The 288358-nt window shown below is 34.8% G+C and overlaps 1 protein-coding gene across 1 annotated transcript; it reads right to left on the reverse strand.

The window, feature by feature from the left end:
• Nucleotides 1-524: 524 nt before the first annotated feature.
• LOC136358335 (CUB and sushi domain-containing protein 1-like) lies at nucleotides 525-225637 on the reverse strand. Its single transcript, XM_066314262.1, has 7 exons — nucleotides 225441-225637; nucleotides 104286-104398; nucleotides 91874-91951; nucleotides 45836-45923; nucleotides 39570-39694; nucleotides 35595-35716; nucleotides 525-632 (listed from the first exon to the last, which is right to left on the reverse strand). Exons 2-7 carry the CDS (start codon nucleotides 104386-104388, stop codon nucleotides 525-527), a joined length of 624 nt encoding a protein of 207 aa, XP_066170359.1. The 5' UTR covers nucleotides 104389-104398; nucleotides 225441-225637.
• Between the last annotated feature and the right edge of the window lie 62721 nt (nucleotides 225638-288358).

The following is a 288358-nucleotide window of genomic DNA, read 5'->3' on the forward strand; positions in this document are numbered from 1 at the left end:
AATATATGATATGATATAATATGATATGATACGATATGATGTTATTCCATAAAACATGTTTAAACTTACTGAAAAGTGGACTGTATTCTGTAATTAAAATTTTATACACAAGTCCAATTTTGAACATTTAATTTTTGAAATCAATCAATGCCTTTTTTTTTACATAACTTGTATTTTCTGTTCACTGAAATCCAAGCCTTTTATTTTTTTATTCCCTTAATTATTTGTGAATACAATTACAGTTATAGAGGTAGTTCTTGTTTTTTAAAGGAAGCCTTTTTTTTGTTGTTTTTAAAAAATTCGATTTGCAGGTTTTAGTCCCTAATATTAAAGCCTATAAAGATGCTACTAAGGATTGGAAGTGAAGTTTGTAATGAATAATATTTTTGACAGTACATGAATTTTAAGCTTACAGTAATTATCAAATTACCTACATTAAAATTGCTAATTCAAGTAGACATATGCTGGCCAGGAAGAAACAACATGACAGTAAATTTTCAAGGAAAATGTTTCAAGTTGTGTACTTACACATACAACACTGTCCTGGTATCACCAACCTTCCCAGCATCTCCCACAGTAAGAGTATCATAGCCTCTTTCCAGTTCAAACTCTTCAAAAGCAAGTTTTATGACCTATTAAAATAAATAACTCAGTTACTTCAAAACATTCTCACATGTTATCTAACCTGTTTCATTCTTGAATTATTCACTTACTATAAATCAAATAATGAGACAATAATTGTTTCAGTTAGTATTTTTTTATTTTTGAAAGATACCCAGAAAAAGCACAGGTCCAGAAACTTCTGTGTTTTCTAATACTTAGGAGCAAGTCACTACTAAAATGCTTAAGAAGTATCACATACTAAGATACAAAGACACCAGTCACCCCTAAATGGTGATAATTTTTCATTATTGAAGTAAGAACTCTTCTTTTTTTTAACTGCACTAGCTATATTAAATTGTATAGCTAGTATTGGAAGTATTTGAAAACATTCCTGTCTTTTGAATTATTCAGTAACAAGGTAGAAAATACGAATTACCAATTTACAAAAAGATGGAAGAAGCTGGTTCACAGAAATTTAAAAGCAGAAATTTCCTTGCATAAATTACTAACATTAAACTGTGATTCCACACAATGTCTAGTCATGAATTGCCAAGAAAATTACCAATGTATCTCTCAGAATTCTTTGAAAAGTTATTTATGAAGCTGCAATTTTTTATGATAAAATGAAGTATAAAAAAGGTTTTAGTTTTGTATAAAAGAACAATTCTAAGGTAAGCAATTTTAGAGATCTCTTTTGGTGAGTAGTTGTAGCTGATATATGTGCACACATATATTAGGATATTGTACCTTTCTATAATTTGATACAAAAGTTTCTGCAAACAACTTGACACGAAAGTGCAGAGAGTCAGTGACTTTCCACAAAATTACTCGTTTTATCTTCATATTAACTTTTAGAGATATTCCTGCGTAAGCTCTCAGACAACATCAGCCATTGCATGTAATGCAGTTAATTATTCTTCTTCTGTTTTGTGGATAGAAACAACATTTGGATCAGATTTGAGCTTTTAATGCAAGCTTTATTATGCTGCTTTTTGGAAAGAACACATGAAAAAACTATGTTTTTTATCCGCTTAAGTTTATTGCTATGTGATCATCAAGGCAGAACTTATCTCAATCAAATTTTAGCCCTGTAAAAAAGCATCATCAAAGCTAAGAGAGTTGTTTAAACTTTCTCAGTATTGAAAAAGAAATCCAGGCCACCTCTTTTCTGTGTCGGAATTTGAAAAGCCTAATACAATGAACTGTAGAGAGGTACTTCCACCATTAGAGTATGAGCTCTTTAACTTGTATTATGTTGCTTTTGTCTGTAACACAAAGAAAAGCCTGCAGGCAGACGAAATCCACAGACTTTCTCTCATCCACTAGGGGGGTCACCTAAATGGAGATCAGGTTGGATCTGCCTTTCCTAAAGTCGTGCTGGCTGGGTCTCATGCCTTGGTTGTTCATTGTTGTAAATGGACAATTTCAATAATCATAAGAATTTCAGGTAAATTACTGCAGATTAAACAATATGCATTTCTATCTTCTCCTGATGTACCTCTAGTATTCCTAGATTATAACAGTGGTTAACATGCAAAATTTCATTATTAAATCAAGGCTAATAAAGCTGAAATGCACAAAAAAAATATGTAGAAACACAATTAGACAGTTATTCCTGGCAAGAAAAGTAACTGCAAGACTTTTAATGTGATTATTTTTTCATATAGAGGAGGAAACCTGATAGAATTTTCCATGAAAATATGTGGTAATGTATTATTTAAAGAATATATTTGGTTCAACTCCAAATAATACATTTGGTTAGACTCACAAATTCTTTTACAGAACAATTTAAAAACAAATACGAATGCTCACCTCTTTAATACTAAAATAAATTTTAAAAAAGTAATTGGATATAAGCCATAAATGAGTCTTCAGCTTTCGGCTAAGCATACAGAAAATGTGACAAGAAACATTCCTTTATGGGAGATACATTGTGAAGATATATTACACACTATTTAAAAAATCTTGTTATCTTCATTTCCATGATAATTGCCATCCTATGCTAACACATAAAATCTTTTGGAAAGGCTTTCAAATGGTTGAGCTAAGAGGACTAACTTAAATTCCTTCAATCTGACTCATAAAAAAAAATTTTAACATATAAACAGTAAGCACCCAATCTAATAATTGCTCTTTTCACAGTCAGTGGCCAGAAAACGGCACTTTTCTGTCTTTACCTGAGTTGCAAAGGGCCCAAAAAGATCATTGAGTCCCTGCACAAGAGAGCCCCAAGAGTCACACCATGTGCCTGAGGCCTGGTGCTGTGACCACTGCCCTGGGGAGCTGGTTCAGTGTCCAACCACCCTCTGGGTGAAGAACCTTTTCCTGATACCCAACCTATACCTCCCTTGGCACAACTTCAGGCCATTCCCTCAGGTCCTGTCACTGGTCACCACAGAGGAGAGATCAGTGTCTGTTCCTCCTCCTCCCCTCACAAGAAGCTGTAACTGCAGTGAGGTCTCCCCTCAGTCTCCTCCAGGCTGAACAGACCAAGTGACCTCAGCTGCTCCTCATACAGCTTCCTCTGAAGGCCTTCATCACCTTTGCTGTCTTCCTTTGGGTGCTCTCTAATAGTTTAATGTGCTTTTTATTTTCTGGCACCCAAACCTGTCCCCAGCACTGGAGGTGAGGCTGTCCCAGTGCAGAGCAGAGGGGACAATCCCCTCCCTTGCCCAGCTGGCCGTGCTGGGCCTGGTGCCCCAGGACAGGGTTGTCCCTCCTGGCTGCCAGGGCACTGCTGGCTTATGTTCAACTTGTCGTTGACCAGGATTCCCATGTCCATTTCCACAGCTCTTTTTCCATTTTCTCATCTATATAATCCAATCAAGATTGCTCCATCCCACATGTAGAATCCATCACTTCACCTTCCTATGGCAAGTTGAACTTCCTATGGTTGGTGATTGTCCAATAGTCTAATTTATTTGGGTTTTTTTTGCAGGGCCTCCCTACCTTCCAGGCAGTCAACAGCTCCTCACAGTTTTGTACCATCTGCAAACCTGCTCAGTATTCCTTCCAGTCCTACATCCCAGTCATTTATAAAGATGTGGGATAGACTGGGGTGACAACAGAGCCCTGTGGAACCCCACTAGTGACAGGTCCCCAGTCTGGTGTCACCTCAACCACTGTCACCTTTGGTGTCAGACCCATGAGCCAGTTGCTTACCCATCACATTATGTGTTTCATTCAGCTGTGTGCTGGACATTTTGTCCAGAAGGATCCTGTGAGACACATTATTAAAAAAATTATTGAAATTCAAAAAGATCACATCAGCTGGCTTCCCTTGATCTATCAGGTCCTTTTACCCTATAGTAAAAGAAAATTAAGTATGTCTAGCAGGACTTTACCCTCATGAAGAAATGCTCTCTGCGACCATTAACTGTGGTGCCCTTTGGGAGTTTTTCAATAATTCCCACAATAATTTTCTCCAAAATTTTACCAAGCACTTAAGTGAGACTGATACAAGTCACCTGTCTCAAGGTGGAGCAAACTGCCCTTCAGAATCACTGTTTCTAACGAACATATGGATGTTTTGATGACTATGGGAGACTAATATTTACCCATATCTCATTGGTTAACATTTATCTGTAGATAAAGCTTTGAATTGTCATAAGAATTTTAAAGATTTGTTAGATAGCAGACCGAAGAATGCAAGACAGTTTTGTACAGATATAGATATAAGCACAGCATAAGAAACACTTGAGAGGACTGAATAATATTACAATATACCACAATACACTACTTATATGGTTAAACAATATTGATTTATATTATAACGGAGGAAAAAAGCAGCTCTGAGGTGCTTATCCTGATTCAATTTTGTTTTGCAGTTAAAATTCCAGTAATACTAATTTGACCATCACAATTTACATATGCTTAATATGAACAGATTATATGAAGAAAACAATTAAATTTCATTTAGAAAAACTGGAAACATGAAAATTGTTTCCAAATATATTATATTTATTTCTGGATGATCAGTTACATTCTTCTTGCAGAAGAATGATCCCATTTGCTTTCTAAAAGGTATGAGACAAAATTCCCTTATAAGCAATTCAGAATGATTACATCTTATTAGATAAATAGACTGTGAAAATAGAAAACAATAAAAAAGCTTAAAAATATGAGACACCTAAGGAGGTACCTATATGAGAGTTCTGCAAGTGAATTTTCCTAATTAGTTTTTTATTTGCAATATTTTCCTTTTTCCTAGATACTCGCATACTTTATCCATTGCTTGCAACAACCATTATGCCAGCAGAAATATAAAGGCAGCACCAGAGTTGAAGGAAATGCCTGTATGGAGATTCTGTCCAGAGGAAGCAATAGGTCACATGACAATGCTACATCTCCAAAACATCTAAGTTGCATGTTTTATTTTTCATTACTAAGCAGACCTATTTTACCATTACTTATATATGTTATAAATATATGCTTTAAGTAGAATAAATAAAAAGTAAAAAGTAAAGAGCAGTGAATTTTGTTTAAAGATGCAGGAAGAAATGAAAACTCTCCATAAGATATGTTATATTTACATGCAGATCAAGCCAACAACTTCAACACAGCAATTTACTAGTAGAAGTACATCTTATCCCCCTCAAAAAAAAAATCAAACCAAAAAAAACTAAACAAAAACAAACAAAAAAGAAACAGAAAAAAACATAACAAACCAACAAAAAACCAAACACACACAAAAAAATCCCCCCAACAAACAAACCTAATCAAAACAAAAAAAAAAAAACCCAAAACAAAACTTCTTAAAAACAAACCAACCAACCCATAATAACAGCAACCAAAAAAAATCCAAAACAGTACCTGGTTGAAGAAATGTGTCTTAAAGATGAGAAAATACAGTGAGAAAATTTGTTGCCTGAGTAAAACTATAGTACTATACATTAAAATCAGAAAATAAAATAGTTCTGAGTATCTGTGATTAGAAATTTTTAAATAATAAAAAGAAAATATGTTAGTTATAAAGTATTTTTATGGAATCTATTTACAACTGTCATGGGTTCTTCCATTTCTTTGACAAATGTAACAATATTTAATGTAACAGTATTTTCCTTCAAATTTAACAGTGTTTTCCTACTTTGCATCCTCTACCTACTGCTATGTAAACATAGAAAGTAACATAAATATTCAGTTATTTTATTCTGTGATTTCTTTTATGGACACCTCATGCTTAAAGGGATTTGAATATGAACGAAAGCATTTCTATAGATACAAATATGGAAGTACTGCTATACTCTTTTAGATTCCTAAAATTTTTTTAAGATTTTTAGAAGAATGGAGCCAAATTCTTAAAGTAGAGCTTTAAACCAGGGTTTGGAGCAGCTATTTCACTTAAAGAACAACAGTATAGAATATAGAAGCAATATAGAAGCAAAGAACAATAACATAGAAGCAATGTCAAAAGATGTTGCCAGTATTAGAGAACACATAGAAGAATCCAGTATTCCTTAAAACTCTTAAAACTCCACTCTTTCCCCAGCCCACCCCTCCTGCAGTGATATCTCTTGATGTTTTAAGAGGCAATGTAATTATGGCCAAAATTCAGAGGAAGAGGGAGCATAAAAAATCAACTACAAATAGTAATAAAATTAGATAACTCTAATGCACAAATTTTATGGGAGATTAATTGTGAAAGATGGCATAACTTTTTCTTCATATTCCTTTGTAAATCAAGTTGTCTTCCCTCAAAGCCCTTAAAAAAGGTGAATCATTAATCCCAGCCATATTATTCATAATTTGGCATAGGTACAGCTGCAGTTAATAAGATGCAAAATGAATAATTTGTAACTACCAGGTTGAAATAGGCTCCAACCAGACAAAATAAAACTGATGCCAATACAAGGGCCTGTCCTGTAAAATTTTAATACTTCTAGTTTTTGTTGAGTGACAACAAATTTATTGAAAACTCTTAGATCATTCTGTTCATTATTTTAAAGAAATGTTGAAGGCTTTGGTACTACTACCATTATCCAACAATTGCAGTGACTTAAAAAGCTATTATAAAAAGAAATTTGCTTATTTTCAATACTGGCATTTTAATTTCTATTGTTCATTCTCAGGAATTTATTTTGATTTCCACTAATGACTTGAAAATTAACCTAATAACCGCACCTGGTAGAAATTAAACAAAGATAAGAAGGAAATAACAGTAATAATATATCATCTAACAGTAAAATGTAAACTCAAAAATGTTAACATTGTTTTAAAAAAGGAGGAAAAAAATAAGATCACGAAAAAAATACAAATATGAAACAGTTTGTTTCATAATGACTATTATTAGGTGACTGCCCCATGCCTGGAACATTTCCTGGGTAAGTAAATACATATTTTCTTTTTCCCCATATTTTCTTTCTTTGGATTGCCATTGATAATATCGATAACTTTGAATGTATGTGCCCTATCCAACATAGCTCTTCTTCAACAAGTTAATTAAGGACAAATATTCTGAGATCTTTGGAAGAAAACAATAAGAACAATCTTAAGAAAAATCAGTTCATTTTGTTTATGTAGTCAAAGTTACAAATGATTTGGCACTTATCTTTGACTATTCCAATAAGGAAGAACTTTCTGATATATAGCTAAAAAGGTTGGACATGCAGTAGCTGGAAGCTAAACCTATAAAAAATAGAGAATTAATTGCAAAATTGAGAATAATAAAACTCTTGATACCATGAAGTATCATTTTTAGTGGTAACTGTTGATTACGTAAAATAGATCTATAACTAATCATCTACTTAAGGAATTTAAATACATCCACAGTAAGGGAATGAGCACATTTTAAAGTACAGTTTTGTTTCTTCTGTAGAGGGAGACATTAAAAAAAGTCACATAATGATAATTTCAGAGTTAACAGAGCTGCCACAATCTGTTACTCAGTCAGAGAAGCAGCTTGTTGCCAAGTTAGATTTTAATCTTCAGTTATAGTGCCTAAACGTCATGTCGAATTTCACTTTACAATCTTAACCACTGAAACATTTTCCTTCTTCTCTTTTCAGTTTGTTTGATCTGTGTACAAATATGTTGCCAGTTCTAAGTACACAGAATGGTATATAGCATTAAAATTTAAGTTTTAAGTCCAATGAATGTTCCACATTTATGTGAGCCATATTTTTAATGAATTATAAATCAATTTGATTTAGGTTTGAAAGATAAAATTAAAACAATAAAAAGCAAAATCACAAGAGGAAATAATTATTCATATGCTCACACTAAAAGTTTGGAATTTATCACTTTTGGACAATTTTAGACAACTCTCTGATATAGTAGGATGATCTATTTCTCATTTTCTGCCAAAGGAAAATGCCAAATATATGGCTTTCATTTTTGCTCCTGCTGCTACTCCAACTGTCAGTAGGAAACAAATATGGAAATACCAGCTTTAAAGAAACACCATGCCATTTTTTTTAAAAACTGAACAATGGAAAAGAAGTCAGAAAAAGCATGCATCTATTTACTTGCTGCTCAAGAAAAGCAATTCTGATTGTGCTACTTGTATCCTTGGAAATCTTTTTCGAACCATTTTAAAGAAATACTTTTAGATTTTTTTTTCCAAACCATGTCTGAAAATACTGGTCATTAAATTTGAAAATTAAAAGGTCTAGCTAGCATTTGTTAAAAACAAATTACACGTAAACCAAGGACATATGAATTACCAGATAAGAACTCTGACTCAAATAAAGGCTGAGAATATCACTTACTAAATGAGTTCATAATTTTTTTCCTCAGAAATTTAAGCAGAGAAACATACTTAAATTACTCCATTTGACTGTTGTCTTTCTTCCTACTTTAAAGAGTAGGTTAATTTTGTTAATTAATTCAAAGTGCATATGAAGCTTGATAGAGCACATGAAATAAAGGTCTAGATGAAGTGTTTAAGTATCAAGGGTGCATATTCATACATATACAAATTGTTTTCTAGATAGAGCCCTATGTGGGAATACTAGGTGCTAAATCTCAGCCCTACCATTATTGTATAGTCCTTAAAGCAATTAATTTCAAGTCCTTGAAAATTACTTATTTAACAGCATAATTCCTCAAGAGTTTTCTGACATTTTAATTCTTATTACTTAAACTTAATGTGAAACATGAACCAAATATTCAAATTGAAAAAATATATTTAAAAAATAATGAATTCTATGTGTCCCAACTCAAATATCATTGTACAAAATTCACTGAGGGAATTCAAATAACTTTGTAATGACATGTGGATCAGTGGAACGTCCAGGAGATAAAAGTAACAAAATAACAAAGCAGACTTATATTCGTGACCTTAAAATATATAAATATATATATATATAGGAAATCCATATAAACTAAGTAGTTCTAAGTCAAATATTATTTTGGTTAAACATGTTAGGTAAATTGCTTATTTCATGCATTCTAACAATATAAAACTTATTTTAAAGATAATTTCTTGCAGTACTAACCATCTGTCAACAGCAGCAGAAAGGCCCATAAACATCTGTTTTTCTTTGAGAAGTGGAGTACTTGAGCTTGTTGGTTTCTTGTTATTATGGCATAATAATTCCAAAAGCACAAACTATTTCATTTAGAAGGGTGACAGATCTTACCATCACACCGTATGGTGCAAAAAGGCAATTAAAGTGAATACTGGAAAACCTCCAGAGATACAAGGAGATGCCAAAATATTTATAGAAGGAAATGTCTCAGAAAAATACATTGTGACATTTAAATAAATTCCTAGAAACGTATACAACTACCATTTAATGCTTTTTAAAATAGAGACTGGAAAGGTCTGAGCCATACTGAGCCAAGTTAGAAACTCTGACAAAGCAGTTATGTTACTGTGCAAATGGAAGGTTGTATTTATGGAAATTGATTTTAGGAGAAAAACTAAGCAGTGTGTCAGCATATACTGTTTCTTTCTTTGGACTAAATTCAGATGTCCACACTCAGATATTTTCTGTCATATAAGATGGCTTTGCATCTTGTCTAACTGCTTCTCTAGAAGGATATGGATTTTCCTTTATCATACACATTAGCCATGCTTGTAACATTTTGAACACCTGAGCATCTCATACAGAAACAGGTACTTGAGGATGGACAAACAAATTGTATCTTTGGTGTAGTGAAGTGTTTGATGTAATAAGAAAACACACACTTGAAATAGATAAACTCTTAATTATAACGTTACAACATATAAACTGCTTATATACACATTAATATATACACATAATATTTTTATACCTGATGAGAATGAGAGAACTATGAATGAATGTATGTCCCTGTAATAAAATCTCAGTAATACTACATGGATATTGAACTGTCAGGACACCAAAGTTTTATATAAATCTGGACAGTTTTTAGATAATGTTATACCCTACAAAGTTTAAATATATTGAGGTTAACTTTATTCTGAAAAAAATTACAACAAATAACTTTTCCCTGTGTTTACACTATGAATAAAGAGCACTTATGAATATGAAATTTTGGCATTCATATTAACAGATTAACTTAAACTGACTATGAAAGTTGCATTTTCTTTTAAGCTTTTCTTCCTACTCTATTTTTAAAATATACAACTACATGCCTTGTTGGCCCAAGTGTACTTTTGAAATAAAAACTAATTTTTTTCTGAATAAATCCCTGTATTATTATTATTGTTTTCATAAACTGAAATTCAATTAAACTTACAGTCTAGGAAGTAATAAGAATCTTAGCATGTGACAACAAACTTTGTAACTTACAATTACATTTTTACATGAAAAAATAAAAAGGAAAGGAGCCATAGACTGCAGCCTGTGGGAAGGACCCACATTCAAGCAGTGTATGAATGACTGCTATCCCAAAAGAGGGACACTGCAATAGAGCAGGGTACACCTGTGAAGAAGGAGTGGCAGAGAGGAGTCGTCAGTGATTTGACTGCAGCCCATATTCCCCACACCCTTTCACCATTCAGTCAGGAAGGATGCAGAAGAGTTTGACTTGTGAAAAAGCTTTTATTGTTGTTTCTCGCCATTCTACTCTATCTGTAATTGTCTGTAAATTAATATTCTTGAAGTTGAATCTATTTTGCCTAATTGGTGAGCAATCTCCCTGTCCTTGTTCTGACCCAAGAGCTTTTTCATCTTATTTTCTCCCTCTGTCCTGATGAGGAGGAGGAGCAAGAAAGCAGCTTGGTGGGCACCTGACAACCAGACAAGATGAACCCACCACAACAATATGGAATTGAAACATTAAAATACCTCTCATAAGACTAGTTATGAGAATATTTGCATTCATCTATAGTAAATATTAATCTTCTGTTACTGATCATGTTGGGAAAATGAAACTCTTTCTTCTAAAAGCCATAAAAATGATAGTGATGACAGCACATACATTTTGAACCTTGTTCAGCAATGTGTCTCATGGTTTAAATATCCAAAAATAAAAAGCACAATGCAAAACCTAATTACATATTTAATCTTTTTGGTAATAAAAGCATACATGCCTTGGCTTTAAAATCTAATCTCCCCACCTGAATGTACTTTGTCATATCCCACACTTATGTTGAAAATGTCCCTTGCATCTCAGTGATAATGAATGTATTGTTTTCCATCCTGTGTCATGGGGTTTATATGTATTAAGAGAAAGTGGTAAATATTATTGACTTTAGTGATTGCAGGCCTGATTCCTTTATAGTCTATCTTGATTTTATGCCTTTGCATTTTTAAGCACTAGAGTAGAGCTGTTCTTGACCTGCATTGTTCTTGACCTGATAAAAAATATACCAGAATCAGTGAAGATGATCTCTGGTCATTAGTATCAAACCCATATAGCAATCTGCTCGAATATGCAAGTCATATTGCCCTGTAAGAACACATTTGGGTGGAAGACATTATTTGGCTCTAATTCAAATTATAAATGGGTAAACAGAACAGTTTCTGTCAGTTTGCTAAGACATCATCTGTAATGAATATTCAATGAGGAGATTATGTAAAAAAGCCATTAAAATGTAAAGAGAATAGTGGTTAAGGATATGTGCAATTCTCCCTCTACAGTATTATATGACTTACTTTTAAATCAGTGTAAAATGTATGAATAATTTACTCCAGAAAAACAACAACAACAACAAAACAACAACAACAACAACAAACTCAATAGAAAACTGCGCTATCAATTAAACAGTAACAGGAAAAAGGAATAATATCCTTAAAGATGGATTTCAAAGCCTTTTGGACCACTTTAAATAGTAGTTTGCTTCCAAAGATGTGTGCTCAGTTGCTTTCTATTTGTAGTTCTTACTGACGTAGAAACATGAAGATATATTGTCTAGAAAATTAAATACAATGTAAACCATACAGCAGACAAGCTGGGCCAGTGATCAAAGCAAGTCGCTATTAAGATACAGTTTAAGAGCAGTTTTAAAAACAGTTCAAATTTGACTTGCATGTCAATGGTAACTGCAAACTAAAAGCTTGAGGTGGAGTTATATTTTTCCTTTTTATTTTTTTAGCTAATTTAAAACCCAGTGTTCTGGTGTTCCTGCAATTTCTTCTTTTGCTTCTGAAACAATGTATAAGTGCTGTATGCATTTTTTTATATTTAGCATAAATTCTGACACTGACATATATAATTTTATCTCAAAAAGATGAAGAATAAGATTTTGCAATGCAGTTTTGGAGGCTGGGGGAAGCCTCCTTTGATAAATCATGTTCAGGTTTATTCCTCAAAAGAACTTACCTATCTTGATCAAAAATAATAACATTGTATCAAAGAGCTTGAGAAAACGTAATAAAACTGTGTCCTAGCACTTCAGAACAAAAGCAAATCACAAAATATCCCCGAAGTCTAAAACCACTTTTTAGTATTTGACCAAGAAATGGTATTAAGTTTTTAAAACATGAAATGAAAATGAGAAATGTAATATTAGCAACATAAAATAAAATTATAAGTGGAGTAAATCTTTGATATCTTCTACGCTTAATAACATATTGGTGACCTTTTTTGCCTGGAGACAAGAACTTAGAGCAGTACATATAATATGGACTTCATTATCAGGCACAGGCTAGGCCAGGCTAGGGTAGGCTAGGCTGAGGTAGGACAGGATAGAATAGGATAGTGTACAATAGATAAAAGTAGAATAATAAAGGTGCAATGGAATGGAATGGAATGGAATGGAATGGAATGGAATGGAATGGAATGCCTGACCACTTCAGGAATGACCTAAATTTAACTTATATTATTAAGGGTATTTTTCAAACCCTCTGAAATATTGATAAGTTTGGGGCATACTCTAGGACTACTCTACAAACCATGTTCCACTGTTTGAGCACCCTCTTGGTAAAGAGATGTCTCCTTACGTCCAGTCTAAACCTTGATTGGCACAGCTTGGAACCATTCCCACAAGACTTATTCCTGAATCCCAGGGAGAAGAGCTCATGTCTTCCTCTCCACTTCCCCTCCTGAGGGAAAGACACTCTAAAATGACTAATTCTGGCATGAATGGAAATCAATAAAAGAACTGTACTTAAGACTCCAGGCACAATTGCCTATGCACTTTTAAAGAAAAATATGAAAGGGAAGAGACTCTGTAATAATTTCAGGAAGAAGATACTTGTTTAATATTACCTGAGATTGCACAAGTTGTTTCACAATGAAACAATCTTAATGAGTACAATTTTGAATATTAGAACGGTAAAATTAATTTGGATTTTATGTAACTATGTTTTTTATCCTCATTAAATATGTATTTTAAGTAGAAATTAAACAAAATTGCTTCAATATGTGAACCAAAGGCTTGTCTCTTCTTTCTACAAAAATAGTTGAAATATTCTATGAAACACAGTGCTAAAGAGCAAGCCAAAAGATGTTTAGATCTTCTGATGCTTAGTTCACATACTCTCTATTACAAATAATCTTTCACCCATTTATTTCCCTGTCACAAAATGTTTTATATTCATAGTACAAAGAGTTTTATTATTATGTCAGTTACATAAAATCACAGAACTTTACAAAACCAAATTAAGTGCAAAACTTTGAACTTGGATGTACCTCAATATACTTAAAAGTCCAAACAAAGAAATCAGTCACAGTCATCTGAGAAACTCCAAATCATGCAATCACATAGCACCCAAGTTTTGTGCCATGGTGTGTGACAGTACCCAAAATTTCAATGATTAAGTTTTTCTCTTCTCCTCCCTAGTTGCTGAAAAATTTTAGACAACTTAAACAATCATGTTGGCCTGTAACAAAACTAGAAAGAAAATCCATTTGAGTGAGATTGATTCTGTGGGATCTGAATTTTTTTTTTTCAATCAGAATTTAATGAGATAATAAAACAAAATTTGATTACAGATTTGGTCTTCCCACCCACCTTCTTCCAATTATTTCAACATCTCACATTTTTTAATGATTGATATTTAACAGTGCAGCAAGAGGAATGACAGTTTCCTGCTCTGCTCAGGATGCATCACATGTTGATGCAAAATACAGATCATCTACATCTTGGAAGAGATTCACACTCAGATGAGCTGAAATAAACTTAAATAGAAACATGGTTAAATGCATGACAGACACTTAAGGCACAGATGATTACAGGCCTTTAAAACATGCAACTGTAGATGAAAAGATGTAAAGCAGGCATGAATCAAACCCATTGTGTTTAGGTAAATGTACCAATGTTAAAGCCTTGAAAAACACACTCCTGCTCATTCCCACTGAGATCTCTGTCCCTTTGGGCAGACTGTCTCGTGCTCACTTGAGACATGGATACTGAACTGTAATATTACATGCAATAAATTTTCAGATACACCTAGCAGATAACAATTTTGAACTTCAGAATATAACTAATTAGTATCACCCAATGTAATAGTTTTTCCTATATGTAAAAAAAAAAAAAAAAAAATTCCACATAATCAATATACACTAACACGTGGTCAAATAAGGCATGCAGACAGAAAAATATATTTAACGGCTGCACTAGGTTTGGGAGGTTGTTTATTTTTTACAATGCAATGATCCTTTCAAAATATTTTACATAGACTCTTTCCTGAGAAATAAATACTTGCTGTCATCCTTTAGCTGTAACATACAAAACCTTACACCCATTTAATATATACTGTGAGACAAGCAAATATCATTAAACCAGTAATTTATTTATACTGTGAATGTTTTCTTATATATGTATAGTAAGTTTAAATACACCTCAATATTAATAAGCCTCAATATACCAAATCACCACTAGAATACCCAGTCAGCCTCTGAGAGAAACTCTCCATTACACAAACCTTCACTGCTCTACCCAGGTTCCCTACTATCTTGCAACCAGATAGTGCTGTAATGCAGCATTGCCATTCCTAGTAACCAGGCAAAACATGTGCACTTAACTTTCAAGACCTCTGGAATGGTGTTTGTTAGGTTTTCCCTGTCTGAATTTTTGTCATGGGGAGTTGCAGTCTTGTTTTACTTCATTCCTATGACAGCCATTTCTCTTATTGACCAGGTCTCTATGGTTAGTTTAATTTAGTTTATTTTTGCAAAGTACAACCATAATCGTATACAGATAGTTATAGTAAGTTGTTATTCTCTAGAATTAGATATTTACTGGTTTACAGGAGCTATACCACCCAGCTATTAACCACTCACCACAGATCAAGAAATATAGTGGATAAAATTTGCTCTAGGGAAACAGAAAAACAAAACCCAGTATCTAATGCACATAAAATATACCAAATATTAAATATTGAGTGTTCTGTATGAACTATTCTTTGTCCCTAATAATTAGATGTAAATTAGTATTTTTTTCTTGAATTCATCTGTTAATATCTCTATTATATTAACAATTAGTTCTTGGCTTTATTTAAACATACTGTGTGCTTACTCTGTGTTCATGAACAAGATTTTTATTTCTTTTTGCTGAGTTACAGTTTTTGTGATCAGGAGTTCCAAAAGCAACAGTTGATACAGCCTTAGAAAATAAAATTTTACTGTATTTCTCTAATACATCTTGCTTAACCTCTACTTTCATTTCCACAGTACTGTGATTAATGGTGATGACTACCTGTATTTCTGTAGCAGAACAAGTTTACAATCTTCTGTAAGTATCAATACTAGTGGCATCGTTGTACTATCTTTATAATAAAACCTCCCTGTTGTCTACATGTTTGAAACAGTTACAAACTTCATTATTTAATCTGATGTGAGAAGCTGTAAACAGGCTTTTGTCTCCAAAATCTGTCATTTAGACACAAAACTAAATCACAAGACTTTTTCCTCCTTACTGTGCTTTAACTCAGACACAGCTAGGTATATCTTCTTTTTTCTTTATTTTTCTCTTCCCTGCACCTCCCACCTCTACATTGTTCGTGAAACAAAATTGTTGGCATTTTGTATATGGCATTTACATATAGTAATGCCAAATTGTTGGCATTACTATATGTAAAGTGGCTATGCCAGTACTGTAAGCTGTGTTAGACAACACAGCTAGATGTGAAATTCAGTTTGGTTAAGAAGATACTAGCTAAAAAGCTTAAATTATTAAAAGATCATTACTTTCTCTTTGTGTTTTAAGTCTAGTTGGAGACAGTGCACCCTTATGGTTTCAGTCACAATAGGTATCACATCTGAAGTGGTACAACTTCTTGATGAATTAGATACCTAACAACTGATTACTTAACTGCTGATTCTTCAGGGAAAACAAAAAAAAAAAAAAAAAACAAAAACAAAAAACAAAAAAAAAAAAACCCAAAAAAAAAAAAAAAAACAACCAAAAAAACCCCAAAAAACTAAAAAACCAAAAAAACAAAAACCAACAACAACCAAAAAAAATAAAAAAAAAAAAAAAAAAAAAAAAAAAAACCAACAAAAAAACCCACACCACAATGACTGTTAGTGGGATTTTTAAAATTCTATTTGGAGTTAGTGTTTTTAACTTCCGATTTGAAAGATTTCAACATTTTTTAAACTGTATGTTAATATTCAAGTTTCTACACCTGGAAGGAACGTGAGTACACTGTAGAGAGGTTTAGAAAGCAAAGTGATCTTTAAAAATTGGAGAGATTGCCTTAAAAGTTAAAAAAAAAAAAAAACGAGAGAAAAAAAGAAGAGAAAAAGAAATGTGTCATTAAATAGGACATTACATTTTGAAAGGTGTAATGTACCGCTCTGTTACAGAATGAGTGACAGCTAGTCAGGTAACAGCTCTCTAGAAGAGGATCTGGATGTCATAATAGATCACCAGCTAACACAAATCATCAGTCACCTCTCTGAAAAAGTCAGACGCCTTAAAAGGGCATACATCTGTCTGCAACAGATGGGGAGACATTTTTTCTCTTTAATCAACATTTATGAGACCTCAGCTACAAATCTGTGTCAATTTGACTTGAATCTTCAAGGAAAATATCAACCAAATAGAAGCTGTTTACTTTAAAAAATATTTATAGCTGATATTATTTAGTTTTCAGAAATATAAGTGAAGGAAAAATTTGAATCACATAAATATTCAGCTTGTGTTTCTGAATATGACAAAATAGCATGGCTGTAATGTCAAAAATGCAATGCTTTTGGACTAAAATGATACATTTGTCAAATTTATTTTGGAAGGACTTTTGTTATCTTCAGTCCTTGAATAGCTTGGATAGTAGATTTGTGTTCAAAAGTGATTGATTTCAGGAAATGTAGAAATATCTCGTAAACTCAAATATGGCACATATGGTGATTTTTAATTTTTGTTCCACAGCCAGAAGTGACCAGGAAACTAAGCACAAAGCAATTTGGAGGGGTTTTTTTTGGTTGGTTGATTGGTTGGTTGGTTCATTTTACATTTCAGTTGCTCTGCTTTACAAAACATCTACAAGCTGCCTCAGTGGCAATGTACATTATGCTGCATAAGAAAGGCGAAAAGCTAAGACATTAATATGGAATCTTTGGCAAAGATAGGAGTTGTACACAAATTAATTTCTATCCCTTATTAAAACACAAAATAAAACTGGAGGCAGACAAAAGTAATTATTTTGAAACTGGTCAGTCTTAAAGCTAAAAATAAATCAAGGTTATCTCTGAAAGAAAAGACCAGACCAGAAAAGAAGCCTGATTTCAACCAAGTACAAACGAGTTTTCATAAATATGTATCCTTTGTATCTCTCTAAAATCCAAATAAACAAATAAAAAAATACAAGAATGTGTATCTTACTGATAGGAGCAAATAACTGTTTACACACTGATACTCATAAAAAGGACACCAGAAAAAAAAAAAAAAAAAAAAAAAAAAAAAAAAAAAAGTAGAAATAGAGAAAACTGTTAATGTAAAGTTTTGGGGTTTTTTTTTTTGGTTCCATAGCTCCTGCTCTTTCTGTTTGGTTTCCACTATAATTTGCTTTACCCTAGAGTTAACTTGTGCCTAAAAGAAGAACCTAATGCTTGCCAATAACATGGCCTTATCGTGTAGGTCTCATTTCCTTGTTCTTAAGAGACATAAATTGCCAGTAAGACTGAGTGAAATGAAATAAAATATGTCTGACATCAAATCAAAGTTCAACATTTGCTTTTCTATCACAGGAAATTTTTACATGTAATGACTCATTCAATAAGTATTTCAAAATGCAGATGTAACATAATAAAGATTTATTCTGTTTATATTCCTACCCTCTAATCACTTAAAAAACCCAAAATTGAAAAAAAGGTTCTTTATGAATTGCAAATAATGATAAAAATGCTAAAAAATAAATAAATTTGAGACTACCCTAATGTTATTAATTCTAAATATGGATCTATAATGTAATTTCCAAACTATTTTATTCTCTCTCTATTACTATAAGTGTCTATTGGGTAGACATTTTTTATTAGCTAAATAAAAAATATCTATTTTAATTACATCTGGATATATTGTGCCTCCATAAAAAGATTATTGTTCGATTTAGAGAGTAAGATATATTCTAATAATTTCAATAAAATCTTTACTGGAATATTAGTTCTTTAGGTGTTTTGCATATTACTTTATATGAAAATATATTTGAATCTGGAGACAATCTGGTGACTGCAATAAGACCAATTTTATCTTTCTTATACTAATATACAAGGTGTTTTATTTAACTTCAGTATTTTTTCCCTAAGGAAAACACATCACAGAAATATATATATCACAGAAAAAAACAAAGTGTGAAATGACAACATAAAATATTTCCTAATTTTCCAATATATCCTGTATTATCTAGAAAATCGTAATGCAAGCATATATAGATTTTGTTTCTTTTCCTACAAACTGTCCATCATTATTATAAAAGACTATTCCAAAGCGCTACTATCAAGACATTTGTTGTAGAATTATTTTTTGTCTCTTTTTCTGTGCAGAATAGCACTTCTCTCTTTTTATTAAAAACATTTTTCATTATGTGATTGCAAAGATAATCTAGAAACATAAACCAAGGGCAAATATGAATATGTAGAAAGTCTCAGAAAATGGTTCATGGAGATTAATTCTGCTATTATTGCTCATTGGGGACCTTTGGACTGTGATATTAGCATTTTTACACTGCACCAAAAAAGTTGTACTTTTGTCAGAGAGATCAGTATTCTGAGTGTCAATAATACTCATTATTTTTTTTCTGTCTGTTTTATTGAATCTAATTCAAATCCCACCAGTCAATAACTGCCAATAGAAGATTTCTGTGAATTACAAGGCATATACAGACTGATCAATTTTCTGCCTCAGGAGCAGACACTAGGATTCAGCTTACAACTCCAATGAAGCCTTCTTCAGGATTTTTGAATTTAGAACAATAATTTTTGAAACCAACTACAGGTTCTCTGAATTCTAATGCATGGAGAGAAGTGGATGGAAAAAAAAATTATAAACTTGATCTGGATAATTTTGAAAGTTTTTAGACTCTAACATGTACAAAGCTCAATAAATAAAATAATAGTTGGTAGTAGTAATAATAATAGTATATCACTGCCTAATGGTTTACTGCTATTGCTATGCCTTCAGTATTAGAAATTTTGTCTGTATCTTATTCAAATACAAGAAAAAAGCAGAGTATTTCTTGAAGGTGAAGTGAATTAATTAAGTTTCAAACTGACATTTAGTTATTCAAAATAAAATGATATGTTGGAACAACACTAGAAGGGTCAAAAACACTACATAAATCTTTGATCTCCATATGATGAAGCTGTCCAACAGTGAACTTAAAATGAAAGTTGACGACAATATTTAAATATTCAAACCATATCTCAAAATATTATTCATGTCTATTAAAGCTAATATATTTTTTCATATAATACAAAATTTTTTCATATCATATTTTTCAGTCATAACTTTTCAAAGAAATTGACCTTATTATTCTTTGTGTTTGTGAATATTAAATAATTTGAATTACTATAATGGCTTTCTAGAATAAAAATATTATTTTATTACCTTAAAGATATTATTGATTTTTAAGTACTCATTTCTTAACTGTTTGAAAAAGGAAAAGGCCAGACACAATTAAGTCCAAGTACTAGTGATAAATTAATTTTAGTGAAGTATTCACAAGTAAGAATTACAATTCTTGCATAACATCATTCTTTTATTGTAAAACTTTCTTAAAACTTGTAAAAAATACTTTTTCTGGCCCTTCTTTTTCTAACTTCTGTTCATATAATCACATACCTTCAGGAATTATAATTAGCATTGTACAGGGCTTAAATGAAAAGGAGCAATTTCCTTGAAATTGTCCATAAACACTCTGTTATACTTGAAATGCCACAAACAAGCTTGATCATTCTCATGTCAGGATGAATGGAAGTAAATCTCTAGTACCTGAGAAATGCATATATGAACACATAAAATGTTCCCAATGTTGAAATCACTTTGGTTAATCAGAGAATCATTTAGGTTGCAAGTGATCTCTGGAAGCGGTTTGGTCCATTCCCTGTCCCAGTGTAGGTACAACTAGAATTATATAGTTTATTATATTTCAGGTGATTATACTAAATTACAATACAACCAGTGCAGTAATAAAAATGTCACCTCACTCATTATTATACCACATTATCGTAAACCCAATTCAGGAACTGTATTTTATTTGCCCAATTTAAGAAAAAAAAAAAAAAAAAAAAAAAAAAGACAAAAAGTAATTGTGCTGAAAACATGGTCTCTTATCAACATAGGTGCAATCTAAAATGTTTCAAAACCAAAGTGCTCATACAAGTTTATAAAGAATTCTTCAGTGAGTATCTTTGAAACAGTAATCCAGAGATACAGCTGTCAATTCCACAGGACTCATAAAGTGACAAAAGGAAAGAAGTAACCAAGCAAAAATGACCACATAAGTGTGTCTCAAGATCACCTAGTCCAACTGTTTTGCTGTCTAGCACCCACTCCTAAAGAATCAGCCCAAAATCACATCCTCAAGTGCCACCTCTTGAACACTCCTAGACTCTACCACCTTCTTGAGCAGCTTATTCCAAATCCTAAACACTCTTGAAGTTTGAGGGGTTTCTTTGGGATTTTTTGTTAACATCTAAACTGAACCTTCCCTGGTGCAACTTCAGGTAATTTTTTCTTGTCCTTTCTGTTCAGATATGGCAGAAGAGATTGACTCCATCTTGCAACAACTTCCTTTCAGGTAGCTGGAGAGCAATGAGTTCCCCTGCTTAGTCTTCCCCAGGCTGTACATCCCCAGCTCTCTCAGTTTCTCCTCACAGAACTGGTGCTCCAGATCCTTCACCATCTCCATTGCTTTTCTCTGGACTCACTCCAGCCCCTCAATGTCCTTCTTGCAGTGAGGGGTCCAAAACTGGACCCAGCTCTCCAGGTGTGGCCAGATATGGGGGGATAATCATTGCCTTGGTCCTACTGGCCAAACTACTGCTGGTACAGGCCAGGGCGCCACCAGCCTTCCTGGGCACAGGCTGGCTCATGTTAAAGCAGGTGTCAACCAGGACCCCCAGCCCTTTGCTGCCAGGCTGCTTTCCGGATACTCTGCCCCCAGCCTGTAGTGCTACATTGGGTTTTGTGAACCAAGGGCAGAACCTGGCACTCCACCTTGTAACTCATGCAAGTGTCCTTAGCTCATCAATCCAGCCTGTCCAGATCCCTCTGCACATCTTTCCTAGCCCAGAGCAGATCAACAATCCCACCCACTGTGGTGCCATCTTCAAACTGACTGAGTGTGCACTCAATCCCCTCATCCAGATTGTTGATTAGGATATAAAATAGGTCCTTGAGAAACACTAATGGCTGGCCACCAACTAGTTTTAGTTCCACTGACCACCACTCTCTGGGCCCAACCATCCAGCAAGTTTTTCTCCCAGTGAAGAACACACACATCCAAGCCATGAGCAGTGAACTTCTCCAGAAGAATGCTGTGGAAGGTGGTGTCAAAGGCTTTAGTGAACTCTGGATAAACAACATTCACAGTCTTTCCCTCATCTACTAAGCAGGCCACCTTGTCATAAAAGGAGAGCAAATTGGTTAAGCAGGATTGTCTTTCATAAACCCCTGGTCGTTCTGTATGTGCCATGTGATGGCACTCAATATGATCAGCTCCATGAACTTTCTGGTACCAAGGTCAGGCTGACAAGTCCATAATTCCCTTGGTCATCTTTCTGATTCTTCTTGTAGCTACAGATGTATGGATATTGTTTGAACTCAAATAATAGCACAGAAATGAGACGTCCAAAATATCTGTAAAATTATTTTTAAAATCTCACTTTAGAAGGAAAAAATTAAAATAAATAGAAATTTGTTACCTATGTCAGGACTAGAATTGGAATTCAGTATAAATCTAAACTGTTGGCTATTGTAATTTAAAAGTGTAATGTAAAATCCTCACATTGCATGGAGATACAGAAACTGTGAGAGGACCACAACTTACTGAAGCAGAAGCTGGAGGTTGGGAAGGATTACTTAAGGTGTAAGAAGTCTATGGTGTAGTAATTGAAATGTTCTTTAAAACAACTAAATGTAGATCTTTACCTATTTGTGTCTAAAGGTGCTTCAGGTAAACGATATCTCATTGTTTTAAATATAGCTAAAATAGTTATTCATCAGACTGGCAGTGAGATATCTGCTTCAGGACAGATATTCAGGAATTAATGTGTAGCTTTCCCTGTTTGTAGCTGTTTGATGAAAAAATGAACATGTATTTTCCCTTTCGACAACATAAGAGCAGAAAGGCTACTGATTTGACAGAGTTAATAACTGGCTAATGTAGAAAAAAATATGTGTAAGCATTTAGTTTTTACACATAGATTTGCACATATGTAATAGCATGCATGCAATAACTTTTTCTGAAAGATACCATAAGGCAAATAAATCTACCTGTAAGTCTCTTTAGAATTACCTAATTACAAAGAAAAGCACTGTAGATATAAAGTATTTCAAAAGTTACAATTTAAAAATTTATCATTCAGAAGGCGGTATGACACAGAACAATACTAAGATTTATGTTAATTGTGTGAAAGACTGAGTTAAAACATGACACATATACTCTGCCAGTCTGCATATTCCACCTAAGTGCCTTTTTTGCCTTGGAAAAAAAAATTTAAATGAACCACAAAACAACTAAGGGGTTGCAAGAATATATTCATTATAGGCAATGTCCTGAATAAAGCAGGTTCTGAAACTACTTTGTTGTATGGGATGTGTATTTGAATTTCATGAAGATAATATAAAATCTTAAAAGGACATTTCTGAGTCTTCATTTGTTTGTCCATTGACCCAATCAAATTCTGCATGTAAAAAGTGTCTGCAAATGTCAGGCTTTTCTGTGTGTTATTTTGCTTGTACCAGGAGATTAAAAATACATTCACATCAAGACTTTGATCAAGGGTGCACTTCAGAAACAATTTCCAGTCATCTGCTCTTACTGTGCTTTGATTTGCATCACAGAGCAGTCTCAAAGCAGATAGGTTCATCTCTTTCTGCATAAAAGTCAGATGGAAGGTGTTCTCCAGCCAGTAACAGGCATTCAGCCTAAAGAGGCAGAAACAGTCTGTAGTAAAAACTCTGTAATGTACACAGTGCAAACCTCATGCCCTTAGCACAAATTATTCTGCAGTATAAAGCTGCTTGTGGTGCACCGTACTACTAATGCTAATGTAAACATAGCCTAATTTATTCTCTTAGGACAACTGGAGGCACTACTTGGATCTTCTCCTATCTCCCTTTCATTTTCCCACCTGCTGAGATTTTCCTCATACTCTGCAGATGCAAGTTTCTACAAAATGTACCTGTGAAGTTAAGAGAGTTGTTTTCAGACAACGTTTTTCATCTTTACTTAAAATCCCTAGATTTTCTTTCTAGAAACTTCTGAATTTTTATAGAATAAATAAATTAGATTTTTTAAATCTTCACTTGTGCTTTCTTGCCAGGTACTTATGCTAATAAATAACTATGGAGAACACTGCTTAGAAGAATGGCATCTGCCGAGGCTAAAATCTGCATGAACAAAACTCTCCCTCACAATCTGTGAACTCTATGAAAAGAGAGGTCTTGTGCTTTGCAAAACAGACCAGCCATAAGAAAAAAAAATCTGTCTTGGAGTCCAGAGAAAATATAAACTTTTGAATTTCCACAGATTCAAACTTCACATTTTGCATGATCTGTCATTGTCTTCCACCCATTTCAATACCAAATTTAAAATGAGAACTGCTTAGTGATGAATGAACTCCTCTTAAGATGTTTTCCTCCTCAGGCAGAAATTTGTGTTTCTCTAATGAGCTGGTCTCCATTTAAAACTTTCATAGTAACTAGAGCGACCTACATCTCATTCTTGCAGTGAAGCCTCTGTTTATGCCTCACTTCAATCCTGAATACTTTATCATGATGCACAGCTCTTTGCTTATACATATTTCAGAAATATCAGTAAGAAAATTATATTCCAGTGATAACTTATTTAAATTACTAAGCTCTTCATTAGGTTAAAAATATTTCCTTTTGTTGTAATGAGGAAAATTACCACTGATGGGGATGAAGAGGAAAACCATGTGAAATCTGTCTTCTTACCTGTCATCTTGAAAGGAAAGGGGTGATAATCCTAACAGATGCTTCCTTTTTTTGAAAGGCATGAAAATCTCAAAAGGCATGATGACCCCCATTGTGTTTATAATTTTTACACAGTAAACTGCCAGCAATGTTTTAGGCTCTATTTTCCCTTTTCTCAGCAAGAAAATGGAAATAAAGTAAAAATACCTTTCCATGTCTGGAAAAGAAGTTTCTTCACTATACCCTCTTCCTAATGTAGGAACTCATGCAGTGGTTTCCTCCTATGTACTTCAGTGGAATTACTACACACATCTTAATATTTCAGCTTCCTTTAGTATAACAGAGGTGTTACTGTAGAGCTCTAATAGAAGTGTTACTATGGAGCTCTAAGACATGATGAAAGGTGCAAAGAGAAGGCCTTTGAGAGCACAAATGTGGGAACAGCTTCACGCAGATACATTAACCCCTTAAACAATTTATAATTGGTAATCAAGAAAAAGATGCTCCACATCTCTAAAGACCAAATCAGTATATTGTTTTGTGGTTTAAACTCTGACTGAAGTCTGTGAACATGAGCACCCAGAGACTAATAAAGCAAGCTGGGAAATACGTGAGAGTTAGGCTACATGGTACAATTACAATTAATAAAAACCACTAAAAAATGTTTTAAAAAATAGACCTTGTTTATCCTTTAAATCAATAGAGTGCATTTAATGGAAAGTGGAAGAAAATAGACTGCAATTACTAAATAAGATGTAAATAAGAGGTAATTAATCTATGATCTTAAAAAGATGAGATTTATTATTGGAATTGTTTTATCTCAACAAAGCCAGATTTTTTTAAATGACAATTTGAACAGATGTGAAATTTCATACACCATTTTAGATTTCTCCATTACATATAACATTTCAATAAAAGAAACCAGCAGTAAATTTTAAGATTTTTTGTTATATACAAATGTTATTATTTGTCATTAAATGCATCAATGTCTAATGAGGAACAGCTGAGGGAGCTGGATGTGTTTAATCTGGGTAAAATGAGGCTCGGAGGAGACCTTATCACTCTTTACAACTGCTTGAAAGGAAGTTGTGGCCAGGTGGAGGTTGGCCTCCCAGGTAACAAGCAATAGTACAAGAAGAAAAGGCCTCAACTTGTGCCAGATGAGATTTAAATTGAATATCGGGAAAAATTTCTTCACTAAAAGGATGGTCAAGCATTTGACCAGGCTGCCCAGATATGGTTGAATTAGCATTCCTGGAGACATTTAAGAACGTGTACATGTGATGCTTAGGGATATACATGTGATGCTTACACAGTTTAGGGATAGGCTGTTAACTGGGTTAACAGTTGGACTCAAGGATCTTAAAGGTCTTTTCCAATCTAAACAATTCCACAATTCTTTGAATAATTTGAACTTGCCAAATTGTATTTACGTATAAAAACAACAGTAAATACCATTATACCTTCAAATGGAAAGAGTACGTCTTCTTGAAATACATGCAACAGTGAAAAAAAAAAAAAAAAAAGCCAGTAAGTGTTAGAATATCTTTGAACACAGATTTGGTTTTACTTATGAATTTACTGAAATTCAGCCATATGGTGAATAGAATTACCTTTAATTTGACCAAATACCATAAATACAACAACCAGTTTTCCCTTCAAATAATAAACAGGAAGAAAACAAGAAACATAATTAGTATAGAAACACACTAAGATTTCCTAGTGACACTTGTTAATTTTTTTTAAATTAAAAACCTTATTTCCACGAGTGTGATCAATAATTTCTTCTTTTTATCCACAGAGAACTGGACTAAGTTCCTCCTGATCTGTGTGAAAGTACCACTTCTTCAGTATCACCAATTTCTTCTGATTCAGACTATGTTTTATGTATAAAATCCACACAGAGTCATCACATTTAAAAATAGGAAAAAAAAGGAAATTCTGCTGCCGATTTGTTCCACTCTGCTCTGCACTGATGAGGCCCTTGAATACTTGAATACTTGTGCAGTTTTGGACACCACAATGTAAGAAAGGTATTAAACTATTGCAGTGAGTCCAAAGGAGAGCTGCAAAGATGGTGAAGGCCTTGAGGGAAAGCTGTTTGAGGAGCAGCTGAGGTCACTTGGTCTGTTCAGCCTGGAGGAGACTGAGGGGAGACCTCACTGCAGTTACAGCTTCTTGTGAGGGGAAGAGGAGGGGCAGACCCTGATCTCTTCTCTGTAGTGACCAGTGACAGGACCTGAGGGAATGGCCTGAAGTTATGCCAAGGGAGGTTTAGGTTGGGTATCAGGAAAAGGTTCTTCACCCAGAGAGTGGTTGGACACTGAACCGGGTCCCCAGGGAAGTGGTTAGACCACCAAGCCTGACAGAGCTCAAGAAGCATTCGGACAGTGCTTTTAGCTTTTAGGCATATAGTGGGGGTGGTGCTGTGCTAGGCTGGGAGTTGGATCCTTGGGGGTCCCTTCCAACTCAGAATATTCAATGATTCTGTGATTTTGTGAAAATATCTACTTTCTCCTAGAAACAGGAAAATGAAATATCAAGGCCTATAATGAAAAATTATACAGAGGGACAAACAATTCACTTTAAGGTATAAGTCTCTTCTAAAAAAGTAAACACAACACATATTTATCTGGGAAAATAAATAAGTCCAAAATATTAGCAAGAATAGGAAGCAAACATGCAGCGATATTATGTCTTTTGGTTTGCTTGCATTTATGATATGAATGTACTCTCCTCTGGCTTTGTGAAATTGTTCTTCCTGTGACATTATGTTTAAACATTGTTTCAGGAACTCTGGTTTATGCTGCTCAAATCCATCATGAAGGCAGTATGAAAGCACAGAAAACTGCAAGGTTCCCTGCCCTCTAGCCAGCACTCTTCTCTGGTCTCTTTACAGAAGAACACCTGAATTATGCTCAAGCTCTTCACTTGTTACGTTTCCAGTGAGGCTGAAACAGTGATAACAGCTATTAAATAAATGAAGAGAAAAATGTTGAGATGATTGTTGCATGAAAAAGGTCTGGCCAACCTGACAAGGTCTGTCTTAGCCATTCTTCCCCTGGATACAGAGATAAGACCAGTAATTGAACTCAGCTTTTCCCCTGCATGTTCTATCTCATAACAATACTGAGAAAATATAAGTAATGAGAAAAAAAATCTTTAAGCAGGTTACTTCCTTCTGAAAACAGGGTATTAATGTTAAAAAAAAGAAATCTGGATCGAGGCAGAGTGATGACTGAAGATGTGCGAAATACTTCTTATTTTCTAGTACAGTAAATTAGCATTAAGCACTTTTAGATCTGATGTGCAAAGCGTAGTCTCACTTCTAACTTTATGGCAATACTTTTAAAAACATACAGGGGCATGTTTTAAAAGGGTAGTGAAACTTTTGTTCTGCATACTGTTGCAAGGATTAACTATTAAACAAGTTAGAATTCTTTAGACATGTGACTGACTTATATAGACCCTAAGGCTCATAAACCCAAGGGGGTTTACATATTACCTGCTATGTTTAAAAGATTGTGTAGAGAGTCTGTTACCTGTAATGTAGTCAATGCTCAAATACTCAATGCTCAAAGCAGAGCAGCTGAAGCTGAGGAAAGGAAGGACGAGGTTCTTGGGTTTGGCTATGGTGGTGTTTCTAAGCTATTTTTATAAATCCACCAAGTGCTGAACCACTGTTTTTTTCCTAACATACTTCAAGTCTATCCATGTCTTTCTTGGATTGAGTAGCTGACAAATCAGCATGCTAATCTCTTTCAATCCTTTCACAATATACAACAGTATAAGGTATGAATGCCTGCCTTGATTCTTGAGGAGATCATACTTTAGGACTGAAGTTTTTGTCTCTGTTTACTTTAAAGTAGTATCATACTTTTTTGCCATTTTGTGTTTTCTAAACTGTTCCAGTCAAAATTCTTAATTCACATTTCCAAAATTTTAAAACATTACTTTGTTAGACATTAGCACCCTTTCAAACATGCATACATATTATTTTTTACCTTAATGAGTTCATTGCCCGCATATCACTTTAAGCACTGAACATTCCAGCTTTTCTTTACTTAATGAAAGCTGGGAGAAAAATTTCATCTTCAACAGGCTACAATGCTATTTGAGGTGTTTACTTTGATGATAGAAAAACCCTAAGGAATTAAAATTAATTTAAGCAGTGCACTTAAAAGCTTTAAATTATGGAGACACCCTTGCAGTTTGTTTTTCCCATACTATCTCAGCTATCAAATCAGACCCAGTGGGGCTAATTTGCCATATGAGACTTTGAAAACCTTTTCATTCTATCACAACTCACTACAAACCCTGTTATAGTTGAAGACTAAGTAAAAATTCCAACAAATAGAATTACATCTATCCTCCCCTTTAACACAATCTTCCTGAAATCTGCAATTTGAATATCTTACTAATAATTTGGTCTTCATTTGCTACTTTCTACAATTGTTCTTTACTTAAAAATATGAGGCTCCTGTTCAGTATTACACCAAAGTGAGTTCATTAAACAAAGTCCTAAAAAATGCATTATGTAAATACTTGAAAGGGATGGCAATAATTATCAGAAAATACTAATATTTTGAGAATAAGCTATTTTTTTCTTTTACATATATATATATATATATATATATATATATATATATATATATATGCACACAGTTCACTATGGAATCTGTGAATTTCTCATATTTTCCTATTATTCACCTAGAAGTTATCAGCTGACATTTTCCCAGTAGAAAATATACCCAAGAAATTATCTACAAGAGAAGATAAATGGTGAGAAACCTATAGAAAGAATTCCAACCACTCATGTTCCAAGGCAACACAAATGAATGTGCTTTGTGAGGTAACAAAGAATCATAGGAATATAAAATATTCTGTAGCACTTGCTTCCTTGTGCAGTAAATGTGGGTTTATGGCATCCTCATTATATACAACTCCACCAGCCTGGACATCATCCGTACAAAGATATTTTATGCAGATTATTGAAAAATTAATATAATGCATAGGAAAGTAAAAGTAATATAAGAAAAAAAATTCAAGTTTGTTTTTCAGTTATGATATACTATCAATAGTTGCCAGCACTACAGAAAAAAATGGAAAAAATGTCTACACATAAAACTTCATATTTTTGATTTACAAAAAAGACAATTTAATAGTGAATAAACTTAATAGTTCTTATCAAGGGAATTACAAATAACTTGCAGAAAAAACAAGGTAAGAAAAGTAACTGGAGATTTACTTGTAGGATTTCATTAACACAGTGCTAGAATGTTCTCATTTGATGCGTGCTCTGTAAGGAGTACTTCCTATCAAAAATAAAACAAACCTGAATTAAATGAGGGAATAGTAATGATGCAATGCTGCTCTTTTTATATAATTGTATTGTGCAAGTAAAACATTCTAATGTTTATTTGCATGTGTATGTATGTTCAGAAGTAATAAATACATTGATTTAAACTCCATACTATGTGGAAAGTGTCTTGTATTTAGGTGTATTTAATGTATATTCAGCTCTGGCTTAGAAAGATTAATTCATTCTGGTTAATAAAGTTGTTTGAATCCCTTTTAATATGAAGAAATTGAGTGTAAATATTTCTTGTATGTGTGTGGAGTAATATGTCACAACACAAACTGGTACATTGAAACAAGGGGGCTAAAAGTCAGAGTAATCAATTACACCAAAATATGCAAACTCTTTTGTGGTTTTTTTGAAATGTATTTAAGACTTAAAAAACCAAGGCTACCCTGGAAGACTTGTACAAGATTTTGAGACATTGAAAGTTAAAAAAATTTCATCCTTATAGTGCATCAAGAGTTTTCTCATGTAAATAGTTTAGATATTTGGTATTCAAAAATTGTAATCCTCCATTATGAAAAAGTTAAATAAATACACAAGCCTGTTTCATTTCAAGGTGAGAGGGAACCTAACCAGTATTTGTTTATTTCATTACTAGGATCTTAATAATTTTAATTCTAAACTATGTGAATTCTTTGTCAATGATGCCATAGACCCCTAGAATCAAAGACACCATTCTGGCAAATAAAAATAAAAAAGTATGTACATTCACAGATGTCACAAAGCTTTAACGCTGTATGAAGAAGATAACAGAATAAAAAATGCTTTCATTTTTCAACTGCAATTGAAAATAGCTCTTTCAGAAAGATGTTACTGTATTTGTATGATCAAGGTGGCAGAGGATGTACAAATGAGGCAATCCTAAGTTCACAATGACTGTTCTTCACTCTATTAAATCAATCCTAATATTTTGTGAAATAGTTATTGAGTAAGTCACTAGCATGAAACTGTACGTTGCCATGAATACACAAAAGTTCAGTGAAAGTAGTTCTTAGATATACATATTTTTGATCCCCAAGATACCTGCAACTTAAAACGTTGACATAGAGTAAGAGAGGATAAATTCTACAGATAAAAATCAATTTTTTTAGGGATATGGTAATAATCTCCTAGGGATGAGCTATCTGGTGCTCAGCAAGAGATTCTTCCCCAGTCAGAGTACAATTACACTGCAGATTCCATAGATGTTAAACCTCCTTTTATGAGTGGCAGGATGATGTGACCAGCCATTTGGAGAGAGAGGAGACTTGTCTATAATGAAATTTTGAAGAAACTACCTACTTAAGAGCATATTTTCAAAAATCCCACTCTAATATTAGGCTCCCCAGTTGGACAAAACACAGGTTCTGAATTCATTGCAGAGTATTATATATGCATAAGCTATGGAAGGCCAGTGCCACTAACAGATCATGTCTGAGCTACCACAAACTTTTGAAACAAACCGTGAATCAGCAAGATCATCTCACTCGAACCCCCTACATATTATCATATGTTACCTAGTAAGACTGCTCTTTTAGACCATATTGCAAGAATGAATTATCTTATAATAAGTTATCTCAAAATCAACCGTAACAGTATGTGAATTCCCTAGGTGTGAACTGGGGAAAAATTTCCTGAATAAAAATGTTGTCTTGGAGCTCCCCAGCTATGTGCTTTGAAAGACAATAAATCAGAAACACTATTTTATCTGAAAATATTTTTATATCAGCATATTTATGGCATAATCCAACTTTATAAAAATACCTGAGAGCTCAGACCCATAAAACTGTATGTGAAGTTTCCCAGTCTCACTATAATTAATTTCAATGTCTTCAGTTGTGGCAATTGCAGTGAATACCTTTTACTTTGTACAGAAGTACAGAAGAAGGAAGTTGCTAGGCTCAAGCAAATACTTAATATATCTTTGCTTTGTACGTTGTAGAAAGTGCATCCTTCAATTAAAAAAAAAAAATCTGAAATTGGGACACAGTCTTTATTTACCAGGTCATTAAACTTAGCATTATTGCAACCCATAGCACATCTACTATATCACAATTAGCAATCTGTCAGGAAAATATTGGGCAAAATTAGGTATCATTGCTGAAGCAGCAATGCATTAATGAAACAATCTTGCCATCCAATGGACACTGGGGTTGAAAAACAGAGCCCTTGCACTATTACCATAAAACAGTGAAAGCAGCAGGAAATTCAAGGTAGTAAGTATCCACAATCTGGAGAAGGAATTGAAACAGCAAGGGGTAGAGACAAGGTTAGTACATAAACGAATGAGTACTAACAGTAAGAAAGAGGTAAAGAGAACACATCAGTAAGTCTTCAAAGGGTTTGAAGTTACTGATTTTAGAAAGCCAAGAAATTGCATCACAAAAGAGCTAAAACAATGAAGAGTTGTAAAGAATTACAGCATGTGCTTGACACAGTCAGAAGAGCACCATAAAGTTGGTTTTGGAAGTATTAAAAGTCTAATAAATGACTCAGTGGGATGTTGATCACAAGCTACAACAATGGGATCCAGAAGAAACAAATAAATTGTTAAGGAAGGAAATCAATGATTCAAAAGAAGCAGGAATATCTTTGAACAGGAGAAGACTCAAATTCAAACTTCTGTGTTGCTCAGAAAAAGGCAAATAAATGTTAGAAAACCATTTAATCAAAAATTATGTTGATACATTTGGCTAAGACCTAGAAATATGCTACTGTCTCTATAGGATGTTTTTCTTTTGAGTTATCATTTAGAATCTGCCCCCACACTAGCACCAGAATGCAAAATTTGGAGAACATATCTATTAAAAAAAAAAATTAAAAAATCCAGGTTATTATGTTTTGAGGGTGAAGTTTTTGTAGTTTGTTTGTTTGTTTTGTCTGGTTTTTAGTTTGTTTTTTATTTTGTTTGGGGTTTTGGGAAGAGGGGGGGAGGTTGGAAGGAAACCTCCTAGGAAACCTCTTTAACTGCATTATCCTCTTCAAACTGAACTGAATGTTATGTTATGAGAAAACACTATCTTATCTTGTAAAATTCTATTTGCAAGCTAACCTGATAAAAGGCCACAAATTCACTTTTAGAGTAAGTAAAAAGTAATTTATGATACATAGTAACAACATGTCATAAGTTGTCTGCCTCCTTGTAAAAGAAAATCAACAGGACCCTAAGCATTCTGATAAACATTTTCAAATTTGCAAGTCAAAAGAGTAGATGCCTCAAAGTAATTTAAAAATCAGACCTTCAACACATAGTTCAATTTTTAAGAGTTCTGTCATTCTAAACTCCAAGAAAAGTCAAGAGTGAAATTCTGCAAAAACTCTTAGCATATCTTAAAATAATTTAAATGTTTTGGAATCTTGAAAATTATTTTGGTAATTGATTTTGTTGAAGTTCATAAATTTCAGAATTCTAGCAAGTTTTTTTTTTTTTAAAGAAGCAGGGTTCCATTCAATCTGATAATTTTTAAAGTTAGAGGATTTTCTTTCACATCTTTTATTAACTGAAAGGGTGTGTGTTAACTCCAGAAGCTGTCGCTTGGGGATAGAAATCTCAGTACTGATGAACATGATGTAGAATTTATGTGAAAGCAGCCTAACGATACTGTAAGCCTCAAATAAATTTGATTTTAGGACTTCACATTTACAGTTGTCATGGACCTAAAGTAACTACAGTCTTTCCAAGAGACTTTCCAATAAAGAAAATTCTTCATTGGTTGCACTGTGAGACAAATCCAAGTTCAATAAAAAGACAACTCATTCAATATTGCCCATCCTGTCAAAAATGAAATATTTAAAAGTTATGCCACTTTTTCTCATACTGTGATTATCAGTGTCTCTTAGTGGGTTTCTTTACCTTCCGCACAGCTGGATGTAACAGGAATTTTTTCTGGGTTAAAACTCCAAGTGTTTACTCAGACCTCTCAGTTTTGGACATAGCATAATTTATCTGTCTGAGTGTGCAATTCCTTCTGTGTTTTTTGTGTCTGATGAACTAAAAACCCACTCACAGAACACTACTAAGGAGTAGTGTTTTTTCAAGTCCAATGAACATAATAATTAATTAATCCGCACCAATCTCATTAAGTTCTGTGCTACTAAAATTCAAAATTAACTGAGAAAGATAAACTGTATAGAATGAAGTGAACTTGTGCATTACTGTAGTAGGTAGGAGTTTGCTGGTTTTCATTGCTAAGTCTCTCTCCACAGAAAACAAACAGTGGACAGTTTAATATCATAATCAGTACCGATTTTTCTACTACTATAGTTAAACCACCTTCATTTTATTACAAATATTAAAAACACTCCTTAATTAAATTCAAGGAAAAAAAAAACACACAAAAAACCCTACAATTTACTGAATAAAGAAAGCATCAAGATGCTGATATTCTCTACTATTAACAAGAATTTAACTTTTTTTTTAAAAATGTACATTTAATTTTTCTCTTACAAAAATATACTGTGTTTTGCAAAATCAACTAGACAACGCACTACAGAATATAAATTTGAATAGATTAAAATTTCAGACATTTTCCATAATGTAAATACTTTTCTATATTTGAAAATGCAAAGTAGTTTAATAATTTCTATAAAACACAATGATTTTAAAGTCATAGGCCTTTCAGAAGAAATTTTCACATCTACTGACTATTCAAAATAAAATTTAATAGTTCTATATAACAGTTCTAAATAAAATATAAACATTTTTTTTTTCTGTTCAGGAAGAAGAACCACTACAGTAAAATGTTTTTCAATGTAATTTTTGTATTTTTGCCTCATTTTCCTGCATACATTTTTACTGAGCCACACTGAATCCTCTCTAAGGGTAAAAAAAAAAAAAAAAAAAAAAAAAAAAAAAAGTGAACTTAATTTCACAAAGCAACAGTATTTAAATCTCAAAAATATGCTATGAAAACATGCAGCAAATTTATCTTTTCTGCATCTAAACACTTTTATTTATTTATGGTAAGATAAACATTTTTTCCTCAACTACTTTAAAGAAGTCAAGAATACAGTCTTCCAAAAAGTTGCACAGGAAATATATATATTGTAATTATGAAAATATATATAGACTGTACATTTCCTGACATAATGTAATTAATTTATTCAGCATTTCATTACACAGAAGTACATATAAGTCTTTACCTTTTTTTTTTTTTCCCCCTATGGGTAGGGGGTCTCCTTCCTTTACTGATTTTGCAGAAAAACAGTAAAAATACTCTGTTATGACCACTATCTTATGCTTAATTAGATGCCTAATTCATAGTTATGTATTAAAAATCATTACTGGAAAAGAAAGAATTGAAAAGAAATTATGTAGGTAACAAAACAACTAACAATAGTTGTCAAAATATTTACATGCAATGTCCTTGTGTTTATGCCAAGAAATCTTATGTTGAGATTCAACAGTGATTAAGTATCAAGACACAACCTGAAAAATTTACTATTAACTCATTTAGCAATGTGGAATTTTGATTATTATTTTCTTTATTTCATTAAAAATGTATTTAAAACTTGAAAATTTTATTATGACCTATTACTCTGAGTGGACATTTTCATATACGCTATTTTTTTCCCTCTACTGTACAGCGTGTTTTCGTAACAACTCTACTTTGTTCTTTTTTCCGTTTAAATGAACATACAAACTTGCATGTGTCTGTGCATTTGTGAAAATATATGAGATATTTTTAAAACAAATTCAAAATCCTACCATTTCACTTAAGAGAAAAAGCATACCTTTTCAGGATCAGTTGTTGTAATCACCCACACGCAGTGTGCATTGTCTTCATATTGAACTGGATAATTTGGTGATGTGATAATGCCACTCGGTCCACGTAAATTAGAACCACATGTTCTAGCTAAAATGATAACCAACAAATCGGATTACTTTAGACTGGGTGTTCTATTTAAAATTAATATTATCAAATTGCCACAGCATTAGCAACAACTTGCCATGAAAGTATTACTATGCTGCTATATTCTATAACAATCTGACCTTAAAGATATTTCACCCAGAAAAAAAAATCATGAAAATTTACCTACAGAGGAAGAAATGAACATTTTTCAATCAATCAGCATAACATTTACAACACTTTATTCTTACTTTATGTCAATTAAATTATCAAAATTATCATATCAATATTCTGTTTGAAGAGATTTACTCTTTGCAAGTGGATAGAAGGAGCCTTCTACCCATGAATGTAAGAAGGGCCAGTATGTGTTCTCCTTCATGATTTCCCCTTGACTTGGAGAAAGAAACACATGTATCACAGTATTTATGTAACTGCATGTCCTTAACCTAAACGTGACTTTCTGTGGTGTCTTAGCTCTTTACACATAAGGAAATAAAATTAGAAAGAAAAAGACATAAAATAGTTCTCGGCAGTATGCAGTCAGACTTTGGTAAAGCAGATTCAGCTGTGAAACCATCATAATCTCTCTGCCACATTCAGCAATTCCAGATAGTCAGCATCTTGAAAATATTTTACTTAATATATTCCAAAGAGCATTAATGATAGATTTTGCAAGAAAATACAAATTTCTCAAAACATTTCAGCACCTGGAAGTATTTTAAAAATATTTAGACATATAATTTCCAGTGACATAATTATAGATCTCAGAATATTTCAAATTGTTATTGTCATGTTTGTGGTACTATACAACTATATATTCCACTACCTTCTGATGTAATGTAATCCCTTTCAGTTCAGGCAAGAGGAATGACTAGATTCTTTGAAAACTTGGTCATCCTTTTTCTGAATATTAGAATAAAACACCAACATATTTCTAGTACTTTAAAAAATTTAATCTTTCTCTGTGGCTGCCTTCATTCTAAAGGATAAAATATGAGCATTTCTTTACTTCATGAACTGCTGGGAGGAAGCCTGATCTTCTCCATGAATAGAAGTGTAACTGGTACAAATAGGAAAAAGGTACTAGATGGAAATAATTATCACGTTTTCTATCCCTCCATCACAGCACTTGGTCCTTTGCTGAGATGTTAGAGACTAGACTTTGAGAACTCATTATATTTCTATCACAAGATTGATCAACTAGGACTCCATTTTCAATGAAAATGTGTATGTATGCAGGCAGATTGGAACAAGATAATCTTTAAATTCCATTCCAACCCTAATCATTCTGATTCCATGTTTATTACAAAAACTGTCTTAATAGCCACCCACCAATTTAAGTTTCAGACACATCACATGGAAATCTTATGTTACAATCCCAGTAGAAGTCTAAAAAAAACCCCTCATCTATATAGGAATTCTATGGAAGCATAATTTAACAATTATTAAAAAGGTGTCTGTACTTAACATGGAAAAAAAAAGTCATAGAATCACTTAAGTTAGAAAAGAGGTCTAGGTTTACTAAGTGTAAAGCTTAACTTACCACTGTCCAGTCAATCACTAAAACATGTGCCTAAGTGTCACAAAAAACTAATCACGTTTAAGTATACCACACTATGCTGCCTACTAACAATAGAGAAAGATTGGCATGTTTCTACTGTATTAAGCAATCTATATTCTATATTAACTGAGGAAATAGTAAGGACAAATTAATGGGATCTGAAATACAGGACATTTTCTTTCTAGTAACTTGAAGAAATGCCATGCCTGCAGAACCACAGCTGGCACTCAATCTGTTACTTTATTTTAAATTCCTCCTGCCTAAGGTCTGCTGCAGCAGAAACTAATCCAGAGGTACAACTTTGTAGCAATAAAAAAATCCAGAGGGTCCCTGCTGTAGGTGTCCACAAAGATGAAGGGCTAAGAAGCATCTCCCTTGCAGAGAGATTTTTTTCAGTCAGGCTGTTACTCTTTTACCTTTCTCCTGTTCAGGATTCCAAGGTAAGGTTAATAAGCATGGGGAGGGGAAAGGAGTAAAGCCAAGCAAGAGGTGCAATAGAAGTTCAGCCCAGAGGTCTGTTTAGGAAATGGAGTTACTGCAGAAGATTGAATAAAAAGTGTTAAATAGCTTTGTATACTGCCTACAGAAGACAGGAATGGTTCGCTGTAAGGTTTTTGTGCGGCATTCAAGGAAACTGGGAGCATTTACATCAGCACCACGCAGTTTCCAAGGGCAGTTTCTGGGGCCTCCACTCCCTGGTGTCATGCTGGGGTGGGGCTGGAGTTGCACCACCACCATGAGCAGACCCCAGAGGTGCTGGGAACCCTGTGACCACAGCCACTGTGGTGCCCTTTCAAGTAATGTCATGATATTGCCAAGAGCAAGATGGTTCCTATGACTTTTCATCAGATACTTAAGTTTTGAGCTTAATGCAAATTAAGTAAATGCAAACATCAGCTTCTTCAGTAAGTCTTGTACTCTTAAGGTCATTAAACTCACAGTAGTCACATGCAGTTTATCAGCTTTTCCACTTTAAGTTGATGATAATTTAGAAAATGTGATGAACACTTCTTTGTACTGTTTATGTCATTATTTTTAATTATATGAGCACCATGAATACTGGCATCTTGGAGGTCAGTAAAGGAACTGGAAATAATACACACTGCATCTTTCACTCCTCACAATCCACAAACATTCACATCATAATACTGACCAAGAATTATATACCATTGAGAAGTGAAGCACACACGTGTTTATAACAGTTGAAAAAATCTAATCTCGCAGAAGGAGAAAAAACCTAAAATTACAAGAAAACTACAAAATGAAAACTTTCTAGAGAGTTATATGAGTTTTATATAAATGAGATTATGTTTTAGTTCATTCTTGGAAAAAAAAGAGTTTAAGTTCAGGTGTTACAAATCCTCCAGTGTTTCTTAAACCAATATCATTTGCTGCCATGGTAACTGTCATTTTGGCATAAGGTTTTTTTGTGTACAATAAGTATCACTTTGATCTACCTCAAAATGACAATAAAAGTAGCTCTAACAGTTTGTATGATTTCTTTTTTCTTTTCCACTTAATGGTGGTGGTTTGCCCTGTTTATCCTGGCTAGGTTGTCTGAATTCTAGGAGAGCATAAGGCAAACACATTTCATTGGCATGTTCAATCTAGATGTGCAACATGAAATGATTTTTCTACTGAGGTAAAAGTTCTGTACATAGAGATCCATTTTTTTTTTTCTATACAGCCCACTTCTGAGGTACTTTGGCAGCACTGATATATTTTTCTGTGTTTTTAATACAGACAGTATATTGCAATGGAAAAATATACAAAGTAACAAAAAGCCACTTCCTCTGTTCCTTCATAAAAGTGGGGCATGCTGGAAATTAAAGAGAAGCATCTAGATGTGAAAACATTTAGAAATGTTAGAAGACAAGGTTTTACATAAAGTTGAGCAAATTAGGTGAACACAAAGTAATTTAGTGAAAAATCAGGACTAGGTAAATATCTGGGACTGATAAAAACATAGTATGATTGTGAGAATCTCATATTTGGGAATTGATTTCGGAAAAATTAACATAAACCTAGCAAATTAGTTCTACTTAAGGAAATTTTGTCATGACAAAAGGAAGACTAAGTGAAATAAAAACTATTTAAAGGAAATTAGCTCCCTAAATTGATACTCTTTCTACACATTTGATTGCATGCTTTTAGCTCCACAAAAATCTTTGTCTATTTATAATCATATATACACATATACATGAGATATAATTTCCTGTTTTAGTTTGTTGAGTTTTGAGTTTCATTGTAGCAGAAAGTACAAATTACCCTTCCAAAATTCCAAAGAATAGCAGTTACCTCTGCAAATTGGCCTGTGGTCACTCCAGGCAGCCAGTGTTTCTGTCACTCTCTGACAAGTGATGCTCTTAGAACCTTGCAGCACATAATTGTCTTCACAGGAAAACTGTACGCTTGCACCCACCCTAGGGAGAAAAAGGGGAGAGAGGAAGGAATTAAATATATTTTAATATCAACATCCTTAAACAAATGTAAATGTTGCCAAGTGACAATATTTCAAGATCCAAACAAACAAATTAAAGTGCAAAACTCTAATCTATCAATCAATATTTTATTCATAAAACTTACACTCTAGGAAAAAGGTCTATTATTCAGTCTGCCCACCTTTTAAGGAATACAAAACAATTGCGACACTAAGTTTCTCTTTCACAGTATGAGGTCAATGAATGTATGGATTTATTTTTTATCTAAGAAAATATATAAACACAATTTTTTCAGGCAACAGAATTTAATTAATAATTTCAACATTGCTATATTCACTCCAACGAGAGTATAAGGAATTAGATATGGAAGTCTGTCAACACATACAACCAGGAAATATTAATTTCAATCAATGGAAATAATTCATTAAATATTCCTGACCTTGTTGAAATTTCCTCTTAAACATTACATTAAATGAATTTTTTTTTATTGAAGTTTGACTGCTGCACTTGTAACAGTGAAATGTTTCCCTTTGGAATTATTTATGCTATCCAATTTTTATGAAGATTTTCAAAAACTGTACACACTTATGGTCAATATCACACAGACTTTTCTTAAACATTATTTACATTTCTGGCTCCACTTATTATTCGTGACATTCTTCCATCCCCATAATAATTAACTGGTTCTGTTGTTTGCTTTCCTTCACTTTTAAATATGTATTTGATAGTCCCATGTTATGAACTAAGTGAACTCAATAAAGCAGATTTCTCGAGTTTAGTCTCTGTAAGTTTTCCAGTTCTAAACACCAGGGGATTGCCATATGGTGGTCAGTAGGCTTAGTGCTTAAAATTGTGCTGTGAAGAACTGCATAAAATGCCATTCAATATCACCCAGTTCATTCCCACTCTTCATGGACAAGTATTTGCTTTGTTTGTCAGAGAATTTTACAAACACTAATTACATTGTTTATTGATATATTGATGTGTTTCTATAGCTCTTTTCATTCTTTCAGGAAATTTTAATAAGACTTTTTTTGTTGTTGTTAATTTTAGAATTTGAGTATGATGCTTCAAATCTAAAAAAGCTTTAGAAGCTGCTTTTCCTATCACTTTTTTCTTGATCTGTTAAATAAGAAAACTCAGAAAGGCAGGGAAAATATTGGCCTTTTTCTTCCAGAATTAATGCAAAATGCAAAAAGTTCTTGAAGAATAATGAAAATTTCTAAAATTATGGTCATAATCTTAAAAATATTCTTAAAACCCTCAGAAAAAGAGAGCAAGCATTTTTCTAAATAAAAAACTCAAATTAATAAAAAATAGTTAATTTTATTGGTAAAGAAAATATTACTCAATAATCTGACAATTTAATGCCATAAACACATATTTTTAATGGCATTTTCTCCTATTTTCTAGAATTAGGATATATGGGGGTTTTTTATAAGGAAACAAGAAAAAACTCAAGCACTTACCTACCAACGATAAACACAAAATGAGAACTAAAGTATTTAAAAATCATATTGGATAAAGACCATCCCACAAGTGTAATGTTAAGTGAAGCAACATGAAGACCAACTTTGCCCTTAAGTTTGCCTCTATCAAGGCATGTAGGGAGAATTACAGAACCGTGTACACACAGGAACATAGAGTGAAATTAAAGGTATAATTATTTGATGTTCAGAACAGCAATTTATAATGTATAATACCTGAATATTCCCCCCAGAAAGAAAGAACAGAGGTGGTGGGAAATGAACAGGAGAAATAAAAATATTTTTATGCCTAATGAAGTAAGTTAAGGATTTCATGTTTAGATTGGGTGTTGATCATTGTAGAAATATTTTTAAAGTCTTTATTGATGTATTCATAAAATTTTACACAGTAATTTAAGCTCTATACTTACGATTATTCAATTTGTTATAATATAATTCTATAAAGTATGTATTTCAGGGTTTTGGTTGTTGGGGTTTTTTTATTATTTCAGCATTTTGTGGTTTGTTTTTTTGTTGTTGTTTTGTTTGTTTGTTTGTTTTTGTTTGTTTTTTTCTTTCCTTTTTTTTTTTTTTTCTTTTTTTTTTTTTTCTTTTTTTTCTTTTTTTTCCTCCTAAAGTTCTGGAAATAACTTGAATCTAATCATCTCAGGACAATTAATGTAAACTTCATATGTTTTTTACCGTGAATATAATGTTTGAAATGTCTGAACACAAACTAAGGGATAGAAAATACATATTCTGACAACAATATAATAAAAAGAAAGACAAAACAGAGCAAAAAATGTCACATTAGAGAACAAGGTAAAGATATAAAGTACTCCAAAGCTCCTTATGGATCTAAATAAGCATCTAATGAGAGGGGAGGTATCAGGATAACAGTCTGCAACAAAACTATTCACACATCCTAATTGCTGAGTCTCTCCATTGATTAAGCATGACAGTTTCCCATTTAAAAACAAGACATCCTTTTGAATATGTATTATAGCTTGTTTAATATGTGATTTCAAAGAAAATTACTGTTTCATTTACTATCCACTAGTTAACCATGAATATTTTTAATTGGTTTGGTTTGAGGGAGGGGTGGACATTGTGATTTTTGGGGGGGATTTTTTGTGTTTTTTGTTTTTTGGGGGGTCTTTTGGTTTTTTTGATTTTTTTGTTTGCTTGTTTGTATGTGGAGTTTTTTTGTTTGTTTGAGTTTTTTACATCTCTACCTCCATAGTCACTGAACAAATCTGTGAGCACTGGAAGTCTGGTGTTTTGCTTTGTTACTTCTCTCTGTAAACTTAAAACATGGGGCAGAAATGTGTTTCCTCACTTTCCTTTTTCAATTTTAAATTTGATCTCCATCAAAACATAATTTGTGGGTTTATAAATAAGGCCAGAATTTGACTTGAAAAAGCCATTTTTAAAAAAGGAAATACTAACATTAAAAAGTTCATTTGATTTTCAAAATCTGTTTTGGAAATTTTGAAACCATTTGTTTTACAAATGTTGGTGAAATTGTGGAAAATGGTTGCATTATCATATTATCACACATACCATACAGTATTTAAGCAGAGCTGAAACAGTGTAATTTAGATCCATTTCAGATTTCATTTAAACAATCTACTGGTTTGCAATCTTACATAAATATAAAATGTGATATTGACCTCACAATTGCATTGATTATGTTCTCATTACACTAGCCAAGTCTGATTGCCATTTCTTCCCCAAAATTAATCCAAATATCCATTGGGTTGTTTTAAAATCACTGAAAATCATTTCCCTACTTCCTGAAATGAACACAGTTGAAGTGTGGCAGGAGGACAGAATGAAAAGGTTAAGATTTCAATACCTTTTTGTTTGCTTTATGATATTAGAATGAATGCCATTATTATGCTGAAAATGATGAAACCCTTTTCAAAGAACTTGTCATCACTGAATCAGTTGGGTCTCAAGCTGTCTTGAAAATAAACCCTCTGCCTTTCCATCAATCTCACTTAAACAAGTCTTTCAGTAGACTGGAAAAGATTTTGAATAATGTGCATTTTCACATGTTTTAGTTCAGATTAATATTCATAGTTGTCATTCTCCTGACAAGAACAATAGCTCCTTCTGGTGTTTATACTTGCCTCTTAGAAAAGAAAAGAAAAACATTGCCTTTCTTTACTCTCCAGAGTACTTTTATTGCATTGGAGAAATGCAAGCTGCAGCAAATATTATTTTCCCTTCTATGGAAGAGCCTGATTTGTCATTTCAGAGAAACAAAACCCAAATTTCAGCCAAATTCTCTATTTGAATGTCCATCTAGATTTAAACAGTTAACTTTAAGATAGATATGTTTCAAATAGATACTAACAAACTTTAAAGTACATGAAAAACGGTTGCTGTTGCATAATGAGTTTTCAGACAATAAGTAATGTTTAGGTGGAAAAAAAACTGTTACCATATCTCTCAAATAATATTCAGAACGGGAGGCCCAAAACATGTACACAATTAATGTGATCAAAGTATACAACATGTTTTTTTTTCTTATGTTATACGATGTTGCTTGTTTAACACCTTATGCATTCATTTGTCCCCTTGAACAGTAAGATACACTTGAAGAAATGAAAATATTATAAGAGGCTGGATGGGCTGAAGGAGGAAGGGAAATAGCCTTACTCTGTCAGTTTAGTAGCATGAGCACTGCTCATAAGTAAGCTCCAGGCATAAGGTACCTTTAACCCACATTAATTCCTAAGAGACTCTGTTCAAAACATAGTTATCAGTGGTTTGCAAGGTTCTTTGACATTAAATTCCCTTGGATATCTTAAAATGTACTTTTAGCTTTAAGGTTATTTTGGGTTTTCCCTCTTGGTATTTTTACACATTGCTGGGAAATTTGTTGTTGAGCTCTTCCATGTTTGGGTTCACAAGGTTTGGGATCTTGGAACCTGCTTCACAAAAATTATTTTAGTTCTCTTTCAGTTTACAGACTACCTCCTAGAGGTGAAAAGAAGTAATTTTCTTTCTTACCCTCTGAGGTTATCAGTGCTATTAGACCTGCTGGTGTTTCTTAACAGTTGTTCATATGCCACTTATTTGGACCACAACTGTGTGAGAGCCTGTTTGGCCAACAGTGTATCATCAACACATAAAAGCTGGCATTTATAGATGCACAGAATAAATTAGATTGGAAGAGAATATAATCTAGTCCATCTGAAGCAAGCCCAGTTGGGAGAGCTTGGAGACCCTCTTGGGAGAGTTCTGAATACCTCCCTGAATGAAGATTCTACAAATTCTCTCACTCACTTCAATGTTTTACTGTCCTCATGGTAAAAACATGATTTTATTTTTTTTTTAATACTGAATCTAGTCGTAATTTACCATGTGCCACCTTATTTCCATTGCCTCTCCTCCTGTTACTTTTAACTCTTTCCAGAGATGTTTTTCTCTCTTCACAGATAACAAAGTGATCCTAGACACTGCCTCTCTTTCAACTAAGTATTTTATTTGGAGGAATTCAGAAGTGGCATGTTGGCTATAATTCATGGCTTTATGAGGAGAGACTGAAGCAGAGGATGGATACTGAGGCATGCCTGCACAAGCAGGAAAGTAAAATACTCTCCAAAATAACAGTGAGAGTATAAAGATATTCCTTGGATGAATACACAGGCACTTTAATACCTCTTGAGAAAGAGTGGTATTTTAGCATCCCATTTTTACTTAGTCTTCTACTGCCTGATGCTTCCCTCTGCAATAAATCAAGCACTAATAACAACCTAAACAGAAATTACATTTCTTTTTATAAAATAGCATTCTTTTGGACAGCAAATATATACTATATTTTTGTATCATACAATTTCATTATCAGTAGATGTGCTTGACAAGTTGAATCAGAACATGTAGAAGTGGACATAAGCAAATATCTAGAAAACTTGAATCTCTAGCCTATTAATTTAAATATTTGTTCCTTCATTATTTTTGAAAACACACTGAAATGCCACTAATGAAACCATGACTTTGCATAAAAAAGGAATTTTTTGATGTTAGAGTTCTTTATGATTTCTCAAACTTCTTTGAGGATAAATAGAGGAAAAAACCACAAAAATTATGTCAGAGAAGAGAATGGAGAGTAAGTCAGAAAGAGAATAGATTTTTCAATTGTTTTTCCTGTCAGTTATGGCCCAGACTGGAAGATCCTTGATTCAGACCACAAATTGTATTAACTTGGTTTCTAGAGTTGTAGAGAATTTTGCACAATTCCTTCTAATTCCTATGAATTGTTCCTGTCTCTTAGGTATGAGAGTTAATTCTCTGCTAAGCAATTTATAAATACCTGCATGAGCTGGAGGCTCTCATCTCTTTCCTTTGACCCTTTTCTCTGCTACACCTTCAGATCTCTGCCCAACAGAACCAACCACATCTATGCCTTCAACATTACTGCAGCCACCATTTAATCTGACTGCTACCAACACCCTGACCACCAAGGCATCAGGTTTTATCCTGACTCTGTCAGTTTAAGTCAGTGGTTTTTGCCTTTATTTTAATTTTCCTATTAAACTGTAGTTCTGACTTTTATTTGTTTGCTTTCAAACAAGTACGCAAGCTGTGTATAAGTGTTACAGGAAATACCGTCCTCTTGATCATGTAGAAAACTAAATATGCCTACCTGAAGTCAGAGCCTACCCTTTTCCCATTTTCAGGAGTTCCAGGATCAGGACATGTATCAGATGCAATTGCATCCCCACCTTGGGTCACTGCAAAGTAAAGGAAAAAATGTGTCAGACATGAAGGTCTAAAGATGACTCTTTACATTTCCTGTACATAAACTTCCATTGCCTGAATACAGCCATATTTTATATTTTTTTCTTGAAATAGTTGAAATTCTTACCAAAAATTATAATCATATAATTGATTTAGAGGTATAATTCATTTTCATGTGTTATGGTAAAAAAAGCTTCTCTTCTGTGAGAAATGATTGATTTCCCAGTCAGTCATCCTTTTTATGGATATACCAGGATCCAAAATTTTCTTTAGAAAGGGGAAAAAAAACCAAACATACTTCATGAAGCCACCTTCTGAAATCTTCACAATACACCATTATAAGATCATGAAAGTATATGAGAAAATATTATCTCCATAATAAAATCTGTCTGTAAAAAGATTTAAAATAAACAAAAGGCAAGCAAAAACCCAACTGTGATACTGTATAATGTAGAGCAGAAATATCTTTATAAATCCCAGAATAATTTAGATTGGAAAAGACTTCTGGGATCATTGAGTCCAACTTTTGACCAATCACTACCTTGACTGAAGAGGAAGTTGATCTCAAAAATATATAAAATGCCCCACTGAACAATGCATTTGTAGTCATTTGAATATGTGCTCATGCAAATGAGGCTCAAATATCTTTTTTGATTGTTTGTTTTCAGCTAAGAATAGAAGACAAGGTGTCTTATACTGTTCCACTTTTATTGCCCTCCATTCTTTCTCTGTCTGGACTGTCAGATAATTAAATGATAGTATGTATATAAATATCCAAACTTTTGGTACTCCCAAAACTCAAAATAATTTGAGCATTGTCTCTCCCCTTTTTTCTTACTACATACCTAAAATGGTAATTAAGAAAAATGTGAAGTTAAAAGCTATTAATCATAAACAGAAGATATAAAGCAGAACACTGAATACACAAAAAACCTGAACATGTGTGCTTTTGTAGTGCACATATACTCATATGCTGCATCCAGCTGAAAAAAGGAAGAACTGGCATAAATACTGTGTTGGGTTTGAGTTGACAGATTTTGGTAGTGGGAGTGGGGGTTTGTGCTACAGGGGTGTCTTCTGTGAGAAGCTGTTAGAAGATATTTCCATGTCCAGAAGAGTGAGTCCCTGTCAGCTCCAAAATGTACCTGCTGCTGGTCAAGGCTGCTGGTCAATTAGAAATGGTGATAACACTTATCGATAACAGATTTAAGAACAAAAAAAAAAGTTATTGTGCAGTTGTAATTGCAGCCAGAGAAAACCAGGGTTAGAAGGTGTGAAAGGAACAGCTCTGCAGACAATAAGGTCAGTGCAGAAAGAGGGGGAGGAGGTGCTCCAGACACTAGAGCTGGGTTTCCCCTGCAGCCTGTAGTGAGGACCATGGTGAGGCAGCTGTGCCCCTGCAGCCCATGGAGAACCACAGGAATGCAAATGCAGGGTCCTGCAGACCCATGGACAGAGGAGCCCACACTGGAGCAAGTTTGCTGGTAGGACTTGTGACCTTGTAAAGAACTCAGGCTAGAGCAGATTTCCCTTCAGGACTGCATCCCATGGAGGAGTGACCTACCCTACAGCACTTTGGGGAGGACTGCTGCCCATGCAGTGGATTCACATTAGAGAAGTTCATGAAGAATTATCTCCCATGGGAAGGACAACATGCTGGAAAAGAGAAAGACTCCTCTCCCTGAGCAACAGCAGAAACAACCTGTGATGAACTGACCATAACCCCTTTCCCATCTCCATGTGCAGCTGTGGGAGGAGGTAGACCTGGGAAGGATGGAAGGGTGGGAGAAGGACTTTATAAAGTCTTACTTTACTTCACATTACTGCGCTCTGATTTTCTTTTTTTTAGTAATAAATGCAGTATCTCTAATTCCAGTATGGTTTGCCTGTGATAGTATTTGGTGAGTGATCTTTCCCAGTTCTTATCTCAGCTCATGAACTCTTGGTTGTATTTTATCTCCCCTCTCCAGTTGTGGAGGGGGTGATGGAGAAGTTTTGGTGGGTGCCTGGCATCCAGCTGTGGCCAACCCACTACAGTTATATGCCTCCAGTCTTTCTGTTTCCTCCACAAAATGCAGAAGAAATTTGTGGATCATATTTTCCATCTTAAAGGAGTTTTGGGAAATCTTCAAGAAAAGGACAGAGAATTCTTCCTGAATTTAAAACAACAACAACAAAAAATTAATTGAATACTTTAGCTGCACAAAATAAGTTACACAAGTCTGAGTGGATTACAGATGACAGCACTACAGCTGAAAGGTGATGAGATATTAGATGTAAAAAGCAGCTGGTTTTCCCACACTGTGATATGCTTTCAAATTTAATACAGCACCAAAAGGAGTGATGACAAATAGGATACATGCAATCTGATTTTAAGAGCTATAAATCTTCATGTCTGTTTCGGCAGCTTCATTTATATAGAAATCCAAAGATTTACAAGAGAAGATTTAAAGAACTAAAAAACTGTATTACAGCACTAAAAAATACAGCTGAGACAATGCACTATTATGGACCAAAGTTCTTGACCCAAGCACAAGTTCTTCTGTAGAGAAGCACTGAAGCTGCAATGATCACAGTATATTTCAACATTTGCCTTTTTTTTTTTTTTTTTTTTTTTTTTTAATGTAGAATGTTTTAAGAATGCAGGAATCATTTCTTCATCCACATATTTTTTTAACACTACTTATTGTCTGGCATACTTTTTCTTTAAACTATATCAAGAAAGATTATGATAATATCAAAAATTTCTAAAGACACAACTGAAAATATGAGGTCTTACTTAAAAAATATTTCCTTCTAAATAAAAAAAACCAGACATGAGTAAAGTTTCAGTTAATGGACTTTTGTCAATGTATAACACCTGGAATTCACCATCTTAAGAACTCTCTACACCAGAGCTCAATCCTGATAATTTCACTAATATTACTTAGATTGATAAAGTAGTTTTGTGTGTGAAAAAAGGCTTTCAGAAAAAGCATATGCTAGCTAGTATTCATTTATTTTATTCTGAAAGATTAATCTTGTAGTTTCTTGAAAAGTGTCAGCATTGAAATGCAATTATAGTGAAAAACCTGGTCTTGATACAAAAACATCCTGGTTCCACACTGATGTTTTTCAAAATAAATTCTCTCCGTAATATTTCTTCCATTTTTTCAGGGAAATACTACTTTTAGCAGAGAACTGTAGCTCTGTTAGTGGATATGGGATTCAGTTTGGACTACTGAATCACCAAAACACAAACATAAGCAAAATGACTGATATGGTTATTCGACTTAATAAGTTTACTAAACATGAATTTTGTGGTAACAGCTGTTATATAAGATGGAGAATGCTACCTTTGCTACTGTCTTTTAAGGATGTCACACATCACATTGGAACGAAGCCATCTCTTTTTTACAGATATACATACATACAAAATGGCTAAGCACATCAGTAAATGCTGAATGAAACCTTAGTCATTGCACAGAATGAAGTAATCTGCCTGAAAAGATGACAACCTTTGCAAAATTTTCTTCTCAGCCACAACATTACTCAGTTATCTCACTTTCACACCAATATCAAGGCAGGGTGGTTCAGCCTCTTGTTTATCCAAAGAAAAACTATCTCTTTAAATAGGACAGTTATCCTATGTTTTGAACTCAACACATCTTCCTGGATGTCTACAGGCCTTGTTAAACACAGCCCAGGTTTTAGCTTCCATTTTCCCCAGTGAACTGTCAAGTGTACTTTTAACAGACAGTGTTTGCGTGACATGCTGTCATGACAAAATACATTCAATTCCCTGTAAAACAAACCTGCCTAATTTTTTTTTTCCAGATGGAAAAAAGAAAAAGTCTTTAAAATTTGTATAACAATCTATTGCCTCTACTAGTTCAGATACATCAGAGACTTCAGCTCACATATGTATATACTTTTACAAATTAGCATGATTAAAATCTTTACCTGCCAGTATTTTGGAATTTACCTAAAAATTAGGTATTAAGATTTATTTTAGCTCCAACATCTATCATTCAGACTGAAAATAGATTAAAATTCCTGTCAGAGACATTTATCTTCCTCTGCTACAATCCTGCCAGATTTCTGCTTTATCCACTGCTATGAAGCTTTATCCATTGCTACTGAGATCCATAACATGAGATGAGAAAGAATCATTGATTTGAGTATCTCACTTTCAAAATATATTTAAACCTTGGAGCCTCTACAAGCATTTCTAGGATACATCATTTCTGTTCACCCAGTCACATGTCCAATCTTCACTGGTTTAATTTTGAAGAAAAGGACTTTTGTATGCTCATGAAAGACCCATGTCTAGTTCGTACTCTTTCTGCACTATATAAAGTTTTGCTTACCTAGGGTGTTAAAAGGTGTTTCATGCTTTTTGTGCCTTTCTTCTGGTTTTCTCCATCTTTATCATATCAAACTTGAGCTGTTTCTCTCTACATTCAAAGCTAATTGACAGACTGAGTGTATTTTAACTACCATTTCAATTTTCATTTTAGAATTTAAAATTATGTCAATGAAAATGGAAAGTAATATTCCTATTCAAAGCTTGCAAAACTTATGAATAAATATCAACTTTGCAAAACCTTTGACAGGGCTATGCACTAATTATCAGGATTTATCTTAAAGCACTAACATTCCTCTGAAATGCAAATATAAACTAAACATCTATAAATGGCTATTTATGACAAATAAATTTAGGATCTGTCTAAATAACACCAGCTTCTCTCAATATGTTCTTAGTACGTTCCCAGTGTACCCTCTCTGTTTCAAAAAGGAGTTTAAGAGGATATAATTCTGGCTAACTTCAAAGTAAGACATTACTTTACATAGACAGTTCCTCACACTGCATCCCAGTTTTTCAAGGAACCATCAGCTAGAGCAAATGGTGAGTGTTCCATGAGACTAACATCAGAAAAAACATTTGAAGTTAGAGGGAAGGGAGAAAAGTGAGGAAATATTCTGGTCAGGTTTGGGGTTTTTACTTCTTTTTCTAACAGCAGGTTTGAGAACATCAAAGATGTTTCAACTCCAGACATATCTGTAGTACAGAGACAGAGCACTCTCAGTGGATACAACTTAACTCTGGAACTTCTCAACATGTCAGGCTATTCTACACTGCAAAACTTACACATTCTCAGGTCTTTCTGCAGAAATAATTAGAGACTAGCTGTGAGTTCATTAACATGATTGGCAGATTTACATTCTGCATACAACCTCTAGGGATAAGACTAGTGATTTAAATTTCTACTTGATAAAAATAAAATCCATTATTTCTTTATTGACTGAGAATGAATCAACAAGATTTCTTCTATTTTCTCAGTTGGGATCATAAAGAGTACAGTTTCCACAGCTTTGGAGGTAATTTTATTGTTTATACTTCATATATGATACAGTAAATTAAGAATTCCTTTAAGATGTTTCACGTTCTCTGGTTCTAACACAATAGTGAAGAAGAAAGACTGGCAGTAACTATAAACATAAATCAGATTTTAAATTATTGTAATAATAATAATAAACAATTACCAAATACATTAACATCCTAATTTAGCTCAGCAAATGGGATGTGTTCAATCAAGGAGCAGTATTAGGCAGGAGGAAGGGCTGGTGAAACAGCTGTTTCATGCAGCAATAAAAGCAACATGAAATCTTCCATGTTATAGCATTGATTCTACTCCAGACATGCTGACCTGCTTTAGATGCATCTGGATTCTGGAAATACATTAAATACTCAGGCTTATGTAAACTACATAGTGAAATACTTTGAAGGCCTTGACTTCAAAGCAAAGTATTATTATATATAGATGTGTTATACTGCATATCTTTCTTCAGTGGCCATTACATTATTAAAAAATATTAGGTGTTCATGCTTCAAGTTCCAACACCTACAATTTTAAATTTAACAAGTTATGGCAGTCTCTTTAGACATTTACCAATTCTCCTAGTGATAACATCAGCCTTAGAATAAAAATTCATAACTCAGGAGCCCTCATTCCTTCAATAATTTGTTCTGAATACTTTTTAAATGTAAGCAAAAATTGCAAAGATGACCTTCAAGAGGGCCTTAACAAATACTCCTGGAGGCTAGACAAAAGACCCTAAAATTCCCTTTGGAAACATATTGTCAAAAATAGCATCTTTTCTAGAGCTGAGCGACAAGCTGGGACATAAAAGAGGGTCCCAAAGATGGTCAGAGGATGACGATTTCTCCTACAAATCCTCCTATAGTGACAGTCTGAGAGAGCAAAGGTTGTTCAGCCTAGGGAAGGCAGGTTCCTTGGTGACCTCATGGCATTCCAGTACCTAAAGAAGGCTTATATAACAGAGGGAGAGCACCACTTTACCCAAGCAGATAGAGATAAGACAAGGGGAAAGAGTTTTATACTAAAACACAAGAGATTTTACATTAGATGCCAGGAAGAAAATCTACTTAGAGGGTGTTGAGGCACTGGAAAATGTTGCCCAGGGAAGCTATGGATGCCACATCCCTTGAAGTGTTCATGGCCAGGCTGGATGGCATACCCTGATCTTGTGGAAGGTATCCCTCCTCATAGTGGGGGGGTTGGAAATGGATGATCTTTAAAATCCCCTCCAAACCAAATCATTCTACGATTCTCTGAAGTTTGTAAACTGAATAAGATTGCAGTGAATGAGTTGCCTCTTTATTATGATGAAAATAAAAGCCTACATATGTAAATATTAACCTCTTTCCAGTCAAGAAGTCAAATAGAATGCAATAATACTGTTTCAATTAAACAAGGTATTAGATGCACTAATTAATGTAATAGAGTCAATTTGATTATTCATTAAGCTCCCTAGATTTATGTTTATTTACATTTTATTTTTTTGAAGATTTCCTATTGTAAAGTAACTAACAGCTCAAGATATCTAACATAAATATCTAACAAAAACTTGGTCTGTAATAATTATGGTTCAAAAATTAAGCCAGAATACTTAAATTATTCTTTATCAAGTGTACTAGAAATCATTTGTTTTATGTAGCACAGAATACTGTCATCACCAGAAAAGAAAAAATTATTGTATATATTTGATGTCTTGACAATATTTGGAGAAACAGTACATTTTATAATTGTATAAAAGAACTGAGTATACTGCAGTTGTTTTCAATTCATAAAGTTTGAAGTAATGGAAGAAAAAAAAATATTATAGAGCACAGCTCCAATCCACAAATATATTCACAGGCAGAATTAGTCAAACTAAATTTTCCACCCTAAGTTTCATTGCATTTTCTTTAAAATGTCAGTTACCCCCACACAGAGGATAATTTCAAGTTTTCGAAGATTTTGATTTAACCCAGACCAAAATAAAAGAATTAATTTGTGAATAATTTTAATAATCAGAATATAGATACATTGAAGATCTTTTTTGTCTTGGCAAAGACATTTATTAGGAGACTTCTTAAGTGCTTCGCTTAGCAGCACATAAGCTCTTCTCCATTTCCATATAGTGTCTTACAGCAAAGAACAGAAAGGTAGTGTCATGTTTAAAGTGTTTATAAACAGTGTCTTTGAATGCACCAAATCATCTGTAGGAGATTTTGTTTTCAAAACTATGACACAGACAGAAAAGGGCAAACCTGTTTGATTTGCATAAAAATACACATAAAGTCACATTTAGTTATTTTAATAATTTTGGTCTACATACACTAAAATATATATAATTCATTTATCAATTATAGGATGCAAAATGAATTTAATTCCTTTTTTTTCCCCTGATAGGTTTTTTGTAGAATGATGTAAATAAAAATTATTAAGTAGGAACCCAGTAATGAGATACAAGGGCATTGTTATATGGGTATACAAAAGTATAGATATTGCCTTATAAATAAATAAGATCACAGATGTGATAGAAAATACAGACTTGAATAGAAAATACAATTGAAATTAAAATACCAAGAAAAAAAAAGTATGTATTTCAATAGTACAAAGAGTACTATAGAATATTTTTCCACACAATTTCATCCTGGCTTTTAGAAGACTACAAAATTACTTTCAGTATAATGAGTCCATCATACTCTTTAAGCAACTCTTTCAGTAGAAATAGCAAAACACTGACATGTTACAAACAACAAAAATAAACCCACGACACTTGTAATGTAGAATTATAGATTACTGAAACCCAGAGAAATGGAAAAGAAAAAAAAAAAAAAAGACAAACAAGGACAGATAAGGAAAGTTTTGAAGTTCAACTTCTTGTAACTGCTTACAAGAAGCTCTTGTTCAAACTCTTTTTTTCCCTAATTTACCTATGAACTCACTAAAATATTGGAATAATGTTGAATAGGAAAATATGGTCTTGTTTACACCAGATGGCTTGGGCTCAAAAGGCCATTATGGCCAGTCACACAAGGAGAAGCCATTATACAAAACCTGCCTAGAGAACATTCTTACAGATGGCATTGTTTCTTCAAAATTATTAACAAATTTTACAAAGTATTGTCCTAATAGTTCAGAAAGCCATGGCCAGCTGCTAGGTTTCATTTAAAACTTAAATTCTCTAGTGCTTCTCACTAAAAGAGTATTTTAACCGTCCCCCTTGCTTCAAGCATTAGACTAAAAACTACTCATTTCTTCAATGGAAACAATTAAAAGCCTCTATAACTGTCACATACTAAAGTTAATTCTTTTAGGTTTTTTTGAATAAGCTCCAGCACCTTCGAACACTAGGAAATAAATCATCCTCCAATTGACTGCAGCTGTCACCTTGGTTGAAATACAGGTTCCCTGTAATTTACCAGTATATTTATATTTATGGCACTTATTTCTCCAGAAGATGAGGACAGAATTAATTTTTCTCAGTAACTATGAGGGGGCAGGGCCAGGAGCTGTGTGGGTCTGTTTAGGTTATTACTCTATAGCACTTCAGGTCACATCCAGGGGCATTCTCACTTCCCAGAAGAAAGTGGTCCTGGTTTATGTTTAGAAAGAAGAACAGTGTGGGTGCAGAGCATCTGTGTGCCCTTGTTCACCATCTCAGGATCTGTCAAGCTGATCAGTAAGTAATTTTTGTAATCACTCTCATTTCTGTACTTTCATTATTAGAATAATTGCTGTTAGTTTTCTTATCTAAATGCTGTTTCTAGTGGACTGCTTTTATTTCAACCTGTAATCTCCACCTTTTGTGTCTCTTGCTGAAGGAGGGGTGTGGAAGCTGCTTCTGGTTTGGAGCTTTGGTGGCAAGGGAAATCCCTAAATTAGGGAGCTAAATTAGGGAGTGCCATTTCTAAACCATGACACTTGGTGATCATAAGACCTGAAAATAAATTTTCCTTATAGAAATCCAGTAGTGGCTTTGTCCATTCTTAGTGAGTGAATCAGTAGTTAAAAAAAAAAAAAAAAAAAAAAAAAAAAAAAAAAAAAAAAAAAAAAAAAAAAAAAAAAAAAAAAAAAGTTTTTTCTCACTTTGTTTTGTTCTGATTTGGTGGGGTTTTTGTTTTTGTGAGGTTTTTTGCCAATTCCTTTACAACAGTTGAATTTAAATTTAATTCAAGATTAATGAACCAACTTAAGACTCAGAAGATGTACAGCTCTCAGTCAGTCTGGGTCTGGGAGCTTACTAGTTCACCTTTTTTTCACGTCTTGAGGAGTCTGCTCACTCATAATTTTTCATTTTACATTTACCCCTGTTGACCTCCATGGGCTGCTTCACCAGGGTCTTCACCGCAGGTTTTAGGGTAAGCTCAGCTCCAGTGTCTGGAGCATCTCCTCCCTCTTCTTAATTACTGACCTTGGTGTGTGAATCATTGTTCCTCTGACATGATCTCACTCCTCTGAGCACAGTATATCTACCCAATTACTTTCTTTTCTCCTTCTTAAATATTTTATCCCTGAAGAGTTATGACCATCTCTGACTGACCCTTCTTTAGAGGGCTGCTAGTCTGGCATTGGCTCTATCAGACATGGGAGAAGCTTTTCACAGAAGCCACACCTGTATATTTTCATATAGCTAAGAAACTACATGTTTAGGAATTGTGAAGAAAAATTGTCAAATATTTACCAAATAATTGCACCTTTTTAGTGAAATTATACATATAGATTTTAGCTTGATTAAAATACTACTTAAAAGTTTAAGGTGAAACAATCGACTTTAGTTTTAGCAGTAAGTTCTAATTTAAACAGATTTTCTACATGAAATAGGATATATTGGGAACTGAAATATATTCTATATCCTCCATTTCAGTCGTGAAATTCCTAAAAGTCACAAAAAAGCTTCTGTTCAGAGTCAAATGCATTCATCACACACAGTATGTGTTTATGTGTGTCTGTGCGCTAGTTGCACTCTCTCACAATGCACAAGCAATTATGCAAACCTCCTGATATACTGTTCAGCTCATTAAAGACAAAGCTACATCATGAAAAGTAGAGACTCTTTTGATAATTGCAAATGTCAAATTTTCACAGCTGTTGAATTAATCAGACTCCAGGAACAGAAACAGAACTTGCAAAGAACCGGGCTGACCAGGCTGAAAGCCTGGGTCTGATTTCCTCTAACTGGCTGGCCACTAATAACACTACTATTGCCATAAGTAGTGCAAGAAAACTCCTGATGGTTCTAGAAAGCTGAAATTTTCCAGCAAGCAAAATTAATTCACCAATGATTCAAATAGCTCCGCCAAATGAAATATATATTTGCATTTCATCCACTCTTAGTTAAGAAATTGTCACCATAGTAAGTATACCTTAGGACTACAAAATCACTCATTAATATTTGCCTTAGCTGCACTTATCCATTCCTGAAAATTTAAGAACCCATTTCTATACTTTCATTTTAACTTATGATTTCTTAAAGCCACCAATTTAAAAATATCATTCCTTCATCAGTCCTGAAACTTAAATAATGATCTACTTTTTATTGCTGAAGGTCATGAGGGGAAGACACAGAAGAAACTGTCCCACATCCATACATAACAACTGCATTGTACCGTCATTGTGGCCTATTTACAGTAAAATTGTTTAGTACTCATCAGACTTATTAAGTCTTCATAACAATAAAGACACAAATATAAGAGTATTATGAGCTCCGTAATAATTACTTTTTACACTCTACTTTGAACTCAGTGTCATTTCATGACTTGCTGCAGGTAATGATACTTTTGCAACAGTTGTAAAGACTAAATTTTGGTTGTAAAGTATTTCTGTGCAGTCATGAAAAATATTTTACTCCCTTTGTATTATATAATAATCAAACACAAAGAAAATGAAAACCATTGTGTCAGTGAAGTCAACAGAGAAAATTTCACTAATGATCAGGGGGGTAAGATTTTATCTGATAGGCAAATTATTTAAAAAGACTGTTTAAAAATAAATATATTATAGTTTATTTTTCATGCCACATGATAGGAAGTGAAAGCAAAACCTTGACACGAAAATAAAATTACAATTGTACATTTTTCCTTAGAAGATCACACAATAAACTATGTGTGAGGCTTAAATACACAGCTCAGCAGCCACCAAGAGTTGTTGGTTTTTGCAATATCACTTCATTCAGAATTGTAGGAAAGCCAGTAATTTACTTTGAAATGGCAGAGTTGATGAAGAGTCAGTAGTAAAGAGAAATTTTATGGGATATCCAGAAGCATTCTTTCCAAAAGAAATAAACCAAGCATGTTGTATTGTCTCAGTGGCTTATAAGTTCGGGAAATTCCATTTTTCACCAGAAACAGGTTATAAACTCACCCTACAATGTTACTTACTTGTAAATATACTACCACTTTATAACATATTTTATTGATTCACAAAGCTAGCTTTTTATTTTCCTTTTAAAAAAACAATCTAGTGTTTAACCAAGCATTTCCATTTCTTCAATAAAGCTGAAGGTGACTAAAATTCTTTCAATATATAAATAAGCATTAAAGCAAGTGTCTTTAAATAAAATCCTCATTTCTTAATTAGCTGTCTGATATACATTTGTTAATCAATGTATTACCTGCTTTTTTTTGTCTGGTAAGTGATACTTTTAGTTGGCTTTCAGAGTTTGGCACTGTATTACAAATAAGAAGGTGTAACAAAACACCTAGCCATGGGCATAGTGCATTGATAATCTCATTCATCAATATAACCTAAAGAATTTTCATTAAATTGAGAGAGACGGAGAGAAAAGAGAGATGTCTGTCCACTGTCCAGGGTTTGCAGATTAAACCAAGTAGGCTTTGACACTGAGAAAGATACTAAGATTAGAAAATAACTGCTAACTATGGGGTAATCTACCAGGTTGCTATTTTTATAGAAAAAAAAATACAAACTGGCACAAAAAAATCTGTTCTCTGGCCTTCCTCTGACTTCAAATCTGACTTTGAGCAAAACATTTAGGACACCTCTTAACTGAAACTTAGGTAGAACATGAAGTGTGACCAGAACCATTCCCAAAGTTTCCTTTTGAGCTGCTCTCTTCAGCTCAAACCATTTAAACTACGAGAGGTCTTCCCTTTCTGCCTGCTTTCCACAGTTTAAAAGCTACAGTTCTGTACATGCCAAGAAGTGATATCTCTGAACTGTCCTCTTAACAGGACTGAGAATTGCACTGTCTCTTTCTCTCACAGTTAGAACAGATAAGCTCAGAATAATTCTAGCACATCACCAAGAAGACAAATTATCAGAAAATAAGAAACACTAGCTGATGATGGTTTTCTTAAGAGGTGTTAATTTAACTTCTTTGGTTTACTGTATAACACCCATGTCATAAAACCACTGGTACATCAGTACAGTTCATTCTCTCCCTCCCCTTCTTTGAAATTAAAAAATTTCAAAGCTTGAAAATACATTACATTTCTAATATTCTGATGAATAAGATTAAAAGGCAAAATTGACAATGAATCAGATTATGGGAAAAATAAAAGAGAAGAAATTGTGCCTTTTTTTTTTTTTCTGAGGGAAATGTTCTGATAACAATAGGAAAAAAATCAGAGAAGTTTTCTATATTGGCAAGTTTAGTAGGTATGAACATGGTTACAGGTGGATAATGTGAAGGCAAACATGCTTAGTGTGGTAGAACTGAATTCTAGTCTGTGTCTTAAATTTCGGTGCTTAATACTTCAGCTAAATACTTCCAGCATTTTTCAATAAAAGAAAAAATTTATTTGGTTAAAACTAAAATAATTTACACGTATATTTAAGATTTAATTTCTATGGTAAATCTTGTGTTCAAATGCAGTCTTGACATCCTAAGAATGTATTTTACTGACTAGAATACATACTAAATGTCTAGTAACAATGATTGTGAGGGATGCACCATCCTTCCAAGGAATAAAGCAAGTGTATTTTAAGTAAACTTTGATTTATTGCAATTAGAGTTCTCTTAATTTAATCTATAAGAAATCTGCCTATGAATACCCTGGAAGGTGCATCAGAGTCATAGCTCTCAGGAAATTCAAACTGAGTATTTAATAATTTCCCATGTTAGGTGGCTTCTTCAGCAATCCTTTTATCTTCTAAATGCATAAAGACCTTCCTGTTTAAAGTAGCATTTGCAAAGCTAAATCCCAAATGGACATGGATCATACCCATTTACTTCTGTGATCATTTAATTCAATTCCCTTTTAATTTTTTTCATTGCAGTGTGCAAATTAAATGTGTTCAGAAGAGACTGTTCCTTCTACTGGCCTGCCTACATCTGCAAAGGGAAAGTACTGATCTCCACTCCCTTTTGAGTGTCCCATTCCAGAACAGACTCCAGAACTGTGAATCCTTAGTACAATGAAGCATTTTCTGATAACTTAGTATAAAGCAATTTAGCATAAAACGTCTTATTCAAGAGATAATATTTAGACTTTTCATTTTTCTTTTAAGTTACAGTTATACTACTGTATGTACTTCTCAGTCTTCTACTCAATGAAAATAATTTCGATATTTTGTGTAACCACCACAAAATACATGTAAGATTGGATGTGATGGACCTACCAGAAAATTCAGCATTATTTTTTCTTTTAATATGTTTTTAACATTTTATTCCCAGATCAAACATTTTAACATTTTTCACACTTAACATTTTAACAACACTTGGTAGAAAAAAATAAGTGCAAGTGTTTGTAATTACTCATTTGAAAGCTTCCAGTAGCTATCAAGAGCACCTAAACAGACATTTAAATACCATGAATCTGCAGAATGGATATAGTATGATACTATTTCAAAAGACAGAATTATACTTCTCAAACCAAAGTTCAAGAAGTACAACACTACACAATTTGACCTGATTTTTTTTTTCCCACAAAGTAACTCAGATAATACTTGAAATAGAACTAGAATGTCTTGTGCCTTGAATTGTCTATCTGTAACTGCTGTAATTACAGACAGCATTTCAGTTGAGGAAATCACTATAACATAGATAAGGGAACCACTGCACAGGAGAACATTCTACAAAATAAAAATACACTCCAACATTTTTGTTAATTCTGTTAAAAGGATTGTCTAAAGTTATAATAATCTAGGTTAAAAAAATCCATGAAAATAAATGTATTTACTTTGTATACAATGATACACAGCTATACAAATATTTCAGACTGTGGATATTTAAAAAATATACAGCAAAATACATTTAAACCATTATTTCATCTTGGCTCTCCTCTTCATCGACATTAACAGGGTGGATGTGAGCTGCAACATGTTCCCTCCTACTCTTGTCTCTGTGACAATAATAATTAATAAAAACCCTAGGCAATTCATCACAATTTTCTATGGCATCAATGTGTCAGATATGCACTTCTCTCTTCAATATGTAACCTCAGTCATTCTGGCAGGTCTGTTTATTTAGGTGAAATGCCAAACTGATAATTTCTTTCCCCCTTTCTTACACAGAGTCAGTGACTTATTCATGTCAACCTGTTAATTCTTGAAGGAAAGGAGCAAAAAGGCCATACTGACTCCTTAAATATATTCTGGTCCTCACAGTGTAAGTAAACCAAGCTTTAAATAAACAATTATTTTGGCAACAATCCAAAAGAAGAAGAAAATCCAAGCATTCGTTTTTGAGATTTTGACCACTAATCACCCTTTAAAAATCAGCATGCTTTCTTTATAACAGTTGAAAAACTCACTACAAAAAAACCCCATGGGATTTTATTGATTAAAGCTTGTTTCCCAAATAAATTCAAAGCTATAGCTGTTTGCATGCATGAGTAAAAGCATACTGTGCCCATGATCTGCTCAGTTGGGTGGTTGGCTTTTTTTGCAAGAAGGTAAAAAAATATTGCTTTATGGATCAATTAATACAATCAGGTTTTGCATGAAATTATCATTTGATGCCAATCACCCTAAAATAAATAATTTTTCTGGTTTTTCAGAAAAAATAAGGTTTGTGCTTTGTTGTATATCCCATATTTTCTCTGATACCTAGAAGCCCTGGTGAGGCAGGTGAACAGCAGTGGAGCAGCTACAGAAGAGAAACAGCAACACTTCACCACCATCTACAGCCTGTGTTTGGATTACATCCAGATGTCAGCAAGGGTTGCTGGGAAGAAAATGTCTTCTCCCTCTTTCTAGCATAAAAATTACTAGGTCCTGAATTTTATCTCAAAATGCACAGGACTGCCCACAGCTCTCTATGCAATATGAAAAATGAAGTTTTATGTTGGTTGCATTTGCCCTCTTAAAGGTACCCCAGCCAAAGGGAAAATTTTCTTGCTTAGCACACAATGAAAAAATGTAAATGTCCTTACCATGTTAAATCAGTATGTATGGCAGTCTGGGTAAAATGAAAAATGAAACATGGCATGGATTAAAAAATGGAAAACATTAATAGTGTGTTAGTTAACATTAAGAAAACTACCCAGTCTGACCAGTTATGAGACTCTGGCAGTCACACTCCCACCACCAGAGATTTTCTCAGCAGGGACTGCAGTCCCTTGACAGCAGGCAGCTCCAGTGATCCAACGGGTCCCTGTTTCACTCCCTGCACACCCCACTGCCACAGTCAGACCACATTCCCTCACAGCTTCCACCCCAAGTCACCCACAGCAGAGTCTCGGATGTCTCGTTCTATAAAGCCATTTATTCAAAGTGCACCTACACTGAAACAGTTCAAGCTCATGAGAATCCCAACCAAGGAACCACAGGCTCTTGCACCCTCACAGTCTCACCAAGCATGACTCTTGCTTTTCCTCCTGAGTCTTTGGCTCCTGGCTCCACCCACCTTACTGGTGCCAGTGGTCTTCACCTCCTTTATTATCAGAAAGGTTTGACAATTTCCTTTCCTGCTGTGTCTCAGTGTCTATTCACCTGGCTGGCACCACCCATCTTCATGCCCTTGGTTATCCCAAAGGTGGGCAGAACACAGCCTTTTGTCTTGGGCTCCCCCCAGAGCTCAATCTGCATATTCCTCAGACATATTCCTCAACATTACAAACCGCAGCCATGGCCAGGCCCCAACAGCAGTGGGGGCTCCATGAGGGGAGGCTGAGATTGGCCCATCTGGGCACAGCCGATTCCACCTGGATCCAACCACCCACCACAGGGCACGGCTGAGCCACAGCCGGGGTGTGGGCACTGCAGGGATTGCATGTGTAAGAATAGGTTCATGGGAAAAGGAGTGACAGCCCAGAACTGGAATGGTACTCGTCTGGAACTCTACTTCTGTTTTGTACGCATGACCAGTTGAACTTGCACAAACCCCTGCAGCCTTGTTCTACCTCTAGGTGTGTGAGTAAAAGACTTATTTAGGAAGTTCCACTAACCACATGCATGCAATTTAGAAGTAACTATTTCTCCCTCTCTGTAAAAATCTTTAGTACAATAATATTCCTAGCTGAATAAATCCACAGCTAAAATAAGCTAGGATCAAGACAGGACCACATTTCATTGTTTGAAGAGGAAAGAATAAAATGAGAACAACAGACACTATCAAGATGAAGCGTTTGGCTTCTGTACAAATTTTTCCATGTTCTCATTCCAAGTCCTTAGTACTTAAAGAGACAATTCCCTCTTCCTACCAGCAATTAGTAATGGCTTAAGATTTTCCTTCCTCTTCAGTTTTTATCATATAACATAGCAAACATTGGTTAGAGGGAGACATCAAAGCATTCAAGGCCAAGTTGGATTGGGTTTTGAGCAATCTGGTCTAGTGCAACGTTTGGTGCCTGTGGCAGAGGGGTTGGAACCAGATAGTTTTTGGGGCCTTTACCAACCCTAAAGATTATGTGACTCTATAATTTATTATCAAACCAAGTGTGTGAAGAGGTTAAAAAATTCTTGCTCTTAGTAATTAACCATTCTTATCACTGTGGCTTAAGCTGAGAGCTAGGCAAACATCAATGTATTGTTTATTAAATCGATGTCGTGGTGTATTTTGCTCATGTTTCTGTATGATTTGTTCGATAAGATTTTACATAATGGTTTGTTCTGTAACCTCCTATGTTTTCCCCCTGTATGGTTTACCTCACGTTCGGTTTTAAGTCAGTCATTGGTTATATAACCTTCTGGTCCTGTCTGTCACTCTGGGGCCTCTCCCTGTGTCCAGAAAGTTCCAGGGAAGGCGTCGAGTGATTGGACAGGATCCAGACTTTCCCCTCCTATTGTGTTTTGTATGGTTGTTGCACCTGTCTCTTATGTTAAGAGCCACACCCTTACTGTACCCCATTGGTTCCTGACTGAACCCTTCCCTGTGTCACACCCCCGTTAAAAGTCACAGCACAGAGGGGCTCGTGGTCTCTCTGAGGCTGGTGTCGTGTCTGTGGCGAGGACTCCACGTCCGGAGCCTCCAATAAACTCGGTTGGATTTACCCCTCGAGAGTCCCTCCTTTCATTTCCTTCGCCATAGCCACGCTGCACTCCCGGCAAGCCAAGGACCACTGTGTTGCTGTGGTGCCAGGGCTGGCCGGACAGGCGACACAGGCACCCCCAGCAGGCACCCCCGCAAATCACATGTAAAATTACTGTGTTTTCCAAATCTAGACATCAGAAATGAAATCTTAAGGTCTGTTTTTGTGGTGTTTTGGTGGGGTTTTTTTTGGGGGGAGGGGTTTGGTGGTTTTTGTTTGTTTCTTTCTTTCTTTCTTTTTTTCTTTCTTTGTTTCTTTCTTTCTTGTTTGTATTTAAGTTATTTGAATATTTCAGAATCTATTGAATGCAAAAGTACAGCTACATACAGAAATTTTAATACCTTTTAAAAATCTTAAATACCTTAAGAATATCTTAAAAACAACCAAAAAACCCCTAATTTCCATTTAATATATTTCATATTTTCTAAAATAAAGAAATGTTCATATTATTTATCCAAAATCACCAAATAGGAAGCAAAAAGTGGTCCAGCTGGTTGATTGCAACCACACTGAACCCTGGCACACTACCATTTGCTTTTGGAGGTATTGGTAACAGCTTTTTAATGTACCACTTGTGTACTCCCACAACTGCACAGACTCAGGCTCTTCAGCCCATGAGCACTTAAATATACATACCCTTAAAAGCAGGAAAAAGGAACAGAAAGGGAAAAAGTCTATCCATGGGTTTTTTTGAAAACTATTTACAGCTGTTTTCTGACTCACATTTCCTCCCCCCAGGTAGGCAAGGAAGAAGTATATCATGATGTACAGGACATTTATATTCAGGGTGTACCATTAAAGTATCATATAAATCCTAACACCCTATGCAGAGCATGAATGTGACATGGCTTTTGTGTCTTCAGGCTGTTCCAGCCACTGACTGTATAATTCATACTCAAAAATTAGTTTCTAGCCTTCACCACTAAAAAGCCTGAAGCTGTTTTCAGTTTACTTGTCTCTGAGCCTAATGAATGTATTTAATGAACAAGTTATGGGTAGAATTTTAAAATAATTCAAAATCTATGGGTGACAATAGTGATTTTCAGTTATGGACCGCTTATAGAATGTTTCCCACAACTTTTAAGAAAAGTTCTGCCCCTCTCATTGTGCTGCCATGGTTACCAGAAAGTAACCATGTTTTTCTAAAAAAATACTTTTTTTTTTTCTATAAACTACAATCAAATATTTGATTTCCAAATTAAAAATCTTTACATATGCTATTATTATTTAGCAATATTTCACTGTGGAAGTGGTAATTTTAATAATCAGGAAAAAACCTCTTAAGGATAGATCAAGTTAAAACATTTTTTAAGTACATGAAATAAAAGAAAAAAATATTTGGAAAGATCATATATTATTTACACAAAATTTTGACCAAAAAGCTGCTGCTTTGACATGATGCAGAGAAAACACCTCAAATATTAAGTATTTTACAAGTATAAAATACTATAGAGGAAAATGAAGCTCTATATTTATGCACATTTCCAATAGAAAAAAAACTGAAATGCAAAAAATCCAGATTTTTTTACTGAAGTAACTTCCATAAATCTAGAATAACCACTTAGAAAAATATATATCTCTTCAGCAAGCAAAATAAATTAAACTTTTGGTAAAATAGTAAAAGAGATAAATATTGAATATAGACTTTTGAAAAATTCTAACCTAAGTGGTTTTATGCTTTTCCCTTCCTATTTGATGAACAAGAAACAAACTATTTCGTGTCTGAAAACTAAATTATCTGGAGCCACAATGTATAAATGACTAATAGTCTGTTATATGCTTGCGTGCTTTAATATTCAATGATATTCAATTTGTATAACTTACAATCTATTTCTGGATTCCATAAATCTAAATTTTTTGCTGCTGCTCCTCCAGACATTGTTTATATCTTGAAATACACTCACCAGACTTTTACTTCTGTGCTGCTTTTTTCTGGGATAGAGTTATTTTTCTTCATAGCAGCTAGTAAAGGGCTATAGTTAGGATTTGTGCTGGAAACCATGGCAAGAATACAGGAGTTTTGTTATTGCTGAGCAGTGCTTACACAGATCAAAGGGCTTTTTTCCCCTAAACCACTACATCAGTGAGCTGAGGGTACACAGAAGTCAGAAGGGGACACAGCCAGGACAGCTGGCCTCAACTGACTCAAGGGGTATCCCACACCACATGCTGTTATCCTCAGCATATAAAATTCAGGGAAAAAGAAGGAAGGCAGGACATTCAGAGTGGTGACTTTTGCCTTCCAAAGTCATCATTCTGCATGATGGAGCCTGGAGATGGCTGGACACCTGCCTCCCCATGGGAAGCAGTGAAGTAATTCTCTGTTTTGTTTTGCTTGCATGCACATTTACTGTCTTTATCTCAACTCATTTACCCATTCAATTATTTTCCCCAAACACTGAGGGGGAAGTGACTGAGTGACTGTGTGGGCCTTGGTCACCAGCCGGGGTCAATCTACTATTTGTTTGATAGCTTTTATGCATAGTGTATGGCAAAGAGTAGAGGTAAAAGAATAAAACACTCATTTGTCTTGCCTTGAGGACTGGCATGGTAATCTGGACGCAAGAAGAACTGTCAACTATTCCATCAATGCTTTTAATTTATAGAGCCAGGAGCTCACTACACATAACTAAATTCTACCCCTCATCTTCAAAACTTAGAAAGTCAATGAGTTTTTTTCTACCACATAAATAAGTAAATAAGTTGTAAAGTGTTTTTCCCCCTTTAAATAGTGGATTCACATTAGAGAAAACAGTCTATATCAGTTTCCTTCTTGATGATATGTATTAGAAAAAGCAACCAAATTGTTCAATAAGTCATATACCAATTGTGCTGGTTTCAGCTGAGGTGGAGTTAGTTTTATTCACAGTGTCAAGTATGGAGCTTTTGGATTTGTGCTGAACACAGGGTTGATAATGCAGAGATATTTTTGTTATTGCCGAGCAGGGCTTACACAGAGCCAAGGCCTTTTCTGCTTTTTGTGCTGCCACACTTGTGAGGAAGTTGGGGTTACATGGGAGGTTTGGAAGAGACACAGCTGAGACAGATGACTCAAACTGACCAAAGACCACATGGCATCATGGTCTTCTTTCCATTATAAAGTGGAGAGAAGAAGGAGGAAGTAGATGTTTGGAGGGATGGCATTTCTCTTCCCAAGTACCACCACACATGCTGGGGCCCTCCTCTCCTGGAGATGGCTGAACACCTGCCTGCCCATGGGAAGCAGTGAATCAATTCCTTGTTTTGCTGTGCTTGTGTGTGCAGCTTTTGCTTTCCCTGTTAAACTGTCTTCATCTCCATCTCTACCCATGAGCTATCTTTTACCCTTCTGATTTTCTCCCTGATCTCCCTGGTGGGAATGTGTGAGCGGCTGAGTGGGCCTTGTTTTCTGGCTGGGGTTAAATTATGACCCTTATGAAGAATAGAAATTAGGACCCTTGGCATTGCATATTTTTTGAGTTTGAGGTTTTACAATTCTAAAAGTACATAACCTCCCCCCCGCCCCATTTTTTTTCTTTTTGTATTTAGATATAAAATGGGATATTGAACACTTGTACTTTATATTTTTAAACTCTAATAAGAGAAGAGAAATGCTTAAATTATTTGGTCAAATATGTATCAGTTCATATGGACAGGGGTAAATGCTGTATTTCCTGAGTGTTTAAATTATGACTGTATACTATCAGTAAAATATGAAAGAGATATTTTTAGGACTAACTGTGCACATAGTTCAACATCACCTGTGGGTTTTTTTGGGCTAAAAGTCTTTTGTGAGCTGTGGTAACGAACTGCAATATTCTAGAATATCCCTTTAAACCGTGGGAAAAATATGCATCAGGGATACGATGAGAGTATTCAGATTGTAGATGTGAACAAAAGTATTTATGATGGACTAAGTAAATATGGAAGTAGCTGTGATCTAATGGAGAATTTTGAACAGACAAAGATAGAGAAAAAGATATGAACCCCCTCTGCTCCCAGGGAAAAGAGGACCTTTGTTTTTGGAGTTGAAGATGATTTTAGAGATAGCTGAAGAACATCCTTTGCTTTTGGAACCACTCATACCCCAGGAATATGCAGAAGTGTCCATAGCCCATATGCAGTTGCAGGAAAAGCTGTGTGATATGGGAAGGCCTTCACAGTTACAGATTCCTGTGTGGCTGTTTTTTAGGATTAAAAGCCACAAGTGGACTGTTCTTTCTTGTGGAAAGCTACCATAACAGACAAAAGAGATTTCTCCCTCTAAAAGGACTGATGAAAGACTATTTTATAAGTGTTAATGACCTAGTGTTCCAGTTCTGTCTTTATTATGAGAAAGAAAAAAAGCTGTTGGGAGAGAGGGAAGTGTTTTGAAGGTTTATTCTGATTCATATTAATTTTTTCTCTCTCTTATAGTTTTGTTAATAAACCTGTCTTTATACCTTTTAAGTTTAAAGCCTGATTTGCTTTTTCTCCTAATCCTATCTCACAGTAGAAAAAGAATAAATAATTCTAGCAGACATTCAAACCACTACACTAATTTTGGGGAAAAGAAATTGACGAATGTGAAACCACTACAAACAATCATATATCATGCAGACATACATAGAAAAATGAAACCAAAACAGCTTAGACAGTAGTCACCTGAGCAGTAGACTACTACTGTTGCAGCTACAAAAGTCAAAAGCAAGGTCCAGGCAGGTCAAGAAAAGCCCAGACAAAGCAGGTCTGACAACTTTGCTCTTTCAGTTTGTACAAAGTCAGCAATGGGATAAATATTATGAATTACAAATAATTTTGGTAACCCATAAAGAATAAATATAAATTTGGGTTTTTTTCTGAAAGTTTACTATTAATGTGCATTTACTCTTCTCTACATTCAAAATTTTAATTCTCATCTATTATGACAAAAGATAAAGGAACACATGCTTGGGGTTACAGGAATGTAGGAGTATATAATGAAAACCTCCATGGACAGAATAACAAGGAAAACTAGTATGCAATACACAGCCTGGAAAGTCATCAAGGATTCTTTCAGAGGTTAAACATTTTTATTTGTCTGATTTTTACAGCATGTCTATACTTTGCAATGCTGTAGTTAGCCAGAGCATTTCCAAAGGCAACTGACAAAGCACTGTATATAGTACAGAAAATAATCTTGAAACAGTAATTCAAATCCTGAAACCAGTCTGACAGTATGAACATGGTCTTTGCTACCAGAAAAATTCAAGCAAGGGTATTAAGCTCAAACTTATCCCCCTAGACAGTGACCAATTAACCTCTGGTTTCAGTGGTAGCTGGATGAGTTTAGATTTCAGCTTTTAGATATTTCTTAGCTTTCTCTGTGAGTAGGAGAGGTTTTGGAAATGATCAAAAATTTCTAAAATCCATTGAGTGAAGTTATGTGTATCAAAAATGTAGTCAATGCTTTGTAGTATACTATGATCTCACAACCTCTTATATTTCTTAGGAAATCTGGATTTAGAATGGATTTTCATCTACCTAACCAAGAATAAATGGCAAGTGTGATCTAGGGAGATTGTGCTGATGAGTAGCTATCTTTTAATGGATATTTTAAGCTATATTTGCTTTTCTTCTTACTGATTTTTTTCTGCTATCTTTTTTTTTCTGGATTTATATTGGTCAAATACAAATCTGAATAAACACTTGTTGAATTAAAATACCAAGTATGTTAATAATATATGGAATATATCTAGGTTTATTCTAAATCAGCTGACCCTGCATGATTTTTGGATACATTTTCTACATCCTATATTACAAATAAAGTAAACCAAAATAAAGCCTCCATTAATGCATGTTCTATTTCTTGGAAATGGGCAATACATGTGAAAAGGGGCAATTTGATTTTTTGCTTAAATGTGACTTGAATTTGGATTAATATCTAGAGTGTTACTTCAATTATGTTAATAATATTTTTATAACTAGAATAATCAACCTGAAATGAAAAAAAGTTCCATTGCTAAGAACTTTAAACTGTCTCCTATTTCAGAGCAGGAATTATTTTTATTATTATTATTATTTAGCAGAATAGTATTATTCATTCCATGTTTTTTCAGACATTGAGCAGAAAAAAATCTGTTCTTCTCATCTTGTTCTATGTCAATAATCTACACAAAAGGAAAGGAGGAAGCAAAGCCACTCTGTCCCATGTTAGTTATGATCCCACTAAGGAACATAGGACCCAAATATTTCACACACTGGTAGCATTTGCTTCTCAAAAAAGTTAAAAGTTGTAAAACTATGCCTCTGACTCTCAGCTTCAAACCTGTGACAAAAGCCAGCATTAGATGGGAGAATACTCTATCCCAGTTCTTCTTTTAAAAAGGAAAGAGAGCTTAAAACTGTGTCATCAAAGACAAGCAGCAAATTAATCTAATAGGTCATCATATCAGAATACTTTTTGTCTATTTTGACCTTACTGTTTTGGATTAAAAAGTATTGCTATTTCTCACAGGTTCACATCACTATCTTTAGTGGCAAGTAGCAATGACCCTGTAAAAGGAGGACACTGTGACCTTCCCCCAAAGTTATACAATGATCCTTAGTTTCAGAATTGTCTCCCTGTTAATTCAGAACCTCCAGAACATATCTTTCAGAACAGCAATCTCAGTGAGTTAATACACAGGTAGGAGAGCTTTTATTACCCACACTGGTCTCATTTTATTTTGGTTTCTCTTCATTAATTGCAAATATACAACAGAAACAGCTCTGCTCCATAGAAATGCACTAAACCTCCCACTGAGCACAATGATTCAATGTAATTTTGAAATTACAGCACTGTTACACATTTTTCTGTAATAAAATGTGGTACTCAAAGGCAAAGGAGAAATATTATTGACTAAAGCCAGATGCAGGATCAAAACTAGAAAGAAAATGGAGGAAGCTGAAAAAAAATTAGAGATCTAGGTATTTTCAGGCAATGTTAGATTATTGACCCTATTCACTGGCTGCTGAAGAAATCCCAACACAAACTGTCATATCATGATAAGACAAGGTAAAATGATTTTCCCCAACGAATAATTATCTCTCAACACTACACACACAATCTTTACATGGATCAAAACTTTTCACGGTTCCAGTTGGAGGAAAGCCATTTTTCACATAAAATAAACGCAGCATTTTCAATGACTGATCACAGTTAAGAGATAACCTATCAAAGTACAGAAATCTTTCCACAATTTGCCTTTCAGTAAAACAGTTTGACTGTGCTAGATACCACCATAATTTTTCAATGGCACTGCATCATAAAGTCTGAAGTACTGTATTATGGTCTAGAATATTAAAATTGCTAAGAACAAAAACAAGGAGTCACTATGTTTGACTATAGTTTGATTCAAATAAATAAAAATAGCTTATAGTTTTATAACATGGATTTTGTATAAAATATGCAATGTGCGTGCTACAATATTTACATGTCATTAGCACATGCAAATTAAAATTACCTCTTATATTTGGAAAGAGAGCAAAAAATTAGAACCTTCTCTTCAGACCCCTCTATGTTTAAAATATTTCTATCCGATACAAGTGTCCTTTACTACAGTATATCTACTGCATTTTTCTAACTTGTAAAAGTATCTAAAGGCCTAAAATTTGACAGGAATAAAAGAAGGCACACTACATAGATGAGAAAAAAAATCCATTACAACTCACTGTCACTTTTATTTGATCTTCTGCAGATTTAAAAACAATGAAATTTATAATACTCATTAAAGAAGGTAATTTTTAATTTGTTAAACACCTAGAGAAACTTTTAAACAAGCCCAGTGAGGAAAAGAAGAAAAAGTAATGTTCTGTAACATAGTTGGACAGATGATACTTTGCAGCTATATAAGCCTATAGTAAATTAAGATAAAGAATTAGAAATTTTTCCTTCATGACTTTTGATAACTTCATTCTTCATTCACTAGGAAAAGAGAAGGCCTTGAAAATATTAGAATGATGTACAACTATCATTCTTTGAAACTCATACTATGCTGTTTTAAACTGTAACTTTTAAGGCAGCACACTCTTTTACTTTTCTCATACATACTAGAAAGGACTTTTCCTTAAATTTCTCATTTTTTTATTTTTCTCAATGTTTTTAAAGTTATGGTTTCCTATGGTATGTGCAAGGTTTCTTCAAAGAAAAGAAGCAAACAAAATAAACACAAAAAGCAACTCTACAAAAATATCTTTGCGCATGCAAGAAAGCAAAAGTGGAGCAGGCAAAAATACTAAGAAGTTCAGCTAGGTGCTACTACAGGTTCATTTTACTGAATCATAAATCATCAAGGTTGGAAAAAGATGTCCAGGATAATTTAGTTGAACCTTTGACTGAACTACTCCTTGTCAAACCAACCATAGCACTAAATGCCATATCCAGTGTTTTCTTGAATACTTCCAGGGATAGTGACTCCACTACCTCACCAGGAAGCCCATTCCAATGCCTAAATTCTCTTTCAGTGAATAAATTCGTCCTGATGTTCAACCTGAACCTCTTCTGACATAGCTTGAGGCCATTTCCTCTTGTGCTGGTGCTGGTTGTCTGGGAGAAGAGACTGACCACCACCTGGTTCCAGCCTCCTTTCAGGCAGTTATCAAGAGTGATAAAGTCTCTCCTGAGCCTCCTTTTTTCCAGGGTAAACCACCCCAGCTCCCTCAGCTGCACCTCATGAGACTCATTTTCTGGACATATCATCAGCCTTGTTGCACTTCTCTGGACACACTCCACTATTTTCTGATGCAAGCCAGAATGTCATTGGCCTTATGTGCCACCTGGGCACACACTGGCTCATGCTCAGCTGGCTGAAGACCAGCACCCCCAGGTCCTTTTCTACCACGCTTCTCCAGCCACTCTGTCTCCAGCCTGTATCACTGCAGGGGTTGCTGTGACCCAAGTGCATGACCTGGCATTTGGCTTTGTTGATACCTCAGACGGTTGGTCCAGACTGTTCAGATCCCTCAGTCAACAGGCCAGCCCAATATGTTGTCTGCAAAGCACTTGAGACTCTCATCCAGATCATGAATGAAGATATTAAACAGGACTGGCCTCAATACTGAGCCCTGGGGACACCACCAGTGTCTGGCCGCCAGATGGTTGTAACTGCAGTCACCACCATTCTCAGGGCCTGGACATCCAGCCAGTTTTTAACCCAGTGAAGTGTGCACCTTCAAAGTCATGGGCTGCCAGTTTCTCCATGGGAGGCAGTATTGAAAGCTTTACTGAAGTCCAGGTAGACTATATCCACAGTCTTTCCCTCATCTGCTGGGTGGGTCAGCTGGTTACTGAAGATAATCAGCATAAAATATCTGGCCAGTCACAAAATTTCACAAAGCTAAGGCAAACCGAGCAATGCTCTGTGACACCTACATAGCTGGAAGTGTATTGCCCTTCAGGAAGTTTGGCTGGCTAAGTTAGAGCTGAACTGGCTGAATCTAACACTGGGTAATCTGTGAAAAAAGGTAGAATTAAGATCTGTATTTTTTTTTCCTTGAGAAGTGCTATTAAACTGTGACTGTACCACTGATCTCATCCATGTTGGGTTGCAGTGGTGCCACCAATGTGCCTGTGCTGTCTCGGACCTCCCGTGGCTGATACTGGCTTTGGTGCCTTGGCTTGGCCTGAAATCTGCTTCTGCACTGAGGCCTTGTCACATGGGGGATGGACTGTCTCTGATCCTGACCTCTGGCCCTGGTCCTGACCCTGATACAGACCTGCCATTTAACATCCTGACTGCTTTTTAGGATAGTCTTTGCTTATGTTTGCACTGTTATTGTTCTTGTCTCATTTCACTTGCAGGGTAGCAAGCTCTCACTGTTTGACATAGGCAAAAAAGAAATACTGAAGGGCTAAAGAAGATATAACAGCAGTAAAGTTAGGGTCCTTTTTGAGAGGTTGGACAGAGCTACAACATCTACACCAATGCAGTGATCAATGCCGTATTGACGTTTATTGTTTGTGCATCCATATTTATTTCCTTAGAAGTTTATTGACATTAGAAGGCACCCAAAGAATGTACACATTTACCACCTTAAGGAGGCTACTGTATTAGTGCTATAGATCTACATGTGAACACCTGTTAGAACCTGGAATACTTTAAGAGAGAGGAGAGAATTTTTGCTGCACCACAACCTGAATTTCTACTGCGCCACAAAGGCCCACGGGTCCCGCAGACCCAAGGAGCCCACAGGCCCCACAGGCCAAAGGGCCCAGTCTGGAATTGCTCACACCTCGCTCCAAATACAAATTATGTCCTCCATTTCTTAGAGACTCTGCTACACAGCAGAAATGAAGGGGTTATAAAAATAGTAAATTTTAATTTCACGTTTCTAGGTTTTGTTTTTTTTTTCTGAAGGACTAGGCTTGTTTAAGACTGATGCACAGGACTATAACAGCATTAAACCATATGATCCATATGGGCTTGAACTCAGGGACAAAAGAGATCACATAAATAAATGAAACATGTCTTCATCTATGTCTTTATTAAGAAATGAACACAGTGAGGTCAGTCAGCATGAAACAGGATAATATCTTATTTAATCATAACCAAGCAGTTCTGGGACAGATAGACCCGGACTCAACCTCAGAGTGACCATCACAAAACTATGACTGTTGCTTCAGAGACAGTAGATTACTTTCACTGGTCAAAAATAGAAGCAAGAAAGAACAAAAAAAATGAAAAAGGGAATTGCTTTAGAGTGCATCTCAGAAGAGGAATTTAAGAGCAAATCTACTGGATGACTTCCAAGTACAAAAATATTTGAAAGTCAAATGGACAGCAAGCCTCTAAAATACAGGAAGAGAAGTCCATGAATCTCATGGAGTTTAAAGGAATTCCTGAATAGTATTTTGAATAGCTGTAATAAGATGAATAACTACCATTCAAGGCAGTAGAGTCTATATACTTCATCTTACAAAGGAAGTTTTCTCTTGTCCACCTTAGATGGTGTTGGGAAAAAAAAGAATATGAGAATATGAGAAACCGCAGTAGAAAAGAGATCTCTGAGATGGTATAATAATGAATTATTTCCTGTCTACTAAAAAGACACAAAAATGAAATATGGACTTGGTTCTTAAAATCATACATGCACAGAAAATGTGGTGGGGATGCCAAATAAATTCTTTGTCTGAGCCTGATAAAAGGAACAGGTAAAGGAAAACATACAAATAAACAAACACTGTTCCATGAAAAAAAAAATTAAATCCTTTAAAAAAAAACCCAAAAAAACCCCAACCAAAAAATGCCTCCCCAAACTCAACAACAAACCAATCAACCAAAAAGAAGGAAAAAAACCCCAAAAAAACACAAAACTAAAAAACACAAAACAACATGTCACAAACCATAATAATAGTTTTATATAACTTTCCTATGATGCTTTGCTTGAGATGAGACCAAGGAAAAAATATTTAAAAGCTGCCAAAAAATAAATAAGTTCAAACTTCAACGGAATAAGCTACATCTCCTTCAAAAATTTTTTTTTTAAATAATCTATATGATAAAATTAAATATGTCAAATTCTTGAAACTCTATCAGAGTGCCTCTACAAGTTTACAGCCTGCAACTCATAATTAAGCTCTGGATCCATTTCATTTTATGCTTGTTCCGAGAGTGTAGGGGGGAAAAGAGTTAGTTTCAGTTTCCTTTGTGAAGAAATTTATTCTTACCACATATGAAAGATTTAACATCAGTTATAGGGGTTTTATAATGAGTCATCTTTGTTTGGCACACTTTTGGTTTGTTACTGGATTGCAGCAAACAGAACAAAGTATCAGGGCTGTTCCAAGAAGATGCCAAAAAATTCACGGCATAACCCTTGTACATTTATGTATTAGTACTGCTGTTTTCTTTCTGTAAGACTTTTAACAGGATATAGGAGAATTTCAGCAAAAGTAATTTTAAATCATATACTGTAAAGAAAATTTGAACTTTGATCTAAGTTTACATTTAGGCTTTGCTTTGATGCATGTACATGGTAAAATATGCAACTGATTTAAAATATTAAAATGGATAAATTACAGGTACAGTAATTAATGCTATGTGTAATGAACATCTGGATTTGGTTATACCAGAGACCTTTTAATAAATTTGAGTAAGATTTTTTCAAAGGAAAAAGAAATAATTTTCCTTAGATTTTACTGTCCAGAGTTTGTTCTAAAATACTTATAATTTGTCTTATTACTGGATAAATCATGTCTGCAAATGACGAGATATTTCCAATGATGCAAGCACATCAAGTCATCTGGATGTGTGTTTTGACCCAAAAGCATTAAGGGTTTGTTAACACAATGCTACATTCACAATTCCACTCCATGCTTCTGAATTAGAATTGGCATTCCAGCTAACCTGGAGGACAAACATAAAGAGATGAAACAGGCATAAATTCTAAAGCAGCCTTTAGAAGTCCAGTTCTAGAATCATATTTAGGCAGTGCTTCACTGCAATTCAAACATGAGGCACCCCCCAATCATTCAAGATGCTCAACTGCCTCCTGAGGTTCTGAAAAATTTCTTTATAGTAATTCAGTGATGGTGCAATCCATCTTAATATTTGCTTACAACGTTTTGAAAATTTTGTCTAAGGCTGATTCTTGACCTATCATTAAGTTTTCAGGGATGCCATTCAAGCAAGAATGGCCCTTACTGCAACCCCTACAAAGAACCAGGAGTTCTGCACTTGCAGCCCCACAGTTTCCACTTCTGGGAAAAGAAATCTGAGAAAAAAAATGTAGCAAGCTTTTTTTTTTTTTTTTCAGACACAGAAATTATTATTACAGAAATTATTCATGTTGTACTTCAAAGGTGAACCATCACACAGTGGGATAGCAACTTAACATTGATCTGTTCTGTTTTCTCAATTTTCTATGAACCAAACCAGAATTGGTAAGGTGAATTTTTGATACAGAAAAAGTAAGCCAAGAAACAATTGAGTAGGCTTGTTTGACATTCATGTTATGTCACAGAAGGTAGTATATTGTTCAGTTTTTGTACAGGCAGACTCCTTATTTGGGGAAGAGAAAAATTACTGTTTCTTCCTCTGACTTATAATTACCATTTTTATGTAATTACCATTTTTACCAGCTGTAACTAGTAGACTTTTAATAATTCTAAAAAAAACCAAAAACAAAACAAAACAAAAAAAAAAAACCAAAACACCAAAAAAACCAAAAAACAAACAAACAAAAAACCACCAAAACAAAAACAAAACCACAAACAAAAACCCCAAAACCCTAAACTTCCAAATTCCTTGGTCAGAAAATTAGAACTGAATGCCTCCAACCTGCTGGTTAGGGCATTGTCCCAGGAGGAGGGGCACCAAAATATTTTGTTCAGCTCTAATATGTTGTTAAATAAATATCTTTATGGCAACTAGAATAAATTATGTAAGAAAACCTAAAATATATCTCTGTAACTTATTATATTTCAAGATACAATACAATCAAAGATGGAAAATTTTAGTTTGATGAAAAGCAATAGTCAAACTGTAGTACATACACATCACTACAATCATTTGGACTCTGCAACCCAAAAGTAAGCATCACAGAGACATCACCTTAGCAATTCTTATTCCCCACAAATTTAAGCTATCATTATGCAAACTAATATTTTTTACTTAAACAGCATTAATAGGAGAGATTTGAAGTAATCTTTGCTCTTTTAAATTCTGTGAAAGTGTTCTAATACCAGATATCAGATCTTTTTACTTCTCTTCTTCACAACTATTTTTACTCCTTACATATTTAAAACAAGGATCCGTTACGTGACTGTCACAAAATTGCACTCTCTTTAGTCTTCTCTGTTAAACACAATTTTGGTGTAGAAATTGATGTTGTACATATAACATCCATTTCCCCAACCTTTTTCTATTGTAAGACATGGGCTAACAGAGATCCACTAAGGTGCTGTCAAAAATTAAGCATGTTAATTACAATGCCAATTTTTTAGTCTTAACCTCTCAATTAATAATTTTCTTCTATTTTGCCATCTTTCTCAGAAGTGCTCAATATTGTGAAGAATGTAAACATATGCATTTAAGAAAAGACTTATTGCTGCCAGATTATTTCCTTTAAACTATAATTTCTACCCAGGTACCAGGTGGGGACTTTTTGGTTTGGTTTGATTTTTTGGGGGGTAGAGGAGTTGTAAGGGCTTCTTTTCTCTGTTGTAATCATATTGCGAATCATTGATGCAATTATATTGAAGAATTGAACCTGCTCTTCTCTGCTTTGTGACAGCAAGGCTATAACTGTGAGGAACAAGGAGCACATATTTTGTACTAATATTGCATGTATGTTGTTTCCTGAGGTCCCAAAAGCCCTTTCTTTTGGATTCAATGTTGTTTCGTTTCTTCAGCTAAATAGTTCTTCAGCTAAACAGTAATGGTGTGAAGTCCTTTGTCTGTGGAGAATTCTAAATAGCTATACAACATTAAAAGATATTATAGTTAAGCTTTTATGAGGATTTTTTTTCCAGTTAAAATACTGTGAAATGGAATTTGACAAAGTCTTCTTTTTCTTTTTTTTTACTGCCACAAGTTAAAACACTTTAATAATTAATTTCTAAGATGTATCTATGAATATTATTTGTTTTATTTGGATTTATTTGGAAAATATAATTCAAGATCTAGTTGATTACAATGTCAGATAGGGCTACCCAATGCTCATGAGCCTAAGCTCTGTAAATTCCACTACTGATTTATGTTTTAGACTAAATTTTAATTTGGCTTTTTGTTCAAAGTTAAAACCTTAGCACAACCAATTTAATCAACCATCATTTTAGAATAATGTCACAGTAAAACAGTTTTTATGACGTTCAGAACTAATTTTCCCAGATATTTCTTAGAAGTGACTCTGTTCTTTGTTGTTACACAGATTGACCCTTTAAAACTGTAAAGAATTTGACCTTTGATTGTTAAGGGAGAGCAAGATAATGTGCAACTGCTCAACAAACAGCTCAAATTGCATAATAACACACAAATTCCTCAACAAACCTTTCATTCTCTCTATACAAGAAATGGAAGATAAAAGAAAAAATTGTAACTCAAGTGTCTCCTCAAACACAGATTACTTATACTATTAGCCAGGACTAATGACGGGCACAGATGTTGCATTCTCAACAATGTGAAGAATTAAGACTCAGACATTGGTCAAAACTATTATTTAATGTAATGTAAATATATATTTTTGTGAGAAACAAGTTATAACTAATTTTAAAAGCATAAGGCTTTAACAAAAACTTCACTCATTGAGTTGTTTCTACTTTTTGTGAGAGAAAATCACTGCTCTTTCATATATATATATATATGATTATCATGTTGTCATTATATAAAAGTGTCAAGAGAAAGAGGACTAAGAATACAATTTAACACATGGTGAGAGCGTTATGAGCCCTGTGTAAATGTATCAATCTCTGAGGGTCCAGACTTTGCAGATTGGCCTAAAATAATGTTGGTGACTGCTCTTCGGAGATGTTTTGTAAAGTAAAAGGTTTAATAAATGAAAAATAACGAACGTTACAGAAAACAAAAGGAAAGCCACGCACAGGCATCCGGGAAAACCTCTGACACTCTGCTAGAAACACTCTAAAAAGCCTCTTAGTTCCTTTGTGCTCCTTCCTAAATACTTAATGTTTTAAGAGGGACAATTTGTCATGCTGCTAATAGGGAGAGGTACAGAAGAACAGTGACAAAGTCCAACAGGTGCTTCTGTCTTGGCACTGAGCCAATTACAATGAGAAGGGTATAGAACTCTTTAGTTAAACTTCCTAAAACAACTAAAAGTAAACTTAAACTCTTTCCTTATACACAGATGCTCACTCGGGAGTGAGGAATGCCTTATCACAGACTAAAATATTTACTGTTAGAATAGTCATATTAGAAATGCTCTAAGCCATAAGAATCCATTGTCCAATAGGAGAGTTATACTTGTATTTAACGTGTATTCCGTTGATATGGAATACCAAATAGCTGCTGCAGTACTGGAGAATTCCAAAATCATAATCCAGTTGCAGATAATGGGTAAGATTTGTCTCTTCTCTTTTTGCCAAACATTTTTGCTTATGAGCTTTAATTAGCTGGTGTGCAGCATATGGCTCTTTTTTATTATTTGGTAGAGAACAGCATTTTAAACATAAAGTGTTAATAAGCTTGATGTTAGAGCAAATTGTGTCACACCCCTTTAATATATCTTTCTCTCTAATTTTCATCCAAAAGGTTTTGTCATCTGAATTACACACAATCACTGTCTGAATTAAACAAGTTTTTCTGGTTTTTGCATTTTTTTCTTAAGGTAACTTTCCTGTCTTTCCTAACCATACAGGAGCCACACTCTGGCAGTCACACTCCCACCACCAGAGACTTTCTCGGCAGGGACCAAAGTCCCTTCACGGTGGGTAGCTCCAGTGATCCGATGGGTCCCTGTATCACTACCTGCACACACCACTCTCACACAGTCAGATCACATTTTCTCAAACCTGGACTGGTTCAATCCCTGGTTGCCTACTGCAGAGTCTCAGACCTGGATCCCTAAAATAATTTTGTCATGATGCAACGACAGAGTAACAGCTTGAACTGATGCCTCTGAGGAGGGACCCCCAAAAAAGGAAACCCCAGGGCTTTTATACCCTTACAGTCCAAGCTCTGGGCTCTTCCAGCAAAGTCCTCAGCTCTTGCCATGTCTCTGACTGTCCGGTCCCCTAGCTGGGCCACAGGTCCCCACGCCCTTTATTTGCAACATTTATTTGCCCAGTTTTTGGGCTCCACCACCAGAGCTTCACCTGCAGATCAAGCTGCATCTTGCTCACCTGCTACTTGCACTGAATAGATTCCTCAATATTTACCACACTATTTTTTTCACCAAGAGAGGCTTTCTTCTTATCTATATCCTCTGTTACTTCCAGCTTACAGGTATTGTTCTTGAAGCTCGTGAATGCCTCTCCCATATAGTGTCAGCAGGAGGCAGCAGAAAACAGAATTGCAAGGCTTGGGCTGACTTCTGCCAAAAAAATGAGTGTCAAAGAGTCTACTGAAGAGTTTGCACTGATCAACAAAAATGCAACTAATCTTTGCAACTAAAGCAACAAAGAAGGCAAAAGAGAGACTACTGTGTTCTCTTACACCAAAACACACTGAAACAAGCTAAGTGACTGTTTACTGGGGAGAATGATGGGGGTTTGGACGTTGCAGAAATGTTTGAATACATATGTGTGAAAGTTATAGACATATGAAAACTCTCACATGTGAGAAAATAATGAAAACACTAGACTTCTGATGTATGACTTCTGCAGTAAACTATCCTGTGCTGACACAGTTAGCTCACACCTTTTTATTTTACTTTTATTAAACTCTAAATAAAACTATCCAAGGAAAGGAGCAGTCTTTGTTTCAGTCTTTATATTCTAGACATATGTTTTATTGGTTCCATCAAAAGGTGAATTTTGATTTCCCATGCCTTTAGCTGATAACTGGCTGTGACATTCCTCCTGAATATCTCACTAATTGCAAATATTTCAGAAGGTCATCAGTGAGGTTGTATATTACTTCTCTAAAGACTGAAGTAGTAATGTCTAAATACATATTTTAGGGAAGGGACTTCAGCAGATAGCAAAACAAGAACAAAGAACAGGTAAATATTATTGGCAATAATATAGGCAGGGTTGATGTTTTAAATTGTTTTAAAGTTGTTCAGAAATACATTTTTAATTTTTTTTCTTTCACTCGTACATAACTATCAAACAGAGGTAGTTGAATCTTAAATTTTCTTTTTCAGGCATCTGTTTTGGGTTTCTTTATTCTAGTTTTAATGATATTAAATTGAAATAATTGTTCATTCATCTCATTCACTTTTGAGAAAGCCATAAAATAGCCCAGTTCTAGACAGACAGATTTTGTTAAATTTGGTGTGTATTTGGGATGTATTGCTTAAATATGTTTCTTTCAATCATCTTGGATTACTATTTCCCAAAGGACTCTTATTTGGCCATTTTTAGTAGATGATGGAATGGTCACTTTTGCAACAAATACAAGTTTTGAAAGTGGTGTTAATACATTCCCATGGAAAAGGTGATTTTTTTTGGGGGGGGGGCGGAATGTGTGTGCGCTTCTAAGACTCTGAAATGTGATGCACCTGTAGAGCTCTCCACATCTAGCAACCAAAGAATATTACTAAGAACTAATCTTCCCTTGCATCATCGTCTACTTTTCTTCCAGGCCTTCCTGAGTGGGAACCCAGTTGCCTGATTCAAATACAGAGGGAACAAGATCTGGATTTAAATGGCAACAATCAGACAGTTTGAAAATAATGACAGAGTTTCAAAAGAAAGGGGAGAAAAAACTATGAAAGAGTGAGATAGCTAGCAAAAGCCTGAACAATGTGTAAGCACTGTTCAATGACAGCCACAAGTCATCAGCATTGTTTTGGTCCCAAATACGAAACGCAGCACCACATGGGCTGCTCTGAAAAAAACTAAAATGCAGTACATACAATAAGACAAGAAGCAATGGCAGAAAAAGAACTGAACACTGAAAAACAGAAAAAAAAATTCTAGCAAACCTGAACCAAACTGGAGGTATGTTCTGTTTTTTAAAACAACAGTGGTGTGGGATTCAGGTCTGCCTCTCAAAAATGTTTCCTTCTCCACCAAACCAAGCCTATTTTACACCTTAGCACTTCTGCCTGAGGACTACACCAGAAACTACTATCATTTGTTGCATTTTAAGTGAATTTGGACTTTCATACTCTAAAATGTGGACTAAATTTTTAGTATATTCCATAGATACAACAGAGTAATATACAAGCAGGTGGCACTGCTTCATGCTATATTTTTAATCTCAACATAAATGCTCTTTTCATTTTAGCCTCAATTGTTCTCCACTGCAGATGCATTTGCAGACTACTTAAAACCAGGTCTGGTAGAATTGAGAAAAGAAGGTGACTTCTCAGTACAAATCAAGTTTACCATATAACTTTAAACACATGAAAGAAAAGCTGATATGGCAATAAAAGTTGCTTCTTGAATAGAATAATATATGCCACATAAAATGACGGCTTAGAGAAACCATACTGTTTTGCTCTTGTTAATTTGTTAATTCACTGACTTTATAGCTCCTCTAGCAGAGACAGTGAGCTTCAGAGTTCAGTTCAAAAGCATGAAACTAGGGAAAATATGCATATTTTTGACACAACTTTTGCTTATGCAGGAGAACCTCTTTCATATTAGAAGCCTGAAGCAGAAAACATTGTGACAGTGAAGACAGGAATCAAACAATTGCTTGTATTATTAGAAACAATGTGGGCTTTGAGATTAACTTATTTCCTGATAGATGAAAATATTTCAGAATGAAACATTTTTGATTGTTGTAATGTGTATTAAAACTTACATTACTTTGATGTATGAAAAATCGATCTTGTCACTCTTACCAGAGTTCAGATGGCTTGTATGTTAGAAGGATACATTTGAGCCAGAGCACTACACTTGCAGTCCCTTCTTTTTCAATTGTGTCAACACAAATTAAAAAAAAAAAAATTAGCCAGGTACTTACTCAAGACTTTTTTTTTTTTTTTTTTTTAATAAGTAGCTGAGTAACCTTGTAACCTTACTGCTTGCTTGTTTGCTTAAGAACTAACAATTTGTCCTATTGATTTCAGTGGTGGGACATATGCTGAATAATCCCCTTCCCCTTGCAACTGGTCCTTTCCTGCTAAAAGTAAACCAATGTATTTATTTTAATTTTAGTTCCTTCTTGTTGTGTTCATTCTTATTCAAAAATATTTCAAGCTCCAAAATGAATATTATTGAGGAAATTAATACACAGTGTTGTATAATTTTTTTACTGCCGTTTTTCCAAGTGGAGAAGGAGTAGTGGACAGAAAGCGCTCTGAAGCTCAGAAATTAGCTGTCACCTAAGAAAACTTCTCTGTTCCAAACATACATGATGCTGGTACTTCGCAGTTCTGCTCAGGAGAGCTGCAGGAATAGACACACTCCAGCATGACAGGCAAACAACGGACAGTGAGATACTGCACCAACACAGTGAAATTATTTTCCAAAGCGTTTCACAATGTAGAGAACATATTCTGAAAAAAGCAAATAGTCCAAGACTTTTTATCAAATCCTGACGATATTCTCCCACATTGAGGATTTAGAAAATCAGGATCTCAACATGTACACAAGTGCAACGTGAGCCTCTGCGGAAAGTGGAAATCTTGCAGGAGGTGGGAAGTCTCTGACTCTTCCAAAGGACGTAACAGTAAGGGTGTCTATATTCTGCAGCATACCTTAACTGCATAGACCAGTGTCATACTTCTTTCTTTAATTAAAGCTCCTTTCATATTTTTTATGTTCTAGAAATCTGAATTCATCCACCCACAAATTCTCAATGTCTTCATAATTTAAATACACTATTTGAATCTATGCAGACTTTATTTTGCCAATCCATTTACTGCCCACATCTGTATTTTTAACAGAGCTGTATATAGAATAAAAGCCAAGGAAAGGATATAAAAGTATTAAAGTATATATTTAAATTTTGCATGAATGCTTAATTTAAACAGAATTGCAATTGCTGAAAGCAAGTTGCTTATTTTTAAACCTTTGACTTTGAAAATAGCAGAACTGAATGTCAATTTAGCCTACAGTATGAATATTTCCTTTGAATAATCAGTAACATTCTATAATTGTATATGAAAATTAGTTAATAGCAGTTTCAGCTTCCTAGCTGGATAACAATTCATTTTAACCATTCATAATTCAATCAGATTACACCTTGTTTTACATATTTTAATAGAAGCTTTCTTCTGCTTATTTTACAAATTATATATGCAAATTATGTATTAAATAATTGATGAAGCACGTTGTTTTGCTTGTGGCTATAAGGGATGCTTTTCTTCACAAATATATTTAGGCAGTAGTTCTTTTCACAGCAAGATTTTTCCATAGCATTTTAAAAGATATTTAAACTCCTGCCGTGATGGGGGCTTATTTAGAAACACCAAGTATAATTTAGTAACCTGATTTATGAAGCAATTTATACAATATAGTGAAATAGTATTGTAGAAGCATTTCATTGCATAAGGATACTAATCTTCTCTGAAAATCCCAAACTCCATAACTCTTGGGTAACTCTGTATTATTACAGTCTGTGATAGGACAAAGTATATCAGGATAATTAGCCTTCCTATTTTATTAATGCTTTATAAAACTGTTAGAGGTTAATGCTGCAGTTATTTTTTCCTACTGCCCAATTTCATGCCATAATACTTGGTAACAAGGGGAAATAGAATCATTAATCTTTTACTAGACATGTGGTAAACGGTGGAATGGAATATTAAGTATTATGCATTATTTGCAATAATACATATGTATGTAGGTGTACATAGACAAATATAACAAGGGTATTCTAATATCAAATATTCCAGAATCTCTCCCTTAACCTGTTGTATAAAAGTGCCAGTGTTTTAAATGTTACCTTTAAATGTTACCTTCCCACTTTCCTTTATCTTTAACTGAACAATTAACATATGATCAAGTATTTCTGTAAAAAGACTTTTTGAAATAAAATTGGATATTGGCAGACAGGCTAGGCCCACAAGATCTTAGATACTTAAGCCTTGTGTTTTCTAACCTTGTGAGTACTACATTAGTAAGTTATAAACAATCCTTTCTCTTATTTGACGACATGCACAATATAAATGCAAATTTGAAAAAATGCTCCCCTTTTCAAGCAGTGAAATTTGAACAAATGAAAAATAGCTTTCATGATTAAAAAGGCTGGACAGCTCATGATACTGTGTGGGCACTTAAAAATGAGAATCATTTCAGTGCCTATAAACTAAAATAACACAATGCAACACATAAGCACAGAGTAACTTCCCCTGCCAACACTGAGACCTTCAGGGAGAACTCGAATAGAAACTAGTGAGAAAGAGGCACCTTCATATTGATCTTAGAACACAACAGACTTCTGAAGAATCTCAATCTTAAATGTATTTATTTCAAAGGCCTCCATTTTCCTCATGAAAGAAGGACTATGTCTGCCACTAAACACAGAAAATGCTCAAGAGATGTTCACTAAAGCTCTAGAAAGAGCTACAGATGAAGCCTGTCAGTTTTCACCTTTGTGCTGCAATGCTTCATGAAGAGCCTGGGAAACAGCAGTCTTTCAAAAGCAGTAAATTTGTAAATGGAAATCCTAATTTCCACAATTAGGAATTTCTTTTTTTAAAAGACACAAAGCAGATAACACTATAAAATACAATGAAGGTGAGTTTTCCTTAAAAAAAATAGTAAAGAATGTCTCGGTATACTGGCATTCTTCTCTTGTCTCCTCTTTTTCAGAACCTACAGCAAACTGATTAGCTGAGTGTCAGAACAGGGCAAACAACACCCTACAGTCTTGTTCAAAACACTTGCAAACACTAATGAGGGCCCCAGAATAAAAGCACAAAAGATGTCAACATTTTCCCACCTGCTTTACTTGTTTTAGTTGGAAGTGAGACCAATTAAAAAGAGAGATTTTTGTTACATTTATTTCTCCAGTGCCTTTAAATTTGTGCCTCTTTGAAGGGCATAGAACTTTGGAATTCTGCAGAATAAATCTAGTTTTCTGCAGATAAAAAAAAAAAAAAAAAAAAAAAAAAAAAAAAAAAAAAATTAGGGTGTCTCCACTTTCTCTTAGTGTTAGCATTTTGTTTCCACCACTATTTTTAAAATAAAGCTTCATGTAATATTTAAAATATTCACAGCAAAAACCAGACTTGGTTTTGGAGAACACTTAGGCACACAAAAATATATTCAAACCTAGGATCTTTTGATAACAACTGCCTGTAATTGCTTGGGTGGCTTGTATTGCATCATGCTGATTGGTGATCAATCCGATCAGTGATGCAAAGTTTCTAAAATTAATGAACACATGAGATGCTATATTTGATTAATGTACACTAATGTAGATTAGAGCATAATTTTAAAGAGTGGGATAGATTTGATGTAGATTTTTTTTAAATTTGAAACTGACAACTATCAGAACATGAATATTTAAGAATTTTTTTTAATCATGATTTGATTCTGACACAGCACGTAATAAATGGCTTGTAAAATTCAAATTCAGTAAGAGAAATGGTTTTTCAAATGGGAAGACCCAATATAATGCAAGCACAAAAAAACTACCCAGAATCTTTAGTGGAAATTTTTCCATTACATGTGCATTTTGAAAATAATATGTAACTCTTAGAAAAATTTTCAGTGATGCTAAAATAATTTTAGAAAAAATATGCTAAAATTTTATTAAATAATATGTTTTTTTAAAAAAAATAAGATAAATTTAAATATAATAATCAGAAATTGGCATTTATATCAAGAGAACATCTAAATTTCATTACAAAAATGTAGCAAGTAGCAAATTTTTTTCTTTTTATATCTGCAGCTTGACATGACCTTCAGCAGTTGTCATATCTGTTAATTTGTTTGCACATTGGTTTGCAACTGATTTCTAAGTATTGATCTATTGATCAAATATAAAAGTGCTTAAATAAATTGTTTTTTTCTAAGGTATAAGCACAAAACTTATAGTTTTTGTCAGAAAATTGTTCCATTAAATGCAACTATTTAGTCCATTATTGTCCTTCTTAGGAAAATGCTCTTTCATTAAATGAAGAACAAAATTTGACTAGTCTTCATACCGCTTCTGTCCGAGTACATTTACCAGTAGTCAAATGTCAAGATGACATTGTCAGTTTATATGTCAGTTTAAAATATGAGGAATATATCAGTAAACAAGAAATGTTCATCTTAAAATTTTTAAATTTATGTTACAATGTCCTAAGCCATTTTTCTCAGTTACCCAACAATAAAATAAATAATGACTGCTGTCATTCTTTCGTACACAGAATTAGCAATGTAATCCCATTTTGGTATTAATCACTATAGTTTCAACAGCATGTGCCATTAATTCAACTTAATGTCCTGCAGCCAATCAATACTTAGTCTGTAAACTCATTTGTTCTTTGGCTCTACATCACAAAAATAATTGTGGTAAAGTAGCTCTTTTTGTCATCCTCAGGGTGAAGAACTGTTTAGGTAAACTCTGTAACTCAAGTTCCAGAGGATGCATTAATCTTACACTAAAACCATGATCTTTAAAGCATTTAATATGGGTTTTCCTAGTATTCGAAAATACACTTTCAAATAATACTACAGAATCCTGAAATTGCTTTTGTGAAGTATGAGATTTTTACTTAGTGAATACTTAGAAAATTCACACTTTGTAAAACACAGTAGTACATACACACCATTTTGCACAGTGAGGTTAGGTGACCCAATATTGAGTAATTACTATGAAATGGTAACATCGTTCAATATGAATGCCATATTTTTTAAAGAATCACTTTGATTCATCTGTTAACATTTGTCACTGTTGCAGACTGTGAGCATTCCCTGCAGTTTGTGACAAGCCACTCACCATGCTGCTTTTTGACATGAGCAAGCTCAGGAAATCAGCTCTCCCAGACACCTCATTCTCACTGCTGCCATCCTCTCCTAGCATTACTGCTCTGGCAGATTTGCACACACCACATAAACTGAATAATCATTTCCATTTTTCACCTGATATGATGTGCCTCACCTCACTGAACTTCCTTGGCATTTACTGTAAACTTGTTGCATTCCTGTGCTCTGTCCTGCTGATGAGGAGGTGCAGAAGTGTGAGGCTGCCCTGTGACTACAGCAGGAGGGTGGCGGCATTAGGGGCTTCTGGGGCAGTCTGCCCTCCTAAGCCTTCTCTGTTTCTGGGCTGCAGAAGGCACAAAGATTTACAGAGTGCTAAGTAGCAGGTCTGTGGTTAAGGCCCTGCTTTCCCAATATTCTGTGAACTGGTGTCCTGAAGACCTGTACTCACTTGTTATCCTTTGCACCTAGCATGACTAACAGTAACTGCCTGGTATGTAGACTTTAAGAGGTAAAATACAAGGATCTTCTATTTGACTAGAAAATGAGACCTTTATAAGAACTATGTCTGCTCAATTATGGTCTGTCCTTGCAGCTTGCTTCCTCTTGGATGTATAGGATTCTCCTGTACAATCTCTCTGCTGTAGAGGTAATGCTCAAGACATTTAGAGATGATAATTACCCTCTGACAGATTTTCTGGGCAGAAATATTGCCATGAAAACACTCATACAAAAGAGACAGAAATCAAAACTTTATTTCTATTTGATCAGTCATGATCCAAGCTATAGTCATAGAACTTTTAGAAAAGGCCAAAGCTGTTATGGACACAAAGTCCACAGGTTTTCGTGTTAGAATGAGAATGACTGGTGACAGCAAGATGGATCTTTGAGAATATAGCATCTATTTCAGAATTATATCAAAAGTGGGTAGGCTAAACTGGCAACTAATCAGATGGACACCAATAGATGTAATTTGATTTATTTTCCTTAAGCAGTTTCATAAAATACAGCTCTGCCCTTGCTCCTCTGAGAGATCAACTTCAGACGACCAAGGGTAAATATAATGACTGGATCTGGCCAGTGTTAGTGCCAGCTCAAGCACTTGGAGCCATGAAAACTGCCTGTCCCATGTGCTTTTGCCCAGTTTAGTCTTTCACATCTTTGCCAAGTACAAGGTATGGATGAACCAGGATTATATTTTACTTCAGTTATCTTTTCCATACTTTTCTCACTTCCTTGCATAAATTAATCACAATTCAACTGCATCTTGCTCACTGCTAAAGGGTACTGCCTAGCAGGACTATCTGGCAAAAAACTGACTTGATATGTCTCCTGCAGGTGTACCAAAGATGGAAAAAAGAGACCAGAACAAAACCATATAAACAAAACCACCAAATAAACCCACAAAAAAAGAAAAGCTTACCAAAACTAAAATAAACAAACTAATAAACCCAAACCTCATGAAAACAAACACAAAAGATCCCACCAAACCAATGAAAAACCCTACCAAAAATCCACAAAAAACCCAAAACAAAACAAAAAACAACAGCAAACCTCACTTGTTTCCCTGGGGAGTGATACAATATATAATCAATTTTCTTTCCAGTATAGAGGTACCTTCATCTGAAAGCCATGCTTTGCTATATGACTCTTTATAAAGGATGGCAGATCTGAAAGAAAGCATCCAGGAATCCAGGCAGGCCCAGGAGGAGGAAAGTGAGCTATGACTGTATACGGCTGAAATACTGAAATACCATTCTGCATTCTACGAGGAATTATCAGTAATGTTATTATCATGGGTAACGCTGGTAACATTTGCTACTTAAATCATAACAGACTGATGCCACTATGAAATGTTTTCTGCAGCTGCTTGCAGGTTCTGCTTGGGAGGAAGAGCTGTGGGAAAGCTACAAATCCTGGAGTGCACAGGGTATACACTCACAGTATTTGTTGTGATGATATTGTATTCCATTTACCCCCTAAAAGCCAAAAAGCCAAAACTAAGCATTCTGCCTTATAGAGAGAGAATATTAAAGAATCTAACATACAAAAAATGGTGAGACATGTTAGTGTATAATGCATCTTTTTTCAAAAATTTGCTAATTGGCATCAATGATAATATGCATTCTTATAATTTCTCTGGGGCCGAATCCCCAATTATGGTTTCTGTATAAATAAATATGGGCAAGATAAATGGTTGAACACTCAAAGCTTACATCAGAAAGAGCATCAAAATACATTTGAATCCAACTTGTTGTATTTTAATCTTGGAATTTTTAAAAATATGTGAGTGTAATAATAGTAATACACTTCTTAGATTTATGTTGAAAAGTCAGACATGATAATAAAGTTATACAAGTCAAAACACAAAGAAAAACAAGACGATTTCCATTTGAGGTAAACAGTAGACTGCCTTATAAGATTTTTTTCCATAGCCTGTCTTACTTCTACTTTCTGTGATTACATGTGGTGTTTGACAGCATGTGCTCTGAGACCATAAGCAGAGCTCCCAAAAGTAACTTATAAATAATGAAATAATCACCCATTCAGATACAGACACCAAAGAGATGGATCAACTTTTTCTGCTACACCTTGCATAAAAAGTTCCTTTTGAGTGCCACACCATCAATGTGGAATATTTAAAGCAGAGAATTGTCATGCCTCTTTTGTTCCAGTGAGCATAACAAAAACTCACTTTGCATTAAACAATGCACAACAGAAACACAGAGAAAAAAACATATCCCCTAGACATCGGCTTTCAAGAACACTCATTCTCTCTGCACTTGCAGAATAGAACGACACAAACACAGCATAGGTTCCACTTCATTGAGTTCACTGTTATTACATGAGGAATTAATTCATCTGAATACATCTTAACCATTATATTAACACTTTTAATGAGTTCTGTGTGAACGCTGGCCTAATCGCTCGATTTTTTGGGTTTTTTTTGTTGGAGTTTTATTGAGCTGAGGGACTCTGAGCTTTAAAATTTCAAAAATATCCTCATTTTTCTTGATTCAAGGCTGGCCTAATTAATGGAGAAAGAGCTCTCATGATATTAGTCAGATTGCCAGTTTAGAGAAAGTGCTACTCAAAAAACTAACAACCTCATAGTCCCCTAGATAGCATTTTGATTTTAGCCTTACACTTTACACAGGGAAAAAGGTGTAAAGGGACCAAACAGATGTCATTCCAGAGTGCACTATGCATGCAATGAGGGGAACTTGATGTTGTGATCTCCATCTTCTTGAGAAGCTGGGAAATACACCATTTCTTAACCCCTGCTGTGCAAGACTGGAAAGAGGAGGTCACCAGACATGGTGTGGCAAGACGAGGGAAGAATTGAGCTGTGATATTGAGTGAGGGGAAGAAAAAAGACCACAAAGTATAAATTTAGATACAGAAAATTCTCAGCTATATTCACTGTCCCCAGTACTGAATTGATGAAATCTATGACACCGTTCTGCCTGAATTTCCTACAATGCCATGTGTCTCTGCATTCTAAATAATATGATATACAAAAATACTGCAATATATAAAATGCAGGGGGGTTTCTACATACCATATTTTTCAGAGTTTACATCACCATATTCCTTCTACCCTCAGGAGAGTATTATCAGTGGAGTTCTGATTCAATGACAATTGAAAGCATAATAACCATTTTATGACGATAGTGTCCCAACATCTCTCTCTCTTACTTGTATATTTACAAGGATTCCAGAAGACATATGTAGTCACTAAAAATAAGAGTATAAACAACTTACAGACAGAATTTTTGTGGTTGCTGTCTTTGCTGGGCAACATCTTGACTCCTCTTGACTTCAGCTCAATTGCTTTCTTTACTGAGAGGAAAAACAAAAGGAAGATAATTCATTATTAAACCTCATTAAAAGGACATATAGCTGCAGAATCATGCATTACAATTATACAAAGCCATATAGGAAACCTACATCAGATTGGAATAACTGCAGTTTCTGTGGTAATCCAAATAAAATTTTAGTTTTATTAATTTTTACAAAAATACAATTTATCATGTTTCAGAAGATATCCTTTTAAAACTGATGTTATCAGGATTGACAATATTTTGAATTTAAGTTTTTATATGTTCAAAGAAAATAACAGCTTATCCTAATTACACGTATGGTTTTCCTGTGTTTGCCATTCCATATAAGAAAATCTTAAACATTTAAAAAATTATTTCTTACATAAAATGTAAAGAACATTGTCTACACATATTCAAGGAGTACAAGCTTTCAATGTGATATTCACACTTGCTTTTGTTTGATTCACTTTTCATCAGGAGACATGTTTTTAGTTCTGTTTCCCAATGAGATCAACACTGTGTTACATTATTTGGCTCACCTAAACCCTTTTGAAACTACAGGGCAATTTTAACTGAATTAGAAGAAAGGGAGAGATTAAGAGCTCTCACAGGGGCAAAGTTTTGTGAGAAAAAACAGATGCATCAGAGGTTTAATATCTTTTTTCTCTGTTTAGTCAGCTGAATGGCTGATAGACTCCCAGCTTATCACTATTAAGTAGTTTGGGCACCATAGGTGGGATCAGTAGCCAAGTAGGAAGAGACATGAGAAGACAGCAGTGCAGCTATATATTAAGGAAGACACAGGGTAGAATTTTAATTGTAATGGTAAGAGAAAAGGATAGAAATATAGGACATCTTCACAGGATATTAATTGGTTCTGTGGGAACAAATTGAGCAATGGAAAGTAAAATCAGAAAATAATTGTGGAACAAGAATGAACAATTCAAAACTATTGTGTCAAAAAACAATAGCAATTACAAAATAGCTGATGACTGACTCTGTATCAGAATGCTAATGACAACATCAAGATGCATGTCACTCACCAAAAATTACAAAAAACTGTAATCCTTCCCTGACTCATATAAAATACTTTTTTCCCTTGGCCTTGCAGGGGCTAATAATCTCAAAATGCACTTATTTATCCAAAATACAAATAAAAACAAGAATTCAACTCAAACATTTCTTATATGGCAGTAATTAGCGCCTCACAGTACATAAATTCATACTACATAATGCAAGCTATATTTTTTGTCATTACTTCTTATAAATTTTTAGATTACTACAATATACACTGATCTGTACGCAAATATTTCTGAGAAGTGAAGTGGTAGAAAGCAAGTTGTCTTTAAATATTGCATTAAAATCATGATTCCATTCTATTAATTTCTATAGTGCAACTTCAGAGCGAAGGTGGCTTTTCTTGACTACTGAAATTGAGCAAGTACTGCAGAAAGTACATTCTGTGCTATGTGCAAGTGCAGTCATTCATGCCTAAACCCGGAAAACAGGTGTTCAAGTGATGAAAGATGATTGAAACACAATTGTAGCTGAATAGTATGAAATGGTTATGATAGCAGAGTGGTGTTTTCTTCTAAGGCAGGAGCTGTACCTTATAAAGAGACATCAATGCAGACAATAAGACCAATATCCTCAAGGCTTTTGGAAAGCAAACTTCACAGATATGGCTTTATTAGAATTAGTTTCTAGACTTAAGTATGAAAATCTCCATCTAGCGCCACCTCATGTTCAGTTTTCCAGGTTGTGTAACAAGTCTGTTAAAATTATTCAATGGGAAATAACCAACACAGTTCTTGCAGAGAATATTTGGGATATTATCTGGAATTGTGGTCCCTCCACCAGTATGAACTTCTCAATTTATTAATATCTGCGCTATGTAAAACATGTGAGCAGTTCTTTGAGTATTCAGAACCTATATTGCATACATGCATGAGTAATAAAAACACTGAGTTATTAGGCAATGGATAGAAAAAAAGAATTATATTCTAGTTCTTCTCTTTGTCCTGTGACACTATTTTGGAGTAAAAATTATAATAATCACTCAAATTCTTTGTGACATTTCACTCTTAAGGATGTTTGTTATACATATTTGAAGTACACTTCCTGTGAATGAGTAAAAATTATACTCACCAGCTTTATCTGAAATACAGAAATCACAAATTGAAAAAAGAGCTTTTGACTTGATATATGAAAATTCTTTGACTGTCATGCACTGAAACAGGTTCTGCAGTTTCTGTCCTTGGATTTTTTTTTCATATGTAAAGAAAAAGGCATTCTGTATCTCAATGAAAGGAAATTAGGGAGGGGATTCACAAAACTTAAGATCAGTCATCTAAATGTATGTTTTATGAAGAGAAATAGCTAGCTCAAGGGGCTGATTCATCCCCTTCTAAGACAGACACAATGAAGGCATCTGGAGATGCCTTTTCCTCTCCATAAAACATAACAGAAACATATAATACTGAAGCAAGATCCTTACATTTTAGACAGTAAACATTAGGTGGAACGAGCCTTTATGCCTGGAAAACAGCCAAATGTAGTTATCCGGGAGACATATGGATCCAAGAGGTTAAATAGGATAGTGTGATATATAAAATGCGAACTTTTTCCTCTTTTATACTTGAGTGTATAAGTTTTTGCGTGTGCCCTATATGGTATTTTACTGTAGTTTTAAAATGTATTAAGCAAGCATAGTCTCTAAAATAAAAACTGTTTAAAATCTGAAAAAGAAACAGAGACTACTGCACACTGTGAGTGAACCGGTTCAACCCCTCCTGTAAATAAAAGAAATACTCTAAATTGAACATTTTATTACTATTTCAATCCCATTTCAGCACCTTTTCTGAAACACTTCTCCTTAACTTCCCCACTGCACCTTCATTAAAAAAGTTTTCCTGATTTCAAGATGATTTTCCATTTAACAGCACAAATAGAGGAATGGGTTTACATCAATAATGCCAGAATTAAACAACACTTTCCAACTTGTAAGTCATTACTTTTTAAAATCTGTATAGTCTTCTGCTGTCTTCACTTAAACATTCTGTTAAGCTTACTGAATTTGCTTTCCTCACCTTTCCTGATTATCATAGCTTCCAGAGTCTTTTGGAGATGAGTTACTTATTCAGAGAGGAGGGCAGAGACCTGAATGCCGGAAGTCCATGAAAATCTTATCAGCCTGTTGGAAAGCACCGGTAGTATTCCTCAAACTTTTGCTACAGCTGAAATAAACTTGGCCATGAAAGGAATATATGCCTGGTCTTATGGTCCTGAAAGGATCATGAAAGTAAAATTTTCAGGTTGATAATCTTCATTCAGATTGACTCTGATTTCCATGCAGCTCTTAGTTTCTGACATATTTGAACTTGTCCGAAAAAAAATGCATTTTACCTCAAAACTTCAGTGATATGTTTTTCCCCAGTTACCCAAATACACGATTATCTTGCCAATTTTTCTTCCTGCATGAAATAACCCCCAAGACCTCAAATACTGGCTACCACTCAAAGCTAAAATATTCTGACATCATCTGCTGGTACTTCCTCAAGCTGCTCTGCTACTGCTCTTCTGAGTTCAGCTCTTGGCTGCCCTTCACTGCAGATTTTTTCCTAAGTACAGATATTTGAAGGTGAAGAGGAACAGCATATTGCCCAGTATCTGGTGATCACGAGAAGCACCTTTCCTGTCCAGTCTGAAGCTCTGTGTAACTATAAGCAATATATATAGATATGTTTGAACAGTTCTCTGGTTTTGTTACAGTACAGGAAAAACCCCAATGTTTTCAGTATTATTTACATATGATACATATATTTTACAAAGACTTACGCTTTGCTTTAAATATTTTGCAGAATTCAGTAAAAAACAGTGATGTGTTTGCAAAAACATTCATAGGATTATTCTTGAAGGAACTTAGTGGATTTATCTCAGTGCAGTCCAGAATTCATCAATTTCCTTTTGCTTTCGTTTCACTGTTCTGATTTTCTTCAATCTGAGTAATCCTGCTGTAAAACAGAGTGCTTTCTTAATTCAGATTGAAGAATCCACTCCAGTGCTCTGTTTGCTTTGACCTAGTGCCTAACCTTTCTGCCTTCTCCTCCAAAGACACAATTATGAGAATACTACCTTTTTTGGCCCTGGAATAAAAAACCCACAGTTGAACATTTGCCAGCATCAGTTGTTCTCTCCAGATTATACTTATGGATGAAACATTTCTTTCTTATTACTCAAAGTCATGTGGGACCAGTAAACACTTTGTTATCTGTTTCTGGGTTTTCTTCTGCTTCACTATGGCCTGTTGTACTACGAATTCTTTCTAAAAGTTTAGTATTTATGAGAATAAGAAAAGAGCAATCATTCTCAATCTTACGATTAAGTTTATGAAGGGAATCCTATAATCATTCTGTTGATTAAACAAGATCCCATACTCAATAACCTGGCAGCATCCTAAGAAGATTTTCCTCTCAGCTGCCTGCTTGACTTTTCTCCAGAAGCATCACAATCTTCCATAGGATCTCTAGTTTAAACCAACTCATTGGAACAGTCTATCCCTTTTCTGTTTCTCTTTTTCCTGCCTGAAGAATATTCTGTCTAATACACTCTCCCAGTGTTTCTCTCCACTAACAGCTTTCAAAATCCTCACTACTAATTGGTATTATAACTCTGGAAAGCTTCACAGCAGGTACAAATGTTTCTACTATATGGCTACCTGTAAAAGCCGTAGGTTCATGATCAGATGGCTTCCTTGTTCCATCAATTCAGCAAAGTACTGCCTGTCACTATCAGACCTTCCACCTGCTCCCTGTGCTGGAAATCTCTGCATGCAGTACTAGTGAATAAATGACACCAAGATAAATTGGTGTCACAATAGATTTTTACACAAATCTTTCTTGTTCTATTTGTATAAGCTGACACAGGTTCTGCAGGTTTAAAAAGGAGCACAGCCATTTGTTTTCCATTAACCTTCTCTGTGTCTCCTAGCTGGCCCCTTGCCCTGATGGACTGCCTTAGCTGCTTTGTGCTTTCAATGTATGATATATCATAATAAAACCAGTCCAGCAGGCATCAAGTCTTCAATGACTGCAGGTATTCTCCACAGTTCTGGAAAATTGTATCAGCACAATTTACTCTATGAATATACAGCATTGCAGAACACATCGGGTAGTAGTTTGTAGGAGCTGTCACTAAAAATAAATCATAAAATGAGAACCACTCAGTTCCTTTTTTGAATGCCACTTCAACCACAGTCTTTTGAATAGTTCTGGGGAGGGTAACACCATGCCAAACAATGGCTGAAGTCTGAATTGTTGTTACTAAATTGGCATCTTCTTAGTGCTGATACCATGAGGCAGCTACATCTAAGCTTTTTTAGCAACATTTCACTTTACACTTAAGAAAGAAATATTACTGTGGCAAATATTGGACTACATATTTAAGAGTGGTTCTATTAACCACAGAATATAATGGTCAAGAAACATGGTGGATTATCTCCTTGTTGATGTTTTCATATCAAGACTGGTTTACTCTCTTGATAATAAAAATTAGCAAAATATAAATTATTGTCTCAGTACCATTTAAAGGAAAATTCTGTTCAGCATCACTTAAAAGCTAGAAAATAACAGCTTTTTCTGGATTTTGATTTTATCAATTGCTTTTACTAATTTTCTTTCTAAATTTACTCTAAGTAACAATTCTAAATGCAACCCCTGACTAAAAGTACCATACATCAAGGAAACACTGAAAGTTCTTTTCACTTATTTAAAACATCATTTCCAGAATTTTAAAGAATATGTAGAAAGGCCAGAAGGCATTTACAGGCAGACTTAATGAATTATGAAAATTCATTGCAAGAACTAGCAACTGAAAGTTGATTTACATTATTTAACTCATAATTTCCCATTAGTATACATTTATTTCAGCAGCCTCTATTATATTCATTGTTTGACTTCAGGATTATCTGTTTGTTAAATCCTGAATTACTATATGTAATTAAACACAACAGATAGATAACTTGGGGTAGATAATTATCAAAATACCTAATACCTTCTTGAACCTCTCTGAAAACTTGCCAAAACCAGAATACTTTATTTGAAATACTGCAACAAAGGCCTGAGTTACTGAAAAAGTAAACACAGACATTAATCATGTTTTGCTTTGGAAGCTTTCTTATTCTGTTCTATTTCTAGGAATTTTGAGATAAATATTTAACTTAAGCAGATCAGTTTTAGCTGTAATCTAAAGGTATTGTGGGGTTCTTACCTCCTAGAAAGAAAATAAAAAATTATTTTTAAAACCCCTTCCATTGTTCTGGCAATAAGCAAAAGCTAAACAAGTATACTGTACATGCAATAATGCAAATAATATGCAAAAAAAGCAGAGGATTCTTTATGACATCCTGCAAATCATTCTGTGTACATTGATAAGCTTTATTTCTGGGAAGTGCTGTGTTTTCATCTCCTAGTTAGCCTGTTAATGATACTTCACCTCTGGGGAATTTACGTATTCATGAAGCACTGGCATAAGACAAGTCATATGCTTGCACCTCCCAGTGAATATGCAAAGGGTATTCATATATTAGCATAGGTGAGGGTAGAGGAATTAAAAAAAAGTTCATAACTAAGTGATTATAACATTTTGCCCCCCACAGCAATGCTACCATGGAACAAGGCAGAACAAGAACTGTATCCAATGATATCTGCTGTGAGAGTTCATTTCCATGAGACTGATGTTGCTGGTATGGCAGACATGAAAAAGACAAGGCAGAGCATGTCACTGCAATGTAATTTTTTCTGGAGGTTTTCAAGGCCATTCAACACTGTGTCTCCTTTTGAATAGAAATTCAAACTATACAAAAATAATGCACACCTAGAAACAGAGAAATTGGGATATAAATATTTTTATTGATGAAATCAACATCAAAATACAAAAATCAAATGAAAACAACAAAGGATGTGTGGAGAGGAAAAAACAACAAATACCAAAAACAAACCCTTTATTCTATACCTAATTAATTTTTTAAAAATTAATTTTTCTTTAAATTTATACTCTAATCTGATGGCAGATGGCACAATAAATATGATTCAAGAGAAAATCCAGACAGTAATCATTTGGATTCACTTTTTACACTATAATATTTTATTTATAAATTCAGCTTGACAAGTATTTTAAAACTGTATTTACTTGATGCATTAAGATGTGCAATTCTAGTACAGCGTTAATTCTTTTTATACCACTGAGCTGATTTTCTTGCCCATGTTCAAAATCGGGCACTAAATATTGCTAAAAATGCAAACCAGAAAGATCTGAAAAAATTGCTGAACAAATAAATTAATTATGCATAGCTTTAAATCCAATTGATAGTTCCAATATTTTAATGAAATCAATTATAGTAACTCTGTTTGCCTGATCAATGATCAAACAAAGAAAAGAAAATTGAATTGACTGCTTGTAAACTGGAAAAGGCCAAGTTACAGCTATAATATAGCTACGGTAAGATGATAATAAACATGATGTCAATTTGATATGAGGGGAAAAGAGTAATTAAAGAATCTGCATGCTAACTATACAAAAAGTCTGATACTCTGATTTCTTACTAGGAAAAGAAAAAAGTTTTTTATGCCATTGTTGCTCAAAGAGGTGTGTTTTGCTGCCTCCCCTATTGACTTGCTTTCGAAAAGCCAGTGGCACTCCTACATGTGCTAGGTTAGTGTGGGGATTTACCACCAGATGGAAATTAAAATCCAAATAAGCCACTCCCCTTCCCCTCACCCTTTCCAGTAAGGGGAGGATAAAGACAGAGACTATGTGTTGAGATAACAAAAAGAAAAAAAAGGCAACAGAATAAGGAACACACAGTAACAGCAACAATATCAATAACAAAAGTATAAAAAAAGAGAAGGTTCTTTACACACTACAGGAGTTCACCACCTTGACTTAGTTCCATGCGGCTGCTGGGAGAAAGACAGGATGGTGGACACTCCTCTAGGTCACATCCACGCAGCCCCTGGGACAAAGACAAGATGGTGGCCACTTCCTCTGGTTGATTGTCCTTACCCCTGAGCCCAGGAAAATGGAAAACAATGGTGGACAAACCCCTGAAAGCCAGATTGTGTGTGTCATGCCACGCTGCCAGTTCAGAAGCTGGACTCAATTCCCCATGGCTGCTTCTGGCACTGGTGCTGCACCACACTGGGTCTGCTGGGGTTTGACTCCACAACACGACGATCCAGCTTTTTCCAGCACCGTGTCTTAGAGACACAGTGGTTTTACCATGTCTCCAAGCTACGTCCCAGAGAAACAGGATGGGGATGAGCAGAAGCTGCAGAGGATGATCCCAACAGAGCTGATCCCGACAATCTCCCCAACAGAGAGGCAAAATGAATTATTTCTGGGGATGTATTCCACCTTTTCGGGCCCCCAAAACCAGCCCCCACCAATGATATGGCTGGTGTAGAACAGGAATCTGGTGCTGTGCACACAGGTGTAGGGCCTGCTCCCTCTGCAGTGAGGCAATAAAAAGCTCACCCATGCACACACAGAGGAGCACAGGGATCGTGAATGGGTGAGACAAATGCAACCACACCCTAGCCTTTCCACAACCATTAAGGGAAGGGATGGATTAAGTTGACTTGAGAACAAAGAGATATGCAAAAATACAGAAATAAAATAATGGCAGGGGATGGTTGCTTGTAAGCTGGGGCTGGTCACTATGCTTGTGTGACCATGGCCTGTGTAGTGGCTCTACCTGCAGTGACTTTCAGGACTGAGGAACACCAGTCCTTTTTAGTCCAATTCCCAGTGACACAAGAGATGTGTGAGATCAGAAGAAATAGATTTAAATAGATTTATATTAAAAATTTAAAGTGCCAAAAATATATTTGGGTATTTAGTTTGAGTGGCAGCCTTTTGGGTGGGAGTAGGGGTGCTGCAGGGGTGGCTTCTGTGAAGAGCTGCCAGAAGTTTCCCTCATGTCTGATAGAACCAAAACCAGATGCTTCCAAGACTGACCTACCACTGGCCAAGGCTGAGCCCATCAATGGTGGGATTATATGTTTAAGAAGGAAAAAAGTCATTGTGCAGCATTAATAGCAGCCAGAGAAAGGAATGAGAGTATGTGAGGGTTGAGCCTGTTTTGCCCATGACAGTAAGAGGTGAGTGATACTTTGCTGTCCTTATTATCTCAATACATTTTCTCTTACTTGTCCTGGTGAGGTGGAGGAGTAACTGACTGATATGGTGGGCACCTGCCATCCAGTCCATATCAACCCACCACATTTCTTATGATGCAATCTACAAATGGACAAGCTATCCCTTTTTGTGGAATATCTTGTGATTTTGCTTTATGAATAGAATTTACACCTGACAGCTACCAGGCAAAATCTATATAAGGACACTAAAACACAGTAAGTTCCTATCTGGCAAAGTGCAAAGGCTGTTTTAATTTAATATTTAAGGACTGCGATTAAAATTACTGACTTTTCTGTTTCCCCAAAACAATGGACTATCGTTCTTGCACAAAACAATTATACATCTTCATCACACACGCACATGAATGAACCAAACAAGCAGTCACAAAGAGACAGAACACACTGACTTCAAAGAACTATACTTCTAGCAAGCAACCACAGCAGAAAGCAGTCTATGTAGCATTCGAAAGTGGAGTCCCAAATTCCCTGAGGACAAGTGCTCAAGATCTAGAATTTCTTGGAAATTAGAACAATCACAGATTCCTTCCATTTGGTCTGGTAATGGCAGCTCATCTATCAGTAAAGTGAGTGTTAAATGGTTACATTAAAAAGTCAATTTATTTACTTTACTTATCTCAAAGACAGGATAGCTCAGTATATCAACACATCAATCTAAACTATATGTGCGTATTCTGGAACAGTCTGTTTAAAATATTGGACATAGTTGCCCATAAGCAAAATGTTTCTTGGAGGTCTCAGAGTCATATAGACTGCAATACAGGATTTGCCCAGAGAACAAATACAAGGATTGTATCTGGAGACAATCAGATATTGGAGGCATCCTTTCACTGCTAGCTTTTGTGCCTGAAAACAAGGTCGTGTATGTCACAAGACTTAGTTTTTGCGGATTTTTTTCTGTTTCACCATCAGTTCAAATAATTATTTAATGTGGGAGAAGTAACTAAGATGGAAATATATGTCAAGACTGTTGAATTTTAGCAGAAAAAATTCTGAAAATAAAAACATAAGGGAGAAATTCAAAGATCTGGGACATTTTAGCCTGGAGAAGAGAAATCTTGGGAAATCAAGGTTGTATCTTATTGGCGTGTGTTCAAACCTGTGAGACGAGAGAGTGTAAAGAAAGCAAAGTCTTCATTATGATATCCATTGACAGGACAGGAAGCAATAAGCACAAATTGAAACTCAGGAAATCCCACATACAAATAAGTGAAAACCTTTTTATTCTGAAGGTAAACACCAGCACTAGTTGCCCAGAGAGGCTGCAGAGTCTCTAATCTTGGAGGTATTCAGAACCCACCTGACACAGTCTGGGGCAGATTGCTTTGGGTTACCCTTCTTTGAGAAGGACACTGGACTAGATGAGCTCCAGAGGTCTCTTCCAACCTCCACTGTGCAAATTGTGGTACTAGTAGACTACTCTAGCTGAAAATATTGTTAGTTTTGCTTAGTTTTCAAATACACATATAATATAGTGTAATAAAATGGACTTAATGAAGCTGTTAGATAAACCTGATTTTTATACCACTATGAATTTTTATCCCATGGATCTTGAAATCTTCTCCTATGTTTAAACACAGTTTATGTTTATATTACGAACATAAAAATTTATTTAATTGCAACTGAGCCTGATAAGATAGATAGCTATGTAATTAATGATCTCTCACATAATTCAGAAATCTTTGTATTAAACACAGTAAATTTCAGAAATATGCAATTCAAAAGAATGATTTATATTAGGAAAGGAACTTTCTGTAATCGTAAGAATTTGAATTGCAATAGGATACTTCCACATATAATTCAAGGTATTTTCCACATCAGGGAAGTTTACGCTTATACCCAATATCTGACATATTACACAGATCAAGAGAGACACATCTGAAATAGCAATCTCCCTAGATACTTCCCAGAAGTTTTAACTACTTGATGAGTATTTGTCTAGAGATAAGATATACTGAAGAAGAACAAAAGCTATTTTCCAGTGTATGTTGCATCATCCCAAACCTTTCCCTTATTATTCTGTTGATTCATAGTTTTCTGGTGGATCAGCATGATGAAACACATTGTTTTTGTGGACCCTAATTAACAGGCTTAAGACACAGAGTAAACATAAGCAGTACATGTACATTTAAAGTCCCCAGTAGTGGTATTCTGTTTGCATTCTTAATAAACTTTGGTAAAAAATGAGCAGTAAGTGCAAAGGACCACATACTTATGCTAAGTTGACGAAATGAAATGAAATTTCAGATATTCAAAATGTTTTTTAAACTAAAAGAGCTATGTATATTAAATGCTTTTGTTGCACATGCATGCCATCGTCACCAGAAGCATATAGTTGTTGCAATGTATGTATCATTTCAAAAATTATAGCGGTCCCACAGTTTCAAGGAAAAAAATCCAAATGTCTAAACTCCTAAAGGATGTGATGCTTTGGGGGGTAAAAGGGTTGAAATAGCTTATGTAAATGCAGAATTTAAAAGCACAGATAAATTAAGAAGCTTTTCTATTTTCAATACAACTACCATGTCCTTCATCTTGAGTAATGATTTATAAAGTATAAAAATCAATAAAGAATCCATTCTAAAAAATTGCATTTTTAAAAGTATTTCCATGAACATTAGTAGAAATGACAGCAACACTGACATCCTCTTGTCTTCTTTACAAGTTGTATATGCAAATATATGCAGGAGCCTGAAATATAATTTGTACTATACAATGGTTGAGTCAAATTTCCAAACAATAAATGCAGCTTCTGGATAAGAGTTAGATTTTGAATAATGAAGGAAGACAATGTTTAGAGATGAACCTGCCTTTGTGTGGAATTGAATTCCTGCAAGTTGCATTCCAGGCATGTTTTTAAAGCAAAGATCAGGCTGACAGCAAATAAATTAATTATAAAAAGAGTGAGCAAGCAAATACATATTTAGAGCAAACTGCATTGTGAATCACACACACTTTTTCTGAAAGTAAATCCCCAGAGACTACACAAGGAAAACAGATATTCAGTGTAAAAGCAGTAGTAATATGAGTCAGTTTTTTACTGTGACTGTGATGTTCAAACATAATTATCGAATTTCACCACCACTTTAGTGATGCTTAAAGGTAAAGGGTTTCTAAAGTGTGCTTTTATAGGTTTCCTACCTTGAAACTGAGCACTAAATCCCTTTCGTCGGTGATTGCTATCAGATGTAAAATGGAGTCGTAACCAGTTCTTACTGCTGATAACAGGAGAAGGTAGATTCATACCGCTCAACCTGGAAAAAGAAAAAAGAATCTAATATTTCGGGTAAAAAAATTTGTGTGCACTACTTGAAAGAGGACCTTCCCCCCAAAACTTCAAAATAAATTAGAACACAATGATTTCAATGCATGACTAGCTATATAACTATTATGTTGAGAGAAATACGAGGGGTTTTTTTCTCATTACCGCTATCCATTTTATGATTAAAACTTGTATTTCCAAACTATTTTTTCATTAACTGAAGAAGAAAAGCAGTCTTGTGACAGTGTGCGCCCACAAGTGTAGGTGCGCATGCACATGTCAAAATATTCTGCAAAAATTAAGCCTATTCAGTTATGACAAGATGTCATCATCTGACTTCCTGCTGTGGTAGTTACCTCATAGGAAGTCAAATCATAAGTGTTACATAAGGTTTATGGACACTATCCAACTTTAAGTTTGGGTAGTAAATAATTGGCACATAACTATGCTGGTAGAACTAGTTTTGTATATGCTAAGTCCAGCCCACATTTAATAAAAACAAAGAGAAGTCTAAGCACAACTGAATGCAGGCTACCCAACTTGCATTAACTCGAAGAAAGTGCACGAAGAACTTTTCTAATATAAGAAACAGGCCCTTGGACCACGCTGGATTGTTCCATTGTCATTAATTGCATTTCACCATTTGTTAATGGAGTAGCTACTATAAAGCACCTACTATAATGTAAATTCATGTCTTAGTTTACCAGATAGTAAATTTTTGTTTTGTTTTGTTTGGTCATGCTCCAGATTTAATTTTTTTTTTTTTTCCTGATTACTTTGGAGAACTACACAAACACAAACTTAAGTTTCTCCTTTTCAAAAATCTTGATTACTTGAAACTAAAGTCATACTGGTGAATATCAGAAATTCTCAGCTAAGACATCATCTGCATGAGGGTAGATATGCCAATACTAGAGTAGACACAGTACATATTTTTGGAGCTAAAAATAACCAAACTGAAATGGGATTTAGTCTCCCTCCAAAATTAATCAATATAGTGAAATAGATATAGAAATATACAAGTAGTAACATTATATCTAGTATATCCAAAGCTTTGAATTTGAAAGCTGGCAAAACCCTAGGCTGAAATATTAAACTGGAATATGAATTACATAGCAATCTTTAATAAAAGATAAAAAGAATGTTAGCATTATAAAAGCATGTTCAGAGCAGATCTTTCCTTAGTTACATATCTAATAAACAGATATTTCCCAGACACACAATACACAAGATATTTTCATAACTATGTGAACTCTGCAAGGTTCTAAACTATCTCAAATCTCCCCATAATACTATGAAACATAATATGAAAGTGACACTGAGGGAGTATTTTACACAACTTATTTTAGCAGAAAGCTAATTTAGCTACCTGATTTCTTTTATATTGAACTCAAGATAGGAATATGTTCTTTAACAGCAATGCTGTTTGTGTTTTAGTTGGAGGAAGTGAGAAAAGGTAAGAAAGCTTAGTGGTTCTTGGAAGAAAGTTAAAAGCAGTGTATGGCAGAGTGGTAAAATTTTTTTCTGTAAGATTTTCAAAACCTCTTCATTAGAATACACAAATTCGAAAAACCCAAACAAATGCTGTGAGCGTTAGCTGGGAATCCTGTGGCAGATGTGTGGGGATCAAAAGCGATGCCCCTAAACAAAAGTACTTCACTCTACAGCACTCATCTTATATAGGTGGGACATCCTGTGGAAAATTTCAGTTTCCATTAATGGTAGAGCCAAAAGTTTGTGGATACAGTGCAAAATTCCTCTTTACATGTTAATTGATCATTTCCATGGGAGTTTCTGAAGGATAGGCAACCAAAGCTGTGTATGAAAGAGAGAGGTGGACATGGCTACTGATGAAAGTGGCAGACCACCACCTGAACTGATACAGCAGGGAGACCTGTACCTCACACAGAACTTGAGGTATTATATGAAACTGGGGATTTTTCCTTCTCATCTCGTGGTGGTTTTTTTTTTTTTTTTTTTTTGTGTGTGTTTTTAAAATTCTTTTTGTTTATTTTTTAAATAATGGAATAGGAGACAAACTATTTCCATTGCACAGTAAATATCAAAATTAAACAAAAAATTTAAAAATTGTGTGTGCTCCCCAGAGAAAAAAAAAAATTCAGTAATGTTAAGGAGAGTTAGATTCCAGTGCCACAAACTGAAGTATTAGATCTACAGCAAAAGACACAGTGTGGGGGAGGGGTTCCTAGAACATGCTTATTTGTTTCTCTGGTGTACAAAACACAAGTCTATGGCCAGAGGATGTGCTTACAACTTAGCTGCTCTAGTCACCAACAGAGAGGCTGGACATCATTGCTCAACAAATTCTCAAGGTCACATTCTCCAGATGGAATGATCCCTCCCATGCAGAACAATTTCCTCTGGGCTTGACCAGCTGAGGGGTGCATCATGTACCACAATTCATGACTAAGTGCCTGTATCTGTGTTGGTGCTACTGCATGTGCTTCCTCTGACTCAGTGTAGCCTTTACTGTTACACACTACCTTTATATATTAGTTGAATATTTACAGACAGCAAGCAGTTTGGTTATGCCCATAGTGGTAAATTGAACAGTGGCATTTCATATAAATTTCTGCTTAAGAGAGTACAATACTTAAGTTCAAAACAACAGAAAATAATGGAATCTTGGAATCATAGAATGGTGTGGGTTGGAAGGGACCTTAAAGATGACCTGGTTGCAACCACCTGCCACAGGCAAGGTCATCTTTCACTAGACCAGGTTGCCCAAAGCCCCATCCAATCTGGCCTTGAACACTCTAAGGTATGGGGCCTCCACAGCTTCTCTGAGTAACCTGTTCCAGTGCCTCAGCACACTCATATTGAAGCTATTCTGCCCATGACTGATATGTGCTCCCTTGGTCTCTCATGGGATCCATGGCAGCTGTGTAAACCACAGGGTACCAAGAGGCATTGGGAATGTGACCACCCCTTCCAAGGTGTTCAGGAAATACTAACAGGCAGGACTTTTTCTGATAGATTGCTATGAAAACAAAGGTGCAACTAAAGCAAAGTTGTCTTTATTTCAAGTGCATATACATAATATTCATTCTTGTTGCATATGAATATAGGTAATTTTTGCTCAGATTAGGTGTTAAATCTAAAATCAGATGTAAGCTTGGAACTACTTTGTATCAGACAATTTATTCAGATAAGATTCCCCCTCCCCCATTATTCCTTAATATCTTAAGTTTTTTTTTAATATCTTAAGGGGACTTTATCTTAAGTTATTTTAAGTTCTCCTTAAAAGGTTTCATGCGTTGATCTCTATTAAGGATTTCTCCAATGCTGTCTAAAAAAGAATATTGAAAGTTTCTCTATTCCTTTTAGCTGAAAATATTTATTGTATGGGAAATAATAAGAAAGAAATTAAATTCCTCAGTTATGTTTGAATTCTGCCTCCACCACCAAAAATTTAATGTATTTTTGAAACTGATTTTAAGGCCTAACATAGATAGTCTTAAAAATCTGCCCTGACCTTGATAGAAGTGATATCTAATCTAAATTACCATAATCAAGTTGTTCAAGAACAAACACATACACATGTATGAATGAATTATTTGTGCATTTTCTGGAAATAGTTGATTTGACTTGCAGAGTGTTGAGTTTTCATCTCCTGCAGCCAGGGCTTTATTTACTAGGATCAGGAGGTTAAAACTCTCAAGTGTCACTTGGGTAAGTGACATATTTGAATGCTCTGGGCTTAACAGTATTTGAGGCTATGCACTGAAAAGGACTGAAGGAAGCATTAGATAGCTGTTTATTCACTGAGTATTGAATACTCAGTGACATGTTAAATAGCAATCCCGTTGGAAGAAACAAAACAATCAGAAAATAAGTTTTCAAATAACATTGTAAGATAGTGTATTTACCTGAGGGCTCAGAATGAGAATTGCACATGGAACTTGAAATCTCAAATTTCTGCATACTAGATGTGCTCTACTGAACAAGACAGACTTGCAGGGAATTCCTGTCTGTTTCAGCATCATAAAGAATTAAAGGGACAAGTTTTAAGAGCTTTATAGTTGCACTAGCATCATACTACATCTCTGCTGGCAAACACTACATCTTACAAGAAATAATGAGAAATAATTAAATAATCCCAGCTATTCTCCCTCTAAGCCTGAAGGCAGCCAGGCTGCTGTAGGATCAGAGACAGCAAAGGAAACTCTATTCCTGTTGATCATTGTAAGCCACAGACAAGTTTTCTTATGTTGTACTACTTCAAGTGATGTTTTCATTTCTATTCTTATTCCATCATTTCCTCGCACAGACACTAATTTACAGTTCATGCAAGTAATAAGACATTCTGTTTCCATACAGGCTTGAAGGAGTCATGTTTTTCTTATGTATAGTATTATATACTATCTGTATATAATGTATACTATGTGTAGTATTATATACTATCTGTATAGTATGTCAGATATGGAAGCATAACATTCTTTGAAATCTACTGCATTACCAAGAGATTGTGATAGCCTTTATCAAAATTATTACTAACAGGACTGCCACTGAAATATTTTTTCTCTAGTTAGAGATTTTCCAGTAATTATTGTTTGACTCAAATTCAGGTATAACAAAATATAATCTTACTTTTTTTTTTAATTTATTACACTTAACATAATATTTTTCATTTAATTAAGACAACTAATCTAAAGAGGTGCAATTTTGGTTTTGATTTTGGATCTGTTAATAAAATAATTAATGCTTTTTTTCTGAAGAAATAAACCAAATCTTGTTTCTTTCACAAGGCTCTGGACATTGTTTTGAAAAAAAAATAATCTTAGCTTATAAAACTACATTTTCATAGACACTTCAGTTTCATGAAAATGCAGGAATTAGTGGGTTTTGTCAACTCATCTACACTTATCCTTCTAATTTAGCTACTTTTCCCATTTTGTATTAAGTCAATTATCTGCACAGTTAAAGTAATATTATTTGTGCAAAATACAGTAAAATAGAATAAAATTAATTAAATTGAATCCAAACAAAATTCAAAGATACATACTCTGTAAAGACTTGTTCATATTAAAAAACAAAACACAGAAGCATTCCAACAAAGCCTATCATGCATGAGTTTTGAATACTTCTGCTATTTCTATATTCACTTAATAACAAATGTGTTTCTATTTTCTAGAATGTGTTTATTTACCTATCAATTTATTTATTTTGAAAATGGCTTAGAAATGGTATCCCGCAATTCAGCTCTCCCACCAAGACTCCAAACCACACTACTGGTCACTCGCTCTTGCCTTCCCCTTCCCTTTCCACCCCACTGGAGTTGAAAACTAGAGGCACAAAATGTGAAGATCATGTTTTGAAATAAGAACAATTTACTGAAAACATCAATGAAATAGGAGTAGTAACAGCAAAAATAGTAGTGGCAAAAGTATGCAAAAAAGAGGGTGCTTCATATATAAAAATGCTCATGGAGACCTGAAGGCAATGAACAATGACAGACAATGCTGACATATTTTTAATCCAGAAGCCACACACTTCTTTTTGGACGTCAGAGTCACTTATCCTTACCTTCAACAATGCCCTGTGGTACAGAATAATCTCATTAACATCCCCACAACCATGCCTCTAACTATTACTGCAAAAAATTAACTGCACCCTGGCTGAAACAAGGACAAACATTTAATGAGTTTCCATAACAGGTCTCTGGGTTAGGAAATGAAAGAAAACTTTACCCTAATTTGCAGCTGAGAGCTATCTTCCATTTTGCAGTCCTCTCAGCTTAAATATTTCTATGAGCACGTCTGTAGAAAAAGGTCTAAAAAAGAACTTTCAAGGATCGCCACTCACTAATTGACAAAATAATGGGAGTTAGTTTTTCAACACATAAAGCATGGTTATTGCAGCAAATAAATGAAGACAATGTCTAGACATGGCTGCATATATAGTCTCTCTGTATGTATTACCTATATTCAGTATATAAATATCTATATTTAGTAGAGATACATTGAAAAAGAATGTTAGGGGTTTATAACCTCGAACTCATTGTCACACCAGGATGGCCAAGGCCATATCTGGTATTAACTGAGGGCAAATGATTAGCTGCATTAGCTGTAAGTAAAGGTGTAGCTTTGCAATCTCTGTTAGAGAGTTTGACACTTAAACATGCTTACTGCGGCTGCAGTTTCACAGACATTAGATGCTCTGACAAGCAGCTGCTGCCTAAAAGAAGGGTGATGTTATTTTCTGTTCTTCCTCCTCCTGCATTTACTATTCTTTCCTTGATCTTTGCTTCTGTAGTGCCCTTCCTTACATGTATCAACTTGGATTCTTGCTGGAATTTCTGTGATCTTATTTAAAGACTATAATGGAAGAAAATTATCTTCTCCTCCCCAGTCCCTCCAGGTGAGATATCGGTGTGCCATTTTAGTGAATTAAATTGCTCATGGAAAAGAGAAACAAGTCAGAGCTGGCACAAATTCAGCCTCAGGAGCACAGGAATAGCAAAGTGGAGGTGGAGGTCATGACTTGGGGAGAAGAATATAAATTAGAGAACAACTCAACAAAATACAAGAAAGGTATTTTGAGATATCTTAACACCTTAGACTATTTACAATACCAATACAGTGAAAAAATACTTACTATGCTTGAAAAGTGAAACCAGGTTATCTCCTAAATAAGAACTATCAGTTTAACACGAAAAGTGTAAATCCTCTCCTCTTTATGTAGTATCTGAAATAAGAGACTATTTGTAACAGCTGACATAATCTACAAGAAAAAGTTTCAGAAGTGGGGAGAGGTAGAGAGAGAGGCAATGTGAGGTGTTTCTTATTTAGAGTAATTAGATCCAGCATGATTTTTCTCTGCCTACCTCCTTAACCATGAGCTGTTTTACTGGATCCTGTGAATAAATATTTCCATTTGTATTGTATCTTATTACCGCTTGGGACAAAATATAATTGAAATAAATGCATATGGTTTTGAGTAAGCTTTTTTCCTCGTAGGAGGACATTTGCAAATCTTAGCTTTCTAAGTACCCCTAGAAGCCCTTCTGAGAATTTTTCAGGAGAACTGGATATGCCCCAGGAGGCTCAAGGAGATTGGCAGAGCTGTTTTCAGGTGAGTTAGGAAAACAAATAACTAGTAGTAACACAGAAAGCCCTTGCTGTAAAGGAAAAATTTGAAAAATATCCTAAGTCCTGATGGACTACAAGGAGTTTGCCAGAGAATTTTATATCAGATACTTATGTCAGTCTAGTCCTAAGAAAGTAGCTCAAATGAAACACAAAACTGATGAGTGTAAAATGATGAAAGAAAGGTAAACACAGTTAAGTAAGGGAATAAAACCAAAAATAAGGTTTTACCATGACATTGTCAATTTCAATGATTTAGATACTTTCACCTGAGTAGTCTAAAATGCAATTCTTTTAATTTGCTGTTATCCTTCACATTGAGAGTAGTAGGTTTAATCATGAATAAATGAAAGTGCCTCTTCAAAATGAACTAACCCAACATTAAATACTATGTTCCATAACTGTTTTATATGGCATTACTAAGTAGTTATTACATTCATTAAGCTCATTACTGACTTCATTGTATTACAAGAAACACTGTCCAATAAACACTTATGATGTATGTTTCACATGGAATGATTCTTTATGACAGAAAAATAAGACTACTTTGCCTGTGAAAATGAATTTTGAAAATTTTATGTAGTCATTATAGAAAATATTGAATCTGGCAAAATATTGCTTACTCTGTTCCCTTCTCATAACACTTATTAACAGTTATAATGGATAAGGCTGACAACGTATTTAAAACTGAATTAGAAAAACAATATAAAATTCTTAAAGGCCATATCTTTTCTTTTCCCCTTAAATAAATAAAGTTTTAAGTGATAAGACTGCAGTCAGATAGATAAAAACAGAAATGTGAGCAGAAATTTTATATCTTTTCCAATGTCTTTCTAATATATTTCCATATAGCTTAAGTTCCTTACGGTTTCTCAGCAGTCTATATGTATGCTTAAAAGCCCTTTGGCCCACTGAAATTATGAGTGATAAGGCTTAATCTTATCTAATTTTGGTTGTTGGCAGTGAGTGGCCTCAATCTGCAAGAAGCTCCTTTTATAGGCAATGGAGAGGAGTAAGTATTTTGAGAGTACACATCATCTGAGGTATTCTAGACTTCCACATTGGTCTGTAATGAATTTCACCTTGGAATGTGTTGCAGCAGCCCTCTTTTCAGTGGGTAGAAATGAGCTGAGACAGGGATTTCTTGTTTATCACAGTACAAAAAGAGTCCTGGTTTATTCCTCTTTACAGCTCAGCCATCCTGACTCCAACTATTCACTGACTCTGGCTGCAGCAAGCTCCTGCTGTAGGTTTCCCTTGCAGCCTCTGACTGCTTGCTATTTTCTGCTAAACCATGACTTTGTGGATTAGTTTGCAGACTCTGACTGCAGGCTTTTATCCAGCTAGACCTTGGCTGCAGGTTCCAACAGGCTCTAACTGCAGACCCAGACTGACTTCACAGCAGTGAGTCTCTCTCCCCAGGTTCCTTCTTCATGATCCTCTCACTCCCTCTTCCTCAAGGTTCCACCTTCATGATGCTCCCATTGATGATGCTCCATGATAACTCCCTTCGCTACCTAATCCACTCCCTTTTATCACACTTATCTTTATTGGATATAGCTGTGACTCATCAGGGGTGAGGCTGAACTGGGTAATTAACAAATTACCAAATTTGTTACTTATGGAGTAAGGACACCTGTATTCCTTTCTCCTATAGGAATGCAAGAGCTACGATAAAGAGATCAGTAAATATCAACACCTGAGCATAATCTAAGGCATATAAATGCTATTGTAATTCATCTTATGGGACATAACTCAGAACTTTATTCTCCAAAGACAAAATTTGTGCACAAAAGTACCCTCCCTCTTGTGTTATTTTGATGTACTTCACACTGCATGATACACACACATACTTTGTGTTTGGCTAGAGGCTAAAGCAAAAGGCAAGAGTTTTTTATGTTTTGGTGTTTGGAAAAGTGTTTCATTAAGAATAGCTTAGTTTTTGATTCAACAGTGAAAGCAATTATTTTTCTCAATTACTGTTGTGATATTTAAAAAGCATCATAAGGACAATATTCCATGGCACTCTGAATATTGTTCCTTTGGAAGATTATTACGTCTCTCAAGCTGAAGAGTAAAAGAACAATAATTCATTATATGTCTAGGGTTCTTTCTGATATATGGCTTTTATTGTCTTATAAAACTGGAACATTAAGTTCTAGGACACCACAATCAATTAGACTTTACTGTTTAATACAGTGGTATTCCACCCATGTCCTGAGTTCTGCAAGTCACTTTTCTGTAGCATTCAAGGCGTTTTACATCCAGAGACAGAGAAGATATGTGTAGGGTCCTGAGGTTAAAATGACAGTTATTCTGAAGGGAAACAAAAATTTAAAACCAGCTCACAATTGAACAAATGTGAAACTAAATTGAAGGCATTTCTACTGCTACAAATATAAAGTAATTTAATATTTCAGAGATAAAATTCTGCTTTAAAAGTTGTTCCATAGCTGAGTGTTATTATTAATAGGTGAAATGATAAAATTTAGGTCTTATAGCACACACAGCATTCTGTTTATGAGAACTGCAGTTATAGTGTTTTAACTGCAATTATTCAGACAGACATTTTTGTTAACATTCTGAAAACGACATATTTTTTACTGTGTTCTCGCTACTGTTTTAGTGTATTAATCCATTAGCAAGTTCTTTAGTGTCCCATATAAAGAAAACCTGAAAATTTTCAATAAAATTCAGAAACTGCTCATCTAAACAGGAGTTGCTAATTCTTTATTTTTTTTATTTCTTTAACCTTCAATTATTGTAAATTACTAGTAGAAGACTAGGATCTAACAAGATGCAATGCAAAAAACAGATGTATGAATCAATGGACATAGCCATCAACCCTATTATAACAGTTCTGAAAACTCACTGAACTGAAATAAAAACAATACCCAGGACAGGTTTTTAGGTACATCAAAGTATTCAGTAGGGGATTTTTAAGTATTATATTTCTGTGTTGAGAAAGACTTTTCTGTGCTGTTCTATAATATTTTTTCACTTGTGGTTGCTACTGTAAAATTTTCAAAATAAACTAAAGTGAATATACAAATATAATGTACTGAAAAATGTTTTTCCATTCCATGCCATTAATTTAAATTCATTACTTTAGTAACTGTTCACCATTATATATTTTATATTGGATAAGTTTGTCTGGTTTTTTTTTGTTTTAATGAAAGGTTTCAAACATCCCATTTGGCTTTGTTATAAAATAATTAATGAAAAACACAAATCCAGGGGAAAAATTATTTGAAAGTAATTTGAAGTAATACTTCATGATTTTTTTTTTCTTCAACTTTCATTTGCAGAAATGACATTGTCTGTTCTGACTAAGAAAAACTTCCACAGATTTCTGTAGTTAAAACCTCAGTCCAAATGTGGGGATGTTTAGCAACAATCTCTTTCTCCTTTAGACTGTACCTTTCTGCAGGGACTATTTGTAATAGTATAGAGTTAATGATTTCTGTGGCCACAAATCTGGGGAATAGAACCTCAGCTTCACTGCGACCAGGATGCTACTTTGATGCTACTGTTTTAACCAAATCAAGTATAACTTTGCCTGGGTAATCAGGGGGGAGGGAGGATTAGGATGATTTGTACTTAGGCCTATGTATCTTAGAAATAGAGCTATTCTCTACTAGGTCGGGTGAAACTGTACCTAATCATCATATGATAGATGATATAATTGTAACGATTGTTGGTAGCTGAATAGGATTATTACCTTAAACTAGAATCATGTGTATCACAAGGGAAGATATTTACCAAAATTCATGCTTGGGTGTATACAACAGAACAATGGGGGGCTTAATGATTAACATGGATTAGGTATAAGGAAGAAGTCTTTTACAATAAGAGTGGTGAAGCACTGACACAGGTGTGCGGAGAAAAGGTGGATGCCCCATTTCTGAAAACATTCAAGATAAAAGTGGATGGGGCTTTGAGCAACCTGATTGAGTTGAAGGTGTCTTGGCTCATTGTGGAGGAGTTACACTAGATGTCCTATGTAGGTAATTTCCAACTCAAACTACTCTATTTGAAAAAAACCCCAACTAACAAACAAAGCAAAAACCGCTTATACTGTAAATATTATAAGTTGAAACTGAATTTAATTGGTTCATCTGTTCAATATTTTCCTTTGTTAACTCTCCATTATCTGATAATAATGCCTTTTATCTTTTAACTCTTTTATTTTTGAAACTTGCTGTGTGATAGATTATTCATCTTCTGTCCTATGACTGAAATAGAGCTAGTAGAAATGCATTCTCTATCAAAAATGACTCACAGATGCAACTTCAGAAAAATTAACTTACTTTTAGAACATGATCTACTATATTACTATTAAACACATCTATACTTAAGGAAAAGTAGACACCATTAGAAAAGAAATTTTATCTAAATTGAACACTCCTTGATAGAGCTACTACAATTAATATAATATTTTCAGGTACACTCTATGTTTAATATGCCGGTGTTAATAAACAGCACAGCCTCTATCTGACTGAAAAGACCAGCAATCTCATATCAGTTTTTATGGACTGATTATTACCAAATTAGGATGCAGTTCTAAAAATCCCTGATCTATACTGAATTCCTGATAAATTCCTCATGCAGTGAATTTGTAATATTGGCTCATTCTGGCATTAGGAGTTTCTTTGTGTCCACAAAAAGGACTACAAAATGTTTCTGTTTGAGAACACAGAAAATAGAATTTTTTTGTGTTATAAGTTTTACTGTTTAACCTGTTCACTGTGTAACACAATGAGGTTGCAAAGATTCTGTCAATTAGCAGCCTTGAAAGTTGCATTGTTTTTTGCACCTTCATGTGGACATAGTTCTAAATCTGGATAAAGAATTTGAATTTTTGAGTGTGATCAGCAAATATACTACTTGGCTTAAACACTGGCATGACTGCAGCAAAGTAATGATAATATTGATAACATTAAAAACTAATAGGTAAAGCAACCCACCATCTAGGTGTAACCCTATCTAGATGTCCAAATGACATTATTAGTACTTCTAAAATAAGTTTTTTTCTTGGGCTGGAAGCTTTGTGCATGTCTATCACTTTTTTTCCTAAGGATGTTAAGCGCTGAGTTAGACAAAAACAACTTTATTAACTTATTTCAGTGATGGTATGTGTTTCATCAATACTCTCAAGTGGTAAAAGTTAACCTTGCTGGGTTTTATTGATACTTGGATTAGATAGAGCTAAGGCAAATGTTTACATCCTTACTGTATCTTGCCAAACATGTTGACTTATCCGCACTTTAAACTTGTTCTTATTACATTGATCATAATATTTTGCACTTATGGCTGTATCATTAAGTGAAAACCTCTTTTTGTTTTCTGAAGCTATCCTTAGGTATCAAAAAGTATCTATTTCCACTTGAAACACGAGTTTTGCCCCAACAGAGAGAAAACAAGCTAATGAAGAAGAAGAAAATTTTCCAGTAGTATATTCCAAACTGGCTTGCTTTTGGTTTTGATTTTGTTTGTTTTGTTTTCCCAGTTTGTCTGTCCACAGAAATTTAAGATACTGGTTAAAAACAACCAAAAACTGTCTTGTTTCCCCCAAAATACTGTTTGGCAACCATCAGAAAATAACTGTAAACAGGAAGGATCATGAAACCCCTACACTTAATGGGAATTGACATATAGGTACCCACATTCACAAAACCTGCCTCCTTTATGTGAAATTATAATATAATGAAATAAAATTTCTGGGCTGTATCAGCAGCAGAACATGACAAAGAATACCTATGACAGTTTGACAGAAAATGTTGGCTGCACCTTGTTTGGATAAAATTTCAGCCTAACAACGAGGAACTTAAATAAAAAAGAGACTGATGTAAAACTTTTCCATTCTATGAAGCTTGTATATTTTCCCTTAAAACACTGTTACTGTGTAAAGAAAGAATATATTTTGTAGGGGTTCAGGAATTGTATGTGGCAGCTTGTTAAGAAGGAATAATGTGAGTTGGTTCACTGGTATCTCCCAAATGTCACAGAAGACAAAATAAGCAATAGGACATATTTTTGCTCAAATAATACACATTTATTCCAAAATTAAATGCCCACCCAGCCTCTCAACTCAAACTTACTTGTACCTGGCCTCAATACCCTGTTAAACACATGGCCTCATAAAATATCAGGCAACAGATGCATTCTGTTTTTGTAGATATGACCCCTCTGAATTATATGATAGCTATATTTCCAAATAAAAATAAATAAACAAAGAAAATCCTATGGACACAGAAAAGCTTAAATGCAAGGGAAAATTAGAAAAAAACTCCAATGGTTCCTAAGAGATGTCTTCCAAAGAAATGCTATGGGAATTCTGATTCTAGACATAATTAAAACAGTGTTGTTTTCAGGTGATCTATTGCTCATGCCAATATAAAATCATTTGCCATGTTGGTTCTCTTCGGTGAAAAGTGGGGTGGGAGAGAGAAAATTTCACCAAATTGTAATCAGAGTGCAACCACATGATAGCTGTTTACAATAACGTATGTACTGGAATTCAGGTGAATATCTATTTACTTTTAAATTTGAACACAAAATATATTCCATTTTCTTATTCTTTAATGATATACCTGTTATGAACTAGATTCTAGCTTCAGTAACACTATGCAGATACACTACTTCCACCAGGAGGCAAGTTGCTTCTGTGTTCTCTTTCAACAGTAAATGTGGTTTTTTTCAGTTTATCCAAATGTATTCCTGTTCCTTCAGTCAAGCAGTCTTGATGAATGGTAAATGAGCATGGATTTTGATAAGCAATATTTCCTGAATTCAACCTTCTTCCAAGCCCTTTTAGGGTTATTTGAGGGTTCCCAGTGAAAATAGCAATGCTTTGCTTATCTCTTTCTAACAGCCAGATATCCTCTGGCAAGAAAAAAGTGCTACCAACAATGAACATCGTGACACAGGTATTTTAACTGGGGCTTAGAGGAGAACCCTTTAAAGCCAGCACACTGAATAGCATAGCTAGATAGCAAGCCAGCTATTTTTAATTGCTGACATGATGACTAATTTCCTGTTCCACCAAATTTTCATGTATTTTGAAGCTCCACATATGCTTTTCAAGGTACTCTGCATACACTGGATATGCTATACTCAGAAACTTTACCTTACCAAAACAAGTAAACACAACTAATTATAAACCAAAATACAACATTCTAAAAAATAATATTTATATTGCAGAAAAGCCAGAAATACATTGTCATTAAAAAAACCCAGAAGTTTTCATGGTGCATAGATAGTGTTTATAAAAGAGTTTTTTTTTTTTTTAATTGAACTTGACTCAATATAAATAGCTTAGAATATATATTTTGGAGAATCTGGATACAAAAGATATTTTGTGTAGACTGTCCTTTATTCTGAAGCAGGTTGCATCCACTGCATTCTCAAGATTTTTAAATTTGTGTATTATTAGTTCACTTCTAATCCAAAACTTAACTGTATAAAAGTCCTTCTACTCTATCTCCTAAAAATAAGTTTTTTTTCAAATGAGTCCTTACCTCTTATAAAATGTCTGTACATTTCCATTAAATAATATCCACAGACTGTTTCAAAAGCCAGTAGCATGCAAATACATTACTGCACATGTGACTACCATTGTTTCTTTATCACAGCAGAATTTTTAAGTCAGATATTCTATTGCCCCTCAATGTCTGTCTTTACCAAATACCTCATTTTCATCAGTGTAGGTTCACATATTTTGCTACCTCTTCATAGCAGGAAAAACATATATAAGTTATGTATTCCTCTTTCCTTCCTGCCACCAGAAACATTGCATCAAAATTCCTGGCAATTAAACCAGGTTCAGATTCTAGATTAACCAACAACAACAGCCTCAAATTGTCTGCAGCTATGCAAATAGAGTGCTAAGTTTACAGAAAGCTTCAACAGACAGGTCAGCTAAGGAGACAAGGGAACAGTGGGACAGTCTATTAAAGTTAATTGGCTTGTTACAGTAATTACTTTACACATCGAGCACAATGCTATCATGAACTTATTCTGATTTATTTTTCATTTATTTTTTCTCAGGGAATTTTTTTTCTTTCTCCTGTGAAAAGCTGAACCACCTCCCAGCATGGAGAGAAGAAAACACCCTTAATTCCTTTCAAAGACAAATTGTGGTATATTTACCTTTCTTTTCCCTAAAAGATTGAAGTCACTTTGACAGAGCAATTCCATGTGGGTCATTAGGCTGTTGTTCAACTCAAGCCTAGAGCAATCTACTTGTCTCATGAAAAAGATTTCAGCACAAATAACAACATTCCAATTCCCGTCTTCTGTAGAGTAAAGCTGGCATTGCTACTGCAGCAGAAATTTTCATCAAAATGTACATTGTACATTTTGTCGTCTACAGTGTATGTCACAGATATAAGCAGTAGCAGTAATAATAAATAATAATCATGAGAAAGCAGCATTTGAGAAGTAATGGCAATTAGTGTTTCAATATGGCTTGCAAGAATCCTAAAAGCAAGTTAGGAAGGCATTAAAAACCTCCAGACAACAAAAAAATCTCATAAAGACATTCAGGTCTGAAAACTCTAAAACAAAGTGAGAAAGATAAATCTTATGTAACTCTTGAAATTCCTTTCTGCTTTGTATGAAGAAATCCAACTTCATCTGATTGACCTTGGGATCCAGTCTGGGGAGGATTCTTAAACTTATGTGGAAAGAACTGATTGAAAAATAGGGAAAGAATCAAAATCCCATAAAAGTATATTTCCATAACTTTACAGTAGCATAAATGAAAAAACTACAAAAGCAATGAAAGGACACAGGAAATAAAACCTCAAAATCCCCTGAGTATGGGAACATTTCTATCCAGCAATGATAAAAAAGCAGTTTAAACAAAAAAGTATAAGAAATATTCAGTAACATAAGATAGTCACCACACAGAGATGTCAGCATTATGTTATTATGACTTTTGAAACAGCAACAAAAAATATTTTTCAATGAGAGCCACTTTAGAATAGGCCATAACATCTGCAAACAGCAATTCAAGATACGCATGCCAATAGACAACCTTGACAATTAAATTAAAGATCAATTCTACAAGTACAGGAATCGGTAGGCTACAAGGCAAAACACCTGAAGCTCTGTGCTGAAAACACATCCAAACCCACAGACATTTTGTATTGACAGAATACTTTTTCTGACAAATACAGAAGCACACAGTGTCTTCAGAACAGTGGAAAAATAGCAAAGATTGATGATTCAGGCATTAGGAAAATTGATACGTTTACGTCTTTAATAACTGGGAGTTCCTTCTGCAATACATCATTAGTTACAGGAACAAAAACTATGACTGAACTACAGATGAAAAGATTTTTACTATAAGAATAATTATCTTGAAGGAAATCTGAATGGCAATGTTCATTCACCATATATTTTCATGAATGAATTTGTCAGATTTTATCAGGATTCAGTGCAGGATATTTCAAAATATTATGAGATGACAGTAAAATGAGATGACATTGAAACTCAGCAAGCCAAAATAAAAGCTGATAGGTTTCAATCATTCAATCATCTGTGTCAAATACAAATACAAATACAAATGCAAATACAAATACATTTTAACTCTTTTTGCCTTTTTTTTGATTATGCTTTTTCCTTTACAAAGAGAGATAAAATGGCAATTCTTTTAACACAACAAGAATACAGAAGAGTTCCTGGCTTGAAAAAATAAATAGTTCAAGAAAAAAATCCTCACAATTTTAATCAGACTTTAAAAACCTCTGTCTGTCTTGACAACAGGCAAGACTAGAGGGAAGTAGCACAAATACAGAAGACATCAGCCACTGAATTTGACTGCCTCAGCAAGATTTGGTTATGAAGAGCAATACACAATTTAAAAAACAAAGTATGGCTTCAACTATAATAATTATAGTCTTAGCATGTGTAGGTGAAAGCTGGGAATATAATGACCCAGGACAGTTTGACAGCAAAAGCTTCCTGAAAATACTAGGTTGAAAGGAAATAATTTGTAAACAGATTTATTTATTCAGAGAAGTCTACAGCTCCTAATCTGTGAAAGTTTTTATAGAAAAGAAAGTTGAATTATCTATGAGCCTGAGTTAACGATGACTCTAAATTATTAATTCATTAGATGTGGCAGTACACTGCATGAAGAACCAGCAGCCAACTGGAGAGAAAGCACCTTGTCAAACACTGCTTGTGCCTGTGCTAGGATTCAACAATGTTCACTGTGTCCTAAGTAACATCCAAAGGTACATGAAGGATTTATTCTTTCCCTCAGTTTAATTTTCAGAGCACCAAATGAAGAGCGGAAGTACTACTCAATTACTCAACATTCTATTTTTTAGTCATTTTTCTTCACAGTGATATTTCAAGTCCCTGCAAAAGGTGATGAAAGTGTCTTGATTTCAACAAAGACAGTACTACACAAAACTGTACCAGTCCATGGACACTCCAGTTGCCTGACACTTGTATCAACAAGCTATTTTGCTACAAGAGCTATTGTCTTCCATGCCACTGAACATTTACATCCCTATTATTACATGGCTGTCTGATTCTATTTATCTTTTTTCAGTGTGAGCAGCTCTTTTCTGAATAAATCAACTATAGATCAATTAAGCATAATGCAAATTAGCATTTTAATTCACTGCAATGCTAAAACTCACAAGTAATGCTAAACCTTAATTTTAGCATTACTTGAGTCAGAATATTATATATATTTCTTCTGGGAAACAACTCTATTCCAATTTTAAGTAAGATCAAGCACTTCAGACTTTATTCTACAGTGGAGTATCATTTAAATTGTTCATTAGATTAAAGCTTGTGACAGATTACAATGCTACAAGAGGACTTATGAAGTCTAATTAGCTTCTTTAAGCATGTTTTACAAAACACTGCTGACACAGTAGTAAAGTGTGGATTTGTTATCTTTCATGATTGTAAATTGCATCCCATAGCTGTTACCAGACTTCTAGTCTCTTAACTCAATTTCTGTAGTAATTTTAAATAGGAGTAGTAATGAACACTCACAAAATACCATTATCAAGTTCACAAATCCTAAAATGCCTCTAATAATTCACTGAGATTGAATTTACACTGGACCGTTTCCCAGGTGCTAGGGATAATGATAAAGCACCTTACTTTTTATCAACCAACCATTTCAGATGACAAACAGAGGAATGCAGAATGGTGATATATGTGCATGGTGCTTTACACTTAAACCATACTTAATTCTTTCTGGTGATGTCCTTATGGGCAGATCAATACAAAACAAAGTAGTTCCATCAACTGGTCTTTGTGTTTTGCCACAGAACAGTTTCCTCAATAAATGGCGTTTGAGTTGGTACTTCCAGACTGTGCAAGAGAATCTAGTAATTAAATATATATATATATATATATATATATATTGCTTGCATTACAGATAATCTGGAACATTGGAATATCAATTCCTGAAAAAAACCAGGACTGAGATTTTCTCAAAAGGTTAATAATTATTTCAAGAAAACAGCACTCACTAATTAGTTATTCAACATATGGCCTCACAAAACACTTTGCTATCACAGATCCTTTAACTTGTTATTATTTTCAGTAAAAAAATTGAGATATTATGCATAACGAAAAAAATGCATTTTATTATGAAAAAGTATCACTATGACTAGGTTTTAAATTTCCTCCAATTTCCCAGGGGAACTCTTTGCACCTGTGTTGCTGGAAACATCGATGAAGGATTCTAATTGCAGGCTGATTTGATGCTCCTTACTTTTTACCTGTAAGCATTCTACTCTGTGTTGTAGCTTTATATATGCAATCATTAAAACTAAACCTTATAAATTTTAGCAAATCTGCATGACTGTTTAATATTTTCATTTTAACATTTGTTATAATATATGATGTATGATTTCTTTTGGACAAATATGTACAAATCCTAAATAATATGATAGGAACTTGTACAAACAGTAACTTTTTTTTTTTCCCACTTGAAATTTTTAAATCAATTCTGTAACCCTAGTAAATAGTATAGTATGTTTACACAATCTGCCTATGATAAGCCAGGCAAGCAAATTGTCTGAAATTCATACTTATTAGCATATCTAAAATTTCCATTAAAGAATTTCTGCAGATAATTTGATTTTTTTTTTTTTAATTTTCAAAATTTTCACATCCAGATAAAACAGTATTATCTAGAAAAGAAAATTATTTTCAGTATACTCATGGCTTTTTTAGGAAACGCTAATAGGTTTCCTATTTTGGTATATTTATTGTAAAGCAAAGCCTTGAATAATATGAATCTGATGATTCCAGCAAATACGGATTATCATAATAATGATCTTTTGCTGTTTTCAGGTTCAACTACCTTCCTCTAGTCTTGAAATTATTCAAAAACATGACCATTTATCAAAATCTAAAACCACTGAACGACCTTTTAAAACCATATACTTAGAGATACAACCTTTTCCCTTCACTTCTTTAAAAATACCTTTTAAATGCAATGCACATATGTATATAAAATTTTCTTGCTGCAGAAGCATTCCTGAGTGAACAGAAAACATTCTGTTACAGAATCACACTCTGCAACTTCATATAAGTAGATTCAGAAAGCTTTCAAGCTCTACAACTATGAAAGTTAATCTTGGCTATGGTTTGTTTCATCCAAATTTTGTGGAAAATTAAGGTGCACCTTAGTCCTTCTGCTAAATCTGTTTAGCAATTAAGAATTTAGGAATTTAACTATGATAACCAGAAAGTAAAAAATTCCAGGCTCCATCAGAAATCTCATTCTCCTACATAACCTTTTTAAAAAAAAAAAAAATTCTGCCATAAAATAAAATATTTTTTTATGTAATTTATGTGTTCACAAAATAACTTCAGAGTTGTTAAATTATGATATACTAAGTGATAAAATCCTGTTCTTTTTGTACAACAATCTCGTGTCCATAATTTTAATTGCGAACCCTTATACTTATTGCAAGCTTGACGCAGTATTCAGGCTCCCAAACAGAGTAAGGAGAAACAGTTTAGCTATCTGGTAGTCAGAATTCAAGCTTGCTTCATTTCTGTATTAAAAATTTAGAATTTTAAAAGAGTGAGTAGAGCTGTACATGTTATTTGTTGTTTATTTCTCTCTCATCTGTCTCCTATTCATTTAAAAAGCAAAGAAACCAAGGCAAAGTAATTTTGAAAGGTAGACATTTATGGTGAATACATACTACATGTCAAAAATTCTAAAGAATTTAGTGGTAGTTTGAAAACAATTTAACTAAATGACTAGGTTACTACAATGAAAATCTGTGTAGTGCCTGTATAGGAAGGAATACAATATTATATTTTTAATTTATTATATTGGCTTGTAATAATAATATTCTGCATATACAGGAATAAAATTTAATGTACAACATCATATTTGCAGACATGAAATTACAATGTGTTAACAAAATGGCTAAATTGTTTTGGTAATATAAGTTATGCCTAAAACTTGAGGATTTTTTTTCAATTTCTAGTAAAAATACAACATTACAGTATGCTATGTTTTTCCTGGAAATTATACTACAAATAATACATTTTGTTTTAATTGCAAATATATTTTCCTTACCATTACTTTGTATTAAACATCTAACCAATGTGAAATACCTGGTCAGCCATACATGAAAAATTCTGGGGAATGAGTCACTTTACAGCAAGTTTCCTTCTCACTGGAAGGAAACACATGCTAGCATTCATAAAAATGAATTAAAACGTACTCTGAATGTTTCAAGTCAGACCTGCAATGTCAGAGGACACACATTAGCAGAGCTAGAGAACTGAGTCTTCCCCTGTACTTGTCACTGGTTAGGGCACACCTTGAGTGCTGTGTCCAGTTCTGGGCCTCCCAATTTAGGGAGGATGTTGAGATATGCTGGAGCATGTCCAGGGAAGGACAGCAAGGCTGGTAAAGGGTCTAGAACACAAGTCCTGTGAGGAACAGCCAAGGGAGCCTGGGGTGTTGAATATGGAGGAAAGGAGACTCAGGGGAGGTCTTATCACCCTCTACAACTGCCTGAAAGGAGGTTGTGGCCAGGTGGGGGTCAGCCTCTTCTCCCAGGCAACCAGCACCAGGAGAAGAGGAAACAGCCTTACACTGTATCGGGGAGGTTTAGATTAGACATTAGGAAGAAGTTCTTCACAGAAGGACTGACTAGGCAGTGGAATGGGCTGCCCAAGAAAGTGGTGGAATCACTATCTCTGGAGGAATTTAAGACTGGATAGGGCACTCAGTGCCATGGTCCAGCTGACAAGGAGAACTCGATCAAGTTGGACGCAGTGATCTCAAAGGTCTTTTCCAACCTAGCTGATTTTGTGATTCTGTGACTCTATGTTTTTCTAACTGCTGAGCAGGGCTTAGACAGAGCAAAGACCTTTTCTGTTTTTCATACTGCTACACTGGCAAGGAGGCTGGGAGTGTGTGGGAGTCTGGGAGGAGACACACCCAGGAGAGGTGATTCAAACTGACCAGAGGGATATTACAGTCCATATGATAAAGAAGAAGATGGGAGATCTTTGGAATGATGACACTTGTCTTCCCAAATTACCAATACATAAGATGGGGCCCTGCTCTCCTGGAGATGGCTGAACACCTGCCTGCCCATGGGAATCAGTGAATCAATTCCTTGGTGTGCTGTGCTTGTGTGTGCAGCTTTTGCTTTCCCTATTAAACTGCTTTTATCTCAGTCCATAAGGTTTTTATCTTGTACCCTTCTGGTTCTCTCCCTGATCTTGCTGGTCAGAGTGAGCAAGCAGCTGTGTGGGGCTTGGCTGCTGGCTGGGGTTAGACCACAACACCCAACTAGAGCAAGAACAGATGGAAAGCTGTGTATGACATATAGTGCTCGGGAAATGATTTGCAGCTTGCCTCCAAGAAAATTCATCAAATCAAATGTTTCATTGACATTAGCAAATGGTTCATTCTTCAGCTAAAAAAAAAAAAAAAAAGAAATTCTGTACCTTTCATATGCAACAAATCTGCTTCTTGTTCTTTCATTATGTGATAATATGTCTGTATGAGCAGCTGTTCTATGTGACAAATTAAATGACACAATTCCAGAGCATGTCTAATGGGCTGCCCTAGCCGGACACAGCCGGTTCCAGCCGGACACAGCCGGTTCCAGCCGGACACTGCTGGTTCCAGCCGGACACAGCTGGTTCCAGCTGGTCACAGCCAGTTCCAGCCGGATCCAGCGCAGGGCGTGGCTGAGCCAGGGCCGGGATAGGGGCGCCATTGCAGGGACTGCGTGTGAAAGGATGGGTGAAATGCTGCAGGGCAGAGTGAGGGAGGAAAGTGTGAGAAACAGCTCTACAGGCACTGTGGGAGGCAGCCCTGCTGGGGCAATTTCCCACACAGGAGCAGGTTTATCCTGAAGGGCTGCAGCCCAGTCTACCCTTGCATTGCATACATCTGCCTAGAAGGGTGTTTATTTTTTACCCAGCTGTTTGATTTTGATTGCATAGTGTTTATTTAAATCCAGGAGGAGAAATTGAGGAGAGAGACAGTACCACTTTGTCAATCTTAGATTTCCCTAGGGGTTTTAATTTCACAACAGTGAAATGCTTAAAGAAGCTGAGGACAAATATGATAGATCTGTGTAGGAAAAATTGCCAGTGAATCAAAGAATTCTTATTTACCTACTTTTGAAGTGAGAAATACTTCTGTCAGCAAATAACTGCAGCTATTTTTTCTTTACACTTCAGAAAGAAACCAAACAATGGAAATTTATCAAATTATTTTTAGTCAAACAAAACACAGATTTTTAATATTTTCAGCTCATTTTTATTCCGCTTTAGAGTTTTGGAAAAGGGGAAAAAACTTCACTGGTTGTCTTTCTCTTGTCCCTAAGTATCAATAGTCTGTTCTGGGAAGAATTCATTTTTTGACACATGTTCTGGGGTTTTTCTGCTAGTTTTAACAGTACAAGCAATGTTGTTCTTACAAATTTCACCTTCCTTCAATAGTCAAATGAACCTTTACATTTTACTTCTAGGGATATTTGTATTTCATCTGAAATACAGTCTAGGATATACTTCCTTTACCATTTTCATTCAATTTTATTGTCATCTAAGTCTAGACCAATACCTTATCATGTGTATATGAAAAATTCTGGGTAAAAGGTCCTTTTATGGCAAGACTCATACTATGAAAAATTCTGGGGAAAGAGTCCTTTTATGGGAAGTCTCATATGAATCAATACCTTGTCATCCTTATGTTTATGCTCTAATGTTTAGATTGTTCTTATTTTTCCTTCTTTAAGTGCATTTATAGAGAAAGCAGCATGGAAAAGTGGCTTTGTTGCTACCTGTTTTGAGAGTAATCTTGGTCCTTCTATGTCCTTGAGAAAGAAAATTTTGGCCAAGGAACCAATGTACACAGGTATTTAACTTGGGAGCTTTTAGGGACATGTAGGTTGGCCATAGCTGGGTGCACAGGGTCATTTCAGATATCCCATCCAGCAGCCAATCTATCTGCTGATCCACTGATGTCTTGATGCCTACACTTGATGTCTACCAGCAAGGGAGCTAGACTGAACCCAAGGACTCCATTCTTGATTTGATCGTTTAAATACAAGAATATAGTGACATTTGTACATCTTAGAGTTTACCTCTTATTGCAGAAGGGAAATATTTTCTGTAGCTTTTATGAGTCAGGTCTGCCAAGCATTTGTTGGAGCTGTTCATAAACCCTAAGACATCTCATATGACTGTGGGCACTTACATTGAAGCAACTGAAATGCTGAATTCAGCCTCAATACCTGGCTGAAGTTCAGGGGGAGACCAAGGCATCTGAATCACATGTGTATGGAGGCAGCATAGCTGTTTCACTCAGTTAATTCACTTCATGCAGCAGAAATGAGTGACTTTCAACAGGTTTTTTGCCATATCTGACAATTCCGTACTCAGATACCTCAGGATATGCTTAAGCAAGTGAATTGCATTGGTACTAGGCTGGTTGATGAGCTAAATGGATTTCTAGGCTCATTTTAGAGTATTGCCTGACATTGTATTGACCTAAGGGAAGCTTAGGTATCTTCCACATATAGACATTAATATACAGATGTTTGAGTTCAAGTGCTTTAATCTCTTGCCAAATTCAACCCTAAGGAATTTGTGCAGCTAGCCTGCAGACTAATCAACTATTACCCTTATACTCTGGAAAGCAACAGGATTTTTTTTTTAATTTCTATTTTTAAATAATTAGAGAATGCTTAAACCTATTTATAAATAAACTTACTCAGAGAGAGTGTCTCTAGTTATACATAGCTACTAATTTTTTTTCACTTTTTAATATGTCAAAGTAATTAGAATTAAACTTTCAATTTTAATAAAGTGGAACTGATTGCAATTCCTTTATTTAAAAAGTAATGCAAAAAATGTTGATAGACTTCTGTAGCAACCTCTAAAAAGAATCCATTTGTTTTTAATATAAAAATCTACACATTCCTGGTCAGATGTTGTAAGTGATATTTTTCCCTTTTCCTTCCTAAATGTTTTTTTTTGGTTTTTTTTTTTTTTTTTTTTTTTTAGTTTTTAATCTAAGGAAGTAGAAGCAATCCCTGACTTTTCAAGTCATCATAAAGAAAAAATAAGTTCAACTTATTTTTAGCTATCAGGCTCCCACAAGTTTTCAAATACTGCATGGAATTCTGTTCCCTTGTTATTTGAACATGCTCTGAAATAACCAAAATTCAAGATGTGTTCCTCAATTGACTTTTCTACAGAAGTTATAGCTGCCCTCAGGAGAAAATATTTAAATAATTAAGACATGAATAAAGCCCACAGTAGCATAATACTCAGCATTTTGTCACTAGGTGAGTTTATTTAAACACTTGGCTCGAAGAGCATTGGAATTGGGTAAATATTTGTTATTTATAATATTTGTGTATAACAAATAATATATTCGTGTATTTTAAATAAAAAAGGCTGTCAACATACTACTAACAATACATGCATTCCTACCCGGTCCTGCTTTCTTTAATAGAAAGAAGGACTAGATGGAATTCTTTATTCTCAGAGAAAATGAAACACCTAAAGATTCTTTTACAAAACTTTTATGGTAAACCAAGAGATTTTTTTCCTTCCCTTGTTCAGTAGTTTTGGTTTGCCTTGAGTTCTTCCATTTTGCACTGTAGAATTTTTCTTTCTGGACATAGTTATTTAAATTCAGAAAAATAACAAAACAATATCAGGATCACTGTAATGCCAACACACTGCTGTTTCTATCAATGGCTAGTGCTTGGTTTCAAATATTTTCTCAGAGTATTAGGGACAGAAGGGAGGTAGAGGTAATAAAACATATAATAAAACTTGATTCAGCTTCAACAATAATTATTTCTGTATGAGAAATTTGTATTTAGCAGCGTAAGATGTTCAAAACCTAAGGGAAAACAATTAGATTTCCTTTTCTCATCAAAATGGCACTTTCAGTAGCATCATACTGACTGTTCTACCACTGCCCAAATCAGATGCAGCTTTATAAGAAGTAGTTTTAAAAATAATAAATTACATTCTTAAATGGAAATCTATCATCTCATGTTGCTGTGCTTCTTGCTCCAAAACTTATTCTTTCTAGTCAAAGTTACAGAGACCATTTTCCTGTAGTAGACAATTGCAGAGGGGAAGAAGTGCTCTATGTTTGCAGCCAAAGAGAAAGAGCGTCTGTGATGAACCACACCTGAGACTGAAATGCTAAATGCATGAAAGGCACATTCAACTCATGTTACTCGTGTATGTTTGATATTCAGGTGTAGTGTAATCCTGAATACTCTTTTTTGGAACTCTTATGCAATACCTAAGTCCATCGACATCTGATATAAAGTCACAGAGATTTCTGAGTCCAGAAACATGATGCTCTTTTCTCAATACTCCTCGAGAAACCTAGATATTGGACATTTTGGAAAGCTATCTAATTCATAATAAAAGGTTGAGGCTTCTCATCTCTCAATGCCCTAAAAAAAAAAAAAAATAAATAAATAAATAAAAATCCCCAAAAACAAACAAACAAACCCAAAAAAACCAAGCAAACAAAAAACCCCCACAATGGTTAATAGACAATTCCTTTCTATATTAGCCTAAGGTGTAGGAACCTCAATGCATAAATGCAGTCCTCTTGCTTAGTGTCTGGTATTTTAAGCACTTCTAACACAATGAGGACCCTCTGGAATCCCTTTATGTCCCACTTGAGAAAGCAGGTGTCTCACACACTTCCAACAAGCATGAGAAAAATAATATTAAGAAGAAAAATTATTCAGAGTAGTCTTGCCTACCATGGAAGATTAAGTTCCACTCCTGACTCCTTTACTTTTAACATATTTTTATAGAAAGCAATTTTTTTTTTTTTACTTGGTACAGATGCAGCACTGAAAGCACGGAGTTTAAGTCTGTCTTATCATTGGAAATATCCTGTAAGTCCACAATGGCATTCTTTACATTATGCCTCAAAAGACCTGAGAAGCAGGCTTTTTTAGAGATAAATCTGACATTCAATCATGATTTCAGAAAAAATATCACTAAAAGAATAATTATTATAGATCTACTGAAAGATAGACTGAAACATGCTCTAAAACAGCTGGTTTCAGTGTGCAGTTTTAGTCGACTCTAAATAAAACTACTTCACATTAATTAGAAAATTTCATGGTTTTTCATATTGGTTTGGGCTATCAAAGTGTTAAAAAATGCTGTGGAAAAAATATTCCTGTTATGAAAATCTTTATTGTTTGTTTAATATGAAATGTAGAAAGAGATTACAGCCACATGGACCTTTAGAAATAAAAATTGTACATATTTTGTTACCTTTCATGGGAAAATATCATTATTATTATCCTTATTGTCAATAATAATCATGATTATATTTTAAAAAGAAATTTCTGACATCTCTAAACAAAACTACTTACTTTTTCAGTGAGAAAACTGATAAATTTCCCTTAAAATAATTGTTTGCATACAAGATTTGAGGAAGATTTTTAATATGATTTTATTCCCCTATTTATAATAAAATAAAGCACAGCAATTGTCTTTTTACCCTCAGATTTTAAAAATTACCATTGTTTATCAACTTATGAATTTGTATTTATTTGTTTTATTTTTTATATATTTATAATACAGCCTATATATATTTATAATACAGCCTACTGTGAACTGACACTGACTTTGGTGACCGTCCTCAAATGTGTAATATCAGTCTAAAAGGTACCACTTCAGTATCAATTAATATCTGAAGAAAGAAAAACCCTGAAAGAAAGAACAATACAACCTCAAGCACAGATACTACTCTAGGGTGAAAATATTAACACAAAGAACCTACAACCAACTGCATAGGACCTCACCAGCCAACACATCTACATACTAATACAAATAAGAAATTACTGCAGGAAGAGAGATTGGCATGGCTTGAAAATGACGATATAAATACTACTTATCTCAGTAAGCTCTATAAAGCAGTATACCTGATCATTATTGCCTAGTCCAATTAGATGTGAGCCCATCAACAGGAGCTGTAGAATTAACATTCCTTCTTTTGAGGTGGAAAAGATTTTTGCACTATTTATTCAATCAGCTCCCAAATTAGCTGATGAGAAGCAGTTTAATGACATGCCAGTTCTTTTGTATCCATGATAATGTGTTTTGTCCTTTTTGATAACTTCAGGTATCTATCATTATAAAAGAAAGAGGCAGTACAATTTTTCAGGTGAAAATACGGAATTAACTCTTAGGTTACTTAACAGGTTGTTTGAACTGCACTAAATAAATCAGGCTTTTAATTCAGTTTTGACTGTGATTATGTTCATAAAGGTTTGTGTACAGAATACAGATAAATACTATCATTTGAGATATGCATTTTGTACCAAAACTCACAGTATGGTGTTTAGTCTCATATATGTGTTGTGAAGGCAGATGTTTATTCTGGAAATAAATTCTATCAAGCAATTTGATAAAAGATTGAGCGGAATTTATTGTGTGAAATACTACTTTTGATCAGCAATCTCAAACATTAGACCCCACTTTGAAATAATAAGTGATTTTGACTATGCACTGATAACCCATTTCTTTAATTAAGACTGGGAGAGTGATGAAGTTGTCCCAAAGATGTAACTGCCTGAGAGGATTCATTGTTAAAATGTGTCTCATGCTATATAACTGCTCCCCATGATTCCTGTTGGATATCTTTCTTTTTCAATAATATACAGAACATGATTCACTATTAATACTTTTTAACCTATTAAATAAACAATCAAAAAGGAAGTACATACAATTTATTTATATTTAGTTTAATTACATAAATTCTATCAGTACTTTATCTTATAGCATTATTGGCTGATGTGCAGTCTCTATAGCATGCAAACATCAAGAAGCTACCTAAAATAAAAGTTTGGTAAAGAGACATTTGATAGCTCATTGATCATGATAAAGAACTAGACGACAGGAAAGTACTTGTTTACTTTTCTTAACTTTGTTTTTTGAGAACGGTGTTTACTAGCTTTATTACTGTGACATATGTAAATAAGGAAGCAGAATTGAAAAGAAGAAATATGCTAAAAAATAACAGTTGTAAAAGTGATCAAAGGAAGACAACTGTTAGCAAACAAAGAGGTTACTTTAGTCCTATTTTACTTGCAAGCTTGCTAACAATTGATTAGGATAAAGACTTTTAATTCTAGCTTTCTGTCAGAATAAACAGTTATTTGTTTGTAAAATTTTTTCTGATACTGTCTTGTCATCTGTTATAAGATCTTCTATTGAAGAAAAACACTAATGTTTACTTAAAATCACCCATGGCCATTATTTGGCATGAGTATTACATCATCTTTCTTTACAAAATTAAAAGGAATGTAAGGCTCTCTAACATCAACTCCACTGACACTCTATTTGAAATACCAAAAGGATTAAAAGCCCACAAGATTTTGCAATATAAATGGATAAAGAATGACCCACATATTATGGAAAATTGTTGCTTAGGAAGGGACAACACAGAAAGGATCCTGTCCCATGAAATTAACCAGAGAACTTGGGACAACTAAATTTTTACCTGTCATTTTTCAGAATATTAAGAGAAAGTATGATTAATTTCCCTGATTCACTTTTTAAACCATCATATTTTTTTGTACCTACTTTGTGTATATTATCATAAACCATTTTGCTCTCATTTCTATTTTTGTGCCAACAAGGTGATAGTACTAATGGAAACAGAAGGCTCCATTTTTAAAAGGTATCTACAATATTGGAGTCATGACAGAGAAAATATCCTCAATGTAAGGCAATCATAGGATCTAGTCCTCCCCTAAATAGTTTTAAAAAAATTGGTGGAGTATAGGGAAGGAAAAGCTGTGAACTATTTCTCTATAACTTATTTTGTGCTATGAGAAGTTCCATATGCAAAAACATGCTAAGGATGTGTAACCTGATATGCTACATCTACAAGCTTGCTCAGGAGCTCATAAGGTTCATGAAGAAGAAAGACACAGCTGGAAAACACCCAACTTGGAACTACATTTCCTTCATACATAAAGAGTACAAGAAACCTTGGTAGTTTTTATTCCCATATCCTGTGTTCTCTCAGGTTTTCACCTGTATATTGTAATGTCCATTTTGTCTCTCAGATGTTGTAAAGAGACACAGCTAGTGACTTCTTTTTTATTATACGTATGTAAAAGTCTTAGAGCAGTAGACAGTCTATTATTTGAGCATCAGCATGCTTGGAAATACAATGATATAGAAAAGACAACGACAATTACATAATGCTGTATTCAATAGAACATTTAAATATACAAAGGGAACTTTGAAATAATAAAATATTGCAGGATCTGAAGTACTTGGCATCCTCAAGCTTCTACAGTAAACTGATTATTTTTAGGAAAATGGAAGAAAAAGCATTAATAATGTGGCAGATTTTTAATTCTTACTTGTGAACTAATAACAAAATTTGAACACATACTTGTGTATACGTATATACGCTACATGCTACTGAAGATATCCTTTCAGAAAGATATATTCTCATTTTCCCCCTCAATGCTCTGTCTAGGACTTATATTATTAAGCAAAATATAAGTTTAAAAAAAATGCAATGTCTTGCTCAAAAATTTTTTAGTAGGAGTGTATGAGGGCCTCAGATAGCCTGCAGGAGACCTGTGGTAACCACAGAGTGAAATAAGGGGAAAAATCTAGACACAAAAAAGAAATTAAATTATTTTTAGATATTTCTCTAGTAGAATTCCTGTACAGGTACATTTGACTAAAATGTTCAATAGGAATTTTTAGGGAGGGAAAGGCTTGGAAATATAATGAAAACCTGCTGAAAGTTTCAAAACCTCTCATTTGGCTCTGAGTCAGACAAAGATTTAGGAAGCCATTAACAAGACATGATATTCTAAATACCAGACTAATTTTGTAAATAGCTATCACTACTGTATTTGCAAGCCCCATACAGTCCTTGGAGACTGATCTCATACAAAAGGTCCTGTATTTTTTAACCACATATTATAACTTATGAAGCAATAAATTGAAGAGTATTTGTAAAATAAGAACATCATTTTGGTGGAAAAAAACTTAGGGAGAACTGAAGATAAAACAGTAGTAACACAGAGATAATTTCCATCTTCTGCTAATCATGGTATCTAGATAACATATTCTGAGTCATTAGTTCTTCATGTTGACTTTTGATTAAAAGTTTTCTTTTTTCTTTCTTTGATCATTGAGATTCCTACACAGAAGTTACATGAGGTCAGAGAAAAGCATTGTTCCTGTGATCTGTGAAAACTAGTTAGTGGGAACAATCTTGATAAATTTTAGCTTTTGAAAAACAGCATGCAGCAAAAAAATTAAAGCAAATTCTGCTTCATTGTGATTATATTCAATCATTGTCATAAATAAAAAGTTGAGAATAAAAGGAAATAATTTTCTCACTAAAAAACTACATTTATTTCTCCATTGCACTTTCTTGATAAGACTACTGTGCAGTATATTAAAATGAAACATGGAATCTCATTGATATTCTACGGTTTCTGATCTCAGTAGGATATCTCTTTTTTATCAGACACATAATCCACTTCTTACATACAAAATACAAATACTAGCATACTGTAGGAGCCATTTCTACAACCAAATGACAAATACTGCATCTCTAAACCACAATTTTGCACCTCCAAAACTGATGGAATCAGAGAAAGGCGATGTATTTATACAGGAGGACACAGAATCGATGACCTCGTCATAAAAAATAGCTTAACTCTTGAGTATAAGGCCACCACCATCTTAGCCTTGGGAGCTACAGGGATGATTGCTATTTTCCTAAAAGCAGCTGCATAGCTCTACCTCTCAAGCCCGTCAAGGTCCCTCTGGATGTCATCCCTTCCCTCCAATGTTTCAACTGCAACACACACCTTGTTGTCAGCAGCAAACTTGCTGAGGTGCACTTGATTCCAGCTATCCTGTCACCGACAAAGATGTAAACAGTGCCAGTTCCACCATTGACCCCTGCGACATATCTCTCACCACTGAGTGGCCATTGGCCATTGGGCTCACCATTTGGCCATTGAGCTGTTGACAGAAACTTTTGGAGTGTAACCATCCTGTCACCCTACATAGCCCCTGGTGTAGCATTGGACACTGGGATAGAAACTTAGAAAACCTGTACTATTAAGGAATAGCCTGTATTACATTAAAATTATATTTCACATTTCCAATTACATCTGTTCTTGGCACAGTAAGCCTGACTACTAAGACTTGAAAGCCCTTGTCACAATCACAACAGTGGGAAGAATATACTCTATTCACAATGTATTTTCAGAGCTGAGATAGAAAATACTGCTTAAGTTTGAGAACCATTCACCATCTTTATTTCTACCTTATTACTGGTCACATTCTAGCCTGATATAAATTCCTCTCTTATGTCATGGTTCCTCTTTCTCTGAAGAGAATGCCTATGAAAGAAATTTTTGTAGCATCTTTTTCATACCTAGAGCTGTTTTTATTATATAGTGATATTCTACCCAGGCACTGCAAATCAGCGCACAGATCTGAGTGAACTGATTAATTCAACAGGTTTCCAGAGCAGAAGGGAGGGAGCAGGTTAGATGTTTTTGTTTCAGAATAGGTGGACATCAGAAATTGAGCAGTAGGAGACTTCTTGTAGAGCTGCTATGAACAGCCATTTTTTTCTTAAAAGGTATAGCTATATTATTCCCTCATTATGCACTGTATGGAATGTTATGGGTTAGAAAACAAAGAGTAGTCAGGAAACTCCTGACTAAGTCCGTGTTTCTAGAGGACATATGTCACTCCACAGTTTTTAGTATTTGCTTTTCTAATAGGTGTTTAATTAAATTTTTTGTTTACTGCATCTAGAACACACAAATATTCCAGTCCTTTTGACAATTCTATCAATTTTACCCTTGAACAGGAACAGCTTCTGCAATTATAAATAATTACTCTAACTCTTTTAATTGCATCAACAACTGAAGAGTCTTCTAACATGTCAGAAAACAATTTACACCTGTAGCTGAAAAAACTGACTTTAAAGACATATTCAAAATAGCACATTCAGATAAGTGACAAAAGTAATACAATCACAGGTAATGGAGTTCCAAACACTGGGACCCAAGCAGTCCAAAGTGGCAGTGATGCCTTAAGTTTTAGTTTTTATATTTGTGGATTCTGTGCTGCCTAGGGATGTAGTTCTGAGCCTCATATAAAGTGGCAGTAAGCTCTCTTCACAGAGTAGGCAGACAAAAAAAATCCTTTCTTCACAGAGAACCAAGGACACCTTTCAGGCCCGAAAGCATAAACAATGGTGGAAGGACATAAACAGAGAAGGGAGGAACAAGAAGGATGCGATCTCACAACCTGAAGCTGTAACTGGACAATTAAACTCCAATATGCAAATGGACCAAAACTTATAAAAGTGTAAGATCTCATGACCAGTGTGCCATTTTTTGTGACTATTCTTGGTCCACTTGGGGGTCTAGCCTTGGTCGGGCTCCTGTCCTGCCCAGGGTGGATCCTGGAGGCCTTTCAATAAATACCTACTTTATTCTCTAGTTCTGTCCAGTCTCTATTTCAGGTCAGGCTTACGAGGCATGAGCAGGACTGTGTGGAATTGAACCAGCAGAGCAGAGCAGTCCAGAAAAGCGAGCAGCACAGCGCAAATGCTCCAGTTTTCAGAGTTGTTTCTCTCATGGTTTTCCATTGTCCTGGATGTGGGGAGGGTGACCCAGGTGGCAGAGAGGACCTGCCATCTTGTCTTCCCTCACAAATAGCTGTGTGTCTCTGCCAAGGTGCAGGGATGTCCTCCAGCTCGTCTTTGGCCCAGCAGCCATGCGGAACTCAGTGAAGGCATCAACACCTTTTGTGTGTGAAAACCTTCTCCGCTGTATACTTTGGTTACTAATATTGCTGCTGTTACTGTGCAGTTCTTATTCCATTCCCTTCAGTAAATTGTTATCTCTATTTGTAGTCACTGCCTTTGTCCCTCTATCACAGGAGGGGGAGGGAGGAAGAAGAGTGTCTTATTTGGAATTTAAATCCCAGCAGATGTTAAACCACTACACTCTCTCAGTCTATAATAATCATTCTCAGATTACAAGCACTATTGCTTATAAAAGCAGCAATTATGATATACTTCTGTCTTCTTCCAATTATGTTCTTCTTAATTAAATTGTGATCCTGAAAACCATAAAGTACTGGCCTTAACAGGTCATCCATTTCTTCTTCTTACTCCAAGGAAAGAATGTCATTTACACCATATTTCTGATGATTTTGAGTGGGATTTCAAAGACAGTGGCAGAGACTTCATAACTTCTTTGTTTGCTTCCCCATTCATATTCTTTAAAAGTTTATTTAACTTTATTCTGCTTTGCTTGAATTTAAGCTTTTTATGTATTTATCTACCCATTATGGACAAGATGAATAAAAAATTATGACAAATAAAAATGCATTCCTTTCAAAAACCTTTCTCATAGGGTAAAAAAAACACCTCACTTTTGCCCTTCCTGTAATCTTAAGTCAGGCTTTTTTCAAATCTGATCATATTCTTTGCTTTACCCTTTGTATACTTCTCAAGATATTAAAAAAAAGATTTTCCTTTATCAGGTAATGAAGGCTGTGGAGAGCCTGAGCAACCTGACCAGTGCAAGCCCACGCAACTAAATCAGCTGCCCGTAGGTCCATCAGGGAGATTAATTCTAATATTGCCAGCATGGGGTTTGCAAAGAAAAACAGAGAAGGAATTCTTCATACCAGTAAAAAACATGAAAATCAAAGGGGCTTACTAGCTATAAGAGTAGATGACATTATGTGATGCAGGAGAAAGAACATTCTAGGATTGTTTTAAAGAAACTTTGGCCACATGTCAGATTTCTTATGAGATGTGTAGGAGAAGGACCAAAGGAAAGGAAAGATGGATCAGAGTGTAATGGGGAAGAGGAAGAATAGGAAAAAGAAGATGCAAAAATTCCCTTGTAGGGGCTTATATAAAAAAGCTGTTTAACATAGATTATTGATTTATTAACCAGTTTTACAGACAGGAATACTAAGCAATGGATTTTAATGCTAGGCTGGATGTAATTTCAGAAAATGTATACACATCTGGAAACAGATAAGCCCTTTATTTTAATTAATAAGAGAAAAACAGATACAGAAATGTTTTACTTGAATACAAGGAGTGTGACTGAAATTCATATAACGAAAAATTAGAGTAACAGCAGCAAATTCAACACATTTTCCTCTAAAAGAAGTGTCCAGTCTTACAGTCTGAAGTCACAACCAGTCAAGCTAGAATTATACCATATTATTTGAACTCCAGTAATATTTGAGGCCAAGATTCTTGGACTTTGAATCTACCTTGAAATTAAACAAAGAGAAAATGCTAAGAAATTGCATAATGCCAAGAACATACTCACATGCTTACTGTTATTATTAAGTAAGGAAACAACTTTATGAGTCTTATACAAGAGTGAGGGGTGGAAGAAGAACAAAATAAAAAAGGCAGGATTATGGTTCTGTAAGCAAACCTGAATTTTTAATATCATATTTTTCTTGTAAAGTTGTAGTATTTTTTGTAGCTATTTTATCCATTGTTTGCTCGGAATGTTTCTGCCAGGATTAAATTTAGCACTCATTTATTTTAACTAAACAATAACTTATTTTAGCCTTATCAGTGTTTTAATCAAATTGTTACAATGTGTTGAGTAACATCACTATCCAGTGAAAACATAAGCATATGCTTCATTTTAATTTTCATGTTTTTAGCTACTTGGTGGTCTGGGAGGCCTTCATGAATCAGATGAATGAAGTGAAAATTGTGCAATTGAACCAAAGGACTTTGTTAAATTTAAGGCACTACCTTCTTGTTTTCTTTCAAAATATCCTTATTTTCTACAAATATGTAACACTTTAGGCAAAAGACAGATGGATTAGATACTAAGTTTGGCAATAATTTGGTTTGTACCCCGTAATAATCTGTGAAAGACAGGACATGACCTTTATGATATTTTGAATTCAAAAGCTTGGAGGCCTTATGCTCTAATTTCAAATTAATTTATCTACATAAATCAAGGACTGAAAGTCAATGTTTTTTTCTCACTTTGGCACTCAAGTGTTTTCTCTCCATATGTTAAATAAATAAAACTTAGCATGTTTCATTTTATAACCAAATTCTGAAAATGCTAATATGCAAAACTACATTTAGAACAGATTTAGAAAAAACTTTAGTGGAACCTTCTTAAATTTTTTACTTATATTTACTGCAATTGCTTCTGCTAATATTTCATGTGGTTTTCTGTCTTGCATATGAGCACATTGCTAACATTTTGTATACTCATGTTATAAATATATAACTTTTCCTCGTTTGATGCTACTTATTTATATGGTAAAAATATGAGCTACCTCATCCCTTACTTTGTTCTTCTGACTTGATCTATGAGAATGAATCAGAAGTTCTGGGCAAACTTAAATGCTGTAGTATACAGTGTCTTGGGAGAATTACTGGATCAGGAACAACAATGTCATAATATAGCTCTGCTGTTTTAAGGATCATCCTGGCCATGAAAAGTGCAGTTCTATTATGGATCAAGCCACACCAAAGAGTAGATTCATACCAGAACTCCCTAAATCACATTTGGATTTGGGTTAGGTTTGGGTTTATGATGAGCTTGATGTGATTTAGGGTACAATAGGGTTTAATTTCTTTTTTTTTTTTTTTTTTTTTTTTTTTTTTTATTGTAGCTCATATAATTTTCATATCAGTATATACAAATCACCCTGTTACCTTGATCAGATGGAGCATAGAGTAATTGGATGGTCAGACACAAAGGCAGGAGGACTCAAAAAAAACCCCACCAAAAAACAGCCATACAACTTTCAAGAGAGCACACGGAGCTCATGATTGCAAACAGATGGGATGCTTCTCATGGTCTTTCTCATTTCACATGCATAACAGGATCGGCCTTATTTTGTGTTTGCTTAGAACATTTATTTATAGAAAATTAGAGCTTTTGCAGAGATTGTCAGTGTTGTTTTTGGGTGTTATTTTCTGTAAATTGGAAAGTTGTATGTAATTGCATCATACTTATGTTACTTGGGGTTTAGTGGCTTTTCCTAGAACAATCTCATGTAATACAGCAAACAGAATATAGGAATGAATGGGCCATGTGATAGATGCAGTTATGCTGTATTTAATCTCCTTTTGTTAAGAAAAAGTTGATCCTTTGCATTTTCATTTGCTTCAAGTGCTCTTGCTTCTAACATTTATTTTGCAAATACATCAAGAGAAGACAACATTTAATTCTGATATTTTTCTGGGTATGACATTGGTTTTACTTAAATTGTGTTCTGTCAAAAAAAAAAAAAAAAGGTCACAATTGTTTATTTTTCCTTTTTTGTTTTGAGATGAATGCAAACAGGAGAAATGAGGGGTTTGCCATATTTCTTTGTGCGACTTGTGAATAGAAGACAAAGGATTCTTTCATGCATTAATGTGAAACTGGACCAATTAGAGCCACACACATAGAACATTCCTGACAGAAATGTCTTTTTCACCAACAGCATAAGTGTTCCAATTGAAATATCTGAAGTTCAGGATGAGATGCCTAATTTACTCTGACAGAGTTGATGATTTATCTGAAAACAAATTCTATCAAACCTGCAGACTTCTCTCCTTAATTACATTTTAGTAAACAAGCATAAGATCCTATGAATACAAAGAGTTTTCAAGATATTCAGCAGAGATTCTCAAAAGGATGATAATAAATGGTTTTCATATAAATTCAGAGAGGTGAAGGCATCCAGAATTAAAAATAAATAAAGCAAAACAAATACCTCTTTTTTAATTTTTTGTTGTTGTTGTTGTTGTTGTTGAGAGGAAATCATGTAAAAGCACAAATCAGTCAAAAGATATTTAAAAATAGTTCCAATATGGTAAAATTGGAACAGGTAACTATTTGTTTAAAACCATAGTATTTATTGCTCCTTTTTGAGGTGGTTTAAATGTTCCATTGGTAAAATAATATTCAGAACTGAGCTCTGAAATCCATGAGAGGCTTGCTTGAATGATAAAACCAAGATTTCAAATTTATTAGATTTTTGCTGAAAAATACCGGTATTATATTTTTCTGTATTTTTAAGAAACATCTTTATAAATTTTTCTTGTCAGTAGACTAAAAATAACATATATTTCACAATATTAAAATAATATCAGAACACAGGGTACAAGTGCCACAGGCTTAAACAGCTGACAGTAGCTATGTAAGGAGTGATTAGGGTCATAGAGATTTAAACAAATTGATAGGATATACATAGAACTTAATGAGTCATATATTTAGGAAATAAAAAAAAAAAAGTTCTAGTGTTCTGACAGGTTTCAGCCATATATTTTAAATTAGATCTCAAAATTATTGTAGTAGAATCTAAATGATTCAAACAGGAATAAAAATCAAATATGCCTTTTCAATCAAGTTTGCAACTTAAAGAACTGCGAAAACCATTAATGTTTTCATTAGGGATCCTATAATTCTTTCTTGAATGTCACTTCAGCATGTATTTGCCTATTTTCATCAACAGTATTTTTGAGCAAGGTTTGTCATTATGAATCTCACTTAAGATGCCCTTTTTTAGTCTATCAGTGAATCAAAGTTTTACAGTAATAAGTCAACTTATAAGCAGCTGCTGCTCAGCAAAGGTTCTTTATGAATTTTCTGTGTAGGAATATTTTCTTAATATTAAGTTTGAAATGTTCTGAATTGTTAAGCAATTCAATAACCATTTGACTAATACTTATAAATTCTTGGATTGAAAACTCAATCCCTACCTGTTAAACTATTCCTTTATCAGCATATAAGAACACTTGTTTCTCTTAAGAAATTACCTTGACTTGTAATATCTTCATGACAATAGATTTCCCTAAGTGACTGTCATCTTTTTGAAAGCTTTCTGTTAGATCAAAGTACAAGATAAAACTGAAATTACATCAATGAAATGAGCTATTCATATGGAACTAATCTCTTCAGTAAAATCTTCACAAGAAAAGCTTATCTTTCAAGGCTTTGTGAAAAAAAAAGGCATTGCTTTTTTGTTGAAATTTGCCAAGTTTTATGCTGAGAACACATTTAGTCTCCTCTTGCAACTTATGATAAATGTAACAAATAGTAATAAATGTGAGCAAATAAAACTTTTATTCATAATATGTGCTTAGAAGACTTAATGGTACATAATGGTATAAAATATTTCTACTCAATAGATAAAGGCAAAAGTATCACTGAAAGCAAACACAATGTTGTCAGAATTCCTTATAGTAAACTTCCAATTTTTTGCCTTAATTCTGCAGACCAGGGGCTATTTTTTTTTCCTTAACATGGCATAACAAGATTGATATTTTTAAAACTCATTGTGATGCTTCCCATTACAGTAAATGGGAAACATTGACATTTTAATTTCATATAATATGCCTGTTAACAGATCCATGTGGCACTCCACATGAACATGTAACTGCCAGTCATTTCATAGTTTAACTGTATACTGATTTTACTTGAGATTATCCTCTAACACTGCAGATATAATTGCATACTGAAGATTTGCTTGCTTTTATGAAAAATAAGCTAAATGGTAAAAACATTTTTTCAAACATAGTCTTCTGTAATATTTACATCATGTAGGTTACTTGATGTAAGTGTAAGTCAGTAACTCGATGTTACTTGTAAGTCAGTATGTTTTACCTTGATCTATAGATATGCTATAATTCTTGTGCCTGCAGAAGTGTAGCTACAAATGTTGTATGCACAATAATTTCTATTCACATATATTTTTCCATCTATTTAATAAATAGAATAAACCATATTTTTGTAAATCACTGTATGAAAACTAATTGTAGTTCATATGAAAAACATAAAACATTCACGTTGTCACTTTTTAACCAGTCAGAATTTGGGAATAAACTTAGGGAGGAGAAAATTACTGATTTTAAAGGCAGATACCTAATGTCTGTTTTAGATGAATTTTTCTCTGAATCAGATCTAGTGAATGGAGAGTTCTACCTGTAGTCATTCAGAAGGCTATTTGAGCATCTAGTTTCTTTGTTCTCTGAAGGGATCCTCCACTGTACAACAAAGAAAGGCTAAGATTAGTTATCTGCAAGTAGTATGACTAATTTTCTCCTTCTGTGCCTGCTTAGGCCAAAGCCATAATAAAGTCAATTTTTTTACTATCTTGCTATACATAAATCTGGAATGATGAAGGGTGTTTAGGTGGTTAGCATGTACATATATGTTTGTAGCAATCAAAAAAGATAGGAATTGCACATATAATTCCATACAGAGATCTCTTAGCCTTTCTCATAGGACAGATGCTCCAGAAAAAAATATTTTTCTGTCTCTCCAGTATGTCCACGTGTCCCTGGAACTGAGGGGCCAGGAACTGGACACAGTGTTCCAGGTGTGGCACCACCGTTGCTGGCTACAAGGGAAGGCCCATCTCCCTCAACCCCCTGGTAATATTTTGCTCTATGCAGCCTATTCATTCCTTTACAGTCAACAAACAGGAAACTATTCTGTTATTATTCATAATGTTCCATGAGTAAACAGTAAAACATCAAAATTACTAATTTCATATAAAACCTCTTTAGACCACTTGATAAGTAGTTTGATAACATTGGCAAGAGAACTAAATACTGCAACAGATTCCACAAAAAATTTTCAGCAGTTTAAAAAAATTATTCACATTGTTCAGTACAGAAAATAAGCTAAAAAAACCCCTCAAGATTAATAAACTAGCACTATCATTATAATTCTCAAAGTAGGAAAGTTTAAAGAGCATACTGTTTTAAATAGCATAAATAAAACTTAATGTCTTCATTGAATTAAAAAGTAAGCTGTTTAGAGAGCCTTTTCTTAGGCTTTCTCACCTCTTCTTTTTTAAATTATTAAATATTTGAAGATAGTTACCATCGGTGCATGTATGGCAATGATCATACAACCCTTACAACAGTAACCCACATCTTTGTTGTGAGCTTTCAATTTTTGTTTTCAGCAATAACTTTCATTTTACAGAAACTAAGAAAAATGTTACAGACTAAGCAACCCATTCTCTAAAAGGCAGTAAAACAGACTAGGATCCTAAAAAAAAAAAACATTATATTCTGAGAATTGTTAGCCACTGCAATTATGCTTCTCAGAACATGCTTTTTTATTCAAAAAAAGCTCTATATTTGTCACTGGACTTGTCCTATTTTAAATCTCAGTCCTCAAACAGACTGCTTTGCAGCTGTAAGCTTTTCACCTGGAATGGCTTACTCTGTGCAGTGCTACAAGACACATCCAAACTGCTCCAACACAGTCAATACAAACATAAATGTAAAGGCATGCTCTGCTTGAGAATTGGAGAAAGTACTCAGATTTTGGAGTAAGTACACATCCTGAAAAGCTGGAATTGTTCTGACATTATTTATATGCAGTGACACAAAAATACTGGATGTTTACTACAAAAAATCCAACAACCCCCATATTTTATCATTTGACTACAGCTTCAGTGCACTAAATAAATCCCAATGACAGCAAGACAGATTGACAGTGTTCAGTATTTTCAAATGAACTGAGATTTCTGATCACAGTTGATGAGCTTTCTAGTCTCTTAACACATTTTTGTTTTTTTATTGATAAATTCAAATACGCAGAGGAGTTGCCCCCTGTTTTACAGTCTCAGAAATATCCTTTTCTCAGTACACTCCATAATGAAGCAGCAGTTTTGTTTATTCAAGTAAAAGGAGAAGATCATAGCTACCTAAATTCAGTTATTAAATTTACCATACATGCCACAGGAGACTAAGGATGGATTTTAACTTCATATTATGAAATTTGGATTTTTGTAACCTAATGTAGGTGAGTCAGCTTCTTAACTTCCTTTTTAGCAAATGATGACTTAACTAGAACACCCTAGAAAGACATTCAGCTCAATTTGAAGCAGACATCTTAGGTGGGATTCAGCTGATTAAACACAGACATGTATCACCCTTTGAGGTCCCATGGGCTGTCAAAGACATGTACAAAGAGCTGATACTTCAACTCTTGCTATAAATTGGAGATCCTAAGTGAGTTATGACAGTGATACAACCTAATGTCCAAGGATTCTATCTGAACTTGTTCACATGTAGTCAGTTCAACGGTTTATTTGTAATTGTGTCTGCAACTATTTTCATTGAGGATAATGGCTCACAAAGGTCAGCAACTGATAAATCATCAGGAAATATTCAGTTTGTACAGCTGGTGGAGTTTATTAGTAGCCTAGATGAAGAGCTCATGAGCATATAAAAGCCTGGAAATAGCTGACAAATATCTACATATTACACCACTCTCAAGTCTTGGTGCTGTTTCTTCTCCTGCCATACCTAGACTGGAGTCCAGTCGTGAGAGCGTATCATTGCATGAATAAGCAGATTTTCTACTGTCCATCTTTGCCCTGTTCCCTGCTGTTTATCTTTTTCTCCACTTCTACATTCCTCATCTTCTGTTTTTCCCTTAGATCTTAGCCAGAGAACAGACACTAACTGCACTGTGACACACTCTGCAGTCATGGGAACATGGAGAGCACCACAAGCAACTCAGTGCTAATCTTGGTTCACCTCCTGAGAGTGCCTGTTCTAGCCTGAAGATTTTACATGATCACACAGACAGAGTGAGCCAGAGCAAGCTGCTCCAGTCATAAACTGGAGAAATTAATATTTTTTTCTCTTTTATAATTGCTGCTTTTTACTGGCCTTCAGGATACTTCAACTGCTTACATTCTTTGATGTATAAAATTCCTTTAAGAATAGAAAATAAATAAGATTACTCTGGTCTGCATGAAATAAATTGAACATACAAAAAACATCCTGCAGTTATTCTGCCTCTCATTTCTTTGATTATTACAGCTGTTACAAATACTTTATGTGAATATATTTTCCACATTGAATAGCAGTGCAAAACAAATCCCTTCTGGGATGCACTCTAACTGTAAAGGGACATTTACTTTAATAACACTGGCATAGTTTTGTTTTCTATTTTATTGATGTTATAGTTGTTTTTTACTTCAAAGAACTTTTTTCCCCATACTCTTCTTACATGTTGCTGGGAGAAATTCTTCTGAATTACAGACCATTAGCAGAAAGCAATCTGAAAAAGTTGACATAGGTTAAGAGCTCATTAATCAGCTACATACAATCTACTGTCACTGTCCTATCTTCCTGAAGCGCATAAAATACTATATTAGAAAGAAATGCACTTTGCTTTTATTTTAATATCACTCACACTAAATATCAGGCCTTTTTTGAAAGCTCTTGTTTTCCACAAGCTTGTTGTCTACTGTCATCTGAAACATATTATTACACAAGCCAAGTCCACTTTCATTCCTTTCAAGTGAAGTCAAATATGGGCCAATTAAAAGACACAGACTAGGGAGAGTCATACTTGAGATGTTTCCAAATGGCTCTGACCACATTTGGAGGTTGCTGTGGTGAACACTCACCTGCAGTTCAAAGGAAACAGGATTCGGCATTCCTTTCTGTATGAGAAGTACCCTTTGAAAGGGAAGTAACAATACTAGCCACTTTATTTTCAGAATTTTTAGGTATATTTTTATTTCTGGTACTTGCTACTGATGTTTCTCCTAGTAATCATTGATAAATTCAATCTAATAAGAGAGTGTTAACATTGGAAAAGTTCTATAATATATTGGATGATATGTGGAATTCTCGTAATCTTGTTAAATTATAGTTTTCCAAAATGTATGGCCTGGATAAAAGAAACTGAACAAAAACTTAAAAATTATTTAATTTTCTGGCTTTGTTTTCAACTAATACAGTAGCTAAAAAATCATCATCAAATTTTAAAATTTTTTTAAACTGTATTTAATATTTACTTTTAATATTAATATATGCAGTCTGCTGTGTAAAAACAAGGTGATTAATGACTGATATGTTCAAGAGGTTTCTGTAGTCAATATATTTCTGCAGTCAATCAAAGGAAGATTAAAATACTCAAATTTATGTGGACATTGATGAACACTGGGAAATAATGAGTTCTCATGGATAAATCAGAAGTGGGTAAAAAGAAAAATTAGAAAGAAAAATATTAAAAATAGTGTGATGCAGAAGGTGTTTTTACTCCTCTTAGTGAAAATAATTGGAGTTCAAATGATTTTTCTAATAACTATTTTGATTTCAGAAGCTGACATTTTAATTTCTCTCATATTTTGTGCTTGAAATTGATTTAGATAATTTGAGAAGATATTACAGTGGAATGTTAAAATGTTATTTATAGAATAAAGGAGGTATTCTTCTTACTTATTTTTAATACCTAATTTATAAAGTCTGCTAATGACAGTGACTCAGAACCTGGGAATTTCCCTGTTTTGACAATGAGGAAAACAGAAGTAAAAATAACCTTTAAATATAAACATTTGAATTAGATGTCTAAACTTAGCTTCTAATCTTCAATATTCCTTGGAATTATGAGCAATGTACTGAGAATATGTTTACCATTTATGGAGAACATTCTGCTCAGTTTTATGGTTATTTCTGTTCATCTTATTTAGTCTGCTCCATGATTAGTCACAGGAGAAATTAACAATGTGAGTAAAATCTTTTAGTGACTGTATCATTCCCAGTGATATCTACACAGTGATAGCAAAAATCAGTAAACAGACATATAAAAACAAATACCTCTCCTTCTTTGTCTGATGCATGTCCTTATTTATACAAAAGTTCGAAGAGTTAAACATTTGTGTTTGTAAAAGTTCCTGAGATTATTTCTTTTCAGACATCATTATACTTAATGCAGGTATCAGCATATAGAAAGACTTAAATTTGTCATATCTGGGGATTCTGCATTTGGGAACTATATTCTATGAATAACATGACCTAACCACTACTTAAAGAAATGGAGAAAAAAAAATAATAACAACATAACTTAAATTGAAATGGATAAAGCAAGTGGATAAAGGATGCACCTTTAGATGCTTTTATTTTTCTTTGGTTTTGGTCAAGTCTGCTGGATTTCCACCTTCATGGAAGAGTTTATTTTGCATGCTATCCTTTGGCTGATACAGAATGGCCTGAAGGAGTAACTCTCTGTTGCACATATATATATTGTCACTCCAAGTTATCTCTAGGCATTTCTCACAAGCCTGCTGTAACACAATCTGTCTTCATGTCAGCTGAACCCTGCTTCCCCTAAGCACTGCATCAGTCTTTCCACCATTCTGGGATTTTTTTAAACCTAAACCATAAGACTAACAGCCATAGTAAAATGTATAGGTGAAGTGGCACCACTCTCTCCATTCAGTCAGGAAGAAAAAGCTCATTACAAAAAGGGCACTATGGCCAGTATTTCAGAGGGGCCAAATGTGTTCTTTGTACTTGTACCTGTGCCTTGTGTGGCAGTCCTTTCAGGAATTTATTTAATCACAAAAATGAACAGACACGTTATTTCTGGTCTGACACCAAGTTTACTGATACACAGGCATAACCTTCTATGGCAAAATCCAAAGAGAAGACCTGTCGGGATGCGTGAAGAGAAATTTTTCAATCTCCACTCCCCAAATGCGCATCCATAATCTTTGTAAGAAAAACTATGAGATCTAGAGATAAAAATAGGCTTCTCAAATCTTAGGGATCATTTGAGATAAAACCCAATTATTTATGGTTCTGAAAATGACACAGTGCTATTGAAACTAAATTTAAAAAGAAAAAACTAAACTTATATTATTAACACATATAACATAGGAGATGACCTCTTTCAGTAGAAAGAAAAAAAGACTATTCCAGTGATTCAGCAGAAGTGTAGGTTATCCATTGATAATACAAACTGTAGGTTGCTTTTTTTTTTTCTGTAACTCCTGTTTACAGCATTTCAATTCTTTACCACTTCTTTTCTCTTGCCGTTGTCTGCTCCCCTTTCCCCAACTTTTTGTCAGTTCATAGTTTTACCAACTTCTATTATGTCTGTTCTCAGCCATCTAATTTCCAGACTAAAAAGCTTTTCTCTCCAAGCTTACTCACTCGTTATGTGAAAGCATTCTGTACCTTTTATCTTCAAATTGCCTGAACGAAAGTACATTAATATGATTTTCAGTATTCATTGGAGTCAGTGGAAGGGTGTGTTACATTTTTTGTTGCTCTTTTGGTTAAGAACTCTACGTATTACATACTCTGGGTATTTTGGGGAGAAAACGTATTTTTTCTTTTGGAAGAGAAGATGTCAGAGAATCAGTTTTTTAATATAGATTTTAAGTTGTTGCTGCTTACTCATTAGAATAAGTTAAGAAATGGTTCAAAACCAATTTTATACTATACCACAATTAAAATGAATTATTCAAACCATGGTTTAAAGACAAATGTTTCCAGAGAAAAGTACCAATTTATTTTTTTGTTTGTATTATAGACATAATTTATATCTAGATCTGAGATTCATTCAATATGTAACTACTTTAAAAAGCAATTTCTAAATAAAAAGGGCACAAAACACAGACTAAAAGACCTGCATATATAAAATAATGCAGACATGTAAAAATAATATGTGGATAGAAATACATAAAAAGATTGTATATCTATTTAATCCAAGCAGTTTCATACTACTGGAGATTAAGTAATATTTATATTATTTTATACTGCCTCTGACACTGCAATAAGCTTTTAAAACCAAGTAGAAAATGAAGAGACACTACATAAATTAAGGATTCTATTGGATATCTTTCAAAGACATTATGCTAATTTTCTCGAGAAGAAAGACAGAGAAGGATGCGCCAGACTGAAAACATCAGTTCAAATAAATGATTGTCCTGACACATAAAACTTCGAGCAAAATTGCATATTCACGACTAAGGAAGGATGTTTAAGGAGTAATGATACTCATGTAAGATTTAGAAAGCCCTAGGTGAACTTTCTCTTCTGAAAGATTGCATTAGTAGGACAGCTACATAAATTTGAAGCCCGATTAAAAAACAAGAAAAAGGAATGAAGCACTCAAAGTGTGACTTCAGTGAAATTTAAATACCCAGTGTCCAAATTCTATTATTAAAAATCTGTGTAAACAAATGTTGACCATTGAAGTGCTAAAAAGGTTTTTATTTTTTTATTTCATTAGTTAATTGTTCAATTTTACTTTAGTGTTCAGCTGACATTTTTCTTCTGCCTGTGTCTTTAGTCCTGAATACCAATTTGACACTTAGATCATTCAGTAACGATCCAAAAGCTCACTGTTCTACCATTTAGGTCTTACTTAGTGTAGGAACTCCAGTTAGAGCCACAGCTTTCCTTCAAAGCACGGGAACAGGAAGACATGGCTACTTTTATGTAAGAACACTGTGAGGCAGCAAATCTGAATAAATTTTCTTTTGTGCTTGAGGGAAAGCTCCATTTGCAATTTCCACCAGAATATTTTAACTGTTTTGATGTTAGGACACTTTCAACGTCTCCTGAATAATTTTTACAGATTTAGTAAGAGCTCAAGTTTATTTGGTCAAAAATAGGCATAAAGCGAGGCTACAACCTAGTATAGCCAAAAATAGGATTTATTTTTGAGTCTGTTCTACACAGTTTCTCTAGACATTTTACAAGAGACAGGTTTTGAATGAAATACCTAAGCAATTCTGAAAACTCTGGAGACACCTAAATAGAAAGCATAACTTTTAGATACAAAACAAGTAACAGTATGAAGCTGACCTATTAAGTAGGTAAAATGCATATTTCTACAAAAAAGCCTTCTCAGAGACTGTTCTGAAAATCCCACTTGGTCAACATGATTGCAAGACAAAAAAAGAGGAAAAGTCTTTTGTCTAGATTAGTGAGCAGTGGCCACTGGAAAGCCCAGTATAAATGTAATATGCTCTTTTCAGTAAAGAAAGTATGGTTTGGGTCTTGGTATTTTTGGTGGGGGGTTTTTTTGTTGTTTTTGTTTTTGGTTTGGTTTGGTTTTTTTTGCTGGGGACAAACGGTGGTGGTGGTATAACTATTGGGGGGTTTTGTTTGGTTGGGGTTTTTTGTTTATTTGTTTTTGGTTTTGTCTTTTGTTTGTTTAAAGTTTTTCTTTTTCCTTTTTTGATTTTTTAAATTCAGTTAAATTTATTTAGTATTTTGACACCCTAGGTTGATTTTAAGAACATTTATAACTTGCAATTTTTTTGTCAAAGTTGGGATTTGCTACATAAACAAATGCCAATATTGCAATCTGGATCTGATCAAAGTGTTAAGGGATGTGCTAAGGATGTATCTTGAAAAATAACCAAAGTAGAAGAAAGAATCAGACATCAAGTAGATATGTTGGATGTGCCTAACTTTAGAATGCAAAACATCAGAAGATGCTATTTGAAATTCTAGACATAGCCTTAATTTACTTGTAATTATTCTCTTACAGATCTGTAAGACTAATTAATGCTCTACTCTTTGAGAGATATCTTATTTTAATGTAATTTTCTTCCTAATAGATGGACCAAAGATCATTTACTGTGTATCTTTGTACATATTAAGAAATACCCAAATCTGCTACAGGCAGCCTACTTATCCTGTACTTGAAGCTTTTGCAACACATCTGTCTTCTCAAGTGTAATTTCACCAGTAACTAAAAATGCCTTATAAAAACAATATTTAAAAATAATAGAAGTTAATAGCAAAATACATTTAATAATACTGAAGCCAAAGTGGGCCTTAGTAAATTGTCATAATTGTTCTGTGTCATTGAGCAACTTTAATAATAATTATACCATTCAATCTTTTTCTACCTTAACATTAAAGTATGCTAGAAATGTTTGAACTGCAGGATATTTTACTTTTTGCTGACATAGGCATATTAAAATTAGATGCTTGCCAAAATTATTTAACTTGGCTTCCTCTGTGTGAAAGGGGACAGAGGAAGTATTTGCCCTAGTGTCCCCATACAACCGTTAGAAGGAAATGTCCTTTGCTCAATTGGAGATTTAGGTAACCAAAATTAGTTTTCTGCATGCAGGTGGTCTATGAAAAGGCACTTAAGGCCCTATTTGCATCTAGAAAAGATCTAGGGCTCCTTTCTATTTCCCAGATATCCTTAAGCATTAAGGGACATTTTATATATTCTAGGCTATCCAAAACTTCCATATGGATTTTCAGCCATAACACTGACACCTTTAAAGCCCTGTGACCTTCTGGAGAACCAATTTCCTCAAAGCTGTGTGTCAGCAAATAAATCAGCTTGTTAGTGTCATTTTCAAAAGACTGAATTATCCCTGAGAGGCTGCAGTAGTCACTTCAGCAAGTTCAGAGGTCTTCATATGTCTAGGCAACATATATAGATAGTAAATAAAATGCCAGTAGATGGCATTATTTCCCAAGATCTTACACAGTGATTTGCATTAAGAAATACCAAAGTCAAGCACTCAAAAGACCACTTAGTTACTGCAAGTCTTGTCTGCATGGAATTTTATTTACTTATTTTCAGGAACGTGATTCAAGAACCTTTAAACTGAGACACTCTCTGTGTTGACTGAGACAAAAACTTTCCTTGAACAGTTGAACTGAAAGTAGTGTACACACTCTATATTATTTTCAGCTTTCTGATTGTTTAGGTACCTGTTTCAAAGCTCTGCCTAACCCAGTTTCAAGGAAGTGATACCTACCACAGAGACTGCTTTGGTCAAACTTCTCAGACCATGCTGAACTTACATGGATCTGTACATAAATGCCTTTGATTATGCACTTCTGTTTCCCACAAGAGACCAGCTACAGGCATAAAAACTAAATGAATTATGTAGAAGCCACAAGTGTAGGCTCCAGTTTTTCCTGCTGCTTGACTTTTCACTGAATTTGACATCTGGAGTACAGCACCAGTCTGAGATTCAGCCTAAAGTCAAAATTTTCTACCAATCTATTCCAAGCATCAGGAGTCAGCCTTGCGAGTCTCACTTGAGAAGCTGAGTGCTAAAATGCAGGCATTGGTAATACTGAATATCACCTAAGCTGTTTTGCTGAATGCCTGTCCAGCACTGCTCCTAATGGGATACAATTAGTTCCAAGAGTGAATAGTTCTGAGCTTGACAGAATTGACACATTTGTCACTACTATGAAGTTTCTCACACCTTGTCTACATAGATCTTTCTTGAAGCTATTAGCTGCAATCCCAGGGGATGTTCTACCTTTCCTGAAATAAGTAAAAACAGAATTATGAGCTAAAAATATGGCTGTAGAAGGTAGCAGACATGAGAAAGTATGAGGACAATGGATACTGAGATAAGAAAGACTTCATTCAGTAATACTCAGAAAAAAAATTAAACCCCCAGAAATAGACCCAAAAGGGCACATGACACAGATTGTGAACAACAGCTCAGTTGTGTCAGGGCTGCTCTGGCTGCTGGCTCCAAGTAGCCTCCAGTGCCTTGTTTGAGGGATGTGTAAATCCCAGTCAGGCAGCTGAGGCTGCTGGACCCCTCCACTCCTGCACTGGATAGTAGTGGCTGGAGAGGGATGACCAGGTGGAATGTGTCACTCTCTTCAGAAAATACCACTTGCTGTGGTAAAAGCCTTCTTCCTCCCTGCCCTTCTCCAACCCATCCAATCACTCCCTTTACTTTTAGAAATATTTACTTTTTTCCTTGGTGAAACCCCACAGAGTCTCACTTAGAAGTATGCTGACTGTTTTTGATAAATCCCATCAATTATTAACAGAATTTTCATGTTGAAAAGTCTACTGTTTATTTCCAAAAAAGCAAGCTAAACTGAAACATCTAAGGAAGGATTGCCACTTGCTGAGTCTGTTGGTAGAAACACTGCTAGTAGTAAAGGAAACATAGAGGAATAACTGTTGCTCATCAATAATACACAGAAGATGAAACCAAGAACTGCAGAATCACCTGTGCAAGTCATACTAAGCAAAAATACATTTTATCATAAAAGTTATTGAAAAACAAAGGCTTGGTAATTACAAAAAGGGAAATCATTTAAAAGTGGATCTTCTGTTACTGCGGTGGTAAAGGCAATGCTATTTCACCTTTTTTTTTTTTTCTTCTTTTTTTCTTTTTTCTTTTCTTTCTTTTTGATTTTTTTTTTCCTGAGAAGTGAGAAAAACGTGAGTGGTTTACCACATAACCAAAGTAACAATCAGGAAAAAAAAAAGCAGCGGTTAACAAGGATATACCTTCATTGATAAAAAAGTTTATTTAAAAATAATATCCTTATTAAAAAATAAAGCTGAAAGACAGGAATTTTCAAAATTACTGGTTTAACTCTAATTGCATTATCATAAATACAGATAAATCCCATTGTCTTCAACAGCTTACTGTCATTATCTAATAGTTTTTTATCTTCTCCCTCTGCAATATAACAATGTAAGTTCTTTAGTCTATACGGGTATAAAACTATACAGGATGCCCTTTTGGGAAGAGACAAAAAAATGGCTGTTTTCTGACATTCCTTAATGCACCATCTGATACTTCAAATTTATCAAAGTAAATGCATGGAATATTAGAGTTTGCTTAGAGTAATATATAACATAGAAAAGGAGCATCTAAGGAAAAAAAAAAAAAAAAGTGATAAAAATGAGGAAAATTTGTTTAACAGTATTGAAAACTGTGAAGATCAAACATTAGATTATTTTAAAATCTATGGATTTTGCATTCCTTCCATGACAGTATAAACTCATGTTTATACAATGTTATAAAAAATTACTGAATTCAGACAACAGTAGTAACTACTGTACTTTAGTGGACAAAGATTTATTCTTGACTTTTACTAGATCTATAATCATAAAGAAAAAAACAAAAAGTATGCATTTCATTTATTAGTTTAGTTAAATTGAGACGAATGCGCTAAGTAAAATGTGCTGCAGCATCTGGTATGACACAGATCTCAACTACTTCCTTCATTAAAAAGTTAGTTCAATTGATTCCCTGCTGCCTGTCTTAGATGAAGCCACAACCCAATTAAAATGTCTTTAAGCCACTCCTCACCATTTCCAGGGCAAAGTAATGCATGGAAATGACAGAAATCAGGGTATTCATTATGATATCCACATCCCCATACCTAAACGGGCACACATGTGTCTGCATATAAAATAGTAAGCTAATAAAAACATGCACCTAATTTAACATTTTCTAAAGTATTTCAGCAATTGTCTCGCATCTATTTCACTGCTTTTGTAGCTGATACCATTTGGGTAAAACACCTACCAATGTCTGTAGTCTGGTCCCTATTTCTGCAAGATGAATGACTTTTAGGCATTTACCCTTAAGCAAGCCATACAAATTGAAAAAGTAACAAGGTAGGAATAATAAAAATACTTTAGCTGTGCTGTCTGAAGTAAGACACAATCCCTTCATGGGAAATAAGACAGCCTTTTGCTCTAGTGTCATGGTCATATAGTCTTGGTGCATCTTTTCTCCTCCCTGGTTTCTCAGGTATGTTTCTGCCCCTTTTTTTGCCACTTGCCCAATCCTTTCTCTCCTCTGTTGTAACCACTTCCAAAGCCTCAGGACTTTTCTCCCTCCCATTCTTAATTTATGTTATTTTGACTATTCAGTATTCTTGCTTATTAATCTCTGAGTTTGCACCAGTGAATATTAATAATTTACCCAATATTATTAGTAATTTACCAATCTGTCCTGCTTTTTTTACTTTTTATGTGTTTGATGATAGGGAGGAGGGTGCAGTGACAGAGCATCTGTTTTCAGAGACCCATCATATGTGATGTAAAGCTGAAATGAACCTTTCAACGTCCATCCATTACCTGAAAACTTTTCATATTCTGCTCAGTACATATTTGCACTTGATCAATATACACATTTAAACTGAGAGCAATTCCTAGGCAATTCATACAGAGGGGAAAAATATTGCTTTCATAAAGAATATTATTCAAACTCCAGCTTCATGAGCAACTATGGTAGGAAAGCTTTTGGAATATTAGGAAAATATCAAATAAAATACATAAAATTTATTTGCAACAGATATGAAATCTTATTGTTGAAAAGTATGTTGTGAAGGCTACAAACAGTGAGGAAAATAGTTACTGATTAAAGAAGACCACACTTAAATAAAGTTGGTTATAACTACATACTTTCCAATAAAGTATTTCTGTAGAACTGCTGTCACATAAATCTTACGTTGCTCAAAATTTGTATGGATGCCTTATATAAAAGCATCTGCCACAAATTACATCCCATATTTTTTAAAATATAAGCAGATTTAAGGGTGTTGAAGTCTTCCATTACATTTTGTGTTCTTCACATTTGCACCTGACAAACACAAAATATTTCAGAGATCATATTAGGGTCATACTCAAGATGACTGCAGTCAATTGAATTGCATTGGAAATCACCAAGTCACCTGCATGGGTCACCTGTGACCCGCTGCACCCACAGGACTGGGCTGCAGGGAGCAGCCAGGGGAAGGGAAGGCACAAGGGTGGTGTCCCATGGGGAAGTGCACTTTGCAAGTGCATTTCAGTTTGTGTGCACATCCACACAGACATTCTGTGTGAGGCTCGCAAGGGACTTACACTATGGTGAGTAAATAATTGTAAGACATGATTTCTTCTTAGTGGCAGACTTCATTGGGAGTTGAAAGTGCTCAGCATCTCAGGTCTGAACACAGAGGCTGCTTTACTTAGAACATATGTAACATCAGAAAGAGGAGTGACAAACTGTCCACGGTGTTTGATTATGAAATATAATAAATCCAGGTTTTTTCAGATATTCTGAAGTTAGCCTTATACAGATAATGTATAATATGTATACAGAATATATGGATGCCTAACATGCAGGCATTTAATTACTGTCAGACATTAACAGATCAATTTGCTTGCGTGTTTCTTGACAAAAGAATACAAAAAATATTTTAGCCAGAATCTGCTTTGTAGCTAGTATCACGGAACTAATGGAGAGTGAAGCTGTGACACTTCCTAGAGATAGCCAAAGGCATGCCATATGGAATAGTAAGGCAATGCAACAAAGACTGTAATGCAGAAAGAAAAAAAATCTATCTAAGCTAGAAATTATACATGTTGTACCTGGAAGTTAATTTCACATTTATGAAGGGAAAGGAAACCACAGACCCTAAAATACTCAGAAAGGCGTAGGTTAATGCTCAGGATACTGTGTGTTTACACATTTATCTTCAAACTGCTCAGAAGGCTTGAGATATCTCTGAGAACTTCTGTGGCAAGATTTTTTTAGACTGCCAAGTAATCAGCATAAATTATAAATGCAATTTTCCTTTATTTACTTATAATTAGTATTTTTAACCAGGAATTCTGCAAAATCAGTATTACTGACAGTAACAGGAACAGAAGGCTCTGACTTGCCAATGGAGAAGGGAGTTGCAGTCAAAGCAGAGTGTGGCACATTCTCTCTGTGTCACTCCAGCAGTCCCTGAAGCTGCCTCCAGTGTACTCCTCAGCCACCTCAGTCAGTGACGAGAGGCAGAGTTGTCCCCCTACAGCAGGTAGGAGGCATGTATGGCACACTGCCCCTACAAAAATATCCATGCCACAGAAACAAACGTTGCTGTATTAGTACAGAGGTCTCCTGGTTAATGTTTGTCATTAAAAAGTAACCAAGAATAAAAAGGCTCTTTCCTAGCACAGAGAACCTTGTTTCTGCAAATCAAATGGCAGCTTTTCCAGGAAAAAATGGTTAAACAGCCATTTTCTTGTGTATAGCACATATTTATGTCTCATATCACTATCATGAAATCATTGAGGTTGGAAAAGACCTCCAAGGTTATTGACTGCAACCCCCTCAACCTAACACTGCATGGTGCACACTAAACTAAACTAAAATGTTCTCAAGGACATCTTGAGATGTACTAAATGTGGTTCAACAGAAACCACCAGAAAACAAAATGCAGGATACATAAACTTACCTAAACCAAAATCAGTGACAGCAATGTTTTGTTACACTGAATGTCATTTAAGTTTCATCTAGATGACACCACATAGCGAAACAAGAGGGGGACTAAACAGATTGTCAGATTTTTTGTATGTGAATGGCCTACATTTTAAGTTTCGTGTGTGATAGAGACACAGTTCAAACTTCTTAAAACAATAAATGTATTTTTATGAAATTTTAATATATGATAATTCCAATCATATACTGATTGGAAATGATAGTAGTGAATCTTTATTTGGCTTAATTTGTATTTATTGCTTTATATTGAAAAAATAATGTATACAGCTGCTCAGAGCAATTATACATAGAAAAAGGAATTTTCTCAGCTGTGCTCTTTAGACCCCTCTCACCAAGAATTAGCATATATAATAACATTAATTAGGAAATGTCAGAATGTTTTAATGCTAACAAAGATGAAATCATATGACAAAATTACACTGTGCTATAAATAATTTTACTAGAGCATTTTGATTTTTGTTTATAAGTCATCTTTTTTTTTGTGAAACTGGTAGGAGAGCAAATATCTGATCAGTATTTTATGCTAGCTTGTCTTTCAGACAGCTTATGGATATCTGACAAATTAATAGTTATGTATATGGACAAAAATTCAGCAGAAGAATTGATGGAAAGCTAGATTATTTTCATTCTTTTTTATTTCAATTTAAAGCTTACAGGGTGTCCTCATACAATTTCAAAAGGACTGTATTACCTGCCTTTCAATATGTTAGAAAAAAAAATACAGGAAAAATATTTATCTTAGTTTTGTATCTAAAACATAAATATACTAATGGGTAAGATCAGTTCATTAAGGCTAATATCTCTTGAAGTTTTAGATTTTTTTTTCATATGCATATATGTAACTACAATGTGCATTGATGCTGCAGCAAGTAATAGTACAGCATGTAGCATGTGCATTTCATACTATAGTAGGCAACAGCAACTTATTTATTTAGGTGTTAGAGCATGTTAACCATTTCTAACCCCTTTAAATAAAAAATACAGTATATTATTTAGACTTTGCTTCCTTCTCTCCCTATCCAATGTTTAATAAAAGTCAGGAATTATTTGCTTCTTACAGGAAAAGCTGTTCAGATAGATGAATATGTAACGGGAAAACAATCCATCGCATGTGTATAATGAGAAATTAGAAGATTAAACTGCCTATTTACAGTATAAAAAGTGGTGTTTCTTTTTGGTATACTAATCACTAAAGCTTTTGATCAAATGATAAAGATCTGATGGGGAATAATTTATAGAAAGAGAAGAGATTTTAGTGGAAATTTTCCAGAAGTTAAGAATAATTTGTCAGCAAACACAGCAGATGCATTGTCGTGACTATGATATACTGAAGTTATAAATCAAGAGAGAGTACGAACGATACTATCTTCTGTGTCACAGAATATTGACAGTTCAAAGAAGTTTTTATGTTTGTTTGTTTGTTTTGGTTTGTTTTTTTTTTTTTTTTTTTTTTTTTTTTTTTTTTTTTACTTCAGAAGCAATAAATTTGATATTACATAAAAGATAGAAACAACTGGCCCAAGTTCAACTTTGTTGAGTCAACTGGTTCAGTGATATGAAAGAAGTGGTCAGTAGATGTAAAACAGAATAGGAGGCTAAAAAGGAGTGAAGGAGAAAAAATGAAAAGGAGTGAGGTGACTGCTCCTTAACTTCTACAGGACAGAAGAACAGATAAATGCTAGCTCCTTGAAGGTGTAAGATTCTAATGGAAATGGATCTGAAAAATACTTACTAGCCATGTGAACGCTTAGGCTTATTCTAAAATTTCCACACACATGCCTCTATAGTTAAGCCTTTTATAGGAAGTTAAATTTATGCTTTTATGCTTACTAAAGATAAGTATTTGAAGATGAAACACACACACTATGTTTCATTATATAAACTGTAAATTTGGGCAAGTGATGTACAAATTCACTAATTGTCCCACATGGCCCTTCAGCTGTCTGCTCATTGTATCATTCCGATCTGTCACTTTACCACAGAATTCAGAATGCTTTAGGCATTTGTAATCAAAATTAAAATACTTAACAACATAATTGGTCTGTAGAAATTTGAGAGGCAGGAATCAAACGAAATTATTTGTCCATATGAACTGTGAGAAAAGGCTTACCCCACTACATTCTGATCTGCAAAATTACTTTGTTAGTATTAGGATTTTATTCCTCTCTACATTTTAAAATATTTTATCATTTAGATCATTAAATTTATAAATTTATGTTAATTCCTTAATTTAACACTTTATTTTAGGAATCCATCTGCTTTGTATGCCAAAAGCATCATAAAAATGTCAGTCTGAAATAGTTTGCTTTTGGAAAATACTGAACACAACAGTATACTCTGTGCTTCCAGAAGAAAATGGTGCAAATATGAATTTCTAAACAGCATTCATATTGTTTATACACTAATTCTTCTGGTAGGTATAATGCACTGTAAAAAAGAGTCTGAATAGGCTTTGTCTAGATCTAGTGAACAAAAAAACCAACCCAAACCTCAAAATCAAAACTTCTTCCTCCTGCTCTACAAGTCATTAAAGTGGGGTGTTGCAGGTTTGGCTGCAGTGTCCAGTCATTTTTTTAAGAAACCAATACCTGTATTTTAAAGTAAATGACTACATCATGAAAAAAAATAGAAAACAGTATAAGAAAATTTTAAACATGGGTGTCTGAAGTATGGATAAAGATTGACTCGCACCTCTAGATTAAAAACACTACAATTGTAAGGACAGTCAACAGAGGGACACAGATATAGAATCACTTTATTAATGGAAAAAGTAGTTCTCCACACAGATGTTACACTGCCTTAGATCAATATGGAACACAATAAGAAATATTTTGTGTCCACTCCTGCTTCTGTAACTACCTATTGTCAGCTTTTCTTAAGTCAATCAACTGGCATCCAAAAAATAGCAATATTCTTCCTCTCACATTATTTTAATATTTTAATATTTTAATATTTATGAATATTTAATATTTTAAAGTTCTTGCTTTATTTGGTGGCTCCATGATTTCCATAGATTTTAGATCACTTAATTATGGTATGTTTTTGTAAGGTTTTTCTTAAGTTGCAGAAATTTGGTTCAATAGATTATTTCTCTCTTTGGAGTTTTTACTTCTGATGTATGAGACAAAACATAATTTATGTTTACATTTTCAGTATCTTCTGAAAAGATCTATTATCTTGATCACTTTAGTGGTCTTCTAGAACTTCTGGAAATATCAAGAAATAACCTGTACTAATTTGACTTCCTTTTTCTTAAGGAAAACCTTATGACCATAACTTGTCATAAGAACCAAAACATAACACACATTCTAAAAGATTGTTACCAGCGCATTTTTCAGTGACTCCTCTTTTTCACTGGCTGTCACATCATCATCATTATCATCATCACCCTCATCACCATCACCATCATCATCCAAGTGAAATTTGCCCTGAGGAGAAATACTTCAGGTAGGTATCTTCCTAAATATTTGGCCTTTACTTCCATTATACACAATAATCTTCGTCACTGATTCATACAGATTTTTCAGCTACTACAGGCACGATCCAGTTACCGAAACATACTGGTCCAGTTCATTTAGGATGCTCTGGGTTTGCCAACATAGGCACGTAGTCTGTCAAATCTGCCACAAGATGGATAGAAAAACATCTTTAAAAGATTAGTTCAGTCACTCTAATGTAGACATCCAGCACCACTTCAGATGCATGGGGCTAACAGGATACTATAAAGAACCTATCAGAGACCCACCATATGGTAGAGTGGCAACTGGAGACCAACCAGGATATCCTAGCATATCTCTGACAGTACAGCACATCCTACCCCTTAAGGACTGATAATCCAAATATTTTATTTTCTATAGTGGTTTTCAATTTTTACTTTATGACTAAAAATTTTGTGATTTTGAACATTTATTATTAAGACTAATCCATTTCTATTAGCTCAGTCTTCAAGGTCATGCAATTCTTCTTCTGTGTTCTTTTTAATATTCCTGTGCTTTAATATGCCTCCTGATTTCTGTAACATGAATATATTTCAATAGCATACTGATGCATTTTGTGCCAAGGTCCTTACTGAATGAATAAACAAGATCAGTCTTAAGTTCTTTGCAAATATAAGTTCTAGCCATATATCCTCATAAAGACATTTCCCTCTTAGAGTACTGCAGTAGGCTGACCCTGGCTGGATGCCAGACACCCACCAAAATCATTCTATTTCACCCTTTCACAATTAGACAGGGGAAAAAATATATAACAAAGGTTCATGAGTTAAGATCCATGAGACATCTCTCAAAATTCCATCATGGGCAAAACAGGCACAACTTGAGGTTATTGACTGAAATCATTATTAGCAAAATGATAGCAGGATAGTGAAAAGTAAAAGAAATCCTAAAAATATCTTCCCCCCACGCCTCCCTCCTCCCTAGCTCTGCCTCCTCCCCAAGGAGTGCAGGGAGATGGAACTGAGAGTTATGGTCAGTTCATCAAAGGTTGTTCCTGTCACTGCTCAGGGAGGGGATTTCTTCCCCTGCTTCAACCTGAAGTCTCTCCATGAATTTCTCCAACATGAGTCCATCTTGGAACTGTCTAGCATTGGCTGTGCTGGACATGCAAAACCCAACCCTGCAAACCCAACACAAATGCCAAATTTTCTGGATCTACTGCACTTACACCATATGTGTATCGTGTCCACTTGCACAGTTATAACTAGAAGCCATTATAGAGGAATGGAAACAATTATTGTCCTTCAGGATAGGCAGCATAAGAATGCTAGTTTGAGACTATTTCTGCCTCAAAGTGTATTGTTTGATGTGTTATTATGCATATTCCAGTGAAATTGCATTGGGTTTTATTTCTATCTATTTCTCTTCAACTTGTTTTCATGCAATTTAAGTAGTTCTCAGGAGCAATCATCACTAAAACCACTTCTCTGCCTGCCCCTAAGTATGAGTACTGTATTTCATACTACTAATTATTTCATTCCCATGTTAATAAATATTATTTAAAGCCATTTTACTTGACCTGAGATTTCATTGCATAATTGTAGTTTAGAAATTATCTTGTCTCATCGTACTCTGGGACCATTAAACTCTGTGTGAGTAAGCAAAATTCAAAATAATTTCCATTTACACATTCTCATTAATCATCCTGTATTTGTCTCCACGCTCACTAGTACATGAAACAGAAATATGTAATCTTACACTTTAAGATTAATTTCCTAGGTTTAATCTCTTAGGTTGTACCTAAATTCTCAGTAAGATTCTTACTTAATTGGGATTTTTTTTCCTTTATCATGTTAATTACCAAAAAAAATCTTGCACTTATTCTGATACTTCTCATTTTTTCTCCTTCCCAACCTCAGTACCATTTGGAACCACAAACAAGCAAAACTATTATAACTTTTGTTGAAACCTATAGCAAAGTAATTGAAGTTCATGGACATGCAAAGTCAATTTTATCTTTCTCTGTTCCTGAAATTCTTTTAGGATAACTCAAAGAGTTTATTTCAATGTAAGAATAAGTAACAAGAAAAAATCTATATAGCTCCACCATCTTTGAAGCTGAAGTTTATAGACACTTTCTTTTAAGGTGTTTTATTTTCCTTCAATTAGTATTACTAACTGAAGATAAAGGTTTTGTAACAACTAGACTAAGGCTTTAATGATTCGTTCATCAGTGGCTTTCCTAAATTATTCTACTTTTAAAAATGATTTCTTTTTTTTTTTTTTTTGTCTTTTTTTTTCCTTTTATCTTTGTTTCTTCTTTTTTTTCCTGTCTCTTCCGTCTTCTGTAAGTATAATGACCAGTGAGAGATCAAAATATTAAGGGTTAATAACTTCAGCAACCGGCCATTTGAAAAAGGAGTGAGTTCTTAGCTGAGGCCAGTCTGCACCCCCCAAACGAAGGAGGATAGCTTTTGGCTCTGTGCTGGCAAAACCTCTGATCTGCACACCCAATGCCAGAGAATGACCATGAGAAACTGACCTTTGTTTTGCAACAGGCTGGCTTTTGAGCCAGATAAGGAAAAGGCTGATAAGCAGATCCTGCAAGGTGGGATAATGCTTTTTATAGTGCAAATTTTCTTCTTCTCCAGCTTGAGTAGGTATCATGTAAGCCTGAAGGCATTCATCTCTTCTGAGAAGACACAGCTGCCTCAGCTAAGCAAGGCTGAAGAGCTGTCATGTCATTAGAAAGAGCCATAAACCATCAAAGACCCCCCCAGTGTCTTTCCACCAGTGTTGCATCAGACAGTGTGAAACTGCCCCTGCGGCTGAGGTGCTTGGGTGTTCCCACGGGAACATGAAGGTGAATTAACCCATTGAACTTTGTGTTGTTGGGGGTTCTCCCACCTCTGACAGATCAAGACCACAACCATCACTTTGAGCAGCTGACACTGAAATTACAACAATAAAGTCTCATTGCTGGATCCATGTGTTACGGGTGATATCTATCTTCTCCACTATCTGCTCTTATCCTTTCTTTCTCTGTCTTTCTTTTCCTTATATATTGGTGATATTTTATATACTTATATACTTGTATATAAGGTGATATTTTTATACTTTTATATTCTTACATTTTTATAGACAATGAACAAAATGGCTACATACCTCCTTTCTATTGCAACCAAATTGTTCCAAAATTAGCCTGATACATACATACATATATATATATATATATACACCCTAGTCATTGACTGTCATTTCACTCTAATCCACCTCAAGGGATCCATTAACAGGAACCTGTTACCCTGTCTCAGGAACAGGTCATAATATGAGCACAGTCAATCTGCTTATCTGCTTTCTCAGCAGGTTTATTCTGAACACCTACTTTCATAGATAAGTCAAAATAATTAATTGCAGGTTTTAGTGTATATAGTAAAATTGTTATAGATCCTTCTCCTTAATAGGGCTTGGAAAATTGTACACCATCTGTTTACTGAAAAATAAAACCGTTTGGGTCCCACACTGGAACAATAGAGATCCTCTGAGTATCTTTTGTATTTAGCCTGACTAAAGTAACATTTCCCCTGCTTCATTGAGTTACAATTAAAATCTGGGAAAATATTTTAAATGTAAAAGAAATGAAAAATAAACAGGATTTTGCATATTTTCTTTTTTTTTCCCTCAAGGTTGCTTTTTCCCCCATTTATCACAAAGGTTATGTGTCTGCTAAAATGCAATGTAACTGGGCAATCACTTTGGTTGCACAGTTGATTACACACACATGATTATCCCCAGAACTGTTTTAGAGTATCCAACCTACCATTACTGTTCACTAACTCCATCACCAGAGTGGTTTTTTTTTTCTGAAAACATTATGCATTGACAGGTTGAAACCAAATTGCTCCTAGTGGTTCAATGACACCAACATAAGCTTTTTCATTAAAAAATACACCCAGGTAATTCCACTGAGAAAACCTCTTTCTCACTCTTTTAGAATTTTCTTATTTTTAATTAGAAACATTCCTCTAAAAACTACCCTGTGTAAAAACTATACAAGCAAACACACAGATCTTACAGTAATGACAGATTTCACCTGCCCCAATAAAGTCTCCATTAATATGGCTTCTCCCTAATCATTTCACTTCTAGCTCTCAAAAAGAAAAAAAGCTTTTCCACAGCAACTGACACTTCTGGGAAAGAAATGGATGCAAATAGAGGATGGTATTTTAATTAGTATACTTTAAATTGCAAGATAGCTGCCTTAATTGATTTCAAATACCATGGCAAAACATTAAGACAAAAGAGAAATAGCATCCTCATTTAACGCTCATTTAATAGGAATCACTGATTTTAAGTTCCAGTGCAGATGCTTTCATGGAGTCTCTTACAACCATGCCTGAAGAATAGTTTAATTTTGAAACAAATCTAGTTACTGCAATGAAAACTCTTCAGTGAAAATGTTCTTAAACAGGTTTCAGTTTTGCTGCAAGGCTTACATTTCAGACTCTAAGGAAAGTAACAAGATCAGGTCTTTCTCTATAAGCAGAGATCTACTTTTTAACAAGTGTTCTTTTATTTGTGCCTTGCAGGTTGGCAAAATTGGATTAATCTCTCTCTGACGCAAGCATGTCTCACAGTGATGGATTCAAACTATGTCTTTGGCTTTTAAATTAATCCAGAGTTTTGTTGCTTGAACTGTGTTTTCTGTGAAGAACCAAAGTGTCCCTGTAACAGCCAGACACCAGTCTCCAAACACTGCATACATGGAGGCAAAAGCAAGAGTCCTCTCATATTCCCTGGGACTCAAAACTGCTGAAGGATGCTGACTTTTGTCTAATTTTAAATATTCTTCCATATTACAGGTACTCGTATATTTACTATATATCCAGTCCCTAAATACACTTGCTGAATGCACTATTGTCCACATGGAATTACCTAAAAGTGTGATTAATTTCCAGAGAAATCATGTAGAATATCCTTTAAAATAGTATAAATCTATGTGATCAGAAGGGTTGGTATGGATACAAACAATAATCACCTAATTCCCATTTCAGAGATGTTTCTCTAAGCAATCTCTTCTAACATTAAAAATTTTCAGCTTATAGAATTCTTGGCCTTCGACTACATGCCTGGCTCTCTCAAATCTGAGAAACACTGAGGTTAATATAATAAAAAGCAATACTTAGTGACATTTTTAATCATTATTTTCATACACTTGTTGGTGTTTGAGCAATTTGTGGAATTCCATCAAACTTTAAACTGATATCCCTTTCACTTTTTTCATTCCATCAAATCTGAAGGTGGAAAGGGGATCAATGTGCTTAATAGAGCTTGAAATGAATCTGACTTTTTGTTTTCAACCATGTTTTTTGTGCTCAAATCCTCAACAGTCACTAATGAAATAAAGACAGATCAAATTTCTATTATGGCAATAAAATTTGTCAGATGTCACAGAATTAGCTCAAGGAGATGAGGAATAAGTTGACAAAATGCATGACGGGTTACAGGTTCATCCTGTTCAGCCTCTTATAAACTTGTTTTCTTCACCAGTGTTATAAAAGTAGGCAGGAATAAGGGGAAAAAAGTTGTATGACAAACATTACAAGTGAAAAATCTGTTCTTAAAGCAGCACAAATATTGTATATAGGATATTCTACAAACAGCTTGCTGGGTAATTGAAGTACAGCAGTAGGCTACACATTTATAATGTATGAATGCACAGTCACAGCACAAAGCTTCTCAAAGACCGAGGATACTCAGGTTGGCCAGTGCTTGGAATCCCAGATAATATAGGCACCCTGCATGGAGCTACAGCTATCTTAGGAAAATCATTATGCCTGCTTGTCACAGGATGAAGATCCACAGCCAGGCTTCAAAGATGATTGAAATGAGAGGGTTTTTTTCAGAAAATAATTTTCAAGATTTTTTTTTCAATCTAAGAAGTCACTGAAAAGATACTGGACTGAAATATATGAGAAGGAAAACACCTTGCTAAGGACAAAGGGAGTAGATCTTTTCGCAAGATAAATCTCCATCATCCAGAAATTCCATGTTTTCCCTGTTTACAGTCTGCTCTTATTCCATTTCACTACTTTGTATTCCAAAGTAATTAAGAGACTCTTAGCCTTCAATGTAATTTAATATGCTAATTTGGAAAAGAAAGGTTTGAATACAGTATCCAGCTAACTTCAGGGCTCTTTGTGGTGTGAAACCCTTCACAAGCAATTCGCAGTTATCTAGAATCAAATGTTTTAGCTCAGTCCATACTCAATACTATTTCAATCATTGTGTGATGGTATTTGGAGAATATATATTCATACATTCTCTGCTACATGAATTGAAAATTATCTGATACTTCCTCTCTTGTACCTTGTTAGTAATTCCCAAATCATGAACCAGATCAATCATTAGGTATGAATGGAGAGGGAGGAAGAAACGGGGCTTGTTAAAATACATTTTGAATATTTACATTTAATCTACACTTATAAGCAAATCCATAAATAAGCAAATGTGTTGGTTTGATAGTATATTTATACAAAACTTAGAAGTTTCTTTGTTGACAAATGCAGTTTATATTTAGCATGTTTATTATGAAAGTCATCTGACATATTTGGAGAAAAAAGATCATTGTACAGTATTCAAACATTGCTATTTCTTATGTGCAGAACTCATTCTGTAGAATTATTTGTCAGGATAGAGTCATCACTGCATACAGAGCCCTTGGAACACTGGATGCTTTCAACTTTTCAGCAACCATCTATGACGATAAAGAATCAGCATGTAAGATTTTCTCTCCTGACACCATCTGTCTTCTCCACGTTGAGAGAAATGTGACAACTACCACAACTACTGGGGTCAGCTAAACGACCATCCAAAACAAACAACAAAATACACATCTCTGCTTGGCACATGACTTCTAATTCCAAGGCTGTACTATAAAAACACAATCATCGTGAAATCACTGAAACATCTAAATTAAAAGAATCTAAAAGTGATCAGTATGAATTTTTCTTATATTTTAAGGTTTAACTTCAAGGATTTCTATGGTTTCCTTCGAATCCAGGATATTTTATGAACCCTTAAAATTCTATTAAAGTTCTGTACAAGAACATTGCTAATAAGAAACGCTTCAGAAAATTTATTTGTTGCTTTGTTGTTTTTTTTTTTAATATTCATTTCTCTGCATCAGAAATTAAATTAGTACCAGGAAATTATTCTTTTTAAAAAAATCTACTTTTCATCCCTAAGGGTTTTTATATAAAGCAAAATTTTTCATTAGAATCAACATAATGGCAATGCATTTTCCCCATTAAAAACAGATATTGCAATTAAAATTTTAATTGGAAACGTTAATAATTTTAATTTATTAAGCCTAAGACTTGGGACACATACAAAAAATATATTTCACTTGTTTTTAAAACAGAATTTTCCAACACTTGTATTCTTCAAAGTAGAGGTATTTTTTTTAAGGAGGACAGTTTCATTTCTCCTTCAATACACACAACAAATGGCAATAATTAAATTCTACGTCTACCTCTCCTAAATATCTGATTATTGAAAAATCATAAAAACACCATCTACTTTATAGGGCTATTCTCTGAAGATATTTCAAATAAAATTCAAATAAAGAATGAAAGCATAACACATGATGCTGTCCCTTTTCCTTTCCTATTTCCCTATACACACCCTGAAAGGCTTCTGATATAAATAAACAGAAATTATTTAATTAAGTCAGGCAAAAAACCCATTCCTTTCACACAGCTAGCTATTTAAAACATGTATGTTTTCATTTAGCAAAAATGTTTTGGAGAACAACCCTGTAGTCCCAAGGACATAAAAATAATTTATGTTCTTGCAAATGTTTAAATAAAGAGATTCTCACAGAAACTATGAAATTTAATTTCAATTGAACAAAGGTAATAGCTGTTTTTGTCAATATTAATTTTTTATATAGCTGCTACAATTTTGTGGCACTAGACTGTTTTTTGATAATTTCTTCTTTTAAGTAGATTTATAATCATTAATAAAAAGTCACAGCTTTAAGAGAATTCAAGAGACTCAAGAAACCTCTTGTTGCTTTTCTATTTTGTTACAAATTATGTAGGCTGAATTAAATAGTTGACAAAACATGACTAACCAGATAACAATTGGGGGCTGTGGTGAGGAAGATACTATTTTTCCTGTTTTCTGTAGAGCAAGTAAATTTCTTGCCTAGAGTACTTCATCATACAATGTCAATACCAATAGATTTCACACAGAGTGTTTTCCATCGGATTTTAGTACTGTTTCATTATTAAATGGCATCTCTTACAAAATAATCAGTACAAGATCAAGACTTCCACCTATAACAGTACCAAGTTCTAAAAAGTCCTTGATCATTTGCTTTTACAGTATTTTTCTTGTAGCCTTTTACAAAGTGTTGTTAGACTGGAAATGCAGAAATAATTGATTGCATTGAACCCTGGCACCTATGAGTGCTTTTCACCCTTGACGACATAAACCCAAAGATAAAAGGTTCATCTTTCATCCCTGCTTATCTAAGCAACACTGTTATTTTAAATATGCACACTGAATCACAAAAAACTGAAAAAGAGTACACACTGAAATACACAAAAAGTGAAGTCAATGAAATGTGATACTTTGGACTGGAACATACATGTAGCAGATTATTACAGGTACTGAAAGAACAGCAGGATCACTCTTTTCCATCACCTCAAGTTTGACCTTTAGGCCTAAACTGAACAATTTTAATTCTTCTCCATGTTTTAAAAGAACAAAAACCAATCTTTTTTGCTGATATATATAAAAAATACCGTGGTTTTTTTTTTTTTTTTTTTGTTTTAATCTAAATTTATTTATCTTTAGGAAAGAACATCCCAAGCTAATCTAATTGAGAAACAAGACTAATAATGTCCTTTCAGGTATTGACACTTGGACTCTTCTAGACTTAATTTTATTTTATGTGTTTATTAAAACAAAAATATGCTCACTGAACCATAGTGAAACAGACACTGAGGTTAAAAAATTGTTTGCTCAAGGCTTCACCTCAATCAAATCAGCCACCTCAATCGAATGGTAAATTAAGCTATGGACTTTAAACAGAGCACGGGCCTGAGACAGTGACCTCCAACTTTCTGCACTATTACAGCGTCGAAGTGCAGGCACTGCTTTCCTTTTTGGGCTGAGAGTAGCCTTTCCAAATGCACAGGTTTGATTTCTGGATACAAGACAGGTCTTCATGAAATTTATGCCAATTTATTAGTTTACCCCCTTCATCTTCTCAAATGGTCAGTTTATACAATGAAAATTTATTTTCATGGAATAAGCAAGGTAATGAAAAATACTTTTAAAAAGCCTCATCCCTCTTTGTATTCATTCAAATATGCCAAAAAAAGAAAAAAAAAAAAGCAAGGAGAAATAAAAAAAAGTAATAAGAAGATTATGTTCCTTCCACATCAAATTTTCCTTCCTCATCTACAAAAAAAACCTGAAAAAAAAGCTATTTTTTCCCCAACAAGAATTACTAAAAAGTTTTCAAATCTTTTAAAGAGTATCTAGGAAATACAAAACAAAATTTCATTTCTCTCAGGAGCACCAAAATTTAGCAAGAATAACTGAAAAGAAGGAAAGAGCACCTGCAAGCCCTTGACTTGCTCTTCTTAATCAACAGGAAGAATCAAAACAAATGGCAAGGGAAACTTACCAAAAACAAGGAAAAAATGTGGGAGCTCATGAAAACTAAACTTTTAATGTGAGTCACTTCTGTGTCCATTTACTTATTTGAATACTATTATGATGAGATATTACTATCAAGAATTTTTAAAATTATTTTTGGGGTATTTTTTCTGATTTGTTTAGTTGCTATGCAAAGTAATAATAACACCAGGATATGACATGTGCTTTACTTCAGTGTTTTCCACTAGAGCATATTATGAAAACATATTTAGTGTGAAAAAACGAAACCATAAATTTGGCCTTTTGGAGGTTCAATTTTAAAAATTACTCAAAATACAAGGACAAAAACATCAAATAACATCTTTTGTACTAATAAATTTATAAAATTGAATAAAACTGAAGCAATTAAATTCTCATGACATAATATAAGTCACAGAAAGATTTTATCATCCCTGGTTAGGGGAACCTCTCTCATCTATAGTGGTTGGCATTACATTTATATTAGCTAACACTAATAAAAGCTAGATAAGAAGTTTTGTAAAATTGTGTAATTTCTGTCAGCTGGACTAAAATTGTGAATTTTAGACTATTAAAATGTCATACATGTTTAAAATATTTGAAAACAACACAATTCATATTTATGATGTTGTAAATAAGGAATCACACATCAAAGTGATATTTTAATTATACAAAAAAACCCAAAACCATAGGACAAACAATGGATTAAAAGGTCTACAGGCTTGAAAAACTTTCTGATTAAGACCTTGCAATTCAATTGTATTTTTAAAACAAGTCTTTCTTTTACCAAGCTTTTACAAAAATATCTTAAAGGCATGAAAAAATAAATAACATAACTAATCATACCTAAGCCTTTGATGTTAGGTACTTGCACAATAATTAAATATTTCAGAATATTTCATTTAATTGCAATTGCTTTGTAAAAGAAAATTTCAAAATACCCTGCTTAAATATTAAAATGTTTATCTTCCTTATATTTCAAAACACTTGATTATATTTCATTAAAAACTTTTCACCTGAGTACTGTCAATGAGGAGAATGAAACAAAGTACACATGAGGCACGGAAAAAAAACATTGTCTTATTCATCAGGAAGTAACAGTAATGAATCAGTGTTTCCCATGTTGTGATTTAACATTATTTTAAATATATGTAATAAAAGAAGCTATATTTGAAAAGTAATATACCTCAAATATATTTAAACAAACAAACAAACAAACACCCTAAAATTTTGTCAACAACTCTAAAAATTTGGGCAATTTTATGACAGTTTCTTCATTTTCAGACAAAAAAAATTCTAGAAGACATTACACAGGCACTAGGGACAGAACAAAATCAGACTGGATTTAAACCTGTTTAAGCAAATCAGAAGCCTGTTTTTGTAAATTATATAACTGAAATTTTAGACTTGAGAACATGAAGGATACCATATAATTGCTATTTCTTTCTGAAAATAATACGGTGAATGAATCAGCTCAAGGTTTGAGTGATTTTTATCCTCCCCAGGGTAGATGAAGCTTTGTTGACACATCAAGGGAAAGCTTACAGGTACTTCATCTGTCTTTTCTGGTCCGTTAAGTCCCTGATATAAAATTCATAATGAAAAAATATAGAAACAAATATCCTTTCCATTAGCTACTTATTTTCCTGAATTGATTCCTCCTCTCTAACTGTGTAATCATTGGTTAAATAAAAGCTACCAAGTTGAGACACGACTCAGTTATTAATAGCTTATAAAAGATAGCTTTTAGAAAAACATTAATTGTAACTATTGGCTAATTTTTGAAGAGTGCTAAGGATGGTGTTTTATTTTCTAATTTAAATTTGCTTCCAAAGTAATTATAAGCTGACTAAAAGATGTGTCCAAATATTGTTTTAGAAATGTAGTTGGGATGGGCAAGAAAAGCATGGAAGATTATGTCTCTGCTGGTTTTACACTATGTTACTACCTATTGTCTTTAAATATCCATGTATTTATATAATTTAACACATAATGTGTCTGGATGTCTATTTCTTCTCTTCTGATGTAAAGAACAACAGCAACAACAACAACAAAAAGAATTCAAGACTAAGGCAATAAGAATTTAAAAATGAAGTCTCAAAATGCTTTTTCCAGCTCCAGCGTGAAGCACATACCAAAAAAATTTGTGGAAAGACTAACAGGAAGTCAGGAGGCAAGGATGAACCTCTCTATTTGAGAAACAATTTCTGCAGCAGCAAAGTGGGGGTCTGGTCAAGGGACATTCAGTTTCTCTTTTTTTTTTTTTTCAGCTCAGCTTCTGTTTATTCTGCCTTCCCACCCTTTAATGGTGCTATTTTTTTTTAATATAGTGACACTGTGTAATACAAATTGCAACATTCATAAAGCAAGAGCAATACAGAAACACCTACATATATGTGAGAGGTGGACATTAAACAAAAAGTTGCAGAAGCCTGATAGAAGGGTGTTGTTTTTAAAGCATTCAGGCAAAACCTTGAGAAGCCATTAGCGTTAGAGGAGTTACTTGAATTACAGAAACAAACTGACCTTTTCAGGGATTTGCCAGTATTTATTGGCACTCCAAATGGCATTTCTATTGTTAACTGAAAAGCTAAATACCGGAAGCTGTCAATGGAGTAGTTATGAGGACAGCACCTGATCACAGAATATTATAAATTACTTTAGCATAGCTTCACTGTGTAATTCAGAATCTTCTGGTGATCACACTAAAAACTGTAGAGTCTATATTCAATTCTTACAAACTTCACTTAAAATACCTTGTCCAACTAATTTCAAAACTAATTTTTTTGTTATTATTTAGTTCACAATGCTGATCCTTTTGCAAAGCCTTAATGAGAAAATCACCAATGCAACAAAATCCAATCATTAGTCTTTATGTTTCCCATCTCCAATTTATAGAATGTTTATGTTTTGCAATCTTAATAAATTTTTTAGTTATGTATTGTATTTATTTACATTTTCTAATTTAAGTGAAATTAATATACATGGTAAATTTGTTTTAAATAATATTATAAGCTTTGAAAATTAAAAATATTTATATTTACAATTCTTAATAATAAATTTACAAGCTAAGCCCACAGTTTTTAAGGCTATAATGAACAAGCTCTCAAGGCTCCTGACTCCACATCTTAGGTAGGTCCATTTTAGTGAAGGACCACTTTCAGCATGTTCACAGCTTGCCATCAGCTGGCAGAGGACTGGTTCAGACTGCTGCACACCAGCATATAAAAGAGAGAACTCCAAAATTTTCCTCTTCCACAATACAGTCATTTTTTAAAAGAAATTTATGTGAAAGTTTATTAGCTCAATATCACTACTGTTAAAATTAAAACAATTCTTAATTATGTTACTAATATAAAGAAAACTAAGCTTTGCAATCTGAAAAGTGTGCCATTTTTTATATCAGGAATGAAAACCCATTTTTAAATATACACAAAAACAGTATAGACAACTTCAATGTCTTATCTAAATTGTCCATCATGAAGGAAGACTAGAAACATCAATTCCTCTAAAATTCTTCATCATTACACATTAAAAAGCTTTTTCCCCCTAAGGATGTATTTTTATTTAACTATAGCTCAAGAAAATAAAGTGACTGCATGTACTTAGGGACTAGAGTTTATGGTTTGAAAATGACAGTCAAACAGCAAATATATTTGAATAGTGGGAATACAGTCTACATTTACAACAAATTCATTGATTACATACACACACACCAATTAACTAACACTATTTCTTTCATGTGTGGGGTTTTTTTTAATTACTGGAAAAAAATTCTCTACCATGAGAATCAGGTACATTCTTCCACCTTATGTTTTTCTAGGTTACTGTAAACTGAGTGTAAACTAAAGCAATTTTACATCAGCTAAAACTTTATCTTAATAAACTTTATTTCTCATATTATTTTCTGTGTTTATCCATTTTTTCAAGGTCTCCAAAAGGGAAATTCCACAATAATGGAAACATGTCTGCCATTGTGCTATTTCCAGGAAGAACCAGACTTCTGAACAAGTATCTGCTTCATGTAATTTCAAAACTCATAATTGTTTAGATTCAGAAATTTCATAGGTAGCAGAAAGGTAGCTTTTTTCAAAGGTAGCTTTTTTCAAAAAAGCGCAAAAGTTTAGCAATCAGACTCATTAAAAATCATGGCACAGAAATTAAATTCTTTCCAATTTAAAAACCCATCTAATTAAAAATATTTCTTAAAAGAAAAATAAAAAGAAATGTGTTGAACTGCAGCTATGGTTTCAGCAATAGAAGCTATACTGTCTAAATTACTGGATAAGCCTTTAATCAATCAATTCATTTCAACCAGAAGAAAAGCAATCTTCCACCCACAGCATCTGGGGTGTGGATTTTTTTCATTTTTTCCCAAATGCAAGCACATTAAGATGTAATACAGTACTTGCCATGCTAGAATTGGAAGAAGAAAAATTATTTATGCTTTTCCTTTGTACCAGAAGATGAAAAAGAAATACAGCTGATGAGGAGGCAATAAGAATTAACAATGAATCCTTATGCACATATTTGCTACCAGCAAAGTGCTCTCATCAAGGAATAATATGGAAAATAAGGAAGAGACAAAATTAATTATCAGTGATAATGAAAAATATGTTAATAATGCTAATCTTGTGTATTAATGATAGATTAAAAAATTTTCACATAATAGGGTTTTCACATAACTGAGTTAGCTCAATCCTTTTTTGTTCGTTAGAAGAGGCACATCCATTCACCTCGCAATAATGTTTCATCCAGCAGTGCCAATGCAGTTCCACTTTGCTTTTTCCATATCAATTATGTGCAGTTCAAGGAAAATGTAACACCCACACAGTATTTGCCCTGCTGATTAAATAATATCCCATGTTTAACAAATTGCTCAGATTTCTAGATAAATCAAAAAGAAACCACAGGCAAGGCTGTTTACACCTGCTTTCTCTGTAGGGTTGCTAAACAAAAACACCTGCAACAAGAACAACAGATTTTATTGACCCAGTCTGACACAACAAAGCATAATGTCAGCTCTAATAGACAATTACAATCTAACACAAACATAAAAGAGAAAGCAAAAGCAATTTAATTTAAAAAACACACAAAAATAAAATGTTAAAAAATAAAAGTGAGTTTTCCTCCCATCAGCTCTAGCTAGGTGAGGAAGGCATCTGAAACCTCGATCTTCTTCACGTCCCTTGTCAATATGTTCCCTTCCTCATGTGCCAGCATGTCCCCTTTCTTCCCTTAGTCTTCCTTCCACTGTATATCTATAAACCTGTCATGTTGTTTTCTTAACACTCTCCAGACTCAGCTCCAAGTGGGTTTTGGCTTTCTTATGCAAGGTCTACATGCTCAGATGGCACCTCTACATCCTGGGTCACCTGACCTTGTTCCCAACTCTGGCATCCTTTATCTGTATAGAGTATGTTCAAGAGTTCATTGTTCATCTGTGCAGATCTCCTGCCATGCATGTTTTGTCTGACCTCCTGCTTATCAGGGTAGACTACTGTTGAGCCCAGAGGAGCTATTCCTTGAAAACTGAGCAGATCTCCTGCAACCTTATTTTCTCCATGGTCAACATTCCATGTCATTCACTCAAGCTAAAAAAGTCAAATCCCATGTTCAGGTTTGGGACCCTGCTATTTCTCTTTCTCCTCTGAATTCCACCATCTTGTGTTTGCTGCAGCCAAGACCCTCATAATCATGACTAGCTCTTTGGAAAGTGTGAAGTTTATTAGAGTACTTTCCTTCCTCAGCTCCTTGGGCATTTTTATTAGAAGGTTCTCATTGCGGGACTGCAGAAGCCTGGATTGCTTGATATCTGTTATTCTTGCCTGGCTTTTCCAGCAATTATCAGAATGACTGAAGTCACACATGATGACCAGGGCCTTAAAACACACAGTTTTTTCAAATTACCTGAAGAAAGGCTCATCTAATTCTTTCTAATGAGTCAGTCTGTAGCAAACATGTACAATAATGTTGTCTGAAACAATCACCAACTATCTTAACCCATAAGCCCTCATATGGCCCATCATCTATCCCCATGTACTTTGTCACATAAATAACAACTCTTACTCCTCACATTCCTTCCTGGTTTTGCCTTCCTATTGGAGTTTCCATCCATTCATTGCAGCACACCAGTGATGGAATCAATAAAGATATTTTTTGTTCATTTAAAGCTCCTATATAGATAAAATAAATTTAGGAAATAGTGTAAATTATGCAAGTGCTCAGGCTGCATCATTAAAATGTTCTTCCAAATCTTTAAGAAATTAATTATGAAATTTTAACAGGAGAAGATGGAAGCCAATAACATCTGGATTCAGAACATTAACTAACTCTGTGGTGTGTCCTTTTTTTTATTCTACACAACGCATTAAAACTGAATTAATTGAAAGGGGAAAAATGTAATTTGAATTACTATCACTAAGATACATAGCAACTGTTTCCACATTTTTGTGACTCCTTTTTTTCCTCATTTTTGTGACATGATTGAGGCAGCCATGAGAGTATGAAACTAATTCAATGCTTCCAAATTGTATGAATTTGGATAATGAGAGGTATCCTATTCTGGAACTGCATTCCCTGGAATGTGGTGGAAATAACCCACCATCACATATTGAAGCAGGGCCTTCATGAGCCCTTCTGAAAAGGATAAACTGAGGATTACTAAATACCTGTATAGTAAATTGTGTCAGTGTGGTCTCCCCACTCTCCTTAACCTGACCTTTATGCCCTGTAACCCTGCTTAAGTGGTAACTAGTAGTGTGGTCGTAGTTGGTGTGCTGGTTTGATGGTCACATCCAGCTTGAAGTGGGGATATTTGTCTAACAAGACAATAAACAGCCAAGGGCTAACTTGATTAATGTGCCCACCTAAACACAGTACTGGTTAATGTCCAAATCCAGCCAAGTCTGGAAGAAATTAACATCTGTAGTCAGTATGCAAATGAGACTGTATGTCAATCATCACACTCCATAAATAGTGGGCAGCCCACGGTCTGCCGAGCTTTCCTGCATGGCAGCAGCTGCATGCCAGGGTCTCTCTTTCAGCAGAAACACCTCTCAAGGTTAATCCTTGAGGCTGAGAGAAGCCTTATCGTGTCAGATACTTCATAAGTGAACTGGGAGTAAGTGCACTGAAACTTTGAAATCTTAGATAAGTGGCATAAAGGATAGATTGTGCATATAGAATACATTAGACCTATACAAATGACTAAGCCTGGGACTAAGTCTGGATTCAGCTGCACCTAAACTCTTCTCTGAGAAGGAGCTGAGAATACAAGGGGGTCTTTTCTGAACCTCATAACTGCAGGGGAAGGCCTCCTAAACAGTTTTGTCTGACCCTGTCCTCTATGCAGTAAATAACCAAGTGTACCTTGTGACTATTACACAGGCTTAGCAAAAGTCACAACTAGAACCACTCTTATGGTGTAGAAAAAGTGGAATTTAGCTTGAGGATTACTGAGGTAGGTCCTTCCCAGATCTTAATAATCTCTACAGTTTTTCCTGAATCTTTTTACTAATAACTCTTTCACTAAGAATTATTAATAAAACACATTTACTAAGAATTTTACTCTTGTACTAAGCATAGAAAGTGGTTATGTTAGGACAATACAGCACTGAAACAGGTTGAAACTAAGTATTTTGCAATGTGTAGTTTTCCTGAATGATGATTTCCCCAGCTATTCCCAAAGTCACAGAGATGGACCTGTGGGAACTCAGGATATGCACAAAAATAACATTCTGGAGAAAGTTATAGTATTCTATAGATAATAACTATTATTATATTATACAACAACAAACTGTTGTTTGTTCAGAGTTTTCTACCTTTTCCTATGCATAGCAGCTCAATAATTCTCTTAGCATCATCTGGAAAATTAATAACCCACATGGTTCATGTTCTGTAAGATACTGTTCTCTCCATTTTGACTGCCATGTATATTTATTTAGATAAATATATATATTCATGCCCGTACGCACATTGTTATATACTCAGAGTTTACATTCTTGTTAGGCACAAGAGTGGCTTAAACTGAAAAGCTAAATGTAATTAGGAAACAAAAATTAAGTATTCTTCCTCCTAAGTCCCTTGACATGTCTGATTTAATAGTTATTCTAAAAACATGTTACACTAGGGACTGTTTTGCCACCACTTATCATTTCTAGTAATTGCCATGTTGGTCAAACCTATATTTTGTAAAAGACTGCAATAAACACCAGCAGCTGCAACAGTCTACAGTTTATAATGGATACCGAGCTAAGAGCTAAAGGTAATAAAGGACCTTAGTGTATGCTGGCAAGCACAGAGGTCTAGCAACTGGAGAATCCAGGTTTAAGTTGTAACTCTTATCTCAAAGATTTTTTGCTTCACCCACTGAAGGTTTAATATAAAATTAATCAGCCCTATGAGAAGGGATTGGAAACTTCAGTTTTAAGGTTCTCATGTCAATGTTGTGTTTCTTCTAGAGGTGTGTTTCTTCTTTCTTGCCCCCTTCATCACTCACTGAAATTGGAACACTGGGCAGTGGCATAACTTCAGCAGGAGCTGCATGCTTCTCTGTTTCAAAAGGCCACAGAGATAAAATTCAGTTCATTCAGTTCCTGGGAAGTAAGAAGTATAAATTTTGACAGCCTTGAAGCAGATGAAGAAACAGAATCTGGATTTCCCATTGAAGTAAGTTTACCACCAGCAGGCAGCTAAACTTGAAATTCCTCTGCTTGTTCACTTCCCTCAGGCCCATTAGGATGCGGGAAGAGGAATGGAAGTACAAGAGGAAGAAGACTTGGGAATAAAGATAACCATTGTTTCTAAAATAAAGCATTGGTAGAAGAAAAAGAGAGAAATAAAACAAGTGATACAAATGCAATCACTCACCATGTCCCACAGCCAGACTGATACCTAGCCAGTGTCCAAGCAAACGATGGCTAACAACTCTAAACTCCATTATGCTGTATGTTATTGCTGAACATGGCATTTTATGGTGTGGAATACCTCTTTGGTTAGTTCAGGTCATCTGCCTGGTTGTGTTGCCTCACAAACTCCTGTGCACACACCAATTATTCATCAAGGGACAGACTGAGAAAATGAGATGGCCTTGACATCCTGCACGCTGTTCAGTGAGACAACAATGTTTCAGCTGCAAATCTAAACCAGCACCATCTGAGCTGCTATGGAGAAAATAACTCCATCCCAGCCAAATCCACTAGACTAAAACCTCAATTGGCAACACATAGGACAGAGAAAATAAAACTACCTTCATCCTTTGGAGGAAGAGAATATGTAACAATACAAGATCAACTCAGGATTCTGAGGTAAAAGAGATGGATGAGTGCCAAGACAGAAATCCAGCAGGCTTGCAGGTCACTATATTTTAGATATCCTTATTGATTTTGGCTAGATTTTTTCATTCTGTTAGCATTCTTTTATTCAAGAGAACTGTTACCTAACATAAATATTTGGAAATCAGGAACTGAAGTGACAAATATTTTGTCTGATTTTGTGACAGTCACTGTAAGTGGAAATTATGACACTGCAGTTAGCAAATGATATTAAAAAGTGAAAATTTCTTTCTACCTGATGTGCTTACTAGAGGTGTAAGAGCAAAGTTCTCAAATGAGGAACTTCTCTACCTTCACTGAACAAAATCTCCGACTGACAAACCTTATGCCATGGCCAGTGCTGAGAGGTGGACACTGAGGAGTCGAGACATGCAGACACTGTAAGGGTGAGCACCTAAGAAAGGCTGGAGGAGGAGAAGTCAGATGGCAGGATGACTTACCTATCAAGAATGAATAAATTTTATAATAAAAAATAATCACGATGATTGATGTTAAATTATTCATATCTGAAAAATTAGCAGTAAGTTGTTTTGTTATCAAGCTTTAAAAATCACATTTCTTCAAATTACAATTCTGATATTTTAAACAAAGGATTTCATCAGAACTTTTAGCCTGATTAGGCAAAAGCTGTATTTTTTCCTCAAATACTGAACACTCTTTGATCTTCTTTAAACCAAATCTTGACATGCAGTGGTAGATCAGAATGTATTAAAAGGCAGTGTGGACCAGAGAGTCAGTATTCTACTGTAATCAATATCTTAATATCTTATTAGTGAAAGATCATGAAGTAATTAATATTTTAAAGGCTAATTTTGGGTGGATTATCTGCCTACTTATCCATCTTTCCAAAGGAAAAGTCACCATAATATACAGCAGATTCTGCTCTCAAAGTACACCAATAACAACCAAAAATACATGAGAAAGGCTTAGACACTCTATGTATTACAGATCATGTATTGAAGCAGACAGAAACTGAATTACTTGCCCAAGGCTGCACAGGAAGCCTGCAATAACTGAATCAAGACTTGGCTGTAATGCTTTTTTCTACATTGTGAGTCCACTTGCAAATTCCTTGAGAGACAGAATGACTTCCTTGGGGAATCAGCCTACCTTCTGCCTCTCCAGACTGCCAGAGCTGACCAGCTGCAGGAATCAGTACACCTCCTGGGAGACAAAGTGCTTGAGGGATTTGTACTTCCTCCAACTCAGTGAGAGTTAGAATTAATGTGAATTACTCTGAAATAAGGATGCAATCTGTCGGTCAGTGTGTACGTATAAATCTCACAAACAAGGGTACACATTTTATAAACCTAAACAAAGACTTGATGATTTTCCTCATATTACTCCCTGCCAACTTTGCCTAATGTTATTTATCTGTATTGACAAAAATATAAATGTTATTTATTTTAGCAGAGAAAATGAAATTTACAATTTTTATAAACTGATACAGAAAGCATTTCTTACAGTCTGCATAATTAACCACTTGAATTCTGAATAAATTTCAGGTTTAAATATGCAATGATAGAAAAAGAAAATAAATCCCTTATTTGACAATCCATATTCCAGTAAAAGGCCCTTTTTTAACATCAAATAGCTTTCTAATAATTGGTACAGTTATAGTTCTAGTCCAGTCATGAGCACATTCTATTTTCAAAACATCTTTCAAGACGTGAAAAAAGATATAATGGTTGGATATTGGAGAATTTTGACTTTTTACTCTTAAACTCTGAATGTTGAAAAGTAAATCTATTCTTTATGAAATCAGGAATCTGAAAGTATAAAGATGACAGTAAGAATGGCTGTGTATCAGGCTGCTTTCCGAGACCAGATGGACACAAAGAAGTACAGGCTTACCTAACAGATATTATTTCTATTGCTAGAGAAAAAGAGCACATAAAAGAGTAAAACTAAGGAGAAGCAGCCTTCAGCATGAAAATATGAAAATAAAAAGAAAAAGCAAGCCTTTCAAGAGACAGAAAAACAGAATACTGTGATAGGCTTATAAACCTTTTCTGGCCCACTTTCACATCAGCTTCTGATCAGAGGCTGAAGGAGATAGAAACACTTGAAAAAAACAATCTTTAGTCAATACTGAGAAATCATCAAAGGCAGTTCTACCTGTTTCACAGGCAATATAAACATATTTGAAATAAATGAAATCCCCTAAGGCAGTCTTCATATAGGGAAAGAATCCATCTGTAACATCTCTGTCATCTCACTATGATGTGTCATAGTCATTGCGGAACAGAAAGATCCCTCTGCAAAACTACATGCTCTCTGTTGCACACATGTGACCTACAATGCTAGAAAAATGGTGATCAGTTTTGAACTGTCTGAAGAAGCAAAGACCAAAGAGAGACAAAAAAGAGAACATTCAGAGTTAATAGATATCAAAGTAAAAAATAAAAAAAAAAATCAAGAAACATCCCTAAAAAAAGGCAAAATAAAACCCCAAATTTAAAAAAAAATAAAAAACAAAACCACAAAATAACTCCCCAAAAAACAACAATAACAACTACAAAAAAACCACCAAAAAACCCCAGCAAAACAAAAAACCCACAAAAACCCCCAAAGCTTTTCCATCACAAATCAAACTACATTGTTGTTCTTGAACAATGAGAACAACTCAAGCAAGCAGTTGAGGACCACCACAGGAATACCCTGGAGAATGACATGAAGGATTTCAGCCTCTCTGGAATTCTTGTAGTTTTAATCTGTGACTATACTCATCTGTGCAATTTCGTCAAGGAAAGGAAATCAATCATCCCGATAGCAACATTATGGCTGTATGAAATGGCTTGCAGTGATTTTATCACTACCTTGTAGGACCCAGTTTCTGTGATAGGCTGTTTGGTGTATGGGAGGAAGAAATGCTGCTTTCATCTTAAGTTTCATAGTGCCTGCTGCAAGAAGGAAGAGTAAAACTCACAGTGAAAAAAACCCCTCCACATTGACACCAACATCTAATATCCACCTCTAATGATGTCAGAATCTCTCTGGTCCCATTAAGTGCCTACACATTTCATATTTTTTTTATCATAGAATAATTTTTCTCAAGTTTGAATTATTAAGTGTAAACACTCACAGATGGGATTCAGGCTGCTGTTCTCAAATACTATGTGTGTCACGCAAATAGTTCCAGTTTCATTTGTCATTTGATATTCAGTTCCCTCTAAAAATAAAAACTACGTAATATTTTACACTATATTAATTTCATACAGTATGCTTTTCTACCACTTTCATGTAAAATCTACAGGTATCTTTCATCATGCCTCTTCCTAAAGCAGAGCAAGCCTTTTCTTTTCCCCTTTTCTCCTTCTTCTGTCTCACAGCCTGTTAAATTTGTTGGTCCTCAGCATCTCTCGGTAACATCCCCAGACTGCATGATAAGAAAATGTTGAATCTCAGCGATGTTTTTTAATTCCATTTTGTATGTCTACTCCTGGGAATTACTGTCTTATTCTGTACAACAGTCTCTACTGACTGAAAATAAAACAGGTGTACAAACATCCTATCCTAATTGATGGCAATTATAAACTAATAATTATAAATACAAGCAAGAAAATTACTAACAAAAGCCAATATAAGACTGCTCAATTAAACAGGGTTTTTCATGGATTTATTGCTCAGCCCACTAGTAGCAGTATCAGTATGTCAGTGCCAAACAGAAGGCAAAACTGCACTGGAAACTGGTACAATTAAGATTCCGGGAAAAAAACCCGAAAACCCCACAAAAAAACCCCAACAAAACACCAGAAAAATGCACAAGACATTAAAATAAAGTTGCCCCAAGCACTTCTCTGCAATATATGTGCTTTATACTATATTTGATGTAAATAAAATATGTGATCACACATCTATACAACTGCTTTGATCAGCAATGATGGAAAGAATTGCACAAATACCAAAACACCAAATCACCATGATAAAGAAATAGCATAATTAGTAAGCAAATAACCGCTCTGCTAAAATGAAAAATAATAAAAAAGGACTTTACATAAATACAAATGCACATCTTGAAACAAATTGCTGAGTTGAAAATGTACGTTAATGATAACTCATAATGCTACTGTTACCATTTCTTCTTTACGTATTCTGACTTACGTTTGTGCTCATTAGATATGTGAATAGGGTATTGGTGTAGCTGGTGTTTCTACAGCTTTCCAAAAGTGGATGGCAAAAGTGAATATCAAATAGGAAGGAAAAAATAAGTATGTTTTGAATTATTCACCCTCCTATAACTTCTAAACTGAATGTTTCCTGTATGTTCAATGCATCTGTACATAGGGACGCAAAATCCAAATATCTAGCATGAAACTTTTCTCTGCTGGTATCTGTTCATCACTACCCCTAGCTGCTGACAGTTTGACATTTGTATATAAAGTCATATCTGTAAACTTTTGCAGGTCTAGATAAGACTTGGATTTTTTCAACCTTAATATTTTGTTCCTTTTAGGTATTAATTTCCCAAATCTCTGAAACATCCTTTCATTCTCTAGTAGTGACAGAACTTGTACCACTGCTGTGATTTTGATTTTACCCTGGCAGGAATGCCATGAATGGCCTCAAAACTCTATCCATGAAAAAATTAACAAACGAATAGCATGATTTGAATAAGCTGTGGCCTCTTCTATAGTGAGTCATCCAAGCATAGTGGGGTTTTTTGTATTATTATTGTAGTCTGCAACTAAGCTTTGTAGGAATGATTCCAAATATATTAGTGTTCTCGTTTTGATATGGAGAAAGACAAATTATTTTAATATACTGCTATTATGGTTAGTAGAAAAACAGTTCAATATTGCTAATTAAGCTATTTGTCAGATCCTCTGTTTCAGTTTCATTACATACACAGGCATTTTGCTCTTTTTCCCCTAAACCATTAGGAATAAAAAATCAAATCAGGTACTGTTCTGTTGCACACTACTTACCCCCAGAGCACACTTTTATGTATGTAGTTAGCTAAATATGGGTTATAAAATGATACCTTAAAATACCTTAAAAAATTAATTTAATTGAAATATCATCAGAAGTGTAGCTTCTGTTCAAGCCTGCCACTGAGGCAGAGTATAGTTCCAGGTATATTAAATACCTAAAAAAAGATCTAATAATTCATATTATCAGACATATATGGGAAAACAATACCATATTATTTGTCTTAAGAATTTTAGTTATAACTGCAGTATTTTAAAGACAGAGGTGTGGAGTTTGGGTGTTTTTCAAACAAAGGAGAAGGACTCTAGGAAAAATAAAATAAATAGCAATTTTGGGTCCTCTTTTTCTATAGACAGAAATGTATTACAATTATTAGAAGTGTTTCAACTATTTAAACCCAAGGATAATTTAAAGCACTTTTTTTCACACAAAGTTGTCATTCACAGACAAAAGCTTACATGAAATAATAGCATACAAAAAAAAGCACATTAGAAATAATGTAGAATATGTGCCAATATTAACAATGAATGACATGCAGATTTTTTTTAAACTTAAATTATATTAAGCTTTTTAATTGTTGAAGAGCTTAGGAGTACACACAGCTCTAAGAGAAAAAAAATCCAAATAACTAAAAGAAAAAAGTTTACCTCTTTTATTATGTGTTAATAGCACGCATTTGACCTTTTTGTCACCTGAATTATTAAAGGAGGTAAAAGATTTCACCCTGAAGGTGCATGGCCAGAAGTCATTAATATTATTTGATATTACCTTGCAGAAATATTACAGGGGATGATGCTGTTCATGCAGCATCAATTCATTTTTCTTTTTCATTGGCCATTTTTGCTTAGTGATACATAAAAAAAGTCTCCTAGAACATTAGTTTTTTTTTACATCATAGAGTAGCATAATATAGAATCTATCTATCTATCTATCTATCTATCTATCTATCTATCTATCTATCTATCTATCTATCTCTGTTTTTTCCATAGATGTCATGCTTTTTATAGTCACAGAACACTAATACTCCTGTGAAAATGTAGTGAGTGGTAGTATTTGGTAAAAAAATTAGCATGTTTTGGTGTATACAGAAAGTATCACAATTAAAGAATAATAGGAAAAGTCAGCAATTTTTTTTTCTATTTAATCAATATGGTTTCAAATACTCTTTTCCTGTAAAGACATATTATATCTAGATTCAGCATTCGTCAATAGTAAAATTTTCATACAGTTGTTGAATTCACTTTGTCATCTGCCCTTCTAGTTGGGTGCCAAAATGCCAAACTCACCTCAGAGATCCCCTGAAATTTGCAACAACCCTAAGGATGGCAAAAAGCCAGGATGTAAAATGCATTCCCAAGAGTCAATGCTGCCAATCTCTGTCAATGGCATATCTTCAGTTATGCCTCATCCTTTTGCAACTTTTTGTATTCCAGCATGTTCCATATGTGTATGGAATGTGTAACCAAAGTGTATCACCTTGTACTGCCAGTGCAACACTGAGGGAATGTGTCCAGTTGGTGAGGAGATCCTTAGTGGCGGCTAACAGGCTGCATTTAGGACTTTGTGTTTGATTTATTTATGTATTTATTCACACATCCCGTTGACCTAGGCTATATAGGGAAACACTAACAAGTCCAGAAGCAGATGCTTCTGACTTCTCTTGTAAGGCATAAAGTGACCAGGAATATCAGAGTTCACATAAATTTTCTTAACTTATTCTAGTGCCACTGTTGCTACCTTAGCCTTTCCTGTACTTCATGTAATATATGAACACCAGCAGAAAAGGTTTTTAATAGCCACAATTATCAGCAAAATTAAAAATCATTGAAAGCTATTAACAAAAAACAATATAACATTTGCAGTCTTCATTTAAATCTCTCTACTTAAATAGGAGACAATTTACATGGTGAGCTGCAGTCAATCAATATGAGATAATGATTGCTCCACCAACTGAAGACTTTTAATATTGTCATAATATAACTCAAAATTATATACAACACCATTCCTCCGATATGAACTCAACTTTTGCTGCATTTTTTTCCAATCTGTTTGTTTAAAGCAATTTCCAGTTAATCCAAATTATTTATTTACCACCCACTGGGATTTTATTCATTTATTTTTAATCTTCTTTCATCCCTTTGTTAACCCCTCTTTTTATTTATCTATTATAATCTATCTTTGTTCTAACTCACCTTCAGTGATTTGAACATGGATTAGTTTTCAGTGTGCTTAATCACCTAATTTTGGTGTCAGTTTAACTATAATAAAATATCCATTGAAAGCAGTACTTGTGTGAGGACTGATACCAAAATTATCAATTAAGCAGCATATATATTTTTATTTCTAACTTCTGTTCTGACATTAAGAAACTTAAAGTCTCCAATTTGCAATTTATCACTTAATATTAAATGCTATTTGTTTGACTGTGTTCCATAAATATTGGGACCACCATAAGCAGAAAGTGCTTATGCCTGGAAAGTTCTACTACTTCAGCATCACCAATAAGATAAACAACTCACCTAGGTAAGCACTCTGTCTATCAGTTGTAAAAAGTAAAAGTCACACAGGCAGCAATTTGAGGGTTAGGGACTTCCTAAGACCAAGGAGCTTTGCATTTAACACAAAAAATAACAGTAGTCTAAGGCACCAAATAAGTCTAATTGTAGTAATTTCTCATTTGATCATAGCAACATGTAATATTCTACCAGCAGTGTTGGTCTCTGCCTGAATTTCTAATAAATCATTTTTCATGCAATGAAAACTTAGAATGCATGTTACAGGCCATAAAATGCCATGTTCACTAGAAATGGGAAAAAAAAAGTCATACAGTTAAGAATGGCTTATGGTATATTGCAATATTATCTTCTGTTCTTATTCAATTCCAACTCCAACTCAAAGCTGATGAAGTAACAATACTATTAAGGCTGTATTATATCATTAAAGATTTAGATGGTAACTTCAGTGCTCCAGTTAAATTTCAGTCAGATTTTCATAACAGCTCTGTGTGATAAAATCAGCCCTCAGAATTAAGAGTGTACAGTGGCTTCGGTTCGTAAACAGACTGATCTTCCAAGATGCAGCTTCCTTAAACAAATATTTTGTCAGCATGCAAAATACAAAGGATTGTATTGGTTTTAACTCATTTCTGAGGAAAAAAATGGAGAAAAGCCTTGCAAAGGGGACAAAAATAACCAAGGAACTCAAAAATATCTGTCCGAAAATGTGTCCCATTGTTACCCCATAAAAATTTAAACAGAGCTATATATTTTTAGACAGATTCACACATACATGCTCTCCTGTGAAGTATAGAAAATTATTTTAAAAATGCTGGAAAACAATCTACTTTGAGAATATCAGGTGAGCCATGCAATATCTCTATAAAAAGCCTTTGAAAAGAACAGTTAAGGCTATTTTATGTATTATGGAGAAGCAAGTGAATCCATCAAGACACCATTCCCATACTCAGTATATGAAATGATAATCCTGGGAACTCCAAACTTAGATAGGTTCAAGTAAAACATCTAATATGACAAATGAATATATTGGACAGAATATAGAACAATAAAAATAGACTTTTAAACATAAATATAATTTATGAAATATCCACAAGATGTACAAAACACTACTAAAAGAATCTAAACGCATATGTCTTTCAAAGGCCTTATTTTCACTAAGATAAAACTTGAAGTAAATTTTAATAATATCATGAGATATACATGGAGTCTGACAAATAATTTATTCCTATTTATTCCTCACTATATTTATAATGCCCAGTGAGTACCCAGATGTTATAGTAGGATGTACTGAAATATGTTTTGTTTCTTAAGAATTGCAAAGGATATTTGTGCATAAAATACTGTGGTAATGAGGGACAATTTGACAATTTGCTTTTATGTCCAGGAAACTTAATTTTTTTTTTTTTTTTTTTTTTTTTTTTTTTTTTTTTTTTTTTTTAATTTAAAGCATTTTGTTCACATGGTCTCTGAACTCTTTCTCAGATGAGCAGATTATAGACTGAAATAAAATAGCTTTTGTGGAGGAAGTAAATTAATTTTTGTTAGGTTCATATGCTACTGAATTTGCAGAAGGGAGGAAGATTTACAGCATTAGCCTGTTTAAGGTTTTAGAGGGTAGAGATCTTGTTTTATATTAAAATGAAGCTGCAAAAATAAATAATGAAGTCATTTATCTGGGAAATTAATCTACAAATGAATCATTTTAGGCGGAAGATTTCTGTGGGCGTGATAACATTTTGGGGTTTTTTTCCTCTCAATGTAAGCCTTCCCACCAATGTCAGGTGTGAATGTAAGAAAAGTTAGCACACACATAGGCTTGGTCACAGGAATGTCTAGGAAAACCCAATCTACTGAACTGTCTCAGCCACGAATCTCTCCCCAATTACTTATGTAGATTATATTTAGTAAGGAAAGTTCCTATCATATTCCTTAGCAACAGGAAAGAGATTCTCATTAGATTATTGTAACATTATCCCTTCAGCTCAGCCAGCTCACACTCGCATGTTACTGAATATATGAACCAGCAGATCTCAGAAAGCCAGACAAAAAGATGTGAGACATTGAGAAGTAAGCCTCCTTGAACTAAGCCTCCTCCTGGAAAGTTCTCTGTTCGCAGTCTTGAGGACAGATTCGGAAAAAATGGGGGAAAAAACCCTCAAAATGAAGTGTCTCAGCTACAGCATCAGTGGTTGAGCAGGACAAGAAATAAACTGCATAAGTTATATAAGTTGAAATCTAAGTCAACTTAGATTAGACTTAAAAGGAATGAATGATGCAACTGTTAGAGGGTTTCTGTTGGTAGGCAGAAGGAAATGTAATGTTTTTTTGCTAAAACTTTCATTATATTCTGAATAGTATTAAAATAAAAGCAATGTCTGAAGATGCTTTGTTGTACCTTTAATACAGAAACTGTCATCTGAGGTACATTCTCTGAGATTTTGTAAGCAAAGACACAAAGGAAAGCATTACCAACATCTGACAAAAAAAAAACCAAAACAAACAACAACAAAAGAAAGACGACAGTGAAGATGTAACGCTTGCTATAGATCCTATCTTGCATGACTCCTTTCCAGTCTTCCACTTTCAAGAGAGAAATTAAGTAGAGCCAGGAGAGATCAAACAAACTGAGGATCATAATTTCTCCTAGGTTTGCATAAAACAAGTTTGAACATAGGTAAAGAGAACAAGAAAGAAAAAATAAAATACTTATTTTAAACCACATGTAATCTTGTGGCCACACAAAAGCCTTAAAAAAACAGTACTATTCTGGTATTCACACCCTCTGCTGAAGGACCTGCAAGCCAGCTTGGCCTGACCTTTTGATACTGGAATGTCATGGTTTCACCTTCACCAAATTTCGTTTACCAACTGGGAGATAGGATTTTGGGAGAAAAAGGTGTAACAGGCATAACTTAAAAGTAAAAACAGATAGATTTTATTAACATACACTAAAGAAAAGAGAGAGAGGAAAAAAAAAGAGACATTCAAACACCTCCCCCCCACCCTTCCCACCCACCTCAAACTATTCACTTTCCCACTCAACACAGAGAGAAAACTATGATTTTCAGTCAGTTGCCACCATTTAAACCTGATCCTACATCACCTTGGGAGAGGAGCCTCTCTAGAGTTATGGAGAACACGCCACAAGAAAAGGTCTGGTGGCTTTCAATGTCACAAATGTGCAACCGTCTGGAATTTTGCAGACTTTGTGCAGTCCCACCCACATAACAGTTTCCCAAGCTGTTTATGGGACTCTGCATGTTTGGGGTATTGTTTTAAGAATGCTTTTCTAGTACAAAACAAGGATTTTCTTTTATCGCTACAATTACCTCTATGTCAAAAGAAATAGAGAACTCATTATTCTTTCCCAGGAGCCAGGGACATATTCCATTCAAAATTCTCAATTAAAACCCATGTATATTAATATACACAACCCTTTGGCTAGAACTTGCATTCCCCCAAGCAGCATTATGATATTACAAAAACAGTCCATTTCCCCATAATTCACATCCAGAGAAGTCCGCTCAAAAATGTCCACTTCCTCCATCCCATCTTCCAAATAGTCTTAGTTCTTTCACTGACTTTGCCTCTCTACATTTCAAATCACTCTGACTTCCATGGAGGAGGGAAAGGGACCAGTGTCTTTGCCCAGAGTCTTTTATTCCTCCTCTCCAGCTGACTCCCAGAACTTCAACGCTGAAGGTGATTGGGGGGGAAGGAAGCGGGAGAGGAGTATGCTCAGGAATGCTGATGGACGACCCTCCTCCACCCCTGGTCAGATCTAAAGCGACTCAAACTTGGATGAGCTCCCTGGAGCTCCGGAGAAAAGTTCTCATAAGTCTTTTCTCCCTCAGACCAGAGGTTCTGGCAGCCAAGTCAAGAGCCTGGCCACTGCAGCCCCTGGTGCGGGGCCAGCACTGCCAATGTGCAATGCTCCTCCTCTCCCCATCGGAGGAGCCGGGGACAGAGGGGACACTGCCAGGGGACAGAGGGGACAGTGCCACCCCGGGCAGCTCTCTCACAGCCAGGCCCCTCCCCAAGGCCCAGCAGGCCTGGCCCCGGGGCCCAGCCCAAACTTCTGACTTATGAGGTGATGTTAGCTCCTTGCCAGCCAGAAAAGGAAAGAGGACTGGATCTCTTGGGACTTTTGATTTAAGGCTGAGGCTCCAGAGGCATACACAACACTCTTATTCGTCAGCCAAGCTGTCAGCCCATGCTAGAACTTCCTTAGAAAAGAAAAACCTTTCACATTCGTGCTAAACCACCACATGGAAGTTCTCTGATTCTAGGGACACCAGTTGCTGAAGTACCTTAGAAATATTACTCCTTCCTGTAAAATCTATTATGTCACAAGTAAAGACAAATAACACCATTTAGGAACTTTTCTTCACTTGAAACAGATGCCAAAGACATTGACATTTTCTGTTGGTATTTCTCACTAACAACTAATCTTGAGTCTGGCAGAGTCATCTTGATATGTAGGGTCTTAATGCTAAACTTGTTGGAAGTGACAGATGTTAACCTTATTAAATCACTTCATTCACACAGTTACAGTTCCTCTCATTTCAGCTTCATTATTAGTCTGTATAGTTTGAATCTAGATGCCATATCAGCTTCCACTGAAAACTTAGGCTGACAATTCTGTAAATTAAGAAAGCAACTGATAGAGCAATTAAGTTACGATTCGTAGCCACCTTATCCAAAGTTATCAAAAATAGAAAGAATGCAATAAATAGGAAATAATATATACTTTGATGCTTTCATGCTATTCCATTGTTTCTGTGCAAATATGTAAACCAGTTTTATAGCTTGTGATAATTTCTAAAGAATATTTTTTTTTCCTTGAAGAACATAGCAAAGAATCAACACCAATGTGTTTTAAACAGTATGGTGTTTAATATTTATACCACCTAATATGCTGAATATCTATTTTCTTTTGAAAATATTTGTTTATTTAGTTTAATTTAGCTTTGAAAATGTTTTCAAATTTCAGCAATGCCTTAAGTCATGAATAACAGAACAGGACAAACCAAGAAGGCAGACATTGTGTCTGTCAAATTGCAACATGCTAATTATTAAAGTCATAACTAGGTATAAAAATTACAGAGGAAAGTACAAATTATCAAGTGATCCTTTTCTGGCCAAAAAAAAAAATTAGTAACAAATAAAATTAGTAGTTTCCCCTAACAATAATTTCCACAGGGACTAAAGAATATTTGTGTGTGTGTGTATATGTGTGTGTGTGTTGAGGACTATGTCATGTCAAGATGAGACATCTCATAAGTAAGTTATGAGATGTTGAGTAGTGCCACAGATGTTGAGGGATCCAGAAGTCTGAAACAGTTGTGAAAAAATAGCATGTTAGAAATTATTTACTGATCCACTGTTAGCATCTGCAGTCCTACAGAACAGCCTGAATGAGAAGCATCATCTATACAGAGGAGGAAAAAGGGATTCCATTTACTTTGTGCAATTCTAGGATTGTTTTTCAAATCAGTGATGAAACAAAACATAACAAAGTATGATTAGTAGAATACAGTATTAATTACACGTGAAATAAATTGAGTTTCTCAATTACCCATCATTACCATTAACACTGAGATAATGTTATACTTGAATATCAAGGTAAGAGGATGTCATAAGATTGAGAATACTGTTGAGATGCAATGGACCAGAAAGGAACAAAGTGTACCAAGATTTCGTCTGGGACAGAGTGAACCAGGATTACTTGGGAACCAAAGAGGCTAATGGATGTGAGCCACAGGAAAAGTATAAAAGTGAAAATAGTAGTCTGTTCATATGTTGCACCAGTCAGGTTATCTAAACAGTATTCAGGTTATTTTTACGAATACTAATATTTTCATGAGTTCTAATGTTGAAAACACACCAAGACCAAATGATAGGTCATATATTAATGATCTTAAACGTTATAGTACTGTTAAAAAAAAAAATCCCTGTCCATCAAATCTAAAACAAGGCAACTAATCTAAAACAAAGCAATTAGTTCTGATTCAAGACAAGATTTACCGAGTATTTGGTAAACAGGTAGAAACCTCATGCTAGAAGCCTTTTCACAAAGTCACTCATTGCATTCTGATTTATTATTTTTTTTTAATTTATGCTTTGATTAATCAGCATTCAGTTTTTACATATGTTATCCAGGAAGAGTTTTTTCAGTGGTCAACTTACTGCCTCCACAGCTCTAAAACAATTAAAAATATTATGTGGTTAAGGGCACAGAAAAGGGAAAATAACGCTTTATATTGTTCTGAAGCAAGCGTACATAGAATATTTACATTTCTCTTTAGATACCCAAAGAAGTGTCTAAATTTGAAGCTGATGAAATTCAGAAAAGAAATGCAAGACTGTGTAAGATTCCAACTAAATGTAAGGATTTCCAATTCAATTAATTGAAACCTACAGATGAAAATAATTAAGACAGTGGTCTATCTAAAAGCTAATTTGAACACATTTTAGTGCTTGGTTTCACATAACTTCCAAAAGGAGAAATCAGTACTAAAAGACACAGGTTTTATGATAAACATCAACCTTAATTTTCGTAAGTCACTCAAAAATGCACTCTTCCAGTAACAATCTATTATTTACACACACATGAACAATTCAAACAAAGTCACTGACTTCCAAGAGATAGATGTTGGAGAGGCCCAGTATAGCAGAAGGCAGTGCATGGACTTTGTATGACTACAATCCGAGTTAAGATTTTTTTTCTTTAATACTACAAATAAAACAAACAAACAAAATTATTCCACACAAATATGGAAAAAAACAATGTGAAGTAAACTCTGAGAGCTGAGTATTGGATAATACTAAAGATTTCATTAAAATATTTCAGGTTTCAACTACATTAAGGAAGCTGAAAACACGCTCTCCAGAATCAATTAATGAATTTATAAGACTTTTTTTTTACATAAATATATTTCATTAAAAACTCTGCATGTTTCGAACCAGAATGTGTATCAAACTGAGAAGCTGAGTGAAAGGCCAATAATTCTTTCAAAATACTTTGAGCAAAACCTAAATGCTTACCTAAGCAAATTAATTGTGCTCATACATAAAAATAGATCAAAGAGAATTTTTATAAATCATAAGTACACAGAGAGTTCTTTAAACGTAATGAGAAATTGAATAAATTAGCTCTTTAATAAATATTAAAATTCAGGAGGCAGTTCTTTTTGGCAGTTTGGGTGGCATATTTTCCTAAAAGTTATTAAAAGCAACAAACAAAGCATTCTGAAGCCATTTATTTACAATCTAACTTTCTAACTATAAGATAAGTAAACTGTTAAATTCTCCTTCCTAATTTGCATAGTAGACCTCCAGCTTTTCTATTTTGTCTACAACATTTTCATTAAACAAAGTTCCATTCAAGAACTCTGAAAGCATTAAAATAGTTCCAGGTACTTTAAAAAAATCAGACTGCAGTTATCCATATGCTCTGAAGCAGTGGGATTTATCCAATTTTTTATTATTATTTTTTTTATGTAAGCCATAAAATGTGATTTTAGAGTGAGTGAAATAAGGAAAAAATAATAATGAGTACAAGAATTATTGAGTAAATGTTTATTATCTTAGCAATGATCACTTCCACACCACAGTATGAAGAAGCATAAAGTAACAAAGAAGGCAGGAAAATTCAGAAAACAAATACATTGCTTAATTATATTTAATGGACTGTATCTAATGGACTTCCCTCCCCACTCCACCTTCAGCTGGGCTGGAAAGTGCTTATGGAATCAGGCCACTAGATCACTTTGAAAGCCAAAGCTGCCTCAGAGAGTAGTAATTGGTTGCTGCTCTTGCTTGCTTCCCCACAGTTCAACAGCCTCCTTTGTGGTGCAGATCAAGAGGACACATAAGTAACCTGGCAATTTTCAAATACAGTTTTAGAAAAGGGAAGAAAATAGTAGCTTTCTTGAGCAGAGTGCTTTGGTGCTTGCAGAGACTGGTAATAAAGAGTAATAGATGGACTAGATGGTGAATAAATTCAGCAGAAAAAGTGGGCCACTGGGAAGTAGCCATGAACATCAGACAAAATTCTGCTTGACATTGTGAAGGACTTTAACTCTGCAAATGCTGGCTCAGACTTCAATTTCGAATGACCATCAGTTTACTGTGTTATGAATAGGTGTGCTCCAGTGAAATGGGATGCCATGGTAGACTTTAATCTGAAGAGTTATTGGCACTGTGAAACCATCTGAATTGTTATAGGAATTATCATATATTTTTATTAAAACAAATGAACAAAACAACAACAACAACAACAAAACTATGCTGAAATAATCCATGCCATTTAAAGATCACACAAATTGGAAAAAGGATAAAAGGGACAATTTCAAATATTCTCAAATCTGCCTTGTCTGCCCAGCAATACAAAATATGACTTAACACAAAATATGTGTGGTTTTCCTGTATCTACATGACTGTTTCAAAAGTTATAAACATTTTTTGCCCAAATGAAGACTTGCAGTATTACCTGCTATGAACTGAAAGCTGGTGTCATGGAATGGAAGCACCTCTTCTTGTCTTAAATTTCTGGTCTAGGACAGACATGCATACTACACCTAAGGATACACCTGAATTTAGGATTCATCATTCTCTCAAAAAAAGTCTAAAAGATCTTTCTAACAACCTACTCACTACAAAATTGCTTATTCTCCCATCTAGTTTCTATTAAGAATTAGTAACAAACCATTATACCTCTTATATTGCGATAGCTTTTCACAAGTTCTATCTAAAAATGTCAGTGCGTATCGAATTGAAGAGAATTTTATATTTCTAAAGAATTTATTTAATAAGGCTTCAAGCCAGCCATGCAATCCTGCCAGATATTTAATATTCAACAGAAAAGTACCTTATATTAATTAAAATAATTTTGTTTATTCTACCTTTTGTACTAGATAACCAAGGAAAATGCTGTATATCCACACCAGAAAAATATTAGGGTTTCTAAAGAAGGTTATGCAATCATTAATTCTTTGGAAATAGTGTTCAATATTAATAGTAAATATTGAGTTTCTTGATTGAAATTTAAATCTGAATGGAATACCCATGGACAAAATGGGTACACAAAGAAAGGCTTGACTCCAAATCAAGATCCTCTAGAATAAAAATTATACACTCAGATAAGCAAAACACCCCAGAAATGAAACCTAAAATATAAGCCAAATAAATTCCTGAAAAATTACTAACATCTTGAAACATAGACAATGTTGAACATAGAGGGATGTCTCTTTATTCATGTTCTTTCTTTATACTCTGTCACTAAAACTCAGAAATTTTTTTGAAGAATAGTTGAGTTGTAGAAAAAATAATTACTTTTATAGTTATACCTTAATATTCATCTGACATTAAAATAAAATGAGGTAGGCTGATAATCCACCCAAATCCATTCCTGTGACGACCCCTACGCATTCATGCTTACCAAATCCATTCTACACTGAGCCACGTGAAATCCTCATCAAGACAGTGGAAGTTTTCTTGGACCTGAGGCTTTTAGCATAGCTTCTATAATCATTTACATTACAGGCAAATCTTAAGGATAAACTAGAATGGCTATTAGGACTCATAAAAATTGCTCTTGTTTTGACACAGACTTCTGTGTGATCTCCACTATTCCCTTTTTTCTATTTATTTATTTTTTTAATATATAAAATAGGATGTTTATTTTTTCTGCTTTCAAACAGTTCTGTGAAAATGTGTGTGCTAACATTTACTTGGGAATCAGATGCCATAACAATGTAAATGATAACTTATCCACAGGAGGAAAAAAAAAAATCAAGAAACATATTAAGAAGAGGTAGGATTGTGACAACCTCATTATTGCTGCACTTAAATGAAAACATCCATATGAAAACACGGCAGTATAGGGTTTGAGGGGTGGTTGTGCACTACTGCACACCACTTGCCTATCTGTAGTGATGAATCATCTTGAAAATGTCTTTATCTTAAACAGACACCTATTTATGGAAATAGACACAAGATCACTGAAAAGAAAGGGGATTTCAGAAAATTCCTTGAAATGAAAAATGCACATTCAATATTGGTCCCTCAGTTTCTGAGCTGTTATTATTTCAAGTGGGGTTGAAGTAATCTAGGGAACCCACAAGAAACTGAACAGAATGTCATAGGTGATCTTTTACAGTACTACAAGTATGTGAAAAATGCCACAGGGTTTTTATTCTATTTGTTTTATTTTATTTATCTAATTTATTTTATGTGTTATTTGATGAATGCACTGTACAATTGAAGTTACTTGCTCTTAATAGAAAAGAAAAAGAAAAAAGAAAGAATAAAGAGGAAAAAAACATTGTCCATGCTTGAACAAAGCTTAAGGTCAATGAACCCTAGCAGGTAGAAAAGACTGGGTTTTATTTACACAACGCCATAAAATACAGTTTAAGTTAGGATGCACAAAAATTTGATAAATATCTCCTGAACACCACCTCTTGCAATTCTTTCAAACTCTAGTGGCATTGCATTTAGACAGCTTCACACAGCAACAAACTGCAGCATCTAGGTCTACCAAAAGCTGTCAGCCTGGACTTTACTCAACTTTTTTTTATTTTGCCACATGTGGGAGCTCTGTAAGTAAAAATAGTGCAAATACTTTCTCACGATAGTGAGACATTCAAGAAAACAGTTTTTGATAACATGAATGTTTTCTTTCAAGTAGTTCCAGGTTAGAGAAATATGTACCACAAATAAATCCAAACACTCAAGGACCAGAACATGGCATAGGAAATATCACAGAAGGAGAACAAATATTATAGTATATGTTACAATGAACTTGTATCTGGAAACACAGCTGCCAAAAGATCTATTTCTGGACACATTAGTAAAAGCAAAGCACACATTTTTGACAGCTGTAATCCAAGGACACATTTCCATTTGCACTTATACATTCAAGAAGATGAAGGACTACACTATCATTGCCAAGGGTTTTTTTGAAAGCAGCTGTTCAAAACATCTCAGAATAATCTGCTGGCTGTAGTACTACAATCCAATGCTCTTCTATCACTTGCTAAGACAAAAACATAAAATCATATTACTCTCATGCATTTCAAAGGTTATGTAAAAACTATAAACATTGACTCCAAGGCTCCAGAGAAAATCCTATGTCTGGCAAAAATTCCACTACAATTATCACAGTCAATTATGCAGCTGATGTCTGTAAATGAGACAGTAGAAATAAAATTTCTGCTAGGCTACTAGAAATACAAAAAGGATTAATTTATGCTACTTACATTTATTTTCAGTCACATGTGTCTATTACAAGGACAATTCATTAACTGATTTTTCTCTATAGCATTAAAAAAACTTCCTTGCATTTTTAAAAAAATCCTATCTTGATGCTTTATATTGAGAGGGACCAATTGTATGCTTCTGGTATGAAAGCCTTCTTAAAAATTCTTAGAGAAACATGATTGATAAGAGAGAAGTAAACTTCTTAGTGATTTCCATGTAATAATAGAATGACGTATAAGCATGTTAAAAACAAACAGGTTCATTGTATCACTGCGACATCACTGCAGGTCACATGGTCCTCAATGGCACTATGTTCTATAGACATTTATACTCTATAATTCTCTTTTTCCTTACATAAAGACCATGAGATCTTTCTGGCACTTCATCTGTGTTAGATAGGGTCTTGTACAAATACATCTGTAAAAAGCGCTTCTGCTCACTCTTCCCCTATCCTAGGAGCAATGGCAAGTGAAGGAATAGGAAAGGCACAGACATTATGAACTTCATAGAAGCTCCTAGGATGATTTTGGGATCTTCTAAAAAGAATGTGGTTAGAACACACAAATACTAGTGGCATTCGCAGTTAAATGGAATATGAAATCAAAATCCATGGGAAAAAATTAAAATGCTATTTATCATTATAACTGGAAGAAAATTTAGCAACATAGGACAATTTCTATTGGAAGGAAGATCTGGAAACCATTTAGTCTAAGCCCAAACTCAAAGTAAATCCAATTGTGTGGTGATGCCCTAGGCCTTGTGCAGGAAAGGACAGAGGTTCCTGAGCCTTCCTGGACAACTTGCTCCCACCAGAAGTTTTTTCCTTACAACTTATCAGAATTTCCTTTCTCGTATTATCAGTATGTTCTTCTCAAATAGTCTGTGTGTGTCTTTTCCTATCTACCAGCTTCATGTTAGGCTGAAGGCAAAAGTTTCCCAAGTCTTCAAACCTTCTTTTCCAGCTTGAAGAAAGCCAATTCTTCCACCATCACCTTACTGTGTGTTCCTATTATCCCTAATAATCATGGTGAGACTCCAATGGAGATGCTCACAATCCAGTCTGGGGGAAACACCAGGTAAAATTTAGAACATCAGAAGAACTGCTTAAAAATTAATGCCCTTGTCTGATGTGTCATCCTCAAAGCCCCTGTTCAGTTACACAGATCCAAAAGGTCCCCAGCAGCAGTTTTTTTTCCTGGGAGTTTACTCTTCGAATACTGCAGGGTCAAAAGTATCTGTAAAAATCAATTGATCTATCATGTGTAACCAAAATAGACATATTGATGGTTGATCCAAAGTGCATGTGAAGCCATCAGCAAAGAAAATCTCATTCACAACCTATGACTTTCCTCTGGATGCAGAGTAAAGACAAAAAATACTCTACTGATGTAGAAGGAGAGAGAAAGGAGGAAGAAATTTTGGAGTTTGTTGCATTAGTGCAACCAGTAGGACTCAACTTTTCTTTTTCTTCCTTTCTGATATTTTTTGTAAAATTGCTCTTATTCCAGAATTTCTTTCACAGCACCTTGTGCATTATATTGTTTTCACTTTTGCAGCATTTTGAGGCACAGGAGGGAAAAAAGATATCCTGCAGTTAGGGAAAAAGAACAGTATTATTTTAGCATAAGTGTTAAAAAAAGGTTTTCCAATGGCATATATATGAGTAATAAAAATGACTGCTGAAAACAAGTTTACTCAAAACCTATAAGCTACTGTGATTAACATTCAATGTTAACTTCTCATGCTGACCTGTTTCTTTTGCTAAAGCAACAATGTCTATTTAGAATAAACACTGCCCATAAAGTGTCTCCCAAAGAGGCATATGAGTGTTGTAAGTACACATTTTCACTTAGCAAAAGCACAGTCCTTGACTTGTGTAGTTTCTGAATGATGTGGATTAGTAGATTGCCTCCTGCTTGCTGCAAGATTCTACAAACAAAGGTAAAGGGTGTCATGTCTTCTCTGAACATCCAAAGAATCTGCTTTAGTTTTTTCAGGGACAGGGAAAACTAAAGCAGATACTGTGCAGGTCCCCATTTTTACCTCACAGTACTGTTCACAATAGCATTTAGGTATAATCCAGAGCATGCAATAATTCCATATAAACGAAACAGGATAATCCACAATCTTATTTGTTGTAAGATTATTGTATATGAAAGTTCTTTGAAGAAATTAAGCTATTTGCAGTATCATTCACAGTGCACTTGCACTGAGTATGGAGAATCATTCAATAGGCTTTTCACTTTTCTGAAAGAAAATTAAAAAGTTTTTAGGCCTGCTAGATGACATTTCTTGTGTTTTAAAACTGCCCAATTTAATAAAAGCAAACAAATATACTTGTTTGCAGCAATTAAAGTTAAAACAGTTTATTTCTGTCATTGTACCTAATTCAACCTAAATATTAAGAAAATACATAAAACTCTCTCAACCTATCAAAATTTTAATTAGTTGTACCACCAGAGGCAGGTGGATGTAAAATTTGTAATTTGTGAGAGAATCAAAGTCATTGACTTGCAAGCTCTTTCATCAGCTAAATATGCATTTAAGTGAATGTACATTTAGTGAAGCCACATTTTGCAATACTGTCTTCAAATATCTTTCTGGACAGATAACGCAATTAAGCATTACTGAGCACTTGTTTAAAATATGGTCTCACAAGACATGTTATCTTTAAAGACTAAGAAAGTTGTGTTAAATTTCACTGGAGTAGCATGAACATCTACAGCATGAACATTATCTTACAGACTTGACAGTTACAGAGGATTATGTTGGTGAGATCTTTCTGCACAGATGGAGATAAATTATTCATCATTTTATTTATGAATATACACATTAAAACAGTATAGATAGACAGGTGGGTGCACAGGTACAGCTCTTTGTACTAGAAATATCTTTGTGGTTTTAGTAGTGAAGCTTCAAAGACAAATACTCCAGTGTCTGCATTTATAGCTACTGTTAGTTAAAAGACAAAATCATACCAAGAAGATTTCACTTCATATCATTATTTCACAAAATCAAAACAAAATATGCAGAAAACGATGTTTTCTTTCATCACAGAATAAAAGTAGAAAGTTTGCTTTGAGGACCCACTCTGCATTTTTATTTCATACCTGAATTTCAATTTGATTTTGATTTTTCTCCCCTTATTTGGAGAAGAAACCAGTGGGATTTAAGAAACATCCATGTGGTAATGTGTTTCTGTTAAGTTGTTGTGAAGTTATTTTCCCAATGGATCATCCCTGTTTCCCCCCTGATACGTTTGATATCGTCCAGGTTATCTCCCTCCTCATCCAGTTTTCTGACACTCCCTAGACCTGCCTTTTACCCCACCTACACAAATCTCAAATCCTCCTAATCCCTGCCCTGGGTTCTAGAAAGTTTCCCGTCAGTCCTTGTTGTCCCAGCCCCCTGCCAAACCCATCCTGGGAATTCCCCTATTCCAGGAACCCCCATTGGTCCATGTGACCCTTTCCATGCCCACTGTCTTTCCTATTGGTTGTCACACTGTGAGCCCCTCCCTAATCTCCTCCCTGTTGTATCGGTTGAAGAATTGTACCCTCCCTGTACCTCCTCCAGGTACAAGGCTGTGCCCAGTGCTGATTTTCGGCTTTCCGTCCCTGCCCATCTGGGGGAATGAACTCCTTTGAGATGTGCACAGAAGGCTCCTCCCTGTTCTTTGCCCTGATCCTAGGCGCTGTCCCGCTGGCTGCTGTTGAGAGCGCCCTCACTGCTGTGGCAATCAGCAGCAGCCCTGTTCTGACCGAGCCCGGTCTGGCCCAGAGCAGCCACTCCCGGCACGGTCCACACAGTGAGAGCTAGCTGCGACTCTCCGGCGCTCCGTCACATCCACACACACTGGAAGACTCAAAATGCTGGCAAAATTAACCAAAAAAATAATGATTTACATAAATTATTTTCATCAACAGCACAGTATGTGGCATTTGGTTGAATATTTTTTTCTGAGTAAAAGAGAATCTTACAAAGTGATTTGTACATGAAAGCACAAGAAAAGCCTAATAGAATTTGCCTCAATCAATTTTGGGAGATTTATAAGAAACCATTCTATATATTTTTAGTAACAGGCACAACCTGTTATATGACTAGCTTCTTCCTGCTTATTTTGGTTATTTTTCTCATAAATACATGCTATAATTATTGAAAATGATGCACTATAACAAAGATATAGTAAGTATCTCTATTATATTCTGTACTGTTATATTCTGTTAATGTTATATTCTGTACTTCACTTCACAAGTAAGTGAATTGAAGCATAGAATATGCCATCATTAAACCCTTGATTTTTTAACAAATTTATAAAGTTCTGGGTTTGATTTTTTTAAAGTACTTTTTGAAAATATTGTGCGAGAATCCTAAACACCCATGTAACTTCCATTTTGGACAACCCTTATTTAACAGCCAAGGAGAAGTCGGTGAACAAGACTTATTTGAACTGTGACTTTTTCTGCCCCCAGGGACAAGTCTCAAAGTCCCTTGATTGTACATCCATTACTAATAGAAATGCCCTAGTCCTGCAGCAGACACCATGAAACTTCCAGGCAAAAAACACTCCCTTCCATCCCTCTTGCTTTATATGACAAGTTTTTGTATTTCATTCCCTGACCAGAAGTATGCAAGAATTCCTTCTTGGGGATGCCTCCAAGATATCACCTATCACAATGCACTGGGAGCTGTAGTAAGTGGGTTTTAATTTTCCTTTGGTTTTAAGTGTCTAGTAATAAAGTAAGCATTTAATTAGGGATTGTTGGCCTTAAAGTATGTGCAGTTATAGGTATTTTAGTAATAATCTTATAGATAATGGACACTTTTTTTTCTTTTAGATTTTACTTCCTAGACATCCTATCTCCTGTTCCTCCACTATCCTTGAGACTAAAGTAGTCCATAAGAACCGGAATAGCTGTACTCATATACTGTTCAGTCATATAAAGTACAGCATCATAGAATACCAGGTTGGAAGGAATCATCATGCAGATGACTGATGAGAAAACAGTCAGCAATGGCAGAATATTTTCATTTTCCTCTTTTTAAAATACCAAAAATATTCAACAGTCAAGTCTCTTGTGGAAGAACCACAAGACACTTTTTAAAGCCAAGTCTGGAACCTAAAATTATTAATTCAGGTTGAATATTAAGCACCACGGATTCAGGAATGTTGTGGTTTAACCCCACAGAGCCACTCACTCACTCCCACCAGTGCAGTCAGGGAGAGAATGGGAAGGGTAAAACATAGAGAACCCTTGGGCTGAGCTAAAGACAATTTAATGGGGAAAGCAAAAGCCTCACAGACAAGCAAAGCAAAACAAGGAATTAACTCACTGCTTCCCATGGCCAGGCAGATTACTCAGAAGGTGAATCTATGATGTTTAATGTTCAATCTGAATTATTACCCACCAATTTGTATATTTTATCTAATACTAGCAGTTAACTTAATAAGCAATATTATAAGTACGAGAATGTTCACCAAAAGTTACTAATGTCAGCGTCTTATAAACTAGAATAGTATCAGGAATACCAGATGAAAATCTAAATACGGTGATTCCATCATAACTATAAAACCCAAAAAGAACCAAAATGAAAGGAAAAAAAAATAAATCATAGTGGTAGCAGCCAAGATCCCTGTCCCTTGCAAAGTGGTAAGGAAATTTTTTTATTCTCAGCTTGATTCAAACATATTGTCACAGATACAGAACCCTAGAAAAACACCAAGTGTATTCCTTTACAGAAATCCATAGTTGTGTCCTTCATTCCCTCCCATATACACTTTTTACTTCTTGTGTTCCAAGCAACATATTGTTTCTGTCTAAGTTTAATAGACATGGGTCTTTCAGATATGCAGATATATTCCCTCTATTGCATATTTTGAAAACATTTCCATTTGTCTACCTTTATATAAAGAGTAAAGCTTCAGCTCTTTTTCATTGACTTAGAATACTGCAGACATCAGAGGAGAAAAGTTGATCACATAGATCACATTTCATGCTGTAGAATGTGACTGAGAGCTGCAGCTGCCTGAAATGAGGCTGTAGTCAGGTGGCAGTAGGTGTCTTCTCCCAGGCAACCAGAGACACAACAAGAGGACAGTCTTAAGTTGTTCAGCGGAAGGTTTAGGCTAGACATTAGGAAAACATTCTTCACAGAAGGAGTGTTTGGACATTGGAATGGGCTGCCCAGGGAGGTTATAGAATCACAGGCCCTGGAGGTGTTCAAGACTGGATGTGGTACTTAATGCCATGGTCCAGTTGATGAGGCGGTGTTGGCTCATAGGTTGGACTTGATGATATCAAAGGTCTTTTCTAAACTAATTAATTATGTGATTTCGTGATTCTGTGAAATCATCTGTAGGATGTCTGAGAGTGCTCTGGGCCCTACCCATTGTCAGCCTTAGCCACACTGAAATACTTATTTATAGTAAGCAAATAAGATGTATGCAGCTGACTAACAATACAACTCAGAAATCACTAATCTTTTATCCCTGAAAAGAAGAGGATGAAATAATGCCCTGGGTTTTTAGGACACTGTAAAGCCACTGTTTGGCCAGATGAAGCGTTTGTTTGGCTAGATTATTTTCCAGTAACCAAATTTTATCATTGCTCAAAATGAATTAAAACTGTAATTTAGATTAATTTTGGGTGATTTTCCCAGCTCAGTAAAAATCTGCCAGTAATTACATCTGAACATAACCTAGAGCAGAAACACATGCATTTCCAATTCCTTTAGCTACCTGTACTGTTGACAGATCACACTTAAATAGGAATAGCAGTTTGAAAAGTAGCGGAGACTAAATATTACTACCTGATAAAATCATTGAATCACTACAGCTCCAAAAAATGAGGTACCAATAAAGGCACATAAAATGATGAGGAATTTGATATATTTAAGTTTCATACAAGCATATTTACTGTCAATCTATGACTTTTTTGACATTTTGTAAAGGCATAAAGATATATTCTGCTGAAAACTCTGTAGATTCAAATAATGATAAAAAATACTATAGTATAGAAAAAAAGTAGGACTAAATATTAGTTTTTTATATTCTGATATTTAATATATGAGAAATTATATGCTATCTCCTCATACTAGTATTTACTTTAGACCCCTTAAAAATTCCATATCAAGCTGCTTTCATTTAAAGAATTTAGAGACAAGAAGATACAAGTAGCGTAAGATTTCTTCCAGGAATGATTCTATGTTTTCTATGTTAAATATATCTTGTATTTCAAACTAAGGGACTGTGTACTTTGTTGATAACTTAACCCAGTGTAATATTTATAGTATTTTTCCTCTTAATGAAAGATTACTAAAGTGTGGTAAATGTTTAATGCCAGTGCTCTTTTATAAATTAAATTTTATCATCAAATACTGCCAGTGATTCCAAGAATTTAGAAACTACAAAGTTACTAATAATCTCTGTATGTATATTTGCCATCCCTTTGCAGGCAGTATGTAAATATGAGGAGTCTTCATAAGCATCTTTACTGTCTATACATTTTTCTCTACGATGCAGTGCACAGCTTTGCATTTTTTACATAAATGTAAAATATCATTAGGAATATGTGTAATCAAGGCATATCTGCACTTAAAATCCAAATGTCAAAGGATTTTTTTTTCCTCTGTATTTTAGACAGAGGAAATTTCCTCTGTATTTTTAGTGGAAAGCACAAGGACTATGATTTGCACTGTACTTCACCTTGTCAAAATGAACTGCACTAACTACTGCTGCTGACTTCCTCTTTGGCTTCCTTAAGCAGAGGTTCAAATGACTGTTTCAGAGTTAAAGAACAATAAAATTTGGAGTTAGCAATGCTAGTGTTTTAATCTCATGATCTGCATTCAAATTCATTCTGCATTATTAAAAGACAAACAAAGTCATTAAAAAATCAGAATTACTGAAGACATAAAATTCTGTTATTAGATTCATGTTTCAGTGATTGATTCATTTTCATCATATTCACTCTAGGAACCTAAAAAGGCAAAGCCACTAAATGCTATAGATTTGCCTGCTTAAAATTAAAGAAGGCAGAGAGCGGTGGAGGCCAGCACTCAACTGAGGTATGCTACTTTCATAGTGTGAACTACTACTGACAAAGATGTTACAGAGAGGAAGAATAAGGTATGATTGTGCCAGTTGGATATCTCTCCAGTAATTTGTATCAACCTGCAAAAACTGAAAACAGTGACAATAAAAGAATGCTGATCTTTTTGAAATTTATAAGAACTGAACTCTTTATAATGCTTTCATATATAAGTCCTTTGAGTCACCGTTGAAGCTTACTAGTCAGAAAACAGTTCATTGTTATTTGTTTCAAGTTATAAAGTAAATAAGAAATCAACTTTATAAAAGCAATCGAAATGGCTGCAGTAGAAGTTACTTATAAAAATATAATACATGTTTAGAATTTTTTTATAAAACATGGTATGATTTGTATATAAAATTTCTGAAGTTCCATATTTTAGCTGATAAAAATAACATACTCACAGAAGATGTCCTAAATAAATGTAATATAAAAAAACACAACCAAACAAGTGAGTTGGTGAGATCTCCAAAGCTGTCAACTGTTAAAATACAACAAGTACTGCAAGCACTATTTTGTAGTAATGGAGCTAAGGCTAATTATTAGATACAATCGTTAGATACCAAATGAGGATCTCTGTTGTTTGTAAAAAGTAATTTGAAAGAGTACCACTAAGGGAATACTTTTAAGAAAAAAAACACTAGTTTGTATCAATGAATGAGAACATTTAATTGTAAATTACAGTTGAAATGGGATGTTTTCCAGTATCATAGCTTCATGGTGGCAATTCTTTTAAAGGTAACTAGTTAGGATAACTAGTACTAGGATAATAATACATAGGAGTATTAAAATTAAATAAATACAGATGGTTCATTTGATTTAAAAAAATTATCTTAAACTTCTTTGAGCAAAAAAAAGTTAAATTTCTCACTAGTTTTACTGGAAATACCTCTAAAATAAAATACTAGCATTTTTGTTTTGACCGAAAATTATATGCAATCTCTGTATTAATCTTTTATCATAATATTACATTAAAATTTAAAACAAGCACTTTTTAAAACTGTTCAGATATTCAGTTCCTGTAATTTCTTAAATACTGGAATAAAAATCTCCCATATTCCTTCTCTACTGATGTATTTAAGATATTAACTGTATTTCTGTTTCTTTGCCTATTTTTTTACTGTTCAATTTGTGATTTATATTCTCCTCACCTCCACAAGTCCTCTCAAGAGCTTCAAAATGATGCAGCTGCTGGGTGGTACAGATGTACTCTATTTCTACTAGCATGCTGAGAATAAAAATGATTATTTGTTCATTAACGTTTCATGCCCTATTTTTCAAGATTTACTTTCTCCACACCTTTTGGAGGTTTTGGATCTTGTACAGTTCATCCAATAAATCAGGCTTAGTATCTCCTAGAAACTTCACAAAAGCACTGCTCTCCAACTGATAAAGCTATTGGCTTAATTCTTTACATGAATCAAATTGGAGTTTCGATTTTTTAAAATTAAGAAGACAGAAATGATTATTGCTAAAAAAAGAATAGTAGTCATGCTATGTTTTCTAACTTTATTCTTCTCTAAACATAGGCTAGGTAAATCCACATTGTCCATATCTATGAAATACAAACCAACCTAGTTTGCACCATATTAAGCAACAAAATCAGCAATTAAAATTTTTAAACTAATTTTCCAGCTGTGAATATAAAATGCAGTATTGTATATTTTTCATGAGTGTTTTTTGTCAGATTAAGCATTCTGAAACTGAGCCACATAAAAACACAAGTGCAGTTCCTGGCACCTTACTGAGTTTGCTGCAAAGGACAGGTGGCCTTTGCAGAAGAGCCACACCCGTTTGTATTGATGCGAATGTCAGCATGAATCTGAAATACTTTGAACATGAATAATCTCTGTGAGCACCTGCCCTTAATGAAGAAACAACTCCCAGCTACACAGATGACTGTCAAGCACTTGTCATAAACAAGGAATGACTGTGTTATTTTGCACTTCCACAGCTGAGTGACAGAAGTTAATGTTGCTGTCTCTCTATTCAAGAGAATATTCTCTATTCACATGTAGAAGGTGAGTTGGACTTGGTTGTTCAGAAATTGGTCAGGGGCTGAGGTCATGGGCAAATCATGGCAGTGATTTAATGCAGAAAACTGCAAAATGTTAAAGCAAAAGACACTCAGAGAATATTTACAGTCATTAAATAAAAGGTGCAGAAAACAAAGCATGAGGTGGAACAGAGGGAAGCCAAGCCAGGTCTTTCTGCAGGGCCTCTCTGCCCTTGAGGAAGTTGACAGAGCTTCTCAATATGTACCCAGCCTGATATGTTTGCTCTGTAAACAGATTTGAGACTTCATGCAGTGAGTGGCATGGTGCTGTTCTCTGGCTGCATTCCTCAAAATTGCCCTCTAACCCTCTGACAGCCTCTCAGCCACAAAATTAGACAAATTCCCACTAGATCTCTAGTGTCTCATGAAAAGCTCACTGAGGATTGACTGTCTTTGTTCAACACTGACAACAGTCAACTCCATAATATTGTGGATGATTCTACCTCTCTATTTGATACAAATTCGTGTTCTCAAAAAGGATCTTTGGTTTTCCGAGTATATTCGGCAAGGATCTGCTCTCAATATATTTATCCTCATTTTTTTGTCCTACCTTTAAAAATCCTAAAGGGCAGCTGGATTTGCATTATATTGGTAAGTGCTAAAGTGAATGGAATGAGAGTCCAAGAATAATAATGTAAAAATCCATCCCAGAAATAGAAAAAGAGACATTTGTTCTTGATTTAGCATATTTAGCATACTATAAAAGGGTAGTCTACAAAATTCCAAGGCAGGAAAGGAGGTCCTTCACTTCACTTTACTAGATCTGTCTGCTACATGTCTTGAAGGGGACAAGTTCTCATATGATTGACTGGGCAAAGCTCTCCTACCGTTTTTACTAGAATTCCTGACTAAGTCTGATCACAAGAATTGTTCTAGCTCTCTGGGTTGCCAAGAGGTAAGATTAGCCAGTTGTAACTTGATAAAACTCACAGAAAACACAAGCTTATATATCTATCCTTCTTTTCTATTTTACATCAATTGGATCAATTTCACAATTCAAGCAATATTAATGACCAATTCTCCAAGACACCGCAAAAGACTAAATAAAAGCGAACACTGACATGAGTACCAATAGATAACCTGCTTAACACTGAAGGTGGCAGGGAAATAGCAAACAAATATCTGCTTCTGTGATGGTCTTTTTCATTTCACAATGTCACTTCCAGCCAAGAATACTTGCAGAGATTTTGAAAAGAAATCAAGAACAATTAAAAAAATTACATAAAATTCTCTAAAAAACAAAACAAAAAAACTTGATTCCTTTATATTATCAAAGAGAAATTTGTGAGATGATAGTTCTCAAGGATTTACTGGGAACTAGAGGCTGGTAATAGTTTTTAAGTCATGTAGACAGAAACAGAACTTTGTGACTGGAATCTGAAGCTAGCCATGTGTGGAAGCCTGGAAATAAGATGCTTTCTTTTAACAATAAGGATAATTAACACATTACAAAACACTCTGAAGGATTGGAAAACACTAAATCAGGGGTTATGTAGTATTTTTCTGAAAAAAATTTTGTTCCTGTTCATGTGGAGAACTTTCATGGTTTCATTTATGCAGATAAGCATAATGAGCATGTCTTGTTCCTAAATATTAATTTCATATCTGTTGCCTGAATTAATCAGATTATGATAATGAAAAAATACTCTTTTTATATACACTTTGAACACACAGGAAACTATTCTCACTCCTGAGAAGTAAAAGTTTCTGAAACAATATCTGTGTTTGGAGCAAAAAGGATCTGAAAACTCTTTTTAGTACTTTCACATTGAACATGTAATCTTTGTTTTCAGTCTTCTGAGAAGGATTTTTTTTAAATAATAGATTCTCTTTTGTTGTAAACCAATCATCAGTGTCTAAAATTTGACAATGAATTGAAGTTCTCCCAGTATAGAACCATTTAAAATGTGGATAAATCCCAAATATAAGTAAAACTCATTAATTCAGCTCTCAAGTCTATGAAGATTTGCAGGGCTTTACTGCTACTAACTGTACACAGAAAAATTAACATTTTTAAGAGCTTTATCCAGCCCAGTGGGACTGCAGTGGATAGATTTCAAACACAGAAGCTGAAACAAACAAGTACCTTTTTTTTTATTACCATATTTCTACCCATGGGGCAGTGTTCTAATTCTAAATATTTATTATGAAAACCTGTAGACCAGTTTCTAAGAAACCAAGATCTCTCTTGATAGTTGCCCTCTGAAGCAGAGTTAAAACCCTCATCTTTAGAAACTCTCCTTATAAATAGTGCCAAATTCTGGAATCCCACACCTTCAATACTAAATATAAGATTTGGTACTTCAAAGGATTTTTTTCATCCCAATGAAGATAGAAGAACTACTAGAAAGTCTTCTTGTATAGTCATGCTGTAGATCTAGGTTCTGCACATTAAAATTAGAAATCCTACATTATTCCTGGGCTGTACATAATAATTTATACCTCATTACACCACTAATATAAGTCACACATAAATCTCAATTTTAGAGATGAGGAGATGAAAAATTCAAAGTCACTTCTGAAATATGCTAAAGCAACAAAGCCATTGCTTCTTTCAACTGTGGAAATAGATTCTGGTTTTTTGTCTTAGCCATAGATTCCTTGGTCTGTTTAGCTAGGCATGACAGGGTGTTTTTTTCTACATAGGTGCATTTAAATGCTCTAAAACTTTACCTATGAAACTGCTTTCAAATGAGACAAGCATCCACTTTTGAATCATTTTCAAATTCTTTTCTAACTGCAGGCCTCCTTTTCAAACATCCTTTTAAACACGTGAACAGTCTGTCTCCAGTGTTCCGATTTTGGTCTAATACTGTTTTGTGTGCATCTCTTTAACACACTTATAAAAAGGCCAGTTCATTGCAATACTGTACTGAGCACCAGGTAAGAGGGGCTCACATGAAGGACTCGAGCACCTTCTTCATCTTCTATCACTGCTGAGGTTGTGAGGGCAAGCATTTCTTATATCAGTCAATTCTTGGCATCAGTTTTCAACTTTTAAGTCTATCATTAAGCTAAATCATGATATAAACATATAATTGATTTGAAAATAAATTCCCTGCTTATGAATATTAGAATCCATAATGCCTTTGTTTGAGAGCCAGTCTGTTCACTTCATAAATGGTTTGCACATGAACTACAAATAAAGTTCTTTACTCTTTCTTCTTTTTTGTTTCTGGTTTAATTTTATAAGACCTTCTTTAAATAATCATCATGGCTCAGCCAAAGCAGTTGCAGCTGACAGAAGAGCTGAAAGAGTTGAACCCAATTATATGAAAAACGAGGACCACAATATTGGCAAAACCTTTTGCAAATCTTGTCTGAAGATAATAGTTACCATGACATAGCAACTATGAATAAGGCACAGATTTTAAAGAGAAACTCAATTTGTTTTAATCATGAGACATTCCTTTATTTTCCTTTAATATACCAAATAATGCACACAACTCAACATATGTAGCAGCCGTTCTATTGACCTGAGTTTCTTTAAATGCACAATAGTTATTCATCTCACAGTTAGAAATAAGAGCATTTGATGACATAATTTAAAAGCTATGTCAAATTTTATGTATAAGTAGCTCAAACTAAAAATGGCATTCTTTAGTCTTGAGTGCTTAACTTTGTAGTATTACTGATACTTTTATGTGCAAAGGAAGATGACAAATGACAGTCCAATAAATCTGCATATGTGCTCTGCTAGAATACATCCTAATTTTGTTCTTGCATGATTGTAAACTGCACTATTCTCACTTCAGTCAGCTAAAAAAGACAACTGCTGATTATTGTGGTGATGTGACTAAATACAGTTTCATTACGTGAAGTTGTTTGAATTAATTAACACGTTACTTCCTAAATGGTTTTTCCAGGGATTTGATCCTGTTCTTAATTTCATGGCAAAGGTGATAAAATGGGTATATTCTAAAACAAATATGCCTTTTTTTCTTTATATAGGCCAGTACTGGAAATAGAGCCTTTCTTTCAATATCTTATTTACAAAAGCTCTGAATATAAAATAAAACCATATGGTCAGTCTCCTCCTTGCATATCTCTACATGATACTTTGCATAAATTTAAAATTAAATAATCTACTGTATTACTCAGTCTTTACATAATATTTTACTGTATTGTTTCTAATAAAAATATTTTAGTATTAGGAAGACATAATCAAAAAAAAAAGATTTTGATCTAATATGATTTCTGGTGAGGAAAACTTGATTTTTTTCTGTCTCTTCTCCTTGCATCAGAAGTGGGATGGAACAATTTGCCAATCTTATCAGAATATGGAATAGTTTTTCAGTGCATAAGCCCATCAGCATCCACTGCTTGAAAACGAAAGATTAGTACTTCCATTTTTGTTTAGATGGTTTAGACCTGAAATTCTCACTCTTCATTGTGGTGCTGCTGCAAGTTTGGCTGAACTAACAAAATCCTTGTGTTTTCTTTTTATTTACATCAAACTTGCCTTCCCATTGATTGTCTTCTCCCTTGCCTATCTGGGAGATTGGGTAAACAGAATCAACGTCTCAGTCACCACTATGCATCATATCTAAATTCTCTGCGCTGTAACTACAGCTTTTAAACATCAGAGATACATAACAGCACAGTCTTTTCTAAGTGCAGACCTCTGCAGAAAACCCATTAAATCCAATCACTAGCCTACTGTGCAAGCATTTAAAAAAGAGTAGCCATCAATAAACATGTTATTTAAATTCAATTTAACATTCTTTTAGAGTCAAAGAAATAATCGATGTATTCTGTGTGCTAACTAAACAGAGGTACCAGGGGCCAAGGTATTTATTAACTGTAAGAACAGTTCATTGGCAGGTTTACTCTGGGCTGCTGTACATCTCAGCAGAGAATACATGCAACAAACTAATGGGTAGTTGCCTAAAAAACTTGCAGGGAAATTCAGGAAGAGTTTTCTGGAGGAGTATGTCTACTTTGGTATATATTTTTGGAAAGAAAACAACCCAAACTACTAACAAATTATTTAGTTGTCATGTAACATGTTTTAGCACCTTTCAATACATCCAGGAAAAAAATAAAACATAACTATATTCATACTTGATTTTTACATTTTTACAAAATTCTATTTCTCTTAAAATGTGATGAATAATTGATGAGATAATTTTATATGCTGGAAAGTAAAGACACATTCAACTATGCTAATTCCTTCTTAACTATTTTTCATATACTTGGGTGTTTGAAAGCATATGTCAGAAAGGATGTATTAAAAGGATCTATTAAAGCCCCTTATATCTTTTAGAAAATGGCGATAGTTAATATTAAAATCCTAACATGTTTGAAATAGAAGTCAGAAAACTACAGTACTTTAAAAAAGCAGTTTGGTAAATTACCATCCTTCATCCTCACTGATCCTAATAGGAAAAGAGGCCACTACCTATGCCAGGCTAGATTTACACCATGATTGATTTCCTTTCTGGTATTATTGCTAAACTAGGTTCCAGTGTCAAAACTAAAATTTGGTCTGAGGTCCAGGGAATAACTGTCTTTTTGTTATCCAGTCTGATCTAGTAGTCCCAATAGTGATCTTGGTTAATTGTGATTTGACCAGATGAACTGAACTGTATTACTTCTTCAAGGTTGAGATTTCATTTTTTAATGCAGACACATTTACAGCAAGATTTTCTCCATTAAACTTACTTATTTCTCATGCAGTAACACAGACGTCAAAAGAAATCTAGATTGGAAAGCTCCAGTTTAAATTCCTGTTGGTTTGGGTTTTTGTTTGCTTGTGGATTTGTTGGGCTATTTTTCTTGGGGAGGTGCGTGGGGCTGTTGGTTTATTTTGTGTTTGTTTGTTTTTTGTTGATCAGTGAGCAGGTGTGATTTTTTCAGACCTACTGTGATTATTGCATGCAAACTAGAATCCCTGGCAGGGCTGTATAGCAAAAGGGGAGGGAGGGGAAGAACTCAATGTAACATTCCAGACGTCTAAATATTTGCATGTTTTGTTTTAGTCTTCAGGTTGACTGCATTGGATAGATACCATGTAAAACCAAGAAATGTAGCAATTCATAAATATCTCTAAGAAAAGTTTCTAATCTGACTTCACTCGCATAACATTATTAAAACATATTTTCCTGAATCCAATGTCAAGAATTTGTTAAGTAAATGAAGCTAATGTTATAGATATTCTAGAATAATGCAACAGACCTAGGAGAAGGATATTTTAGGAGCACACTGAATCCCCAGGGTTATAAAATCTTTTTAGAAAGATAGTAAAGGTAGTGGTATTTTAAGCAATATGAGCTCTCTTCTAATGTATTTAAACCACACTCACAAACCAAATTAAAAAAAAAAAATCTAATGCTTTTTAACATTCTTTTAAATGTAGTAGAAAATTATACTGTGGGTCACAGTGCTTCCTTAAGTGAGTTCTCTCACTCTCATGTTCCTGTCAGTTTGTGATGTGCTATGAATGAAGCCTTTATGCCTCTTCAGCACAGTAGGCTGTAAATTAATAGGTGCAAAGAAAGCAATAGTGTTCTGTGAATTAAATGTCAATTTAGTCCCTCTGTACTTCTCACTTCATACACGACTCACACACTGGTGTTAAGATCTAAGTGGCCTCTGTGTCCTTACAGCTAACACAAGCAAGAGATTATACGAGTTCAGTCACTACTATTAGCATGAAGTGTATTAACCCTTCTATCTATGTTAAGGTCAAAATCTTTGCAAAGCCTTCAACATACTTTTATGCATACAGATGCAAAAAATATATATGTATTTTATATTTATATATGTATTATTTAGAATTAAAAAATGACAAGAGATAAGTGGTGCATTTCAGATATGCTTTCTTCAGATACAAGACTAAGAACTTTTGCAAGATTTCTATGAGAGATATTATCATTGTCTAAACATATTTTTTGAGATTTGTCTTTTCAGCAGGGCGCTATACAATTTTTTTTAATCAGAATAACCACAAGATTACATATATATGCCCACAACATATAATAGGAAGGAATATCACAGTCCTTTTTCCCTCCAACACTTCCTTTCTTCCAGTGCAATGCCAGCAACTCAGAGATCATATACAAATTTGGATGCTACAATTTAACCGTTTTTTGAAACCACTACTTGTGCTCTTATTTCTTCTCTTCATTATGACAATTTCAACAATTAGAATCTGCAGGTTCTTCACTGCAAATAGCAGAGCTCATCTCCTTATACAATATATATTACATTACTTAATATACATTTAAATAATAATAATAAAAACCAACACAACAACCAGACATGCTCCTCTGTATCAAAACAATCAAAAAATGCCGCCAGGATGCTGAAAGCAAAAAGAGGACAATGCCCAGGATGGTAGAAATAAATTCAGCCCTTAAGATACCAATTTCGCTAAAGCTTTGCTTTCTTAACCATAGTCAGGCTTCATCTTCTTACCTACATAAATTTCAGGGAGAGTGAACTGTTCACTACATGTCTTATCCACAGTATTTTCTTTAATTTCAATAGAGTCTAAAGATACTGAGCAGTGTTCACTGCATTTCCCCAAGCCCCTAACAATTCACTTACAACTGTGCATAATTCATTTTTTCAAGTAGGCATTTGAATGCCTGAACCAAATCCATTTTGGAACATGATGATTTTGATAAACAAATCCACGTACAAAATATATCATTGGTGATATCAACTTATTAATCCTTTTTATCAAAAACAGTAGAAGCGAAACAGCTGTTTATCTGCTTACGTTTGGCTTTAGCAACTGCTTTTAAAAAAATAAGGATTGGCTGTAGAGACTGAATTAAAACTTGCTATTTCCCACTCAGGGAATTTTAAAAGACTCCAGAGAGCAATACTTTTAGAACTAGAGTACACCAGTTGCCTGTATGACATGTTTAGTATACATAGCTGATGTCCTGTGCAAAACACTCTGCCAATTTTCTGTATAAATTCCCTAATACGTGAGTGGGGATAATCCTTTCTGAGACTGTGCTTAGCAGCTCTGAGACCAGCAACACATTCTCTCCAAGATCACACAATTCCACAGGAACTCAAGTTCAGCACTTTTTTTGCAAACTTTTGATATGCCATTTTGATTATGACTAAAGCACATGGTTGACTTTAAAAAAAAAATGCTTGGGGGTATATGGTTTTCAACCCTTTATATACCAGAAACTAGGATCAACTATGATTTTTCCTTTATTTTTTGGGATAGCTTTTAACAGACTTTAAACTTAAACTATTTAACACAGAAAAAATGCTGAGAGAGGATGCAGAAATAAGATGCATTTGTGGGAGTGAAGGCAGCATCAGGAGCATAGGTACTGCCAACAAAAAACGGCTAGGAGAAACCCAGAGAGACGAGCATCAGTACCAAAGGCAGGAACTGACAGGACTCAGAAGATGGGGAACGGGGTGCAAGAACAATGGAACTGGTCACAGTGGACTGAGCCAAGGCTGCTTGCCCAAACTGGTCTGTCCATACCAGAGCACGGCACATACGGTGTGCAGCTTGTCCCTGAGCACCCAACCTCGACTCAGGTGGCTCCGGCTTTGGGTCTGTGACTCTCCGTTGTCCCAACCTCGACGCAGGTGGCTCCGCTTTTGTCCCTGTGACTCTCCTTTGTCCCAACCTCAATGCAGGTGGCTCCTGCTTTGGCTCTGGGCCCCTTGCTTTGCCTCAACACAAGTGGCTCCTGCTTTGGCTTTGTGCCACTCGCTTTGGTCCCTGCCTTGACCAACCTATAAAACCCTGGAGACCCCTGCTCACTTTCATGATCACCCCACTGGAGAAGAACCGCGTCTATAGGCATCTCGGTCTCAAGGACTCGGCCCTCCATGTTGGTAACTATAATCCCCTTAACCCTCTTTTCTATCTTTCTTACTATTCTCTATTTTCTCTCCCACTATCGCATTTTGGTGGCACTAAATAAAGGTGCATTTTTGTTGTATTGAGTTGTCCCCTGCTGTGTCTTTTGTGCTCTGAGATCCTAAAACGAACCATCAGGTTCCCCGCATATGTTTGCGGACCCTGACAACTGTGCAACTTGTTTTACTAAAAAAACCAGCTGATAGCAGATCAGGTGGACAGGTTAGCCAGTAGAGAAGCTTATACTTATTGGTTTCCTAACCAAAACAGCTAATAGGGGAAATCCAGTTAAAAGCTAGAGAAAGGTAAGAGCTTCTAAAAACTAGTAGGTAGCAAGGGAATCCTTTTCCAGTAACTGCAAGACAAGCATATAACTTTGCAGAATTTCCCAGGTGGCACAAAAAAAGGAGCGATGGTCATGATGTTTCTAAAGAGGCTAGAAAAGTAAGCAATTACACATAAATTAATAAAAAATTAATAATTTCCTCAAATGAAAAAGCTGGACGCTAACGGGTTTCACTTTGTTACATGGCCATGGCATATCTTTTCTCACCTGATGGAGAAGGAATCAAAAATTAGTGCCTCATATCAGCACAGGTATGTCCCAAGCCTTTTTCTGGTGTAGAATTACTTTAATTGAAGGTGATCCACAAGTGATACATCTTCTAACAGCAAACCAATAGATGGTGCTCTTTAGCTGTCTAATTATGCAATTCTGAGCTAAACACCGAGCTCAGATGCCTGGATCTGCTGCCATACGTGTCTATCAAAAAGATGACCCAGGCACCTCCATTACCTCATGCATTACTGTGCTATAGGCCTCTCACAAGATGGGTGGTAATTAAAATAACAACATACCTATAAACAGGACATAAAGCACACAAATTGAATCCTACTATTTGAAATATATCTAAGTGTTTGGGCTGGTGTATTTAGTTAAGAAACATAAAATAGCATCCAGCTGTTATAGAAGTTATTCATTAACACAGAAACAAGAATTGAGTTTCAGATGGCCCTAGGTACTTATGTCAAATTGCATGCCAAGTTATAATAATTCATTATGCCGCTTCCAAATCACTCTCACATCCACATACATTTTTATGGCATTTCACTATGATATTGAAATGATTTATAAGGAAGCCAGAATAACTTAAAGGTAATTTTAAATAGTATTAGGAAATTAATTTAGACTAAAAAGTATGAATTGCAGTTCATTCTCCTGAACTGGTAAATACTGACAAAAATGTGAAGGATATTAGTTTTGGGTTTAGATTAGAGTACAGTAAGGTAAAATTAGTATTACAAGGTCAAAGAGAAAAAAATTAAACAAAATTTGTTCAAAATTAGCATTCCACATTAAAAACATAATTGAAAAATTATTCTTAGTATCATAATCACCTTTCATGAACAATGTAACAGTCTAAGATATTTTGATGATCTTGTAAAAATTATGGCCAATCCACACTTACATGAAAAAGCCTGAGCTGGACCTATCTATGCTCTTGTGAATTGTCCAGCTTTGCCTAACCTACAAATAATAATAAAAACCCCCAAACTTCTATCTCAAGTAGGAGTCTTTGGAAAGACTAAGATTTTCAATAGAATTCTTTTCCTAAGTAATAGATTTCTATTTCAAAACTGTTCAGCTAAAGTCTGAATTTCTAAGATACTTAAGATATTCTTCATACTATCATTACATCCAATCTTGATTTAATCTTAAGTACCAAATAACTTATGCAGAGGTATAAAGGGGCATATTTGGAAGCATTTTAAAAGTTATATTCAATGTTCAGAATTTTTTTTTAATATTGTAATAATTAACAACAAAGGAGACCTTCAGATCCAAAAGATCAACCATTTGGAGAACTTTGAGATGGGCTCCACACATAGCAGAAGCCGTCTTTCTGTTATGCTCCTACAAGTACTGTTTGTGGCATTGCAAGCAATAGCTTACCAACTCAAAATAAACTTGTTTTGCATCTAAAACTCCTTATGTAATAGCAAACTAAAAAAAAATTATTCAAATTCAAAAATATTTCTTTCACCTACAATTTAACTGATATTTCTACTTGTTTTACAGATTAAAAAGCTTTTCCTATATCCTTAACATTAATTTTGCACTGATGTTCTTCTTTTTAAGCCTGTAGACACTTCTTTTGATTCAAAGCAGAATTAAAAATGTGATCACCTATATTCATTCAAGATCCACAGGCATTTAACTACTCTATAATTAGAAAAAAACCCCAACAAACCAAAACCAACCAACCAACCAACCAAAAACCACCCCCAAAACAAACAAACAAAAAAACCCCAAACACTCAAACAAACAAACACTAAAAAAAATCCCTGAAAAAAACCCACCAAAAAAAAAAAAAAAACAACACTCAAAACAAACCAAAAAATCCTCAAACAAATGAACCTGGAATAGTTTTAGACCTTCTAACCATGTCATGTACATAAAATAAATAAATATCTCTTAACTCTTTTATAAACTAGTTCTATTAGGATGGACCATATGAGTGATTTTAAAAATAAACAAAGGTAAACAAATCACTTCTTCCTTATCAAAGCACTGGAAAACAAGCCAATGAACAGCTATATAAAATGAAAATTAACTGAGCATCTTTTTAAAGGTTTAGAAATGTGTGGCATATAAGTAATATAAAAATTTTACTATTATATAGGAGTAAGATTTATAATCTACATAAATACTATAACATAAAATAACTCTTGTATATATATTATAAATAGGCTACTTTCCTTCAGAATTTAGATCCCACTTCATCTTGCATTTCTATTGCTTTTACTTAAAAAAAATACATCCATCCTGTTTTTACTGTTAGCATACTGGAATGCCTTCTAACCTTGCTGATATGTTTTGAGAGGGTAATCCAGACATACTGCACCATACAGTAAAAACACTAAAGAATAATCAGTCTGAAATTACTTAATTCTTGTTCTTTTTCTAGCTTTTACAGTGCTCATAGATGTGTCTTTTTTCACTTATTCTACGGCAAGCATTGCTTTAAAGGAAAAAAAAAATTCCTAATTACCAGACCGTGCTAATGGAATATGTGACTCCTAATACAGAATTAATGTCTAAAGCTGTTGACATGATGCCAGATACAATAAAAGGGAGCAATTACCAAAAAAAAGCCACATTTTTAGATGATAACACCCCTAGAACATTAGTTTTAAGTATGGAACAACTTCCCACTTAAACACACAGCTGATTTTAGCATATTACAGAATGCACTACATTTAGCATGGCTCTAATGTCGCTATGGTAACTGTTCTGGCTTAAATATAGCTGAATGTGTAGCTTCATTCCAAATTTCCCAGTAATCCTTTAAACATTTCTTTCAAAACTCCCTATAGCTTCTCCAGAATTTCACCAGTGTTCCTGTACTAATCCTGCACTGGTATCACTGATACCAGTACTGTTCATATTATCTTCATCCATGACATGGAGAGGGGGATAAAGGGCACCCTCAGCAAGTTTGCTGATGACACCAAAATGTGTGGTGACATTGACACACCTGAGGAATAGGATGCCATCCAGAGGTACCAGAACAAGCTTGAAAAATGGACCCGTGGAAAACTCATGAGGGTGGAAAATGCCATTTATAAGGGACTGCACCTGGGTCAGGACAACCCCTCATGTCAATCCAGGCTGGAGGATGAACAGACTGAGAGCAGCCCTGTCAAGAAGGGCTTGGAGGTGATGGTGGGTGAGAGGCTGGACGTGAACTGACATTGTGTGGCCAAATGTGTCCTGGGCTGCATCAAAAGCACCCTAGCCAGCAGGGCAAAGGAGGGGAATCTGCCCCTCTGCTCTGCTCGGGTGAGACCCCAGCTGGAGTGCAACATTCAGCTGTGTCTCAGCATAGGAAAGACATGGACCTGTTCAACCAAGTACAGATGAGGGCCACAAAAATGATTATACTTGAACACTTCTCATATGAGAAAAGGCTGAGAGAGTTGTGGCTGGTCAGCCTGGAAAGAGGAGGCTCTGTTGAGATCTCATTTAAGCCTCTCAGTACTTAAAAGAGTTCTATATAAGAAAGAGGAACAGTGTTTTTTTGTTTGTTTTGTTGGTTTTTTTTGGGTTTTTTTTGGCAGAACCTTGAGAGGACAAGGAATAATGATTTTAAAGACGATAGATTTAGAATACGTATAAAGAAGACATTTGTTACCAGGGAAGGTGGAGAAACACTGGAAAAGGTTGCCCTGAGGTGGATGTCCATCCCCAGAAATATTCAAGGTCAGGACTGAGCAACCTAATCCAGTTAAAGACATCCTTGCATACGGTAAAGGGGTATTACAGGATGATCTTTTAAGGTTCCTTCCAACCCACATTATACTACAATTCTATGATCTTAAGAACGCACAATAAATCCAGGTTTTGATGATCAGTGTGAAATAATGATCTCCAACATACAGAAAAAAATAAAAATGTTGAGATTGAATTTTAGGAGAAACAAAATTCTTATTTTATCTCTGTTCCAATGTATAGCTGATCAATATTGCATGAGATCAATGCAGAATATATCCAGTGCCTTCTGCTCATATTCTACTTCATTTATTACCAGAAATCAAAAGCACAAATTTGTTGTAAAATATCTAGTAGAGTCCCTTACACAAAATCAAGTGGAAGTACTTTTATGCTCTGTAGCGAAATTGCATTAGTTCTTCTCCTTCAAGATTTCAGTTTCTAAACCTTAGAAACCCTAAAAAGAAAACTTTGTCACTGATGATTGTTGTGCATGTCTGTGCATGAGTGAGAGGCAAGGGGGTGCTTACACACTATACTTCAGACAGACATGAGCGCTTAATTTGATACCAAGCTGCTTCACTGACTGCCATTACACAACTTTTGCTCATGTGGAAATGTTAGAGAGTAATCTTGTGATGATGCCTTGTCCTGATCTTAAAAAACTGAGAGCCAGACACGGTTAAGGGATAAGAGGTTTTACTTTGGTATTTAATAAGGATCCTTATGGTGCACTGTTTCACCAAGATGGAATGCACCACAATGCACACACACGATAGATGGCGTATACAATTTTATAGACCTTACAGATTAGCATATCTAACAAAAATGCTCCAATGAGAGGCCTGGATGAATGGTGTGATATTCCCTCATCCATGGAATTCTCCCCTGGATGGGCCAAATCTCCAGTTTACAGGGTATGTTCTAGAGGGGACCTTGGTTTCCCTAGATAGCATAGGGCTTTCTATCCTCCTACTACAAGGCCTTTAAGGATGTTTGGTTTCCTGGCCTAACAGAATATTAGAAGTAGGCTAAGTTATCAGACTTAATGAATTACAAGTATGCATGCTAAGAATATTGAGGATACATAAAAGTTATATAAAAAGTATATAAAAGATAAGACAAAAAATCATCTTGGCATTAATGACAGACCAAAGGTTTTACATAGTTGCCAAATATAGTTACCTCCTATTTTTATTGACAGATTTTCAGAGGATCAGATGCTAGCTAGAACTTAACAATTATTAATCTATTGCACTGTCTAGCCGGTTATGACATCAAAATAACAGTGGGATTGCTTCCCATCTCTAGAAAGGTATTCTGAAGATAATAACCATCAGTCATCTGTGAGAAGATCTACATTTTTCCAGGCTAAATTTTATAGCAATGGTGCATATGTCAAGCACAAGACATTCTGAGAGATGAAAAGGATGAAAAACCTGCATATGTAAGCTCCAAAGAAATCATAAGACACACTGTTCCACAACTTAATCCATTCCCCCAGGCAGAACTATCATCTTTTACTTAGTACAGAGAATGTAGATTTAGCATTAGAATTACTAATCCTTAATATTGCTAAGCAAACAGTTTTAACATCAGCTAACATAAGATACTAATGCTTGCAATACATGCATATATGTAGTAAGACTGAATTACAGCCTGTTTAGAATAAGATGTCATCTATTAGCTGTGTATATATTCCTGTTTTACTCAGGCTGACCTTTGCTCACTACTTTCATTGTTGAAGTAGAATAGCATAATAAGTCATTCAAGACACAACATCAGAAAATGCTCTTATACCAAGTTCAAATATGTAACATGAATAAATGTTCACTGATAAGATACCTTACAAATATAACTCTGGCAAGATGGAGGAGAGTAAGAGGAAAAACAAAGATGTGGAAAGAAACAGAATCAAACTTTTTTTTCAGTTCTGATAGGTGAAAGGGACAAAAAAAAAAAAAGCATTAAAAATGGTCAATACTAACAGGTAGAAAATATCTTAAATATCCTCTAATATCTTTTCATATAGGCACCGAAAAAAAAAATAAAAACAAGAAGTGAGATCTTTACAAGATCTCTGACTTACCATATTGATGGTGCTTCTGTTCCACTGATCTCTAGGAAGTCATACCCTTCCTCTAACTGGAAGTCAGTGAAGACCAAAGCAATGGTGTCTCCTGGTTCAGCCAATATGGTCCAGGTGCAATCAGCATTATTCTCATACTCAGAAGGGAAGTGTGGACTTGAAATAATTCCACTTGTCCCACGTAGTGTCCCTCCACAAGCTCCTTCAGCTGACGAACAGAATATAGATTACTAATGGGGCTGCACTTCAAACAAGTGAAACACCATCCTTGTTTCTGCCTTAGCAAACCCAGCTCTTCTCTACCCACTTAGGACCCATAAATACATGTACACACAGAAATAAAATCTTATCCAAGCCAATGAAATGGAATATTTTTGAATATTCAAGTAAATGGAATGGTCTTTAAGCAGCAGAGGTTTTTGGTTTGGGTTTTCTGACTTCTTTTCCTTTTTGGTTTCACTTGAGCACCAGGCCAAACAAGAATGAAGGTTAGCAGGGACACCTCTTATGAGCAGATTTGGAGAACATGGCTCTGCATATGTGTGCACAGAAGAAGCCTTAAAAAGAACTGGGCACAAAATCACAGACACACAGCTAGATTCTTTGTGATACAACTTTAAAAATATTGAACCATTATTTTCTTTTGCTCATTTCTGATAACAAAAAAACCCCGCAGGACAAATATTCTTATAGATTTAAATGCTGTCCAAAACTAGGAAGCATTAATAATATTGTACTTTCCTTTCTCATTTCCTTTGTTCTGAATCACGATGTTTACAGATGACAAATGAATTCAGAAGGTTCTGCTGCCAGATGGACCTTCCAAGGTTCATACATCATCAGTTAATAACATACATTTTCAATGATTATTAACTTTTTTTTTTTAATTAAAAGCATAGGAATTTTCTCCTAAATCTTGAATGTTATTTAATGTTTTGCCAAATGATTTAGCAAATGTCTTGTATTTTCCTTTTCCAGTAAGATTTCACTGAAAGTTTTAAAAACTTGCTGATTATCAGCAGTATCTGATATTAAGACAAATAATTAAAACCTCCCAAGAAAATATGTCATCTATAAAATTAATTGACATAAGAAACTAAAAATTCATCAAGTGGCCTTTGCTGTTTGACAACGTGGCTATGAAAGCCAAGGCATTAATAATTAGAAATATTTTTGCATAGGAGAATGATCAGAAGAAAAGCATTTTATTTTTATCTGTATTATCATCTTTACTTACTGCTACTATCATCAGGTATTATTTGCATACTAAAAGTGCATGTAGAGATTCAAAAACACATACCTTGGCAAAGTGCACAACACAAGGAACTTATAGCTTAATTAGGATAATAACTGAATAGCTAATTAAGACAACAGAAAAGGGTAGGAGAAGAGCTGCTATTCTCAATCACCATTGAAAGCCTGTCAATGAAAATGTGTTTTCAAAAAAGATTTGAAGGAAAAAAGGATTCATGAATTCAAGGAAGAAGAATACTGGGTCTGGACACTAGAAAAAGGAGACTATTAAAAGGGGCTAAATAGCCAATAAATGACTGCAATAAAAGGAAGAATTGCAAGAAAGGCAGAAACAGAATAATTTCTTTAATGTTTAAATAATGTATAGAGCATTATTTGACTAAAAGAAGAGAGAAAGCTACTGAATGGCTCAAACATATCTTTATGCTTCTACATGCAAAATAAATTTTGACATACACAAATGTATCATAACCTTGGTTATCAAAACCTTATTGATTTAATTTCTTGGCACATAAATTTTTCAAAGGAGGTAATGTCTTTTCAATAAATTTCATATCTTACTTTCTAGACCTTGATATTTATAAGTGTTTGTTCTTTTTTAAAATGAAGGAATAGAACTAGAATAGGTAGTCTTTCCTAAAAGATTTCTTTTTGTTGGTGAAATCAGGCCATTTCTGTGATTCCTTCCTCAATTTCTGACTTTTTATACAGCACATATTGAAAGGGCCATTGTGCCTCTGAGGAATGAAAGGGGGAAAGGAAGTGAAAATTAAAGAACCACGGATAAAGCTGAGAATCAGAGTAAAATTGCCTGATGCATAATACATTCAACGACTAAAATAATTTGAAAACTAATGTAAATCTATAATAAATCATAAGGAGAATATTTTTTTAACTGAATTCTATCTAAAATTACTCTTTTTTTCCCCCAGTGTTTGTGTATATGTGTTTGTTTTGAGGTTTTTGCTGTTGTGATGTTGGTGTGATGGTATGATGGTGGCAGTATTTTTTTTTAATAATTTTCTAGTACTTCATTTCAGATCATCATCCAACTCAGAAGAGAAAAAAAAAACTTCTTCTATCCTGTACCTGCACTTTTAAGTTTCAGTTTCTAACACAACAGTTCCACCTGTATTCATGAAAGCCCGCAAGCAGACTTTTCCTATTCGGGGTAACCAACAAGATGAGCAAAATCCTAAGTCAGCCATATCTCTTTCGTATTAGCTGCTACTGTTAAATTTTGTTGTGACAGCATCCTCAATTATAGCATCTCCTACTGTGTTTGTACTGACATTAAGTAACATGCAAGTAGTAAATACAACACTCCTCACTGTTCCTGCTACAGAGCCCTTGAATAATCTTTGAGCTCTAAAGATCAGAATTTTACAGCTGAAGAGTAGTTTATTATTACTGGCAACCACACACAAAAATCTTAATTTATATGTTGTACATTACAATGAGAGTCAAAGGAACTCAGACTACTACAGCTATCTGCCCAAAAGAATGCATAGCCCTTTAATCTATTTCCAACACCATTCTGAAAAGGTTTGCAAGTCAAGCTAACACAGAGATAGAAAGAGAATATGAGGCAGCTAGGTAAGACCACAGAAAACAGCCTGAACCAGAGATTATTTGCTCTCTGACAGATGTGGATGTGCTTTGGAAATTTCCTTCATCACAACAGGCACTCAGGCTAAGGCAACCAGACTGCTGAACAGAGAAGCATAACACATTGGTGAAGTGAATGCAGGCAGGCAGGAGGTGGCTGCACTGCTCAGAGGGTAGGACACAGACTCTCTGGTCTTACACAGCTGATCCCAGAATGAGCTGGCCTCCTTGGACTGATCATTGTTTTTGGCCATGGCCTTCTCTGTGTCATGCTTTTGAGAGGGTTAATTTGAGAGAGTGCTCAGGAATCTTAGTGCATCACTGTGCTTGCAGTAATTTGATAGCAGATAGTGCCTGAGGCTTCACGAATTCAAACTATGTGATTTACAAATTGCATTTTAAAACGTGCAAGTAATTAATTCCAAACACTTATGGTTATTTTCAAGTTGTAAGCAACTGCACAAAGTGTTGTTTGTATCAGCATAAATGACTACTTGAAGTATAAAGCTACAAACATTTGGATCTCTCAGTAGTCAGGAATTAAGTGCTCTGAATTTAGAGAAGATGCATCTCATATAAAGTGCACATGCAAAAACATACGGCTGGCACCACTTGACAAAAAATATGTATACTGTATAGATGTGTAGCTTAGATAAAACAGATAAACATATCCATCAAGTTTATGCATGCAAAAAATCAAAAGTACCACTATGGAAGTCAATGAAAAACCCTTCATTTTTCTTTAAGATAGAAAGAGTAATTTCACCAAAAATAATAATCTGACAATTTCAGTAAGCTATGTTTTGCATAAATGAATCCTGCTACAAGTGAGATGCAATAGCCATAGATAGACGAGCAGATAGCCAAGGACGAAGTAAGAACAAACCCAGTATCTTAGAAAGCTTCCTTTGAATTTGTTTAGGTATTTTTTCAACATTCAATCATTTTTACAGGACTTTTCTCTCCTTACCACACAAATGCTTTACAGAGTGCAATGTTCCATACTCTATATGCCTTTTTTGATATACCATATAATAAAATGCTTAAGCAATTAAAGTAATATTTATTGCATTATGAAAACAAAACAAAGAAAAAAAACTTAATACTAGCCTAACCTATCAAAATTTATTTAGAATCTTTCAAAATCAATTTAGAATTTGAACTCAAATATTTGAACTGGCTTTTCCACTTGAAGATTTAATTGAAAGTTCTTCATGTGATAAACCACATTACTACACTACTCTTGGAACACAAGTGATTAAAAACATTCTGGTGATTAAAAGTACAAAATACATAATAATAAAGTTTTTTTTCTTATTATGTAATTAGTAGTCATTTCCTTATCTATCACTAGAAATAGTGTAGGTGCCATTAAAAACCTTGAGTGATATTTTATGAATTGTCATCAAATGACATTGTCATTTTGAGTCACATTTTATAAGTCTTATCAATTAAAGAAAATTGCAGCTTTAGAGGTTTCTAAATGAACCACGGGCCTAAATTATTTAGCAAGCGCTATTAAAAGCTTCTCTGAAATAGTTCTTTGTTTATCAAAGCTGCAGAGCACTTCCGTGTAGAAGATCTGGAGGTTTGGGTTGATGGCAAGCTGATTGTGAGTCAGCAGGGCCCTGGCAGCCAGGAGGCATAATATCCTAGGGAGCTTCAGGCATCGCATGGCCAGGCAGGCAAGGGCGACTGTCCCACCCTGCTTAGCTCTGGAATGACCCCACCTCAGGTACTGTGTGCGCTTCTGGACATCTCAATATATGAAAGGCATCGAACTATTAGAGTGTGTGCAGAGGAGGTCTTGGGTGAGGTTCCTTGGCTTCTCCCCTGGGCAGGCTGTGGGATGGCCTCATGACAGTCTGCACCTGACTCCAGAGAGGGAGACACTGGTCTCTGCCTGGGGACCATCAACAGGGCACAAGGGAACAGAATGAATCTGTGTCAGAGGAAGCTCCGACTGGAGATTGGGAAAAGGTTCTTCACTGTGACACCGACCAGTCACTGGCTCAGGCTCCCCAGGGAAATGGTCATGGCACAGGCCTGTTGGAGATCAAGCAGCAGTGTAGTGTTGCTCTTTCTTAGCCATGTGGTTAAATTTAAGGCTCTAAGGGAGTTGGAGTCAAGTATCCTTATGGCTCCCTTCCAACTTGATACATTCTGTGATTCTAAGATTTATTGAATTCTTTATTAAATGGCATTTTTCTGTATTTTGTTTGTGAGAAAGTAGATAACTGTACTTCATTTTAAAAAAAGCTTCAGCACAGAGAACATATCTATGAAATGATGAATGATTACTTTCACAAACATATGGTCTGTATATTTTCAAAAAAGTTACTACCAGGAGTTTGGTAATAGCTTTTTTAAAATAGGACTTTAAAATTTTTAAATGTCTTACTGACAAAAAACAAGCCATAGTATATAAATGAAAAATTTAAAAAATAAGCTTTAGAATGTCATTGCCAACTGTCAAGCTTCTAAACTGCAGGTTCAAATTGGCCAGACATCACAAAGGTGTTCAAATGGTGTAGCATTATGCATGCATCTGATAGCTCATTCACCTGATTTCATTCCAACAGGCAGACAACTATTTGACCATCAAAACAACTATTTGACCTCTACTTCCTTATCTTCTTTACTATTTTAGGTTTTTAGACTTTATTTTGAATAGAAGCCAACACCTCTGCTTCTTTTCTGTGTTATAAAAAATAGAAACTTGCTTGTACGGTTTTTTTTCTATCATCACATGAATCCAGATATACTGCATCTCAGCTAAATGCTCTAATCAGTTTGACTCCCTTTCTCAATTTCTTCTCTTGCTGTTGATCAACTTCACATAAATTAAATACTCATTAGACCATGCATCTAAGATTAATTTTATTTCTATCTACATGGTTGTCAAAGGGCACTTCAAAATAATTTGCATTGCTCTCAAAGTAGAATTTGAGAAGGAGGATTGGTTAAAATCTCAGAAATTATTGTGGTTTAGCAAAACAGAATCTATTTTACATATATTAAATAATCATATTTCTTACATGAAGCTGACAGTATTTACAAAATAGAAACACACAAATGTTTGTGATTTGTTTAGGAGCCTGTGGGCAACCATTTCAGCTGCAGCACTACTTTGAACATTTTAACTTTGAGATTCCAGTGAGCTTGATCTAAGTAGACCCTACTGGGGTGATTCCAGCTTTGGGCCCTGACAATACTGGACTAAGATGGGTAATCTTGCACTCCTTGTTTTTATTTTGTAAACATTTTGCTTTATTTAGTAATTTTTAATTGTTTTTTCTATTATATTAATTTGTTATTTTATAAACACCTATTTCCTCTCCATCCACTCTGGACAGGACATCCGATCTATTAGTCTAAAAAGTTACATACTCCAAATAACACAGAAATAGTGATGGACAAATTATTTTCTACCCTGGCAGAAAAGTTCATTTATTAATTGATAGTTCTAAAATCAAAACCACAACTCTAACAATTTTTTAATGCAAAAACATAGTTTTAAGAGAATAGAGTTAAATTAAGAAGTTAAAAAATTAATCAGCAATAATCTCATACTCTTACTCCCAAAAAAGAAAAGATCAGTCTTCAGGATATCTTGTAAATATTATTTTCTTTTCCAGTTAAGTATCCTAAACTGTTTCCAAGTGATATGGTTATCCTTCACTTGGGAGTATGCTTTTGAATTTGATAATGATCCCTTAAAGTACTAGTCTACAACAAATGAACAGTAAACTCCTAGTTTTAAAACAAAAAGGGAAAAAGTTGAATTCTTTGAGACCAAATGAAGGACTGCTGAAAATTTCAGGGTTTTCTAATAGGAAATTTAATCTAGCTATTCTCAGAACTTTATGGGCATTTATCAAATCCTTCATCTTTTTATGACTGCCTCTGAGGTTTGTTTTTCCTTTTTAAATAAGTGAATCTTTGTCTGATCTTAACTTTCCCCATATTGCTTATGGTCAGGCTGAAGGTTCCACCCCGCCCCTGCTCCCCATTATTTGACTTTGATGCATCATTCTGGATACCTCTGCTATGTTTTCATTGTGCTGGTCATCTCATTTTATCACTTGTTCCCAGCTTCCAGGCCCCTTATTACACAGATCAAACTTTGACCTGGCATCTTTTCATTTTTTATCAGGTCCCTCCAAACCTACTGACACATGCTAGAAGCAGAACATCTAAACATAGGTATATGTGTGTGTAAATATATGTATATACACATATACACACAGAGATAGATATATATAAAACTACTTGTATCTGTGATCTACTAGTGCTTCACTAGCTTGTAAGAAATTACACAGTATCTGCTTTCCTGAAACAATTCTCTGACTTCCTATTTGACTAGTTAAAATGAGGTCTTTTTCCAAATTTCATGTCAATGTAAATACTGCCCCAAATCAGATTATTCTGGAAGTGAACAAAATTACTCAGATGGGTGTGGTTAGATAGGGACAGGCGGCGCGGAAGATTTCGGGTTGTAACGGAGAGGAAAAGAGCAAGCCCCATCCCCCTCTCAAGATAAGCTACCCCTGAAAGGAATGTAGACTCTCTACTAACATGTGCCAGTACTTTTCCACTCCAACTACTAACCCAGGAAGTGTGGCAATATCCTGTTTGACGTAGTAGAAGACCCGAGGGTATATAACCTGAACCTTTTACTTAATAAACGTCTTTTGTAACCGTCTGCCATATTGGTACAATGCGTCTGTTACAAGACCCGACCCACTCATGAAAGCAAAGTGGAAGTCGTGCTGTATGTCTAAATACCAAAACCTCCACTGTGGCAGAAACAGCGGACTGCTACAGATGGGAATCTACTATGTCAGTCTAAAAATTAGAGACTATAGAGTGGATATAGGGAAAATATTTTCATTTTTTCATATTATGTAACATCAGTAAGCAAAATTATTGGAAAATGTTCTTTTTATTTTCCTTTTTTATTTTTTTAATTGCAAACATGGATAAATATGGGATCAGGACGTCTTGCTCTCCTCCTTAAACTTATAAAACAGTATTTGTCTAAACATCAGAGGCTGAGAAGGAATTAAAATAGAATTGCTTGCTACCTCAGAAGGTATGGGTGACAACAAAACCATCAACTTCTCTTTGCTATTATTTTTTCAAAAACTTCAGTTCTGCATCTCTCTATTCAGTTTATTTTACTCTAAGTGAATCACAGACTCTTTTTCCTTTCAGCCTTTTGTGTTTGTGTGTGTGCATATAAAAATGTATTTTTTAACCACAATATTTCTCCAACAGAAGTCCTTAAATCTGAAACATGATTAATTATTACTTGTTCCTTTTGGACTTTTCTGACATAGGATCTTTTTTACTTTATTATCTTCTTTATTTTCCCTCCAATAGATGGATGTGTTTTTAATTATAATATATTACATGTTCTTCCTTTCACAGCTATTTTTATTGTGAGAAAAAGCTTACCATTGTATTATCACTAATCCAATTTGTATTCCTAATGTTTGCTTCATAAAAACCTTGACTCATGCAACTATAATCAACTAGAGATTCTCAAAATTACTGAGAATTGAGAACCTAATTATACAAAGTTCATTTAGAAGTAGTCACATATCATAAATCAGCTGTTAGTGGAACTACTGAAGAGAATGAAATTAACTTTCAAAATGTTTCAGAATTGCACCACACAGTATTTCAACCTCAAGACAAAGAAGGCAAATGTTTTAGGTGATACTATTATGGTAGCTGAGATTGAGACAACAAAGAACATTTCAATTCTCAGGAAAAAAACATATATTAACAGAATATAGGTCAGCCATTGAGTCTCTCTGAATATTTTTGTAAGTATATAAAGCTATAATTTGTAAATATATTTGTACACACCTATAGAATTTCTTTGCTACATTTTACTAAAAGGACAAAATCCAAAACCAAACATCTAAGATCAGACATTGAATGGTCAGAAAATTTTTGTTTCTTTCTGCTTGAAAGCACTAGCAAAAGAAACCTCTGTCAAAAACTTATTAAAATCAAATACAAAAACCAGATCTGGCCAAAATTATTCTAGGCTTTTTTGATTATTAACCCTTGCATTTGTTTTTGGAGCACAGAAATTGAAATATTTCTTTGCTGTGAGGAATTACGATATAAGAGCCTTCAGTCACAAATAACCATTACTGGATAAAACAACTGCCCTTTGTTGCTCATCCATATGAGTACCAATAATATTGCCAAGGGAGAGATAGGAGTAGCAGAAAAGGGTATACACAAGGTATGAGAACAGGCTGAAAAGCACAGGAAACCAGAGGGGTTCTCCTTAAAACAAGGGGGAAAATCAGGTAGGAGTATCAGATCCCAGCAGAGCAGCATTTTACTAAGGAGCTGGGGCTGGGCCACAGGGCTTTGACTTCTTTGACCACAGAGTCCTCTTCAAGGAATGAGGATCTTTCTATCTATCTATCTATCTCTGAATGTAAACTCTGGAGTGTCACTGCTTGAGTTATTACAGTTTTAAATGGTGTCAATTTTTAGACAGTACATTTGTTCACTTTAATTTAGGGGAAAGAGAAAACCCTCAAAATAAATTTATTTAATCTGCTGCTTGTATATAAAAAATATTTCATGTTTTCATTTTTTACCTCTGCAAAAAGGAACTGGAAAATCCCACGATGCACCATTCCCAGGACTCACAATACACGTCAACATGGCATGGCCTTCTAGGATGTAACCAGAGATACAGCTATATCGGATTTTATCTCCAATGTTGAATCTGGTTCCATGAAGCACTCCTTTAGGTATTTCTCCTGGGTTACCACACGTATGACTAGGTAATACTGTCAAAAGAAAGAATGAAATACATTACTGTTCAAATTTGTAGAATGAAATAATAATACTTGTCCAACAACTATATTTAACTATTTGGCTTTGGGTTTTTTGCTTTGGTTTGGGTTTTTTGTGGTTTTGTTTATTTGTTTGTTTTTTGTTTGTTTGTTTTTAAACACGATTCCTTACAGGAATAAGGTGAAATTGGGTCATGGAATCTACTTGTGCAAAACATTTCAGTTTTTAATAGATGTCATAATTTTCAAAGCTAATTTCAAACTCAGTTCTTGGTTTAACAGTCCTTCAATGAAGCTCTTTACAGATTTGTTTTCAAACAGTGTCTTACATATCTTGCTGTTTTTCTTTGAATGGAGTGAAAGAAGTTTTTATTTAATTCTATCTTGTAAATATTGCAAAGATATTCATACAACCATCCATAATTATGGATGCAGGCAGTAGAAAGCCCTTTATGTACAGTTTTCATTTAGGTGGTGAAATAGTAGTTTAATAGAATCAAATAATTAACTATTCTCTGACAATAAATTAAAGCCTCAAGTATTAAAAAAAAGTTTGCTTTTCATCCTAGTTTCACATTACTTCAGGTTCTAGAAAATAAATTAAGTCAATATTTGTTAAAAGAAACAGGAAATATGAAGGGAACTAAGTAATTACATTGGGAAAATATAAGCGGACACATTTTCTTTTTTATTGAAGAGCTTACTACCATTTGTTGATATTAGCTATTAGAAATAAGTTGTCTGAACAAGTTACGATCTTAAAGATGACACTCCTCCACCTACATGTGTAGGGGAGAATGAAAAACGAATTGGTTCTGTTTTTACACTTTTTTGAAAGTTTTTAATGGCACACCATTCCTTCAATTGAAGTAGTAAAAATTGAAATTCTTTAATTTCCTTTAGAGAAAAAAAAATAAGTGCAGGGAGCTAAAATGTGTCATGAACAGAGCACAGAAAATAAACATGCATCAAAGAACTGGTGTTCTGAAAAGCTCCTGTATAATTCAGGTATCATTTCAGAAACCACATGTTTGATGAACATATCCTTCCAACCCCATACTTCCTCTTTTTCCTTACTCTGTCCATCTGCAGAATCAACATAACCATGCTAACCTCTAAACTGTGTGTTGAGAGGATTAATTACTCAATACAGGCATATCCTCGGAATGTTTTAAAGTGTTATATCAATATATCAATATTAATTATGCCCCATTATACCATGTAAGTTCAATTAATGAATGCACACCCTTAATTCATTACTCAGTTAGTTACAGTAGCATTTAAATGATAGTAATTGCACTTAATTTACAAGCCAAGTTATACAAATTTTTTTGAAAAGGCCAAGAAACATAAAGATAAAAAAAATTAGAAGAGAAAACATTTAGACTTACAACATAATTTTATTATAAAAATATCAAAATATTCCGTGAATGTTAACAAGGAAATAAAAAATCACCTATGACTCTAATGAATGATGAGTTAGACATATGTTCTATTTATTGCTGATTAAAGATCTAAGATTAATTGAATTAAGGAAACTAATTAATGTTGTTTGTAAATAGCTACCAAAAGTAGAAGTAAACATTATGATGCCTGGTTTATTTTGCACTGCTTGAACAGGTTTAGCAGAATAGAGTATGTCTTTGGATGTGCCCACTCACATTGTTACGAAAGTCTCTGCTTGATTCACATACATGAGAAAGATTACATATAAAATATAGTGGTTACATATAAATTAAAGACATAGGAATAACTGGAATAAAACAAAGATACTGATTTGTATTCAAAAAAGCTGGAAACAATGACCTATTATAAACTACAAAGTATATTGCTATATGTTATTACATGATCTTAGCACTACAGAAATTGCTACCTCTCTCTTTTCAAGCTTTCCCCTTTTTGCTGCCTTAGTCATGACAGGTTAACTCAGGTATTTGTTCAGTGAAAGCCAAACAAATAAAAATTTGTTACCTCCTTTGATACAGGAGAACAGTTTGATTTGAGACAAAAAGTTATTTATGTTATTTCCTAATCAAAACATTTTTAAAAACAACTGTAAATGGAAATAGTTTCATGAAAGATCTGAAGCATGCAGAAAAAATGTATACAGTCCAAAAGGCAATATTTATTTTTATAAGAAGGTGTTCTATCAGAAAAAAATAAAAATTACATAATTCAAAGCTACTATGAATTCCGATAAAATTCATTCCCAAGGAAACACATCACAGAAAATCTACATCTGCAATATATATAACAACTATCACTGGCTAGCTGTTGAAAGTATATTGCAGCAAGTCAGTCTTGTATCTCTGTAAAGTCTCTTACAATTTTTACCTGCATCTTCTTAACCACTACCTCTGTCAAGAACTCTACATAAAATGGCACTTGGCATCCTGAAACTGGCATGCACTTTACTGCAACCTCCTAAAACCTAGTAAAAAAATGAGTGATCTGAGAATGACAGCCATACTCAATAATGCATGTAATAGCTCATAGGACTTCACTTTTCAAGATCAAGTATTCAACTACATTATTTATGTGCTTTTCTAAAACTTTGACTGAAGTATATTGAGATAAACACAGAGTTTCACCTGCACAGACTTCACTGTTTCTAGTCTAGACCTAAGATGAATTAGCCTTTGAAGGTTTCTAACAGTGAATAAGAGTTTAATCTTTGGTTTATGAAGATTCTAGCTGACCAAAGCTATCATATGTACCCATCAAGCTTTAAATTCATTGCCAGATTTTAAGTAAAAGATCCCTATTAGTCTGCGGAGTTACTCAGGTCTACTGTCAATAGGACTGCAGTCACAGGCTCTTGATTCATTAAATAATTTGATGTTTGCTGTGTATTGAGAACTATTACAAACTATACTTCATTGAAGCACTTAAGGTAATGGATCTTTTATATAGAGCTAAAGTTAGAGTGCTCTCGTCATGCTTCATGTCCTTTTTTTTACCCAAGTCCTTTCCAACTTTGGGAAAAATAAAAAAAAAAATATAGTTACACTGCCTGGAAAAATAATTTGTGTAGTCTCGGTATTTATTCTTAGCAAAAATATGCACAGTGGCATAGCCAAAGATGTCTTTCTCCAATTTCCTCCACAAGTGGAGTCTACATTCACCATATTGACCAACATAAAAACCCCTATAGACTTCACTTCCTAGCACAGATCAATCTGTACCATTGCTTATTAATAAGATTTTTTCATTCAATCAAGTCAAAATATAGGCCTTCCTCATACATTACCTCCATCTTCCTGGGCAGAAGAAATTTTTTACAAGTGCGCATGATCAAAATCCATACCGCAAAGAAAAAAAAAAAAATAAAAAGGCTCTCTAAAATGCAAAAGGTTCAAAGGTTTGATTTCCTGTTCAAACTATACATGCTATTTTTTTTCAAAAAAACATTCAAAACATTACAATCTATATGCTAAAATGTAATGCTAATATGTATTATGAGACAGAAGCAAAAGGCTACAACATAGGACAAAAAATAGTAGAAAAATGACAACTTGATGATATATGAGTTTTCAATTAAAGGTTATTTAATAAACTCATATTTAAAAAAATACTCATTCTAAAATGGTTTGTATCTGATTATTTATTTATACAGCCTTTTCAAGACTCTAAGGCTAATCTGTATTTCTTTGAAACACAGGCCACTTAAAAGAATATTGACACTATCTTAAACATAATAATCCTTTGCTTTCATTTATGAAGAGTTTTCTTTTTTTTTTTTTTTAATATATTAGACATCATCTACCTCTTTCTGATTTATCATAACAGAGAAACTACCCAAAATTAAACAATAGTGGTTGATAAGGAAAGAAAACAAAACCAGAATATTAATAGTAGCTGCTGCTGGACAGAAGAAACTCTTGAAGGACTATTTCACCCAAGTTTTCTTACTATGGTCTCCACACTAGAACACAAGTGTCTTTAAATATGCAATAAGCAATGCCTAAAATTTTTCACATGTTCACTTCAAGCAGTGCCACTGCTGATGCCACTTTATGGCACCATGACACTGTCAATATAATGTCCTGATTTGATTTTTTTTTTTTTTTTCTATTTTGGTTTAAGAAGTTAAGGTAAAAAAAAATACATTCTGATAAACCCTGAAGGATTTGACACCTCTGGCAGCCCAACTCCTATTAATTTTTACATAAATAAGACATCTGGATTTGAAAGCAGTTATAGAAGTATAAAAATTAACTTCCCAACCTTTGCTGAAGCTAGTATTCAGAGGCTCAATTTGACAAGAATTTTCAGGAGAAATAAGTTTGGGGTTTTTTTCTCAGATGTCACAATCATCAACTAGATTGCAAAGATCGCCTAGAGGCCTTAGCAGCAAAAAGCTCAAACTGCTCATGTCAGTTAAAATTATGTCAGTTTAGCCCTTCCGTGAACCAGTTGCTCAGCTTATATAGGCCACACACAGTAGCTGGAACTTGACAGCAACAATTCAGAAAGCAGCTTAATGCCAATTAAGAAAAATAGGAAGAGAAAACAAGAAAGAAAAGGAACTAAGTAAATATTTTCCCTCCATTTATTTCAATCTCTTTACCTGGCATTAAAAGCATATATTGTATTTGCTATTTTTACTGTTGGTACTAGAACAGCTGCAAAATTTTTGCATGCTGCGCTTAAGTTTAGCCAGATGTAAACTTGCTGACCTTTTGCTGTTGCATAGTCCCTCTGCTAAAGCCCCCTGAGTATTTTCTAACATTACCTTTAATTGGTGGTCATAGGCAAAACCACACACAAAGAAAAAGCATAAGTTAGGAGGAAGTGAGATAGTCCTTTGCTACCAATGACAGCTTTGGAATTACACCACTGGCAGAGACTTCAGAAGCTCCTCTGTGGAGAAAATTAGGGTTTCAGAAAATTTCAGGGCATACGTCAAGATGTTCAATAGGTGTGAGGCATAGACCACGACACCCTGTCCACATATGGCTACAGCAGGAGTTGCATTTTACCATTTCATGCATATATAGAAGGCATAAATTCAACTCTAAATAGAGTAAAGAAGAAGAAAACAGGTTTTGAGGAAGGTAATTACTATACTTATAAAAAACAGAACACAGTAAGCTCACAAATAGGAGATAAAAAAGCTATTTTTTTCTTGCAAGAATGGCATTGAAACTGAAGTCTCTACTCAGCTGACTGAGTATCTTTTCCAAGTTTTAACTCTCAGTTCAACGTTAGACTGGAAGAGCTAACGCTGAGTCACTAATGGTAAATCATGCACAGAATTTTCACCTTTATTCACTTCAAAATGAAATGAGGAAATTTTTCTCAACTTCAGAGTTACAAATAAACATGATCAGAATCTACTACTAGAAAGATAGTACCAAATTGTCATTTGCACATGTGCACATACACACACCCACACACAACTAACCTGTGAAAGCTTTAGTCTGCAAGTCACCTAATATCAAATTCACATACCTCTTAAAAATTATTTCATCAAAAATTAATGGATTTTGCTAGGTCTCCTCTAGGGGAAGGGGGAGTTCAATCATAGAAACAAAAACATATGAAGTGCAAGTTCGTGGAATACCTGATAATTAAGCCATATTTACACTACAAGGTGTCAAATGCAACGTTCAAGGGTCTAAATGGTACAGATATATACTTATTGTGGCATTCAACATGGTCCTCTATTTATCTGCTGGCAACCTTTTCGTTCAGACTGCCTTGTACCACTTTTGAAAGATTCCTTGTTTTACAATTCATTTACCCAACTGTGTCTGTCCATCTCTAAGGATGCGCAAAACTGTATTGGATTGAAAGCTATGAAAATCATTTAGGAGTATACAGCACCTTTAAAACTGTAATATATCTTTCACATTAAGATTGATATTTTAATTTTCTTTTGTAGGTAATAACCAAAGATTGATGGATTTTATTTTTAGTATGTTCACTTTTATTATGTAAAAAATGTCTTGCTGTTGGTTAAAGGATCATAAAAGTTAATATCATACAAACAACTCCAGAAAACTCTCAAGTGTAAAGGTAATCTGAAGGTAGAGCTGAAACTTTCTATTTCCTCATACTTATTTTGCCTCAGACAAACTACACACTTTCCTAGGTAAACTGAGATCAGCAAGCAATATTCTGAGTTTTTAGATCTCTCTTGAAAGAGGAGAACAAGTGGAGCATGACAGGCCAAGGCTATACAAAGTATTTGAGGCTGTGCAAAATTTAGGAACAGAAACTTTGTCAGCAATCAGAAATCAAAAGTAATTAGTAATTTTCCTTAAAATATTGAAATAATGCCCTTCCATTTCCTCTAAAATGTCCAATGTATTTTATGGTCTGCCTGCCAGTTTTTCAGTACAATCATGAGAAATATGCACAGTAAATGCCCTTTGCATTCTGAGAAAGACCTTCTAGCAAAGAAGGAACTCCTGTCTTCTCAACTATCTGTCCACAGCATTAAACTTCCAAACTGTCAACAAAAAAAATGTAATTGGAAAACTACCTCTAGTTCATCACTTCATGTACGATAACAAATCCAGTAAATATCTTTTTTAACCTGACCACTTTTGAGAATCTCATTTGACAAAAGATTTACATTCATTTAAAAGAAGTAGTCCATCCTATCCTTGAAAGTTCTGGGGACATGAGGGTAAAAACAACAATATCTGTGTGTTAAAATAGGTACTTATCAAGAAAAAGGATAAGTACAAGAAAGTTTTATGACCTTATGTGAAAACCCACATACAAATCTGATTACCCATGTTCAAATTAGAGTAATTGAATATGCATCAAATGCAGAGCAAGACTCCTTAGCATCAAGAGCTGGAGAGCTTTTAAGAGGATACTAGCAGGTTTTTACAGCCACAATCTGAGAAATAAAGATTAAAAATGCAGTCACTATGAAGACACTGGAAGGCAAACACCAGACCATAAGAAATATTGTACCAGCTCTGAAAGCAAGGCTAGGAAAAAAGGAGAACAAACCACAATTACAAACAGGTTCAAAATGAGATGCATTCTTAGTGGAAAAATAAACTACTGGGTAGTTTCCATGCAGTCATATGGAGAGAGAAGAATGGGGGTACTGTAACTAGTTTGAAACTTGCCTAAATTTTAAAATAGTTTTAAATAACAATTACTCCCTGTATATTAAGGAGTCTTATCAATAAATAAGGAAGCTCCCTAATGTAGCTGACATAACTGGAGGCAAAAGGTCTAAAAGGCCCACTTGCAGATGTCCTGTCAGCCTGCCGAGACACAGGTGTTTGGGCCCGAAAACAGAAATGCTTAAAATTGAATTTGACAGAGAATAAGGAAGTTAATTGACTCACTCTGCATGGAAAGGCACATTTATTTAAAGATGGAAGACAGAAACGTACCAAGTTTATCTTGGTCTACTATCATGACAAAAGAAAATATACTGCACAATAAAGATTTTTTATATTCTTGTTACTATAAAAATGCAGTGGAGTTTAAAAAGATTTACATATATCTTGTGCAAGTATAGATAAATTTTACACATCTAGCAATTTGAAGACTATTTTTTCTTTTTTTTTTTTCCCCTGGAATCTCTTCACACATGAATCTGTTTGAGAATTCTATACAAAGATAAAAGAAAAAGATCACACTTCCTGAGGGCAAGAAAACAAGATATATATTACAACTGTACAGATGAATTGTGAATAAAAACTGTCAGAAAGAGATTTCTCAATGTTCTCTTTATTGATCCAAACAATCTCTGCAATGATTGTTGCTACTAAATAAAATTGGATTTTGAATTATTAAAACCTGCCATATAAGGAAAAGACAGTAATTTTAAGAGAATAAGACACAAGCCTACTCTTCTTTAAGTTTTAAAGTTGCAATAATATTGTATACAAATCTTGCAGATACACTCCAAATGGTTCTTGTTAAATATAATCAAAATTCTTTATGTTTCAACAAAATATATTCAAGAAGAACAAAATTTTCAAATCTGAACGGATAAAGCTTAATGCATAATATCTAGTCTCCTAAATTATTTGAAAAAATACAAACTACAGGACTCATATGAACCACATTTCTATTCTCAAGCCTAACTACTTAGAAGTCAGGGAAAATCTCACAGGGCTGAGAGACAAGAAAAGAAGAAATGGCAGGTTAAATTTGGAAAATATCAGTTTTAGCAATAGATACACTTCTGATGATTTAATAGAGGCTCATCTTCAGCTAACACCAGCTTGCCATCACATCTGCAGACCTTTATTACTAGTTCAAGTAAGGCAATAGTCTTTCAAAACTCTCTCTTTCCTTTTGCCCTTCTTTCTTTCACCTTGATTTGCTGTTTATTCAGATTACAAAAGCTCCCTTCTCTGGTGCAGGCACTCCCTCACTTCTGCCACTGTGGTGGCTTTTAGCAAAGCTGGACTGTGGACCCTCACAAGCTTTCCAGAACTATTCTCTTTGTGCTTAACACTTTCATAAGTGGCACTCTATTGCCCTCAGAGAATTGAAACTTTACCTAGCTAACAGACAATCATGAGGTAAATTTTTAACAGGAATTCAATATGGCATACAAGCCTCCTGCCCGTGCCCATAATTGAAAATGAAAGGAATCGGGACCTGTAGTTAAGTCCTGAAAATGTAGCACAGCAAATATCATAGCCATTAACAACTTCTTCACATTCCTTAGTGATACAGTGTCAGCAAAAAAAGGCTCTGTCCTGTCCTTGTCCCTGGTCAACGCTAAGAATTGTCTTGCACACAGGTTAAAAACAGGAGTCTGTATGGATGACAGCATTGCAGTTCTCACTGCAGTCCAAGTGCTTCCAGTTTCCTGAAGCAATGTTGATTTGTCTTCTTTTCTCTCCTAGTTCCATACTTCGTTGTGTTGCCATTGACAGAAATTCTTGTGATAACAAAAATTCAGAAATTCTTCTTCAACTTTGTCCCCATTTGTTTTTAGATCTGGCATCTAAGAAAGCTATGTGAATTAGGAAGACTTTTGCCTGCTTAGCACTTGCAGGCTCATACTTTAACAAGGGTGATATGTACCATGCTCACCACTCTGGCTGTAGGGAAAAATAGCAATATAAGGGCAGGAGAAGAATTTGCCGTCTCAAAAGCCTGAGCTATAGAAGAATTACAAATAGCTTACTACCTGGCAAATCCTCAAGTAACATACCTTTCAATGTGCAGCTCTTTGTGGACCTTAATGGAATAGTGAGTATTTAGCACTCCACAGCTATAGCCTGTGAAAAGTTAACACACTCTTGATAAAAATACCAATTTTAATGTGAGTTTAGAAATGTGAAAGTCTATAAACTTTCATGATTTAGATTACTTCAGAGGAAAAAAAGATTCCCAAATTAATTGTTGTTATGCATGTCTCACAATATGTAACAGATATTTTGTATTTAACCAGCCAAGGTGAGGCAGGGGGATGCTCTTTAAAACAGCAATTCTGTCACCAAATCTCTGTTTTAACACAACAACATGATTTTCTGTTGCTTATTTTCAGTGCTTTGAGCTGGTTTCTTTTTTCTTATAGTAACTTGCACAAACAATCCATAAATAATTGAAAAGAACTGATCCAGCTTTGAAAAGAAAAAAATCTCTCCAACACACACGAAATTGGATGTTTAGCAGGATGACTAAGATGCAGTGGGTAACACCACTGAGATGCTTCATAGCTGCAGTGTGGGAATAAGAATTAAGAGCATCAAGAAGAAAACAAATTCAGAAAGCAAAATGAACTGCTTTATTAAGACATAATCCAAAGTTTCTTAATGACACCTGCTTTCTATAATGTAGATTCCTTGTATGGTAGGTAGAACAAATACCTGGTTAAAGGGGTCGAACAAAAATGGGAGGAGAAAGAGCAACAAGATGAGAAAACCCTTCATATGCAATTTTACATTATGTTGTTCTTGGTAACCTATTTAATTAGGAAAACGATTATTTTAAGAATTGAATAAACAAACCTTGCATTGATTTTGATTTTCTTTTTCCTAAATTTTCTCCTCAGTAAAAGGAAGAAGTACCTTCAGAATTTCTGAAATCTCTGTCACGTAAGCACATATTTTAGGATGTATTTATTAGATGACAATATGTGCTATTTCTAGAAATGAGCTGTGACCCATCATGCTAATAGATCCTAAAGGGGTTTTTGGTTTGGGGGTTTTTTTTTGTAGTCAGTTTTGGCATGAGAAATCTTAAAAGCTCCTTCAAAACCCCTCAAGTTTGACTCATACCAGGTTGATATGCCTACATCCATTATGGGTGAGCATGTGGCTAAAAATCCTTCCGCACTGATGGGACAAGGAACCAGGACCCTAAAGAAAATAAGTTACTTAAATCCACTGCAAACCTAAATTAACTACTGTGGTGCTAAAATGCTTCATTTTGTTTGCATTCTCTATTAAAAGACAATGATTAGCAAAGTTTCATTATATCCTTTTAATTAAATATGTAATCAGAAAAAGGAAACAAAAATATTAAACCACAAGTGTCACAGGTTCACTCTTCTTATGACCTGTGGTTATTCCCAGGAGAAGAATTAGATTGCTAAAAGTGAAACCTATAACTAAGTAATAACTTTGTAAGGAACTGAAGAGTGACAGTGAGTGGACAGATTTCCTAGACTTTTCCTCTGAAACATTTGGTGCAAAATGCTCTTGAAATTTCTAAAGCACTTGGCTCCAAAGGCTTGAATTTGATCTGCATTACATCACAGTGATTCTTAATGAGCAAAGATCCCCTAACCTGTAGTCACAAATCACCACTTCCCTTTCTTGTTTTTTTTTTTAATCTTACTCTCAAACCCATTTTGCGCAACTGGCCATTTGAAGACTGCACAAATAATGTTCTGCACCCAACTAAAGTCTACATTGGTCCAATTTGTAGTTTTTTTTGTTCAGTAATGGTCTAAACAAAACCTAGTCTGTAGAAGACTAACTCTCAGGACCATCTGGATCTGGAGATGACATAGATTCTCATCTACCTCTTATGAGATTCTGGCTGTAGCTGACACACACAGACACACAAAAAAAAATTCCATGCATTCTCCAACTCTGCTGTTCTTTTGGGATTCTAAAATCATCAAAGTGGTAAAAAAACCCCCAAAAAACAGAAGAAAATCACTAATTCTTTGCAACGTTTTTATGTACTATGACATTCTGTCCACTTTGGTTGTCATTGTATATTTTAACCATAAGCACAAAACAGCACATAGAACACCAGAAGATATTTTCATACACCTCACTGTTGTCACAATCTTGGCAGCAAAATTAGCTTTGTGGTTATTTAAACAATGAAGCCATCTGTGAGCCTGATGCCATATCAAAGGAAGTTTACTGCAATACTTGTTCAGTGTGCAGCTAAAGAATATTGTCTGTTGTTATTTGTCTAAAAGATTATTTACTGGAAGCAAGGAAAGAGAGTTTAATACTGAAATTGTCCCAGAACTCATTAATTTCATGTTTGTTTCTGCACTAAAATTATGCAAGAGGGTAAGGCTGTTCTCTAAATCTTAAAAAAAAAAAAAAGTCTCTTCTACTCAAAACCCCAAATGGCTGTGTTTCACTGGAGATCGTGTTGCACTTCCAGAGACTTCACATACAAGCGAGTCACTACATCAGGCTAAGGAGACATGACGACTACATTGTACCCTAAAACTGAACAGAACTGAGGCCAGCTGGCACATTATTACTAGACTTTCTGAGCCTGCAAAACAGGATGGCTGTGTCCAGATTGTTTGCTTGGAACAGTCACCAAGGCTGTAGCAACTTCTGAATCATTCCTAAGAGTTGTTCAGGAAAGTGCTATTTGGCCTAAACAAAACTCATGCTGTGATCCATCCAACAACAATATAAACAGCTGTCAGTGCCTCTGCTTACATCTTGATGGGATATATTCTGCAGTAGACAATGACACTGGGCCTGTACCAACTGCTCACTCATTCCAGACAAGGAAGAGAAAGATTATCAGCACCTCTTGTGGCAGATGGAATGCAACTTTTGGGCGGATGTGTGGTCACTATTGTTCTCCTTTGCTACCTGTTAGAGCACACTTTGCTCCTATTTAGTTTATTCGTAATTCTGTGATACATCCCACAGTGAACAGAAAGAAGCACTGAGACAATCTTTCCCTTTACAATGATTATGCCGGGGAGAAATTATAACTTTATCTCTGTTGCCATCTCTAATGGAATGGGCCAACCTTTTCACACCTAAGCAAGGAGCTTTTTGGATTTGTTTTCAACATACACCTGTCTCTGCCTGCCTAAATATCCAAGAAGAGAAAATTAAGAAACAGCTAAAAGTATATCCCCACAGGATATGAAAGAAGGAAGCAAGGATAAAACCTGCACTATACTGATAGCAAGGATCATATCTACACAAATGCAAAAGACTTAAATAGATCAAATAGTCTTTTTTTCCCCTAAGGCTTTCATACCACTCTGTCACCTGGAGACGTTAACCTGTTGAATAGCTACCTATGGCATTTTATAGATTTCTGTAGTCTGAAAGGTACCAGGTCTTGCTGGTACTGCCTCTCTAAGGTGTAGCCTGGCACATCAATTTGCTTCACATAAACCCTGGGAGAGAAAGTGATTTTATGTATCTCTCCTAATACCTACCTATTAATTTCTCTCCCCCAAACCCAGCTCTGTAATCTTCCAGCTGTTAAATGACAGAGAAGTGAAAGCTTTATATTCATTCAGTAATCACAGGAGCTCTTTTTTGCTAAACCAGTTTTCAATTTACAAAGAGCTTGTCAAGGTGATAGGTAACATCTCAAGAGACACCCACGCTGTGCCTTCATCATTCGCCTACATTTTTAATGTGCTTCCAAGGCTGGCTGTGGAATACCTCCCAACAGTACAAGTTGGGAAGTTTCTATGAAACCAACAATATACCAAAAACTTCAAATTATTTAGTGCCCCTTCAGTATGTCCAATATGCGGCATTTTTGGGTATTAAAAACCTTCATGGTTTCTCACAGTTGGAAAATCAGGTTTAGAGTTTGTTGGAACTTATTTTAGATACTGAATGCTGAAGCAATACAGGTATACTAATAATATTATCAGAACTACTCCACATTGAATGGCTACTCAAAATACTTTCCTTAAGAGCTAAAAAAATGGTTTACTAAATGTATTTTGGAAACCCTATTCTTACAGAACATAATGAATGTGGTATTAAAAAATTGTGTCTAACTAGAGTAGGTAACAGCACAGACATTTTTCTTGGTCTTACGTGACATACAAAAACCTGAAGGAAAATTCCAGAATTTCAATTTCAGATGCACAATTACAGCAAAATTAGGCAGCATGGAAGTCCATCTTATTTGAAAATAAAGCAGTTTGAATTTTTATATCTCACTAATCCTTTTTTCTTGGAACAGTGTGTAAGGTTTAGAAATCTTATGGGTTTGTCCTTTATTTAAAGCATGTAAGTCCCAATGCAGTACAATACTTGTATTCATGCTTATCTGTAATTATAAGGGTTTAGTCAAAGAATTCACAATCAGAAATTCAAATAATATACAGATATCTAAATATCTAAATCCAGCAAATGCAAATTGTAAAAAAAACGAAATAGTTGAAAGAGTGATTGTTAGCAATCAAGGAGACATTATTCTTCTTTCAGTATTTTGGTTTATTAAAACACTATTATCACTGATGGTCTTTGTGAAAAATGTCTCCTTATGAAAGTTACAGAATCTTTTTGGGCAAAGTACTTCTGGGATTCTCATACATAAACGAAATAGAAAAGCACAGAGAAGCTGGTCATAAAGGCTGCCCTAAAAGTCAATGTACTTCAGGGTAGAGTTGTGCAGTCAATGTATTTTCTTCTGACGGATCTCATGCATCCCCAAATAAAGATGATTTAATACTACTGAGATTTAAAGTCTCTGTTGTAATGGAGTTTGGACATTTACAAAGTTTTATTTAAAACTCTTCAGACCATCTCACTTTAGTCATGGCCACAAGTTTACAAGCTTTCCCTTCAGCACAATGCCCAGCTAGTGACAGGTTTCGGGTGTCAGTCTAGTCACCCCAAGAACATCCTCACCAGAAGATCTGAATGCTGGGGCTCAGGGCTTTCCAGAGAGCTCCTGCCAGCACTGCTGATGTGGCCAGCCTTGATGTGGGTCTGTGCCCAACCCCACAACTCTATCTATGCATACCAGCACTGGGCCTGTCCCAGGACACAACCCTCAGCCAGCCATGCAGCACAGATTTTCCCTGCTGCTCTTGATTTCATTTCTAGAACTTGGGAACACTTGTTCCTTTTTCAAGACAAGGTAGGCTGGTTCTTACATCCAGGACAGTGGTTTTCCTGTAATAATACCACAATACTGTCAGCAAATCCATCTATAGCTTTCACACCTCAAAAAGTCAGAGGATACAAGCTATGAGACATAAATCCAAAGAAAAGCTTTGGTTTGCAGAACCTAAAGTGCTGTATCACCCATACAAAACCATATGTACAGAACCATACTGCTGTATGAAACTCACACATCTGGACTATGGGTGAGTGGAGAAGAAAACACCAAAGAACCAAAAAAATCCACATTTCCCAGGATCATTTCTGGCTTCCAGAATTTCCTATGTACCCTATCAGATCATAGCAAAGTTTTTGGCATTTTTCAAGACATCAAAGTGAGAAAAACACCATTTTAGAATAAAGGAGGCAAGGCATATATAAACAGCAGGCATAAAGCTTGCCCAGCAAGAATATGACCTGCAAAAGGGCTTCTATCCAAAAGTTATCAATCTCCTCAATTCTGACATAGTTTGATTACTTGGTTAAACAGCTGCACAAAAAGGGCCTGGCTTATTCCCACCACAAGTACAACAGTGCTGCCACCATGACATTTCTGGTAGACAATGTGCAAAGGTGAATTTACTTCCCCATAAGCACACACACAAATTTCTTTGGGTAGCGTGACACTCAAGAGATAATCAAATCAATATGAGGAAAAAAAAAAGAATGAGAACATAAAAATTATACATAACACAATGATGACAATTAAAAAAAACACAACTATAAAAGGAAATATGTAAGAAGATGTTACTAGACCATTTCTGAAAAACACATATAGCTTGTGCCAATCAGAAACCACATATCAATGAGAATGACATGAAGTGTGGTAATGGTTTTTTGTCAAACAGTAGAAACAAGTAAAAAATATATGAATGGTAATTAAAGTTATTAGCATGTAAGTGATATTTTAATACAATATTTTCTTAACATCAAGAATAATTGGCTATTTTTCCCTCTAATTCCACCATGGTTTTGAGATTTCTTTGTATATTTGTCTGTCAGTTTGACTACCAAGCTGTAGAGGATGTGACCAGATAATTTGACTTATCTGCTGCAGCAAGTGGAATCAACTTGTATTATTTCAGGGGATAAGATTAATTCTGTAAAAATCAAATCTCAGCTGCCAAACAGAAGGACTGTTCCTTTTAAATACAAAATTGAATTAACAGTAAAGAAAGTTAGAGTCACCTGAGCAACTATAAGGGAGAACTCAGTAAAACTTGGATGACTTTTACAAGTAAATCAGAACCTCTTTCTTTCAAATCAAAATAACCAATGCACAGATTCATTGTTTCCAGGTCACATCATAAGCTAGGCATATTCACACTACAGTGATAAAAAAAAATAAGCTTTTGTGCACATCCTCTCTTTGAATATCAAATGCATGGCAACTCCCTGAGTTAACTTTTCTCAAAACAGAAATTTGGTAGATCCTGTTTACTCTTTATGAAACTTAGAATTGTTATCGTACCTCTTCCTGTGTTTTATGTGGTATTAAATAACATAGGAAACTCAGGATTTCTTCTAGCACTGCATAAAGTAACTTTACAGTTTTAACATATACCATAAAATTTAAAATGCGTTTGATGGCTTAAGTATTCACAGGAGGAAAGCTCATTTACCTATCAGTTTTACAGCTCCAAGCAGGGCAGTGCTGTATAAAAGATACTTTGTCATTCCTTGCCCTTCATACTGGCTGATTCTCCTGCTGTTGGGGGACTAAGACATATGAGCTTTTGCTGTGTACAAGGCCAGAGACAACATTACATGGATGGAAAATGTGGACAATATCCTGTCCTACTGAGCACTATTTACAGGTTTTAATCACAGAATGTTTCTTTGATACTTCATATCTTTTTATTTAAGTACACAAGAAATCATACAGACAAAAAATAGAAGTGAAGCAAAAATCCTCAGAAGACTCATGATATGACTCCCCATAAGATAACTATTTAACTTTAGCACAAATCCGTAGGGATTTTTTTAGGCCCATTTTAAAGACTAATGCTGATATTTAATAACCCTGAAACATTTTTACTATTCTCAGCATTTCATTAGAATTAGGGTAGAATAAGGGTCTAAGACACAAGAGGTCTCACCCACAGCCACGTGCTCAAAGTTTGAGAGCTAGGAGCTACAGCTTTCATAGTATTAGCATTTCCCCCCCATTTGTTGCGGTTTAAAAATACTACTCCCCGATTGAGATCCCCTCTCCTCTCCATCCCTGACTGAGACTCCAAAATGTGTCTGAGGAGGAGAACTGGAGGCATATATGATAAAGATGACAGGTTGAGAGGCAAACAATCCACTGGAAACAGCAAAAAGATAAGAAAAGGAACAGTAACTGAAACAATACCAATAATAAAAGAGTACCAAAAAAAAAAAAAGGATGATTTCACACACAAAATGCTCACCCAGCCCTACCTGACCAGACTCACAGCCAGTGGTACCCCACCCCAACCACACGAACATCTGCTGTCCTTATTCCATCAGAAGGAACACCATTTGCAGAAGAGAATGTCCTTTCCTCCCCGCACCCTGGCAATGACACTGGCAATGGTTTTGAATAAAATAAGGTTCTTAGCCATGTCCACACAGCTCCAGGCTCTGTCCCCTCACAGCTACTGTGAAAACTTAGCACTGTCCTTGACTGAAATCAGGACATTAGTCCAGGCAAAATACTGGAGCTAGCAAACTCCTTGCTTACAGTGTTAGGGACACAAAAAAGTGCCGATAATTCAACCTCACTTACCTCTTGCTTTCATGCCTCCAAGCAGTGCTACACTGCTTATAAGGTACTTAAATTTTTCCCTGTCATTCCTTTACCTTTGTCTTTTTATTTTTTTGGCAACTAATTGTCCAAATTCCTCAGCACAAAGGAGGACTCTTTCCTCAGCACTTCTTATTAATCCTGTTCATTACACTGTGCTAAGAAAGTAATGTGATGTGCCCTGTATGGATTGAAAATAGTAATATCATGTTAAAACGATCAACAAGAAAAGAAACTCAACACCAGTAAAGGATATCACAACAGCAAGAGATGACATCTCTGCAATCTGCTTGAGCCCAACATTAAAGAAAGAAAGGGGGCTTTCTACAAAATTACGTGTCACGGCCAACATTAAGACAGTGTAATAAAACTGAAAATTTGTTGTGGCAGCCCTCTTCTTGGAGAGTAAAACGAGCTGAGACACAGACTTCTTGTTTATCACAGCATGAAAAGGGTTCTGATTTATTCCTCTTTACAGAATCAGCCATCCTGACTCCAACTATTCACTGACTCTGGCTGTAGCAAGCTGCTACTGTAGATTTCTTTTACAGGCTCTAACTGCTGGCTATTTCCTGCTAAACCATGACTGCACGGATTAGTGAGCAGACTCTAACTCCAGGCTTTTACCCAGCTAGACTGTGACTGCAGGTTCCAACAACAAGCTCTAACTGCAGACCCAGACTAACCTCACAGCAGAGATTCTGACCTCCCCAGGCTCCTTCTTCAGGATCCTCTCAATCCCTCTTCCTCAAGGTTCCTCCTTCTTCAAAATCTGAACGTTGATTATCCTCCATGACGATGCCCCTCACCAGCTAACCCACTCCCTTTTATCACACTTATCTTTATTAGATATAGCTGTGTCTCATCAGGGGCCAGGCTGTATTGGGTAATTAACACAGCTGTTACATATCAGGGACGAGGTCATCTGTATTCCCTTCTCCTACAAAAACTAAGTCAGTGAAAACTAAGCATTCCAGTGAGTCGTAGGCGATTGTGAACATTATATGTTATTTCAATGTAATCTTGAGTCTATAAACTACCATCATCTGTCCATATAATTACTCATGCATATAGACAGTCACTGATGAAATTTTCAAATGAGCTTAGAAGAAGTTCTAATGTTCCTTTGTGATATCTGCAAACTGGAGGCCAGATTCACAAGGGGAGGAATGAGAGTGGCACATTGGATAAGACACAGAGGATACCATAAAACAAGCAAAAAAACTCCCAACACCCCACCTTTTCTCAGTTATCATATTTAGTTCTGAAAATTTTTAGCTCTTTTGAGAACTTCTAGATCTAATCAAGAGTTTTTATCAGGAAAATATAAGTTCAATTTATGTACCACTTACAAGACTTTTGAACCTTTGAAAAACAAAATAGGTTTACGACAGGAAATTAGGAGACTTGTAGATGTGTTACATCTAATATCTTAGGTGACCTTTAAATCTCCTATAGTAAAATATCAAGTGTTATGTAGTTACTCTATTTGAACTCAGTGACATGTATAGTAAAACATAACTCTCAGAAATGGGGAGTCATCTTATAAGAGGCCATTACACTGCCATTTTACTCCTGTAATTTTAGTCAAAATGTGTATCTAATTTTGTACTTGCAATTTTAGTTATATTCCACAGAATACTCTTTCTTGCTGAGGCTCTGCTAGTGTAATATTTTCTCTGTTTTTTCTCTGCAGTGAAGGTACTTGTACCTTCTTATCAAATCTTTCCATCAGCTGTATCTGCAGTGGATGGGAAAGGATTGAAAAATTATTTTCTCCAAGCTTAATTCAGCAATAAAATATCATTTCTCCCTTTCAATTTTTGGTGTTATTTTATTTTTCCTCCCCATTCCCAGGTTTTGACTTCTTCAAAAATGAAAAGAAAAAAAATAGTTGAAAAAGAGAACAAGAAGACCTAGAGGAATCTCCACAGGAGATTTACATTCTGTGCATCAAATAGGCTCATTTACTTAAGGATAGGTTTTGCCTCACATAGAGGGAAACACCAAAGGTAGAGGAAGATTGGAAGAAAACTATGAGGTAATTATCATACTTCCAAACTCATACTCAATAGACAATCTCTCTTCATTTGAGAATCTTTTCCAAGAATCTGGGGGTTTTATATACACTTGAAAGTTAAACACCTCTAACTGCCATTCTGAGGAGTTCATGGGGAATATGGACTACAGATGCTGAGTTTCTAGTCCAAAATCTTACAATGTTTTAAAAAGGAGCTGGTTTTCCTGGAATGCAGAAAGAAGTGTAGCACAGCTTTCAGTGTATTACTGTTAACAGAGGACTCAAAATAGCCATCTATGGATGCAAAATGCAATTCTCAGGGAAAAATACCAGTAAGTGTAAATGAAGTGTAAGCTTGTTATTCTTAAGGAAAGATGCTGAAGGTGTTTAAAGTAAAAAAAGGGTCAGGTAGGGATTCTGATACAGCAGAATAACATCATTTTAGAGATGGATACTCACTGAAGACAGATAGATATAATTTATGGCTATTTTCTTTCTTAGCAAAAAGTCTGGATAAATAAAATTCATCAGCAATCATTTTGTACTTCTCCTAAAATGTAGGGAACTAGTACAAGGCATTGATTCTCAAGCTTCACAATCTTAAATACAATGAAATACTCAAAGGATATGCATCAGAAAACAATTAAATTCCTTATTTCCCATGTCTATGAGAATTTGGAAAGGAGATAATTTATCCACCTCAGGGTGGACATTTCTTCAGGCTGCTGCTGATACAACTTTTTGGTGTCTTTATTATTTAGAGAGCATTTTAATACCATTACTACTATAACTATTTTTTAAAGGTAAACTTCCTTGGGAATAATTTTTTAGAACTCATAAATTCAAGTCAAATTGATAGAATAGAAAAATATATACTCCTATGCTACAAACAGTAATTGATACAAAATTTAACTGGATACCAGAGTAAGCTTGAATTGTATGTTTCTTTATTGCAAGTATTATATGTTATAAATAAACACATTATTTAAATTATTTTATACATTATAATATAATTTCTATACGCTATTAGAAAGTTGTTTTCCTTTACTAAATGGTACCAAGATCAGATAGGATGAAAATAAATACCTACACAAAATCAAAACTTTACAAGAGATGGTTGGGAGCAGAAAATAAGCCCAATGAGGACTCCTTCTGCTATACTTATAACTTTTTGTTAAAGCTTGCTTGTTCCCTTTATACTATAAATTATAGTATAAAGTATTTATACTATAATTTCTTAAATATTTTCACATTGCTACGTAATACCCCAAAGGCAAATATCCCACTGCCTATAATGGGGAGAAAGATTTAATTCAGGGTTTTTAATTCACTTTGTAGCATCATTACTTGACATCTCTACCATCTACAGAGAAGTTCCCCTTGCATACTAACAGAGCATCCAATTAAGCTATGAAAAACAAAAAGTTTCATTGTAGTTCTCGCAATCTAAAAGAGATGATTAAGGAACTTCTGAGGCATGCAGAGGTATAAATTAGCAAAATAAAAGGATGTTAACAAGGCCAGCATTATACAGATAGAGCACAAGCCACATCATCTAGTCAGGATTTGATCTAGCTGTTCAGCAGATTATAATTAGAGTTAAAAAGCTATATGCATTTCCAATATTGAAAGCTGATGTACTGTAAGATTTAAAGTAAAAAAGGAAACTATTTTAGAAAAAACAAAGTCCCTAAGGAGCATCCTCACAGTCATACATTCACTTCAAAATAATACTTTCAATAACATCAAAATAAGTTAATTAAAAACATGATAAGGAAAAAAAATTGTGCATGATTTTTTACTGAGAACATGGTACCATTGAAATGAATGGAAACTTCAGGTGCTGTGCTTGAGGTTTTGACTTGCACAGAGCTATTTTTGTTTTCAAAGTAGTTGGTATGTTTTGGATTTGTGATGAAAATAGTGTTGATACCTCAGAGACGTTTAAGCTGTTGCTGAGCAGTGCTTGCACAGAGTCAAGGCCTTTTCTGCTCCTCACATTACCGCAAGCAGGCTGTGGGTGCACAAGAAGCTGGAAGGGACACAGCCAGGACAGCTAGTCCCAGCTGACTGCAGGGATATTCCACACCATGTGGTATCATGTTCATCATATAAAGAGGGGAGAGGAAGAAAGAGGCTGGGGATCTTCAGAGTGATGGCTGTCTTCCCAAGTCAGCATTGCACACATGAACCCTGCTGTTGCCTCAAGTTTGCCTGTTTTTCACTTTTTCATTTTGTTCTCACGCAGCTTCAAATGTATATTATTAGAATTGTTTACATTCTTCCTCTCTAGGAGGAGAATGATAATTGATGGTGATGGTCACCAATGAGGTCGAAGAAGTGGCTACCTGTGTAGCCAATCTTGGCCTGTCTGTAAATTTGTATATATATGGAGTCAGAAAAATAAAGTAGAAGCTTTCCTGCTTGACCTCCTGCTGACCTGCGTCATCCTTTCGTGCTCCTAACAGCAGCTGCAAATGTGACCCTCCGTCACACCCTGCTTTCCTGGAGATGGCCTGAACATGGGAAGTGGTGAATGAATCCCTTAAAAAAAGCCCTTGCTTTGCTTGTGTATGCACCTTTGTTTACTTATTAAACTGTCGTTATCTCAACCCATGACTCTCTCCCCTTCCCACTGGGGTGAGCAAACAAGCAAGTGGCTGTGTGGGCTCAGTTGCTCACTGGGGCTAAACCATAGCAAAGTGTCATGCATGAAGTGAGCTCTGATTCATTCTGCCAAGCAGAGAAATGGAGCTGGCCTGAGTAGAGATACATGGGGTTTTTTTGTCAATAAATTTCCCCATGACACAATATAACAAAGAACTTTTCATGCCATGCTATTTCTGTTCAGTGCATGGTATTACTCTGCTTTTGATTCCTCAGAGAATCACCTTAAACATCCCTAACTTAATTGCAGTAAAGCCAGGAAGAAACAGACAAATATTAAAAGATCTCTCTCACTAAGGAAAAATTAACAAAACTGAGGCTAGGCCCTGAGTAATTACATGGAAGGAACAGCTATGATCAAAAAGAGAAGTCTATGTGTAATTACATATGCTTTTGGAAAAGGCAAACAGATTTTACAAGGTGTCTAGCTAAATTACATGCTGCTGGGGTTACTAGAGAGCTAGTTGCAGCAACAGTTATGGGTATGATTAAGGAATTTTTAATAAATAAGAGCCTTTCATAGTTGCAATCTCACTCAAGATTTTGGAAGTTTTTTTACCCATATATTCACATTTTTCCCCCAACACCAGCAGCAGGAAATGCATAAAGAATGCATGACCTTTGTCTTGGCTTGATTAAACACTTCATTGTAACTACCTGCTTTTATTTATATAAAATCTGCTACATGATGATTTCCTTTACATTGCAGAATATTTATACAGGGAAATATTGAAAATTCTGGTAGTATAAGAGGTTCAAATATATATTTTATGAATATGCAAGCAACATAAAATTAAATCAAAATGAAAAAATTCTTTTCCTTACCAATACCGTTTCTGAAGTTCACAGTATAATCCTGATATTTTTACCATGTGAATTTTGCTTTAAATGGAAGCATCCTTTTCCTAGAAGCACTAGCTTGCAGCTACAACTCCCTTTTCTTCTCTGCAACTACATCTGCAGTTTATAACATTCTCAAGCAGAGAAATATAAGTTCAGACTCTTAGTTCTATTGTCTGTACTGAACCTGGCTGAAAACAACAATGTACCTATGGCGATAGACTGGAGGTTCTCCTGCAACAATTCTTAGCGCAAACCTTTAACAAAACCAGGACTGCTCTGCAAAGGAGCACAGTTTTACATCGGACACAGGTGTTATTACTACTTTATTCTGTCATGAAAAAGAACATTGATTGGATTGAGCACTATAGTTTCCTGGCTGCTTTGGAACAGGATTAAGACTGTACTGCCAACCACCAGGCAGAAAACCATAAAACTCTTGAAAAGGCTTCTTTCCTAGAGATAAAATTCCCTAGTTACCTCTGCGAATGATTTTAAAGTCTTACTAAAGCTGTTAACGTCACACTTCCTTATACCTATGCAATTGCCCCATATAAGCAGCCTGTAATTCTTTTTTGTTCACTTGACCCACCTAATGCAGAAACCAGCCAGTTCTGTACTTATGACTTTGGATGTGCTGACAAGAATGCTCTAACAATGTCATAGTGTAACTGGGCTACCAACAAATTGCATATTTTACTTTATTTTCTTAATTTGAAAAGAAAAAGAAATTCCAAACCTACAAAATTTCACTTATTCAAAAAAAGACTTCCAGGAAGTCAAATCCCCTAATTTCTAGCCCCTCTTGAGCTGGAGTGAATTCAGTTATACTGGCTTAGTAATTTACCCTTTATTGGCATAAAGATAATTGCAGCTCTTCCTGCCAAATCACTGTCACATGGCAGAAGCCAATACAGAAGTAGTACAGGAAGAAAAGAGAGAGCCTTCTCTAGACTTTTTGGCTGGTTTTAAAACAATTTTTAAGTCAGGACCAACTCAGCTTCAGACACAGCAAAGATGGCTAAGAGCTAATTGAGAAAAACAGTCCAAACAGGTTCAGACACATGTACCAAGGAGTAAATTGCACTAAATATTATATTCTTTATGATAGCAGAGGAACACAGGTAAAGTCACTTCCATTTGAAATAAAAGAGCAAGTCTTGATCACATTTTAGAAAGAACATTGTTCATCATTCAGGAGAAGATTTTGCATTCCAGCTGAACTCATTTGTCTCAATCCTCTCGTTTAAAAGCATTAAATATATGCTGTGCTTACTCAGGGGGCTATTGTAACTTTTTATCCCAACAGCATATGGCTAAATTTTCATGTGGAGATGTTCACCTTTTCTTATACTCTGCCTGGAATTTAGGATTCAAAAACTCTTCCAGAACAAAACCCAAACCCTATGAGTAACAATGAGTCCTCAAAAGGATCTAGCACTAATCAAAAGGAAGCCCATCTCAGGCAAGTGTTTTCAGAAACTTCACATTTCCACAAACAAATGCAGTACTTTCATCTCAGTGCACCTTCTTTGGTTTCTGCATCCCCGAGAAAGCCAAAATCACATGGCTTGCTTTGGAATGCAAATTAGTACAACTCTCTTGTATTTCCTCTCTTTAGGATTCTTTTCTCTGATATGTTTGGGATTAAGGTCTGTCCATTACCTTACCTTTTTTCTTTTTTTTTCCCTCCTCCTAAGGAAACTAATTTAGGTAAGATATCAATAACACTTGAAGAAATTAACAAGTTTCACTAATTTTACACCTGTACTCTCAGATCTTGTCTCACAGGTGTATGACTCTCCCAAGTCTCCCTTGGGAGAGACATTACCTTCATTACCTTCAGTTTAATGCTGTATCCTGTCCTTTACTGCCAGGAGACTAGCTCTCTACAAATCCAATCACAGAGTCAACATGTTTGTTTAATAACAAGAGGTCTAAATTAGCTTACAGCCCCTCTTTAAAAAGTTTTACATCAATAGCACTTAACATTGATAAAATCTAAGTGTTTCACTCACTTAGTGAAGCACCAGTATATTTTAATATTGTAGTTTATGCTTCTGAGATAAAAAAAGATCCTTCTCTTCATTCTATATTCACAAATTTCTAATTTCTTATCACCATGAGAATAGCAGGAGCAAAGACATATTCCTTTATTTTCTCCCTCAATATGAGGGCCATACAAGAGCATTATATTTTCTTCAATAGGCACTGTTGAGGGTTGACATCAGTAATTTAATGTGTTAACCCCGCTGAAGCTGGCTCAGATTGTTTCTGTCACAACATGTTTAAAGAGCTGCACAGTCAATCCCGTGCTGATATGAGAACCGTCAGTCATGCAGTGGCTTTCTTTGCTGAGCAGATGACTGACACTGAGAAGTTCAAACACTCAAAGTGTCAGCTCCTCAGGAGGCTGCAACACAACCTTGGCCAGCACACAGATTATCTTAATGATTACATTTTCAATATTTAACTCATTATATTATAAAATAGCACCAAAGTAATTTTGTTTGGACTTTTTAAAACAAACAAACAAATAAAACCAAGCTTGGGAAAGCTTACACTATTTCAGACTGGTCTTCAGAACATGACAGACCTTCTAGAATTCTGTATAATGTAATTTCATGATTTTTACAAACAAAAGTGACAAACAGTCACTCCAAAAAAATGAAACCTATTTCCTGGTTACAAATTGTACTCTATTGCTTTCATCAAAGTAGTGAACAGAAACAGATACTTTCTAACATTCCCATTTTCAAAGAGCTGTTTTAATCAGAATGACTGAATATTATTTTCCCCCTTCCTCTTTTACAGTGCATGAAGTATATGGTATTAAGAGACGCTATAAGCAGCTGCTGCTGCCTCCAACAGCTCCATCAGCTCCTGGGGGTTCCTCTTGACTGGAACAATTAATGCAACTCCTGCTTTCCCATTTGCACGTTCTAGCAGCAGCAAAGACAAGTGTATATTTCCCAGGCATAAACAAAAAACCCACAACCTGGGCCTGCCACAGAGAAGGAAGGCACTCACAGCCCAGCCTAATGCTACCAAGGCTGACAGAAACACAGGCAGCTCCATCACCTCCTTCTCTTGGGCTGGTAGAGACAGAAAGTTACTCATGTGGGGGTACATATGACATTCTCCCTTCCCACAGGCTCCCAACTCACCAGCTGGCCATCCCAGTGGTCACTGACAACAAGTACACCCACACCTGTCCCACAGGTATTTCACACCTACAGCCACCCTCAAATACCTGCACAGACCTTCCATCCACCTGACACAAATCTGGGGCCTCCTCCTAGTTACTGATGAGCTCAGCTTAAAGTTTTCTGGCAAATAAGCATTAACACTTGTATTGGGGTAATACAGACATTCATTGTGCCTGCAGTCAGCTCCAGGTACCCTGACCCATAGTCCCACTCAAGCCATCGGTGCTGGTGCCCTTGCTTGTTCCAGTCCCTCTAGCAGCTGATTTTCAGGACACACACTACTCCCCCATAGCAGGTGGAAGATCCCAACCCCGCAGTTGCTCACACTGTAATACAGGGCACCTACACCCCAGTGTGACCCCGATACCTGGCACCCACTGCACTCAGGCCAGTTTATCCAGTAGCTGATAATCACACACACAAGATGGAGAATGAGATCATACTGAGAGATTTATGAGAGTCTTTAAATAAGGTAGGACAGACTGTGGTAATACAGCAGAGGGCTCAGTCACAACAAGTCCACTGTCCAGCCCCAGTTTACATAAGATCAGCTCTTTCATACCCTCCTCCACCTGCCCTAGCTTTGTATCTCCCCAATTCACTTCCCCTAAACATTCCTTGTAAACAAAACATAGTCACTCAAGCTCCCACAAATATTCCAAATGCTCACATTCCTAGTTTTCCACTTTTTATCAGTCACAAAACCCAGGTAGCCCTCTTCAAACCTCTGTCTGCATTTTTATTTTATGGCACTTCAATTAGTAGCTGAAGACTTTTGAGATTTTGGCACTGCTTCCCACATCTCCTCAGATGCAGACTCTGTGCTCCTGCTTACCACTTTGCCTTCAGCATCAAAACAATCCTTGGTCATATAAGCTCAGTGAAGCAGATACTCATCTTCCACATGCCCTGACATACTGGACACAAGATTTTGTTATCCATTTATCTATTTAAGACCTAGAATGCAAGAGCTAGAGCATGAGTTTCTTTTGTGAAACACTGGAAACATTTGAACCAGTAAGTTGTTACAGAGAGCAACATCTGTTTCTTAGACATTATGTTACACTTCTAATGGCAGCTCACCCAAGACCTGTCTTTCAGATTTATTAGGTCCTTCACACAGTGAAGGCATTTTAATTCCTCATTCTCTGATAAGTTTATTACAATATTAATCAGAAAGTATGGGAGAATATTATTAATTAACTAGGTGCATCCCAATACTACAAGGGCTACATATACAAGTAAAATAATCATGGCAGAGCTTTTTTTTTTTTTTTTTTTTTTTTTTTTTTTTTTTTTTTTTTTTTTAATTGCTCTTAAGTTAAGTAGCAAAATGCAAAAGAACATGATAACCTCCAAATTGCCTCTGAAGTGCTCTTTTGAACTGTGCCAGGAATTATTTGACTGGAGACAGAAATCACACATGGGGCCTTTGTATCTCTCTAACTGTACAATCAAGACCTCAGTATCGAGGTTTCTGCACCATTAAATTCACTGGTACTGAGATAAGCCCCAGGTGTCTATCTTCAGCCAGTAACTATCTCTTCTACAAACACAGTCTCTGGACAGTCATCCTACTGCACATACTTTATCCTGCTGCATATACTTTAAATATTAAAAAAAATTAACTAGCACATAAATTACTTTAGTTTTTTCAAGTTATTACTATGCTGAATCATAGCCAAAGAGGGAAAAATACACAGCAAACTTTGATAATAATTATTTGTTATGTTCAGGTAATTTCCATGGTTTGAAGTGGCTCTAAAAATTTATATAGATACAGAATTCCTTTATTTTGCACAAAATTCAAAGGAGTTCAATCAATTCTAACCTTTCCTCACCCTTGGGGTATGTCATGTTCTGCCATAATATACAATGACATTAGTGCACCTGCTATAGTTAAATTAGCAATATATTCACTCAGAGCAAAGTTATATAAAGCACTTGAGACAAGAGTAACAAAGAAGTGCAGTGCAAAATGTCCCTTCATAGAAAAGAGTTTCCAGGAATCACATATTTTGCTTTCCTGAAGCTAGTTATTGAAATATCTATTGTTTCCATCAACTGCAGAAAGCTCTTCAGCTGTAATGGAGACTTCTATAAATCATACACTTAAAAATGCACAAGCTGCAGGAAGAGAAGTAAGAATTATTGAAATAATAAACTGTTTTCAAAAGGCCTCTGCCAGTACCTATTGCATATATCATGATCAATTATGGCACAATAACTCTACTGTCACTTTTAATATTTTTTTGCTATCAAAGCTTAAAAGCCTAGACAAAATCAGCCCAAAAACATTACTAATTCTCCTCTGGCTCCTTACAAGACCACCAGCTCACCTTTAATAATCAAAAGGAGGGAAAGGGCTCAGGCTTGTCCTTATTACTTGATCCAAGTCGCCATGTATGAAATGTAACTATAAATTAGACTCCCTTCCTTCCTATTTATCATGCCCTTCTTTATGCAAATCTAAAATGCTTTTTTACCTGCTGACATCTGTGTCTGAGGAGGAACAGAGCCTGGGGAGAAGAGAAGGCAGGGGTTCAACAGTTTTGGAGCAACAGCTATTTCTGCTCATGCACATCTATATCTATCATCTGTATTTTCATGTATAGCAAAATTCTGAGACCTTGTTTCTCCTCCTTTAAAACTGTGGGTGTTTTTGGGTTTTTTTTTTGTTTTGTTTTTTTTTTTTTTTAGTTTAATTATGTATATGCTCCTCTGCAAAGTTAACTCATAATTCCCTGGTAAATGATTTGTGACAGACAACACGTTTCATTGGTTTACTCATGGTTTCAGAATTCTGTGGCTATTCAGCAGGCTGCTGAATGAGGAAATTTCTAAAATGTTCTCAGGAAAATATCAGGCTGTCTTGGGTTATGTAGCCAAAAAAAAAAAGTTTATTCTATTCCATCTGTTTAAACCCAGTTGGGGAGGTGTTTTTTTTTCTTTATGTGTTGTAACTCCAGGAGGGAGGGGCAGCTGCAGTTCTGATAAGCCAGCTGTTAAAACCAGGTGGGGCATTGTTTCTTATATCCTTCCATCCTCTGGGGGGGATATCTTCTGGTAATGGGCCATTAAAGCTTATCACCCCAGTGCCTCCCATTACCTGTGTGGGATTATCTTTTGTTAATGGGCCATTAAAGCTCACCAATGACGTGACACATTACATCAACCCATTGGGATTCCCTTCTACCCAGGAAGGAGGAGCCAAACCATTTCCATCTAGATAAAAAGGAGCCACAAATGTCACCAGACATCCAGTGTTCCCACAGGACTCCTGAAGGAAGACTGAACTCATCTCTGGACCCTTTTTCTCTACAGGACCATCCCTACTTTCAAAAGGATCACATGTGCCATTCCAGGAGAGCTTTTTTTTGGACTGTTTCCAATACCTTGACCAACAGGGTGTCAGGTTGTATTCTTACTCTATCAGTGGTCATTTGTATTATTGCATTTATTTTATTTTACTACTTTTATTTTTTTTTTTTTTGTTCCGATTAAATTGTATCTCTGACTTGGAGTCTCTCACTGGTTTTGCTTTTAAACCACTACACAGGCTCAACTGGAAGCAGGTTCTAGGGAGCAGAAAAGGCTTGGGAGGTAACAAGCATAAGTGTGAACTGAGAAGCTCCTGAGAAAAAAGTGAAGAGAGTGGAACAGAGAAGTTGATTTCACCTCTTTTATTTCCATTTGGTTCACCCCACACATCTGATTATTATATTTTAATTTCCTTGTAATAAACAGAACTTCAGAGTTAAGAAACTAAATATTTTTTCTCAGTCACGACTCTTAAAACTGTCTCTAGATGATGTCCAGCATATCTGACGTGATTCATAGGTTCAAAGAATATTTGGGGTTGGAAAGAATCCAAAAGGATCCAGTCCAACTCTTAAGCAAATGGCTCATATGGGGACTGAACCCACAACCTTGGAGTTATTAGCACCGTGCTCTAACCAACTGTTCCATCATACATTTCCCCACTATAAATATTATTCTTAAGATTTGGGTTCAAATGAACAATGTTGAAACAATTAAAACTTCAAGTATATGCAGGTCTTAAGAGACCGTATCTGAGTTTCTTGAGTTTATATCTGAAAGAACTAAATTAATCATCTTTGCCGCATCTTAAATAGCACATTAATTTTCCATTGCATTTCCTTTACAATCATACACAGCAGGAATTTTTAATTGCTTGTGCAGTTTTTGTGTATTGCAATGGCTCAGACACTATCAGACACACCTCTATTCCTAAGCTATTTAACATGTTCTTTGCTAGGGTTTGGGCCCTGATATTGCCCTAGCAACTGAAGGAACCTGGCCCTGGAGTCTGCTCACTGCAGTCCATATAAAACAAAGCTGCACATTTCCCTAGGCTCCAGGACAGAAGCAGGTCCCAGTGAAGGGGATTTTTCAGACTGGGCTTTGGTATTGTCCAGGAGTGTGCTATGACAGAACTATGCCAGGGACCAGTGCAGTCACCTAACGGGACTGCATCTTACGGGATGATCTTAAGTCATCTTATGGGACTAAGTTCTATTTTTTAACCTCTTAGTGTAGATGCACCTTCCTGGACATTGCTGAGGGGGTGGCAAAAGAATTTCCCCATCAGCTGCTTGTGTGTGTATCTTCCCTGCTGGGGGGGGCTCACACTTCAGCTGTACATCATAGGAGCCATGCCCCACCATGTGTCCTCTGGGCCCTATGATATACTCCTGCCTGATTTATTTTGTGGTATAGACATAGCCTTTAAAGTTAACGAGATTTCTTTTTGCTATATTTAAGTACACTTGAAAAGGAAGAAATCAAAATATGCTTTGAGATATAATATTTTACATTTCAACAATGAACACAAATATAAAGTTTGAGAGTGATAAACATTTCTGAAATTCAAACACGTCAGTTAAAAAAAACCTGGCACCTTTAAAAGATCAGGAGGAACAGAAAACAGATTCAAGTTAAGCTATTTTTAGTAATTATTGATCATTAAATGGGTAAACATATACTGTAAGAAAAAATAGCATAGACATATATCAGTCAGCAACAATGCCTTCTTAGGTTTCAAATTCTTTTAAGTGGGAGTTTACAACAGTACATTCATGTGAGATTCTAATTACAAACTAAAACTGATACATCAGTCATCCTAGGAGGAATAGACTATAATCAATATTTTGACTGAGAACTACGATGGTACTGGCTGAATTGTAACTATGGTCAGAGTTTTTTGATGAGGGGATCTAAGAAAAGTACAGTTTAGTATCGTATACAATGAAAAAGTACTGAAAATTTATTTGAGGCAGTGATCCATCATTTGTGTCAAACATGACAGCGCAATCATGCAGTAAATGCGTGCTGTATCACATGCTACTGATCAAACAGGCATGACTGCTGCTGAATCACACAAATATGTTCCTCTCTATCCCATCTGCTATTAATAACAGATGCAAATTCATAAGAATAAAAGTAGTGGAGAACTGCTGTAAATACAAACAAGAATAGATGGATAAGCACATAAAAGTGAAGTGTTACCATCAAATCAGTGTCAAAGGAAGATAAAAATAAAAATGAAAAACACCAAACCTGATAAGGCTGTAATGAGAAATGAACCATATTATCAGAAAAAATGCCACATTAATACATGTTGTAGAAGTTTACACCGTGTACTCCTTTTCCATCACTTCCCTGCAGCTTTGAACTGCTGCATATAGTTCGGATTTCATTAAAATAATACCATAATAGAATGCCATTTCGAATGCCATACTTGCTTGCTTGATAAAATATGATTTAAAGACCAATATCCACCAAATACATATTCACAGGGGTTTCAGTGCCAAGATGTTCTTAAAAATTCAATAGGTTCTTGTGAATTCAACTTGCACAGTGATAGGTAAAATAGAGTACACAGTACTCTGAATCCAAACAGAGAAAAAAGTATGCTGAAATTTGCACCACTTTCAAAACACAGCCTGCAGCTGGGGGAGAAAGGGACTTTTAACTACATTTTTTCTTCTTAGTCCTTTAGGAGTCCTTTTTTGGATGATATGCAAAAGGAGAATAGATTGCTGCCTCTAAGTCATTATTCAGCTGATTTGCAGAGCAGACATCCATAACCAGTTCGGTCCTACACAAAGAGAGCAAAGCACCCTCCAGATCATACTTTTTGCTGTAACTATACTGAGTTACTTCTTGATGTGAATACCAGGAGTGGAATCAGCTTCATGACAATTCCATTTAGCTTTGTATTTGAGAACAGTATAGCACAGATAAAAGAGTGTCTAAGAAGTCCCTGGGAAAACTGTTTGTTGGCCAAGTTCCAATTTATTATCAGAGTGTACAGTCGGGAAACAAAGAGTTTCAAAATTATTTGATGTTGCCTATGGATGTCACTATAACTCAGTATGTGGGTTAACCCTGCTTGCTATGACAGGGTTACAGATATACAATTCTGAGGGCAAATCAAAATCCCATTTTTTTTTCCCCTAGACAATGCTATTATTTCTGAGACTAGTGCTCACAGAAGTAATTTACATTGCTCCATGGCCAGGTATCTTTTTCCATGTATAGCTGTACTAATAAAGAACCAGTCCCCAAATTTTCATCTGTCACAGACAAACCTGTTCACTGATCTGCCATTGGACCAGATTACTGAGCCTGTCATAATTAGCTCTGGCAAAAAGAAACCAAAACAACCAAAAACGAAACCAAACCAACCAACCAAAAAACCCAAGCAAAAAAACCCCACACATAATTTTTAGAGATAATCTCTATACTTTAATAGGGAAGGAGTTTTGTTTTTTGATTTTTCAGGACATAATTGAAATTTGGGCTGAAATGCCCACCTCCCTTATCCTTATAACAAGGGATAATGCCAATGGCTGCTAGCAGTAGTTTACATTTGTGCCAATGTAGAAGAGGGAGATACCTGCCCATGGTGCCACATGTTGGCGCAGTTATGTAAACACATTACTGGGTTACAAAATAACAAAAAAAGCTGGCAATGCATAAATTCATGACATTGAATTATGAGATCTTAATATATTTTGTGTTTCATTTTTTTATATAAACCCCAGAATCAAATGTTGCTTTTCCTAGAAGAGTCCACTCTTTCCTAACAGTGTGTATTACTGTTATTCAAGATAAAGACAAACAAAAATATTTTTAAAAAAATCTTAGTTTGTATGTGATAGCACTACAAGTGGATGTTTTTGAAACTGAAGGTATTGTAGTCCATCTGTAAAGAACTGTCACTTTAATAGAAACAGCCTCCGAGTTACAAGACATTGTGACAGAAGAATTTGCATCACATCTGAAAATTGCACAGTTTATGTATAATTTAGAACCTATTAGGCAGAAAATGTAGTTTTCAGTCTGAAGAATTTTCATTGGAGAAATCCTCTTGCATAATAGTAGCACATATAGTAGTAGTGACATAGCAAATAAATAAAAGATTTCTGGCTTAAGACAGCAACTTTATGCCGGAATTTAATTCCTGTGTGAACCACTCAATAAAATCAAATAGCCATTATCTCAGACATAGCACAGAAATGACTGGCAATAATGATTCAATTTCAGCTCATCTCTAAGGACTCAAACTTCTTGGTGGTGATAAATTCAATCCCAGAGTATTGCAGTGTGGACTGTTTGAATCAAGAACTTTTTAAAAATCCTTCAAGGAACAGTTAGGACTCTCTTTGTCTTCCCACAGAGCTATAAAAGGTCCAGCATCCTCCATTAGCACAGTCACAACACCTATGACCCAAAAAAACCCCTAGGTCAAGGTGTATTGGAGCAGAAAAAAGAATCAGGAGGGTCTTCAGGAAAGCTTTTAGGTTTCTGCAATTGCAAGTATCAGTGAAATGATCTTTAACCTGGAACAGTGCACAGAGCACTTCCTGTGATCAAGCTGCAGTCTCATCAAACATCAGTAGTGACATAAAAAGTAGTAGGCCATAAGGTGAAAGAAGAAAAGTTCAGGTATGTCCATTTGAGGGCTAAAGTCCTAAAGGAATGTCTTTAGCTAGTATTTCTTCATGATGGAAGGAAAAGATGACATGTTGCAGGAAAAGGTAACAATTTAATTTTTGCAAGTTTCTGTTCATCCCATCCACTGCTAGCTCTCCTTTCTTGAGCACAGAAGATAGCTGAGCACTTGACAGGCTTTGCAACAACACTAGAAGCATCACATATCCCATTTTCACCTGTCAATAATCTTCAGGGCTTCAAGCAGAGAAAAATAAGAGGAAAACACTATCAAACTAAACCAAGCAGCCAAATGAAATAGCAATGGAAAACAATTAAGTCACAAAAATGAAATAATCTGGTGTCAGCAGGTGAGGAGCAAAGGCCCTGAAGCATGGGAATTAATTAAAATATGGTACCAAACCCCAGAATCAACAAATTTTAGATCACTTTTGGAAATGCCTCCTGATCAAGCATCAATGTTTCACAAATGTCAAGTTATTAACATTTATCTTATCCTTATCTTGTCACACAGCCTAACAAACTGGGTTTACAACTAATCATCCAATCCAGATAATATGTGTGCTGTTATTTGCTCATCCTCCTGTAGGATCTCTGTCCATAACCAAGTATTATCTTGGCTTTCCAGTTTATCACACTCTTTCCAGTAGTGTGTCTGTGAATATTTCATCTCTTACATAATCTTTCATTTTCCTTTCTGCCCTTCATCACTAAATTTTTATTCCTTGGCAAACTGATGCAGGTATTTTTATTCCTCAGATACACTCACAGCTTTACCATAGTTAAAATAAATCAGTTAATAAATTTGGTTGGTGCAATGAATAGTCCCATTGATTATTACATAATTTCCTCAGGAGAGGAAAGCCTTTTTTCTATGGCACTGGGGCCACTTCACTATTGACACACAAGTGTCAAGGAGAGCAGTCAGCAGCAGTGGCACTGATTCTCTCAAAAGACAAAACATCCTGTATCAGTTTTCCTTTTCAGAAAAGTGGTTCCTTCAAACTTTTCCTTTAGAATTAATGAAAAGACCAATTATTTCTGAACTGAATATTACCAAACACCTCTCTATCCTGTAGAAGCTAATTTATTTATGTGGAGTCTTAAGTATTTTCAGGATTTAAGCTTCTTCCTTGGCTCAGGATTCACAGATTATAGCACTTCTTCTGTAATCTTCTACAGCTGGTGGGGATCCTGGTTAATCTTTGGAACAGATAGGTAGACTCAGAGGTGTATACTGAAGTCATGGTACAGACCTTATATAATGGGGTCCTGGTATATGACAACAAAAATATATGGCAAAACTGATGGATACTCAAAGACCATCATGAGAGGTAGAATACATTTTTGCCATTCTCAGAGTCTCTTTTCCCTCTTTTAGACCATTCTAAGTAAGGATTTCTGTTTCTTTCAAAACTATTCCTTGTAAATCCCTTCATATACACCTTCATCTTGCAGCAAAACATTTTAAAAAGTAAGTATAAAATGAGAAAGGTTGTCTTCTGGCTGTGTCTTTTCCTAAAAGAAAATAATCTAAACAGGAGCAATATACTGCAATATATTATGATTGTTTAATAAATTTGGAACTTGGAACAGTATAAATAATTTTCATCTGAATGATTCTTATGGTAACCTGTTACAATACTCACTGATGGTAACAACTAATTGAAGTCTTCATAAGCAGTTATTTTTTACAATAGACTAGAATGAGGTTTTTTTACTTTCTACTTGTAGGATTATGTTAGGTTATCTAATGATATGAACTCTTACTGCAAAAGAACCCCAAAGCATTGTATATCAGCAGTCACTTCTGGTCATTTCAGTTGTGAATCTTATCAATTCAGTGGTGAATTTGAGTCCTGAGAATAGGTGTAAAACAAGAATCCTGAGAAGAAAAGCACTCTATCTCCCCATTAAACATTACGAGAATCTCAGTCCCTAGAAAAGGCAGACTAGGCTATGCCACACCATGCATGCACTAGTGCTTCCTTATAGAAAACCTCACCTACCCTCGGCATTGTGGCAGCAGAGGTCAGAGGTCCACAGCTGTTCTCTGAAATCAGCTTAACTCTTCTTGAAAGCTTTCTCCAGTCAGCTTTTTAATTCTGGCATGACATTAAAGTGAGTTTCAGGGAGTCATGAAGCCTATATTTTGATTAAACTTTCCTCGTAACAGTCTGAATATCATCATACATTAATGCACAGTGAGATTTTGGTTCTGCTGAGAGGAAGAGCATCAACATTTTATTTCTAAAGATATGCAATTTAAAATGTTTCTAAATCTATTGTCTTCTGCAATGATTTTTTTTTCATGTTACTGGCTATAGTTAATACTATGAAGTGAAGCATATGACCAGAAAAATGAATAAAAATATTTTAGTTTTAGAGTTTTTCTTTGCATAATTAGATATAGAAAACACATGTGATGATCATGGGTTTATTTTAGGAATGGTTTTGTTCTCAAAGGTGGTGTATAAGCAGTATTGCAATTGTTCAGTCCTTCTCAGATATGAAAACATGTATCCTCCCTGGCTATGCAACAAAACCTCACAGGCATCTTCTTGCTGACCAAACATAATTGTCTTAGACCAAGCTGCAAAGCACCTGTGATCCCATTTCCCTTCCTGTACAGATCAGGGAAAAGCAAGAGAGGGCACATCCTAGATGATGAATTTATTCCTCTGTGTGACAGAGCTATGTGAACTGGTGTGTTTTGTAGCAAGCATTAGATATGCTGTGCTGGTGTAGAGCAGCAATAAACGATTCTCCCTTGAACTAAGAAAGGCAACTAGAGATATCTGCAGGGAAAAAGTGGCATCAATACAACATGCAGGTAAAACAGGACTTGGAAATGGTCATGACAGACAAGTTAGCTGGATATAAATTTACATGATATTTGCAACTGTAATATAGGCACATTAAAATACAATATGCATATTCCTATGCACTAAAATCATGCAAAAATCAGAAAAAAGTAATCAGTGAATGAGCTTGTAGTCACAACCATATAATCTAAAAGGTACTTTATCCTGCATTTATTTTTTCCAATGCCAGTATTGAGTTTTTGTTATGAACCTCTTTCAGTCATTAAGATACTGCCAAGGGGGCAATACTGATCATCACCTGGAAACAAGAGCACAGTCATGGATGTGGCCATAACACAAAGGAGTAGGAAGAGGCTTGGCTGGTGGAAAGCCCTTGATCAAAACAAAATTAATTTTTTTTTGCCATTTTCTGGAATGTGGAAGCAGGAAGGCTATCTCTAACTTAAATTAAGAACAATCTCTCTTGGATTAGCATTAGTGAAGTGCATCCTTGTTTAATCTTTTCATAAAAGGGAAACTAAAAAGCAATCTGTACATATTATTTCCTTGCCTCTAAACCTCCTGACCCCAAACTTCACCAAATGAGGTATCAAACACTGAGCACTTGATTCCCTCACATGGATCTGGGATGCATTGTTAGGTTATATACCTGCATCTTTAATGAAAACACCAGTAAAAGGGAGAGCAGAGGAATGAGATGGTGGGGATTAGTGAACTAATTTCAGCTTTTCCAACAACTGTCTGGAAGTCTCAGCACCCAACTGCTAATAAGGCAACCCCTGGAAAATGGATCATCTGCAGGCATTACACTTACACTGGTTACTACTGCCCTTCTCCATGATGTATTGCAAGTCTCCTGCACTACTTCTGTTCACTTAATAAAATGATATATTGGCACACTCAATTAATATACATTCTCCACATCTAATGCTTTGATTTTATCTTACCAATATCATGAGGCTATTGTTGCAACTTGGTAATTTTATTCTAAATTTTTGTGATACTGAATTTTCCAGCAGGTTTGGAGATAGGTTCATTATTCATGTTTTGGGGTAATGAGGGTAGTTAGACAGGCCACATATCTCAGTTGTGCTGAACAGAAACAGACTTACCTGCTATGAACAACAGAATCTTCTGTCAAGAAACTGGGTGAAATAATGAAGCAGACTGAATAGCCACAGCACTTCAGCCAGCTTCTACACCTTTGTTTAAGGAAACCTTGCTAGTTGTTGACACTTTGTTTTTACACATGTACTTCAATTACTTCAGTGGTTTCTGGCAAGAAAAGTAACTCCTCCTTTGATGATTTTTGTAAAAAGAAAAATCTATAAAACCTTGAAAATACCTTCCCATCTTACCATTTGTTTGTTTATTTGATTCAGTATGCCTTATGTCTTAACTTTGAACTTGCCCATACTCCACTGTAGTTTCTTTTAAAACTACTCTCTGAAATTCTCTGTGCTAAACTACATTTGGGAGCAGTCTTACTATAGCTGATCAATCCTTTGAATATAAGGAAAAATTATGCTGATAAACTTAAGGAAAATGCTGAAACAATCGTACTTAATAGATAGGGCTTAGGCATATATAGTGATAGAGGAAAGCAGAGAAAATTGTGTTTGCTGCTGAACTCTGAAAGGTAAAACAAATAGCTGTGGGAATAATTTTTTCTTTTATGAATAAAGGATTTTCTAAAACTTTAACATTAAATAAAAAGCAAACACAAACACCAAAACCCCCAAACCAAAGAACAAACTACAACAACAAAGCCAAAAAACAAACCCAAACAAAAAACACCTCTTCCCAAAAAAACACCCCCACAAAAAACCCCAAAGTTGCCTGTCACCAGAAACAATAATTACAGACACAGAACAGTGTTTTTGTCTTCTCTATCAAGTCTTTCAAGCACAGAAAGGAGCAATAGTTTCCCTTTACTAAGTCATTTATATAATAAATTAAAATATTCTGGGATATTTGAAAGGTGTATCAATCACTTAGCTCTTGTTAATGGCCTCTACAAAAGTAAGAATATTTACTTTTGAGCCTATATATTATATCAAATAATTCTGCAACCTTAGACCTAACTACAAACTGCAGGTTATATTTTCAAACCACATCAGCTGTTCAAAATATTTTTGGAAAACTGTTTGATTCTGCACCCTTCTTAGTTAAGCTTTTTTGAGGATGCAAGAGTGGTCTCTGATTAAGACATTTGTGTCTACAGTCCCAGACCACACAAAAGACACTGTGCCATGTAGTCATCCTCATGAGACACTACTAGCGTTAAGGTCCTGTTTATACATTGTCCTGGGCCACTAAGCAAATCAGTACCCTAGTTTAGAAAAAAAATGTTACATTTAGAATTTAAAATAAAACTCTCCTGCCACATACGCCATCATATTCAAATCAAAAATTTTGTTAATGTAGCACAATTTATATGAAAGGATATGTATAAATTATGTATTTAAATACAAATTTAATTATGTATTTAAATAAAAATTTAAACTGTCTTTTAGTTATTATCTCCCTACTTATTTGCATTAAGTTTCACTCCTTAGTTTGCTTATAAATGTTTGAGGTTGTTTAAGAAGCCCGTTGACGTCTCAAGCCTAAACTGGAAAAGCAAACTATTCCTTCATCCAAAAGTTTTTAATTTTTTTTTTTTTTTCAAGCAGGCTACACAGACTTAAATCAAGCATCAAGGATCTTTCCCCAAAGATAGAGTAAGTGGTGAGAATTAGAGACATACTGTTATTCTCTAAGTTTCCTCCTGAAAACACATAGCTAATGCCACTTTATTTTTTTATCAATCTCCAAATATTTAAGTGATTTATTGTTCTGGCAACTAGGAGCAACTTGCAATTTTGGCAATATCTGGAGTCCTGGCATTACTTTCAAAAGTGGCAGAAGATTATTTTTTTTTATTAATATTATCTTAAGCACACAAGAGACTGAATTTGAAATTACAATAGTTTAGAAATCAAAACACCTTTCCTTGGAAGAAATAAACTTCTGTGTTCTATAGGATTTTTCTTTGAAAATTGTTATGCATGAATTTTTTTCTATTTATGCTGTTAATCCAGAATTTTAGAAGTTTTCATTCATTTTGTATGAGTAACAGAATTAAAGCAGATTTTATTAACAAATTCTATATGGAAAGGAACATATAGATAAATATCTGCTTGAGTTGGTTTGGCCTGCATTGTCTTTAGAATAATTGTCTTTTGTTCTTTATTTCCCTCTATTTCCCCTGAAAATAAATATTTTAACTTATGGTCCTTATGAATTTTCCCTCAAAACTGAAATATTAATCTTCTATTAACCACAACAGTGTAATAGTAAAATGTACTAATTTTGATTTTCATTAGCTGTTTTTACATATATAGCACTTCAGAGATTCCTAAAATACTTACAAAGTACTCCCTGGCTTTTCCTCAGAACACATTAGTTTTGCTATGTTGCACCTCTGGCTTGCTGTGTTTCTGTGTTTCAGGTTTCACTGAGAAATGCAATGCAATAAACACTACATATGTGCTATTTATACTCCTTTGAAAAAAAAAAAAAAAAACAAAACACCAAAAGCAAAAACACAGTAACAAAATAATGCTGAATTAACTGTGTCAATCCAGAAAAACATATTCCCTCTACCATACCAAAGAAGGGTCTCTATTATCAATAGAAAAGAATTTAATAAATCTGTAAGAAAGTAAGAATAAAGATGTTATTAAACCCCATCATCGAGGCAAGGTGAAGTGGTTTTTTTTTGTTTTGTTTTGTGTGGGTTTTTTTTTTTTTTTTTTTTTTTTTTTTGTGCCCTGATTGCTATTAGAATTAATGTATAATTAGGTCCCTAAACTGCCTAGTATGGACTTTTGCCTCCCTAAATAAGATTTTTACTTCAGTCTGCTCTTCATTTAACATGGAAAAGCAGACACAGCCCTTCATGATTGTACCATTTTCACTTTTTGTACTATGCAAAGACAAGAACTGGGGCAGTGGCACTCTGGCCAAATGAGGGTGTCCAATTTACCTTTAAGACAGACTGGTTGACAGACAGTTCAGTTTCTTTTGACTAATTGACTAATTTCTATTGCTGACTAATACATGTGGTGAAAAAAAAAGAGCAGTGTACTGTGACAGGAAATATGAATAATTTCCATACTTTTTTAACTGTCCCTACAAGTAAAATGGTTTCTTTTTGGGTTCTTCTTCTCTGTGGGTTCATATTTGTCCTGATACATTAACGAAGTTAGATAACAATTTAAACTTTATTGCTTTCCCTGTTTCCTATGTATCCAAAATTGAAAATTATGTAGTTCTCTTGTGATCCTGAATTATCTTTTTTTACCCATACTTAATGGAATAATTAACTAGTCGATGAAAAGCACTGCTTATTAAAGTATCATGAATACACAGCTGAAGAAACTAGAGAGACAAAATCTCTAATATTCATAAAGTGGTATAAGAAAAAAATCACATCCTGCTATAAGGAAAGTATAGCTCTTATGTGGATTTTTAAAAATTAAGATTATGAAAAAAATTATACTCATCTCTTAATGAGCATTCATTCCTCCTAAAGTTTTAGGTGCCTGTTGGCATAGAGAACTCAAAGGGATCTCAAAGAGAAATAAATTGAATTGACAAGAATTTAATAAAGCATGAGATTTACACTGAAATGAATGTTTCTGCTTAATGAATTTCACTATAAAAAACAATAGATCTACATCTGTTCTATCTTCTGTTGCTTTATAGTCTGCCTTTGTCTCTGCTTAAAACTGTACATGTGACTGCAGGATGCTTAATAAATCATAAATGTTACCAGAACTTTTCACTGATTTCCTTACTGTAGAAGAATGACATCACTGTCTCACTTTTTAAACTGATATAAAAATGTTGTCCACTAGATTTGATATTGTTCCATCACAATTTTATGCTCTCACACTCTGATCCAGAAAAGCCTGGAAAACTGAAGGTGACCTACAAAAAGAATCATATACTGTATTCACATAAAAAATACTACGTAATTTTTACTTTTTTCCAGATTAGAACAAATGTAGAATTAAGTTTAATAAGTTTGAGGATTATTGCATATAAATCTGAGCTCAACTTGTTTTTTCTCTTTTTTGTTATTTTTTTCCCCCCAAAAAAATCTTATTTCACTTAATGTAATTATACATCCACACGGTGTAAAATAATTATAATCCTGAAAAGATGAAGAAGAACAGTTTTGCTGTGTTGAGAAGTGACTGAAAAAAATGAGAGTTGCCTTGGATCAGACTTAACAGGTGGTACATTGCTGTAGATACCTGCTTTAGCCAGATGATCAAGAAGAATCAGACAAATGCTTCTTTGGACAGAAGAAAGAAACCTCATTCTCATGCCTGGTACTTATGGGAAACTTCAACCAACATGATGCCCACTGAGAAGGAAATAAGCTCGGGTGTGAACAATGCAGAAGGCTTCTGTAGTTATGACCTTGATGCAAGTGATTGGCAAACTAACCAGGGAGATGCTCTGCTGGATCTGTTCATTACAGGACAGAAGAAAGGCCATGAAGGCCATGTCCACAAAGGACATGAAGGCCAAGAGCAGCCTGGGCTGCAATGACTATGAAACTATGAAGTTTAAACTTTAGAATAAAATAAGCAAGAAAAGCAGAAGAATTAAGAATAATGGAATTAAACCCCTGTATTTCACAAGAACTGATTTTCAGTTACCTAGGGATCTGCTTAGCAGGATCCAAATCTCACTGCCAACAACTTTGGAAAGTAGAGGCCCAGAAATCCTACTTGATTTCCAAGGCAACCTTCCTCTATGCATTCAGACATGCAGAAAGCAAAGCAAGCATAGGAGAAGCCCAGCAGAGATAAACCATGACCTCCTATCTGAGTTTAGAAGACAAAATGAAATACTCAGAAGATGGGTAGGGACACACTACTCATGACAGATTTAGAAATGTGCTGCAGGCAGGAATGGAGTTAAGAAAATTATAGCACAGCTGGAATAGGAAATAAGTGGGGGGGGGGGGGGGGCGTGAATTGGGTGAAGAGAGATTTTATACATCCAAATTACTCAGGCAGCAAAAGACAGACTGAAGAGTGTGTGGCAGAGTGTTCAGTAGGACAAAGGATCTAATCATTCTGTGACACAGATATGTCTTTCATCTAATGATGAAAGGCCAAAATACTCAAAGGCGTTTTTGCCTTAGTTTTTTACTGGAAAGGTCTGCCCTCTGGCCTTCCAGTTTCCCAGGGCTGAGGTCTGTGGCAGTGAAGCAGCACCTTCAGTAGAAGAAGACAGAGCTATGGGGGCATAGGATGTGATGGGATGCACCTCAGTGTGCTGGGGAAACTGTTCACTGTCACTGCAAGGTCACCTCTATCAACTTTGACACATCACAGAAGTAGAGGGAGGCTCTGCACGATTGCAAATGAGCACAAATTACTCACTGCTTCAAGAGGGGCAAGAAGGGAAATACTGTCCAGTCAGCTTCTCCCCAATACATAAAAAAGTTATGAAACAAATTCTTCTCAAAGCCACAGGTATTCCGAGTGGAGAGTGAGGCATACATTCTTTGGAGATTCCTGCCTAACTATTCTGTGGTTGCAATTTTTGTCCTAAACCATCACTATAAATTCATTGTCAAGCTCACTGGTGGAAAGAGGACCTCACACAGGCTCCTGGATTCTAAATAAGGATCATAAACATGAACGTAAACTCATGTTTAGTGCCATGAGAAACCACAACATGATAAGTGAAAAAGCTAATGTCTGCAGTGTTTGAACAGATATGGTTGTACTCTCATGTTGTACATTCTTACTATTAGTGATGTAAATACCTCTTGGTATGTGTATCTGTGACTAAATTACACAAAAAATATATGTCCAAATCCATCTTCCTATTTATTCTCCAAATGAAATTAGTCTGAAGACAAGAAAACGGAAGTGAACAAAAGAAACAATAAATTGTAATAAATAAATAAAAAGAAAAAAATGTGTTCATTCCAGCAATCACACTATATCTGTAACCCTGAAATGTTCACCCTGTCTGTAAATGAATGAGGCAACATATCAATAAACTATGAGATCAGTCAATTGAAACATAATACACAAAATTTTCACTTAAGAGAGTTGTCTATTTATGTGCATCCCAGTTTGTGTTATTACACTTGTGTCCAAAGACTGTTTCTCCGCATGTTCCTGATTTAGCTGTACGTTTCAAGAAAACTGCAATATATATTGTAAACACACAAAAACATTTAGATATTAATATATTCTTAAAATTCCATTAAATACAGTCAATCAATCCCAATTTCATGCAATGTTTTGAATTCCACAACATTCACTTTCTGAAAATAAGAAATGTATTTTAATGCCTGAAGTTGAGCAAGTAGGTTTTATGAAAAGAGACTGTCTTGTATAGTGCTATGGTTTTCAGCCCTATACCATGTTACAATGAAAACTGGACAAAATTTGTTGGAAGTAGTTAGCAACCCTTCATTTAGAGTGACAATAGAGGAAGCAGTTAAATTGCTTTGAAAAGCAATGACTAAAAGAAAAGAAATTTCAAGGTGCAGGCTATACCCTAGGCCAGGAAATTTTTTAATTCAGGAACTAGGAAGAGCAAGTGAAACTGTTTATAAACCTAAGATAGTATGAGTGAAAACAGACTTGAATATGTGAGCAAAGACAAGACAAAATTACCTGTCTTAGTACAGGAAATATAGGGAAAAAATCTTTAGAGGTGTATCTTATCACTTCTCATACCATTAATGATTTGCCAACCACCTCAAAACTGTGGTTTTTTAAAGCACATATTTGAATGTCCATTAGAACATTCTGGCCAGTTGTCTTGGTCTGCAATTCCAGAATAACATGCAAAGCACTAAAATCCATTTAGGGCATAATTCGCCTACACTAAAAATATGATTGTCTACCATGTGATCCTATTTAGTGTCTCTTTTATTCCATTTCTTCCCAATTGCTTCTTCTCATGCTACAATCATAGCTCCAGGCTGAGACAAGAGTTAATATTTTTCTGAAGCACACTTCCATTGAAAGCCTCCTCTCTTCCTTTAGATGCCTCTCTTTGTTTTGCAATTTCTTTCAGTTAACCAGCTCCCTGTCCTGCATCTGTCAACTGCACAAGATCAGGATCAGTAACTTTTTTGCTCTTTCTTGTTTTTACAAAGCAGAAATTTGTTGAGTAATTCATAAAAGTGCTGGGAAGCAGCCATAAACCCCATCCCACTGTTTCTGCATTCCCTCTATGGGACACTGGGCTGATACTTGTGCAAGAGACTAGCACAAGAAGAATTCTACAAAAGGCCTCAGCAGGTTCTAGGGTTTTTTTCTCCCATGAAAAAAGTCATAAAATAAGCTTTTGGAAAAGAGGAAGGTGTTACTACAGCAGATATTGCAGTTAAATGAATCATTCAGTCTAGAAGTTCAAGTACTTCAATTCTTCTGGGATGCTTTTCATGGTTTCCCAAATATGAATTTTATGTTTCTCCCCATGACAGAACTCCTGGAACTGAAAAATGTGGCTGAAAAATCACATCAGCAAGTCTCATAGATCTCAGTCACTGACATTCAGTGTATTACTGAATTTAAACAAACAAACATACAAAACAAACAAAAATAAGGAAACAATTGAGTCCATGAACAATAATTGCATTTTAGGATTATTTTAGTCAAGAAATCAATGCTTGTTCAATCCTGCAAGGTATTTCCTGGCATCTTTTTTTGATGCTTTCTTTTTTGAAATTAACTCAAGACCATGGATGTATATTAGAAATGAAGTCGATTTTGTAAATCTGCTGCAAAATATATTGAGTGTAATATATCAATGTGTTTTTTGGTAAAATGAACACAAATTTAACCTGGAAAGGTAACATGTGAAAGAAATTAAGCAACGTTTGTACTTAAGCCACTAAAATCAAAATTGCAAGAACATTATGTATGTATATATGTGGTTCTATAACCATTTATAGCTGTCACAAGCCCTTGATCCTTTTTGTTATTATTTCTGCGATCCCCAGAACAGTAAACGGGATGTGGAAACTTAAGTGTCAACATCACATTTTAAAATGGTATTTAATCATCCACAGAAAAGCAATAGACATAAAACCCCATGTATAGCAGAGGAGTACATGGAATCTAGGTAGATAACTAATTTTGACCCTGAAAACTTTTAATGCAGGTGGTGCTTGACACACAGCATCTAACCCTGCAGGAGGCTTAGGAGCTCAAGCCTCAATAAAGTTGCTCAACTCAGTTGTGTATCCATAAACTGTGCTATATTCAACCACTAAGAAGCCTGAACCAAATGACAGCATAGCAGTGGCTTTTGTGCTCTCTCTTTTGATATTCAGGAACTAATGATGTGTGCACTCCATGGGACATGGAAAACATTTATTCTATCTTATGTGTGACAGAATTCAAACAATTTCCATAGTACTCAACACTGACTCCTTAAATGAGCTGTCGGCAGTTTCTGCTTCTTATATTGAAGATGTATCAGTGTGCAGAAAAAAATATGAGACTCATTCTCATCCATTTTGTTTATATCAGTCAGGTCTTTCTATAATGACCATTGATTTATGCTACAAAGGTAGGGCCACTGGCAATTACCAACTTTCTATCCTTACAAGCAGTACAGCAGTTGTTGTGTTTACATGCAGTTCATGCGTGAATAAGTATTGTTAAAGAAGAGGTTGCTAAATTAGTTCAGGGAATCACACAGCAATTTCATCTAATTGCCATTTGTCAGAACTTTATTACAATCACTGAATATTTTTAATTATATTAAGAAAGGGAAGATGTGAACTCACAATTTCATAATATGTCAGAGACTCCACAAAAAAGAATTCTGTGATTTATCATTTCAAAGTGCACTCCTGTGCACAAATATTGCTTGTTGTTTAAAATTACCAGCAGTTCAGGAGAAAAGCTTTTATTACCTCTTGTGGTGTTGCTTTATGATTTATTACTGCTTTAAATATACCAAATTCGACCTGATGATTTCCTTCCTACTATGTTCAGCCATACAAAGAATGCAGAGAGTTAGCTTTACTAAATATTGAATTTTTAGGCAGTGCAACTGAAGTCAGATGAATTCAAAGAAAGTGGAGAATCATCAACATCTTTTCCACCTGCTTTTTAAAGAAGGCTGCTGCAACTGAAATTTCTGCACATACTCTTAAAAATCCCACAGCATCAGACTGGGAAACTCAGGAGTGCATTCTCTGGATTTTGGTCAAGTTAATGGGAATGATAAGCATCATGCAGGAAAAAGATAATAGAGTACATGAAATTCATGCATTGCAGCATCCACTGTTGACATTAGTCTCATATCCTAGTCATTTTTCTGACCTATATATATTTTGCCAAATCATAAGTTTTTAAGAGAAATTGTCTTGGTGTTGAATAATTCATACACAGTAGTGCATTAAGGTATTGCAGCTTTTTTATTTTCAACAACAAGAAGAAATAAACTGGCATTATGTCCTACTAAAAATCTATGAAAATATACTAGAAGGTAGTTCAATGTTAATTCACTGCAAGGTATTTTGATACTGTAGCTTACAGAAAGCTGAAATATGAAACTAGTCAGGCCTAGTATATATACGAGTAGACCTGTAGTTCAGTCTTTAGTGATGGAAACCTGAATTACCCAGTTATTTCAGTCGCCTTTTCCTCATATGCTGCTGGTTTAATAATTAGTATTTTCTGCTGCAGGCAGTAAAAGATTCTGATGAGTTCAGTTTGGATTTATGAAATTAGTTTACTCGTTGATAAAACAGTCTTCAATATGCAAATGATTCACTCAGAAATTATTTTAAAATACCTCCCAGCCAGTAAGGATTGCAATTAAATAGTAATTAAACAGAGATACTGCTCTGTGAAAATCATCATACTGCTCTGTTGAGACACTTGAATTCAGAAATAAAGTTTACATAAAACATCATGGTTTACTAACTTAATATGTGTATTGTGTTAAATAATAATAAAAAAGTCTGTATTTAATCTTTTCAATTTATCTGTTGTTAAGCAGCTGGATAATTCCAGGGAATTTATACACTTTCCCCCTCCACAAAATATTGTCAATATTCCACTGTTAGAAAAGCCTGTTGCTAATATCAAGATATAATGAGCTCCAACAAAGACAAGGATCCACTTTGTGAATCCATTCATTTGATCTCAAGGCAGCAAGATCATTCACCATACCCTCATTAGAAGAGTGCACAGCCACGCTGACACTGTGCCTTGGTGTCCTGCCTGCACCCCTCCACTCAGCCACTGCCTGGGCACATTGGTTCCTGGGGGAGAACTGGCACAGTGGTGCTGACAACATCCTTGGATTGACCACACAACCACAAGGCCCTGTTACATCTTGTCTAACCCTGGGCTTCTTCAGACTGGAAAGGAAACAGCAGAAGCAGAGCAGCCCCTCTTCTGTTAAGCCACATAACTGTGCATGTGAAACATGTTTCACTAAATTTGGAACTTGTCCACTATTTGGCCCTTCTTCTACATCTCTTCAGTATATAGTAAAACAAGCTCAGGAATTTCATTCTATATCTATCATTTATCTACAGGAAGAGGAACACTTTAAGAGTAATTACTGAGTTACAAGACAATTATAAAAGATTGTCCTTTACCACACTTTTCAAACACAGATTGATCTAAATACATGTCCTTCATATTTACTGACTACTCTATGATCCAATAATTAAGTAGAGCAGTTCCCTGGCATACTGTTCTTTAGGGTTTTTTTTTTTTTCTGCTTTCTAAATAAACTATTTTATCTCAGGATGAGAGAGAGCATTTTTCTAGAAACCTCCGTGAAAAGGAATATGAATGGTATAAAAATATTTTCCCTAATATATTCTTCATTTTTTCCCTTTTTTTTTAAGAGCATGGCTTCCTAGTTCCATATGACTTGCTCTATTAAATGGTCCACTCATTTTAACAGCATTTGATTTTTTACAAGAAAAATACACATGAAATTAATGTAAAGAATATGGACAAGAATGACAACAAAATTTAGCTCACTAAAGTAATGTGTATTCACTCTCTTTACTAAAGTATTGCAAGATGAAAATAGAAATCACCGTTCCTGTTGAAAATGTCAATGTTTTGCCTGAGTCTAGTATTCTGCTGCTAACAGAGATTACTCAAATTGAGCTGTCTGGTGCCAGATAATATTTTAAGAAATTCCAAGTGAAATGGCATCAATGAACAATACTCATGGACTGGAGAAAATGATGATCTATTAAAACATATATTTTTATAGACAAAATTGCAGTCATATCTCATGCAGAATCAAAAAACAAGCTGTCCTGTTTTTATGTGCTCATATAAAATTAAATTATGTTCCTTCCTATATGCAAAATTCTATCAGTCTCTTTAGTCTCACATTGAATATTTGCATTTCTCATTCTGCCCTTCTATTTTCCTCCTCTCTCTAGAGTCTCTCAGACTCCTTCACCAGCCTTCAAGGCTGAATGTTTTTCAACTTCCCCTCCCTTTCTTCCACCCCTATGGTTGTTTCTTCCTATTATATATTTTCCTCTTTAGGTCTTCACATTCCTTTCAGTCTCACTTTCCCCTCTTATCAGGCCGTATATGAACTTTCCTGCAAGCATAGCTGTATGAAATGATTTTCCGTGTTGCCAGAAGGTGGGAGAGTATGGGTTTTATGATTCTTCATGTGAAGCAGATTAAAAGCCTCGAGCACAAGTGACCTGTAGTCAAAAGCAAACCTTATGTTGCGGTCGTCATACTCTACACCTTAGTTTCTTTATTCCATAGAGCTTATATATGTAAGAAGATATAGGCATTGTACACAGGCAAAGATAATTGTCTAGGATAAATTCCCATTCACACAATTTCCCAGGGGCACTCCAAGCAATACTATACTTTCCCACAACCTAGCAGAACCAGAAGTGACCGTGCCGCATCATTCATTTGTAAATCAGAACATTAAACTTTTCTCAGTGGGTACATCAAAGGATTTACAGAGCAGAGAACAAAACAGCTCCAGTTGCAAGCATTCCCCTAAGGAATGAAACACCATGTGTTAGCAGATACTAGATATTTCAACAAATGTAAAAGAGGATAATGGTGCATAAAATCATAATAACTCAAGATAAGCAGCAAATTAACACAAGTCTTTTATAAATTAACTATCTTTATAAAAGCACTCCATTTACTAACAGCTCAGAGTCTATACTCAGTCTCTGACACTGAACAATGGTTTCAACTTCCCAGGAGGCTGCTCACTCACTCTATCTGCTCAGTTCAATAGGACACCTTGGCAGCTCTGCTCTGCTGGGGTTATGACAGCCTTGTTCAGGCAAACAGCAGAAGCCTGAACAGGAGAACCATTTTCTGCAGGCACATATTGCTCCGTATATACATGCAGTTCCAGCAGCCTCATGCTTGCAGGATTCCTGTTCTTTGCTACATTTGCAAAGAAAGCTGCTACAAAAGAAAAGCTAAATTTAGCTTTTTAACTATTTCCAATAGCTAGACAGCCATTTCTATATGTCAAAAAACAATTTTCTTCAGATGATTTTTCTCATAATGCTGTAGTTAATTCCAACTGAGGTCTGTGGTAGATTTTGATCCCAGATTCCCTATACTTAATTGGATAGATGAGGCTAAAAAAATTCCCAATGGTCAACCATGCCACAGTGTAAGATTACACTAAATATGCCAATCACTGGATTCAGGCAGAGAGGCATAAAAAACTGCAGAACTTAGGTTCTATTATTAATGTTAAATTGTCTGTCATATTGGAATACCAATACCCCATGTCTTGCTTTAATTAATAATGCATTTCCTAATTTGAACTCTTATTAATATGATTAGGTGATGAAGTACAAAGTAATGACCAAGTGAATTCATAAGCATTTCCTGTACTAAGTCACACTGTAAAATTAACTTTTATAAACTAATTAGACATCCTGCTTCAAATTCTTAATAAATTTCATACATATACATATAAATAAAATGGGAACATTTATTAAGGGTTCCTTATCCAATTTTTAAAATAGCTTTGTAAATCTATCAAGTACTAAGTGGAAACAATAAAGACAGAAGTCATTAAAATACAATCATTACTTTAAAAGGTGCAACCATTCTTACTGACATTGCAGTATGAATTGCAGAACAGCATGTCAGCCTTTGGAAAGTGTGTTCAGGAGAGGTATTCAGAGCTGTGTTTAAATGGGTAGTCATCTGCAAGGGCCATAGCAATGCTTTAGATCAGAGCTTTATGACAAGTGTATATCAAAACTGCTTCAATTTGGACAAGAAAGTCAAACTTGGAAAAGAAAGTATGTCAGATTTCTGGTTTTTCCACAGCAGAAATAAGAAGCAGCATTGCCAAAATACATAACCTTTTGTATTCTTGCTCTTTAGGCTCCTTGCTTTCTGTTAAAGTACTAAGCTTTATTAATGCAAAATTATTTGAGATGGTCTGAACAGCATCCTACATATTTAATACCACACTTAACAGAAATATGCATTCCACATTCTAACCATCCAATTATCAACAGCTACTCAGAGAACTGCTATTCAAATTGCCAAAAGCAATGTATATCTACACCTACATATATATTAAAATGTGTCCTCTTGCATTGTATTTAATTCTATTTCATTTTTCTTGTGATATTTAAATAACTGGCTTTAGTATATGAAAAAAAAGACTATTGCTAGGTCTGTGGCCCTTGATCACATACCAATTTTAGCATATAGGCAGTTGCCTCAAGTAAGAAAATCTAGATGCAAAATTATTTAATGCCTATGTGCTGCAAGACTGAAATAATTTTGGTTAGCCTAGGGCAGTAACATCTAAAGAGTTCCCATTTTATGAGGTACCTTCCTATTCACCACTATAAATTTACACTATATTATTTGCTTGGCATTAAAAAAACATTTATCAACATCAGAAGCTTTGATTTGACTCTTATTGAGGTTGAAATACAAATATCAGTGTACTGGTTTTTGGTTGGAATAGATTTAACTATTTTTTTCAGTTCACATGGTGTTGGATGTCATTGCTGAGTAGTGCTTACCCAGGGACAAGGCCTTTTGAGTTTCTCGCCCCAGCCCACCAGCAAGGAGGCTGGGGGTACACAAGAAGCTGGGAAGAGACACATCCAGGACAAGTGACCCCCAACTGACCCAAGGGATAGCTCAGACCAGATGGTGTCATGCTCAGTACATAAGGGGAGGAAGAGGGGAGCAGGGATGAGGAAGAAATGAGGTTATTCTAAGTTAAGGCATTTTTTTCCCCATGTAACAGTTGCATGTGATGGAGCCCTGCTTTCCTAAACATCTACCTGCCAATGGGAGCAGTGAATGAATTCCTTGTACCACTTTGCATGAGTGTGCAGCTTTTGCTTTGCCTGTTAAACATTTTTTATCTTTCTGATTGCCTCCCCCGTTCTGTCGTGGGGAGAAGCAAGGGAGTGTCTGGGTGGGACACAGCTGTCAGTTTGGGCTAACCCAGAGCAGTTAGAATAGCACTTCTGCTGCTCACAGCTTTCTCAGAGACCTTTCTTTTTAGATACAGATTATGCTATACCATGTCTTGAGACACTAAGACGATCTTTTAAAGTGTTTATTTTTCAACAAGTAACAAAAATAAATGGTTCTAGAAACATTGTTTATCTCCAATTTAAAATAAATGGAACCCATTTCTCTAAAAACCTTCTGTTCATGTTTTTATATTGTAGAAACAAATATTTTACTGAAACTTTGATGAAAGTTTGATTGTTCCTAGTTGAAAGGAAGTTCATCTGATCATTCTTTCATCTTGCAGCAGTAACATTTTTGTCAAGATATGATTTAGAAAAACCTGTCTTTCATGCTTTCCAGCATAATGCTAAATTGTACAGTTCTGAAAGCATTCTGAAGCAAGCAAGGTAAAAATGCTCAGAATTCCTCTCATACCTGTACACCTGCAGAGCCATTAAATAAACTTAGGTTTTGTGTGAGAATTTATAGATTTATATTGGTCAACATTGCATATTATCTTTCTCTAGTTCAGGGAAAAAAATCTGTGCACAGACAGTCTCCAAGGAAGGAGAATAAACAGAATCTAGAGACACTTGCTACTGTGAAACACATAATTGAACACCACAGGAAAATGATCACTGCAGAAACTGTTAAAGTAAAACTATATTCTGCACACTTTTCATCTGCTAAATCACACCATGCTGAGAAGCACCTACTGGCTGAGCCTTACACAGATTCCTGAGGCACTTCACAAATGAGCAAGTCGCAGTTGGAGTTGAGTTCCAGAGCAGACAACGAAGCTCTAAGCTACAGGTTCTCTTTTTAAAAGTATGTTCAGATCATCAGTCAGTCACTGATCAATCTTGCCACTTCCAGTGCTGTAATAAGCCATGAAATACATGGCAAAGGATCACAACATAAGGTTTTTGTGTTACTTTATTTAATATGAGTAATCAATTCCCAAACTACAGTTGAAATCATGCCCTTGAATTTGCACTAGAACTGACTGGAAAGAAGTAATTGCATAAGATTAGGAATCTCACATTCATGTTACTGAAGAGTCTCCCAGGAAATAAGCAGTC

The sequence above is a fragment of the Sylvia atricapilla genome, chromosome 3 (genome assembly GCF_009819655.1).
Source record: "Sylvia atricapilla isolate bSylAtr1 chromosome 3, bSylAtr1.pri, whole genome shotgun sequence".
In the NCBI taxonomy this organism is placed as follows: Eukaryota; Metazoa; Chordata; class Aves; order Passeriformes; family Sylviidae; genus Sylvia; species Sylvia atricapilla.

What these genes read in the sequence shown, in the direction of transcription:
- LOC136358335 (XM_066314262.1), bottom strand. Translation starts at nt 104,388, where the DNA reads ATGAATCTACCTTCTCCTGTTATCAGCAGTAAGAACTGGTTACGACTC. An exon ending in ATTTAGTGCTCAGTTTCAAG is followed by an intron (nt 91,952 to 104,285) that starts GTAGGAAACCTA and finishes TTTTCCTCTCAG; the next exon opens with TAAAGAAAGCAATTGAGCTG. An exon ending in AGGGTAGGCTCTGACTTCAG is followed by an intron (nt 39,695 to 45,835) that starts GTAGGCATATTT and finishes TTTTCTCCCTAG; the next exon opens with GGTGGGTGCAAGCGTACAGT.